General features: G+C 43.2%; 1 protein-coding gene across 3 annotated transcripts; it reads left to right on the top strand.

Moving 5' to 3' along the window:
• The first annotated feature begins 22158 nt into the window (after positions 1-22158).
• lrch1 (leucine-rich repeats and calponin homology (CH) domain containing 1) lies at positions 22159-234002 on the top strand. 3 transcript variants are annotated; one of them, XM_078559479.1, is made up of 23 exons: positions 22184-22533; positions 133018-133162; positions 141973-142099; positions 149267-149372; positions 149459-149595; positions 157338-157468; positions 161091-161178; positions 172765-172870; positions 177143-177252; positions 179029-179096; positions 182310-182396; positions 183997-184092; positions 185624-185672; positions 186872-186913; positions 195995-196111; positions 197634-197675; positions 203051-203135; positions 205779-205895; positions 212831-212940; positions 213829-213966; positions 215472-215549; positions 228619-228669; positions 233673-233864. In XM_078559479.1, the coding sequence occupies exons 1-23, from the start codon at positions 22293-22295 to the stop codon at positions 233727-233729; spliced, it is 2328 nt and encodes a 775-aa protein (XP_078415605.1). In that variant the 5' UTR covers positions 22184-22292; the 3' UTR covers positions 233730-233864. The 3 variants fall into 3 exon arrangements, with proteins under 3 accessions (XP_078415606.1, XP_078415605.1, XP_078415604.1); XM_078559480.1 differs by lacking the exon at positions 186872-186913 and having other exon boundaries at positions 22159-22533; positions 233673-234002; XM_078559478.1 differs by lacking the exon at positions 233673-233864 and having other exon boundaries at positions 228619-229592.
• Positions 234003-243324: the final 9322 nt, after the last annotated feature.

Genomic DNA, 243324 nt, shown 5'->3' with positions numbered 1-243324 from the left:
TGACAGCACAAGAAGACCAACCAGTCACCCTTGCAGTTACAGGTGAAGTCTCTCTCTCTCTCTTTCTCTCTCTATTGCTGGAGGCAAGACTCAGCAGAGCCACAATCAAAAAGTAAATAGGACAGCTTCTTCAGCTATCCTACACAACCAAGTATCTCCAAACCAACTGTGAAACTGCCAAAGTCAGCTCCACCGGAATCACCCAACCTAATGGCTGCAATGTACTGCCATCTACTCAGCACAGACAAGCCAAAGACTGATTTGTTGCGTGCGTGCATTGCATTTAAATTATTTTTCCTCAGGTTTTAGTAACTAATAAATTTACTGTTTCTTTGACTCAAGAAAGCCTGGTTAAATTGGCTCCTTCTAAAACAATGAGTACATCTGGACTGGGAAATCCTATCCATGCGGGAAGGGATCCCTTTTAAGTTAATCTTGTTGCAACCAATTGAGAGAGGTTGAATAAAGAAGTGGAGCCAGCTCATTCCTCCTCACCTGGAGCATAACAAAATCGGGGTCCTGTTTGGGAAGTTAAATTGAGGGACCTTGCCCAGGGACTGGTTATAACAATATTAAACCTGAGTGCCCCCTCGCTGTTGCTTGTACCATGCTGTAACGTTGTTTGGTGTCTCACAGAGAGGTCTGGAGCCTTCCATTGTTAAACATAAACTGGTTATTAATAACTCACAGCTATATACATATCCAAGTTACAGCATTGCATGGGTGCTGTCTCCATTGTGGCTCCTTCCAGATTCTCCTACACACAGTTTGCTATCATATGACTCTCTACATCTTGGGTGGTACTGTTCTCCAGTCTCACATTAACCCTTTCTCTGCTCTAATACCCTTGTACTACACATCCCCCCAATCATGTGCCTCTACACATCAAACCATGGGCGGTACTGTTCTCCAGCCCCACATTAACCCTTGCTCTGCCCACACATGACACACCCCCCATCATGTGACTCTCCACATCATACCACGGGCGGTACTGTTCTCCAGTCCCACATTAACATTTGCTCTGCCTGAATACCCTTATATGACACCTCCTCCCATCATGTTTCTCCACATCATACCATGGGTGGTACTGTACTCCACTCCCACATTAACATTTGCTCTGCTGGATACCCTTATACTATACCTCTCCAATCATATGACTATCTACATCATGCCGTGGGAAGTACTGTTCTCTAGTCTCACCTTAACCCCTTCTCTGCCCGAATACCCTTATACTACAACTCCCCATCATGTGACTGTCTATATGATACCATGGGCAGTATTGTTCTCCAGTGTCACATTAAACCTTGCTCAGCCCGAATATCATTATACTACACCTCTTCCCATCATGTGACTCTCTGCATCATACCATGCGTGGTGCTGTTCTCAAGTCCCACATTAACCCTTTCTCTGCTGAATATCCTTGTGCTGCACCTCCCCCATAATGTGACTCTCCACATCATACCACGGTGGAACTGTTCTCCAGTCCCACATTAATCCTTCCTCTGCTGAATACCCTTATACTACACCTCCCCATCATGTGCCTCTCCACACCATACCACGGTGGAACTGTTCTCCAGTCCCACATTAACCCTTGCTCTGCCCAATGAACCTTATAGTACAGTAGCCCTTCATGAACATCTGAGACATGTAGGGCCAGAACTTTTGAGGAGTGGCAGTCATAGTTGGATTGCCACTCTGCTCCTTTTTACTTACCTTAGCCAGGAGCTGCACATTTCTTGTGCAACCTTCCAACTCAGGCCTGCTAAGAAATGTACAGCAAACTGGCTCCTAGGACCATTTTGTGCAAGGCAGCAGTGTCAGGGTAAGTGAAGCCACACCCCACCTTTTGACGGCACTAGCTGCCATAAAGCAGGGGTAGTCGGGTGTCCAGTGGGGGTTTGGAGGTTTATTGTACTATAGTTAATCAGGAGTTAGAAGTGGTTTTAATCCTTCTAACTTTTCCTGGGTAATTATTCTGGTCAGAGAGTGGGAACCATCTGAAGTCTCCAATTTAACTCAGATTTAAATTCCAGGTGCAGGGTCATTGCCCAATAGAAGTTTGAACTTCCCAGGCAATGTCCATGCGGTCCTTGGGGAACTTCCGGTGGTGGGGGAGGGGGTGGATTGTGGGGGCAGGGAATCTCCAGTGCATCTTTTGGGGTACCTCGGGGGTATGACTTCCCTGATCCCTAGAAATTGGAAGCTCTAATCCCCTTCCGAGGTAGAACCCTCCCACAGCCCCCCCATTTCCCCTCCCCGTCATGATCAGAAGTTCTGGGCTGCAGCTCGACTACAGGAGGTGGCATTGTGATGCATGTCATCTGCTACTTCACACCTCTCTGCCTCTGAAATACAGGATGGATGTAAAAGATCCCATGGCACTATCTTGAAGAAGAGCAGGCAAGTTATTCCCACTGTCCTGGCCAATACTTATCCCTCAGCCAAAATCAGAAAAACAGACTATCTGTTCATTATCACATTACTGTTTCTGGGAGCTTGCTGAGTATAAATTGGTTCCTGTGTTTCCCACATTACAGCATTGGCTGTAAAGTGTTTTTGGACATTTGGTGTTTCTGAAAGGCACCAGTTACATCAATGCATCTCTCTCTCTCGCTCGCTCTCTCTCTCTCTCTCTCCCATTACCTCTTCAAAGTTAAACTGTTGAAGTGGTAACTTGCAGAAATTACTGCGATTAACATAGTTCTATGGATTTCTGCACATGGGCATAGGCAGCAGCCATTTCATTCCTGCAATACACTACAAGCTCAGCAACTGCTGACACATTATCCAGCAAACCTCAATGTAATTTAACTGAACAATGATTGTCAAATGTCTAATCCCACGGTAACAAACCCACAACCACTACCATCTAGAAGGACAAGGGCAGCAGGTAGATGGGAACACCACCTCCTGGAAGTTCCCCTCTAAACTACTCACCATCCTGACTTGGAAATATATCACCGTTCCTTCACTGTCGCTGGGTCAAAATCCTGGAACTCCCTTCCTAACAGCACTGTGGATGTACCTACACCACATGGACTGCAGTGGTTCAAGAAGGCAATTCACCACCACCTTCTCAAGGGCAACTAGGGATGGGCAATAAATGCTGGCCCAGCCAGCGAAGCCCACATCCCATGAATGAATAACAAAAAAAAATGTTAATGATCTTGGTTCTTTGGGTAGTCAATCAAAACTATTGTGTAAGATAGGATTTTCATTTGAGTTTCATGAAAGCGTGTCACTGTTTTACATCATAAAAGAATCTGTGCTGCAGTGTTTTACTGACCTTGCATAGTTCAAATTTGGGATTCTCCCCACAGCAGTCACATTCCAAGTTGCATCATTTTTGAGCCATTTGATTCTGAATCTTCCCAATTAATGCTGGCTAATCCAGGTGGTTGAACTTTTGCATGATTAGTTTAATTTTTAGACCAAATCTTTTTTGTGTGTGTCTCTCTCTCTTTTGAAGCCATCAACTTCTTACTGAGTACAGTTATACAGGTGCTTGTCACCCTCTTCCAGCAGTCTAATGCATTCTCCATTCCCACCTTCCTTTCTCTTCTCCTTTTTGTTTTGCTTGTCAGTCTGTCCATCTCTCTTTCTCTCCTTTCTCCCTTACCTCCTTTAAAAGGCTGTTAAGGCTAGGTCAATTCAAAGTTTGAAGCGATCGGTTGGTAGATTTTTGGGTAAGGGTTTCCGAACCAGGTTGGGTAGATGGAATTGTGCTATAGATCAGCCATGATTGCACAGAATAGATTTGAGGGTCTGAATGGCCTAATCCTGTTCCTTTCTTTCAATTCTTCCTTCCACATTATGACACTAAAAGCTAAAGTCAGAGCAGAGCTGTTCAAGAAGTAATGGTTTTTAAAGTGCAGTAAATCTAGAATGCTAGTAATGCAAAGTCGAGCAGAATATTTGCAAAAAGCTTTGCTGGAAATCCATTGATATTCAAGAGTCTCCAAATTTGTATTGTGCAGTGGCCTTGTGAAGCTGGTAGCACCCTTACCTGAGTCAAACGGTTGTAACTTCAAGTTCTACTGCACAGTCTGTCCATCTCTACCGATTGTTTCAAATTTTGAATTGACCTAGCCTTAACAGACTTTTAAAGGGGAAAGGGAGAAAGGAGAGAAAAAGAGATGGACATGCTGCTTGAGCATAAAATTCAAGGCTGACACTCCAGCGCCATACTGAGGGAGTGCTGCGCTTTCGGAGACGAGGCCTGGCTGTCCCTCAAGTGGATGCAAAAGATCCCATGGCACCATTTTGAAGAAGAGCAGGGGAGTTATCCCTGGTGTCCTGGCCAATATTTATCCCTTAATCAAGTGCACAATAACAAATTATCTGGTGATTATCACATTGCTGTTCGTGGGAGTTTGCTGTGTGCAAATTGGCTGCTGTGTTTCTTCCATTACAACAGCGATTGCATTTCAGAAATACTTCATTGGTTGTAAAGTGCTATGGGATATCCTGAGGTTGTGGAAAGCATTAGACAAATGCAAGTCTTTTCCTTTCTTGGTGGTAAGTCTCCTTTTTCACCAAACATTTCTACAATACTAGGTATACGCATTGAACTGAAGTCTTTGGCTTCTTACACAGGATAAACCTTTAATAGAGAACATTGCTTCAGACATTTCAAAAACAGAAAATTGTTTTGCTTATGGCCTGTTTACCCACATTCTTGTGATGTCTGATGTGGCTATTATGCTATAAACCTGATAGGTAACAGAAAAAAAAAATGAATAAATAAAAGAAAGGAAATGAATAGAGGAATGGATGTCATGCCACCATGGGAGAATTAGGACAGGTAATTGAAAGCTTGGTTAAGAGGATGGGTTTTGGGAAAGTTTTAAAGTGGGGGACAGAAGTGGAGAAGCAGTGGCAGCCTGCAAAATGCCACACATCTCCCCCTTGGAGCCCTGGAAGCAGCCGATGGCAAGAAAGTTGGGCACTGCAGTCACTTTGAGGGCCACTGGCATGGGGTTGCCACCAAATCCATGTGGTTGCAGGATTCAGCAGATTCCGGTGAACGGTCTCTGGCATCACCTCTCAGATATCTGGAGGTAGTTTGTCCACATCTTGAAGATGCGCCACCATGTCTCAGTGACCTTTTTATCCTATGTCTCCCCTGGATAGATGCCCCCGGACCATGCTCCCCTTCTGGTGCTGCCAGCTGCTAGCCTTGCGGCTTCAGTTGTTGACTGGTGAGAGCCCTCCTTTGTCACATCCTCTCCTCCTGCTCCCGAGGTTGTAGGAAGATTGGGTGTATGCGACCCATAGGTATTCTACCAAGTGAACTGTGTGAGAAAGGCAGACAGCGATATGAGAACCTGTGTGTCCATGAGTCTTCTCCATATGTCGGCTGAGCAGGGGGATTTTCCACTCCTCCCATTGTCCACACCCAAAATTCCACCCACTCCACACTGGCCTCCTCCCACTTGGATCTGCACTCCTGGCATCTACAAGTGAGATTTTGAAAGTTGCCAGTGTGCGAGTGACCCTCGCTTTGCACCCCATGAACCTTCATGGGTTGCCTGTCACCTTTGACTTTGTCGTTATCACCCTTGGCCCTCCCAATATCACTGTGAGCTTTTCCTCTGTAACTCTTGAACCTCCATCATGCTGGACCCTGTCATTATGGAAGTGGGCATGGTATCTCTCCCCCGCTGAGCCTACCCCCATCCTTGTCGTGATTCCTGGACTGATGCTCCCTACATCATCCTTTGAGTCTCCATTAGACCCTGTGACCAGCCCTACGAGACCTTTGAATACCCCTACCTCAGGCTGGACTTGCCCCCCTACCAATTTGAACTCCTCCCTGTGACTCTGAACATTCCCTCTGCCAGCCAGCAGCCTGAGTTTGACCCACGGGACCCAATGTGGACAGTATTGACCCTGCCCAATAGACCTCTCATTTTGTTTGCCTAAACTGACTGCACCCACATCCCCACCATACCCAAGGTGCCAGGCCCTTCTGCTACATCCTCCCACACCCCGGCCCCAACCTCTGTCCACCCTCAGAGCCCTCTTCCACTCTTCCATGCCCTGCCTGAACCTCCCAAACCTCCCCACTTACCCCTGACCCACCCTTGCCAGTCCCGAGCCTCCATGCTAGCTGCCATTCCCTGCTCCCCTCCCCTTGTGCTGCAGAATTCAACAAGGAAAATCGCTGACCTCTGACACAAATGCACAAAGCCGACTGGCGTTTGTGAACCGGGTGCCACGAGGTCTCTGTGCACCGCTGACTCAATCTTGAAGGCAGGGCTTAAATTCAGAAAATGTTAATATTTATTAAAAGTTTTAGTATTTATAATAGCATTCATGGCAATGCAAACATGGTCAAAGGTGGGAGGCCTGACTGTCACTACAAAGCGGCCAACTTAATTTTTCATTCTGAACTTGCCGTCATGATTCTGACATTTCGGTGCTCACCTGATTTCCTCACCCCACTCGTCACATTTCCTGCTGCCAGTCCTCATTAGATTCCACTCAGTCAGTGTGATGTGGCTGTTATGATTGAGTAGCTGTGGGTAGTGTGTGCAGGCTGTGGGATGTCGGGGTGAGCCTTGCAGCAGTGCTGAGTGTGTGAGAGTGAGGTGATCAACATGGATGTCAGGTATGGGTCCTGATTATTAGCGGTTATTGACAGATGAGTGATGAAGGCTTAGTGATATAAGCAGTGTCAGAGGTAAGTGGTGCAATTAATAGGAATTGGCATTTGAAGATAAGTTCACTGACCTTGATCACTTATGTAAGGTCCTTGAACTCCTTGCGGCACTGAATCCAGGTCCTTGGCCTTGACTGCTGTCATTGGTCGGTAATGCTTTCTGCTCCCACTGCACATGAAGGCCCCCAGATCCAATGGATGTAGAGCATTTCTCCTAGTTAGAGAAAAGAGACTGGGGTTATCTTTGCTCTTCACCATGATCCTGAAGTAGTGGATGGTTTAGTGGAGGAGAGTGAGGGGATGTATCCACATTCCCTTTTGATTCAGTATCTGGCTAGTTTGCAGAAATCACATTCTAGTTTTATGGCCATATTTCCAATAGGTTTGGCTCCTGCCCCTCCCCTTCACCACTGCTTAGCCAGGAACATGTAAAGGAAAACGTGGGCCATGCATCCTCTAATCAGTTCAGCCCACCCATAAACATGTTTTCTTTCTTTCTCTCTCCTCTCTCTGCCCCTATCTCTCTCAATCTCTCTGTCACGATGATGTAACATGTAGTGCGTGATATTAATCTTTAATTACATCAGCTGATCAAATATATATTGAACTGCTTTAAAAGGACTTTTAAAAAGCAAACACAGACACTGAGCTAAGATGGATGCTACAGATCACCTGGTATTGCAATTGGCCAGTGTCAGGAAGTTTCAAATGTGATTTACAATTAAGACATGCCAAGGCTACCTCCTATGGAAGTTCATACCTGCTGATGTCAAGAACTATTTCAAAAGATGAACTGACACTGTACTGAGCCTCACTATTTGCATTTCTACAAAGCTACCTTTCAAGTGGAGATAGAAAGTCCACCAGAACAATGGCTATATCGTGTTCTTCCTATCTCATCAAGATGGAGGGTGAATCATTCAGGAGTTAATGGCTGGGACATAACATAATCTAATTACCTAGGCCATAAAACAATAGCCATGAGCTAATCAATTACCTTCTGAAATTTCTATTTGAAAGGTCATATGACTAGAATAACCATTTTTAAATGCCTTTTATTCCAACACCCAAGCTGCTAAACAGGAGTCTGGAAGAAATCTGCCAATGGGCCAGTAACACCATTACTCTCTGTCCTCTCTCTGCTAAGTTCAAGATCCAATCTCTATTATAATTTGAAATACATCACAGAGATAGTGAATTTTCAAATGAAAGAAACATCAGGTGCAAAAATCATCGACTTTTGGATTATCTTTAAAAAAGAGACTGTCTCCAGAAACTGCAGTTCACATCAGCTTCAACTCCACTGAAATTTCAAGACCACCATGGGAAAATTTTTCCACAGTCACGGGTAACAGTGAAGGACTCATAAACAGTGAACTCTCTATTTTTTTGCCTTTTTGCATTTGAATTTTAATTTGGCCAAAAAGTGACCTCTTACAGTATAACTTGTTATTTTTGCATGCTTGTGTGTTTTTAGAATCATACATCTCAGGACTGATTTTTTAGTTTGCAAAATGGAAGGACATGCCATTATCTGTACATCTGGATGCTAACTTGGGATTTTTTAAAAAAGGTCATAAGTTCACCTTGGAACTGTAAACAAGCAGGCTCTTCCAAGAAATCACCTGACCTTTATGGAGGAAGATCTGGTTGTTTGTTTTGAACAGTAATCACTTTAACTGATGGGGAAAAAGCTGAAAAGGCAAAAGTTGGTAACTTGCTGGAAATCACATCGGAGAGAGAACAAAACTTATGTTGTGAATCTGCTGGTTTTGAAGGCAGTTGTGTTGGGGAACAAGCTGAGAAAGGAAGGTTACCCTAACTGGCTGTCTCTCTCTACCTTGTCTAAAATTGTGTGGCTGTCAACCTGTAGCCAGAGAACCCTCATTTGAGTGTAACTTGTCTGCATTTGGACCTGCAAAGCTGAGGCCAGTTGGTGAGAGCTCCCAAATGTCCACTGGGACCAGTGGCCCATCTTCATATGAAGGAAGTTCAGGTCAACAGCATCGAGACCTTGTGAACTTTATCCTTTATATCATAATGCCCATCCTCTATAGCCCATTTCTGCAGAGAGAATATATCTGTTTGTCCTTTGTTTGTTGTGTGTATGTGTGCTGGGGGAATTCTTTCGGAAGAGATAGATAGATATACTTACTGATTACAATTGTGTGTTAACCAGTACCTGCAACTTGTTAAAAGAAGTTTCCTTTTATAATAAACAATCATTCTGAGTTTATTGAAAGAAGCCTGGTTGAAAACTCTTTATTCTGGGCACCAGTAGGGGGAATAGATGATTGGCTATTTTGGTGAGAAAATTAAACTTTTAAATTAATGATAGGGCCTGCGGAGTAATGGGGCTGGATCATATGCGCATTCCTCCCATCCCGGTCGTAACAGAGTGTGTTTGTGTGTGTTGTGAAGGTCTGGCGTGTGTTTACTTTTTAAAATGTCTTTATATCTTTACCTGGGTGGGTTTTTAACTCAATAAAAAAGTGGTTTCTTTGCAATCAGCACAAAAATGGTTAAGCACATGCATTGAATTAATACCTTCATCCTTACAAATTCTCAAAAAAACCTTGTTAAGGTAAGATGTGGCAGGTAGAATAGGGGAGACATTTCATCCCCCCTCGTGATCCTGACATTTCTCTCCCAAGCCCTTTCTTAGACACAAGCGCACACACTGCTATCTTCTACTTAGTTTCTTAGAATTTTGGATTAAGTTATCAAAATGATACTGTTGGAAATTTCTTACTCTCTGTCTTGCTACTGCATTCTATTCTTTCTCCCGTCACATTCCTTCTGTTGATACCCAGTGTATCAGCAAGGGGTGGGGAGGAATCATCTGGTGTTTGAGAGTAAGAACTAACACGGGCGATCAGAATACGTTGTACGTCAATTTTATTCTGACAGGAAAAAAGACACAAAGGAAGTTCTCTGGCCCTGCGTGCTTTCAATTTGCCAGATTAAAATACTTTAGTTCCTCTTTGTACAACCAAGGTCATTAAGGTTTAGAATAAAGTAGGAACTGTACTTTTTGATAGAGTTTATTAAGTAGGATTTAAAAGTTTATTAAGTAGGATTTAAAAGTTTAAGTGATTTAATAGTTTAAGGTTAAAGCATGGCAGGACAGCTCAGCCAAGCGGAATGCCCATCCTGTGGCATGTGGGAGTTATGGACATTTCCCGTGACCCAGACGAACCTATGTGCAGGAAGTGACACTGGCTGCACAAGTTTGAGCTCTGCATTTCAGAGCTTGAGCAATGGCTGGAGTCACTGAGGTGCATCCGTGAGGCAGAGAACTACATGAATAGCATGTTCAGAGAGGTGGTCACACTGCAAGTTAGGGGCAAGCAGGCAGGTAGGGAATGGGTGACTGCCAGGCAGTCCAAGAGAAATATGCAGGAAGTGCAGGAGTCTCCAGAGATCCCGCTCACTAACTGGTTTTCCATTCTGGATATTGGTGAGGGCGATGGATCCTTGGAGGAGTGTAGCAAGAGCCAAGCCCATGGCAACACGGGTGGCCCAGCTGTACAGGAGGGGAGGAAGAAGAGTGGAAAAGCAGTATTGATAGGGAATTCTTTAGTTAGGGGAGCAGATAGACATTTCTGCGGCCATCAACATGACTCCAGGATTGTTTGTTGTCTCCCTGATGCTAGTCTCAAGGATGTCACAGAACAGCGACAGGACATTCTTTTGGGGGAGGGCGAACAGCCAGAGGTCATGGTTCACATTGATACTAATGACATAGGTAGGGAGGGGGATGTGGTCCTGCAATTGGAATTTAGGGAGCTAGGTAGAAAATTAGCAAGCAGGACCTCTAAAGTAGTAATCTCCAGATTACTCTCAGTGCCACGTGCAAGTGAGTACAGAAATAGGAGGGTAAGACAGATGAATTCATGGCTGGAAAGATGGTGCAGGAGGGAGGGCTTTAGATTCCTGGGACACTGGGACTGGCTCTGGGGGAGAAGGCACCTGTATAAGCCGGATGGGTTGCATCAGAACTGAGCAGGGACTGAGTTCCTTGCAGGTAGTTTTGCCAGTGCTGTTGGGGAGTATTTAAACTAACTCAGCAGGGGTGTGGGAACCAGGAGAGAATATTAGAAAGTAATAGCAGGGTGCATGGAATGTTGGGAGAGACAGATAGCACTAAAATAGAGAATAGTAAGTTAACAAATGGAGTCGGAGTAAGGGAGCAAGTAATTAAATCTAAATCAGGGTTACACTGCATGTCTGTGAATGCACGGAGTATAGTAAATAAAATTGGGGAGTTACAGGCACAGATTACCTTGTGGGATTATGATGTTATGGCGATAATGGAGACCTGGCTTGAGGGCAGATCTGGGTGTTAAATATTCCTGGTTACAAGGTGTTCAGAAAAGATAGGAAAGGGAAAAAAGGAGGAGGGGTGGCGTTTTTGGTTAAGGAGAGTATTGCAGTACTGGAGAAAAAGAATGTGTCAGAGGATTCAAGGACAGAATCAATTTAGCTAGAGCTAAGGAATAAGAAGGGTGCAATTACATTGTCCAGTGTAATATATAAACCACCAGCTAGTGGGAAGGATATAGAGGCATAAATCTGCCAGGAAATTATAGAGAGGTGTAAACATCATAGAGTAGTTATAATGGAGGACTTTAATATAGACTGGGATAGTGGTAGTGTAAGGGGTAGTGATGGACAAACATTCCTAGATTGTGTTCAAGAGAATTTCCTATAGCAGTATGTGTCCAGTCCAACAAGAAAGGAGAAATAAACACTGCTAGGTCTGGTCCTTGGGAATGAGGTGGGCCAAGTAGATCAAGTGACAACAGGGGAACATTTAGTGATCATTGTATCATAAGGTTTAGGATTATGGTGGAAAAGGATATTGGTCAATCAGAGTAAGAATAATCAGCTGGCACAGAATGGACTTCAATGGAGCAAGAGCGGAGCTGGGCTGGATAGACTGGAAGCAAAGGTTGGTGGGAGAAACAGTAGCTGAACAGTGGGCTACCTTCAAAGAGGAGATGGTTTGGGCACAGTTAAGGTATGTTCCCTCAAAAGGGAAGGGTAGGACAAAGAAATCCAGAGCTCCCTGGATGACAAAGGAGATAGAAATGAAGTTAAAGAAGAAAAAGTGCGCTTATGACAGGTATCAGGTAGCAAATACAATTGAGAAACAAGCTGAATACAGAAGGTTCGGAAGGGATGTGAAAAAGCAAATACGAGAAGCAAAGAGGGGTTATGAAAAAAGACTGGCAGCCAACATAAAAGGAAATCCCAAAGTATTCTATAAGCACATCAATAGTAAAATGGTGGTAAAAGGAGTAGGGCCGATTAGGGACCAAAAAGGGGATTTACACAGAGGCAAGAGGCATGGCTGAGGTTTTAAATGAATGCTTTGCATCTGTCTTTACCTACAAGGTAGATGCTGCCCAGGCCATGGTAACAGAGGAGGAAACTCAGTCACTAGAAGGGTTTAAAATTGATAAGGAGGAGATATTGGATAAACTGTCGGTACTTAAAGTTGATAAGGCACCAGGATTGGATGAGATGCATCCAAGAATATTGAAGGAAGTGAGGGTGAAAATTGCAGAGGCACTGGCAATAATATTTCAATGTTCCCTGGATTCGGAGGAGGTGCCAGAGGACTGGAGAATTGCAAACATTGCGCCCTTGTTCAAAAAAGGTTGTAAAGATCTGCCCTGCAATTACAGACCAGTCAGTTTAACTTCGGTGGTGGGGAAACTTCTAGAAACAATTATTCGGGATAGAATTAATAGTCACATGGAAAAATTTGGATTGATTCAGAAGAGTCAGCATGGATTTGTTAAAGGAAAATTGTGTCTAACTAATTTGCTGGAGTTTTACAGTCAATACAGTGCCACACAGCAGACTTGTGAGGAAAGTTATAGGTCATGGAATAAAAGAGACAGTAGTAACGTGGATATACATTTGGCTGAGGGATGGGAAACAGAAAGTAATAGTTAATGGATATTTTCGGGCTGGAAGAAGGTTTGTAATGGAGTTCCCTAAGGGTCAATATTGGGACCCTTGCCCTTCCTGACATATATAAGTGACCTAGATCTTGGTGCGCAGGGGACAATTTCAAAGTTTGCAGATGACACAAAACTTGGGAGAATTGTAAGCTGTGAGGAGGACAGTGTAGAACTTCAAAAGGACATTGACACATTGGTGGAGTGGGCAGTTAGGTGGCAGATGAAGTTCAATGCAGAGAAGTGTGAGGTGATACACTTTGGTACAAAGAACATGGAGAGACAGTATAAAATAAAGGATACTATTCTAGAGGGTGTGCAAGAGCAGAGACCCTACATATACATAATTCATTAAAGGTGGCAGGACAGGTGGAGAGAGCTGTTTCTAAAGCATATAGTATTCTAGGCTTCATTAGTAGGGGCACAGAGTACAAGAGCAGGGAGGTTATGATGACCTCATATAACACTCGTTAGACCTCAGCTGGAGTATTGTGTACAGTTCTGGGTACCACACTATAGGAAGGATGTAAATGCATTGGAGAGAGTGCAGAAGAGGTTTACGAGAATGGTTCCATGGATGAGACACTTCAGTTATGAGGCATGATTGGAGAAGTTGGGACTGTTTTCCTTGGAGAGGAGAAGGCTGAGAGGAGACTTGATAGAAGTTTTCAAAAAATGAGGGACCTGGATAGAGTAGATAGGGGAAACTGTTCCCACTTGTAAACGGATCGAGAACTAGAGGGCACAGTTTTAAAGTGCTTTGCAAAAGGAGTAAATGCGAGGTGAGAAAAAACATTTTCACAGAGTGAGTAGTTAGGGTTTGGAATGCACTGCCTGGAAGTGTGGTGGAGATAAGTTCAATTGAGGCATTCAAGAGGGTATTGGATGATTATCTAAATAGAAACAATGTTCAAGGTTACTGGGGGAAAGCAGGAGATTGGCACCAAGTTAAAATGCTCAGAGAGGTTGTGCAGACACGATGGGCCGAATGGCATCCTTCTACACCGTAACAATTCTGTGATTCTGTGAACACTTTGACCACACAGCAATGTGTCTTTACAGCTAACAATTCTATTCTGTGACAAATAAATGCATCCCCTTTTGACAGTCAGTCTGACGCCATGGAGACCAATGAACCTCAAAATGACCTATAGGTCCGATGCACAATCTACAGGCCCTGTCGCATGAGGGACAGGGGTGCTTCAAGAATTGGGTAAAAGGGTTGCTTGGAGTTTTGTGTGCTTCCTCCAATGCCTTGACTTTGCCCCATATATTCCAACGAAGTCTCTCGATGCATTAAATCCTTCCCAGAGGAGCCATCTACACCCTCCCCCAGTGGATGTCACTCTGTACCTCTGTCCTTGCAGCTACATTCTCCCCCATAGGTGTCAGTCTCCCCCACTCTCTGCCGCAGTTACATTCTTCCCCTGTGTGTGTCAGTCTCCCTCCATTCTCCCGATGCAGTTACACTTACCCCTCCCCCTAGTGGGGGTCAGTATCTGCCCTCATTCTCCCTGCAGTTACACTTTGCCATCAGTGGATGTCAGTCTCTTCCCACTCACCACTGCAGTTACACACATCCCCCAATGGGTGTCAGTCTCTTCACTCTTCCACCTGCAGTTACACTCTCCCCCCAGTTGGTGTCAGTCTCTCCCACTCTGCTTGCAGTTACACTCTGCCCCCAGTAGTTGTCAGTCTCTCTCCACTCTCCCATCTGCAGTTACACTCTCCCCCCAATGGGTGTCAGTCCCTCTCCACCATCCCACCTGCAGTTATACTCTTCCCCCAGTGGGTGTCAGTCCCTCTCCACGCTCCCACCTGCAGTTACACTCTCCCCCCAGAGGGTGTCAGTCTCTCCCACTCTGCCTGCAGTTACACTCTGCCCCCAGTGGTTGTCAGTCTCTCTCCATGCTCCCACCTGCATTTACATTCTGCCCCCAGTGGGTGTCAGTCTCTCTCCATGCTCCCACCTGCAGTTACACTCTTCCCCCAGTCGGTGTCAGTCTCTCTCCTCAATCTCCCGGCAGTTACACTTTTCATCAGTGGGTGTCAGTCTCACCCCACTCACCGCTGCAGTTACACTCTCCCCCCAGTCGGTGTCAGTCTCTTTCCTCTCTTCCCATGCAGTTGCACTTACCCTCCCAGTGGGTATCAGTCTCTCTCTTCATTCTCCCATGCAGTTACACTTTGCCACCAGTGGATGTCAGTCTCACTCCACTCACCACTGCAGGTACACATTCCCCCCAGTGAGTGTCAGCCTCTTTCCGCTCTTCCACCTACAGTTATACTCTACCCCCAGTAGGTATCAGTCTCTCGCCATTCCCCCTGCAGTTACAAGTCTGCCCCCAGTGGGTGTCAGTCTCTCCTCCATGCTCCCACCTGCAGCGACACTCTCTCCTCAATGGGTGTCAGTCTCTCTCCACTCTGAAGAAGTCATACAGATTCAAAACGTTAACTGTTTCTCTCCTCACAGTTGCTGCCAGACCTGCTGAGTTTTTCCAGCATTTTCTGTTTTTGTTTCAGATTTCCAGCATCCGCAATATTTTGCTTTTATCTAAGATCCTGTGGGGTCTTGACAGGGTGGATGTGGAGAGGGTGTTTCCTCTTGTAAGAGAACCTAGAACAAGGGGGTCACTGTTTAAAACTAAGGGGTCGCCCATTTAAAATGAAGATGAGGCGAATTTCTTTCTTTTAGAGGGTGGTGAGTCTTTGAAACTCTCTTCCTGAAAAGGCAGTGGAAGCAGAGTCTTTAAATATTTTTAAGGCAGTGTTGGATAGATTCTTGGTAATCAAGGGGGTGATAGGTTATCGGGGGTAGATGGGATGCAGATTTGAGGTTACTATTGGATCAGCCATGATCTTATTACATCATGGAGTAGGCTTGAGGGGCCAAATGGCCTACTCCTGCTCCTAGTTCATATGTTCTTATCTGCAGTATTTTGCTTTCATCTCCCCTCAGTGGGTGTCAGTCTCTCTCCATTCTCTCCCTTCAGTTACACTCTCCCTCAGTATGTCAGTTTCTGTAGTAATTGTAAGAAACCTATTATACTGTTATGGGGATCATGTGACTGTACAGATGAATTAGCCCTAAGCATGGGTAATCACTCTCCCCCCAATGGGTGTCAATTTCTCTCCCCCTGCAGTTATACTCCTCTTTGTGGGTGTCTGTCTCTCTCCACTTTCTCCCTTCAGTTACACTCTCCCCCCAGTGGGTGTCAGTGTCTCCCACTCTGCCTGCAGTTACACTCTGTCCCCAGTGGTTCTCAGTCTCTCTCCACGCACCCACCTGCAGTTATACTCTCCCCCCAGTGGGTGTCTGTCTCTCTGCACACTCCCCCTTCAGTTACACTCTCCCCTCAATGGGTGTCAGTCTTCCACTCTCCCCCCAGTGGGTGTCAGTCTCTCCCCATTCACCATTGCAGTTACACTATCTCCCCAGTGGTTGTCAGTCTCTCTCCACGCTCCCACCTGCAGTTACACACATCCCCCAGTGGGTGTCAGTCTCTTTCCACTTTTCCACCTGCAGTTACACTCTGCCCCCAGTAGTTGTCAGTCTCTCTCCATGCTCCCACCTGCAGTTACATTCTTCCCCCAGTGGGTGTCATTCTCTCTCCTCATTCTCCCGGCAGTTACGCTTTGCCATCAATGGATGTCAGTCTCACCCCACTCACCGCTGCAGTTACACTCTCCCCCCAGTGAGTGTCAATCTCTTTCCGTTCTTCCACCTGCAGTTACACCCTCCCCCCAATAGGGATCAGTCTCTCGCCATTCCCCCTGCAGTTACAAGTCTGCCCCCAGTGGGTGTCAGTCTCTCTCCACTCTCCCACCTGCAGTTACACTTCCCCTGTCCCCACAGTGGGTATCAGTCTTTCTCCTCAATCTCCCTGCAGTTACACTTTGCCATCAGTGGGTGTCAGTCTCACCCCACTCACCACTGCAGTTACAAACTCCCCCCAGTGAGTGTCAGCCTCTTTCCACTCTTCCACCTACAGTTACACTCTCCCCCCAGTAGGTATCAGTCTCTCTCCACTCTCCCACCTGCAGTTACACTTCCCCTTCCCCCCACAGTGGGTGTCAGTCTCTCTCCACTCTCCCACCTGCAGTTACATTCCCCCCCAGTACGTGTCAGTTTCTGTAGTAATTGTAAGTTAAACCTATTATACTGTTATGGGGATCATGTTACTGTACAGATGAACCAGCCCTAAGCATGGGTAATCCTAGGGTGGAGCTTCCTAGCCTTGGTCTTGGTACAAGTATGTAGCTTCATCAGGAGCTCTGTAAATAAAGTTCACTGTTTCTTACAAGAAACCTGCCTGGTACTCCAAGTTTATTATAATTGGTGACGAGGATAAATAGCTCCAACACTGATCTCATCTCTTGAATGTGATTATTTCAATTGTAAGGGAAGAAAGAAAAGTATACTCACCAGCAATGCCACTCTTCGGCAGAATTGACCCATACGACTCATCCATCGAGGGCTGGAGTCAGTACACAGAGCGCCTAGGTTTCGACTTTGTGGCGAATGAAATAATGGTGGAGGAGAAACAGAAGGCAATTCTCCGAAGTGTCTGCGGGAGCAAATCACATAACCTAATCCGTAGTGTGATGGCTCTGAACACGCCAAATTCCAGATCCTTCAACGAGCTAGTCGACCTCGTGAAGGTACTTTTTCAGCCTAAACCATTGGTGATCATGCAAAGATTCAAGTTCAACTCTGGAGTAAGGATCCCTGGTGAGTCGATCGTAATGTACATTGCGAAGTTAAAACAGTTAACGGAGCACTGTGACTTCGATGATGCTCTAAATGACATGTTGCAAGATCGTTTGGTTTGTGGCGTACACAATGACGTCATTATGCCATTTAGCGCCGTTTACTTGCAGAAGTTAATACAGACCTGAAGTGCGCCTTGTGGATAATGCTAGCAATGGAAAGTGCTGAGGGGGTCTCACAGGCTTTGCAAAATGTGCAACATGGCGCCGTTCTGCAGATAGGGCAGGGATCTACCGCCGGTTGAGGCGTGAAGACCCGGGAGGCTACCACGAAGCGGGACACAGTCCTTACCGCTCAATAAACAAAGAGAAATACTGGAAGCAGCTCACCAGTAATTCAGAAATTAAAGTGTTACCGATGTGGGGGTAATAATGTACTGGAAACCTGCAGATTTAAAGAGGCAGAATGCCATTACTGTCACAAAAAAGGCCATGTTGTAAAACACTGCAGGACAAGATGAAGCAGACAGCAGACCAAGTTAATGGAAGTGCACAATATACATGATCCAGAAACTGCTGATCCTGATATCTATTCCCTATGCAATCTTAAGGCCAGGAAAACTGAACCAATCACTGTTGCCGTTCAAGTAAATGGAAAGCCTCTAGTCATGGAGGTTGACACAGGAGCATCGACCACAGTGGTGGGAGAACACATCTTTAAATAGCTCAGAGAAGGTACCCAGCCATTGAGTTTGGAGCAAACCATGGCTCAGCTAAATACATATACTGGAGAGACAATACATGTGAAAGGCATCGCCTCTGTACCTGTATCCTACAGGCAACAGACAGCCCAGCTGTCAATAATTGTTATAACAGGTGAAGGTCCTAGCCTTCTGGGACATGATTGGATGAAAAAAAATTAAACTCAACTGGTCAGAAATTTTAAAAATCATAACAGGAGGAATTCCTGAGTTGTTAAAAACATATGACAGAGTATTCAGAGGTGAATTGGGAAAAATAAAAGGTCTACAAATTAAAATATACGTTGATTCTGGAGCAACACCCTGTTTTTTTAAGGCAAGGCCCGTGCCTTAAGCCCTGAAGGGAAAGATGGGTGTGGAATTGTGCCACTTGGAGAAGTTAGGAATAATCCGGCCAGTCCAATTTTCAGAATGGGCAGCACCCATAGTCCCTGTGATGAAACCAGATCAAACCATTCGCATCTGTGGAGATTGTGAATTAACTATGAACAAGACTGCTAAATTATACAAATACCCAATCCCAAGGTCTGAAGATCTGTACACTAAACTTGCAGGAGGAAGATCCTGACACTAAACTGGACATGAGCCAGCCAATAGCAACAGCTACAACTGGACAACACATCAAGCAGGTATGTCACCATAAGCACACACAAGAGCCTGTACCAATATACACGCCTACCCTTTGGTGTGTCATCTGCCTGTGCGCTTTTCCAAAGAACCATGGAAAGCCTATTGCAAGGACTTTCCCAAGTTATGGTGTACCTGGATTTCATCCTGATCACAGGATTCATGGAAGCAGAACATGTGGCCAACCTAGAAGAGGTTCTGAAGAGATTTTTAGAGGCTGGTGTTCGTTTAAAAAAGGAAAAGTGTACTTTCCAAGCAACTGAAGTCACATACTTGGGTCATCGAGTGGATACCCGAGAGTTGCAACCACTAGAGGAGAAGGTCAGGTCAATCAAGGAAGCGTCCTCTCCTACCAACGTCACACAGCTCAAGTCTTTTTTCGACATGATAAATTATCACAGTCACTTCTTCCCTAATTTATCTGCAGTATTAGCCCCTTTACACTTATTATTGAAGAAGAGCCACAGATGGTCCTGGAAGGCACAGCAAGAGGAAGCCTTCATAAAAGTCAAGAAGCTTTTACACTCATCATGTCTGCTCGTACACTATGACCCGCCTAAGGAATTGATACTCACTTGTGATGCATATCCCTATGGAGTGGGAGCGGTATTGTCACACAAGATGGAGGATGGATCTGAAAGACCAATAGGATATGTATCTGGAACCCTCTCTGCAGCTGAGAAGGGTTATTCACAAATTGAAAAAGGTTTATCCATCATATTTAGAGTAAAGAAGTTGCATCGATATTTGCATGGTCAACATTCACCATAGTGTCAGATCACAAGCCACTGTTGGGTTTGTTTAGTGAAGATAAAGCAAAGCTGCTGATAGCCTTTGCTAGAATTCAAAGATGGGCTTTAATTTTATCAGCATATGAGTACATTTTTATGCACCGTCTGGGAGTGCATATAGCAAATGCAGACACCCTCAGTTGTCTTCCTTTCCCAAATAGCATTACACATGCTCAAGTACCTCAAGAAGTTGTACTTGTGTTAATTTCCTGGACTCCTCACCGGTCTGTGCGAAGCAGATAAAGAATTGGACAAACTGGGATCCAATTTTAGCAAGAGTCCGAGAACAGATATTGCAAAGATGGTCAATACACAAGTCTCTGAAGAATTAAAACCATTCTATGTCCGTAAATCTGAACTGAGTGGTCAAGATGGTATCTTGTTATGGGGAGCAAGAGTCGTCATCCCTTTGTAAGAAAGGGAACCACTGTTGATGGAGCTTCTTAGCGCGCACCTTGGTATTTCGAAAATGAAGATGCTCACACAAAGTTATATCTGGTGACCAGGTATAGACAGTGATATAGAAAAAATGGTTAAACATTATCTCCAGTGTCAGCAACAACAGAAGTTGCTCGCTTCAGCTGCACTGCATCCGTGGGAGTGACCTGGTTGACCCTGAGTTAGACTACGTATAGGCTATGTAGGTCCATTTTTAGGTACTATGTTTTTAGTGATCATCTACACACATTCAAAGTGGATGGATGTGTATGAAGTGAGATCACCTACATCATGTGCAACTACTGAAAAGCTACACCAATATTTTTGTGTACATGGCCTACTAGAAGTTATTGTGACAGATAAATGGTACTGCTTTCACTAGCACAGAATTCCAGAGATTCATGAACCTAAATGGGGTTAAACATGTCAAAACAGCACCATATCATCCCTCATCCAATGTGTTAGCAGAAAGAGCAGTAAAAACCTTTGAAACAGGCATGAAGAAACTAATGGAACAAACACAAATTTCAAGATTTCTTTTCAACTGTCGCACAACTCCTCATGCAACCACAGGTTCAACACCTTCTGAACTGCTAATGGAGTGCTGCCTTCATACAAGATTGAGTCTAGTATTCCCGATCTTAGAGGGAAAAGTGGACAAAAACCAGAGTAGTCAGAAAGTGAAACATGACGTTCACAGTAAAGACTGAAAATTTACTGTGGGAGAGACAGTTTTTGTGTGAAATTTTGCAACTGAACTGAGATGGGTCCCTGGTACAATCGTCTCTGAAACAGAACCTCTGTCATATTGAGTGGAAGTGGAAAACAGGATTGTTAGGAAACACTGGGATCATCTCAGAAGTCAAGAGACACCAACAACCAGTTACTCCACCTGAAATCACAGTCGAACTTTGATCCCTGAGGTGCCAGATTGACATAGAATAGACATACTCTGTGTAATGAAGTGCTGTCTTCGTACAAGATTGAGTCTAGTATTCCCGATCTTAGAGGGAATGTCTCTGTTGAAGTAAATAATTCTGAACTGCCATTATCTAGGGATGTCCCTGGTGCTGCAGTTCCTGGTCAAGTCGATCCAAGGGAAGAATCTCCAGTTCTAGAGCCATGTCACCCTACCTGATCAGAAAACCCACTCAAAGACTAAGTTTATAATGCATGGACTGTATATATTTGTGTATGATATGGGTTAAGATATTTTTGTAAATAAGAGGGTAAAACAAAATTACAAGGGGAGGAATGCAGTAATTGTCAGTTAAACCTTTCATACTGTTTTGGGGATCATGTGACTGTACAGACAAATCAGCCCCAAGCACAGGTAATCTTAGGGGCGGAGCTTTCTAGCCTTGGTCTCTGTACAAGCATGTAGCTTCATCAGGAGCTCTGTAAATAAAATTTACTGTTTCTTGCAAGAAACCTGCCAGTACTCCAAGTTTATTACAAGTTTATAGTCTCCCTCCACTCTCTCCTTCAGTTACACTCTTCCTCCAGTGGGTGTCAGTCCCTCTCCACTCTCCCACCTGCAGTTACACTCTACTCCCAGTGGGTGTCAGTGTCTCTCCACTCTCCCACCCGCAGTTACACTCTTCCTCCAGTGGGTGGCAGTCCCTCTCCACTCTCCCACCTGCAGTTACACTCTACTCCCAGTGGGTGTCAGTCCCTCTTCACTCTCCTACCTGCAGTTACACTCTTCCTCCAGTGGGTGTCAGTCCCTCTCCACTCTTCCACCTGCAGTTACACTCTACCCCCAGTGGGTGTCAGTCCCTCTTCACTCTCCTACCTGCAGTTACACTCATCCTCCAGTGGGTGTCAGTCCCTCTCCACTCTCCCACTTGCAGTTACACGCTACCCCCAGTGGGTGTCAGTCCCTTTCCACTCTCCCGCCTGCAGTTACACTCTTCCTCCAGCGAGTGTCAGTCTCTCTCCTCTCTCCCACCTGCAGTTACACTCTTCCTCCAGTGGGTGTCAGTCCCTCTCCACTCTCCCACCTGCAGTTACACTCTTCCTCCAGTGGGTGTCAGTCCCTCTCCACTCTCCCACCTGCAGTTACACTCTTCCCCCAGTGGGTGTCAGTCCCTCTCCACCCGCCCGCCTGCAGTTACACTCTTCCTCCAGTGGGTGTCAGTCCCTCTCCACTCTACCAGCTGCAGTACCTTTCGCCGCCTCCAGGCTCCGCCGCCGCTTCGCCGGCTCCTGGTTTCCGCCTCAGTTGCCTTGTGTTTCCCGGGCGGTTCGCAGCGGGGAATGAGAAGCGGCGGCTCGGCGGGGCCCAAGTGACGGAGGCGGTAGTGAAGCGGGCGGGCTCTGGGTGTGAATGGCGGAGGCCGAGGGGCCGGGTCCGGGCCCGGGAGCGGCCGGAGGCCCCGTGGTTGGAGTTGGAGCCGGGCCGGGCTCTGGGCCGGGCTCTGGGCCGGGAGCAGCGCCGCTTCCCCGCTCCCTGGAACGGGCCCTGGTGGAGGCCGCGGGCTCCGGGCTCCTCAGTCTGAGCGGCCGCAAATTGAAGGAGTTCCCGAGGAGCGCGGCCGGACTGGACCTGAGCGACACGGTGGAGGCAGGTGGGTAACAACGCTTAACTAGCCGCTAACTACCATAACTGACATAACTAGTATAGCTTGTCCAGGCCAGCGATCTCAGCAACTGTCCAAACAAGTGAAATATCCGGTGAGGAGGGTAAGTTAATATAACTAGTTAATAATGACAAGCTGTAAGCTGCAGGTGTCACTGTTAACTATTAATGTAATTGGTGTTCATTCGTGTAACTAGTATAACCATTGATGATTTAGCCTCCATCAGAAACGAGCATGGTGACAGGTGCCTCAGACTAACCAGTGTAACTCCCACCTTAACTAAAATGACTAGTATAACACAATCTATTGGAAAGGGATGAAAGATCACAGACTCGCTGATTCTGCTAACTTTAACTAGTATTGTGCATTTGCTGGCAATTGTTTACAGAGAACAAACAAAGTTGTCTTTGGGGCTACAAAACCAGTGTAACTAAAATAACTAATGGAGGTAATGAGTTTTCACATGTAACTAAACAGGAGCTGAGAGTGTTAGTGGAGTGGCTCTGTATTATTTTCTTGTGGTTCAGTATGAGAAGAATGATAATGTTTTGTGTCTCATATCATCCCAGTAACTGCAAGAGCCGCAGAATAGCAACAGTGATAAACTAGGAACCATCCATTCAAACTGTGGGTATAGATCAGTGGCGCACTAGCTGGCTGTTTTTGACCAAGACACTTGTCTGATCACTGCTGCTAATGTACAGGATCCTGAATAAACTGCTGTTCTGTACAACGTCTCCCCATGCTCATATTCCATCATTCAGCAAGTTCACAAAGTTACTCATCATGGAAAGCAATTTGAGAGTTTGACCTAATGAGATGCTGTATGTGTTAGACTGAGAAGAGTAACTCATATTAGCTGCATAGACAGTGTGGGTGAGATTCCTGTCTGTCCTGTGTACAGTGAGGGTGATGTTCCTGTCTGTCCTGTGTACAGTGTGGGTGAGATTCCTGTCTGTCCTGTGTACAGTGTGTGTGATGTTCCTGTCTGTCCTGTGTACAGTATGTGTGATGTTCCTGTCTGTCCTGTGTACAGTGTGGGTGAGATTCCTGTCCTGTGTACAGTGTGGGTGAGATTCCTGTCTGTCCTGTGTACAGTGTGTGTGATGTTCCTGTCTGTCCTGTGTACAGTGTGGGTGAGATTCCTGTCTGTCCTGTGTACAGTGTGTGTGATGTTCCTGTCTGTCCTGTGTACAGTGTGGGTGAGATTCCTGTCTGTCCTGTGTACAGTGTGTGTGATGTTCCTGTCTGTCCTGTGTACAGTGTGGGTGATGTTCCTGTCTGTCCTGTGTACAGTGTGGGTGAGATTCTTGTCTGTCCTGTGTACAGTGTGGGTGAGATTCCTGTCTGTCCTGTGTACAGTCTGGGTGAGATTCCTGTCTGTCCTGTGTACAGTGTGTGTGATGTTCCTGTCCGTCCTGTGTACAGTGAGGGTGATGTTCCTGTCTGTCCTGTGTACAGTGTGGGTGATGTTCCTGTCTGTCCTGTGTACAGTGTGTGTGATGTTCCTGTCTGTCCTGTGTACAGTGTGTGTGATGTTCCTGTCTGTCCTGTGTACAGTGTGGGTGAGATTCCTGTCCTGTGTACAGTGTGGGTGAGATTCCTGTCTGTCCTGTGTACAGTGTGTGTGATGTTCCTGTCTGTCCTGTGTACAGTGTGGGTGAGATTCCTGTCTGTCCTGTGTACAGTGTGTGTGATGTTCCTGTCTGTCCTGTGTACAGTGTGGGTGAGATTCCTGTCTGTCCTGTGTACAGTGTGTGTGATGTTCCTGTCTGTCCTGTGTACAGTGTGGGTGATGTTCCTGTCTGTCCTGTGTACAGTGTGGGTGAGATTCTTGTCTGTCCTGTGTACAGTGTAGGTGAGATTCCTGTCTGTCCTGTGTACAGTCTGGGTGAGATTCCTGTCTGTCCTGTGTACAGTGTGTGTGATGTTCCTGTCCGTCCTGTGTACAGTGAGGGTGATGTTCCTGTCTGTCCTGTGTACAGTGTGGGTGATGTTCCTGTCTGTCCTGTGTACAGTGTGGGTGATGTTCCTGTCTGTCCTGTGTACAGTGTGTGTGATGTTCCTGTCTGTCCTGTGTACAGTGTGAGTGAGATTCCTTTCCTGTGTACAGTGTGGGTGAGATTCCTGTCTGTCCTGTGTACAGTGTGTGTGATGTTCCTGTCTGTCCTGTGTACAGTGTGGGTGAGATTCCTGTCTGTCCTGTGTACAGTGTGTGTGATGTTCCTGTCTGTCCTGTGTACAGTGTGGGTGAGATTCCTGTCTGTCCTGTGTACAGTGTGTGTGATGTTCCTGTCTGTCCTGTGTACAGTGTGGGTGATGTTCCTGTCTGTCCTGTGTACAGTGTGGGTGAGATTCTTGTCTGTCCTGTGTACAGTGTGGGTGAGATTCCTGTCTGTCCTGTGTACAGTCTGGGTGAGATTCCTGTCTGTCCTGTGTACAGTGTGTGTGATGTTCCTGTCCGTCCTGTGTACAGTGAGGGTGATGTTCCTGTCTGTCCTGTGTACAGTGTGCGTGATGTTCCTGTCTGTCCTGTGTACAGTGTGGGTGATGTTCCTGTCTGTCCTGTGTACAGTGTGGGTGAGATTCCTGTCCTGTGTACAGTGTGGGTGAGATTCCTGTCTGTCCTGTGTACAGTGTGTGTGATGTTCCTGTCTGTCCTGTGTACAGTGTGGGTGAGATTCCTGTCTGTCCTGTGTACAGTGTGTGTGATGTTCCTGTCTGTCCTGTGTACAGTGTGTGTGATGTTCCTGTCTGTCCTGTGTACAGTGTGGGTGAGATTCCTGTCTGTCCTGTGTACAGTGTGTGTGATGTTCCTGTCTGTCCTGTGTACAGTGTGGGTGATGTTCCTGTCTGTCCTGTGTACAGTGTGGGTGAGATTCTTGTCTGTCCTGTGTACAGTGTGGGTGAGATTCCTGTCTGTCCTGTGTACAGTGTAGGTGAGATTCCTGTCTGTCCTGTGTACAGTGTGTGTGATGTTCCTGTCCGTCCTGTGTACAGTGAGGGTGATGTTCCTGTCTGTCCTGTGTACAGTGTGTGTGATGTTCCTGTCTGTCCTGTGTACAGTGTGGGTGATGTTCCTGTCTGTCCTGTGTACAGTGTGTGTGATGTTCCTGTCTGTCCTGTGTACAGTGTGGGTGAGATTCCTGTCCTGTGTACAGTGTGGGTGAGATTCCTGTCTGTCCTGTGTACAGTGTGTGTGATGTTCCTGTCTGTCCTGTGTACAGTGTGGGTGAGATTCCTGTCTGTCCTGTGTACAGTGTGTGTGATGTTCCTGTCTGTCCTGTGTACAGTGTGGGTGAGATTCCTGTCTGTCCTGTGTACAGTGTGTGTGATGTTCCTGTCTGTCCTGTGTACAGTGTGGGTGATGTTCCTGTCTGTCCTGTGTACAGTGTGGGTGAGATTCTTGTCTGTCCTGTGTACAGTGTGGGTGAGATTCCTGTCTGTCCTGTGTACAGTCTGGGTGAGATTCCTGTCTGTCCTGTGTACAGTGTGTGTGATGTTCCTGTCCGTCCTGTGTACAGTGAGGGTGATGTTCCTGTCTGTCCTGTGTACAGTGTGGGTGATGTTCCTGTCTGTCCTGTGTACAGTGTGGGTGATGTTCCTGTCTGTCCTGTGTACAGTGTGGGTGAGATTCCTGTCTGTCCTGTGTACAGTGTGGGTGAGATTCCTGTCTGCACTGTGTACAGTGTGGGTGAGATTCCTGTCTGTCCTGTGTACAGTGTGGGTGATGTTCCTGTCTGTCCTGTGTACAGTGTGGGTGAGATTCCTGTCCTGTGTACAGTGTGGGTGAGATTCCTGTCTGCACTGTGTACAGTGTGGGTGAGATTCCTGTCTGTCCTGTGTACAGTGTGGGTGATGTTCCTGTCTGTCCTGTGTACAGTGTGGGTGAGATTCCTGTCCTGTGTACAGTGTGGGTGAGATTCCTGTCTGCACTGTGTACAGTGTGGGTGAGATTCCTGTCTGTCCTGTGTACAGTTTGTATGATGTTCCTATCTGTCCTGTGTACAGTGTGGGTGATGTTCCTGTCTGTCCTGTGTACAGTGTGGGTGATGTTCCTGTCTGTCCTGTGTACAGTGTGTGTGATGTTCCTGTCTGTCCTGTGTACAGTGTGGGTGATGTTCCTGTCTGTCCTGTGTACAGTGTGGGTGAGATTCCTGTCTGTCCTGTGTACAGTCTGGATGAGGTTTCTTTCTGTCCAGTGTACAGTGTAGGTGCGTTTAAGAACATAAGTCTGTACGGTGTCCAGAGTGGATGAGGTTTTTGTCCTGTGTACAGTGTGGATGAGATTCCTGTCTATCCTGTGTACAGTCTGGGTGAGGTTCCTGTCTGTACTGTGTACAGTCTGGGTGCGGTTTCTTTCTGTCCAGTGTATAGTGTAGGTGCGTTTAAGAACATAAGAACATTAGTCTGTCCTGTGTCCAGAGTGGATGAGGTTTTTGTCTGTCCTGTGTACAGTGTGGGTGAGATTCCTGTCTGTCCTGTGTACAGTGTAGGTGAGATTCCTGTCTGTCCTGTGTAGTGTAGGTGAGATTCCTGTCTGTCCTGTGTAGTGTAGGTGAGATTCCTGTCTGTCCTGTGTACAGTGGGTGAGATTCCTGTCTGTCCTGTGTACAGTGTAGGTGAGATTCCTGTCTGTCGTGAGTACAGTGTAGGTGAGATTCCTGTCTGTCCTGTGTACAGTATGGGTGATGTTCCTGCTCTCCTGTGTACAGTCACTGTCGAGGGTGAGGGCCTGTTGCAGGTTCATGTCTGTATGCACTGGGCTGTGATTTGGCATTGCTCTGTCCCTGTGTATACCATTTTGAATAGCCCTCTCACTGGCCAGACTGCTAAGAGATCAGGGCAAGATCGGAATATTAACAGCAAAAGAAATGCATTGGGATTGAGAAAGTGATTGGGTGAGCTATGTTAGGTGAGCGTGTAATGTACCTGCTGGCCTGAGCAATCATTTGCCCTGCCCCTGAGCCCCTACTGGCATGGAGTGCATCTTTAGTGCAGTTCCCACTGCTTTTTCAGTGCTGCTGTTGGGGATGAGGGCATTGTCGTGTTGGTTTTACACAGCACTAATTGGCTCTCCATTCTCTTTATTTCAAATGCCCGAATTTGCTGCTAGCTCCAAATGCTGCTGTCTTCATCGCCACCACTTTAGTCTGCTTTGAGACATTTGAGCATTATGCACAGCATTGGGAATCAGTTCATGGCTGTATAAAGCGCCTGGAGTGAGGAGACGGCTGTTGTACACAGCGTCTGGAGTAGGCAGACAGCTGCTGTATACAGTATCTGGAGTGGGCAGACAGCTGCTGTATACAGTATCTGGAGTGGGCAGACGGCTGTTGTACGCAGCGTCTGGAGTAGGCAGACAGCTGCTATATACAGTGTCTGGAGTGATGGAGTGAGGAGACGGCTGCTGTATACAGTGTCTGGAGTGAGGAGATGGCTGTTGTACACAGCGTCTGGAGTAGGCAGACAGCTGCTATATACAGTGTCTGGAGTGATGGAGTGAGGAGACGGCTGCTGTATACAGCGTCTGTAGTGAGGAGACAGCTGTTGTACACAACATCTGGAGTAGGCAGACAGCTACTGTGTACAGTGTCTGGAGTGAGGAGACGGCTGTTACACACAGCGTCTGTAGTAAGGAGACAGCTGTTGTACACAGTGTCTGGAGTAGGCAGACAGCTGCTGTATACAGCGTCTGTAGTGAGGAGACAGCTGTTGTACACAACATCTGGAGTAGGCAGACAGCTGCTGCATACAGTGGAGTGAGGAGACGGCTGTTATACACAGCGTCTGTAGTAAGGAGACAGCTGTTGTACACAGCGTCTTGGGTGGGCAGACGGCTCTTGTACAAAGCGTCCGGAGTGGGGAGACGGCTGTGGCTTTGTCTGCTGGTAGCACACAGGAAAACGTGGCCTTTTGCCCACAGGAGTCCAACCAATTAAAACAATTCTAGATTTGGACTGAGAGTGAGTGAAAATCTCTGTCTGTGTCACATAGTTTCTCAGGATCTTTACAGGATTAGGGAAAAGTATTTTCTTCCCATCAGCCTATGATGAAACCAGACCCCTGGCTTGGATTATGTGGATTCCCACCGGATGTTTATGGCCAGTCCGGAACTTAATGTGTGTGGATTTATAACAGAGAAGCTGTGCTGTGGAACAAGGCAACAATACCATGGAGTGATGTACTGTCAGGCTGTCATGGAAACAGGATTGTTGTAATACAGAGAGCTGCACATTCCAACCCAACCCCGGCCTACCCAACCCAACCCCGGCCTACCCATTCCAACCCAACCCCGGCCTACCCATTCCAACCCAACCCCGGCCTACCCAACCCAACCCCGGCCTACCTAACCCATTCCAACCCAACCCCGGCCTACCCAACCTAATCCAACCCATCCCCGGCCTACGCAACCTAACCCAACCCCGGCCTACCCTACCCAACCCAACCCAACCCCGGCCTACCCAACCCAATCCAACCCATCCCCGGCCTACGCAACCCAACCCAACCCCAGCCTACCCTACCCAACTCAACCCAACCCCGGCCTACTCAACCCATTCCAACCTAACCCCGGCCTACCCAACCCATTCCAACCCAACCCCAGTCTACCCAACCCATTCCAACTCAACCCTGGCCTACCCAACCCAACCCAACCCCGGCCTACCCAACCCAGCCCCGGCCTACCCAACCCAACCCAGCCCCGGCCTACCCAACCCAACCTACCCAACCCCGGTCTACCCAACTCAACCCAACCCAACCTACCCAACCCAACCCAGCCCCGGCCTACCCAACGCAACTCAGCCCCGCCTACCCAACCCAACCCAGCCCCGACCTACCCAACCCAACCCAGCCCCGGCCTACCCAACCCAACCCAACCCCGGCCTACCCAACCCAACCCATTCCAACCTAATCCAATCCAACCCAACCCACCCTCATTACTGTACTTTGGGCCAGTTTTAACCCTGGTTGCTGTATCCTGGGCTGGTCTTAACCCTCATTGCTGTATCCTGGCACACCCTGACCCAGTTTGTACTACAGGTAATACAATGTGTGAGTGATTCTTTGAGAAGCCACTGACACATGTTAAACAGAGAGCCACTGCCCTCAATGGACACACACAGTTAGCTCCATTTACATTCGTCTGTTACCATTGTATCTCTACATGAGGTGGAGTGATAGAAACAATCACAGAATGGAACACGGGTGATGCACAGGTTCATCAGAGTAAAGTCATTTTGAGGGTGAAAATGAATTGTACCCTTTACCCTCCAGCACTGTGCAGTGTCATATAACCACACCTACAGGCAGTTTACACTTACAAACAGCAAAACCATAAGGTTTTTGTTTATAATTTGGGTCAGATTGGTGCTTAAAACATGCTTGATAAAGCTGAAACTGCAAGAGAAACTTCTTCACCCTGTGGTTGCTGACACCGATCATCAGGGTGTGAACTCTCCTGTAATGAGGATAGGCCAGGATAGGTTGGATTCAAATGGGTTGGATTGAGTAGGCCAGGGTTGTATTGGGTTGGAATGGTTAGGCTGGGGTTGAGTTGGAATGGGTAGGCCGGGGTTGAGTTGGAATGGTTAGGCCGGGGTTGAGTTGGATTGGGTAGGCCGGGGTTGAGTTGGATTGGGTAGGCCTGGGTGGAGTTGGAATGGGTAGGCCGGGGTTGAGTTGGAATGGGTAGGCCGGGGCTGGGTTGGGTTGGGTAGGCCGGGGCTGGGTTGGGTTGGGTAGGCCGGGGCTGGGTTGGGTAGCTTGGATTGGGTTGGGTAGGTTGGGTTGGGTTGGGTAGGCCGGGGCTGGGTTGGGTTGGGTAGGTTGGGTTGGGTTGGGTAGGCCGGGGTTGGGTTAGTTAGATGGTGCATTGGGTCAGTGTAGAGTTTCCCCTGTAGGTAAATGAGTGTTCTCTCTCTTCCTTACTCTGGATCTATCCTGGTGTCTGCAATATTCCGTGCTGATGTGCCTTAAATCATGTGACCTCAAATTATAAATGCACCATTAATTTTAAATGTGCTTTTGGGTTTATTTTTAAATGAAGTCCTTCTGGTTACAAACTCTTTGTAGTAAGTATGGTTCTGGTACTGCCCTGTCAATGACATTGTTTGACGTAAAAAGTCGGGTATACATACAGTTTGCAGTGTTTGTGCCACCCAGTGGGTGAGTAGTTTACACCCCTAGTTGTTACATGATGAGCTTTCCTGCTGATGGAGGTTTTGGCCTCATCTCATTCACATCTGGAACTGCCACAGTGAGCTGAAGGGATATTTAGAGTAAATAACTGGAGCAGGACTGTACAGGAGGAGACGATATAGTGCTAGTGTAGAAAGCTCAGTACTACCAGGAACACTCAATCTTTCTGACTCAACCCACCCCTGCCCAATTCACCAAATACAATTTTGCTCTGTCCCTGCTTCCAAAACTCTTTCTTGAGGTTATACAGCCTTAGCTCATCAGCTGCTGAAACTCTCATCCATACCTTCATCACTCTAGATTTGACTATTCTAAAGCACTCCTGGCTGGCCTCTTACATTCTACCCTCCACAAGCTTGGTCATTCAAAACTTTGCTGCCTGTGTCCTAACTCACACCAAGCCCTGCTCACACGTCACCCCTGCTCACACGTCACCCCTGCTCACACGTCACCCCTACTCACACGTCACCCCTGCTCACACGTCACCCCTGCTCACACGTCACCCCTGCTCACACGTCACCCCTGCTCACACGTCACCCCTGCTCACAGACCTCAGATCCCTTCACGGCCTTGCCGCTCCCAAGCTCTATAAGTGCCTTTAGCCCTACAACCCTGCCAAATCCGGCCTCTTGTACATCCGCGATTCTAATTGCCCCACCGTTGGTTTGTTTTATTCATTCATGAGATGTGCGTACCGCTGGCTAGGCCAGCATTTATTGCCCATCTCTAATTGCTGTGGGTCTGGAGTCACATGCAGGCCAGGCCAGGTAAGGGCAGTAGATTTCCTTCCCTAAAGGACATTAATGAACCAGGTGGGTTTTTACAACAATCGACGATGGTTTCATGGTCACCATTAGATTTTAATTCCAGATACTTATTGAATTCAAATTCCACCATCTGCCCTGGGTCTCTTAATTACCAGTCCAGTGACAATACCACTACGTCCCCACCTCCTCAGTGGCTGTGCTTTCAGTTGCCTAGGCCCCAAACTCTGGAATTTCCTCCCTACACCTTGGTGCCTGGCTTTTCTCCTTTAAGACGTTTCTTAAAGCCTATCTTTGACCAAGCTTTTGGTCATCTGGTCTAATATCTCCTTTTATGGCTTGGTGTCATACTTCATTCTGTAGTGCTCCTGAGGTTTGTTGTTTTACATCGGACACAGTTCTGTTTTTGTAAGTACTTCTTTCTCGTGAACAAGTTCTGATTGTTGTGACCTCCTGCAGTATGTCTGTGCTGGGACTGCTGTTTATCTCTGAGTTCAGAATGAGGTTTGCCATTTTCACATTGACACTGCACCACAACTCCGATCAGGAGAAGTTGATTCAAAACCAGTCTTGTTCACTGCTGGGTAACCTGGTCAAACCAGGATCCCCTGTATAACTAATAATACAGACACCTGAGGAGGCTTCACAGACAGGCTATGGTCCTGAGCAAATCACATGTGGAAGTTAGCGAATGATATTAAACAGCAGCTGTACTGTTCAGAAGGTGCTCTGAGCTGCTCAGACAGCTGCTATGACTGGAGCTTGTTCATCTCTGCAGGTAAACAATCATTCGATTGCATCTGTGTTGAACAGCAGCCCATAGGCCTGCAATTAAACTGTGAATCACACTTACTTTGAGGGAACATCTGTCAAAAGTGATTTCAGCCCACAAATGAAGATGGAAAACACCAGGGCCCTTGATTAGAATTTCCTGGTCCTGTTTGGACAACCCCACGAGTTCAGATCCTTCCTCTTCGCAGCTGGCAAAAAAAAGCAGCTAACTATTTTTAAAAAAAAGCGCAGCAACACTTTGAAATGTTTTTACAAAGAGACTCCCATTTCATTTAGCTCCTGTTCAGGTCTCAAGGATGTGCAAAGTGTTTTAGTAAAGAATTAAAGAATTTAGTGCAGTCACCATGGAGACAAATGCAACATCCATTTTTGCATAAAGCAAGATTCCACAAACAGCAAGAAGAGAAGTGACTGGTTATCTTGTCTTTTTGACATTTTCCTTGATTGTGCAGGGCATGTGAGCCAGGATACTGGGGAACTCCCTGCAGTTACAGTACCCTGAGATTTTTCAGTTTAACATGATCAAAACGACAGTGAAGCACTCCTCCATTACTGTACTGAGCTGCTGCCCTCGATTATGGGTTCACGTTCTGGAGTGGGACTTGAACTCACGACCCTCTGTCTTGGGAAAGGCTGTTACCATATGAGCCCCAGCTGACAGGGTGCCTGAGTGTGGGGCTTGAACCTACAATCTTCTGACTCAGAAACGAGAAGGATACAGATCGAGCCCAGGCTGACAGTGTTCTTAAAAATCAAACTCCTGACAAATGGTCTATGAAATATCCAATTAAAAAGAGATTGAATTATGACCAATTAATTAGATTTGATTTGAATGTTGAATAAAATCTCCCATTTTGCCTGTGCCACCTGATCAAGAAGCTGTTACTATCTGACAGAGCAGCTAGATCCACCTGGAATGAGAGGCCCATTACCTCTGTGTTGAGTATTGCTCTTCACATTGGGATATGGGACTTGCGCTGATGAGGCCCCCCCGGATGAAATTGGTAACCGTCCGTGTGATTAAGAAAGATTAAAGGAAGCAAGCAAACTGATTAATTCCAGCATGAATCTGTACCAGCTCGATCTCAATCTGCAACCAAATACTTTCTGTGGGCAGCGGACATTAAGCCAGTGGTTATGTTGCTTATCCCAACCCCCTGGGTTCTCTCCCCCCCCCCCGCCCCCATCCTCGGGGTGCTACAACCCCTCCCCTCACCCCACCTTCAGTGTTTTGTCATGTGTTGTGTTGCTGCTTGTCAGTATTGAATTAGCTGTGATAAGGCAGCTAGAACGACATTATAATCTGACTGGTATCCTGTTCCTGCTATTCTAAAGGAGATGTTATCTTCAAGGGAAGAAATTAATCAGCTGGTGACCTACCTCACATGTTCAGTCATTGATCTATATTGAATGTTTGGTTGTATTTTGCGCTTTTACGTGGTATTTAAAATGTTGCATATAGTCTGCTTGCCCACCCACCCAACCCCAAACACCTCCCAAATTATAGCCATGAGCCCAGGCACTGGATGAAGGGAGTGTGGGAACAAAGGAACAGTTTTAACATTGCAGCTAGTGACTATGAAATTAAGATGCTGTACTCCAGGGATGTTCTGGCCCCATTGACACCGATCAACAGAGCGCTCTCACACACACAACTGAGTTAGAACATTTTGAAACCGACAAAGAGGTGCCATAGCCATTGTTCAAAGATACATTGGCTTCTGAGTCACCCCATTTTACCAGGCCCAACACATCCCAAGAATGCATACAGTGACATCGTTGAGCTGTTTGATTGAAGGTGTATACAGCACTGTGCTGTACAATGGTGTACACAGCACTGTGCTGTACAATGGTGTACACAGCACTGTGCTGTACAATGGTGTACACAGCACTGTGCTGTACAATGGTGTACACAGCACTGTGCTGTACAATGGTGTACACAGCACTGTGCTTTACGATGGTGTACACAGCACTGTGCTTTACGATGGTGTACACAGCACTGTGCTTTACGATGGTGTACACAGCACTGTGCTTTACGATGGTGTACACAGCACTGTGCTTTACGATGGTGTACACAGCACTGTGCTTTACGATGGTGTACACAGCACTGTGCTTTACGATGGTGTACACAGCACTGTGCTTTACGATGGTGTACACGGCACTGTGCTTTACGATGGTGTACACAGCACTGTGCTTTACGATGATGCACACGGCACTGTGCTTTACGATGGTGTACACGGCACTGTGCTTTACGATGGTGTACACGGCACTGTGCTTTACGATGGTGTACACGGCACTGTGCTTTACGATGGTGTACACAGCACTGTGCTTTACGATGATGCACACGGCACTGTGCTTTACGATGGTGTACACGGCACTGTGCTTTACGATGGTGTACACGGCACTGTGCTTTACGATGGTGTACACAGCACTGTGCTTTACGATGATGTACACAGCACTGTGCTTTACGATGGTGTACACGGCACTGTGCTTTACGATGGTGTACACGGCACTGTGCTTTACGATGATGCACACGGCACTGTGCTTTACGATGATGCACACGGCACTGTGCTTTACGATGATGCACACGGCACTGTGCTTTACGATGGTGCACACGGCACTGTGCTTTACGATGATGCACACGGCACTGTGCTTTACGATGATGCACACGGCACTGTGCTTTACGATGGTGTACACGGCACTGTGCTTTACGATGATGCACACGGCACTGTGCTTTACGATGGTGTACACGGCACTGTGCTTTACGATGATGCACACGGCACTGTGCTTTACGATGGTGTACACGGCACTGTGCTTTACGATGATGCACACGGCACTGTGCTTTACGATGGTGTACACGGCACTGTGCTTTATGATGGTGTACACAGCACTGTGCTTTACGATGGTGTACACAGCACTGTGCTTTACGATGGTGTACACAGCACTGTGCTTTACGATGGTGTACACAGCACTGTGCTTTACGATGGTGTACACAGCACTGTGCTTTACGATGGTGTACACAGCAATGTGCTTTACAATGTGCACACAGCACTGTGCTTTACGATGGTGTACACAGCACTGTGCTTTACGATGATGTACGCAGCACTGTGCTTTACGATGGTGTACGCAGCACTGTGCTTTACGATGGTGTACGCAGCACTGTGCTTTACGATGGTGTACGCAGCACTGTGCTTTACGATGGTGTACGCAGCACTGTGCTTTACGATGGTGTACGCAGCACTGTGCTTTACGATGGTGTACGCAGCACTGTGCTTTACGATGGTGTACACAGCACTGTGCTTTACGATGGTGTACACAGCACTGTGCTTTACGATGGTGTACACAGCACTGTGCTTTACGATGGTGTACACAGCAATGTGCTTTACAATGTGCACACAGCACTGTGCTTTACGATGGTGTACACAGCACTGTGCTTTACGATGATGTACGCAGCACTGTGCTTTACGATGGTGTACGCAGCACTGTGCTTTACGATGGTGTACGCAGCACTGTGCTTTACGATGGTGTACGCAGCACTGTGCTTTACGATGGTGTACGCAGCACTGTGCTTTACGATGGTGTACGCAGCACTGTGCTTTACGATGGTGTACGCAGCACTGTGCTTTACGATGGTGTACGCAGCACTGTGCTTTACGATGGTGTACGCAGCACTGTGCTTTACGATGGTGTACGCAGCACTGTGCTTTACGATGGTGTACGCAGCACTGTGCTTTACGATGGTGTACGCAGCACTGTGCTTTACGATGTTGTACGCAGCACTGTGCTTTACGATGGTGTACGCAGCACTGTGCTTTACGATGGTGTACACAGCACTGTGCTTTACGATGGTGTACACAGCACTGTGCTTTACGATGGTGTACACAGCACTGTGCTTTACGATGGTGTACACAGCACTGTGCTTTACGATGGTGTACACAGCACTGTGCTTTACGATGGTGTACAGTAATTAAAAGCAGTTTGAAGATTCAATGATGTGTGGTTCAGGATATACTGCCCTGATGTCAACCCTGATGAGAGCTCATTTAAATGTTTACAAAAGAAGATTTTGGTTCAAGACATGAAAGGATCAACTGATCAGGAATTGCAGTTTTAGAATCGTTTTCTGTCCTCAGCTCAGAGAATTGCTTTGAAATCATATACATTTTAAACCTGCTGCAGCTATGTGGGAGTGTCACAGTGTTGTGGATGTCTTTCGCTGTTTGTTGACAGCTCTGCACGTATATCAACAGTTAAACAGAGTGCTAAGTTCAGGTCTTTATTGCACTACTGTTATTTTAAAACGTGGTAATTGTGCAGTGTCCAGTTGAAACACAGCTCTAAGTGTACAATGTCCAGTTGTCGCTCTCACAGCTGTAAATGTGCATTGTTCAATTGTTGCTTTCACAGCTATAAATGTACAATGTCCAGTTGTTGCTCTCACAGCTGTAAGTGTACAATGTCCAGTACACACACACACAGCTGTAAGTGTACAATGTCCAGTACACACACACACAGCTGTAAGTGTACAATGTCCATTACACACACACACACAGCTGTAAGTGTACAATGTCCAGTACACACTCACACAGCTGTAAGTGTGCATTGTCCAGTTCTCTCTCTCTCAGCTGTAAGTGTGCAATGTCCAGTTCTCTCACAGCTGTAAGTGTACAATGTCCAGTTCTCTCTCACAGCTGTAAGTGTACAATGTCCGGTTCTCTCACGCACAGCTGTAAGTGTACAATGTCCAGTTCTCTCTCACACAGCTGTAAATGTACAATGTCCAGTTCTCTCTCTCACAGCTGTAAGTGTACAATGTCCGGTTCTCTCTCTCTCAGCTGTAAGTGTACAATGTCCAGTTCTCTCTCACACAGTTGTAAGTGTACAATGTCCGGTTCTCTCTCTCTCAGCTGTAAGTGTGCAATGTCCAGTTCTCTCTCACACAGTTGTAAGTGTACAATGTCCGGTTCTCTCTCTCTCAGCTGTAAGTGTGCGATGTCCAGTTCTGTCTCTCATACCTGTAAGTGTGCGATGTCCAGTTCTGTCTCTCATACCTGTAAGTGTACAATGTCCGGTTCTCTCTCTCTCAGCTGTAAGTGTGCAATGTCCAGTTCTGTCTCTCATACCTGTAAATGTGCGATGTCCAGTTCTGTGTCTCATACCTGTAAGTGTACAATGTCCAGTTCAGGGTTTATATTTGAGGACTGCACAAATAACAAGTGCAAAGTGTTGGATCGCCTGCCTAATGCTATTCAATGAAACTTTATGAAAAGCTGTTTCCATTATACACTACAAAAACAGAATTACCTGGAAAAACTCAGCAGGTCTGGCACTGGTGTCCCAATGTTACAAATTTAAAAATTTCATCCTGGCATTTCGGCCCCTTCATGGTTGTGCCTCTCGCTATCTCTGTAATCTTGTTGAGCTCTGCAGTTCTCTCTCTGCCACCCCCAGCCCCAGAACACTGTGTCTGTCTAACCTGTGCATCGCTCCTCCAGAGCTGCAGCACTGGCAGCCATGCCCTCAGTTGTCTGGGCCCCATGCTCTGGAATTCTGTCTTTAAGCCCCTTTCCCTCTGTCTCCTTCTTTAAGATATTCCTTAAAACTAACTTCTGACCAAGCTTTTGGTCACCTGTCCTAATATCCCTTTTGCCTCAGAGTCCATTTTTGTCTGTTTTTGTCTCCATGAAGTACTTAAGCGCACTTTTCTACACTAAAGTGGTGATATTAGTAGAAGTTGCTGTGTCAGTGCAGAGTGATGTCTTTCTCCGGGGTCTCCAAACAGAAGGAAAGTTCAAAACAAGAACTTACCCTGAGGGAAATCACAGATGTAAATCCAACCGTTGGGGAGAGAACTTTGAACATTAAACATTTTCCTGTTTAGTTAAGAAACAAAAGTATCTTTTCACCACTCCCACACAAGAGCTTTAGTTTACTTACTGCAACCCTGCAGTTACCTGACCTTGATATTACTATGGATGCTGTCTATACCAACCAGCAAGTTTGGTTGCAGTCTTTTGTAGATTAAGGCTGTCTCTCCGTTTCCTTTTCTCCCAGTAGCCACTCTTGTGGAATCTTACATATTATTGATCTGTTTCCTTCGAGGTTACCCATACCCAAAATGGCCCACACCCAATACCTGGACTGATTTAACTTTGTCCCCATTACTAATTTCAATAAACGTCAAGTTTCTTTTTGAGTGGGGCCCTTGCACCCAGTGTTTAGAGAGAAGCATTTTATCACATTTGTTTGAGCTGGATTCGAGCAGTTGATTCAAAAAGCCAAACCTACTGCTTGCTACTCGGGTTTCCTCCTCAATTTAAAAACTCTGAATGTAAGAAAAGTGAATGAGTGTCACATGCAGGGAAAGCAGGCGATTGGATTATGATCTTGGGCCCTGATATGATAGAGTTCTAACCTGTGAGTGTGTGTACCATCTGTAATCACCTTCCATACAGATTTGATTTTTTGCAATGTTCCATTTCTGTACATATTAGTAGTGAGGGTTCTTGATGTTTGAGCTTTGGCTGGTAGATAGTAGTTTGAGCGCTACGCAACAGTTCAGTTTTGTGGAACAGCTCCTGTGCTGTGAAGAATTCCAACAAAAATTTGTTTTGGATAAATTGGGTTGTGGGTGAGGAATGTGACAAGATTAGCTGACAGAGTGTTGCTAAAATCTAACCCTTGGTGTGTAATTACTGTTTGAGCAGACCTGCAATATTGATTGGGCATCCTAGTTATCCATCATGTTGACCCAATCAAATATAAGATTCTTTGAAGTCTGCAGAAGCTGCTTGGCTGTCATTGAAATGCTGCCATATTTGATGCGTCATTGGTGTGTGGATAAATGAAACGCTTTAAAGAAGGAAATTCATTCAGATCCAAGTGCTCCCCAACATAAAATCACCAGAGTTTTATGAAGCATTGAATTGATCCTGTGCCAACATCACTGTTGCATGCCACTGTTGAGTACACTCTAAATAAATGTCACCACTGATATGCCACATATTTATCGGATAAGCAATGTTTGAATGGAAAGTGGCTGTTTGAGAAGCAGTGTGATGCTGTGGCTCCTTCTAAAGTGTTGTGATATAACCTGATCAGTACGTGATGTGGGAACATATTTCGACAGTTTGTTGATGTGTTTAGATTGACTTCAGCCAGTATTGTGAACTCTTCCTACGCAGGAATGTCAGCAATTTCTCTTCTCCCAACTGAATTTAGACACAATAGGGTACAGGTCAGGAGGATGTTAATGGAAAACTGGGTTAGGGGTATGCACTGCCTGAAGACTCAGCTCCTGTAAGAGTACAATAGGAGCACACTGTCAGCTTCTGTAACACTGCACTATAGGAGCATACTGTCAGCTCCTGTAACACTGTACTATAGGAGCATACCGTCAGCTCCTGTAACACTGTACTATAGGAGTATACCGTCAGCTCCTGTAACACTGTACTATAGGAGTATACCGTCAGCTCCTGTAACACTGTACTATAGGAGCATACTGTCAGCTCCTGTAACACTGTACTAAAGGACCATACCATCTGCTCCTGTAACACTGCACTATAGGAGTATACTATCAGCTCCTGTAACACTGTACTATAGGAGCATACTATCAGCTTCTGTAACACTGTACTATAGGAGCACACCGTCAGCTCCTGTAACACTACTATAGGACCATACTGTCAGCTCCTGTAACACTGTACTAAAGGACCATACCATCAGCTCCTGTAACACTGTACTATAGGAGCATACCGTCAGCTCCTGTAACACTGTACTATAGGAGTATACTATCAGCTCCTGTAACACTGTACTATAGGAGCATACCGTCAGCTCCTGTAACACTGTACTATAGGAGTATACCGTCAGCTCCTGTAACACTGTACTGTAGGAGCATACCGTCAGCACCTGTAACACTACTAAAGGACCATACCATCTGCTCCTGTGACACTGCACTATAGGAGTATACTATCAGCTCCTGTAACACTGTACAATAGGAGCATACCGTCAGCTCCTGTAACACTGTACTATAGGAGCATACTGTCAGCTCCTGTAACACTCTACTATAGGAGTACACTATCAGCTCCTGTAACACTGTACTATAGGACCATACCATCAGCTCCTGTAACACTGTACTATAGGAGCATACCGTCAGCTCCTGTAACACTGTACTATAGGAGTATACCGTCAGCTCCTGTAACACTGTACTATAGGAGTATACCGTCAGCTCCTGTAACACTGTACTATAGGAGCATACCGTCAGCTCCTGTAACACTGTACTATAGGAGTATACTATCAGCTCCTGTAACACTCTACTATAGGAGCATACTATCAGCTCCTGTAACACCTATAGGAGCATACCGTCAGCTCCTGTAACACTGTACTATAGGAGTATACCGTCAGCTCCTGTAACACTGTACTATAGGAGCATACCGTCAGCTCCTGTAACACTACTAAAGGACCATACCATCTGCTCCTGTAACACTGCACTATAGGAGTATACTATCAGCTCCTGTAACACTGTACAATAGGAGCATACCGTCAGCTCCTGTAACACTGTACTATAGGAGTATACTATCAGCTCCTGTAACACTGTACTATAGGAGCATACCGTCAGCTCCTGTAACACTAATATAGGAGTACACTATCAGCTCCTGTAACACTGTACTATAGGAGCATACCGTCAGCTCCTGTAACACTGTACTATAGGAGCATACCGTCAGCTCCTGTAACACTGTACTATAGGAGCATACCGTCAGCTCCTGTAACACTGCACTATAGGAGTATACTATCAGCTCCTGTAACACTACTATAGGAGTATACTATCAGCTCCTGTAACACTGTACTATAGGAGCATACCGTCAGCTCCTGTAACACTGTACTATAGGAGCATACCGTCAGCTCCTGTAACACTGCACTATAGGAGTATACTATCAGTTCCTGTAACACTGTACTATAGGAGTATACTATCAGCTCCTGTAACACTGTACTATAGGAGCATACCGTCAGCTCCTGTAACACTACTAAAGGACCATACCATCTGCTCCTGTAACACTGCACTATAGGAGTATACTATCAGCTCCTGTAACACTGTACTATAGGAGCATACTATCAGCTCCTGTAACACTGTGCTATAGGAGCATACTATCAGCTCCTGTAACACTGTGCTATAGGACCATACCGTCAGCTCCTGTAACACTGTACTATAGGACCATACCATCAGCTCCTGTAACACTGTACTATAGGAGTATACTATCAGCTCCTGTAACATTGTACTATAGGAGTATACTATCAGCTCCTGTAACACTGTACTATAGGAGCATACCGTCAGCTCCTGTAACACTGCACTATAGGAGTATACTGTCAGCTCCTGTAACACTGTACTATAGGAGTATACTATCAGCTCCTGTAACACTGTACTATAGGAGCATACCGTCAGCTCCTGTAACACTACTAAAGGACCATACCATCTGCTCCTGTAACACTGCACTATAGGAGTATACTATCAGCTCCTGTAACACTGTACTATAGGAGTATACTTCAGCTCCTGTAACACTGTGCTATAGGAGCATACCGTCAGCTCCTGTAACACTGTACTATAGGAGCATACCGTCAGCTCCTGTAAGATTATGATAGGAGCACACTGTCAGCTTCTGTAACACTGCACTATAGGAGTATACTATCAGCTCCTGTAACACTGTACTATAGGAGCATACTATCAGCTCCTGTAACACTGTGCTATAGGAGCATACTATCAGCTCCTGTAACACTGTACTATAGGACCATACCGTCAGCTCCTGTAACACTGTACTATAGGACCATACCATCAGCTCCTGTAACACTGTACTATAGGAGTATACTATCAGCTCCTGTAACATTGTACTATAGGAGTATACTATCAGCTCCTGTAACACTGTACTATAGGAGCATACCGTCAGCTCCTGTAACACTGTACTATAGGAGTATACTATCAGCTCCTGTAACACTGTACAATAGGACCATACCTTCAGCTCCTGTAACACTGTACTATAGGAGCATACCATCAGCTCCTGTAACACTGTACTATAGGAGTATACTATCAGCTCCTGTAACACTGTACTATAGGAGCATACCGTCAGCTCCTGTAAGATTATGATAGGAGCACACTGTCAGCTTCTGTAACACTGCACTATAGGAGTATACTATCAGCTCCTGTAACACTGTACTCTTGGAGCATACTATCAGCTCCTGTAACACTGTGCTATAGGACCATACCGTCAGCTCCTGTAACACTGTACTATAGGACCATACCATCAGCTCCTGTAACACTGTACTATAGGAGTATACTATCAACTCCTGTAACACTGTACAATAGGAGCACACCGTCAGCTCCTGTAACACTGTACTATAGGAGCATACCGTCAGCTCCTGTAAGATTATGATAGGAGCACACTGTCAGCTTCTGTAACACTGCACTATAGGAGTATACTATCAGCTCCTGTAACACTGTACTATAGGAGCACACCATCAGCTCCTGTAACACTGTACTATAGAAGCATACTATCAGCTCCTGTAACACTGTACTATAGGAGCACACCGTCAGCTCCTGTGACACTGTACTATAGGAGCATACTATCAGCTCCTGTAACACTGTGCTATAGGACCATACCGTCAGCTCCTGTAACACTGTACTATAGGACCATACCATCAGCTCCTGTAACACTGTACTATAGGAGTATACTATCAGCTCCTGTAACACTGTACTATAGGAGCACACCGTCAGCTCCTGTAACACTGTACTATAGGAGTATATTATCAGCTCCTGTAACACTGTACAATAGGAGCACACCGTCAGCCCCTGTAACACTGTACTATAGGAGCATACCATCAGCTCCTGTAACACTGTACTATAGGAGCATACCATCAGCTCCTGTAACACTGTACAATAGGAGCACACCGTCAGCTCCTGTAACACTGTACTATAGGAGTATACTATCAGCTCCTGTAACACTGTACTATAGGAGTATACTATCAGCTCCTGTAACACTGTACTATAGGACCATACTATCAGCTCCTGTAACACTGTACTATAGGAGCATACCGTCAGCTCCTGTAAGATTATGATAGGAGCACACTGTCAGCTTCTGTAACACTGCACTATAGGAGTATACTATCAGCTCCTGTAACACTGTACTATAGGAGCACACCGTCAGCTCCTGTAACACTGTACTATAGAAGCATACTATCAGCTCCTGTAACACTGTACTATAGGACCATACCGTCAGCTCCTGTAACACTGTACTATAGGAGCATACCGTCAGCTCCTGTAACACTACTAAAGGACCATACCATCTGCTCCTGTAACACTGCACTATAGGAGTATACTATCAGCTCCTGTAACACTGTACAATAGGAGCATACCGTCAGCTCCTGTAACACTGTACTATAGGAGTATACTATCAGCTCCTGTAACACTGTACTATAGGAGCATACCGTCAGCTCCTGTAACACTAATATAGGAGTACACTATCAGCTCCTGTAACACTGTACTATAGGAGCATACCGTCAGCTCCTGTAACACTGTACTATAGGAGCATACCGTCAGCTCCTGTAACACTGTACTATAGGAGCATACCGTCAGCTCCTGTAACACTGCACTATAGGAGTATACTATCAGCTCCTGTAACACTACTATAGGAGTATACTATCAGCTCCTGTAACACTGTACTATAGGAGCATACCGTCAGCTCCTGTAACACTGTACTATAGGAGCATACCGTCAGCTCCTGTAACACTGCACTATAGGAGTATACTATCAGTTCCTATAACACTGTACTATAGGAGTATACTATCAGCTCCTGTAACACTGTACTATAGGAGCATACCGTCAGCTCCTGTAACACTACTAAAGGACCATACCATCTGCTCCTGTAACACTGCACTATAGGAGTATACTATCAGCTCCTGTAACACTGTACTATAGGAGCATACTATCAGCTCCTGTAACACTGTGCTATAGGAGCATACTATCAGCTCCTGTAACACTGTGCTATAGGACCATACCGTCAGCTCCTGTAACACTGTACTATAGGAGTATACTATCAGCTCCTGTAACATTGTACTATAGGAGTATATTATCAGCTCCTGTAACACTGTACTATAGGAGCATACCGTCAGCTCCTGTAACACTGCACTATAGGAGTATACTATCAGCTCCTGTAACACTGTACTATAGGAGTATACTATCAGCTCCTGTAACACTACTATAGGAGCATACCGTCAGCTCCTGTAACACTACTAAAGGACCATACCATCTGCTCCTGTAACACTGCACTATAGGAGTATACTATCAGCTCCTGTAACACTGTACTATAGGAGTATACTATCAGCTCCTGTAACACTGTGCTATAGGAGCATACCGTCAGCTCCTGTAACACTGTACTATAGGAGCATACCGTCAGCTCCTGTAAGACTATGATAGGAGCACACTTTCAGCTTCTGTAACACTGCACTATAGGAGTATACTATCAGCTCCTGTAACACTGTACTATAGGAGCATACTATCAGCTCCTGTAACACTGTGCTATAGGAGCATACTATCAGCTCCTGTAACACTGTACTATAGGACCATACCGTCAGCTCCTGTAACACTGTACTATAGGACCATACCATCAGCTCCTGTAACACTGTACTATAGGAGTATACTATCAGCTCCTGTAACATTGTACTATAGGAGTATACTATCAGCGCCTGTAACACTGTACTATAGGAGCATACCATCAGCTCCTGTAACATTGTACTATAGGAATATACTATCAGCTCCTGTAACACTGTACAATAGGACCATACCTTCAGCTCCTGTAACACTGTACTATAGGAGCATACCATCAGCTCCTGTAACACTGTACTATAGGACCATACCATCAGCTCCTGTAACACTGTACTATAGGAGCATACCGTCAGCTCCTGTAAGATTATGATAGGAGCACACTGTCAGCTTCTGTAACACTGCACTATAGGAGTATACTATCAGCTCCTGTAACACTGTACTATAGGAGCACACCATCAGCTCCTGTAACACTGTACTCTTGGAGCATACTATCAGCTCCTGTAACACTGTGCTATAGGACCATACCGTCAGCTCCTGTAACACTGTACTATAGGACCATACCATCAGCTCCTGTAACACTGTACTATAGGAGTATACTATCAACTCCTGTAACACTGTACAATAGGAGCACACCGTCAGCTCCTGTAACACTGTACTATAGGAGCATACCGTCAGCTCCTGTAAGATTATGATAGGAGCACACTGTCAGCTTCTGTAACACTGCACTATAGGAGTATACTATCAGCTCCTGTAACACTTGTACTATAGGAGCATACTATCAGCTCCTGTAACACTGTGCTATAGGAGCATACTATCAGCTCCTGTAACACCGTGCTATAGGACCATACCGTCAGCTCCTGTAACACTGTACTATAGGACCATACCATCAGCTCCTGTAACACTGTACTATAGGAGTATACTATCAGCTCCTGTAACACTGTACTATAGGACCATACTATCAGCTCCTGTAACACTGTACTATAGGAGCATACCGTCAGCTCCTGTAAGATTATGATAGGAGCACACTGTCAGCTTCTGTAACACTGCACTATAGGAGTATACTATCAGCTCCTGTAACACTGTACTATAGGAGCACACCATCAGCTCCTGTAACACTGTACTATAGAAGCATACTATCAGCTCCTGTAACACTGTACTATAGGAGCACACCGTCAGCTCCTGTGACACTGTACTATAGGAGCATACTATCAGCTCCTGTAACACTGTGCTATAGGACCATACCGTCAGCTCCTGTAACACTGTACTATAGGACCATACCATCAGCTCCTGTAACACTGTACTATAGGAGTATACTATCAGCTCCTGTAACACTGTACTATAGGAGCACACCGTCAGCTCCTGTAACACTGTACTATAGGAGTATACTATCAGCTCCTGTAACACTGTACTATAGGAGCACACCGTCAGCTCCTGTAACACTGTGCTATAGAAGCATACTATCAGCTCCTGTAACACTGTACTATAGGAGCACACCGTCAGCTCCTGTGACACTGTACTATAGGAGCATACTATCAGCTCCTGTAACACTGTGCTATAGGACCATACCGTCAGCTCCTGTAACACTGTACTATAGGACCATACCATCAGCTCCTGTAACACTGTACTATAGGAGTATACTATCAGCTCCTGTAACACTGTACAATAGGAGCACACCGTCAGCTCCTGTAACACTGTACTATAGGAGCATACCATCAGCTCCTGTAACACTGTACTATAGGAGCATACCATCAGCTCCTGTAACACTGTACTATAGGAGTATACCGTCAGCTCCTGTAACACTGTACTAAAGGACCATACCATCTGCTGCTGTAACACTGCACTATAGGAGTATACTATCAGCTCCTGTAACACTGTACTATAGGAGCATACCGTCAGCTCCTGTAAGATTATGATAGGAGCATACCGTCAGTTCCTGTAACACTGTACTATAGGAGCATACCATCAGCTCCTGTAAGATTATGATAGGAGCACACTGTCAGCTCCTGTAACACTGCACTATAGGAGTATACTATCAGCTCCTGTAACACTGTACTATAGGACCATACCATCAGCTCCTGTAACACTGTACTATAGGAGTATACTATCAGCTCCTGTAACACTGTACTATAGGAGTACACTATCAGCTCCTGTAACACTGTACTATAGGAGCACACCGTCAGCTCCTGTAACACTGTACTATAGGAGCATACCATCAGCTCCTGTAAGATTATGATAGGAGCACACTCAGCTTCTGTAACACTGCACTATAGGAGTATACTATCAGCTCCTGTAACACTGTACTGTAGGAGCATACTATCAGCTCCTGTAACACTGCACTATAGGAGTATACTATCAGCTCCTGTAACACTGCACTATAGGAGCACACCGTCAGCTCCTGTAACACTGTACTATAGGAGCACACCGTCAGCTCCTGTAACACTGTACTATAGGAGTATACTATCAGCTCCTGTAACACTGTACTATAGGAGTATACTATCAGCTCCTGTAACACTGTACTATAGGAGTATGCTATCAGCTCCTGTAACACTGTACTATAGGAGTATACTATCAGCTCCTGTAACACTGTACTATAGGAGCATGCTATCAGCTCCTGTAACACTGTACTATAGGAGCATACCGTCAACTCCTGCAAGAGTACGATAGGAGCACACTGTCAGCTCATGTAAGAGTACGATAGGAGCACACTGCCAGCTCCTGTAAGACTGTCCTATAGGATCACACTATCAGCTCCTGTAAGACTGTCCTTTGGGAACACACTGTCAGCTCCCTGTAAGATGGTACTATAGGACCACACTGTTGCTCCTGTAAGACTACTGTAGGATCACACTGTCAGCTCTTGTAAGACTGTACTATAGGAGCACATGTCAGTACATGTAAGACTACTATAGGAGCACATATCAGTACCTGTAAGACTGTACCATAGGAGCACACTGTCAGCTCCCTGTAAGACTGTACTATAGGAGCACACTGTCAGCTCCCTGTAAGACGGTACTATAGGAGCACACTGTCAGTACCTTTAAGACTACTATAAGGGCACACTGTCAGTACCTGTAAGACTGTACTATAGGAGCACATGTCAGTCCCTGTAAGACTGTACTATAGGAGTACAGTGTCACTGTGTCTCAAGAGTGGAAGTATTGTGGACCATTCCATTCCACTTCAATCCTTTTTTTTGAGAAAGGTGTTAAATCTGTTTCTGAGCTCAGGAGAATTGGTGCTACAGTACATGCAACAGGCTGAAAAGTTAATGTAGAAATTTTTACTTCATAACTTGCAAATGTTAGGGTGACCTCAGGTTATATGTAGATTCATATACATATCTGAGAGTTTCATCTGAAACATGTATGTTGTAGTGACAGTGTAGGAACAACACCTTCACACTGGAGTGAGGAATGAAGCTGATCCATTCAGACTGCTCACCTTCATTTTCATGCTTCAGGTTTTCAGACCTTCCTTAATAATGTTGTTTCATATTAAATCTTATTCCAAGAGTGTTGAACTGGAATAAAATCTCCAAGTGTGGGGTTGGTGGATGCTCTATATGATGCTGCATTCTTGGGCCAGCCTTTACTTGCAGTGGCCAATGTATCCATTGACTGTGATGTCTAACTCAGCTAGCGTTGTATATGTAGGATCAGCATGGCTTGGGATTTCTGTCAGATTAAAATCCAGTTTAATCTCCATGCTTTCTGTTTTATGTTGAAGGTGATGGTGGTGTTGCAGCCTCCTGATTAGGGAGCTGAATTGTACCATTTGAACTCATTCCTCATTAAGGCCTTTTCATTTGATCCAACTTTTAAAAATGATTTTAAAACTCAACCTTCCTACTTTTTACATTATGAATGTCACTGGGAGGATTTATGAATTAGCCAAATTTCAAATGAACACAACAATTTATGCTACAGGAAGAAAGAGTGCTGATTGGTTAGTAAGTCGACTCAGTTGGATGTGGCATTGCCATGGGGAAAGCAACAGGAAACTATTGCTCCCCAAGCTTCTGGGTAATTCAAAAAAGGCATATAGCCTGAACAAATTTCCCTTGTTTTCAGGGAGCAAGTCCCTGCATATGAATGTATGTTGCTTCTAGAAAGCATAAATGAGCCACATTATGAGCTCGATTGATTATCTTAAATTGATTGTTAATGTAGCTTTTTAGCGCACTCAGGATTGTTCAACAAGTGCTGCTCAATTGCGGAATCACATCTAACAGTAGATGTTTTGGTTTGGGTTTTGCAAGCGTGGGCTAATTGAATATGGTCTGTACTCTGCCTGATATGAACTACCGAAGGAACATGCTGTTAGATTCAATCAGCCAACCTCAGGGATGTACCCAACCTATATACCTAGTATTACACAGGCACTGAAATTCATACACTACATTGCTCACTTGTGTGGTTGGCACAATGTCTTTTTGGACTGATGGCAGCATGCCGTTAGTGGAAAATGCCGATTGTATAGCCACTGCATAGTAACAGTATGAAACAGTTTGTTGAACCTATTGTTCAAATTGTTTGAGATGCTTTACCTTTCCAGGGTAATTTGAGGTAGACCAGGCACCTTTTGGCTCCAGAAATGGCGGTCTTTGGCCCATTTGTTTAATTTAGAATATTGTGGATTTTCTCTGCTACTGTGGTGGAATTTGTCACAGCTGTCAAAATGTCAGCAGAGTTTTCAGAGCAGGTTGTGGATTAACCTGAAGCATCTTCAAGGAGATGGAAGCTCCTAATAAAGAGATTTATTTTTTCAGCTTTATAGTTCTTTTTATTCATTCACGGGATGTGGGCGTCACTGGCAAGGCCAACATTTATTGCCCATCCCTCATTGCTCTTGAGAAGGTGGTGGTGAGTTGCTTTCTTGAACTGCTGCAGTCCCTGTGGTGTAGGTACACCCACAGTGTTGTTAGGGAGGCAGTTCCTGGTTTTTGACCTAGCGACAGTGATGGAACAGCGATATAATACCAAGTCAGGATGGCGAGTGGCTTGGAGGGGAACTTCCAGGTGGTGGTGTTCCCATGTATCTGTTGCCCTTGCCCTTCTAGATAGTAGCGGTCGTGGGTTTGGAAGGTGCTGCCTAAGGAGCCTTGGTGAGTTTCTGCATGCATCTTGTAGATGGTAGACACTGCTGCCACTGTTCATAAGTGGTGGAGGGAGTGAATGTTTGTGGATGTGGTGCCAATCAAGTGGGCTGCTTTGCCCTGGATGTTGTCAAGCTTCTTGAGTGTTGTGGGAGCTGCACTCACCCAGGCAAGTGGAGAGTATTGCACCACACTCCTGACTTGTGCCTTGTAGATGGTGGACAGGTTTTGGGGAGTCAGGAGGTGAGCTACTCGCCACAGGATTCCTAGCCTCTGACCTGCTCCTGTAGCCACAGTGTTTATATGGCTAGTCCAGTTCAGTTTCTGGTCAATGTTAACCCCCAGAATGTTGATAGTGGGGGATTAAGTGATGGTAATGTCATTGAATGTCAAGGGGCAATGGTTAAATTCTCTCTTGTTGGAGAAGGTCGTTGCCTGGCACTTGTGTAGTGCGAATGTTCCTTACCACTTGTCAGCCCAAACCTGGGTATTGTCCAGGTCTTGCTGCATTTGGACATGGACTGCTTCAGTATCTGAAGAGTCAGGAATGGTGCTGAACATTGTGCAATCATCAGCGAACATCCCCACTTCTGACCTTATGATGGAAGGAAGGTCATTGATGAAACAGCTGAAGATGGTTGGCCTAGCACACTACGCTGAAGAACTCCTGCAGTGGTGTCCTGGAACTGAAATGTTTGACCTCCAACAATCACAACCATCTTCCTTTGTGCTAAGTATGACTCCAACCAGTGGAGAGTTTACTTCCTGATTCCCATTGACTCCAGTTTTGCTAGGGCTCCTTGATGTCACACTCGGTCAAATGAGGCCCTGATGTCAAGGGCAGTCGCTGTCACCTCTCCTCTGGAGTTCAGCTCTTTTGTCCATGTTTGAACCAAAGTTACAGAGCATCAGCCAGGCAGGTAAAAGTCTCAAGGAAGAGCTGCCTAATTGTGCTAATGTTGAGTTAACACTGCATGGTGGAGGTACGTACTTGACTGAGTGCCCTTTTCGCTTGTTAGAAATAAAATGCTTTAGGATTTTCTGTGGTTGTGAAAAGCACTATTTCAAAGCTCTTTTTGTCTTCCTCCCCTTTCTTTTGCCTCCCCTTTCTCTCTCTCTCTGAAGTCATTCATGTTTCAAAGCATAAGGTGTTTTTTTCTAGGCTAAAACACCTCAGCTAATTCCAGCAAGTAAACCTAATGCACTGTTGTTGCCTTCAAAGTTGCCAGTTGTCAGTTTGGCGCTTCCCTGGTCAGTATTTGTTTGTTTGTGCACAGTGACTGTATAGAGGTTCTGTGCTGCTTCACAACAGGCTTTGATATCTCTGAATTGCTCTATTAATTAGATGATAAATTGATGACAAACATATTGCCAAATACAGACTTAATGCTCAGTTTCGGCATCTGGTACGTTCCAGTATTGAGCAATCTGTAAAATGGCAGAAGAACATTGACCAGATTTTACTCCAGTTATTTTATAAAAAGAATGTTTTGGGGAGGACTCCTAGCAGCTCCCAATTTCAAATTCAGCCTTCTTAAAAATTATCTCTATTTAAAAGAAGAGTCAAATCTTTAGCTGCTGCGTTGGATCTTCCCACTGCTAGACTACTCTACAGAGCCTCCAACTGGTTAAAGTCTGGAACAATTCCATGAAACTAGCTCAAGAGCCAGTCTGGAGCCTATCAACTGCAGGAAACCATGAATGCAGATTGTGAGTGCTTTGAATAAGTGACTCCTCAAAAACATTCAGTCAAGTAAGAGAAAAGGTCAGTAGACTAGTGAAATTTGTCCATCCTTAACTTTAACCCTCCCACACCAACATCCAAATATGTTTCTGAAAGCTCCCAATTTTCTTTAATCCACTGCATTTGGAGCAATCAAAGATTTTTGATATTTCCCTCTCAGTAAAAACAGATTCTACAATCTGCTTAAATTAACTTTGTGTGCTTAAATTTGCCTCTGGCCCTTCATGCTGACCTACTCTGAAATAATAATCTAAATTTCCTTTATCTTCACTATTTGGAGCTTTGTATTGTAAAGAACCTATTTTTTTTAATTTTCTTGGACTGTGGCTTTAAAATGGGACTGTGGCTTTAAAAACTACCAAGGCACTTGAAAGACATGTACACTGGAGCAGGGTGAGGAATATCTACAATGTTGTTATCCTGGAACAGAGGGTGCCATAAGAGAACAAGATGGTGCCGGAAAGGAGTCCTGGACTAAGGGGAACTGCCTGACGATAGCATTTTAATTGGCTCCTGACCAGGTGACTAAGGTTTTGTATGGTAACAGTGCAGGGAGAACAGTTCCTAGCCTGCAAAGAGGGAAGACCTGAAACCCGTCTCTCCTGTGTTTGTAAGATTCCAGTAATTCTGCCATAGTAGCTAGCTGGCTATTCCTCACATCTCTGTAACCTGCTTTCTCTGAAAACCTTTGTCAAGAGGAAAAGGGGAAAAATCACCAGGAGAGACATTGAAAAGTAAATTTTTCAACCAGTGGACCACAGACTGAAAGTGCTGGGAGACCACCTCATGTCACGTAGGATAAATAAGATTAGAGCGGTAGATGCGTGGCTCAAAGATTGATGTGGGAGAAATGGATTCTGATTCATGGGGAAGGAGAGAGCTGTTCTGTTGGGACGGGCCTTATTTGAACCATGTTGGGACCAGTGTCCTGGCGAATCGTATAACTAGGGTTGGAGATAGGACTTTAAACTAATTAGTGGGGGGGCAGGGTTCACTTGAAGGAAAGTTTAAAAAATCAAAAAGAAACAAGAGAGCAGAGGAGCAGGGTAGTGAAGAGGTGAATGATAGTCAAAGTGTGACAGGAAGGGACAGAAAATATAAGCAGAAGAGTGCAGTAGAAACCAGAATGAGCAATAATGGTAAAAAGCTAAAACTTTTAAGGCTCTTTATCTGAATGCACACAGCATTTGTAACAAGATAGATGAGTTGATGGCATAAATAGAAATAAATGAATATGACTTTATAACTATTACAGAGACGTGGTTGCAGGGTGACCAAGACTGGGAACTCAATATTCAAGGGTATTCGACATTCCAGAAAAATAGGCAAAAAGGAAAAGGAGGTGGGATAGCTTTGTTAATAAAGGAAGGTATCACAGCGGTGGTGAGTAGTGATATAGGTGCAATAGATTATGATGTGGAATCAGTTTAGGTCGAAATAAGGAATTGCAAGGGGAAAAAGTCACAGGTGGGAGTCGTCTATGGGCCCCCGAAGAGTTGCCTCACTGTAGGACAAAGTATAAATCGGGAAATAATGGAGGCATGTAAGAAGGACGCTACAATTATCATGGGTGATTTTAATCTGCATATTGACTGAACAAATCAGTTTGGCAGGGGTAACATGGAAGATGAATTTGTAGAGTGCATCAGGAATTGTTTCTTAGAGCAATACATTGCAGAACCTACCTGAAACCAGGCTATTTTAGATCTAGTAATGTGTAATGAGGTGGGATTAAAAGAGATATCCTAGTTAAGGATCCTCTAGGGGTTGGCGATCACAACATGGTAGAATTTCAAATTCAGTTTGAGGGCGAGCAACTCGGGTCTCAAACCAGTGTCCTCAACTTAAATAAGGGCAATTACAGAGGTATGAAGAAAGAGTTGTCTAAAGTGGGCTGGGAAAATAGACTAAGGGGAAGGTCAGTAGATGAGCAGTGGCAGACATTTAAGCAGATATTTCATAATGCTCAGCAAAAATTTATCCCGGTCAAAAAGAGGGACTCGATGAGAAGGATAAACTACCCATGGTTAACAAAGGTGGTCAAGAAGAGTATCCAATCAAAAACTAAGGCATACAAAGCGGTGAAAACTAGTGGTTGACCAGAGGATTGGGAATTTTTTAGGAACCAGCAGCAGAAGACTAAAAAGCTAATAAAGAAGGAGAAAATTGATTATGAAAGTAAATTGGCGAGAAATATAAAAACAAACAGCAAGAGCTTCTATGGATATATAAAGAGAAAGAGAGTGGCTATAGTGAGCATGGGACCCTTGGAAGATGCGACTGGAGAATTGATATCAGGGAACAGGGAAATGACAGATAATTTAAACCAATATTTTGCATCAGTCTTCAAGTGGAGGACACCATAAACATCCCAAAGATATCCTAAGCGAGGAGCTAATGGGAGGAAAGATCTTGTAACAGCCTCTATCACAAGGGACAAAGTATTTGACAAACTAATGGGTCTAGAGGTGGATAAGTCACCAGGACCTGATGGCCTGCATCCAAGGGTTTTAAAGGAAGAGGCTGCAGAGATAGTGGAAGCATTGGTCGAAATATTCCAGAACTCTCTGGATTCTGGGAGGGTCCCAGCAGATTGGAAAACCGCTATTGTGACGCCCCTGTTCAAGAAGGGAGGGAGACAAAAAGCAGGAAACAATAGGCCTGCCAGCATAACATCTGTCATTGGGAAAATGCTAGAGTCCATTATTAAGGAAGAAATAGGAGATTTAAAAAAGCTTTTGAATCAAAGAGTCAACTTGGTTTTGTGAAAGGGAAATCATGTTTGACAAATTTGCTAGAGTTCTTTGGGGATGTAACAAGCAGAGTTGATAAAGGGGAACTGGTAGATGTGTATTTGGATTTCCAGAAGGCAATTGATAAGGTGCCGCATAAAAGGTTATCACACAAGATTGGGGCTCACGGTATTGGGGGTAATATATTAGCATGGATTGAGGATTGGTTAACACACAGGAGACAGAGAGTCGGGATTAATGGGCCTTTTTCAGGTTGGAAAAACATAACTCCTGGAGTGCCACAAGGATCAGTCCTAGGGCCTCAATTATTTACTATCTATACTAATGACTTGGATGAGGGGGCAGAGTGTAATGTATCCAAATTTGCTGACGATACAAAAATAGGCGGGAGGGCATGTTGTGATGAGGACATAAGTAATCTGCAAAGGGATATAGATAGGTTGAGTGAGTGGGCAAAAAACTTGGCAGATGGAGTTTAATGTAGGAAAGTGTGAGGTCATGCACTTTGGTAGGAAGAATCAAAAGGCAGACTATTATTTAAATGGAAAAAGATTCCAAAAAAGCGCAGGACAGAAGGATCTGGGTGTTCTTGTGCATGAAACACAAAAAGTTAGCATGCTGGTGCAGCAAATAATTAAGAAGACAAATGGAATTTTGGCCTTTATTGCTAGGGGGTTGGAGTTTAAAAATAGGGAAGTCTTGTTACAACTGTACAGGGTGTTGGTGAGGCCGCACCTTGAGTATTGTGTGCAGTTTTGGTCCCTGTATTTAAGAAAGGATATACTGGCGTTGGAGGCAGTTCAAAAGAGATTCACTAGGCTGATTCCTGAGATGAAGGGGTTGACTTATCAAGAATGGCTAGTTTAGAAGAATGAGGGATAATCTTATTGAAACATACAAGATTCTGAGGGGGCTTGACAGAGTAGATGTTGAGAAGATGTTTCCACTAGTGGGGGAATCTCAAACTAGGGGACATAGTTACAGAATAAGGGGACACTCATTTAAAACACATGCGAAGGAATTTCTTCTCTCAGAGGGTAGTGAATGTTTGGAATTCTCTACCATAGAATGTTGTGAAGGCTAGATCGCTGAAAGAATTTAACGAGGAGGCAGATAGATTTTTGAAACATCGGGGCGTTGAAGGCTATGAGGAGCTGGCACGAAAGAAGAGTTGAGGCTTGGGGCAGATCAGCCATGATCTTATTGAATGGCGGGGCAGGCTTGAGGGGCTGAATGGCCTACTCCTATTTCTTATGTTCTTATCAACGACAAACTGCAAGGAATTTGGAAGACATTAATCAAAATCAAACCATCTAATCCTGTACCCCAGATTGGTGCTATTGAACTGTTTCATCTCACCCTTAAAACCCTAAAAATGTTTTTGTGTTTGTGTATAACGGTCTAAGAAGGGGTTAAGTTATAGTTTAAGTTATAGAATTTAGCAGTTTATATTTCTTTCTTTTGCCATTAGCTAAGGATAGTTTGTTTAATAAACAGCTATTTACTTGTTAAGTTTACAAATCTGGCGCTCGTATTCTGTTAACTTAAATTAAACAGTTAGGTAGAATTGTGGCAATTTGGTTGATCAAACTTTTCACATTTATCATGGCTCGGGGAACAGTGGGGCTTGATATCATAGCACACTATCCCCAGTGAGTCGTGACAATTTACCTTGACAAAGTCTCACTTTAATCACCAGAGTTTTGGCGCCTCTGACCTTTCATTGTAGCTCATCCCTATCACATTGGGACCCATTCTTGTTGCTGTCCCCTACTCAATCTTTCACGCATGTGTGACTTTTTAGTAAGTTGGAAACAAAAATTGTAATACAGATGCAGTCGCACAATGCTTTGGCATAACCTCTGTAGCCTTTTGTCCTATTGCTCTGATTGTATATCCCTTTTATGTTTGCTGTCATCATTCCCTCCTTAAATGCATCCTTGACTCCTCTTTGCCTCTGACAGCTACATTTCTAATCCTACCCCTTGCCTTTTTAAGACTCTTCATATCTACCATTACCTTTCACAACATTCCAGGTTCAAAATTTTTCAACCTGAAGAAGAGCAAGAATTTCTAACATTTATATAGCGCTTTTCAGGACCTCCAGACATCCCAAAGTGCTGTACAGCCAATTAGTACTCTTTTTTTTGAAGTGTATTCATTGTTGTAGGAAACGTAGGAAATTTACACACAGCAAAGCCCCATAAGCAACAATGAGATAGCTAGCAAATTGTATGTTTCTAGGTGTTGGTTGTGGGGTAAATGTTGGCCAGGAGACTGGGGAGAATTCCCATGCTTTTCTGGGGCAAGCTTTATGGATTACCTGTTCTTTTCCTGCTTATTATTTTCCGATACTTGTACGAATAGTGCCATGGGATCTTTTTACATCCATCTGAGGGGGTTGATGGGCCTTTGGTTTAACGTCTCATCTGAAAGTGGCACATTCAAAGATGCAGCATGCTTCAGTACTGCACTAGAAGTGTCAGCCTAGGTTATATGCTCAAGTTTTTGAAGTGGGCATTGAACTCACAACCTTCTGACTGAAGAGGTTAGAGTGCTACCACTGAGCCAAGGCTGATAGCTTTCACAATAACAACACTGCCATGTTGAAGATTCTCAGTGATATCCTGTTGATTGGGACTGTAATATATTACTCCTTCACCTCTTTACCACTATGGATTTCAATGTGGTTGACTGCTCAATTTAATAACCCGGAATTTGCAGTGGAAATAACAGTAAGATTATCAGCACTCACCTTAATTAAGGAGTAAAACAACAACAACTGACATCTGCAAATATGAGGTTAAATATTGGAAATCAGGATGTCGGATTTGTGGTATTTGATAGATCCCATTGAACACGCCAGAAAATGCTAGGGCTTGTCTTTTTTAGTAAAATTCTTTGAAAGTAAATTACTAAGACTGTGTTAAACTTTAATTACTGCCAAATAACCTCTCTGGCACTGAAAATTAACTTTTATAAATAATGAGCATCATTCATAGGAACGTAGGACTTAGGAGCAGAAGTAGGTCATTTGACCCTTCGAGCCTGTTCTCCCATTTGATAGGATCATGCCTGATCTGATGTGGTCTCAATTCTACCTTCCTGCCTGACACCCCCTAAACATTGGCTCCCTTGTCTATCTAAAATCTACCTAACTCTGCCTCTTATCTACCCTATCAGGTCCCCTCAGGATTTTATATGTTTCAATAAGATCGCCCTTCATTCTTCTAAACTCTGATGGATATAGGCCCAAACCTGTTCAACCTTTCTTCATAAGATAAGCACTTCATCTCAGGAATGAGTTGAGTGAACCTTCTCTAAACTGCTTCTAATGCAATTATATCCTTTTTCAAACAAGGAGACCAAAACTGTACACAGTTCTCCGGATGCTGCCTCACTAAGGCCCTGTACAACTGCAGTAAAACTACCTTATTCTAATCCATTCCCCTTGCAATAAACACCAACTTTCCATTTGCCTTAGTAATTACTTTCTGTACCTGTGTACTAACATTTTGTGATTCATATACCAGGACACCAAGGTCCCTCTGTACCACCAAGTTCTGCAATTGCTCGCCATTTAAATGTTATACTGCTTTTCCTGCCAAAATGGAAAAGTTCACATTTTTCCACGTAACACTGCATCTGCCAAATTTTTTCCCACACGCTTAACATATCCATATCCTTTTGAACACCCTTTAACATCTTTTGACAACTTGCTGTTCTACTACCTTGGTGTCATTGGCAAATTTAGCTACTATGCATTCAGCCCCTTCATCCAGGTCATTGATGTAGATTATAAATATAGGCCCCAACACTGAACCCTATGGCACTCCACTAGTTACAGCTTGCCGACCTGAAAAAGACCCATTTATCCCTGTTTTCTGCTTGTTAGCCAACCAATCCTTTACCCATACACCATGAGCTCTTATTTTGTGTAGTAACCTTTGATGTTACACTTTATCAAAAGCCTTTTGGAAACCCAAATACACCACATCAACAGGTTCCCCTTTATTCACCTTTTCTGTTACTTTCTCAAAAACTCTAATATATTAGCTAAACACAATTTTCATTTCACAAAATCATGTTGACTTTACTTGATCCCATTATGATTTTCTAAGTATCCTGCTATAACCTCCTTGATAATGAATTCTAGCAATTTTCCTATGACAGATGTTAGACTAACTGGCTTAATTTCCCGCTTTCTGTCTCCCTCCTTGAATAAAAATATTACGTTTCCGTTTTCAAATCTGTTGGGACATTTTCAGAATCTAAGGAATTGTGGAAGATTATAGCCAATGCTTCTACTATCTCTGCAGCCACTTCTTTTAAGATCTGAGGACCCAGGTCATCTGGTCCTGGGGACTTGTCAGTGTTTAGGTCTAATAGTTTTCCCAGTACCTTTTCCGTAGTGATGGTGATTGTGTTGTTTCTCCTTCTCTTTCACTTGATTTTCAAGTATCTGTGGAAAGCTTCTTAAGTTTTCTACAATTAAGATTCTTCAGATTTTAATTATTGTTGGAGATATTTAAAAATATCAAGTAATTTTTTAACTTATTCCTTCTGTCACTTTTCTCTCCCTCAATCACTTCTTTCTTTCCTTCTCTTTATTTCACTTTCTGTATATGATTTTTCATTAAATTAAATATTCTAACTTATATTTCCTGGCTTAGACTCTTGTTGCTTATTAACAATTCTCCAATATGATTGGTGAAGGAGATACCCAGTTACTTGCCCTGTTCACACAAGCCCCAGATCCCATTTAGCAGGTGCTGTGCTGTTTCAGCTCTTTCATCTCAAATTCCAGTGCAAAAGTCAGCATAAGTGGAATAAATGGCTGGTGTGGTTCCTTCACCACTGACCGCACATCTGTCCCATTGGATAGTGCTGCTGTTTTCACATTATAACATGGCGAAGGTTATGTTGCATTTGCTATGTGGCTGCCACTGATGGCTTCTGTGCCCCACTTTCTCTGACTCTCCTTATATGAAATGAGAGTTTGGGACAAGCTGCCGTTTGAGTTCCAAGAGAAATGTCTGTGTGCTGATCATTAACTAAATCATTTTAAAGGAGAAACCAGTTATCCTCATAACATTAAAGTTGCTCCTTCCCTTTTCTACTGCCTGACTCAAAAAACTGATCAGGGTACAATCATGTGGTCCAAGGCAGCAGAATAATAGTACGCTGTTATCTGCAATGTGGGCTGTGTCTCATTACGCAGACATGCACTTTCAGAAGTAAATAATAGGGTACTCTATATGTGACGAAGTAACATAATGCACAGAAAGTATTCACCTCACAGTTACTTGTGAGGTTCAAGTTTCTTTTGTTTTTATACATTGTGGCCAGTTTGACAGAAATACCTAAGAGTACCTAACTGCGCAATCCTTTTGTGGCTGTGGCACTAGATCTGAAGGTTAAACAAGCTTAGGAATCTTATGAAAGAGTAACATGCCAGTCTACAGATATTCTGACTTCTCTGCTCACCTCACCCCTTGGGGGAAAAAAATCATCTGTTCTCTGACCCCCTGACTGCATAATCTGGGGAGGAGGGAGTATAATGTAACTTTCCAGTTTTCAATTAAAATGTATTTTCCAAGTGTGGAGGATGTTTAATGTTCTAAGTAGTACTTAAATATTGCCTAGTTGACTGCTTGCCTAGTACAGGGAGGGAACCATCTGACTAGAGAGATTAAAGCTGTTCCTGACAACAGGCAAGTCAGGATATAGTCCCTTAAGCATTAGACTGAGCTGCCTTGTGTTGATAGACTCCACCATAACAGAATAACGATACAGGTTCTTAGCAGTACGGTGAATTATTAGTGGTTTGATTTTCTCATTTGTTACTGCATTGGAATGATCCAGAATGTTTGTGTAGTTGTGTAGTTTGCTTTTTACCTTTGGGCTGACCTACCCTACTGTAATGGGGGCTGAAATTAGTCATTCAAAAGAACCAAGCTATAAAACTGGCTGTAAAGCCATATGTGTAAACTTTAACATTTGTTTAAATGTAAGAGAAATTATTGAGCACTTGGAGTATCAGAAAGATTCAAGACAGCTGCTCTTTCTTTGTTTCACTTCTCTCTCTCTCTCTCTCTCTCTCTCATTGTTCCCCCGCCCCCCCTCCGCGGTCCTGCTTTAAGACGCTGCATTCCTGGCCTGCCCTTTGCATTTTTCACATAAGTAGCTAGAGATATTTACCAGAATTGAGATCTGGAGGTAATTTGAACATAGCATAGAGAAGATCCTATTCAGAAGGAAGAAAAATGCAGTCTGACAATATTCATGGGCCATCCAAAAGCTTCACTTTGCCCAGCATGAAATCATGCTGTGTGGCAGTAATGCTTGAGCTGATCACTGATGCTGTGTAAGGACAGTGGTCAGTTGAAGGAGGAGTAGCTGAGGGCACAAGGTGTTTTTTCAATGAGTGGCAGAGCGGTACAGATCAGGGAAGTGCCAGGTTCAGACCTCAGACTGCACTGCATGAGCACTCACAGCTGAGTGGTGTTTGGGTCCTGCTGTTGACCTCAGTGAGATCAGAGTGGCTGCAATCCTCTTCTGGTTGCCATTAGGTTACCTTTTGCTAGAAAAGCACATATGTGAACGTCAGGTGAAAATGAGACCCGGTTCGGGTGTGATGCCACCAGTGCTGAATAGCCCAACATTACTTGCGGTTAGGATTGCCACTGTAAATAATGGTGCCATAGCCCAGCAAGAAATCAACAGGGGAGGGGAACGTCATGGTGATGAAAATAAAAATTGAATCTCCACTGTCAGCCTTGAAAGATTAGTTAGCCAAATAATATCCAGTATAGATGAGATGGCACTATCGCTGCTGATGCACCCAGGCTGTGTTTCCACCACTTTCTGTTTTTTATTTTTGCTCTGAAAGTGATCAGTGTAACCTTTGCAAGAACAAGTGGGGAAACGCACCACATCCTTCAAAACACCAAAGCCATTTCCAGGTTTCTGTGGTACAGTGAATAGCTCTCCCTGAACATGGAAGTTTAGGCTGATGCTTGGAATCTGTTCAGTTTAACTGAGTACGTCACATAAGGTGACCATTTTCATTAGCTTCATGCGTTGACAGACGTAGAATTTACTCGTAGCATGCAGGAGGAATGTAGGGAATGCCCAAATTGAGGGTAAGCTGCAGATATTGGTGCATTTACTGTGTACTGTGATTAAAATAAGTGCAAGTTGGCATTTAGTAGATAAAATTCAGTTGCGTGAGATGTGTAATACTGGCCTCTGCACAATGGGTTGTGGTGCTGATTTCCCTGGTTATTTTATTCTAAAACCTGAATAGAAAGGTCAGACGGTGACAAAAACAGTAGAAGATGACTTTATACCTGCAGCATCCATCTTGAATGAATTACTAATACCGCCGAAGATTTTGAGGGTTTTATTTCCTGATGAGGCGGCAATGCTTGAGAATGAAGCAATGCAAGCTTCTCAGCCATGCCTGGCATCTAGTTCTTTGAGATTATAGGAGGCCAAGGAGCAGCAGTTCTCTTAGAGTAAAGTTGGCAGAAAATTGCAGAAGAACAATGTAAAAGCCCGTCTCAGTAAGCAGAATGGAGATTAAGCACCCTGACCAGAAGTACAGCTTACCATTTATCTCTCAGGTGTGAAGTGCAGTTGCTATTTGATTACAGACTGCTCAGGTTTTCACTGATTGATGAAAACTCCAACCATCCCAATGCAGTTCTCCAGGATGAGAACATGGACAGCCAGTTTAATGGAGTTCTACAATGTGCAGCTTCCAGTGAAATATTGGAACCTCCAACACCATGTGGCACAGCTGCTCTGATTCCCCTGTCGGCCATGCTAAGTGTATATCTGTTTTAGAATACCAACAATGGGAATATTTGTGTGTGCATATGTGTCTGAAACCTCTTCTTTGACACTGCCTTGTCGAACACTTCGGATGTAACTGAAAGACTTTGACCAAATCAGCATTCTGGTTCTAATAATTGCACCAAGTTAGTATATTATGGTGTTGGACGAGATCTCCACCCAGGTTAAATTCCGGTTCAATTGGGGGAGGTGGTGGTGCAGTGGTATTGTCACTGGACCAGTAATCCAGGGACCCAGGGTAATGCTCTGGGGACCTGGGTTCAAATCCCTGATGGTGAAATTTGAATTCAATAAAAACCTGGAATTAAAGTCTAATGATGACCATGAAACCATTGTCGATTGTCGTGAAAACCCATCTGGTTCACTAACGTCCTTTAGGGAAGGAAATCTGCTGTCCTCACCTGGTCTGGAATCCATGTGACTCCAGATCCACAGTAATGTGGTTGACTCTTAAATGACTCCCCAGTTGTACCAAGCAACTACAAAGCCTAAAAGGAATGAAACTGGATGGACCACCCAGCATCAACCTAGGCACTAGAAATGACAATGAGTACCTTAGCCCTGTCGACTCTGCAAAGTCCTCCTTACTAATATCTGGGTTAACATTTGGCGAGTGCCAAAATTGGGAGGGCTGTCTCACAGACTAGTGAAGCAACATTCTGACATAGTCATACTCACGGAATCATACCTTACAGACAATATCCAAGACACCACCATCACCATCCTTGGGTATGTCCTGTCTTACCGGAGAGCAGAGGTGGAGGCACAGTGGTATATAGTCAGGAAGGAGTTGCCCTGGGAGTCCTCAACATTAACTGTGGACCCCATGAAGTCTCGTGGCATCAGGTCAGACATAGGCAAGGAGACCTCCTGCTGCTTACCACATACCTCTACAAATCCCTCCCACACCCCACCTCCCACCTGATAAATCAGTGCTCCTCCATGTTGATCACCATTTGGAGGAAGCACTGAGAGTGGCAAGGGCGCAGAATGTACTCTGGGTGGGGGAATTCAATGTCCATCACCAAGAGTAGCTCAGTAGCACCACTACTGACCAAACTGGCCAAGTCCTAAAGGACGTAGCTGCTAGACTGGGTCTGCGGCAGGTAGTGAGGGAACCAAGAAGGGGTGGGGGGGAGGTTCATGGCATAGTGGTAATGTCTTTGGACTAGTAATCCAGGCTAATGCTCTCGGGACATGGATTCGAATCCTACCATGGCAACTGATGGAATTTAAATTCAGTTAATAAAACCTGGAATTGAATACTAGTCTCAGTAATGGTGACCGAGACTATCATTGATTGTTGTAAAAACCCATCTGGTTCACTAATGCCCTTTAGGGAAGGAAATCTGTCATCCTAATCTGGTCTCGCTTGCATGTGACTCCAAACCCACAACAATGTGGTTGATTTTTAACTGCTCTCTGAAAGGGTCCAGCAAGTCACTCAATTCAAGAGCAAGTAGGGATGGGGAACAAATGCTGGCCTTGCCAGTGATGCCCACATCTCATGAATGAATTAAAAAAAACTTGACCTCATCCTCACCAATTTGCCTGCCGCAGATGCATCTATCCATGACAGTATTGGTAGGAGTGACCTTATGGAGACGAAGTCCCGTCTTCACAGTAAGGATATCCTCTATATGACTCAAGACTGGGCAACTATGAGGTGCTGTGCGTCATTAGCAACAGCAGAATTGTACTCAACCAGAATCTGTAACCTCATGGCCCAGCATATCCCCCACTCTACCATTACCACCAAGCCAGGGGATCAACCCTGGTTCAATGAAGAGTGCAGGAGGACATGCCAGGAACAGCACCAGGCATACCTAAAAATGAAGTGTCAACCTAGTGAAACTGCAACACAGGACTACTTGCATGCCAAACAGCATAAGCAGTAAGTGATAGATAGAGCTAAGCGATTCCACAACCAACGGATCAGATCTAAGCTCAGTCCAGTCATGAATGGTGATGGACAATTAAACAACTCACTGGAGGAGACGGCTCCACAAATATCCCCATCCCCAATGATGGGGGAACACAGCACAACAGTGCAAAATATAAGGCTGAAGCATTTGCTCAGCCAGAAGTGCTGAGTGGATGATCCATCACAGCTGCCAGTCTTCAGACAATTCGATTCACTTCACGTCTTATCAAGAAACAGCTGAAGGCACTGGATGTTGCAAAGGCTATGGGCCCTGACAATAGTACTAAAGACTTTTGTTCTAGAACTAGCTGCGCCCCTAGCCAAGCTGTTTCAGTACAGTTACAACACTGGCATCTCCCCAACAATGTGGAAAATTATTCAGATATGTCCTGTACACAAAAAGCAGGACAAATCCAACCTAGCCAATTACCGCCCCATCAGTCTACTCTCGATCATCAGTGAAGGGATGGAAGGGGTCATCAACAGTGCTATCAAGCGGCACTTGCTTAGCAATAACCTGCTCACTGATGCTCAGTTTGGGTTCCACCAGAGCCACTCATTACAGTCTTGGTTCAAACATGGACAAAGAAGCTGAATTCCAGAGATGAGGTGAGAGTGGCTGGCCTTGACATCAAGGCAGCATTTGACCGAGTGTGGCATTAAGGAGCCCTAGCAAAAGTGGAATCAATGGGAATCAGGGGGAAAACGCTCTGCTGGTTGGAGTCATACCTAGCACAAAGGAAGATGGTTGTCATTGTTGAAGGTCAATCATCTCAGCTCCAGGACATCACTGCAGGAGTTCCTCAGGGTAGTGTCCTAGGCCCAAACATCTTCAGCTGCTCCATCAGTGACCTTCCTTCCATCATAAGGTCAGAAGTGGGGATGTTCACTGATGACTGTACAATGTTCAGCACTATTCGCGACTACTCAGATACTGAAGCAGTCTATGTCAAAATGCAGCAAGAACTGGACAATATCCAGGCTTGGGCTGACAAGTGGCAAGTAACACAAGTGCCAGACAATGACCATCTCCAATCATAATAAGATGAAAGCAAAATACTGCGGATGCTGGAAATCTGAAGTAAAAACAAAAACTGCTGGAAAAACTCAGCAGGGCTGGCAGCATCTGTGGAGAGAGAAACAGAGTTAACGTTTCCAGTTCGTATGACTTCTTCAGAGCTGTTCTTCAGACCATCTCCAACAAGAGAGAATCTAACCATCACCCCTTGACATTCAACGGTATTATCATTGCTGAATCCCCCACTACCAACATCCTGGGGGTTACCATTGACTAGAAACTAAACTGGACTAGCCAAATAAATACTATAAATACAAGAGCAGGCTAGAGGCTAAGAATCCTCCAGTGAGTAACTCACCACCTGACTCCCCAAAGCCTGTCCACCATCAACAAAGCACAAGTCAGGAGTGTGATGGAATACTCCCCACTTGCCTGGATGAGTGCAGCTCCGTCAACACTCAAGAAGCTCGACACCATCCAGTACAAAGGAGCCCACTTGGTTGGCACCCCATCCACACCCTCCACCACTGATGCACAGTGGCAGCAGTGTGTACCATCTACAAGATGCACTGCAGGAACTCAACAAGCCTCCTTCGACAGCACCTTCCAAAGCCATGACCACTACCGTCTAGAAGGACAAGAGTAGCAGATAGATGGGAACACCACTAGCTGGAAGTTCCCCTCCAAGTCACTCACCATCCTGACTTGGAAATATTATCACCGTTCCTTCACTGTCACTAGGTCAAAATCCTGGAACTCCCTTCCTAAGAGCACAGTGGGTGTACCTACACCACATGGACTGCAGCGGTTCAAGAAAACATCTCACCACCATCTTCTCAAGGGCAATTAGGAATGGGCAATAAATGCTGGCCTTGCCAGCGACGCCCACATCCCATGAAGAATATTTTAAAAGTACCCTAAAGATAAAGTGTCATATTCTCACTCATGCTTTGACCCACGTGTATTGCAGGACTGACCAAGTGCAGTCCTCAAAAGCACTCCTGTCTGTGCTTATATTTCTTATTGCTCGTTTTCCCCATTTGAATTTTGTGAGTTGCGAGTGTTTGGAAAGAACTTCTCATTGATGGATACACTCTTAATCAGAACATCAAACTTGAGATATCTGCAAATTATTGGGAACATGGAATTAAACTTTATATGTGGTCACCATTGCTCCATAGTGTGCACCAGTACAGCCCATGAAGTTGGTAAGCTTGAGCACCCCTCTCGTTATGCACTAATTTGAATGTTCCCATTTCTTGATGCCATCTCTGAATGAGATCACAGGTTTGTGGGTACGTTAATGATGTGGATTTCTGAACATACTCCCTGCGTTGCTGCTGCTGCTGAAACTTACTATTGGCGGGTAGAGACTTTGACCTCCTCAGTCCTGCTTTGCTGAGATTAGAGGGCAGTGTACTATCCACCCGTTCCCTTAAAAGTGGTATGTTTTGCACTGATTAAATTATGACTTGGATTTCAAATCATAAGGGGAGACAGGGATGTTAGTGGTAATATCATTAGACTAGTAATCCAAAGACTCAGGCAAATGGCCTAGGGACACGGTTTCAAATCCCATTAATGCAACTGGTGGAATTTAAATTAAATAAGTAAATTTGGAACTGAAAGCTAATCTCAGTGATGGTGACTATGAAAACTCATTGATTGCCATAAAAACCCATCTGGTTCACTGGTAAATCTGCTGTCCTTACCTGGTCTGGCCTTCATGTGACTCCAGCCCCACAACAATGTGGTTGTCGCGGAAAAACGGAGTGAACACTCAGACCCTGGAGGCTTGTTTAGGAAGTCTTTATTAAAGTCGTGATATCACGGAGAGCCTAGTCGCATACAACAGAGCGAACCAGTCTCTGACTAACACCTCTTTACACACATAGATATAGCAAAAGGTTCGTGACAGAAACTTGGGCAATTACAATAGTTTCAAATGGCTTCAAAGGATAGCGATCAGTGTTAATGATTTAACGATTAGACAGGACAATGTCGATGGTTTAACAAATAGACAGGACAATGTCGATGGTTCAGCAAATAGATAGTGTTAATGGTTACATATCCTGGGCAATGCACACACAATAGTTTTTTTTCTCTCTTAGATTTTGCCACCGTATCTGACATCCAGAGCCCCTTAGTCTGGGAAGATAGCAGTGGCCCTTTGATTTGCTAATTTATGTGCTGGCTGCGTGACTGTTTGGGGACATTCTACAGTAATTTCATTATACATGTATTTTAATTTCCTTTCCCAATTATACGTGTAGTTTATTTCATTTACAATTATACGTGTATTTTATTTCATTCACAATTATACACGTATTTTATTCCTCCACAGTAGTTGACTATTAGCTGCTATCCAAGATGGCCTAGCAAGCCTGTCAGTTCAAAGGCAACTAGCCATGGCCTTGGCAGTGATGCCCATATCCCATGAAAGAATATATATATTTTTAAAATTTGATTGAAAATCTGAGCAGCACATTCAGTGCAATGGCTGTTCTATTGTACTCATATAGCTCAATAATGCTAGAAGACTTATGGGGATATCCTGGTACTTTTTCCTATTTCAGTGGGTTTGTTTGCTTCAGGAAAGCACCAGGGTTAGTTCCAAGTGTTTTTGGAACTGGCTCAATTTATGTGAGGAATTTGTCCTTGTGCAAGTTAGGTGATTTCCAGCTTTCATTATAAATAAGGAATTGAAATCAGTCTTGCCAGCAAGGCTTCAGATGGTGCAAGACATCCAATTGCGCAGAGTGAAGTGACCACCTCAACAATGTGACTACCCAAAGCTGTGTGTCATTGTTGGAAGTTATGTAGTAATTAACAGTGTTGTGTGTTGTGCATTCATGTCACATATAATAGTGATGCCCAATTTAACCTCTAATTACATGATCCAGTGCGGAGCTTTCAAACTGAGTCCTTTACAGTGTTTTAATTTGTAGGTTTATCCTGGTGCTTTGTACCTGGGTGCTGTGTATCTACACATCCAGTTACTGTTGTGCATCAATAGAATGCAGCTGAGTTTTGCCAGCAGGCTGTTTTTAATGTACTTTGGTTTTGGGTGGGGGGTGAAGAATCTTCCTGAAGGCCTTGTGTCTGTGTGATGTAAACCATTTACATTTCAGTTGTAGAACAATGGGAGGCTGACATCCATTCCTGATGCCATTCTGGGGACATGTTGATGTTGGCCAAGGCTCTGATTATCCTGAACCATTTCTGTGCACGATTCTTCCCAATCTGCTGTGGCTTCCACTCTATTTCCTGTAACAGGTTCACAGGCAGTTAGTTAGGCACTGCTCAGAAATCTGTTTTTCTAACTTCCTCCAAATCCCAGCCATTGTAATGCAGGTGCACTACAATGAAGCTTCTAGCCTTTTGTTTTGTTCCAGGCAATATTTGCATGTATGATATGGATGGTGGGGAGTGAGGGAACAGTCTGATTGAGAAGGTGTTTTACATAGTGAACACAGCAGCAGCGTGTCCTGCATGTTTCAGACCCTTTCCATTCAATTTCTATTTCTTCCCCACCCCCACACTCCCTCTCTTTTTCTGAGGCTGTACACATACTGGTTTCTTGTGCTGCAGGCAGGGTCAATTGGCCATTGTTTTATCCTGAGTATTGGTGGCCTGGTTAACCATGGGGTGGGAGAGGGTGAAGGACCAGGGTGCTGAGCCTGGACTTGTGTTCAAACTCTCACCCACGTTCAGTCTGTCCCAGCTGGAGTGAAGTTGCCAAGTATAAACTAGGGATTCAAAGCTGGGTGTTTTCTGCTCTGAATGACTCTATTCCATTGGCCCACAAACAGTTTTGGGGGAGGACCTTGTTGAACCTTTCCGGACAGTCCTATGATGCTGCTTAGCCCTCAGAACTATTCCTGTGCTGATACAGCAGTGTACAGAACACTGTGCGGAGGGCAGAGGTGATAGTGTTAATCTTCCCAGCCACTTCTCCTCACTGTTCTCTGCTGGCTCTCCTCTCACTTCTCTTTTCTGAATTACTCTTGTTTTCTTATCTGAGATTGTAAAATAATCAGCCCTCATGTCGGTTTTGTTTCTTTTGAAAGGTGACATAATCAAAATGTTTGCCTCAGACCAAATTGGGATTAAAACAATTAACTGATTTCCAGTGTATGGAGCACATACAAGGTTTATCAATTTGTATGATGTAGATATTTCAAAGTAATCTTAACTGTAGTGTCTATCCTGATAGTGTGGCTGCTTGGCTCAGAGATAACGTTCCTCTCTTGAGTCAGAAGGTGAATAGTTCAAGCCCCAATCCAAGATTGGAGCACATAATCTACCTGACTTGTTAGTGCAGCACTGAGACATGGCACATGGCAAGTATGACATGCTTGGGAGGAATAAGTTGGACCAATGGTTCTCAAAGCCCTCCACCACTGGAGTTTTCCTTGTGTTCTTTCTGAGTCTACTGTGGACTAATTCATAGAATTTGATAACTATGATTAGTCAACAACAGTATTATCATTGTATCATGTGACTAGCAGAATGGTAGATGAACTAGATGGATCTTGGTGGTTCTTCTCATTTAGCAATTCCTATGAGGGTAAGCTGCATTTCTGGAGGGACTGTTCTTGGGTTAAGACATTAAACTGAGACTTTGCTTGCCTGTTCTATGATGAAGATTGAAGATCCCATGACACTCTTTGAAGGATATGGTGTGTTGTCCAACATTCCGCCCTCAACCACCACCACCTCCAAGGGTGACTGGCTGGTCACTTGCATTTTCCTGCAGTGTAGTAGTCGCTGCTCCCAAAATCAAATATTGTGTCAAGTGATTGTGAGTTTTTGTGAGAGACATAGTAAAATGTTTTATAAATACTAATTTTCCTTTTAATTATTTGGGTAGGAATTAATTGTCCCCACATCGCTCTCAAACTCTGCCTGGAACTGCTGCATATGACTTGTTCAATTGAATCTTTTATGATTTCTATATTGCATTGTTTACCCTGATTATTTGCAGTGACTTCATTAATTGGAAGATGTCCCACACAGCCTGCACCAATTCTACTCTGGTACCTTGTGCTGTCTCTGAACTCTTCCCATCAGCAAGATGTGCTCTCAGCTCTTGCTGGTCTGTGATACCTTTTATTTTGGCTTGATGTCTCTGTGCACCACGCTGAATTACTTCTTAAATTACACAGAAATGTGCGCAACCAACTCATGTTATGTTATATTGCTTTCCCTTGCAAGAAGCTGGCTTGGACCTGGGCACTCCAAGAACCTCGATTATTATTATGACACAGCCGATGGTAAAGGCTGAGTTGTTCAAATCCCAGAGAGAAACTTGAAACAACTGTCATAACACTTTTTTGCAATTTGTATGCTTTAAGATGCAGGCTTTGAATTCAGTAGTAATAAGACCACTGAGTCTCAAGAAGTTTTTTTGTAAAACTAAATTAAATATTTATTAATACAAGAAAGATTGTAAACACATACATTGGTCTACAAAATTACTACTATAATAACTACAAAAATCCCCTAATTAATCTGACTCTCAGTTACACCCCTGGCAAGGCAACAGTAAATCTCTCAGATTTAAAGAGACACCTGGCAAAGCACACCCTGGACAGTCACATACAAAATGAGTTTCTTTCAGCTTTGGGTCCTTGCAGACAACAGCTTGAGGCTTACAAGCTGGTGGCTTCTCACACTTGTTGGATCTTAAAATGCCTCTATCTTACACACAATCTCCTTTCTCCTTTATACATATCTTTCTCTTTGAATGTACATTTTCCATCATATCACTAGACTTTTAACCTTATTCTGCTATCAATAACATCTTTTCATCCCACCAATTTTATTGGTAAGCTGTGTCTGGTGTCTTTTAGCTAGGTGCAAGATTTCACCCGCAGTCTTGAATGGTTTATTTTAACAAATGCAAATATACTTTACTTTCCACCCTCCTTATGCTTATCTAATTAACACCTCAAAACTACTATACATAAAAGCACCTAGTCTAGCTGGCTTTAATCCAATTAAGACACACACAGACAAGACACAGACCTCACTAGAATTCTATTTTAAAATAATTTCCAAAAACATTATTATATCTTTTTGACAATTTGCGAAGTTTGATTATTTGGTGGGATGAGTTGCAGTGCTGTACTTGAGCGACTGATTGAATCCTGTTTTCGCTGAGGGAGCTCTTCGAACAGGGTAGCTGCTGGTCTTTTACCCCTCTTTCCGCGCCCCCCCCCACAAGCACCGCATAAGCTATAAGCTGATTGCTTCATATGTGTTGTATAGTAAGCAGAAGTCACCACAGTTTTAGTCTAATGCCTTTTCACAGGCAGTCTGAGATGCTGTTGTTACTTCGTCCAACATTTTCAACTCCTTTCATTTTTAAATATAAAACGTTTATTCTCTGCTAATTCCATGCCCTGCCCCTTTGTGAATGATTGCCCTTTACGTACTCATTCCCGTTACCTGTTCTTCCTTCACTTTTCATTTGGGCCTCTTCTTTCATTTGTAATGAGCTTTTCTGCTCAATAATAAATTGCTGATTTTCCTGCCTTATGTACCTAGTCTTGCCGCTTAATTTCCGAACTGGAAGGTGGTCTGCAAATCGGGTTTCTGATGGCTATTCATAGCCTGATTGAAATGATCTTTGCTTATCACTCAGCACTTTCGCCTCTTCCCAGTTTTTGTGACAGTGAAGTGTGACAAGAAATTCTCAAGTGTTTTTCAAGGGCAATTTGAAAGAAGCAACTCAAACATGAACTGAAACCGTTCCAATCATATCACTGAAAACATTTTTTCAATTTTTTTTTAGTCGCCATTTTGGTGTTAAGGCAGAGGATGCCAAAATGTTGAAAATAATGTTTCTTAATAATAGACGTTCATAGTAACATGATTAAACTGGCCTAGAACTTGCCTTCATTAAAGTTTTGGCTCTTTGACTGCACGCAGCCCCTCTAGGAAGTTTGGGTTTTGAGTTGATATTCTTTCACAAACTATTACTCTGACAGTAAAAAGATTTAACAGCTCCATCTATGCTTTTTTCAGCTCGCTCGAACCCGAGCACTGGCGCTACAGGGATTCCCTCGAGGAATATGTACAACACTCAAAATATGTCTTCCTTCAGACAGTAACTGTAATTATTGCTTTGTTTTTCAAATTACTTTAAAACAAGCCAGAATATAATCTCTAGAATTTATTTTGAGGTAAATTTGACAAGAACACTATTTTCAAATGGCTATTTTTACTTGCGAGGGGGTTGGTGACCTTACAGTGAATTTTATATATTTTCTAATATGTTAAATGGTTACTGAAAACACTGTACCTTCTTGTTCTTAATGAGAATTCAGTGGTGTCTGTCAGGCCCTGAACTGATGATTTTTCAGGAGCCAATGAAAAAGAAATTGCTTCACCACCTCTGGATATAACTCCTACAAAATTCTTTCCAAATTCTTTAACTTGAGATGGTCATTTCCCACTTTCGTGGTAACACTGTAACTCTTGACCTACCATGAACAGGAGATGTGAATGGATATAAATAGATATTTTTGATAAAGGACTTCTTTATATTTGAAGTAGCTCGTCAAGTTGAGGAATGTAAGTTTTGCTGAATGGAATTTTTTTTTCAGTTTTAACATCCACTGTGTGCAGCACAATGATAACCAGATGCAGGGTGAAGCTTTCTCTGTTCTGCTCCTAATAATGTCACACTAACACTCCAAAAATAATTCACTGAAGCACTGTGAGGTATATTGACAAAATGTGATGAGGTGTTATATAAATACAAGTACCTCTTGTATTCAACAGACACTGGGCAGTGAGTATATCCCTTTTGAACAGAGTGATGTTAGAACATGTCAGTGAGCAAGAAGCAGAGTCAAAGGGGAAAAGTTCGTAATGACTGAACTGTTAAAAACTCATGAGCTGTTTTTATTAATTCAAACAAAATTAAAGGGAGGAACAAAAACGTTCTAAGTGGACCCTACTCTGCTTGCATTGTGCAAAGCTGAGAAAAATTCAGGTTGCAGCTCACTAGGTTTGAAGAATTAACTTATACTGGATGTTCGAAACTGTATCTTATGACCCCTTTCTGAAGCTGATTTTCAAGCACTTGACATCCTGATTTACTGGAATTATAAGGCGGCTCGGGATAAATGATAAGAATTTGAAATGACAGTGGTTGGGGGGGGGGATTCACTTTCTAGCCCTCTTTCCAAATGTTTGGGCACTAACTTTAGCATCAGCGTGATGCAGACCGTGTAATTGCACCCTTGGGCAAGTAACCTAGAGTTACCGTCTCCTCTCAGCATCTCAACAGACTGCTTTCGTACAGACAGGAGTCTTTGATGAATCTCACTTCACAACTGCACCTGTCACTTGCAGAGCATTATCCACTGACTACCCTAACCTTTCATCATGTTCACTGAGAGAGCCAAAATGAACTGTTGCTTTGAAGAATGCATTCAAACAGGTGCACTTGGCGTTTTATTTGGGTGATGCATTTCTGGTGTACAGTTTCAGAGGCACCAGATGGAGTCTGGTCAGAGGGTTCTGTGGCATTCAGCAGATCCATTCTGCTGTTTTGTTTAAAATTGCACAGTTTAGGCAAATTGGGGATGTTTGACTGTAAGGGCAATGGGTAGTGTTTCCTAACCAGTTAAATAATAGAACCTGATGAGGTTCTGGGAAATCCATGCTTTGTAATCTTGTGATAATTTATTGTGCCTGGAGCTTTGTGTATTATTGCATTGTGTGGAGTTTGTGCAATTAGGAGTCTTTAAATTGCTCAATAGACTGTAAAATAGGAGGTCTTGTAGCGCAGTGGGTAGTGTCCCAATTTCTGAACCAGAAGCTCCAGTTTGAGTCCCATCTCAGGACTTGATGGCCACGGAAGGTACGTTCATTGCGTGGCCAAGTGGGTTGATTGTCAACCTGTAAATCCTTCCAATATGCCTATGGCAGGTGGTAAGAGTGGGAGAGATTCCTCGCCAGCGAGAACCGTGTGGTAGCTGCAGTGCAACTGCCTCGCCATGTTAAAAGACTCCATGTACAAGCTCTTGCCAAGAGCTCTGTGGCAAGAGTCCTCCTCACTTCGACAGACTGCGAGAGAGAAAGTGAGACTGTACGATGCTTTGCAATGCCTTGTGGTATGAAAGATGCTGTATTAATACAAATTGATTAGATTGTTCTCTGAATTTGACCTATAGTGCATCTGTCCACTCCCAGCATTTCTGGCAGAGCCTCCTGCTGTGTAAATCCCACGTTCCGGAATTCTCTCCCTTAACATCTCGCAACCTCCCTCTTTAAAAACTTTCTCTAAACCCATCCCTTGGTCCAAGACTGGCCATCCAAGCTCCACCTCCTTCCTACCCACCTGCCTGTGAAGTCCTTTGTATGTTGTTTATATTGAAGGCATTGTATAAAAGCAAAAGCAAAATACTGAGGATCATGAAATCTGAAATAAAAACAAAGTGCTGGAAAAGCTCAGCAGGTCTGGCAGCATCCATGGAGAGAGAAACAAATGTTTTGGAAACATTAACATCAAATAAAAGCAGTGTGCCAAACTTTCCACCATTGGTAAAATGGGAATGTAGCAATAGCAGCTGACATGGTCTGTTTGCTGAGAGAGACAATGCTCTTATGAATGTGCTAAAAAAGGGAAGAAACGTTTTGTTATTGTGAAGGTGTGACAGATTTTTGTTTTTTTTGCTAATCCTGTTTTACTGGTTTTGATGCTGTGACAACGATCTAGCAGCAGCAAGCAGACCCAGGGACTTTCCAAGTTGAAGGCTGAAACTCTGTTTCTGTTTCTCTGGCTGTGTAAATCCCCTCTCTATAAAAGAGCTGCAGTCATGGCAGATTTACACTGGTTATTCTCCCCCATCTTTCTCCTCATATCCCAGTATGGTGAAAACTGGTAGTACAGTAATGGGGAACTGGTTAATACTGTGGGCTAGAACAGCAGTCTCTTGCCCTGCGATCCAGTTATGAATGCAGCACATACTGATGCAGTCAAATCTTGTACTGATCATAAAGGACCAGTGTAAAATTAATCATTTCCTTGTACTGACACCTCTCACTTGTAGTAGGGATATTAACATTTTATGAGGCTATTAGCGTGCAAAAATCACAGCCTCCGATCCATTTTCAAGGATAAAGTACAGCTGTAGCATTCTCCCTCGAGTGCTGAAAAAGATTCCTTGAGGTTGCTTGAGAAGTGTCCTGCCTCGTGGATGTTTGATAGATTGGGGCTGTGTTCATACTGGTTCATTCATAACTGATTTGAGACTTTACTACATCATCGAAAATTTCTCTCCTGTACTGTGCTCGGTCAGCTCACAGCTAGAACAAGGATTTTTCAGGTTTAGCAAAGAAAATGCTTCTTGTATTTTCTGTGCTTCTCCTGAAATGTAATTCATTCACCACAAAACTCCTCCATCTATGAAAGGCTTTACTGTAAGGGCGAAAGGATCTATTTTTATTCGTTTAGTTCTGTACCGGGTTGGAAATGAGGACCTGCAATCCACAATTCCATTTGTGTTCATGAAAAATGTTCCATTCTCTAGAAGTCAGTGCGAGTGTTTGTGTGAAGTTTCCTTCACAGATTAGTATTGATGGTCCTGTTTTAAAATGATCTATAGAGAGGCAGCGCCTCTCAATTCCTGCAGTCGTTTCCTCGAACATCAGTATTTTTAGCCCTGCTGTAATCAGTATTGTTCCCGGGACCCACTTCCTGCCTATGGCTGTTTGTTCAAGCTCAGGCTAGACTGAAACTTAAATTGCAAAGAAAACTGCTCGGTTAATGGCTTCCATTTTGATCTGTCTGGAAGAAAAAAATGAGTTGTGTTGTACTTTGGCAGCTGCTGATCTTGAAAAGGAGCTGTGTTTGAGGAGTTGCTGTTTCCCTTGAATAACCAAGAGAACTGGTGCTACTGATGATAGGTAGAACACAAAGAGAAGCTGTGGCTAGCATTTTCAGGAGGTTAGAAAGTCGATCATAGCAATCCCCTGCTTGATTTTACAAAAAATTTCTGACCTGAATGAACTTCACCTTCCCCTCTGCTCAAACAGTTCCTCAAACTCTGCTAGTCAGTCTTGAGAAATCCTTTGCTATACCTTATTTTTGAAGGAGGCATACAAAGTAACATGAATGTTCAGAAAAGGCTATCCTTACTCTCAATATTTTATTTTTGAAAGGAAGTAACTGTGACAGGACTGTAAATATGAAATTCTAGTGTAAATTCTGCCTGTTATTTAAATTGGTGAGTTTTTAATGTCAGTGCTTGTCAGATGTTGCAGTAGACCAGCTGTCAAGATGGCTCCCAGCTGGCCATGCTCATGCAGCAGAGGCGACAATGAAGTAAAAAGAAACCGGGCAGCCAATTGGGCTCCCATTACCTGGAGAAAACTTACCTGTCCCCTTTTCCCTGTGAGGTGTTAGCAGCTCCCCATGGGATGTTTGTTATGTGATAGTGTGGTTCTTGTACATTGTAGTTGTAGTGTTTTTGTTAGTATTTAATGAAAATGAGTGATTCTAATTGTGGTCTTGGCCCTTCTCTCCATTCAACAGAAATCAAATGATCTTGGGTACGTGAGTTAAAGTCTATTCACCTATTCTTGACACTTATTCCTGTAATGAGAATTAAACATGCTAGTCATCTTTCTAAATTGTAAATGAGCTCCATAACTGAGTTCTATCACAGCTTGGGCCCCCCGATGTGGATTGTTGCTTGTTGGCAGGCTCCTCCCATTCTTTCAATGTGTGTTAGTAAAGGATTAGTGGAGATAGTGTCATTGATACGGGATCTCATTCCGGGTGAGCTCAGTGGGAGAAATCTGTAAATGTTGACTGCTTTTTCTTCCATCCCCAATGCTGCCATTCAAACTTCTAACCTGAGAAGTTGAGGCCACTCCCTGTGCCATGGACCAGCAGCATTGCAACAGTGCATCAGAGTGAAGGGGCTGAAGCAAGTGTGGTGTAGAGAACCTTGTTAAAGGAGGAAAGAGAGCAGAACACTGGCTTGAGAACCCTTTCCTCGGGGCAGCTCTTGTCCTTTCTGCCCAAAGACCTGTGGCTCCAGGATTGATCTGCTGAGACACCTGAGGACACACAAATCATAAGCCTGGCTGACATTATCTTCATTTCAAGAGACTGATGGTGACTATAGACCATGCTTGGAGTACTGTCTGCAATTCTCATCTCCATATTATTGAAAGGATATAGAGGCACTCGAGAAGGTGCAAAAATGATTTATAAGGATGATACAGAACTGAGAGATTAGACTGGCCAGGAAAGAGTGAACAGGCTATAGCTCTTGTCTCCAGAAAGGAGAAGACAGGGGGTGACCTGACAGAGGTTTTTAAAATTATGAAGGGGGGTTCGCAGGGTAGATGGAGAGAAGATGTTTCTACTTGTGGGAGAGTCCAAAACTATGGGCCATAAATATAAAAAACACTTATAAATCTGACAGGGAATTCAGGGGAAGCTTCTTTACTCAGAGTAAAGGAGCAGTTGAGGCAAATATAGATGCATTTAAGGGGAAGCTATATAAGTACACAAGGGAGAAAGGGGCAGAAGGATATATTTTGTTAGGATGATGTGAAGAGGGGTGGTTGGAGGCTCCTATGGAGTCTGGCTGTAAATTCAATGCAATTCTCTGAGCTGGACATGACTTTGCCTTTCTACTTACCATCTTTCCTATTCCACAATGACATGGAGGCAGACCCATACTGGACTAATTATATGCAAGGGGACAGAAGAGACCGGTAATTCATAAGGTCTGTATAGTTCACATTCAAATGGATTTAGGTCTGAATTGTGAAATAAAGCTATATTTTGTGTTTTATGCTGCAGAGTAAATCACACATACATTACAAATATTAAACTAAATATAAGATAAACACTTATAAATCTGACAGGGAATTCAGGGGAAACTTCTTTACTCAGAGTAAAGGAGTGGGGGGCGGTGGTGGCATAGTGGTATTTTCACTGGACTGGTAATCCAGAGTAATGCTCTGGGAATCCGGGTTTGAATCCCAGATGGTGGAATTTGAATTGGGGATGTGAGGGAAACTTTTTTACCCAGAGGGTGGTGATGGTCTGGAATGCACTGCCTGGCAGGGTGGTGGAGGCGGGTTGCCTCACATCCTTTAAAAAGTACCTGGATGAGCACTTGGCACGTCATAACATTCAAGGCTATGGGCCAAGTGCTGGTAAATGGGATTAGGCAGATAGGTCAGGTGTTTCTGACGTGTCGGTGCAGACTCGATGGGCCGAAGGGCCTCTTCTGCACTGTGATTCTGTGAAAAAGGCAGCCAGCGATGAGATGAATTGCTCTCCCATTGAGAATTTGGTGGTAGTACACCACTGGTCTGGGTTTGTTGACACAGATTATTATCGAACAATTAGAAGTAACAGCGTCACACACAGCACTGTTGTGTCAGCATCACTGACTGGCAGCTGTCATCTTGACTTCATCAGAAAACTAGAATAAAGGTTGGGAAGTTTGAGGGTGGAGATGAGAACTCAATTTGCTGTTAATTCTTCCTGTGGCTTGTTGATCAGCAAGACAACAACAAAACTTGCATTTATTTAGCACCTTTCACAGGAGCATTATCAAACAAAATATGATACCAAGTCCCATACAATTTGGTTGAAGAGGTAGATTTAAGGAGTGTCTTAAAGGAGGTGAAAGTAGTAGAGACAGAGAGGTTCAGGAGGGAATTTCAGAGCTTGGGACCCAGGCAGTTGAAGGCATTACAACCAATGGTAGAGGGATGAAAATCAGCAATGCTCAGGATGCCAGAATTGGAGGACAGGAGTAAATGGAGGCCTGTGTTGACCATTCAATGACAGAGATATTCTGCACTATGATCTTTAACTGGACAGTGCAATATACTTTATATACTGGTACAGATAGATGCTTACTAATAGGTTTATTCTTATTTTGGAACATTCAGAAGAAATTGTCATTGCTAACCTGCTCAATGCAAATAGTAAGTCCACACAATGAATGAAGAAACATTTCTCCATAAGGTTTGCAATTTTCAGTAACTTCAACAGTGTTATAATCTTGGAAATTAGGATCAATTCTAGTTTTCTCTCATCTCTGCATCTTGAGTTTTGGTTACTGCAAGTAACACATTAATTTTGAATAATTTTGATCTTATCATTTGTTCCTAAATTTTAGTTATGTTTTATTCTGGGGAAAGAAAACTTCAGTTAAAAAAATATATAGCTTGTGTTACCCACACCAATCAGGGACTTGCTTCAAAATATGTTACTCTTAACTAATAAACTGGGATTCAACGAATTATTCTGAAAATTGAGCATTCACTGACTAATTTTAGCCCTAAAAATAATTGAATTATTACTTTTCATTTCATCCCTACCTCAAATGTTAGTTCTAATTTAGTTGTCACATTTATTTCAGCTGAATACTTTCCTCAGTTCAGTGGATTAAAATATACTTTATTGGTATTTCTTCAAGAGGGCTTCCAGTCGAGCAGCGATGCTGGAAGTGAGGGAATGAATGCAGCCAATAAACATCTTCAATCTTAGTGCTAACTTTTGCCAGTTTATGACGACATAAAGCTTGGATTGTGGTACTTCACAATATACATGAGCCCAGAGGTTGGTTTAGCAAAGTTCAGAAGCACTCCAAAATGAAATGTAGAGGTCCAGAATATGAGCTAACTGTGAGCAGTCTGTCACCACTCTTGTGCCTGATTGCCAGTGGTTAGCTTGCTGGCTCCGGTGAAGAAACCAGGCGATTGCCCTCCCCAAACCCCCTGTTCACTCTCTTGAGTTTGGGCTGATGTGACCTAAGAAAGGGAAAAATCCTGTTGTGCCTTGCTGTATAAAAAAAAACCCACTCCCGATCACTTGGAAAATTCTGTATTGCATTCCTGTGCACCAGGAATGAACTGAGACCTACGAACAACCACAACACCTGTGTGGACTTGACAGTAATGCGCAAGTTTAGACCAAGCCTGAAATTTGAAATGGAATGCTGTGTACCAGCTTGAGACTGTGTTTGGACTCTGGATTCATTACAGTTCTCTAGCACAAATAAAACACTAATCAATGTAGAACTAGTGAGAAAGATGTAGAGGATTCACAATGTAGAATCATAGAACGGTTACAGCACAGAAGGAGGCCATTCAGTCCATCGTGTCTGCGCTGGCTCTCTGGAGGCAATTCACCTCCAGTGCCACTCTCCTGCCTTCTCTCCCCATAGGCCTGCAAATTCTCCTTTTTCAGATAATAATCTAATTCCCTCTTGAATGCTTTGAATGAACCTGCCTCCACTCTCAGGCAGTGTATCCCAGATCCTAACCACTTGCTGTGTGGAAAATCTTTCCTCATATCTCCAATGCTTCTTTTTCCAATTAACTTAAATCTGTGCCCTCTGGTTCTCGATCCTTCCACCAATGGGAACAGTTTCTTCCTGTACACTCTGTCCAGACCCCTCATGATTTTGAATTCCTCTATGAAATCTCCTCTCAACCTTATCTTCTCCAAGGAGTACAGTTCCAAATTCTCCAATCTGTCTGTGTAACTGAAGTTGCTTATCCCTGGAACCATCCTTGTGGATTTTTTTCTGCACCCTCTCTAATGTCTTCACATCCCTCCTAAAGTACGAAACCCAGAACTGGACACAATATTCCAGTTGAGGCTGCATCAGTGTTTTATACAAGTTTAACATAACATCTTGGTTTATGTACTCTATGCCCCTATTAATAAAGCTTAGGATGCTGTATGCTTTATCAACTTGTCCTGCCACCTTCAATGATTCATGCCCATATATACTCAGATTCTTCTGCTCTTGCACCCACTTAAGAGTTGTACCCTTTATTTTATATTGTGTTTTTGCGTTCCTTCTACCAAAATGAACCACTTCACACTTCTCTGCGTTCAGTCTCATCTGCCACTTGTCCACTTATTCCACCAGCCTGTTAATGTCTTTTTGAAATTCTACGTTATTCTCCTCATAGTTCACAATACTTCTAAGTTTTGTATCATCCACAAATTTTGAAATTGTGCCCATATACTAAGATCGAGGTCATTAATATAAATCAGGAAGAACAGGGGTCCTAACACTATCCCCAATCCCTAAACCTTCCTCCAGTCCGAAAAACAATCGCTGCTCTCTGTTTCGTGTCACTGAGTCAATTTCAAATCCATGTTGCTACTGTCCCTTTTGTTCCATGAGCTCTAACTTTGCTTTGTTGTGCGGCACTTTTATCAAATGCCTTTTGGAAGTCCATGTGCACCACATCAACAGCATTACCCTAATCAATTCTCTTTGTTACCCCATCAAAACCTGAAGCAGGTTCGTTACATATGATCTTCACTTAATAAATCCGTGCTGGCTTTCCCTAATTAACCCACATTTGCCCAAGTGACTATTAATTATGCCCCAAATTAGTTTTTCTAGAAGCCTCCCCACTCCCGAGGTTAAACTGACTGGCCGTAAGTTTGCTGGGCTTATCTTTACACCCTTTTTTGATCAAGGATGCAACATTTGCAATTTTCAAATCCACTGGCACCACCCCTGAGTTGAAGGAAGATTGGAAAATTATGACCAATGCCTCTGCACTTTCCACTCTCACTTCCCTCCGTATCCTTGGATGTATCTCATCCAGTCCTGGTGTCTTATTAACGTTAAGTATAGATAGCCTATCCAATAACTACTCCTCATCAATTTTAAACCCTTCAAGTGTCTACCTCCTCAAGAACTACCTTCTCTTTCACCATGACCTGTGTAGTATCTTCTTCCATGGTAAAAGCAGTTACAAAATATTCATTTAATTGTTCAGCCATGGTCTCTGCTTCTGTTTGTAAATCCTCTTTTTGGTCACTAATCAGCCCCGCTCCTCCTTTTACCATTTATATATCTATAGAAGACTTTGGGATTCCCTTTTATGTCAGCTGCCAGTCTCTTATCGTGCTTTCTCTTTGCTTCTCTTATTTACTTTTTCAATTTCCTTCTGAACCTTCTACATTCAGCCTGGTTCTCGGTTGTATTAACCACCTGACATCTGTCAGAAGCATTTTTTGTTTCTTCATCTTAATCTCTTTTGTCGTCCAGGGAGCTCTGGATTTGTTTGCCGTCCCTTTCCCCTTCATGGGAACATACCTTGACTGTGCCCAAACTATCTCTTCTTTAAAGGCAGCCAGCCGATTACTCATTTACAGCCATGCTAGCCAACGTTTGCTTCCAATTTATCTGGGCCAGGTCTATTCTTACCCCATTGACGAATTATCTGGCTCTCCCCCAGTTAATTACTCTTACTCTGGATTATTCCTTGTCCTTTTCCAGAGCCAACCTAAACCTTATGATACAATGATTACTGTCCCCTAAATGTTCCCCTACTGACAATTCCCCCACTTGGCCCACCTCCTAAGAACCAGATCTAGCAGTGCCTCGTTTCTCGTTGAACTGAAAAAACACTACTGTAGAAAATTCTCCTGAATACACCCTAGAAACTATTGCCCCTCCCTGCCATTTACACTGCTAATATCCCAGGCTACGTTCAGATAATTAAAATCCCCCATTATAACTACTCTATAGTTCTTGCTCTCTGTACTCTCTCTGTAATTTCCTTACAAATTTGTTCCTCTACATCCTTTCCACTTGTTGATGGCCTATTGTCATGAAGCTATTAATGTATATAATATTATTGGAAAACATTTTTCTTTTAAAATAGAGGTTTAGTCTGTGGATGTGTCTTAATTGGATTAAAGCCAGCTAGTCTGGGTGCTTTGATGTGTATTAGTTTTGAGATGTAAGAGAGATAGAGTGCATTTGCATTTGTTTGAATAGAGCATTCAAGAAGTGGGCTGAAATCTGGCACCTAGCTAGCAGAGATCAAGCAATATGTTTATATTACCAATAAAATTGGCACTATGAAAGAGGTTTTATTGTTAGAAGAGGTGGAGTTCAAAGAGGCTGGTGATACAATGAGAATTTACATTCAATGAGATGTGCTGGATATAACCGATAGCAATTTTTGTGTGTGCAGGGCAGAGGCAATGTAAGATCAAAGCAGCTGTAAACCTCCAACTGTCTCCACAGGAACCTCATTTTGAATTCGTAAGGTGAAAATGCTTTGCCTGGTGTCTGCTGAAAGCCTATGGGTTGCTGCTGCCTTAATGGAGATTAGTTTGGGAATTTGTTAAGTTATGATAGTCGTAATTTATAGCCATGTGTATATATTTAACTCGTTTATATTAATAAAATTCAGTTAGTTTAATATAAAACCCCTCGAGAACTGGTGGCCTGATTCCTGAATTTATAGCTGCATCTCAAACATACAAAAATAAAATATAGATTATGACAGCTGTTTAAAGTTTCCCTCTGGGATTTTTAAAAGCTCAGCTTTACCACCTACTGGGTCATAATAATATAGACTACACCAAACAATGTAATTTCACCTTTTTTGTTCCTTAGCTCTAGCCAAATAGATTCTGTCCTTGACCCCTCTGGGATATCTTCTCTCCCCAACACTGCAATATTCTCCTTAATTAATACTAACACCTCTTCCCCTCCTTTCATTTCCTATCTTTCCTGAACACCTTGTATCCAGGAATATTTAATAGTCTTGCCCTTCTTTGAGCCAGGTCTCTGTTATAGCCACAGCATCATATTCCCACATGGCTATCTGTGCCTATAACTCACCAATCTTATTTTCCACACCCTGTGCATTCGCATGCATGCACATTAACCCTCATTTAGACTTTACTATTTGTCCCCTTACTCTGAACTCACCTAATAACTTACTATTTCATACTGTAGTGCTACATTGTCTTTCCCAGTATTCTGTGTACCTTGGTGGTCCTCTCTAGTATGACCTCTTGGTTCCCACACCCCTGCCAAATTAATTTAAACCCTCCCCAGCAGCTCCATCAAATCGCCCTGCAAGAAGATTGTACCAGCTCTGCTTAGGTGCAAGTTGTCTGGCCTGTACAGGTCCCATCTCCCCGCAAACTGATGTCAATGTACCAGGAATCTAAAATCCTTCTCCAGCCCCTTCTCTCCAGCCACACATTCATCTGCTTTATCCTCCTATTTTTATAGTCACTTGCGCATGGCGCTGGGAATAATCCGAAGATTACTACTTTTGAGCTTCTGCTCCCCAATTTCCTCTCTAGCTCCCTAAATTGCTAGACCACATCCCTCTTTCTACCTATTTTGTTGGTATCGATGTGGACCACAACTGCTGGATGTTTACCGTACTCCCCACCCTTCCCACACCCCCCTCCACCCACAGGGTGCTCTGCAGCCATTCGGTGACGTCATTGACACTCACCAGGAGAGCAACATACCATCCTGGACTCACATCTGTGGCTGTAGAAACGTCTGTCTGTTCCCCTAACTATTGAATCTCCAATCGCTATTGCTCTTCCAGTCTTCTTTGTGACTCCCTGTCTTGATTCAGATTTTTTGGTCCCTTCTACCATTGTTTTGAGTTCTTTTTTTTAATTTAAATGCTTTTGCCTCCAATTCCTGGCCATATTGTTGAAAGTTCAGCGCTCAGTTTGCTATGTGAGCTCCTCTTGTTCCATTCCTGTGTGATCTCCCTGAACAGATCAGCTGTGTGTAGTGAAGGTGGAGCTCCCCCTGATGGCCTGACAAGTAGGTGCAGCACAAACCAAGTAGGTGCAGCACAAACCAAGGTCTCCTGAGCAAAGTGAGCTGACATTCACCAAGCTGGCATTGTAAGTGCTACGTTTCTCTCAGCATCTTTGGAATCATGAAGTGAAAGTAAACCCAGCTTCTTACTCCTGTCATCAGTCGGCCATCCTGCTGGAATGTCGACATTGGCAGACAGGTTTAGGTTGGTCTGTGATATTGTTCTGATCAAGTAGTGATCCAAAACACACAGGAACATTGAACGTTACATCACTGAAACAGGCTGTCAGCCTGTGTAGGTGTTTGTCTCCACACAAACCCCCACAAGTCTAAATGCACTTTTCTGTAAGCTCTCAATACACTTCAATCTTCCTCCACATCAAGAGATTATCTAATTCCGTTTGAAGTTAATGGATCCTACATTGACAGCAGTTTGTGCCAGAGAATCCACATTCTAGTCACCTTCGTTTCTTTTTCATAATCTCTTGGGATTATATTTGTGATGTCTGACCAACAATTTATCAGTGTTTATTTATTCACCCTGTGTAACCTGTGCAGTCTGGCAGGTAGCAGATCGAGCAAGGCTATTAGCAGAAAGATTCTCACATCTTTCTCCATTTTCTCTCCTATCTCCTCTTACGCCCACTCTGAGCTCATCTTGTCAATGAGACCCACCTCTACTCCCTTGACCCTATTCCCATTAAACTACTGACCGCTTAATGTCTCTCAGTGTCTTTAGTGTCAGCTGATATTGTTAATGGTGCTTTCTGCTTAGGTTCTGTCCACTTTTCCTTCAGATTTGCCGTCATCAACTCTCTCATCAAAAAAGTAGCCCTTGACCTTCTGTCCTTGCTAACATTTGCCACATCTCCAATCTCCTGATCCCTTTCAAAGTCCTTGAATATGTTTGCGCCCTCCAGATTCATGCCCGTCTTTATGGAATTCCATGTTTGAATCCCTCCAATCAGGTTTCTGCTCCTGCCACAGTACTGAAACAGCTCTTATCAAAGTCACAAATGACATCTTATGTGACTGTGACAAAGGTAAACTTTCCGTCTTCCTCCTCCTCGATCTATCTGCAGCCTTTGACACGGATGACCACCCATCCTCCTCCAATGCCTTCCCACTGTTGTCCAGCTGGGTGGGACTGCACTCTCATGGTTCCATGCTTATCTATCTAATCAGAGCTAGAGAATCACTTGCGATGGCTTCTCTCCCTGCTCCAACACAGTTACCTCTGATGTCCCCCACCCCACCGCCCCTTTCCTATTTCTCATCTACATGCTGCCCTTGGAAATATTATTCAACAGCATGGCTTCAGTTTCCACATGTATGCTGGTAACATCCAGCAATACTTCACCACTATCTCTCTTAACCCCTCCATTGTGTTGAAATTGTCACATAGGTTGTCTGACATTAAATACTAGATGAGCAAGAATTTCCTCCAACTAAACATTGGGAAGACTGAACCCATTGTCGTCTTTCCCCACCACAAAGATTGTTCCCTAGCCACTAAATCCATCACTGTCCTGGCCACAGTATGAAATTGATCCAGACCTTTGCAACCTTGGTGTCATACAATATTTAGCCTTTGGATGAGATTCCGACTACATACCTGTGCCATCGCTAAGACTGCCTACTTCCAATTCCACAACATCGCCTGGCTCAGCCCCAACTCAGCTCTTCTGCTGCTGAGATTTTCATCCATATCTTTGTTACCTCTGGATTGACTGATCCAACACACTGCTTGCCAGCCCCCCCCACGTTCTACCTTTCAGAAACTTGAGATCATCCAGAACACTGCTGTATGTGTCTGAACTGGATCCTAGTTCTGTTCACCCCTCATCTCTATCATATTGGCTCCCAGCTAAGCAATAACTCAGTTTTAAAATTCTCATCTTTATTTTCAAATCCCTCAATGACCTCACCCCTCCCTATTTCCTCTGAGATATCGACACTCCTCCAATGATGGCCTAGAGGTATGGGAAATTAACACTCCTCTCTACCTCTTTGCCTCCTTGAAAACACTTCTTAAAAGCCATCTTTTTGGCTAAACTTTTGGTTACCTACCCGAATAGCTCCTTATCTGGCTTGGTATCAATTTTTTGCTTTATAACGTTGCTGTGAAGCACCTTGGGATGTTTTATTATGTTGGTAGGCACTATATAAATATATTGTTAAAGAGAGGCACAGTGGTGAATCAGGTGTAGATAGAGTTGGTAGGCCCATTGCCACACAGAATCATTGAGCTGGTAAGGATATGTAAGGAAAATTTGCTGCATTGAGAATTCATTTGGTTTGAACATGAAAAATTGCTATGATTTAAAGTGACAGATGTATGACAGAGTGTGCTGGTGCTCATTATACTCAAGACTTCTAATATATTATCTGGCTGGTTTTCCATGGTGTACTCACAGTGAATGAAAGGATGTGCTGTTTTATGTAATCTGACATATATTAGAGCTGCTGCTTTATGATAATGGACTCATTGAAAGTGCATTTCTATTGCAATCTTTTATAGGTGTGTTAAAGTCCTTGAATAAAAGAGAGATGATAAGGGAAAGGCTACATATGTTGCAGGGATATGTAGAAACAGTGAGAGGGAAAAGGGCTTTTTTATGGTTTAATAATGTTGGTAGAGAAGTTAAGAGTGAGGTAGCAGTGGGAGGAGGTTTGAGGGAAGACTGGAGGAGGATTCTTGGGACAGAGTAGCTGGGGTATAGGAGTATTGGGAGGTGTATCCTGGAGTGTGGAGTATTGGGAGATGTATCTTGGGGTGTGGAGTATTGGGAGATGTGTCCTGGAGTGTGGAGTATTGGGAGGTGTATCCTGGGGTGTGGAGTATTGGGAGATGTATCCTGGGGTGTGGAGTATTGGGAGGTGTATCCTGGGGTGTGGAGTATTGGGAGGTGTATCCTGGGGTGTGGAGTATTGGGAGGTGTATCCTGGGGTGTGGAGTATTGGGAGATGTGTCCTGGAGTGTGGAGTATTGGGAGGTGTGTCCTGGGGTGTGGAGTATTGGGAGATGTATCCTGGGGTGTGGAGTATTGGGAGGTGTATCCTGGGGTGTGGAGTATTGGGAGGTGTATCCTGGAGGGTGGAGTATTGGGAGATGTATCCTGGGGTGTGGAGTATTGGGAGATGTATCCTGGAGGGTGGAGTATTGGGAGATGTATCCTGGAGGGTGGAGTATTGGGAGATGTATCCTGGAGGGTGGAGTATTGGGAAATGTATCCTGGAGGGTGGAGTATTGGGAGATGTATCCTGGAGGGTGGATAAGGGGATTGAAGGTGCTGTTGTGAAAAGAAGTTTAATGCAGTTTGCAGCTGTAATCTGAAACCTGGGTGCAGATTATTTCAAGTGCTCACTGCATTTTGCTATTTTAGTAAATGCGCAGCCAGAGTTTTGAATAACTTAAAATCAGTCTTGAAGTTATGATCAGGCTCATTTTAGAGGACCTTCAATGAGTGAAGAAGTTAGAAAGGCTTGAGGCTAGGTCAAATAATTAAATCAGATGAGATGATCCACCCAATGTGGGAAAGTGCGACGTGTTCTTCATTTAAATAATTACATGGATATATATTGTACCATTTGAACAAAGTGACTCTAATCATAACTGTTGGTCCAACTGCAATAGGTGGATCACCTGGTCACCCATTTCCTCCCTCCTCCCCACCCCCTGCCCCCTACAGGACTGTCCAGCCACCCAAAACTCTCCAATCCCAGCCAATAAAATCTAATATACTATCCATACTGCACACAGTATATAGAGAAGATCAAATGCAGATTACAAGATCGCTTTGCCAAGTACCTTGTCAGTGAGACTATGATCTCCCTGTACCTCCACATACTCCTCAGTTCAAATGATCTGATCATTCAGGTATTCTTTAGCATCCTACATTACAAAAGAGACCACTCTTCAAAAGTATTTTGTTGGTTGTTTGGGATGTGCTGTGATTCATGAAAGGCACTATTGAAATTCTATTGAATTCTGATTTTGCTGTACTTTTATATTGCTTAATTCAAATCATTTAGATCATTCTTTTTTTTGTAAAGAAAACTTATCGATCGTCAGCTGTCCCAACGTCCCGTTGATGGGACTGTGATTTGAACTCTGGCTCTGTAAGCTAGTGTACATCTCTTCACCAAATACATCTTTAAATGTTTGTCTTTTTGAAAATACAAACAGTTTCCAAATGCTGTTTTGTTGCTCGTATACTGTGCTGGTTACAAAGTGTTTTAAACTGAGTTGTGTATTTTGTAGGAAGTCTCTTGCATTAAGTTGGCATATCCTGTGTTTGTAACTGCTTTTTGGAGAGTTACTTATTCTCCGGGCTGGCAAACCTTCAACAATACACAGACTATCTTTGTTCTTTCCCACGATGTAAGAAAATCGTTGCAGCAATCAAGCAACACTACAATCACCATGGCTACATGCAAATCATTTTTCTACTTATTAGGGGGTGTTTGTTCACAATTATAAACGTTACATGTTATTTTTCACAGTAGAGTCTAGAGTGATATGTTGTTTTTGTCTCAAGTGTCTTTGCACTTGAGAAATGGAGAACAGAATTTGTGGGCAAATACTGTGGTGCAGATCTTTGGTATTCCTGAACTGTAAACATAGGAGATTGGGAAAATATGAAAACAGATTGAATCTTGCCAAGATATTGCAAAATCAAATAGAGAAGCTGTAAAGGAGCCTGGGAAGTTTTGTTTTGGCGTCGCCAGATTTGATCTTTTAATAGTTAGTACAGCTCATGAGAGATATGGGAAATGTCATTCGAATGTCTTTGCCTCATATGCTGGGAGTCAAAGCACCATCAGTTGTCTGTGTAGACTGAACTAAGAGTGCGATTGTTTCCACATCCTATGGGTTGCTTTGTGCCATTCTGTTCATGGACATGACATTCTGCAAGTGTTGGCTTGGTGCAGTGTTGAAACTTGTTATCAGTTGCCATTACCCACTCGCTTTGGGAAAGTCTGAGCTTCTTCTGGGTGATGTAGCCGAGTAACCTGGTTATCACTTCTGATGGTGGTAAGGTAGCATTATACAGCCATTCATTATTCTTAGTTGCTGGAACAGTGTTATCAATGCAAAAATGTCATATTGGCCAAAGTGAATGGGCTACACTCAATGTGAGTTTAATTTGATGTAAGCTTATGCAAAGATGTCTGAAGGATCAGAGTATTTGTTCAGCATCGGTTGTGGTCAATGATGTTACACTATTGGGATACCTGGAGCATTATTTACGTTCTCTGTATACACATGTAGTGAAGTGTTCAGTCAGCATTTGAGTGATGGGATTGACTTCCTCCATCATTTCTGGTCCGTCACTTTTAGAATCCCCTTGTCCAGTGACAATCTGGGACAAGGAAGAGCATTTAGCTGAGGCACCATTCATCTGTCTATTTTGATCATGAGTGATTTTTAGTCCCATCAATGTAGACATTTTGTGTCTTCACTTCATGCTTTGTGTTTTGTGTCAGGAGGAAATATTCCGGCAATTGTCTGAAGGGGAAGCTTTCATTCCAATAGATCAAGTGTTCCTTTAAAATAAAATAAACCATGTACATAGCCTGTGCTGCTCAGATTTATCTTATTATGGGATGCTATCCCAGTAACTCAAAAATGATTTTGCATTTTACCAGACCGGATGTTGCCTGGGATGAAACATTTAAGTTATGAAGAGAGGTTGGATAGACTTGGGTTGTTTTCGTTGGAGCAGAGAAGACTGAGGGGCGACCTGATCGAGGTGTACAAGATTATGAGGGGCATGGACAGGGTGGATAGGGAGCAGCTGTTCCCCTTAGTTGAAGGGTCAGTCACAAGGGGGCATAAGTTCAAGGTGAGGGGCAGGAGGTTTAGTGGGGATGTGAGGAAAAACTTTTTTGCCCAGAGGGTGGTGACGGTCTGGAATGCACTGCCTGGGAGGGTGGTGGAGGTGGGTTGCCTCACATCCTTTAAAAAGTACCTGGATGAGCACTTGGCACGTCATAACATTCAAGGCTATGGGCCAAGTGCTGGTAAATGGGATTAGGTAGGTAGGTCAGGTGTTTCTCACGTGTCCCTGAAGACTCGTTGGGCCGAAGGGCCTCTTCTGCTCTGTGATTCTGTGATTCTGACAGGCTGAGACTGAGGGGATTCTCAACTGGCCATTAGCACTTCCAGAGATAGCGTTTTCGAAAATAACCAGGCAAGCTTTAATCATTTTGCAAGCAAGGGATTTGACCTGATAGTAAATTTACCCCCCAGGTGTCAGGAGGTCCTTGCCAGTTTATTACTTCATGCCAACCTTGATAGTGGCATTGTCCTAACGCTGTTCATATTGTTCTCTGACACTCCAGGCTATTTTTCTAGCTAGTTTGACAATATTTGTAATCTGCAAAGCAAGGCCTAAAGTTTTCAAATTTGATGTTTAATAATTGGCACCTAAATTTCAGCTCCCCTTTCCTGACTTGTTCTATAGTAGAATTGTCGACAGGATTGAATATATTTCGATTGTTAACAGTAAAGTCCACTTGGGTCACAGCTCAAAGTGCCATGTTCTGGTACAATAGAATATATCCCTTGTGCCATTTGATCTATTAAACATCACAATATAAAAAATATATTTTACTGAGTCCAGTTGTGCTCTCTCTGTACTTCTCAGCCTAGCAACTCATTGTTCACATAACCCGGTTCAGCAAAGTCACAAAATTGGAAGGAAACCCAATGATGCATTTAAGGAGAAGCTAGATAAACATGAGGGAGAAAAAAACAGAAGGATATGCTGAAGAGATGGGCCAAATGGCCTGTTTCTGTGCTGTAAATTCTATGAGATCCTATGCAGAGATTTATTAGCAACATGGACTGCCTCTGAAATTCACCAATTCAGAAGTCACTAAATTGTTTGTCTCAATTATCTGTGTGACTTCTGCAACTGCAAAGCCGCACGCAAGTGTTTTGTCCCTCTGCTACTGCCCTTAACTTTATATCAACTTGTGGTCTGCTCTAACAGTCTTCCCATTTTAGAAATTTTTGAAGCTGCAGATTACCATTTATAAGGATGCGCCCACATTAACAGGGGGCCGTAGTTTCAAAACATTAAGGAGACAAATCTCATAAATGTTCATGCAGTTCTGTCTCGAGCCCTCGAGTGGGATGACATCATTTCTTGTTTTTTTAAAAGAAAGGAAATCAAAAAATGCTTCCTTGGAACTCTTAAGCTCTAATTTACGACTTTAACTTCAACGTGTTCCGATGGAGGGACTCTTCAGATTCTTTGTGTTCCTGTGTCATGATGTGAATGATATCTTTAATAAGGTGGCAAACTTTGAAAACTCTCTGGAAAGAATTGGCAAACCAGAAAGAAACCCATTCTGAGGGACAGAGCTTACACCTGCTGTCCTGCTAATGAAAATAGTTTGCTTCATACTGTTGTTCAGAGCAGAGGTTTTCTTGTGCCTTGCTGTATGACGAACGCCTGCAACTATTCAAATATTTATGGGAAAAAAAACAAAGACTTGTGTTTACATAGTGCCTTGCATAATGTTCCAAGGCACTTCACAGCCAATGAAGAACTTTTGAAATATAGTCCCTGTTGTAATGCAGGAAATGCAGCAGCTAATTTGTGTAGTTAGGCCCCATTATCAGGAATTTGATAATGATCAGATCTGTTTTAGTGATGCTGGTTGAGAAAGAAATAATGGCCAGGACACCAGAAGTTGTCATCCTTCAAAATAGTGCCATGGAATCTTTTATGCCCACCTGAGAGGGCACATGGGGCCTTGTTTTAATGTCTCATTCAAAAAAACAGAACCTCTAACAGTGCAGCACTCCTTCAGTATTGCAATGGGTTGTCAGCTTAGATTATATGTTCAAGTCTGGGGAGTGTGACTTGAACCTACAACCTTCTGAGGCGAGAATACTACCACTGAACCCAGTGTCAGGCCATCTATGACTTGATATTGGACAGGTAGCCTAATAGCACATAGATGATTGTTGGTTTGAAAGAAGTGGTGGAGAGGTACAGCTGGAAGCCATCGGCATAAAAGTCTTGATGTACTTTAAAAGTAGCTTTCTTCAGCCAGAATTGTGATTTAATTGTCTCATTTTAAATCATTCAACTTTAAGCTCTTTAATCTAACCGGCTTGTCCAATTGAAGCCAAATGTACAGAATGCATTCAGATAAGTTTCATATGTCCCTCTGCCTGGGAACAAATGAATGACTATATGAATTTGCCTAAGGAGGCTGGCCTTCATGAACTGTTTACGAAACCAAAACACACTCATGACTGGGATGGACTATGAGGAGTGCCATTTTGGTTAGTCTTGGGAAGATAAAACTTTGAACTCATTCAAAGGGAAGCAGTAAGGATAAGATAGTATTGCCCATTGTGAGATGTTTGCAAGCTTGGAGCTGGACCAAACATTGGCTAGGAAGAGAGCACTGTGTTGCTGATCTGAGACTCAAAGCGTAAGCTGTATGAGTTGACTGACAAAATTATCTGGTAGCAATAAGAACCAATAATATAGATTCATTGAGATCTTGCCCTATGCTTTTGGAATAATCTTCAGGAATGTGCTCTTCATGACTCTGCATTGGAGTTTCAGTATGACCTACTTCAGGTCTGGATTTCCACATAGCACCGAGAACTTTTTGGCTTCCTTTTTAACATGATACTCTAAAGACTGAAAAATAATGATGATTTAAGATCACAACTCATGCTGGTAGTCCAGTAAATGAGATTACAGCATGCGATCGAGTGTTGTATGTGTCAGACTTGTCTTTGGACTTATATTCTGTGCAAACTTTTGATCATTATGGATCCTGCGGCAATTTGCATGAAGTTGCTGTTTGCAGTTTGATAAATGAACTTTTAAGCTGGAAATGCTGCTTTGTAAGTTGTGGTGTATTTTTTCAACAATGATTCAGCAACGACTGATAAAAGTAGAGCCTTGGATTTAGCAGCTAACACAGAGCTGTGTATAACCTAGCTTGCCCCATTGACGCTATCACTGATGGGGACACGATGCTAAATAGGCACAGCCTGAGGTCAGTTGTTGAGGGGAGCTTTGTATCAGTTGCAAACAGTTTAAATCTTTGGCTTCTTCCATGAAGGAAGGGGGAGACCAGGTTCTCAAGATGATAAAAAAAAGTTGAAAATAATTCGCTTTCTTTTTTAATACTCTGGGGCATAATGTGCATTGGGACATTTTCCAGAAAGTTTAACTACAAATATGATAGCTCAGTTTGATAAATATGGAATGTTGTCTGGGCATTTCTAGCACCTTAAATGGCCAGGTATTTTTGATGTTAATGGTTGATGTGGGTTCCAGGCACCCAGACTGTTTTAACAGATCCGGAATGCTTAATGCATTCAATTGGTGGCCTCACTATTGAATCTTTTCCTATCCAAATGTGTACACATTTAAAAAGTATATGTATTCTGAGTCTTTTACAATAGCCTGTAATGAATTTCACTTGCATGCCATTGGTTGATGGAAGCCTGTGTGATAAAGCAGCCCTTCTTGCTGTGTTCTGTGTGGGTAATTTCATCACCCCCACTCACTCACTGGCTCACTCACTGTTGTCTTTTTTTGTCTAAGCTAAGGCACTATTTGCTATCTTAATCTTCTCAAATAAATGCAGGATCAACCATCATCGGGAAAAGCTCGATGCTTTTCAGAATGTCAGCTGTGGCTCAGTTGGTGCCACATTTGACCCTGAGTCAAAAAATTGTGGGTTCAAGTTCCACTCCAGAGACTTGAGCACAAAAGCTAGACTGCAGTCAAGGCTGCCACTCCAGTGTGGCACTGAGAGTATGCAACACTGTTGAAGGTGTCGTCCTTCGGATGAGATGTTAAACCAAGACCCTCTCCAGTGGGCATAATAGATCCAAGGACACTGTTTTAAAGAAAAACAGGACAGCTCTCCCAAAACCAAAGCCTAAAACAGATTTCTAGTCATTATCACATTACTGTATGTGGGAGCTTGCTATGTGCAAAATTGACTGTTGCATTCCCTGCATTACAACCGTGATTACACATCAAATGTAAAGCAGTCTTTGTTCATCAGTGTAGACTGACATACTGTTTCAGTCATTTATATTTGTTTGCAGAATATGTTCGGAAACCGATTCTACCTACCTTCAGAACCAATCAGTTTTCTAATTAGTAGTGAGAGTTTGTTTAAAGGGCCAGAATTAATCTAATTATAGGTACTTCATTATTGTCCACATTTCCTGATAGCTGCCATCTGGGAAATGTCTTCTTGCTTCCATTAAGTTGTAATCCTAAATGCACTAAAACATCTCTGGTTTAAAAGAGAGACTGTTAACTTAGTGCAGTTTAACCTGATTGTTTGCATTGCTGAAAGGCTACATATCTTGCATAGACATGTAATCTATAATGCTTCCAGGCACTTCAAGGAACATTTTCCAAATGGTTAAACCTGATGCGTGGGTGGAGATTGCTTCATCCTGATCTCTGCCCATTTAATTTTCCATTTGGATTTTCAAGAAGCATCAGAAAACACCCGTCAGTTTCACAGTTGCAACTTATAAAGAGATGTCAATCATGTCATTTAATTACCCACGCAATTTCCCAGAGATTGCACTGTAGTAGTACTGAGTCACAAATCCTCCCATATAAAATAATTGGCAAGCTTGCTCAGGGCTTTGTGTTGTCCTTGAAAGTTTTTTGAAAGAAGCCAATAACTGCTGCATAAAACTTCCTTACTTTATTTATCCCCGCAGTTTTCCTGTGGATTTTGCGCCAAGTGTTTAGGCACTTCTATTTTGGTACAGTGCATAGTGTTGGCACAGTGGGTCATTCCATGGGAAATCTGCCTTATGTGCTTTGGAGCAGGCATTTGATCCAGTTGCACTAGAGGCATTCTGTTCCCCTCCAGTGATACTGTCACATTAACACTTACAGGCAGAAGCACATTACCTGGATTTGCCAGAGGAGTTGTGTCATCTGCTGCCAGGACAACTGCAGCTAAAGGTCAGCTATGCCCTCAGCTTCTCTGCCTCCAATTCCTTCTACACATACTTCCAGGGTGATGGTGAGGCCTCGTTCCTCACTGTTACCTCAGGTAGCATTACCTTCAGCTTGCCAACTATCAAATGGAGGATTGGAGTGTGTCACCAGTCCATCCCTTAATCAAAGATTTGGTTTTGTCCTTCCCTGTTTATTGTGCCAACCATTCTTTGTTAAGGCTACCAACCATTTTGTCTCCATTTACCCTTCCTTATAAGTTACTAAATCTCTCCAATTATACCCACCTCTCATTTAGCGGGTGTTTTTATGCTCTTTTCTCTCCCTTCTGATTTGTCCCCCAAACCAGGCCAATTATGAGCCAGTTGCTCATAAAGGTTGTGGAAATTACACCGTACCAAATTAAATGGGGTCACCTCATTAAATATTAATAATAAAGCAGCTCACTAATACATTAATCTCCCTGATGCTACAAAGACTCCCTTTTTAAGATTCCAGAACTGTTTCTGGGGAGTCCTACCTAAAGTGGCACATTTGCAAATTGTAAATTGTTCCTACTTGTCACAATCTGTCATTTCATATGGCATAGAATAATGAAAGTTTTAATTAGGTATCTTCATTTTCATTTTTGGACATAACCAGCTGCATAGCTGCTTAGGGAGGTATGTACAACACTCTGTACAAAGTTCAGTATGGTACTGAAGGTTGGAGGTACAGTCGAAGGATAGAAAGTGTAACTGCAATACTTGATTCTGTGGTGCTCCTCGTATCAGGAAGACATTGCAAAGCATTTCACATTAATACAGAGAAATTGTGGATATTAATTAGGAGGGTGAAAGGGGAAAGCTGAGAGAACACAGTCAAAGCGGAGGAGGAGGTTTGTGAAAATTATGGGAGGTGTCAAGGCCAAGAGGCAGGGTGTTCCACAGAACGGGAATTTTGTAGCTCAGTGAGGAGCCATCATTGAAGGGGCAGGAAACAAGGAGAAGACCAGCAGTAACAAAGTGAAGGATATACAGTAGCTGAAAGAATGACCATCAGGAGGGACAGGAGATGAGGAGAAGCCTGGTATTGGCAAAAATGGTGATGTTTGAAAACATAGGATAGGAGATCACCATTGTTGGGGAGGGATACTGTGAGAGCTTTGAAAGTGAGGAAATTAATTTTGAAGTTGGATTTTCTGAGTGGAGTTAGATGGGGTGATGTGGGTATAGACAGAACATCTGCGGCATTTTGAATGAGTCTTGAGATGGGGGAGAGCTTTAGAGAAGTAACTGTAATCTGCAATTAACAGTCAAAGCTTGAATTCCTTTTAGAAGTGGGCTGAATTTTTCAAAATGTACTATGAAAGTGCCGTTGCTTGCTTGTTAATGCATAATATATCGTTTCAATATTTAAATAAACTTCCACTTCTATGATGTGGAGAGACCTTGTCTTTTGTAATACTTGCTTTGCACGTGGCTGGCTTTTCTTTTTGTGTTCTAGTTCAGTTATATGCCCAGTTTGATGTTAAATGTAATGCTTGATTAATCTGCGGATTATATGATGCAAAGCTGAGTATTTAGAATAGTGCATTAATTGCCATGTGAGAGATGGTGCCTGGAAGAGGTGCACATAAGTAATCATAAGATAGATTTGGCTGGGGAAGGCCATTTGATCCATTTTGGCTCAACCATTCAGAGAAGACAGCGATTCCTCCTCACAGGGTACAAGTGCTCTGACTCCAATATCCTGTCTTCTTTCATGCGAAGATCACTATAAGAAAGAGCTTCTGCATTTTATTCCTGGTTATACCTTTTACCAGTTTGAACCCACCTGATAGTCCCCTTGACCTAATTTTGCAATTTAATTTGAAGTAATGATTTGAATTTATTTTGCCCATGCTGTTTACTATCTCCTGTACCTCTGGTGGTCTATGGGTCTTCGTCATCCCCTGTTGAGACTGATTCTCTTAACTCAGTGCTCTGATACTAACAGTCAGTCTTGTGGCTCTCTGAACTGCCTCCAGCACTTGAATACCTCTGCAGCTAGACTGGGCTCCAGTTGCAATCTGATAATACATTTGAACAATTTGACTATCTGACTTGTATTTGACTGTTCCAACTCCATCAGCATTCTGTTTGCTTTGGCGATTGTTGCCCTACAGTGATTGTATGTGTTGAGTCTCAAAAGTTTTCCTAGATTGCTTTCAACATCATCCTTAACTATTTTGACATCATTCATGGAATGAAGGCCTCGATTGTCCATTTTTTCCTTAGCTGTATTAACTTCCATTTCATCTCCTCTTACCCACTTACGTGCTGAAAGCTCATTTGTGCGATCCTTGAACTCCCTTCTCAAACTCATCTGGCCCTCTTAGTTTGCTGTTGCCTGTGAATTTGACTATTTTACATTAACAACTTGGGTTTAGAAGTTTAGTGTAAATTAAAAGCAGCAGGGGTCCCAACACTGAGAACGGAGGCACCCTGCGTAGCTCTCTCTCTCTCTCTCTCTCTCCCTCCCCCCCTCTCTCTCTCTTCCCCCTCCCCCCCTTCCAATAACTACCTCCTACTGCCCACCCTCAACCAATATACCTATTTCAAGGACTTAAATATACAGTGCCATGTGTGACACTACCCTATTTCAGTTGAGTTTAAATATTAGAATAATTAGCAGTTTGTGATTGTTGCAAGACTGCTAACTTGATAACATCAATAGCATTTGTTCCGGATTCTTCAACCATAAACTTGACTATGTTCATGCTGCTACAGTTTGTGTAAAGTTTTCTGAACTTAAATTTCAGGGCCTTTGGAAAGGCAGTACTGTACTAAGGGATAGCAGTTAAAACAGTACACCTTACGTTCCTTAATAGAGTAAATGTAGAGGCTGCTAACATTGACTAGAGGGATTGTTGAAGGTTGGAAAGTGATTAACATGACCCAATTATGTATAAAATATTGAGACATATCTGGAAACTGTAGATGGGTAAGTTTAAGTTTAACTGGGGAAATGTCTTTGAAACAATCTTGAGAGATGCAGTGAGTGGAGTCTAATGAGCACAGATTCAGGAAGGTGGTGTCATGTGTGAAAAAAAACTTGGAGTTTCTGCTGAGTTTTTGGCAGCAAAGATAAAAAAGCATATTATCTAAATGGTGAGGATTGCAGAGCTCTGACATTCAGAGGGGTCTGGTGTCGCAGTGCATGAATCACAAAAGGCTAGAATACAGGTACAGCAATTAATTAGGAAAGCTAATAGAATGTTATCATTTGTTGTGAGGAGACTTAATTACAAAAGTAGGGAGGTTATGCTTTAGCTGTACAGGGCACTGGTGAGACCATATCTGGAGTACTATACAGTATTAGTCTCCTTATTTAAGAAAAGGTGTAAATGAGTTAGAAACGGTTCAGAGAAGGTTTACTAGGCTAATACCAGGAATGGGCGGGTTGTCTTATCAGGACAGGCTAGGCTTGTATTCACTGGAGTTTAGAAGAGTAAGAGGTGACTTGATTGAAACCTTTAAGATTTTGAGGGGCCTTGACAGAGCGGATGTGGAGAGGATGTGTCCTCTTGTGGGAGAATCTAGAACTAGGAGACCATGATTTAAAATAAGAGGTCGCTCATTTAATACAGAGATGAAGAGAATTTTTTTCTCTCAGGGTCGTGAGTCTTTGGAACTCTCTTCCTCAAAAGGCAGTGGAAGCAGGGTCTTTGAATATTTTTAAGGCAGAGCTGGATGGATTCTTAATTAACAAGGGGTGGAAAGATTATTCGGGGTAGGCGGGAGGTTACAATCAGATCAGTCATGATCTTATTGAATGGCGGAGCAGGCTTGAAGGGCTGAGTGGCCTACTCCTGCTCCTAGTTCATATGTATGTTTGTATAATCTCAGTGGATAAAAGAAAAATAATTATTACATAGAATCAAAGAGACATACAGCACAGAGGGGGAGACCACTTGGCTCATTGTCCTCTTGTGGGCTCTTTTTTTAAAAAGAGCTACCTAATTATCCCATTTCCCTGCTATTTCACCAAAGTCCTGCATTTATTTGAATCTTCATGAAAACTTCAATGTGGTTTCATAATCAATGATCAGTGCGTTATTCACTGTAGAAACACTTGCTGTTTTAATTTAAATGACTTGTACATGTGGACAGCATGAAAAGGTTTGTACTTGAAGGGAGGCAGTAAAAATACTGAGAAACAATGTAACTCAGTGCAGACTTTACATGCAAGCATAAAAAATGAAAATATTCAAAGACCCTGCTTCCACTGCCTTTTGAGGAAGAGAGTTCCAAAGACTCACGACCCTGAGAGAAAAAAATCTCTTCATCTCTGTATTAAATGAGCGACTCCTTTTTTTAAATCACGATTATTCTCTTCTCGAACAGTGCAATCTCCTGCACCTCAATTTTCCTCGCAAGTAATGCTAAACTCTGAGGAATTCTTCCCTGGCTTCCTACTGTGATCACACAAGTCCCAGCTGACCATGGTTATCCATGGTCTTGCCTAGTTAATAAAACTAAGGTTTTTCGGACAACTGGTCCAACACATGGCAGATACAGTTCAATATGATTAGTGTAAGATAATTGGTATGGGAATAGGGAACCGAGAGAGTTGTGTGCATTAAACAGATCATTGTGCTGCTCTCTGAAATGTTCGACAATTGGTTCAGTTACAGTAATCAAAACACAGTTGCCGCATTCGTATGGAGAGGTGTCAGCTTTGGTTAGCAGTAACAATCCTGAGACTTCAGCACATCACCTATCCTGACACTCACGTGCAGTGCTGAGGGAGTGCTGCACTGCCACAGTTGATGTTCTTTGGATACAGTGTTATCCTCTCTGGTGGATGCAAAAGATTCTGTGGCACAATTTTGAGGAGGAGTAGGGGAGCTCTTAATGGCCTGGCCAATATTTATCCTTCAACCAATACCTAAACCAGATGGTCTTATCTTTTCTTCCACTGCCGTTTGTAGGAGCTTGCTGTACCCAAATTGGCTGTTGTGTTTCAGACATTACAACTGTGACTACATTTTGAAAATAGTTCAGTGGCTGTAAAGCACTTGGACATACCCTGAGGGTGTGAAAGACCCTTAAAATGTAAAGCTAGAGAGGTTGTGGTATAAATCCCACATTTCTAGCAAGATAAGAACCAAGGCTGTGCAGAAAACAGGAGGTAACCATTTCCTTTGAGTAATACAATTTTTTTTTACACTGGGGAGAATTAGCCCTTTGAATTATGCCCAATTCAGACCGTAGGAGGCAGAGGGTGATGACAGAAGGATGCTTTAGTGACTGGAAGCCAATGTCCAGTGGCGTACCACAGGGATCTGTGCTCGGTCCCCTATTATTTGTCATTAATATAAACAACATAAATGACTATGTAGGGGGGTAGGATTACTAAGTTTGCGGATGACAGAAAGATTGGCCGGGTGGTTAACAGTGAGGTTGAGTGTCTTGGGCTACAGGAAGATATAGACGGGATGGTCAAATGGGCAGATAAGTGGCAGATGGAATTTAACCCTGAAATGTGTGAGGTGATACACTTTGGAAGGATTAATTTGACAAGGAAGTATTTAATGAACGGCATGACACTAGGAAGTTCTGAGGAACAAAGGGACCTTGGCGTGTGTGTCCATAGATCTCTGAAGGCAGAGGGGCATGTTAGTGGGGTAGTGAAAAAGGCATATGGGATACTTGCCTTTATCAATCGAGGCATAGATTACAAAAGTAGGGAGGTCATGTTGGAGTTGTATAGAACCTTGGTGAGGCCACAGCTGGAGTACTGTGTGCAGTTCTGGTCGCTACATTATAGGGAGGATGTGATTGCACTGGAGGGGTTGCAGAGGAGATTCACCAGGATGTTGCCTGGGATGAAACATTTAAGTTATGAAGAGAGGTTGAATAGACTTGGGTTGTTTTCATTGGAGCAGAGGAGACTGAGGGGCGACCTGATCGAGGTGTACAAGATTATGAGGGGCATGGACAGGGTGGATAGGGAGCAGCTGTTCCCCTTAGTTGAAGAGTCAGTCACAAGGGGGCATAAGTTCAAGGTGAGGGGCAGGAGGTTTAGTGGGGATGTGAGGAAAAACTTTTTTACCCAGAGGATGGTGACGGTCTGGAATGCACTGCCTGGGAGGGTGTTGGAGGTGGGTTGCCTCACATCCTTTAAAAAGTACCTGGATGAGCACTTGGCACGTCATAACATTCAAGGCTATGGGCCAAGTGCTGGTAAATGGGATTAGGTAGCTAGGTCAGGTGTTTCTCATGTGTCGGTGCAGACTCGATGGGCCGAAGGGCCTCTTCTGCACTATGATTCTATGATTCTGCTACTTACTGAGCTGCACCATTATATTTTTAAAGAGGCAGGTGAATGAAATGTGAGGCTATCAGCTTAATCACTAGGACAGGGTGAAATAGAGTGTAAAAGCAAAAAACTGCGGATGCTGGAAATCCAAAACAAAAACAAAAATACCTGGAAAAACTCAGCAGGTCTGGCAGCATCTGTGGAGAGGAGCACAACTAACATTTCGAGTCCGCATGACTCTTCAACAGAAATAGAGTGTGCCTGCTGGAGGCTTCACTCCCACCCTGGAGGCGAAAGCAGCCCTTGTGGTCACATGATCCATTTGGAGCAAAGACAAGATCCTGTCAAAAATCCCAACATCCTGAACCCCCGTCTCAACTGAGGCTCAATTTTACTGAGAAATCGTGTCTGCCCCCCTGATCAATTTGCAAGAGCTGGCAGGTATGCTTCAGGTCTATTCATCTGAACTCTAATTGGAAAGCCACTGAGAATAGAAAAATGCTGTGTTTATATACCATCAATTACAACCTAAGGATACCCCAAAACCCTTCATAGCCAGTTTAGTATTTTTACAGTGTAGTCGCTGTTATAAGGTAGGAAACCTGAACTAGTGTGCTGGCATCTACTAGTTTATTGCCTGTACCTATTGTGTGGCTGCAGAACTGCAGTTCAAGTAACAAAGATCTCAGCCAATCATGATCCTGACATTTAAGTTCCTACTATCCTAAGACATAGCAACAGCCAAAATTTCTGAATCAGCTGTCCTTACATTCAGAATGGTTTTTCCTCAGTATTTACCTATAACTGTTCTGTGATTGTAGTCGGCAAATTTTCCATAGCAGATTACCAGCTAAATCAGTCCGTATTGGTAACGTTGAATCTTACAGTGCAGAAGGAGGACATTTGCCCCATTGTGGCTGTGCTGCCTCTTTGAAAGAGCTGTGCAATTTAGCCCCTCACTCCAATCTTTTCCCCATAACCCTACAAGTTAGACCCCGTCAAATTCACATCCAGTTGTCTTTTGAAAGTTCCTATGGAATCTGATTCCACCACACTTTGAGGTAGTGTGTTCCAGATCATAGCAACCCCTGTTAAAAGCTGGATGGCTTCATCAGAACGGTCTGTTCCTAGAAGTCAAAAATGATTGTGTTCTCTTATTGACCTTATATCATGTTGACAAGAGCCATAAGACATTGCTTCGTCACACTCTGTATCACTGAGCCATGATGAAACAAAACCAAATTGTCACAATGTCTCATGAAGATAAGGTGGCACCAACACGTTAACTTCTACACACCCCCCTCCACCCCCCATGTTTTGACCATTTAGTTTCATTTATAATGCTATTGCACAATGGAAATTTTTTTACACTCTGAATGAAGTGATAAAAGATTTAATATCAATCTGATAGGTTTGGCTGAACATGTTTATGCAGTTTTCTGCAGTGTAAGTTAGTTGTTGTTTTAAGCTGTCTACTTGGCTTGTGTAGATGAGGAGCATAAGAAATTTGTTGTGATGTCCTCCTCCTTCCCCACTCCCAGTTTATTGCTGTAATATGGGCTCGTTATAATGTTTTTGTGTTAATGTTGCTGGACTAGCAATCCTGAGAACTTGAGTTCAAATCCCACTATGATGATTAGTGAATTTTAATTCAAGTTTTAAAAAAGAAGTCTGGAAGTGAAAACCTGGTATTGTTAAAAGTGTCGGATTATCTTAAAAACCCATCTGGTTCACTAATGTTGGAGAAGAAAGTCTGTTGCCCTAACTCAGTCTGATCTATATGTGACTTCAGTCCCACATCAATGTGGTTGACCCTTAACTCTTGAAGTGATCAAATAAGACACTCAGTTGTATCACTCTGACCACAGCGGTTCAGGAAGGCCCACCACCACCATCCTCTGAGAGTAATTGGAGATTGCTGGAGATGCTTACATCCCTAGAGTGAATAAAAACAAACTTTGATTTTAAATTTGTCAGATGGAGTAGACTTGTAAGCAGCAACTCAAATTCACGCTAATAAGATAACTTCTAATGGACTTATTTAGGTCGTGCTCTGTGTAGAAACAAAATATTTTGCTTTGATTCGGATATGTCCCTTTTGAAAGTTAAATTTATACTTTTTATTAATTGCTTGAAAGTTCTCATTTTAGTAACAACACAAATCGACATTAATAGCTGTAGCTAGTTTGGTATACGATTGTATCCTAAATTAATACCATTCAGCTATTTGACTAAAGGTATATGAGTTCCGTCGTTGATGTGACACTCAAGGGTACAACACTAAAATAGCTCACCTGCTGATATTAAAAATGCTAAACAATAATGTACCACTTGAGTTTTTGTTTGACCTGGCACATCCTCACAGATGTAGAGTGAACCCCACAGTTAGTTATTTGCAGAGTCAATATAGATGCTCCCATTTTACTGATCCACTAAATGCAAAGAAAAATGAGAAAGGCAGTTACTATTTAAGTCCCCATCAAGCCTTCCTGCATCAAGAAAGATGCCAAAAGCAAAATACTACGAATGTTGGAAATCTGGAAAAAAAACAAAGACGTAGGAAACATTCAGCAGGTTAGGCAACATCTGTGGAGACAGAAGCAGAATTACTGTCGATGGCCTTTCATTCTGATGAAATATCACTGACCTGAAATGTAACTTTGTTTCTCTGTCTTCAAGAAAGATGGCATAGATCTCCTGGCCTCTACAATGGAAGACAGCAATGAACTGGGCAAGAGAAAGAGAGAAGTACAGTTTCTCAGGTTTTCCTTCTTGAGGTTGGAGTACTCTTCTACATGTGCTCTACTCTAATACACTTCAGGTGAATGCCAAAGTACAAAGAGAACTGTGCTTGAGGCTACCTGGGAGAATGGTATTGAACAGCTTGAAGGTTTTCTTTGAATCTGTCCATACTTGGCATCAAGGTCAAATGTTTGACATCCAGACTTAGTGAATTTTCTCTTTTGACTGGTCTAGGTATGTGCTGTATAGATGTTGAGAAGGTGACAGAGGCACATAGGAGACTGGTTTTCATTTCTTTACCTTTCAAATGTGTAGTTCTTATTTACCTAATTCTTTTCAGTTGGTCTCTGATTATTGTTCAGGCGGTGGTCACAATGCCCATATATTTGGTTGGGGTTCATAGAAACATAGAAACCAGGAGCAGGAGTAGGCCATTTGGCCCTTCAAGCCTGCTCCCCTATTCATTATGATCATGGCTGATCATCCAACTCAATAGCCTGCTCCCGCTTTCTCTCCATACCCTTTGATCCCTTTCACTCCAAGAGCTATATCTAACTCCTTCTTGAAAACATACAATGTTTTGGTCTCAACTACTTTCTGTGGTGATGAATTCCACAGGCTCACCACTCTCTGGGTGAAGAAATTTCTCCTCATCTCAGTCCTAAATAGTCTACCCCATATCCTCAGACTGTGACCCCTGGTTCTGGACTCCCCCACCATCGGGAACATCCTTTCTGCATCTACCCTGTCTAGTCCTGTTAGAATTTTATAGGTTTCTATGCAATCACCTCTCATTCTTCTGAACTCCAGCAAATATAATCCTAATCGACTCAATCTCTCCTCATATGTCAGTCCTGCCATCCCAGGAATCAGTCGGGTGAACCTTCGCTGCATTCCCTCTATATGCAATAGACTCTTTAAGGCCACACATACCCATGGCTTTGGACCTTGTAAATAAGTTTTTTTTAATTCATTCATAGGATGTGAGCTTCGCTGGCTGGGCCAGCATTTATTGCCCATCCCTAGTTGCCCTTGAGAATGTGGTGGTGAGCTGCTTTCTTGAGCCGCTACAGTCTATGTGGTGTAGGCACACCTACAGTGCTGTTAGGAAGGGAGTTCCAGGATTTTGACCCAGCGACAGTGAAGGAACGGCAATAAATTTCCAAGTCAGGATGGTGAGTGATTTGTGGGGGGGACCTTCCAAGTGGTGGTGTTTTCATCTATCTGCTATTCTTGTACTTCTAGGTGGTAGTGGTCATGGGTTTGGAAGGTGCTGTCTAATGAGGCTTTGTGAATTCCTGCAGTGCATCTTGTGGATGGTACACACTGCTGCTACTGTGGTTCGGTGGCGGAGGCAGTGAATGCTTGTGGATGGGGTGCCAATCAAGCGGGCTGCTTTGTCCTGGACAGTGTCAAGCTTCTTGAGTGTTGTGGGAGCTGCACTCATCCAGGCAAGTGGGCAGTATTCCATCACACTCCTGACCTGTGCATTGTGGATGGCGGACAGGCTTTGGGGAGTCCGGAGGTTAGTTACTCCTAACAGGATTCCTAGCCTCTGACCTGCTCTTGTAGCCACAGTATTTATATGGCTAGTCCAGTTCAGTTTTTGGTCATTAGTAACACCCAGGATGTTGATAGTGGGAGATTCAGTGATGGTAATGCCATTGAATGTCAAGGGGAGACAGTTAAATTCCCTCTTGTTGGAGATGGTCATTGCCTGGCACTTGTGTGGCGCAAATGTTACTTGCCACTTGTCAGCCCAAGCCTAGATATTGTCCAGGTCTTGCTGCATTTGGACATGGACTGCTTCAGCATCTGAATTGTTGTGAATGGTGCTGAACATTGTGCAATCATCAGCGAACATCCCCACTTCTGACCTTATGATAGAAGGAAGGTCATTGATGAAGCAGCTGAAGATGGCTGGGCCAAGGACGTAGGTAACTTTTGCCACTCTCTATCACATTATGAGGATGCTCTGGTTGTCAGCTGTGTCTCAGTGGTTGTGCTTTCGCCTCTGAGTCAGAAGGTTATGAGTTCATATCAAACTCTAGAGATTTCATCACATAATCTAGGCTGACATGCCAGTTGGTACTGGTGGATCCTCTACTTGCTGTTGTGCCGTCTTTCAGATGAGACATTAAGCCAAGGCTTCTTCTGCCCTGTCTGGTGTACATAAGATATCTCATGGTACTATTTCAAAGAAGAACAGAGGGGCTTCTCCCTCGGGTCTGGCCAATATTTATCCCAACTAACATTATTAAAATAAACAGATTATCTGGTCAATAAGCTGTACGTGAGAGCTTTCAGTGTCCTGATTGGCAGCCTTTGTATGCAGTCAGTTTCAGGTACTGATGGTGATCCTGTGGTATTTGTGCTCTATACTCAATCTCACATCGGAAACTACTTTCCATCCACTATTCCTCTTGTGTCACTGTTGGTTGAAGGACTGAGCAAGAGCTAGGCAGCTCTTCTTCATGAGGAAAGGAAAGGTTCAGATGTCATTGCGTTTGAGAGCTCCCTAGTGGCCAGCTGAAGTGTTTCATTAGGGTGCCTCTAAGCCACTTGAGAGAATTTGACATATGACCTCAGAAAAGCTATGCAAAGGAAAATGAGAGTAAGTTCAAGAATCACATTTCAGATACTTCTGATACTAACACCAATACAATATCTTTGCAGCTGTAAGTCAAGCAGGAACTTTACCTTCCAGTTCACAGGTCAGAGTTAAAGAAAGAACTTCAGCTTATATAGTGCCTTTCATCTTCACAGGATGTTCTGGAGTGCATCTCAACAAATTAATTACTTTTGAAGTGTAATCACTGTTTTAGTGTAGGCTGGCATGGCAGCCAAATAGTGCACAGCAAGGTTTCTCAAACAGCAAGAAGGTAAATTACAAGTTTATTAGTGTTAATGCTGTTGAGCGAGGTGGGGATATTAGACAGGATATTGGGATAACTTTTCTCCTCTTCTTTGAGCGGTGCTCCAAGAACTTGAATATTGGAAAGATGGTGCCTCCAGTAGTGCAGCGCTTCCTTTACTGCCCTGGTGTGTCAGCCGAGATTATGTCCCCAAGTCTTTGGAGTGGGGCTTGAGCCCTGATCTTCTGTCTGTAGTGACGATGCTACCACTGAGCCAAGGCTGACAGTATTCATTCTGTGGAAGCATAAAGATTCTTAATGTTTTCTGCATCTGTGGTGAGAGTTTTTTGCACCTTAAATTAACTTTACTGCCAATTCTGATAGCTCAAGGGGTAGATACATTGCTCATGTGGTTTTTTTTTTAATTCACTCGTGGGATGTGGGCATCACTGGCTAGTCCAGCATTTAATGCCCATCCCTAATTGCCCTTGAGAAGGTGGTGGTGAGCTGCCTTCCTAAACCACTGCAGTCCATGTGGTGTAGGAACACCCACGGTGCTGTTAGGGAGGGAGTTCCAGGATTTTGACCCAGTGACAGTGATATTGTTCCAAGTCAGAATGGTGAGTTACTTGGAGGGAAACTTCCAGATGGTGGTGTTTCCATGCGTCTGCTGCCCTTGTCCTTCTAGGTGGCAGTGGTCATGGGTTTGGAATGTGCTCCCTAAGGAGGGTTGGTGAGTTCCTGCAGTGCATCTTGTAAATGGTCCGCACTGCTGCCACTGTCCGTCGGTGGTAGGGAGTGAATGTTTGTGGACGGGGTGCCAATCAAGCAGGCTGCTTTGTCCTGGATGGTGTCAAACTTCTTGAGTGTTGTTGGATCTGTACTCATCCAGGCAAGTGGAGAGTATTCCATCACATTCCTGACTTGTGCCTTATAGATGGTGGACATGCTTTGGGGAGACAGGAGGTGAGTTAATTACTGCAGAATTCCCAGCCTCTGACCTGTTCTTATAGTCACAGTATTTATGTGGATAGTTCAGTTAAGTTTCTGGTCAATGGTAACACCTAGGATGTTGATGGTGGGAGAATTCAGCAGTGAAAATGCTGTTGAATGTCAAGGGAAGTTGTTAGATTCTCTCTTGTTGTAGGTGGTCATTGCCCAGCACTTGTGTGGCATGGATGTTACCTGCCACTATCAGCCCAAGCACATGCACAGACTGCTTCAATGTCTGAGGAGTTGTGAATGTACTGAACAATGTGCAACTATCAGTGAACATCCCCGCTCTGATCTAATGATGGAAGGGGGGGTCATTGATGAAGCAGCTGAAGATGGTTGGCCCAGGACACTCTCCTGACGAACTCCTGCAGTGATGTCCTAGGGCTGAGATGACTGACCCTCAACAACCACAACCATCTTCCTTTGTGTCAGGTATAAGTCCAACCAGTGGAGAGTTTTCCCCCTGATTCCCCTTACTTCAATTTTGCTGTGGGCTCCTTGATGCCACACTTGGTCAATTGTGGTCTTGATGTCAAGGGCACTCTCACCTCACCTCTTGAGTTCAGCTCTTTTGTCCATGTTTGAACCAAGGCTGTAATGAGGTCAGGTGCCTAGTGACCCTGATGGAACACAAACTGAGCCTCAGTGAGCAGGTTGTTTCTGAGTAAATGCTGCTTGATAGCATGATCGACGGCCCCTTCCATCACTTTGATGATCAAGAATAGACTGATGGTGCAGTAATTGATTGGATTGGATTTGTCCTGTTTTAGTGGACATGGCACACCTGGGCAATTTTCTACATTGCTGGATAGATGCCAGTGTTACAGCTGTACTGTAACAGTTTAGCTTGGGACGTGGCTAATTCTGGACCACAGGTTTGTTCAGTACTGCTGCTGGAATTTGTCAGGATCCATAGCCTTTGCTGTATCCAGTGCCTTCAGCCAATTCTTATTATCACTTGGAGTAGATTGAATCATCTGAACACTGGCGCATGTGATGCTGGGGACTTCAAGAGGAGGCCTAGATGGATCACCCCCTTAGCACTTCTGGCTGAAGGTGACCAATCTTCCTTTTGTACTCACATGCTAGGCTTCCCCATCATTGTGGATGAGGATCTTTTTGGAACTTCCTCTTTTGGTTATTTATTTAATTGTCCATCACCATTCATGACTGAATGTGGCAGGACAGGGGAGCTCTGATCTGATCCACTGGTTGTGGGATCCTTAGCTCTATCACATGCAGCTTCTGCTCTTTAGCATGCAAATAGTCCTGTGTTGTAGCTTCATCAGGTCGGCACCTCATTTTTAGGTATGACTGGTACTGCTCCTGGCATGCTCTCCTGCACTCCTTGTTGAACCAGGGTTGCTCCCCGAGCTTGATGGTAATGATAAAGGTGAGGGATATGCCGGGCCGTGAGGTTACAGATTGTAGTTGAATACAATTCTGTTGCTGATGATGGCCACGCTACCTTATAGGATCTCCATTTTCAGGTGGGAGTGCCACACAACATGATGGAGGGTATCCGCAGTGTGAAGACAGGACTTTTGTCTCCACAAGAACTGTGCGGTGGTTGTCCCTACCAATACTGTCATTGACAATACTGTCTGTGGCAGGTAGATTAGTGAGGGTGAGATAAAGTGGGATTCTTCCTCTTGTTGGCTCTCTAATCGCCTGCCGCAGGCCCCATCTGGCAGATACGTCCTTTAGGACTCAGCCAGCTTGGTCAGTAGTGGTGCTACCAAGCCACAGCTGGTGATGGACATTGAGGTCCCCAACCATAGTGACATTCTGTGCCCTTGCTACCCTCAGTGCTTCTTCCAAGTGGTGTTCAGCATGGAGGAGTACTGATTCATCAGCTGAGCGGGGATGGGGGTGGACTTTAGGTGGTAATCAACAGGAGTTTTCTTTTCATGTTTGACCTGATGCCTTGAGATTTTATGGGGTCCAGAGTTAATGTTGTGTGTGTCCAATGTCAGGGACAGTACATACTTAGATGGTGATGGAGGTGGCTGGGACATTGGCTCTAAGGTATGATTTGGTGATTATGACTATGTGAGATTGTTGTGTGACTTGTCTTGCACAGATTTCTAGAAGTTAGTGATGAAAGCATTGCAAGGTCAACTGGTCAGCGCGTGCCTTTGTTGTTCTGGTGCCTAGGCCTATGCTTGTGGTCCATTTGTTTTTATTCTTTTTTCAACTTTTCTGTGGTGGTTTTATACAACTTAACAACTTGCTAGACTATTTCAGAGGGCACTTGAGAATCAACCTCGTTGTTGGGGCTTTGGAGTCACATGTAGACCAGGCCCGGTAAGCACAGCAGATTTCCATTCCTGAAGGGCGTCAGGGGAACCTCGTGGCTTTTACAACAAGCCCATAGGTCCATGATCATTATTAATGAGACTAGATTTTATTCCAGATTTATTAATTAATTGAATTTAAACTCCCCCTTCTACCATGGTGGGATTTGAATTTATGTTTCTGGACCATTAATCTGGGCCTCCGGATTACTAGTCCAGTAACATTACTACTACGCTACCATCCCTACTTGACCTCATTCAATGTGTTTTGTCCGCATATCTATTTTGTCCTATTCTCTAATTACCGAGTTTCTTCATCTAATTAAACACAGGTGTTACTTATGAACATAGAAATAGGAGCAGAAGTAGGCCATTCAACCCCTCGAGCCTGCTTCGCCATTCAATAGGATCATGGCTGTTCTGTTTGTGTTTCAAATTCTACATACCGATCTACCCCTGATAACCTTTGATTTCCTTGCCTAACAAGAATCTATCTACCTCTGCCTTAAAAATATTCAGTAACCCTGCTTCCACTGCCTTCTGAAGCAGAGTGTTCCAAAGTCGCACAGCCCTCTGAGAGAAAATATTTCTCCTCATCTCAGTCCTGAAAGGGCAACCCCTAATTTTATAACAGTGTCACCTAGTTCTGAACTCACCCTCAAGAAGAAACATCCTTTCCACATCCACCTTGTCAAGACCATTCAACATCTTATATACTTCAATAAAGTCACCCCTCACTCTTCTAAGCTCCAGTGGAAACATGCCCATCCTGTCCAACCTATCCTCATAAGACAACCCGCTCATTCAGCACAGACCCCTGCGGGACTCCACTAGCCACATCCTGCCAGTCAGAAAAAGATCCATTTATGCATACTTTGTTTTCTGCCAGCCAGCCCATCCTCTATCCAGGCTAATTTGTTACCCCCTACACCATGAGCTTTTATTTTCTACATTAATGTTTGATGTGACACCTTATCAAATGCCTCCTGGAAATCCAAGTACAGTACGTTTACAGGCTCCCCTTTATCCACAGCATATATTACTCCTTCAAAGAACTCTAATAAATTGGTTAAACATGATTTCCCTTTCACAAAGCCATGCTGACTCTTCCCGATTACCTTGTGTTTTTCTCAGTGCCCTAGCTATAACCTCTTTAATGATTGAATCTAACACTTTCCCCATGACAGACGGCAAGTTAACTGGCCTATGGTTCCCTGTTTTCTGCCTCCCTCTTCTTGAATAGAGGGGTTATATTTGCTAGTTTCCAGTCTGATGGAACCTTACCAGAATCTAGGGAATTTTGGAAAATTAACATCAACGCATCTACTACCTCATTAGTCACCTCTTTTAAGACTCTGGGATGAAGTGCATCTGGACCCGGAGATTTGTCAGCCCGCAGCTCCATCAGTTTGCTCAGTACTGCTTCCCTAGTGATTGTAATTTCACCAAGTTCCTCTCTCCCCTCCACTTCCTGATTTACAACTATTACTGGAATGTTTTTTGTATCCTCTATAGTGAAGACAGAAACAAAATATTGGTTCATTTCATCTGCCATTTCCTTATTATTTACTATTAACTCTTCGTTCTCACTCTCTAGAGGACCAACACTCACTTTACCTACTCTTATCCTGTTTAAATACCTGTAGAAACTCGTGCTATCCATTTTTACATTTCTAGCTAGCTTCCTCTCATACTCTTAATTTCTTTCATCTGATTAACCTTTTTGTCATTCTTTGCTGTTCTTTAAATTCTGACCAATTATCTGACCTGCCACTCATCTTTGTGCAGTTGTATGCTTTTTCCTTAAGTTTGATGTTTTCCCAAACTACTTTAGTTAACGACGGATAGCGGGTCCTCCCCATAGAATTTTTCTTTAGAATAGGGATATACTTATTCTGAGTATTCTGAAAGATCCCCATAAATACCTGCCACTGCTTCTCTATTGATCTATCCCCTAGCCCAGTATCCCAGTTAACTTCAGCTAGCTCAGCTTTCATATCCACATAGCTGTTCTTATTTAAGTTTAAAATACTAGTCTTAGACCCACTCGTCTCCCTTTCATATGTAAAATTCAATCTTGTTGTGGTCACTGCTACCTAAGGGTGCTTTTACCCTGAGGTCATTAACTAATCCTGTCACATTACACAATATCAAATCTAATATAACCTGCTGTCTGTTGGTTGCTCTAAGAAACTATGTCAAAAGCATTCTATGGACTCCTTATCGAGGCTACTACTGCCAATCTGATTTTTCCAGTTTACATGTAGATTAAAATCACCCATGATTATTGCCGTTCCTTTATCACAAGCACCCAATATTTCTTCTTCTATACTTTGTCCTACATCGTGTTTACTGTCAGGGGGCCTGTAGACCACTCCCACTAGTGACTTCTTTCCCCTGCTATTCCTCGTCTCCACCCAAGCCAATTCTACATCCTGATCTCCTGAACCAAGGTCATCTCTGACTATTGCACTAATGCCATCCTTGGTTAACAGTGTTACCCCTCCGCCTTCACCTAGCTTCCTATTCTTATTGAAGGTCATATACCCCTCAATATTCAGGACCCAATCCTGTCATCCTGCAGCCACATCTCCGTAATCAGTATTGGATCATATTTATTTACTGCAATGTACGCTATCAGTTCGTTTACTTTGTTATGAATGCTATGTGCATTCAGATACAGAGCCTGTAGTTTTGTGTTTTTGTTATCTTTGTGACATCTAGTCTTGATTCTTGGTGCATTCTTAGGTTTGTTCTCTCTGTCCCTTCCTGCCATTCTCCGACCCTCGTTTCCAATATTACTATTCTCCTCTCTTACCTTGTCTCTACTCTTTGATGCACCACATCTTTCCACATTTGATCTCTTGCCCCCACTATTTAATTTGAAACCCTCTCTACACCCCTAGACATGCTGTTTGCAAGAACACTGGTCCCAGCACGGTTCAGGTGTAGACCCTCCCAATGGTACAGCCCCCACTTTCTCCAGTGCTGCTGCCAGTACCCAAAAACCAGAACCCACTTCTCCCACACCATCTTTGAGCCACGTGTTCACCTCTCCAAGTTTATGTAGCCTATGCCAATTTGTACTCGGCTCAGGTAATAATCCAGAGGTTCTCACCTTTGAGGTTCTACTTTTCAATTAAGTACCCTAGCTCCTCATATTCTCTATGCAGAACCTTTTTCCTAATTCTGCCTATATCATTGGTACCTACATGGACCATGACAACCGGATTCTCCCCTTCCCACTGCAAGATTCTCTGAGCAGATGTCCTGAACCCTGGCACCAGGCAGGCAACACAACCATAATCAAAAATAAAAATACCTGGAAAAACTCAGCAGGTCTGACAGCATCTGCGGAGAGGAACACAGTTAACGTTTCGAGTCCGTATGACTCTTCAACAGAACTAAGGAAAAATCGAAAAAAGGTGAAATATAAGCTGGTTTAAGGCGGGGTGGGACAGGTAGAGCTGGATAGAGGGCCAGTGATAGGTGGAGATTGCCAAAAGATGTCATAGACAAAAGGACAGAGAGGTATTGAAGGTGATGATATTATCTAAGGAATGTGCTAATAGGTGACATTAAGGGTGGAAAGCAGGATGAGCAAGGTACAGATAGCCCTAGTGGGGGTGGGGTGGGGGGGAAGGGATCGAAATAGGCTAAAAGGTAGAGATAAAACAATGGATGGAAATACATTTAAAAATAATGGAAATAGGTGGGAAAAGAAAAATCTATATAAATTATTGAAAAAAGGGGGATCGGAAAGGGAGTGGGGATGGAGGAGAGAGTTCATGATCTAAAATTGTTGAACTCAATATTCAGCCCGGAAGGCTGTAAAGTGCCTAGTCGGAAGATGAGGTGCTGTTCCTCCAGTTTGCGTTGAGCTTCACAGGCAACACAGCCATCTGGACTCTCGCTCTTTGCTGCAGAGTACTATGTCAATCCCCCTCACCATACTGTCCCCCCTACCACTTCATTCCTTTTTGCTCCCCCTGCTTGAATGGCTTCCTGTACCACAGTAACGTGGTCAGTTTGCTCATCCACCTGCATTCCCCGCTCTCATCCAAACAAGTTGAGAGAACCTCAAGCCTATTGGACAATGCTGAAGCTCACACTCCTGCCCTTTGGGGTCCCCTTAACCTGCCTCACTCGTAGTCGCGCCTTCCTGTCCCTGACCACTGACTAACTCGGAAGACCCTATCCTAAGTGGAGTTAATGCCTCTTGATACAAAGCATCTAGGTAACTTCCCTCTCCCTGATGTGCCGCAGAGTCTGCAGCTCAGTGACTCTGAGCTGAAGTTCCTCGAGCTGCAAACGTGTTTCCTTGGATCACGATGTTATCCAGGAGCTCCCACATGCTGTCGTCTTGATACATCACCTGTGCTGCCATCCTTAATGTGTTTTAAATAATTACTTAGTTATATTGTTCACTTATTTATGTTGCTTTTTTATATATTTTATTAATTTTACCACCAATTTCTATACTATTTTAAGCCTTAGGAACAGAATAGAACTTAGCCGCTCACCAAAGAGCTAGTTGCTTTCCCTGTAGTAGACCAAGAACCAATTCCTACAGGGTGAGAAAGATAGACAAAGGAAACAAGCACCTCCTTTCCCCTCTTCACCAAACTCCCCCTCTCATCAAACTCCACAAGTCTGCACTCCTTTTCTGCACTTTTCCTAAATACAGCAAGAAGTGACTGGAGTTAAGGAATAAGATCCCATAATTTAGACTTTCTTTGGCCCTTTTAGAAAACTGAGAACATTTTAAAATGTGTGTTATCCCTTTGTGGACTTTGTGATTAGGGTGAGCTGGGAAAACCCAAGTGACTTTGAGTGCAGGATCCATGTTGTTCTATAATATGCTGCTCAGCACTTCCTCCCACTGTAAACGAGTGGCCTAACTGCTACTTACCCTCTGTGTTAGCCAGTAGTCACCTGTATTGTATTTGTATAATTAGAAACATGGGTTCTCAGCTTTACAAGGTAAGTACCCGTCTTGCTCTGCTGCACCTCAATTTAAACATTTCTACTCCTGAAGGGTGGGTTTTGCAAGAGGCCATTCAAGTATTTCAGCGCATGAAGCTTGGAGAGTATTTCAGTCTTCTCAGCAGGGCAGTCATTCTTGATGACTCAAGAAAATACCTTCTGGAATTGCAACAGAATACCATATTTTAAATTGTCCTATGTGAAGAGGGCACTTTAACCTTTGGTGTCTTTGACAAACTTCAAGTTCCTGACACAAAGGAATAATGATTTTTTTGTATTATTGCCAATATCTGAGGGTCTGAACCCAACAATGCACTCCTTGGCTTTCCTTCATCCAGTTTTTTGGTACAATGTTACTTACAATGACTCCTTATACAAAGGAATCAAAAGAAAGGCAGTAAGGACGTGATGTAATCTTGACTGCCCATATCCTTCAAAGAGGGGTACAGGCTACTGCTTGCTACCTCCGCACAATGTACACTCTAGTATTACATTATCAGATACTGTGAGCAGGAAAACAATGCTGTGTTTCCTCCTCCACCCTTTTCCTGAATCCTAAGATATATTGGTCATTAGGCCACGATCACTTTCATCTAAACACTACCTAAGAGCCACAAGCTGATAAATCATCCAATCCACTAACTATATGTCACACAATTTAAAGTTTACTCTGAAACCTATGCAGCATAGGTTTTAAAATTTGCCCACTTTACAATAGTGACTGCACTTCAAAAATAATTCACCAGCCTTTTCTTGTACATATCAGTGATTTAGACTCAAATGTCATGGGCATGATTAAGAAAACTGCAGCTGATGTACAATTTGATACTGAGGAGGAAAGCTGTAGACTATAGAAAGCTAGCAATAGTCTGGTCAGATGAGCAGTAAAGTGGCAAATGAAGTTCAGTCTGGAGAAATGTGAAATAATGTACTTGTGGAGGACAAACAAGGCAAGGGAATACACAATAAGTGGTAGGATACCGGTTACTGTAGAGCAGCAAAGAGACCTTGGAGTACATGTCCACACATCACCAAAGGTAGCAGGACAGGTAGATAAAGTGGCTAAGAAGGCATTCCGGATACTTTATGATCTAAGACATAGAATCTAACGGCAAGGAGGTTATGGTAGAACGTATAAAACAAGAGTTAGGCCACAGGTATTGCGTACAGTTCTGGTCACCGTATTACAGGGAGGATGTGATCACACTAAGAGAGGGTATGGAGGAGATTTATAAGAATGTTGTCAGGAATGGAAAATTTTCGCCAAGTGGCAAGATTGAATAGGCTAGGGCTTATTTTGGAACACAGGCTGAAAGGGAGATTTAATTGAGGTGTTATAAAATTACCAGGGTTCTAAATAGAGTGGATAGGAAAGAATTGTTTCCTTTAGCAGAGAGGTCAACAACAGAAGGCATAGAGTCAAAGTATTTGGATTTGGTATTTGGTATTTAGAAGGATTAGAAAGGATTTGAGGATAAACTTTTTTCATCCAGAGGGTTTGGGGGTTGGGGGTAGTCTCTGTAACTCACTGCCTGTAAAGGTGGTAGAGATAGAAATACTCATCGTATTTTAAAAAAAACTTGGATATGCTCTTGAAGTGCCATAACCCACAGGGCTAAGGGCCAAGAGTTGAAAAGTGGGATTCGGCTAGATGGCTCTTTTTCAGCTATCGCTGACAGGTTGGGCCAAATGGCCTCCTTCTGTGCCGCAAATTTCTATTATTCTAAATGTTTTGCCATGTCTCAGGACATAAAAGACGTTGTATAAATACGAGTTTGTTTTTCTTAAACATTCATTGCATACAGTGTGAACTCCAGTTTCATTCTTACCCATATGTACTGGTTACACAGTTAAATATTAGTGTTCACTGGAATATTGTTCCGACTTCAGTTGTGTTTAGTTGAGTAATAGCACTGGGCATTGTGTTCCTAATGCTGGGTTACGATTGGTCCTCAGTGAAGTGCTACTCACTTACTGTCCCAGCAACTTGTTTTTATATTGCCATTGCAATTTTTCCTTGTCTGCACCTCATCAGATATTTCCATTTACACAGAGATTGATTTTCGTAAGTCCATTTTGAATGTCCTGAAGCGCTCCTTCATTAAATCCCATAACTCCTAGAATGGAATATAAAGTTGTGATTAGAAACTGGTGTGTTGGCAGGCTTCTATTTCCCAGTGTCTCACTGTGAAACAAGACAGTATTATTTCACATTGAGATGCACGTGTTTATTAACCCTTGCTCAAATTTTTTTGTAAATTGTACTTCATTGGAAAGCCTAATTGGTCAGGTAATTGGACTTCACGGTTTTAAAAAAGTGTTTTTTTTTTACCTAGATATCGCAAAACCGGTACTGGCACAAATAGACTAGATATAGTGAGTGCTGTAATGGTTCAGAATAGATTTGATATAGTGAACGCTGTAATAGTACAGAATAAACTATATGTAGCAAACTCTGTAATGATTCAGAATAGACAAGGTATGGTGAACCTTGTTATTCTGTCAAATAGCTAAGTTTTCAGGTTTCCACGTGCTATTTAGAGAAATTGTGTGCCATTGATAATTAAAATTTTGAAAAGTCACAATCACTTCCAGATTTGGGAATATAATTGCTCACTGGCTCCCTAATTTGCATCATTATATTGTGGAATTCAACAGAAATGCTGTACAAAGCAACACTAATACAGCTGAACAGGCAGACATAGAATAACGTACAGAAAGAAAATGGAAAGAAAAGACCAACCTGTTCATCCAGGCATGGCACAACCTTCACAACAACAACTTATATTTATATAGCAAATTTTAAATCTCTTTCAATTCTGGCCTCTTGAGCATCTCCGATTTTAATTGTTCCACAACTAGTGGCTGTGCGTTCAGCTACCTTGGCCCTAAGTTCTGGAATTCTATCCCTAAACCTCTCTGTCTCTCTACCTCTCTTTTTCCCTTAAGGCATTTAAAACCTACCTCTTTGACCCTAATTTTGACCATTTGCCTTAATATCTGCTTAAGTGCCTCAGTGTCATATTTTGCTTTATGATGTTCCTGTGAAGTGCCTTGGAATGTTTTATTATGATAAAGGTGCTATATAAATAAAAGGTGTTGTTGTAGCAAAACGTTCCAAGATGCGTCACAGGAGCATAATAAACCAAAAATTGACACAGAGCCAAAGGAGATGTTCGGACAGGTGACTAAACACATCCTAAAGGGGGAGAGGGACGGGCAAAGAGATTTGGGGAAGAAATCCCAGAACTTAGGGCTTAGACAACTGAAAGCAAGTTGCCAATGGTTAGGCGAAGGAAGTGAGGTACGCACCAAGGAGCAGAGTTTCATGCACTACCATCCTTCCCCAGTCACACAATCCCCTGGGAAATGCAAAAGAACGGTGACTGATATCACTCATCATAGTTAGCCCCTGGTCCCTCTAAAACTCGAAGACTTTGACTAAAGTGATTAATCCAGCTCATTTTTGAAGACTCCTGGCACATGTGTACTAGCCACACAGTCTGGAAAGTGCTTCCATGGCTGATCTAATTTTAGTGCTTCAGTATTTTATGCTGATGTCCTATTGCCCTTTCCTCCCTAAACAGCTCAAATAACCTTTGCACTAGAATAGAACCTATTCCCTTTATTAATTTAAAGACATAGTCATATCTCTTCAAAGTCTTCACTTCTCCAATTAAAAAATCCCCAGTTCATTGGCAACTAACAGTCCTAAGAATTTAATGTAATTCTGGTGACCCTGCTCTCCAACTTCTCCAAGTCCTCGCTTTCCCCCACCATGTGAGACAACCTAAACTTGGCACAGTAGTCTAGGTATAGCTGTACAAAGGCCTTTTATAAGGCAATTATTGTTTTGTAGTTTTATGTTGAACTTACACTAACTACACTCCCTGATCACTTACCCGAAAACCAACATCCCTTATGGATCTTGAGTATTTTGTAAACTATGAATCCTTCGTCCTTGTCTTCTCCGTTGCCACAGCTTTAACCCTGAGTGCTGTCAACATACCTGAAATACATCAGGCTGCATTTCTTCAGACTGAAGTACATCTGCTACAGCTGGGCCCATTTTCCCCCCGCCACCCGTGCCCCGACCACTGTGTCCAGATCAGCCTTGAAATCTACTTTTTTTAACCTAGAGCCTTAACTCCTACATACATAAATGAACTGAAGAATTGTTCATCCAGTGCCTTCCTGCAATTCATTGATTATAGTGGTGAAGAGCAGTGGACCCAAATGGACCTTTGCAGGGCTCCTCTAGTGACCAGACCATATCCAGAGCTGCTTTCATTCACAACTACCCTCCACATTTGCCAATGCAAGCAATTTGCTTAAGCTAACCTCACAGGACTTGTTATCAAAAGGCTTTTTGCAAATTGTGGTGCACAATATCTCGCCCACCAACTTTGTGGTTGCTTCAAGAATTCCAAACAAGTTGGTGAGACAGTGTGCCATCACGAACAAATGTAAATACCCATTGTGAGCTGCCTGGCTGCCATTTCTGTTTCAAACTGGAAGACGGCCCAATGCTCAGCTTGGTCACAAAGGCAAAGTCTGTAGATTTTGCATAGCTTGCTTATTGGACCTTTCCCAAGTATGGAGAAAGATGCCTGGCCAGAAAATGAAAGTTGGTATGGATCTGTCAACTAACAATGCAACCACTTCTTTCTCAGTTGTCAGCAATGCTTTGGAATTGTCCGCTACACATGTGAGTTCTTTCCCATGCCACAACATTCATGCTGAACTATCCTAAGAAGTTTGCAATTTGAAGAGGGCCTGAGATTTTACAGAATGTGCAATCAAAGTTTTGTATGATAACAAATCTATAGATTTGTGGATTGAGACTTTTTTTTAGGTTCACTTGATGCTTGTAAATCAATTATTGTTGTCAAGGACACTCCTATCTATTCCCCTATAACCTGCTAAAGGAACTAACCTCAACATCTGGCTATGTAGATTTGAGCTGCAGTGATTTTACGGAAACATTGCCTTTGCTTTCTCTAACACAGTCGAGTACAGTACTCAATGCAAAAAGAATCCTGAACTTCCAAGTTATGTAAACATGTTTGTATGCTCAGTTTGGAGTTTGTGGATGTAACAAGAGCATAGGAATAATACATTGTGAGCAGTCTATTCAAGGCACAATCAGTCCTTTGAACTCTGGAAGTGTGAATTGGAAAACCATATTGTAATTCATTGAGTCAACAGAGCCTGAAACATCTAGACAGTTTTCTTTGGAAAATTGTGGAATTTCCTGCAATATATAGGAGTGATAAATCAGGTTTCTGCTCTACCATAAGCACTGAAATGTCACAAATGACATCCTTTGTAATTGTGTTACATGATCTCCCCTCTTCCTCCTTGATATTTCTGCAACCTTTGACACAGTTTACTCCACCACCCTCCTTCCACAGCACTCTGTCATTGTCCAGTTCAGTAGGACTGTCCTCGCCTGGTTCCACCTTACCTAACTTATTTAACCAAAGCAGCTCCAGCTTATCATCCCTGCCCTTCCTCCCAACCCATTATGTCCAAAATCATTCGGGGATCTGCCCTTGACCCACTCCTCTTTCTCATCTACATGGTTCCCCTTGGAGACATTATCCAAAGCCATGGAATTAACTTCCACAGAAACCCGACGACACCCAGCTCTACCTCTCCACCACCTTTTGACCGCTGCTGCCATGTTCTCAGACCACTGGTCCAATATCTGGTTTTGGATGAGCTGTAGTTTCCTCCTGTTAAGCATTGGGAAGACCAAAGCCATGGTCTTCAGCCCCTGTCACAAACTCCATATTATTGCAACCAATTCAAATCCCCTCCCTGGCCACTATCTCATTTTGAACCAGACTTTGCAAGTCCAGCTCCCTAAGTGAACCTGAGCTGAACCTCCAATCCCATATCCACTCTATCAGAAAGATGGTCAACTTCTAGCTCCAAAACATTCCCTACCATTACTCCTCCTTTAGCCTGCCTTCTGCTAAGACCTTCATCCCTGCCTTAAGTACCTCCAGCTATTCCAAAGCATTCTTGGCTGGCTTCTCATCAACAGTAACTCATCCGAAACCTTGTTGCTTGTAGACCATCCAGCGCAAACTCCCTCCGACTGTCACATTGGTCCTTGCTGACCTACATAGGTTCCCAGCCTCCCTCAGCCTCCAATTTAAAATTCTCATTCCTCTCATCCAGATGGTCCACAAGTTGATGAAAAAGAAATACCTCACTCTTTTCCAGGAGAACACTGCATTGGCTATGGGATGTGTAGGATTCTGAAGGCGTTCAGCACTATTGGGATTAAGCAATTAAATTATCTCATTAGATTGGTTTTTGCTTGAAGCAAAGTTTTTAACTGAAATTAAATTTAAAAATAATGATCTTTAGCAGCTTGCAAATTGAGTTAGTTATTGGAGTAAAGCGTGTGAAGCTGATCAGAATGTAGGTCATACAGAGTTGATCACGTTGAGTCAAAAGCTGAACTTTGTGTATGTGGTGCAGATGGTGAATACTGCAAAGGAATCTCTGAAGAATCTCACATTGCTTGTTTTACTGGAGATGGAGTTACCAAAAATACATCTACCCCATCTTTCCAGCCCGTGATTTCAACCTGACTGCCAATGACACTCAATGGCTTTATAACAAGATATGTAAATAACACATTTCACTTTCATAAGTAGAAAACTATCCTGAAGTTCCCTATCGTGGAAGTTGATTGACTAAGTCAATCTGATCTGTTGACCAGAGCCGTCCCCTGATGGATGGGGTGGGGGAGGGGTGGACGGAGGTTGATTCCATCTGTCTTGATCGCATGGCTAGTTCAGAGATAGGCAGAGGCCAAGGAAAGACACCTTCTGGGCTCTCAGTCTATGTGGAGAGCGAGAGCAATGTTTTATTGTCAAACATTTACAACCATTTCAGCCAAAAGTGCCGAGTGGATAATCCATCTCTGCCTCCTTCTGAAATCCCCTGCTTCATAAATGCCAGTTTTCAGTCAACTTGATTCACTCCACATGATATCAAGAAACGGCTAAAGGCACTGAATTCGGCAAAAGGCCATGAACCCTAACCACATCCAGACTGTAGTACTGAAGATTTGTGTGCCAAAACTAGCCACACCCAAGCCGATCTGTTCCAGTACAGCGACAATCTTGGCATTTATCCGACAATATGGAAAATTGCCCAGGTACGTCCAGCCCACAAAGAGCAGGACAAATCCAACCCGACCAATTACCTCCCATCAGTCTACTCGCAATCATCAGCAAAGGGCAAAGTGATAGAAGGTGTCACTGACAGTGCTGTCAGGCAGCACTTACTCAGCAATAAGCTGCTCATCAGTACTTAGTTTTGGTTCTGCCAGGACCAGTCAGCTCCAGACATGGACAAAAGAACTGAACTCAAGAGGTGAGGAGAGAGCAACTGCCCTTGGCATCAAGGTAGCATATGACTGAGTGTGGTAGCAAGGAGCCATAGCAAAACTGAAGTCAATGGGAATTGGGGAAAACTTTCCACTGGTTGGAGTCATACCTAGCACAAAGGAATATAGATGGTTGTGCTTGCCGGAAGTCAATCTTCTTAGTCCGGGGACATTGTTGCAGGGTAGTGTCCTAGGCCCAACCACCTTCAGCTGCTTCATCAACGACTGTCCTGCCATTATAAGGTCAGAAGTGGGGATGTTTGCCAATGATTGTGCAATTTTCATTACAATTTGCAGCTCCACAGATACTGAAGCTGTCCATACCTGCATACAGCAAGGATTTTGGCTGATAAGTGGCAAGCAACGTTCGCGCCACACAAGTACCAGGCAATGACCATCTTCAACGAGAGAATCTAATCATGTCACCTTGATGTTCAACAACATTACCATCAATAGGTCCCCCGCCATCTACATCCTTGGCATGCGACTGACCAGAAACTGAACTGGACCAGCCATATAAATGCTGTGACTACAGGAGCAGATTAAAAGGTTGGGAATTCTGCAGAGAGTAACTCACCTTCTGACTCCCCAAAGCCTGTTCACCATTTATAAGGTGCAAGTTAGGGGTGTGATGGAATACTCTCCATTTGCCTGGATGAGTGCAGCTCCAACAACACTCGAAGTTCAACAACATTCAGCACAAAGGAGCCTGTTTGATTGGCACCTCATCCACCATCTTAGGTCCTGGGTCAAAATCCTGGAACTCCCTCCCTCATAGCACTGTGGGTGTACCTACACCACATGGACTGCAGTGGTTCAAGAAGGCATTCACCACCACCTTCTCAAGGGCAGTTAGGATGGGCAATAGATGCAGGCCTATCCAGTGACACCCACATCCCACGAATGAATAAAAGAATCTTAGACATTGACCCCCTCAGCCACCAGTACACAGTGGCAGCAGTATGTACTATCTACAAGATGCACTGCAGCAACTTGTCAAGCCTCTTTCGACAGCAACTTTCAAACCCACAACCTCTATCACCTAGAAGGATAAGGACAGGAGATGTGTGGGAACGCCACCACCTGCAATTTCTCCTCCAAGCCATACACCATCCAGACCTGGAACTTCATCGCTGGGTCAAAATCCTGCAACTCCCTCCCTAATAGCACTGTGGGTGTACCTATACCACATGGACTGCAGCAGTTCAAGAAGGCAGCTCACCACTACCTTTTCAAGAGCAATTAGAGATGGGCAGTAAATGCTGGTCGTGCCAGCGATGCTCACAATCCATGAAAGAATTTAAAAAAGAATACGTGTAATGTTGTGAAGCACAATGCTGCTAGCTGCTTCTGTTTCTGGATTATTCTGATGTATTTTTGAGGTTACCAGTTTGAATTCAAGCTTTCGCGCATTCAGCTTTACATCCTCAATGGGTAAGAAAAAGAGGTCGACGTCCATTTATATCGCGCCTAACATGACCACCAGACATCTTAAAGCACATTGCAGCCAATGAAGTGCTTTTAAAATGTGGTCATTGTTGTTGTGTAGAAAATGAGGTAGCCAATTTGCACATAGCAAGCTCCCACAACGGTAATGCGTAATGATCAGTCAATCATCTTTTGTGATGTTTATTGAGGGATAAATATTGGCCAGGACATTGGGATAACACCCCTGCTCTTCTTTGAAAAGTGCCATGGGATTTTTACATCCACCTGAGAGCGCAAACTTGGCCTCAGTTTAACATCTCATCCAAAGGACAGCACCTCCAACACTGCAGCACTTCCTTGATTGTGTCAGCCTTGATTTTGTGCTGAAGTCTTGGAGTTGGACTTGAGCCCACAACCTTCTGACTGAGAGGCAAGAGTGCTAGCAACTGAGCCATGGCTGACACCTAAATCTGATATCTTAATCTATTCAGGACAGTTGTATTGAATGCTTTGCAGAAAAGAACTGACATATCCGAGGAGGAAGAATGACCGTGAGAGTGGGATATTGCTGATACTGCTTTGGACTTATGCAGACATCTCCCAGTGATTCTGTCTGAGTGAACTGTCGTTGATTTGCTTGACTTGTCACACAAGGATATTCTGAATTGTGCTTTAGGATGCAATTAGGTGTAAAAAAATATTATGTGGTATAGGACACTGCAGCCAGGTTTCGTGTGTTAATGCATGGGATATGGCTTTCAGTCACCCAACTTTATCTCTTTGCTTTGTGAGCTCTGGTTCTTGCACACAATGGTTTGGGTCATTTTCTTCTGCTGTAAACATATAATTTTTATTAACCAGAATAAGGGTGCTGTTAAGTAACGTGACAAGCTTTCAAGCAATTGTGCTCAGACAGCAAAGACCCTTAAGCATCAACCATCCATGACTGTGCAGTATGTCGCCTTTCCAAATATCAGAGATTTCTACTGGTGTTTTATTCATCATATGTAGCCAGGCTAATCATCCATTGGCCTTTGCTGAAATCCGATTGTTCAGGGCGGTGGTCTTTCGTTTGGAGTGACTGAATCCCAGGTAGCTCCACAATGACATTGAATACTAATGGATCCTTCTGGGTTAGAGCAAAGCTACTTGCATATAAAGCTATTCAATTACTTCAGTTCAGAGTTGGAAACTGTACAGGGTTCATGTCTATAAGAAGGATTGATGGCAACACATGTTCAGCTGGAGGAAACCCTGCCAAGATGAAAAGGACATTGAATGTGGACTCTACCACCCTGAAGTTATACCATGAGCAGATCCAAACTCATTAGCAGCAAATGCAATATATGATCCTGAGAATTGTACAATATACCCAGAATGGAAGAGGTCCCACAGGCTATAAAGAAGTTACAAAATAGTCATGTTTCTGGACCCAACTGTACTGAATCTCTTGAATGTGGCATTGAGCCCACAAGCACAACACAACATCAACTTGTCCTTTGGACTTGGACTTCTGAAAAGGTGGCAGGAAGTAGAAGGAAAGGATCATTATCTCCCTTTGAAAAGGTTCCGAATGTGCTAGTTTCACAAGTAATGTGGCTCACAAGAAGGCTTTTGGTAATCGGCTCCAATCTTTTTCAGTTGCTGATTAATCTCTTGTGCATGTTTTCCTGTTTCTGATAGGATTTTATTGTGTCTTGATTAGTTTTGACCTGTAAATAAGTTTTTTTTTGTGTATCACAAGTTGTGGAGGCTGATTGTGAATGAACCTAAAGCTGAGATAAAGCCATAGAGGGATCTATTGAAGCTCCTTATATTGACTCTTGGGTCATGGCCATCTAACTGTGCTTTGTATAATGAATTGTTGTGCATCATTGCCTTCCTTGGTAGCATAGCACAAACGTTCGCACTCTTCGAACAGACATTTTTCTTGATCACTCTATTTTCAATCAATACTGTTTTTGACCTCTGGTCCTGTTTCATGCTGTACTTTTAGGTTATCTGTGGTTGCTTTATCTGTGCCATTTCTTTATATTTTATATACTTAGGAGGTTCTTTTTAATTACTTTCCCAGACTGTAGAGCTTGCTCTTCTCTTTCCTGAATGGTGATACTATTCACATTTGAGCACTCAGTACTCTTGTCTGAAGAAAGGAGAGACAGTGAAAATTAGTTGAAATCATCGATTTCAATATGGGTCACATATTTATTGCACAGTACTCCAGGAGGAGAGGTTTCATACCTACTGAAATTTGCAGGCGGGGTGTAGAGGGCCACAGCGGCAGGGTGTGACATGGCTTGGGCATAGAGCATTGCTTGGCTGCTGCTTTGCTAATAAATAATTGTGCACAGAAAAATGCAGATTTAACAATAATTAGTTTGACTTAGAACTTGATCCTAATTTGCATCTTTGTGAAATAAACCTTGGAGTGAATTTTCACACCAGTATTAAGGATTCTGAGATTTTCTTTTGGGGCGGGGGTTTAAAAAAAAGAAATCGTCAGAATAGCAATCAGTATTCTAGGAAGACGTGACAAACATTTTTATAAACACTCTTTCCTTTATGTTACTTGATGCTATGACACTCGATACCTCTGATACAAATTGAATGCTGTTTTTCCAATATTACAATAGCTACATTCAGTAAGTAATTCCATAAACAGGCCAAGTGCTGCAACCTGTGTGGCGAGGCAAGTCACCTCTACAGGACCTGCCCCAAACGCTGCCGTACTTACGCACAGGCAGCCAAAGCCGACCAGGGGGAAGCAGAAGAAATGTTTCGTGTCACTCCAACCACCAAGGCCCCCAGGGAGCTCAACGGGACAAAGGAGGACACAGAGAGAGACAAGGTGGAGAAAGAGATTGAGGCAACAGAGAGCCAATCAACAGCACTACCCCCTGAACCTCCCAGTCCTCAGGACAGCGAATCAATGGAGGAGGAGGCAGCAGTGGAAAAGCAGCAGGGGGAGTGGCGGACGGTGAAGAAGAAGAAAAGTAAGAGGGAGCGAAGAAGAAGCAAAGGCGTTTCCCAGAGAAGCGGCAAGAGGCGTCTCCCATCCGACACGGATGACAAGGGCAGCAGCTCTTCGGATGATGAAGTGCCAGAGCGGCACCGACAGAAGAGGCGGCAAAGCTCCAGGGCGTTGGAGGACGAGACACCCGAGCTCCAGAAAATTGGAGACAACAAGGAGACCAGCGCACCCCAACTTTGCCTGCAACCTGAGGAGGCCAGTGCACCACAGCCCCTGGAATCTGGGAGCAGTGAGGCAATCATCGCACCCCAGCTCCAGGAAGCCGGGAACAGCAACACCCCAGAGGGGGTGAGTTTTGGAGAAGCTTCTCCAGCAAAGGTCATCTCAAAACCCGCTCTCTACGTGAACCTCCAGATGCCACCGGAGCAGAACACGGCCAAGGAGATCTACCTCAGCCCATCCAAAGTGAAGGAATTTGAGCTCACTACGGGTATGAAGGAGCAGACTAAAGGTCTGGGACTCTCAGAGACAGTGGGTTTGGTAGGAGAATAAATGCTTTAAAATGGGTTTAAAGATTGTATCCATAAATGTGCGTAGCATTAAATCTACTACGCGATGTGTTGCGACCTTGGACTACCTAGCCAAGGTCAAAGCTGACCTGTTGTTTCTGCAGGAGTGTGCGATACCGCACCTCAGCTCCTACAGGCAATGGTCACGATGGTGGTCCCACGGGCCATCGATCTGGTCGGGCGGAAACGACTCTCGTTCCTCCGGCCTGGGTATTCTGCTGCGGGGAGGCAACTTCACCGTCTCCGAGGTCAAGGAGGTGGTGGGCGGGCGACTCCTCGTAGCAGACGTAATGTACAAGAACGCTCCACTCCGGTTAATTAACGTGTATGGCCCGGCACAAGGGGCTGAGCGGCTGGAGGTTTTTCAGCAGCTCCCACTGCTGCTGGCGACCCCCAGGCCGGTCATTCTGGGCGGTGACTTCAACTGCATCATCGATGCGGCTGGACGATCCGGCAGGGCCGGCAGCAGATTGGACGCTACGTCCAGATCCCTGATGGAAACAGTTAAGGATGCCAAGCTGCACGACGTCTTCAGCAACCCTGCAGACGGAGCGCAGCGTAGATACACCTGGTCGCGGCCAGACGGGTCCATTCGTTCCAGGATAGACTTCCTGTTTGTGTCCCGTGCATTCACAGTCAGATCCACCGAGGTCAAGCCGGTGTTCTTCTCTGACCACTGCCTCCTACTGGCGGACTGCCACTTGGAGAAGGACCTGAGGGTGGGCAGGGGGGCATGGAAGCTAAATGTGCAACTGCTGACCCCAGAGAACATTGAGGAGCTCAAGAGGGATTACAAAGGTTGGAGAACCGTGAAACCCCTCTTTGAGTCCCTGACACACTGGTGGGAAGTGATCAAGGGAAGCATCAAGAGGTTTTTCATCCTCAAAGGCACCCAGAAAGCTAGAAAGGAACAGAGGGAAATGTCCCGACTCCAGAAAAAGATGCAGAATCTGCTCCGGCTGCAGTCGATGGGGGTCGATGTCAAGGAGGAGCTCCAAGAGGTGAAGGGCCAGCAAGCCTCGCACTTTGCCTCGGAGGCCTCCAAGATCATCTTCCGTTCCAGAGTCCGCTCCGTGGAGCAGGATGAGACGTGCTCACGTTTCTTCTTCCAAAAGGTACACAGAGAGCGCTCTGTGATCAGCAGCCTGAAGGAAGAAGACGGCTCAGTAAAGTCATCACGGTCCGACATTCTGAGGATCAGCAAATCCATTTATGCCGGATTGTATGACGTGAAGCCCACGGACAGCACGGCCTCCCAGTCCTTCCTGTCCTCTATCACGGAGGTCTTAGACCACAGTACGCGGGAGAGCCTGGACAAACCGCTGACTCCTGATGAACTGACTAAGGCCCTCGAGTCCTTCGAGAAGAGTAAAACCCCCGGAAGCGACGGCTTGCCGGCGGAGTTGTATTCGGCTCTGTGGGACTTGATCGGCCCAGACCTGCTAGGAGTGTACGAGAGTATGCTCCTGGCCGGTAGTATGTCAGAATCCATGAGGAAGGGCATCATCACCCTCATCTACAAGCACAAGGGGGAAAGGGAGGAAATTAGAAATTGGCGACCCATTTCACTGTTGAATGTGGACTATAAGATTCTGTCCAAGGTCATCGCCAACCGGGTCAAATCCGCTCTGGAATTGGTGATTCACCCTGACCAGACCTGCTCTGTGCCAGGCAGGAAGATCTCTGACAGCCTGGCGCTGCTCAGGGATACGATTGCCTATGTACAGGACAGGGGTGTGGATACCTGCCTCATCAGCTTGGATCAGGAGAAGGCCTTTGACAGAATATCGCACACCTACATGGGGGATGTGCTCTCCAAAATGGGGTTTGGGGAGGGAATTCGAAATTGGATCCAACTGCTCTACACTAACATCAGTAGCGCAGTCTCAATCAACGGGTGGGAAACAGATAGCTTTCCGATTAAATCTGGAGTCAGGCAGGGCTGTCCTCTCTCGCCTGTCCTTTTCGTGTGTTGCATAGAACCCTTTGCCGAGTCCATCAGGAAGGATCCGGGCATAAGAGGAGTGACGATCCCAGGCAGTGGAGGCACTCAGGTAAAAGCCTCCCTGTACATGGACGACGTCGCCGTCTTCTGCTCGGATCCGCTGTCGGTGCGCAGACTGATGCACATCTGCGACCAGTTCGAACTGGCCTCGGGAGCCAAGGTAAATCGTGGGAAGAGCGAGGCCATGTTCTTTGGGAACTGGGCTGACCGATCCTTTGTCCCCTTCACTGTCAGGGCTGACGGCCTGAAGGTGCTGGGGATATGGTTCGGAGGGACCGGGGCATGCGTTAGAAACTGGAAGGAGCGAGTGGCTATGGTGAAGAGGAAACTGGGCATGTGGGAGCGACGCTCCCTCTCCATTGCGGGTAAGAACCTGGTCATCAGGTGTGAGGTACTCTCGCTGTTGTTGTACGTGGCGCAGGTCTGGCCCATTCCAGACTCCTGCGCGATGGCGATCACTCGAGCCATCTTCCGCTTTATCTGGAGGTCGAAAATGGATCGTGTCCGCAGGGACGCGATGTACAAGCCTCTAGATAAAGGGGGAAAAAACGTGCCCAACATCGCCCTCATACTGATGGCCACCTTTGTGTGTGGCTGCATCAAGCGGTGCGTAGACCCTCAGTACGCAAACACCAAGTGTCACTACGTGCTGAGGTTCTACCTGTCCCCGGTGTTGCGAAGGATGGGTCTGGCCACGCTGCCGCGGAACGCTCCAAGTAGTTGGACCGTGCCGTACCACCTGTCCCTGGTGGAAAAATTTATGCAGAAAAACACCTTTGACCACAAGTCCATCAGGCAGTGGTCAGCACGTAACGTCCTAGAGGCCCTGAGGGAAAAGGAGAGGGTGGACCCTGTGGGATGGTTCCCCGAGCAGACTGTCAAAGTCATTTGGCAGAATGCCTCATCGCCAGAACTTTCCAACAAGCACCAAGACGTAGCTTGGCTGGTGGTGAGAAAGGCCCTCCCCGTCAGATCCTTCCTACACGCCAGGAGGCTCACCCCCTCTGCACGTTGCCCTCGAGGTGGCTGTGGTGGGGAAGAGACCGTTGTTCACCTCCTTGTGGATTGTGCCTTTGCAAAGAAAGTCTGGAGAGAGATGCAGTGGTTGCTGTCGAGGTTCATCCCGAGCAGTTCTGTGACACAGGACTCTGTGCTCTACGGGCTGTTCCCAGGGACACACACCGAGACAAACATCAACTGCAGCTGGAGGATCATCAACTCGGTGAAAGACGCGCTTTGGTCTGCCCGAAACTTGTTGGTCTTCCAGCACAAAGAGTTGTCCCCGACCGATTGTTGCGGACTGGCACAATCCAAAGTCCAGGACTACGTGCTGAGGGACGCACTAAAGCTTGGGGCAGCTGCCGCAAAGGCGCAATGGGGAAGGGTCGCTGTCTAAGACCTTTCTACCACAGCGCACCGAGAGACTGGGAACTGTTTAGAGCCCCTCGGGCTGTACAGATCAAAATGAAAGGCTGTAAATGATTGTAATATTGTTTGTACTGATGCACCTGGTGATACATTTTGTAAAAGTTTAACCTGGATTGTACCCTTGTAATGTTGTTTTTGAAATGGTTTGGAATGTGATTGAAGATATTTTATGAATAAAGTATATTTATACAAAAAAAAAAAAAATTCCAGTACTTTGGGATAACCTGAAAATGAATAAGATGCTATATAAATGTGAGTTCTTTTTTGCTCCTTCCCTTCTTATAGCCACTTTCCTCCTTATCATGAATGTGAAATCTTCATATCAAGCTTAGTTGTTTAAAGGAGTTGACTGCTTCATGAATAATGCATAAAACTCTTCTCAATTTTCCAACACAATACATTCACATGGGGAGGCGGTGGCGTATTGGTATTGGACTGGTAATCCAGAGACCCAGGGCCTGGGGACCCGGGTTCAAATTTCACAATTTGAATCCAACATATAAAAATCTGGAATTAAAAGTCTAATGATGACCATAAAACCCATCTGGTTGACTAATGCCCTTTAGGGAAGGAAATCTGCTGTCCTTACTTGGTCTGGCCTACATGTGACTCCTGACCCACAGCAATGTGGTTGACTCTTACAATGCCCTCTGAACAAGGGGCAATTAGGGATGGGCAATAAATGCTGGCCTAGCCAGCAATGCCCACATCCCATGAATAAACAAAATAAGTAAAAAATGTCCATCTACAGTGGATGTTTTCCAGTTACTAGACTCCTGAAAGCATAGCTTTCTCAAAGTACACATCAGATCACTAAAGTGTTTCTGTTAATCCAGAATGTCTTGTGCTCAATGTACAGTGCTGCAAACAAACCATTCTGTCATAGATTAATTTTGAAGTTCCCAGGAATTCAAGAATGTTTGGTATATTGATTTTGGGGTACCAGACTTGGTATTTTAAATTTCCTTAGAAGTATTATTCAGTTGCTGAGAGCGTTTCATGCAAATGCTGGAAAAATGATGTCCAACCTTGTAACACATCACATGGAGCAATGTATATCCATTTGTTCTGCTGTCTGGGTGTTGCTGTATGCGTCATGTCCATTTATTTTGCCGTGTCGCTTAAAACTTGCTTCTAAAATATGCATTATTTTTTGGCAGATCTGTCAAAGAACAGACTGAGTGAAATTCCGCTGGAACTGTGCCACTTTGTCTCCTTGGAGATGTTAAACCTGTATCACAATTGCATCAAAGTCATTCCAGACTCAATCATCAATCTGCAGACGCTGACCAATTTAAACTTGAGGTGAGTTCAGTCAGTGATCAGATTGAAAGGGTCGGTATGTCTTGTTCGTACTGGAGAAATATGGTGGAATTAATATCCACAATATCAACAATTCATATTGCAGTTTTCACAGCTCATGTAGTGTGGGAGCAAGCAGCAGTTTATTCCTTTCTTGGAATAGTTTTATTGTTTCAAACCTTTTCAAAACAATCTGGACTTCTGGTGACAATGTTATTCTAGGGTTTCTACGCTTTGATTTGAGTGTTTGTCCTCCAGCCATCTTTGCCATTGATACTTTTGTATTCTTTTTTTGGACCTCTGCAGTTGGGTTTATTGTTATCCAACTTGTGTTTGGCCATATTTTTTTTCATTGAGCCACTGCAGGTCTGCTCCTCAAGCTTCCAGCCGACACTCTGCTTCTCGACACTCCTACTCCAACAAGCACCACCCCCTCCCCATGTCTGTCTCCACCACTGGAGGTATATTCAAGCAAAGTGTAATTAAATCTCCAGGGCTGTTGGAGCCAGTTTTGTGTTACGTTTCTACCTGCCTTACTTCCCACTGTGTAGGCTCCTCGCATGTTTCCTGTGTCTCATTAATGCTTGCAATTAGTTGATTTTTATTCTCATTATGCCTTTACTGTTTCATACTAATATCACTTCACCCAATTAACCATCTCCTGTTTTCCACATGTACACCCTGAAAGCTGTTACTTCTCTTGTTTGTGTTTTCCTCCCTCCTCCTTTAGCTCTTCCATTTTAAATTCTATTCCTGAGCAATACCTTCCATTTCTGATGAAAGTTCCACATCTGAAATATTAACTCACCTGTTCACTCCATCAATGCTGACTTGACCTGCTGAGTGTTTCCTGGCATTTTGTGTCTCTATTTCAGATTCCCAATGTCTGTAGTTTCCTTTTTAATGAAAATAGTTCCCATCTCTCTTCATTTAAGACATTCCTTAAAATCGAACTCTTTGGCCAAGTTTTTGGTTACCTGCTCTAATATCTCCTTATGTGACTTGGCGTCAAATTTCCTCTGATAATGTTCCTGTGCGGTGCCTTTAGACATTTTACTATGTTGAAGGTCTTCTATAAATGCAAGTCATTGCTGACAGTAAGAGCTACCCAACTTCAGTGTTTCACTACATCTGCATGTCTTCCGACATAATGTCACCAAGGAGGGAGAAGTAATGAACAAAAGGGGAAGCCAGTAAAGTGGGTCAAGGTAAAAGCAAAAGCATAATAAAAAAGGAAAAGGGGGACAAAGTAAGCCAGCAGCCTGTTTCTGCACCTGCGATCCCTGAGGGATCGATGATATCGCCAGAAGAGACTAAAACCACCTCCCCCAAGGCAGCAGAGACTATTGTTGGTTAAAAAAACATCAGCTTCTCTCAGCTCTTCCAGCTGCGGGTACGGTATCAAGGTGCTGCACAATTTCTGTTACAAGGAGAAAAACCAAAGGTGAAAAACAGAGCAGAGAAGAATGGGAAGAAAGTCAGAGAGAGCAAAGAAAGGGAAAAGAAAGGAAGGAAGAGTTAAAAGTATAAGCTGTTCAGAGATGAAGGCCCAAACTTCTGTTTCCCGGGGGGTTGTACACCAGAAGATGTGCTGGGGGATCTCCCGGAATTCCCAGGAGGACCGCAGTGGAATTGCCCGGGAAGTTTAAAATTCTGATGGGCAATTATCCTGCACCTGGAACCATCTGATATTCTGAGTTAGTTACCCAGGAAATGTTAGAAGGATTAAAACCACTTCTAACTCCTGGGCAACTATAGTACCAAACACCCCCGAACCCCCCACTGGACCTTCCACCTACCTTCTTGTCTGCCCACCCCGGACCACACCACCACCTGGACCACACACCCACCCACCCCGGACCACTCCCGACCACGTGACAACCCCCGACTACACCCACCCCCCGACCACCCGGCCTCCCTCTGACTACCCTGCCATGCCCAACCCCCGCCCAACTACCCTGCCACTCCATGGATGTTTGGGTCGAAGAAAATAAGGCATGATGGACCTAGGTAATGGCTGTATCTGAGTTTGTCCCCACTCCCGCCACCAAAACTGCCTGTCCTCACACTGTTTTTGTTCTACATTTCCTCAAGTTTCACTATAACGATGCTGGATTTATGGAAGAAGGGAAAAGGAATGTTTTGAATCAGTTGAACACTAACAACTCCATGTATTTCTACATGCTTCACATTCAGGGAAGCTTATCAATCTTCTTAAACATCACATGAACAAAATGGTGGACCGAAAAGAAATAGGGAAAATTGGAGCGGGTTTGGATTGGGATCAAAGGCATGTATGAAGTTTTGAAAGCAAGGAGGGAGTAAGTTAGAGGAAGTTAAGTTGAGAGTCTCGATGGGGAAGAACAACATGGCTGATTGAGCAGCAAACAATGTGGGGAATGAATGCTCGAGGGCTGGGAAGCGTGTACAAGAATGCAAGACAAGAGGTCACTAAGTTAGAATCAGATGAGGTCATGGAGGACTTGAAAATAAGGACACAAATTTTCAAGACATTTCACAGAGGCATGAAAACCAGCAAAGTCCACAGTAGAGGAGGATTAATAGACCTGAGTATTTAATCCAGTTAATGACACTGGTATCATCGCTTTGGTTGCATTGAAGCTTGTGTAAGGCTGAGACAATAACTTTGGCTTGGACAGTGTGCAGCAGATTCATCAACAAAGGCATGCAGGTGCTTGCAGGAAGTGAGGGCTTCATTCTAACCAACATTAATCTGGAGGAAATACTGATTCATCCAGATCTTATTAACCAAACCGTTAGTCCAGCAAGAGTCTTTGGATCGATGGCAAAGGCAGAGAGGTAGGCATAGGCATCATCAGTATCAGTATAGAAGTTGATCCCATTATGATCTTACAAAGGGTTAACACGCAGATTTTGAAGAGGAAGGGAACACAAATAGACCCTGGGGACACTGAAGTGATTGAGAGCAGAGGAGAAGATGTCATCGGATACAACATAGCTGTGTCACATCAAGTGTGACTGGGACTAAGATAGAGAAAGGCACTGGAAAAGAACTTTAAAGGCGATATATTGGAGGAGAATGCAGAAATGAGCAGCCCTGAATGTGTCACTGTCACATTTGCACTGAGATAAAAACAGAACTGTGATTGGCCTCTAAACAGAGCTATTGCATTGCCCTCCTGGCAGGTCTCCCATCTTCCCCATTTATAAGCTTGAGCTCGTACAAAACTCCGCTGCCCTGACTTCAGGCGCTGTTCACCCATCACTTTTGTGTTTGCTGATCTAAGTTGACACCCAGTCCAGCAACACCCTGCTTTTTAAATTCCTATCCTTGTTTTCAAATCTCTTTGTGGCCTCACCCTTCCCTATCCCTCTAACTTCCTCCAGACCTACAATACTGAGATCTCAGCACTTTTTAAGTCCAGCTTCCTTGTGACACATGCTACATAAGAGGATTAGGGAATTCATCCCCTCAAGCCTTTTGCTTCACTATTCACTTAGATCATGGCTGATCTTTACCTTAATTCCATTTACCCGCCATCATATAACTTCATGCCCTTACTCACAAAAATCTTAGCAGAGTCTTGAACATTTTAATTAACCAGTATCCAAGTGTAGCATGTCTACCATTGCCCAACTGAGATCAGCTAACTCAGCACAGAGCAGGAACTCAATCAATGACGTTACTGTCTCAGTGCCAAACATCATCTGAGTCACTGGGGAACGACATTTATATTTAAATGATTTTACTGTTGCTTCCTTACTTCTTGAAGCTTTGGGATTCTCTATCCCAGAAAGCTGTGGATGCTCAATTGCTGAGATTATTCAAGACAGTGATTGATAGATTTTTGGATCATAACGGATATAGGGATAGTGCGGGAGTTGAGGTAGGAGGTCAGTCATGCATGTATTCAATGGAGGAACAGGCTTGAAGTGCCAAATGGTCTGCGCCTGCTCCCATTTCTTATGCTCTAATGCTCCCTGCTGTGCTGTCTCTCCTGGTCTCTGATGCTGCATTTCTGGCCTTAGTCTAACCTTTTAATGATTCAAATATTTATGTCAAGACTTTTTGTTAAATCTGCAATCAAGGTTAAATAGGCAATGGAGGACCAGTAAGTATACTCATTACCTTGCTTCATTGGTTATGCACTCCTAACCAAGTAGCTCTGCTTGCGCATTGTGTATGTCTGATTTCCACCGATGCACTGCACTTTTGGCATTGATGCACCAAGTTGGCAGTAACTGTGCAGTCTAATGATGATACCTGTGAATGATGTTTTCTCAACCTCTAGCAAGCTCTATTGCCAGCAGACAACACCCAAATAGATAAAATGGGGGGCATTTGCTGTAAATGAGAAATCCTGATTTCAAAATACACTGTTGTCTTGGTGAATCACTACGGTGTTTCAGTAATTAAAGGGAGCACTTCAGGCAAGGTTTTAACAAAAAGCATATTGCTAAATGTAGCCTGTAACTGCAAAGCCCTTTGTGTAAAAGCTGAAATTAAAAAATGATTTTGTTTGTTGCAGAAAGATTCAAAATTCCAATGGTTCCATTTATGATCTTGTCCTTGGTTATCTTCCCTCTTTAGATAGGAGTGGGTGAAAGAGAAGCCACTTAATCTCTGCATCCCTGATATCACCTCGGAGTGAGTTAATTAAAAGTAAACTTGATGTAAAAGTTTTTCTGCAAATTAACTTTTACTATTTGATGAACTATGCATTTAGAAAATTATATAACACTTGGTTTTGGTGTTTCCACTTGCCAGTTGGTGCATTTTTGAAGCTTGAATTATTTCAGCTAGCTGGCCAAGTGTTGAAGTGGTGTCCAAGGATTCAGACGTATCTTCAAGCTGGAATGGTACTAAAATGGCTACAGGAAGATTTTAATAACTAAATTTGTCCTACTGCAACAGGCAGTGTAGGGGAAAATACAGAGAAATTTATTTTTATGTTTTTACTTCAGGCGAAATTTCTCCCTGCAGCAAGCTATCTGAGTATGGAATGCTGTGCCACGGAAAGTAGAGAGTGGTTGCGATAAAGGCCATTGCATCGTATAAAGGCATCAATATTTAAACATTTGAAGCAGAGTAAGAAACAGTGCTAAGGGAGGTTAGCAAGGGGAATAATTTTGGATTGCATTAGTAAAGAGGGGACAGATACATTGATGGATGGTACTATTCAAACGGGTAATGTCTATGGTAGTGGCAGCCTTCTATCTCTTAAAATGATGTTTTGCACCATGATGGTCAGCTCTGTGTTAAGCATCTCCTGGTGTGGTTCAGGAACCCCACTCTGGCATGGCAGTTTCTGCTGCATTTGATGCAGAGGAAGACGGTGAGCTGAGAGGATGCACGATTCACTGGCCTCTGTTTTCTCTGGGCCGCCTTCTTGGCCAGCTGAACTTTCCATTTCTGCTCGCCTCTTCCAATGCCCTTTCAAACAATCAGCCTCCAGAGGTCACGGCTGTCAGCAACTGTCTCCCAATTGTCAGCATCCGCCATCTTGGAAATGGAAATGAAAGTGGGGAAGGAAGTCAGAAAAATTACAGTCACCAGAGAAGTGGTACTGAGTAAATTGTTGGAACTGCGGGCTAACAAGAGCCCAGGTCCTGATGGACTTCATCCTAGGGTCTTAAAAGAAGTGTCTTGTGAGATAGTTGATGCATTGGTTTTAATTTTCCAAAACTCCCCAGATTTGGGGAAGGTTCCATTAGATTGGAAGATAGCAAATGTAACTCCATTATTCAAAAAGGGAGGGAGACAGAAAGCAGGAAATACAGACCAGTTAGCTTAACATCTGTCGTAGGGAAATTGTTAGAAGCTATTATTAAAGAAGTTATAGTAGGGCACATGGATAAGCTCAAGGTCATCAGGCAGAGTCAACACGGTTTTGTGAAAAGGAAATAATGTTTAACCAATGTATTGGAGTTCTTTGAGGAAGTAACGTGCTGTGGATAAAGGGGAACCGGCAGATGTACTGTACTTAGATTCCCAGAAGGCATAAAAGGTCATGGTGTATAGGGGTAACATATTGGCATGGATAGAAGATTGGCTGGCTAACAGGAAGCAGGGAGAAGGCATAAATGGGTCTTTTTCAGGTTGGCAAGATGTAACAAGTGGTGTGCCACAGGGATCACTGTTTAAAATTTATATAAATGACTTGGGTGAAGGGATGGTTGCCAAATTTTATGATGACACAAAGATAGGTAGGAAAGTAAGTTGTGAAGAGGACGTAAGGAGGCTACAAAAAGACATAGATTAAGTGAGTGGGCAAAGGTCTGGCAAATGGAGTATAATATGGGAAAATGTGAAAATGTCCATTTTGGCAGGAAGAATAAAAGAGAAGCATATTATCTAAATGGTGAGAGATTGCAGAGCTCTGAGGTGCAGAGGGATATGGGTGTCCTACTGCATGAATCACAAAAGCATGCAATTAGGAAAGCTAATCAAATGTTATCATTTATTGCGAGGGGAATTGAATACAAAAGTAGGGAGGTTATGCTTCACTTGCACTAGTGAGACCACATTTGGAGTACTGTGTACAGTATTGGTCACCTTATTTAAAGAAGGATGTAAATGCATTGGAAGCAGTTCAGAGAAGGTTTACCAGACGAATACCTGGAATGGGTGGGTTGCCTTATGAGGAAAGGTTGGACAGACTAGGCTTGTATCCGCTGGAGTTTAGAAGAGTAAGAGGCGACTTGATTGAAACATGAGAGATCCTGAGGGGTCTTGACAGAATGGATGTGTAGAGGATGTTTCCTCTTGTGGGAGACTCTAGAGCAAGGGGTTGCCCATTTAAAACAGAGATGAGAAGAAATCTTTTCACTCAGAGGGTAATGAGTCTTTGGAACTCTCTTCATGAAAAGGCGGTGGAAGCAGAGTCTTTGAATATTTTTAAGCAGAGGTGGATAGAAGGTGGATAGATTCTTGGTAATCAAGGGAGTGATAGGTTATTGGGGATAGGAGGGATGCAGATTTCAGGTTACTATCAGATCAGCCATGATCTTATTAAACAGTGGAGCAGGCTCGAGGGGCTCAATGGCCTACTCCTGCTCCTTGTTCGTATCTGCATAACTTGCTTGCAGGTATCCTTGTAATGGAGGTGTGGGCTCCCAGAAGGCCGTGACCCAGTGGCCAGGTCACTGTACAGAAGTCTTTGGCTACATGGTTGTCATCTATTTGATGCACATGGCCCAGCCTGCGCAGACGATGTTGGCTTAGCAGTGAACGTATGCTGATGTAATTAATATGCTCCAGGACATTTGGGTTTGTGACCTTGTCCTGCATCTCTTCAGCAATATCTAGTGATCAGATTAGTGAGGGGTAAAATGAAATTAAATTGCAGGACAATTTAGGTCTTAATGCGTTTGTTTTCTTTAAGAAAAGAACAATTTATGGTGGGTGGGAGGATTTTTTTTATTTTAACTCTACTTGTGGCAATGATGTACAACCTATTCAACGGTTTCACCTTTGTCTTTTGTCATTTACACCCTTCTTCCTTTCACTCTACCTCATCAGACAATGTGAGATGGTCCAGCCTGTGCATTTTTCCACTGATGCTGCGCCGACCTTAAAGCACTTCTGACAGAAGCATGGAAGCGAAATTGACGCACAAGTGCTTTTTTACAAAAGGTTCTTCCTCTAACCACAGCATACTGTTTCATGATATATCCCTTTTCCTGTTTTAACTTTGTTACTTTTTGAACAGTTTCAAATTAATAACACCTTGTGCTCTGCAGCTAAATGCTTTTCTGATCCTGACTTGCATTACTATATTCTTTTTATGATGGCTTGGTGGCAGGGTTGAGTGAAATTATAGGATCAAATGTTGCTGCTTAACCAGAAAAGGCCCATTATGAATGGCAGTAGATCACTGGTGCATTTGATAATGGCACAACAAGTGGGAGCCTGTATTGAGTGAGAATCTCCTGCTGTAATCTATCATCTCAGCAAAGTAATAAAAACAGTACTTTTGCAAACAAAGGTTCCCATATACAGCATTTGTGATTCCAAACTGATTTGATTTCATGGATATGTGGTTTAGTTACATAGAATGGCTGTTATGTGTTCCTCCTTCCCTCTGCACTCTGCTTACTCACAACTAATTCTCAAGGAAAAAGGTTAGGGCTGAATGAGGGTGAACTTCAGCTTTTGGAGTAAATAAAGTGAGGAAGGGAGGGAGGAATAGATTGCTATGGTTTCAAATTGCAGTGGACCCTGTTCATTGCCATCCATGGCAATGAAATTAATACATCATATACAACTGTTAAGTAATTTAAAGTGGAAATAATTCTATATTTTGCAACATGTGTGTTAATGGCTGTATCTTAGAACATTGTCTAAACAGACACAAGAAAATGGCTCACTAACCAATCCAAGAAACTGTCAAGACATTTTACACAAATTTGGGTTTATTTTTGGAACTAGTTTTTCAGTTTTATTGTCCCTGACAGTTCCATCCGAAAATATACCTCAAACTGCAGAGAGATGATCGGAGTTTTAATAAAATATAAAGCAAGTAATGTAGAAAACACCGAGTGCAGTGGAAGTGAAAGTTATTCTGGAATGTAGTCATTATATTTCTCCAAAAATGTTATACACTTTATTCATAAAATATCTGAAACAACATTGCAAAACATTTCAACATGGCCATCACAAAAAGTGCAATCAGATTCAAGTTTTCCACATTGATTGTATTGAAGCACCTCATGATCTATGAACATTATAGACATTTCAACATGGTCATTACAGTCAGACAGTGCAATGGTATTCAAATGTAGTCATTATATAACAGTCTTAAGTTTGTGGCTTTGTTCTTTTGTTCCAGTCGAAATCAACTCTCCACATTACCATTGTGCCTCTGTGCTCTTCCTCTTAAAGTCTTGATAGCCAGTAACAATAAGTTAGTGTCGCTTCCAGAAGACATTGGACAGCTGAAGTGTTTAATGGAACTGGTATGTATTTTATTATGAACTATGTTTAATAAGTCTGATCTTTATGACTGTAAAGTCACCTAGAGTTCAGCAGCATTGCTCTTTAACACTATATGTACATTTTAACAGTGTTGACCAGTGGACAGCACTGTCACACTTCAGCTTAACTTTCTGTAAAGAGCCATGTCTACATTGTGAAGTAATATACTTGCACAAAATACAAATGTAAGGCAGCCTGGTCCAAAATATTACCAGTATTTTGAATGCTTGGTGCACCATGGTTATTTTGAATTAGGAGAGTACTTTTAAGCATTTTTCTTGAAAGTTTGATGTTTCTAGATTTCATTAATTGAGAATCCAAAGCAAAGGACCTTAGCTCATACTGTGTGACATTTATTTTAAACCATGGTGATGAGGCAGGCAACAAATCAGGAACTAGGTGACTCCAATATTGTACTTATAAGTGCAAAGATAATAGTGAGAAGGAAGGAAGGAGGAAGGCAAGAGATTAGATAGTTTTGATGTCCTAGAAAAGATGGAGTTAGTGTGGAAACGAACAGGTCTTGATTTCAACACTCAAGACATAAGAAGAACTGGAGAGGAAACCTCAAGGATGCATGATCAATAAGATAAAGGCAGAGAGAGAGAGCGCAAGAGATTGGACATGAGAAACAAGTTTTTCTTGTCCAGGATTACATCCTTCCACAATCTCAAAATATCCCAAATATTCTTGCAGCTAATTATGTACATTTAAATGTAATCACTGCTGCAATGTAGGGAATCAAGGCCAACAGTGTATGTACAGTAAAGTCCCACTGAGAAAAATGAAATAAATGGCCAGACAATCTGTTTTAGTGATGATGGTTGAGGGATAAATGCTGGCCCAGTTACCAGTTTGGTAACTGGCTAAACCTTTTTTGTTCTACTTTAAAGCAGTGCTATGGGATCTTCCATGTCCATGAAGCCCCAGATGGGACCTCAGTTTAATGTCCCATCTAAAGGGCAGAACTTCCAACAGCGCAGCACTCCCTTAGTACCACACTGAAATGTTGACCTTGGTGCTGTGCTGAAGTCTCTGGATCTACTGACTTAGAGGTGAGAGTGCTACCCACTGAAACAAGACTGATTTGAATTTAGAGGAAAATGTGAAGCCAGAAATATAGGTGAGTGAAGGAGGACTAAGGCAGTATCTGTGGGGAGGTAGCATGACAGAAATCACACTCTACATTAGTGTTATAATTAGTTACTGTCTGCATTGCTCTTCTAGTATGATGGCCATTGTATATTATGGATTGAATTTATGTAGTCCAAGAAAATTTACATTTCATGCCATTTACATTCCATCCCACAAATTAATTGCAATGATCTTAATTTCAAGATTGCATTAAGCAGTACTATGGAATAGAATACTATAAGCTTCATTGTTCAAGGAAAAAATATAACATATGATTCAGTATAACAGCATTCTCATAATAGATCCATATGATAATAGATTGACCTTAGTGTACTTATGGGAGGCTGTGCTGAGCTGTGGGGGATAGAGATTAGGAAAGGAGGGAAAATGGAAAGTGTCTCAGCACTGCATCTAGGACTATTTTCTAGTTTTAGTCCAACAAGAGAGGTAGCTGGATTTAGTTCTGTAACATGAAGTGGAGCAAGTAGGTAATATAAGGATAGGCCTGGATGCAGCCAGGTAACTTGGATATGAAACTTGGAAAGCTGAGGTAACAGTCAGTTAAAGATACTTGGCTGATAAAAAGGAAAATAAATCATCCCTGATAAACTGGAAAGAAAAATTGGCAGTTGAGACAGTGGAGAAGTGCAAAAAGAATTTGCATTATATAGAAAAAAACACAGCAAAGCTTTCAAACACAATCACTGTACAATGCTATAGGAAGTTGTGAGGAACTAGAAGAGGCTTTGAACACAAATTTCCAAACAAACCTGGTTATAGAACTTGAGAGAATTGGAGGGTTGACAAAAGTGACATCTCAGCTCAAGAAGAAAGGGATAAATTGGGCTTGGAAAGCACAGTATGAACATTTCTTAAACCCATACAGATCATTGGCTTGGCTGCAGTTAGACTATTGCATCCTGTCTTGGGTGCCCTACTTTGGAAGGATATCAAGACCATTGAGATGAAGCACATGGCATTTCACAGAATCAGAATTTTAATGGCACAGAAGGTGGCCATTCGGCCCATCTTCTCTGCCCTGGCTGTCCAAATGAGCATTATGACTTAGTGTCATTACCCTGCCTTTTCCCTGTACCCTTGCACAATCACCTAATGCCCTCTTGACTGCCTCCACCACACTTCCAGGCAGTGCATTCCAGACCCAGACCACAGAGAAAAGTTTTCTCATGTCACATTTGCTTCTTTTGCAAATCACTAAATCTGTGCCTTCTCATTCTTGATCCTTTTATGGACAGGAACAGCTTCCCCCCCCCCCATCTACTCTGTCCAGCCCCCTTATTATTTTGAATATCTCTATCAAATCTCCTCTTAGCCTTCTTCTCTCCAAGGAGAACAGTCCCAATCTCTCCAATCTATCCTCATAGCTGAAGTTTCTCATCCCTGGAACCATTCTTGTAAACCTCTTCTGCACTCTCTCCAATGTGTTCGCATCCTTCCTATAATATGGTACCCAGAACTGTACACAATATTCCAGGTCTAACAAGTGTCATATAAATTCAGCATAACCTCCCTGCTCTTGTATTCAATGCCCCTATTAATAAAGCCCAGGAGACTATATATGCTTTATTAACTGCTCTCTTCACCTGCCCTGCCACCTTCAATGATCTATGCACATATACACCCAAGTCTTTCTGCTCCTGCACCCCCTTCAAAATTTCACCCCTTATTTTATATTGCCTCCCCATGTTCTTCCTAACAAAATGCATCACCTCACTTCTTCGCATTAAGCTTCATCTGCCACTTATCTGCCCACTCCACCAACTCGTCCATGTCCTCTTGAAGTTCCACACCATCCTTCTCCAGCTCACAACACCCCCAAGCTTCATATCATCTGCAAACTTTGAAATTGTCCCCTCCACATGAAGATCTATATCATAAATGTATATCATGTAAAGCAAGGGTCCCAATACTGACCCCTGGGGAACTCCACTACAAACTTTCCTCCAGCCCGAAAAATATCCATTGACCATTACTCCCTGCTTCCTATTTTTCACCCAGTTTTGTATCCGCGTTGCTACTGTCCCTTCTATTCCGTGAAGGATAACTTTGCTCAAGTCTGTTGTGTGTCACTGTGTCAGGTGCCTTTTGAAAGTCCATGTACACTACATCAACAGCATTATCCTCAACCTTTTCTGTTATCTCATCAAAAAACTCCAGCTAGTTAAACACGATTTCCCCTTTAGAAACCCAAGCTTGCTCTTCCTTATCAACCCATATTTCTCCATGTGACCACTAATTCTATCCCAAATTATTTCTAGAATCTTGTCCACCACTGAAGTTAAACTGACTGGTCTGTAATTGCTGGGCTCATCCTTACAACCTTTTTTGAACAAGGGCATAATGTTTGCAATCTCCAGTCCTCTGGCATCACCCAAGTCTAGGGAAGACTTGAAAGATTATGGCCAGTGCCCCTGCAATTTCTACTCTCCCTTCAATACCCCTGGATGCATCTCATCTGGTCTCAGTGCCTTGTCAATTTTAAGTACCGACAGTTTATTCAACACTTGCTCTTGTCAATTTTGAACCCTTCTAGTGACAGAGTTTCCACTATGGCCTGGGTGGCATCTACCTCCTTGGTAAAGATGGATGCAAAGTATTTATTTAATACCTTAGCCATGGCCCTTTCATCCATGTGTAAATTCCCTTTTACGGTCCCTAATTGGCCCTAGTCCTCCTCTTACCACCCTTTTACTATTTATATTTCTATAGAAGACTTTGGGATTCCCCTTTATGTTGGCTTCCAGTCTTCTATAATCCCCTCTTTGCTTCTCTAATATGCTTTTTCACCTCCCCTCTGAACCTTCTGTATTCCTCTTGGTTTTCAATTGTATTTTCTACCGGACACCTGTCATAAGCACACTTTTTCTTCTCTATCTCAATTTCAATCTCCTTTTTCTTCTCTATCTCAATTTCAATCTCCTTTTCCATCCAGGGAGCTCTGGATTTGTTTGCCCTACCTTTCCTTTTCAATGGGATATACCTTGGCGGTGCAGAATTAATTATTTTTTTAAAAAAGGTAGCAGTTTTTCCCCCCAATCTTTTGTTCCCGTCTCTGGGCCCAGCTTGCCCCATTGAAGTTGGCTCTTGTCCAATTAAATATTCTTACTCTGGATTGCCTATCGTCTTTTTCTATCATCCTAAAACATACAATACAATGATTACGGACTCCTAAATGTTCCCCCATTGACAGTTGATCTACTTGGCTCAACTCATTTCCAAGAACCAGGTCCAACAGTGTGTTTTTTCTTGTTGGATTGGACACATACTGCTGTAGAAAATTCTCCTGAACACTTTTTCCCTTCTCTGCCCTTTACACTACCACTGTCCCAGTCTACATTCGGGCAATTAAAGTCCCCCATTATAATTACTCTATAATGCTTGCATTTCTAATTTCCCTGCACATTTGTTGTTCTAGGTCTTTCCCACTAGTTGGCAGTCTATAGACTACACTGAGCAATTTCATTGCACCCTTTTTGTTCCATAGTTCCAGCCAAATTGATACTGTCCTTGAACCCTCTAGGACATCCTCTTTCTCCAACACTACAATGCTCTCCTTAACCAATACCGCCACCCCTCCTCCTTTCCTATCTCTTTTGAACACGTTGTATCCGGGAATACTTAACACCCAGTTCTGCCCTTCCTTGAGCCAGGTCTGTTATCGCCACAACATCATATTTCCACATGGCAATCTGCACCTGTAACCCCCCCAGTCTTATTTACTATACTCCGTGCATTCACATACATGCGTAGTAACCCTGATTTAGATTGTTACTTTCTCCCTTGCCCCAACTTTACCTATTAAGTTACTATTCTCTATACTAGTGCTATCTGTCCCTCCCAGTATTTTGTGCACCCTAGTTTCCCTTGGTTCCCACACCCCTGCTGAGTTAGTTTAAAGCCCTCCCAACAGCACTAACAAAACTTCCTGCAAGGAACTGAGTCCCAGCTCTGTTCAGGTGCAATTCGTCCGGCTTGTACAGGTGCCATCTCCCCCAGAGCCAGTCCCAGTGTCCCAGGAATCTAAAGCCCTCCCTCCTGCACCATCTTTCCAGCTGTGCATTCATTTGCCTTATTCCCCTGTTTCTGTACTCACTGACACGTGGCACTGAGTAATCCGGAGATTTCTACTTTTGAGGACCTGCTTGTTAATTTTCTACCTAGCTCCCTAAATTCTGATTTCAGGACCTCATCCCCCTTCCTACCCAAGGCGTTGGTACCAATGTGGACCACGACCTCTGGCTGATCACCCTCCCCCAGAAGAACGTCCTGCAGCTGCTGTGTGACATCCTTGACCCTGGCACCAGGGAGGCAACATACCACCCTGGAGTCATGTCTACAGCCACAGAAACGCCTGTCTGTTCCCCTAACCAATGAATTCCCCTATCACTGTTGCTCTTCCTTTCTTCTTCCTCCCCTCTTGTACAGCCAAGCCATTCATGGTGCCAGAAACTTGGCTCTGACTACACTCCGAGAAACTGGTACCCTCATCAGCTTCCAAAACGGAAAACCGATTTGTGAGCAGGACCCCAGGGGACTCCTGCTATACCTGCCTGCTTCCCTTGGACTGCCTGGTGTCTCCAGGCCCTTAAGCTGCAGTGTGACCACCTCTCTGAACGTGCTATCCACGTAGCTCTCAGCCTCGCGGATGCATCACAGTGACTCCAGCCGCCATTCAAGCTCTGAAACCTGGAGCTCAAGTTTCTGCAGCTGACAGCATTTCCTGCACATGTGGTCATCTAGGACACTGGTAGCATCCATGACTTCGCACATATTACAGGACATGCATTCCACTCAACTGCCATGTCTTAACTCTATTTCCCTTACATTAACTTTGTTCTACTTTGGATTATTTATATTACTTTATTATATTGGCCCTACAGTTTCCTTATTCCTGTGCTTCTCAGTTAAATCCAAGTATAGCAACTTGTTTAAAAATATTACGCTTTTCTAATTTACTCACCAGATCTTACTTACCAAGGCTGCCACTCTTCTTTCTGAGGAAAGGTAGAATAAGAAAAGAGCGCCTCCTCACTCAACTCCAGTTGAAGCTCTCTACTGCAGCCAAGACAAAGTCAGCACTATAAGATAGCCTACTTTTATATTCTCTGAACTTAGCCTCTGAAAACCTGATTAAGCCAGTTATCTAATTAACTAGCTGCAGCTGCATGCAGAGCCTGTATGAGCCCCGTTTTAAGGCTGGGCTAAAACTCACCTCTTCCAACCCTAACAGCAACTTTTAGTTAATTGCTAAATTAAAGAAAGACAAGACTTTAGATAGAATTTAACTCTTAAACAGTCTCAGTCAACAAACTCCAACTGAAGCACTCACGCCTCTGAAGATTGTGATTCAAGCCACTCTTAGGAATCTAGGCTGACACTTCAGTGCGGTACTGAAGGAGTGCTGCATTGTATGAGGTGCCAAATTTCGAATGAGATATTAAACCTGCTCTCTCAGGTCCATGGCATCAAGAATCTTGAGGATCCTGTGGCACTATTTCAAAGAAGAGCAGAAGTGTCCTGGCCAATATTTATCCCTCAATCCACATCATTAATAGTACATTGACTCTACATTTCATTACTACATTGCTGTTTGTGGGATTTTGCTGTGCGCAAATTGGCTGCTGCATTTCCTACATTATGACAGTGACCGCACTTGAAAAATAAACATTTACTGTAAAGTGCTTTGATCTGTAAAGTCCTGAGATTGTAGACCATGAAAGGCATTATTTACCTATATGCATTCTAGTGCATATTTTCATGCATTCTTTCTCTTGTGTGCTCTCTCTTCTGCTGTCCCTCATGCTCTCTCAGCAATCTCCATCTCTTGTACTCTCTTTTGCATTCACTCTTACTGTAATAGAAATATTAGAGCTGTAATCTCTTTAAGTTTATTGTAGTTTCTGTACAATTCATATAGCTCTTTATGGAACCAGATTGTAATTTCAGAAATAAATCTAATGATTACTTTGTTTTTGCTCCCTTTTAATATTCAGGATGTGAGCTGCAATGAAATTACAGTTTTGCCACAGCAGATGGGACAACTTCAGTCACTCAGAGAGTTGAACATAAGGCGAAATTATCTGCAGATTTTGCCAGAGGGTGAATTTCTCAATATCTTTCTTAGTCTACAACAAGCAGTGAAATAATTTTTAAAATACTAAATTCATTTGATTCTTTTCCTGCAGAGCTAGCAGACCTCCCGCTTGTGAAATTAAACTTTTCCTGTAATAAGGTTGTGTCAATACCAATCTGCTACAGGAATATGAGGCATCTACAGATAATAGAAATGGATAATAATCCACTGCAGTCTCCGCCAGCACAGGTCAGTCGTTTTTAACAGAAAAAATCAAGAATACAGAATAAGTTCTAAATTTCCTTTGAAATGATATTAGATACGGACAGTGTAACATGTTGCTGAGGCCATTCAGTGCTTGAGTGGACCTGATGGTTGGGACTGACAGGTCATTTTATCTGAGAAGAATTTGGTTTCAACTCCTGTAGTCCTATTAGTAGTAGAAATTGTATGCCAGCACCCTGAGCCTTAATGGCACCTGTTTCAGTGCTACAGTAACCTGTGTATGTGCGCATATTAGTGCATATGAGTATCTAAAAATCTGTGACCTGCATGCACTAAATCTGTTGAAGGGTCACAAACCCTATGTATTGAACTCAAGGTTGTTGTGCAGTAGTTTATGTTCTATCAAATATTCAGTGTTACCCCACAATATGAGCCAACATACATATGTGACCATGTCCCTATGTTAGTCAAGTTTAATAAACTATATTTTGAAAAGCGAAGGGAAATCTTGCACCTTGACTCCAAATGAATCATTCTTTGCCTTGGTTTGTGCCAGTGCTCAGTTTGAATATGTGTGCTATTTGTCTGAATGCTTTCCAGTGCTAGGCACCCGCCAACACAGCTCGCATTATCTGGTAACTATCATCGTTTCCTGATGGTGTTCAGCTCAGCCCTGGGGTCTATCAGGAAGAAAGAAATGCTGCAATTTTATGTAGACTGCAACAGTTTTGCGCACAGATATGCCTGGTGTTCTAGCTCTTCAAAGAAGTAGAACACCAACTGCAGGTAAACTTGGGAATTGTTTTCTGGTTTCAGCTTCTGTGAGACTATAGAACCAACTGAGTCACATTCCACTCAAATAAAGCATCTCATGCAACTTGAATTATGTAACTACCCAGTCCAGAAAGTTAATGATCACTTGGAGGCATGTTGAAAACCTGAAGAACAATCGAGCAGCCCGAGACATCAAGATTATTATGCTTAATTTGTGAAGCACAAACCGACCTTTGCTGATACCGTAGTGTAGAAATCAACTCTTGTATTGGTAGCTGAGCCAAAATTCAGAAGGGAAAAGTGTGAAAGAACTGGATGATAAGGAGGGAGAGGACGATTCCCATCTGAAGCCTGCATCTAACCAGAATGTCGTCTTGGATTTGGTGGACACTTACAGTCCAACTAATTTGGTAGGTTTTCCTATTCCTGGTTGATCCAGACGTGGGTGAAAGAGTTAATTGTTAGAGGAGAGTTGAAGAACCTGCTCTTGATATCAAGGCAGAACGGAGATAGACAAGGATCAAAAAAAGTGCCTCCTGTGGCTGGAGTCAAACCTGACACAAAGGAGATGGCTGTCACTATTGGAAGTGACTCACTCCTTAGGGAAACATCCTTGATTCAACCACTTCTAGCTGCTTTGTCGGTGATGAATCTTAAGTGCTCAGCTCCAGATACGACTCCAATAATAATGCTTCCTGAACCAGCCTACTGCAGAACCTCGAATAATGTCCAGGCTTGGGCTATATAAGCAATGACCATCTCAAACAAGGCAAGCAAAGGTGGCAGATCAGCCATGATCTCAATGAATGATGGAACAGGCTTGAGGGGCTAAACTTTTCTTGTAACATTACTAAGAGAAAACCCAACCAACCCTCCATAACCTTCAAGGGCACCACCATCGGCAACACCCCGCCATCAATGTCTTGGGGTTACCAGATGCATAACTGGGCTTATCTTAGTAACACAGATGCAGGGAAGAGGCTAGGTACTCTCCAATGAATGGCTCACCTCCTGATTCTCTCATAGTCTCTCATCCATCTGCACGGTTCAAAGACAAGTGTGGTGGACTATTTGCTGCTTACCTGGTCAGATGCAACTGAACACTTTAGAAGTTTGGTATAATCTGGGACAGAGCAGCTCACTTGTTTAGTACCCCTGCCACTAGACTCAGTATCCATCCCTCCACTACTGACTGCAGTCTATGTATCTTCAGAATGCATTACAGCAGTTTACCAAAATCACTTCAACACCATTTCCCTCCTTGTGATCTCTCCCACTGAGAAGTGAAAGAGGGGTAATATTGTGGCAGCATTATCACAACCTGTGTGGACAAAAATGAGGTCTGCAAGGTGGATGAGCAGGTTGGCCATGGCACCATGGTACAGGAAGCAGTTCAAGCGGGGAGAGAAAACAGGAGTGTAGTGGTAGCAGAGGACAGTATAATGAGTGGGATTGACTGTTTTCTGCAGCAAAGTACGAGAGTCCAGAAGGCTGTGTTGCCTGCCCGGGGCAAGGGTTCAGGACATCTGCTCAGGGCTGGAGAGGAATTTGCATTGGGGGGGGTGGGGGATCCAGTTGTCATGGTCCATGTAGGTACCAAGGACGTAGGCAGGACAAGGAAGGAGGTTCTGCATAGTCAGTAAGAGGGGCTAGGTACCAAATTAAGAAGCAGAGCTTCAAGGGTAATAATCTTTGGATTATTACCTGAGCCACATGCAAATTGGTATAAAGCAAATAAGATTAGAGCGATGAATGAATGGCTCAAAGACTGGTGTAGGAGAAGTGGGTTCAGGTTCATGGGCCACTGGCATCAGTACTTGGAAAAGTAGGGGCTGTCTGTTGGGATGCTCTACACCTTACATCAAGCCATTGTTTCCAGGACTGTCACTGACTTCATCTCCTCTGGAGATCTTCCCTCCACAGCTTCCAGCCTCATAGACTCCCAACCCCAGACAGCCCACTTCTATCTCCTTCCCAAAATCCACAACGAGGACTGTCCTGGTAGACACATCGTGTCAGCCTGTTCTTGCCCCACAGAACTCATTTCTTCCAATCATGACTCCGTTCTCTCCCCTTGTCCAGCCTCTTTCACCTACGTCTGCAATTCCTCTGATGCTCTATGTCATATCAACAATTTCTAGTTCCCTGGCCCTAACCGCTTCCTCTTCACCATGGACGTCCAATCCCTCTACACCTCCAACCCCCACCAGGGTGGTCTGAGGGCTCTCCGCTTCTTCCTTGAACAGAGGCCCGAACAATCCCCATCCACCACCACTCTCTGTCTGGCTGAACTAGTTCTTTCACTGAACAATTTCTCCTCCAACTTGTCTCACTTCCTCCAAATAAAAGGTGTGGCTATGGGTACCCACATGGGCCCCAGTTATGCCTGTCTCTTTATGGGCTATGTGGAACATTCCTTGTTCCAGTCCTCCGCAGGCCCCCTCCCACAACTCTTTTGGCACATCGATGACTGTTTTGGTGCCGCTTCATGCTCTCGCCTGGAACTGGAAAAGATTTTTATTTTGCGCCCAATTCCCACCCCTCTATCACCTTCACATGGTGCAACTTCGACACTTCCCTCCCCTTGACCTCTCTGTCTCAATTTCTGGTGATAGACTGTCCACCAATATTCATTACCAGCCCACCGACTCCCACAGCTACCTCGAATGCAGCTCCTCACACCCTGCTTCCTGTAAGGACTCCATCCCATTTTCTCAGTTCCTTCGCCTCCGTTGCATCTGTTCCAATTATGCCACTTTCCAAAACAGTGCTTTTGATATATCTTCCTTAACTGAGGTTTTCCACCCACTGTGGTTGACAGGGCCCTCAGCTATGTCCGACCTATCTCCAGTGCCTCTACCCTCACACCTTCCTCTCCCTCCCAGAAACATGATAGGGTCCCCCTTGTCCTCACTTTTCACCCCACCAGGCTCCGCATTCAAAGAATCATCCTCCGCCATTTCCGCCAACCCCAGCATGATGCCACCACCAAACACATCTTCCCCTCACCCCACCCGTCAGCATTCTGTAGGGACTATTCCCTCCAGGACACTCTGGTCCACTCCTCCATCACCCCTAACACCTCATTCCCTTCCCATGGCACCTTCCCATGCAATCACAGAAGGTGCAACACCTGCCCCTTTACCTCCTCCCTCCTCACTGTCCAAGGGCCCAAACACTCTTTTCAGGTGAAGCAGCGCTTCACTTGCACCTCCTTCAATTTGGTCTACTGCATCCACTACTCCCAATGCGGTCTGCTGTACATTGGAGAGACCAAACGCAGACTGGGTGACCGCTTTGCAGAACACCTTCGGTCTGCCCGCAAGCATGACCCAGACTTTCCTGTCGCTTGCCATTTCAACACTCCACCCTGCTCTCATGCCCACATGTCCGTCCTTGGCCTGCTGCAATGTTCCAGTGAAGCCCAACACAAACTGGAGGAACAGCACCTCATCTTCCAATTAGGCACGTTGCAACCTTCCAGACTTAACATTGAGTTCAACAACTTCAGACCATGAACTCTCTCCTCTATCTTCACCCCTTTTTTCAAAATTCATTTTTTTTTTATCTGCTTATTTTTATTTATTTTTTTTATTTTTATATATTTATTCATTGTTTTATCCCCTTCTTCCCCCTCCCCCCCACCCCCGTCCCCACCCCCAGAAGGGCCATCTGTTGTTTGTGTTGTTTTCAGAATGCTAACCCTTGTTCTGCTATTCACACATTTTGCTTTCTTACCTTTATGCCACTGTCAGCACCTTTTTTAGCCCTAACCATTGCTACTAACATTCCCTTTCTCCTTTTGTTCATGACATCTTTGTCAATCTCTCCTTTGCCCCCACCTATTGCTAGCCTTCCATCCAGCTTCACCTGCTCCACCCCACCCCCCCCCACCTTAAACAGTATAAGTTTCATCACATTTCTACTTCTCTGTAGCTCTGAAGAAGGGTCATATGGACTAGAAACGTCAACTCTGTTTTCCTCTCCACAGATGCTGTCAGAGTTTTTCCAGCATTTTCTGTTTTTCTTTCAGATTTCCATAATGCAGCATTTTGCTTTAAACAAACAAAGTATCACTGGCAAGGCCAGCATTTGTTGCTCATCCCTATTTGCCCCTGAACTGAGTGGTTTGCAGCCATTTCAGAGGCAACAACATTGCTGTGGATCTGGAGCCACATGTAGGCTAGGTCAGACCAGGTAAGGATGGCAGATTTCCTTCCCTAAAGGGACAACAATTGACAATGGTTTTGTGGTTATCAGTAGACTTTTAACTCCAGATTTTTATTGAAATCAAATTCTACCATTTGCCATGGTGGGATTCGAACACAGTTCACCAGAGCATTGCTCTGGATCTCTGGATTACTAGTCTAGTGACAATATCACTACGCCACCACCTCCTCCACATATGTCTTGATAAGCGGTTTCCTTTAAGCTGTAATTAGATTATGGGAAATTCCCTTCTCAGAGAAGTATCATTTTGGAGCATAGGGAGAGTGCTTGCTAGAGATTTAAAGCTCTGAAGAAGTCCTGTCCTGCACAGACTCATAGGATCTCTTTTTATTTCATGGAGGTGGTCCCAAAATTCAGAGGGCTTGTTTTATCAGAAACTTTGCATCTCCCAAGGAACTTTTGGCCCAAGGAGTGCAGAAGTCTGCATACTGAGAATGCTCCTTCACCTAAGACAACTTTATTTTCTACCCATGTAACTTTGCTATATCCCAAACAAAGAGAGCTATTGACCTATCCGGCACTCAGCTGGCAACTAGTGATTCTGCTTAATCAGTATTAGGCTAAATGCTGATGCCATAAAAGTCCAGAACCCTCATCCTCACCACTCGATTCGAACCAGACCGATTCCCGCTTGCGTGGTGTGAGTTGTCATAAGTGCAAGCAATAGCATCGTAGTTTTATAAGCAATTTTATATTACTGTTTGAACATATAACTGCGAGATCAGATTTTCGACACTGTGGGGCTGAAAACAAAGAAGAGGAACCAGGTGAACATGGAGCCCAACATGAGACTGAAGCTCTCCAGCTTGGAAACAGATATCACCTCTTTGGTGTCTCATCAAAAGCAGCTCCCACTCTTCCATTAATTCTAATGAGTTTTTTTGCGGTGGCAAGCGAAAGCTGCTGGGGTAGGAGCAGTGAGTGGTCCAGAATCTCTTGCCCTGGTCCATGGACAAAAAAGTTTGAGAACCACTGCGATGGAAGCAGGATTATCTGCAAGTTGAAGTTTTTTTGTCTGTGAAGGAAACGTCGGATAAACCAATTACTAAATGGCATCTGACTAAATGATTTTCAGAATTCATTTAATTATATGTTGCTTGTTAGCTAGACACAGATCATGGTAAAGGGATGAGAGCTGTTTCTGCTTGAGCTTACTCATGAACCAGTTCAGAAAGAATTATCCTGGCATTACTTAAAAGGTAATTAGTGTAATTTCTAAAGCATCGCTATTATAATTTGACAGCTGAATGGAAGGCATTTTGACCTATCGCTCTCCACAGCATCAGTGATTATTTGTGTGTAGAGATTAAACATATGAGAAAGACTGTTAGATTGCTTTGTAGATAGTTCTCCTGTGCAGCGTGATTCCCTCTCCAGATGTAAAGCTCTGTCTTTACTTGTGCTTTAGTTTTCCATATGATTTTTTAAAAAAAATGTAACTTTATTATGTCAACTCAGTCTTTCTGATGTTAACCTTTTTTCATCGAGCTGAGGCACAAGGCCAGATGGCAGGATGGAGGAAATCAGATGGCTTCCTAAGACACCAAGTGTGACACCAAGTTATTACAAGGACAAAGTTATAATTGGTTCCCCTTCCCTCTTCCCACTGCCTCATGAAAAATTGTTTCACAAAGTGGAGCATAGATTCTGTTACGTGAATAGACACAGGGCTGCCTCCTCTGTTACCAAACCAAACTTCTGAAAAATCAAGTTCTGTGTCAACAAATAGAGGATCTTCTGCCCAGCAAAAATTGGGTAACATTGATAATATACTGGACACATCTGTTATAAATAAAGAATGCAACATAGTTAGTGGAATTGTATTGACTACTCCTAGCAGCTAATAGGGAGAGATTTCTCCTGATAAGTTAGATTCCTGTTGAACTATACTTGGCTTCTTTATATTTTGTTTTCCCAATGTTTCCTTTTCTTCATTGACAACCGATACTGATACCTGTGACATTTTACCTGGCAGTGTTGCTGCATTGAGTTTTAATATTAAGTTTTTGTAAATTAAACTGAAGACTAAAATTAATCCTGTATATTTCACATTGGTGTTTTGACTATACTGCCTATATGCTGGATGATATTGCAGTGCAGGAATACTTGGATAGCATACGCAGTTGACTCCATGAGCTTGTTGAATTTAGCTCTTTATGATGCTCTATTTTGCTGGATTTTTAAACTCCTTCAGCTTGCTTTTCTGGAGTAATTAGTGAGCACTGATGTGAAAGGGTCAAGTATTAGTAGTTGCAAAAATCTGAAGTATTACTTTTATTTTGATGTGGTCCAGGATTGCTGCTACAGTATTCTGAAGGGCAAGTGTTCTATTCAGTTTTGAAGTCTCTGACTTTTATGTTTTTTTGGTTTTACTGTAGAGTAGCTGAATAGCCTGTCCGACGTTATGTGCAAAATACAGAAGTGTGTGTGTAAGGGTGACAGGGTGGTAAAATACAACTGTTTTTGCTTTCTTGATGATGATTGGCTGATGTAATGCTGGGCAGCGCAGTGTGCTGCTAAAATCACATTCAGTGTATTGCAGCACCATGTCATTCGATAAAATAGCAGCGCCTTCATTGTTTTGAGTTCTAGGTCACCATCAAGTTGTCTCTTCCACACTATTGTATTTGAAATAGAGAGGAGTAATTTATCTACCACTTTGTGGATTATACCACTCTTTAAAGCATTTAGGAGCATCTGATATGATTTTTTTTGGAACAACATTCTACAGATGATAAATAATCTCTCCTTTTTATGTTTAGATCTGCATGAAGGGCAGAGTGCACATATTCAAATACCTGAACATAGAGGCTTGTAGAATTGACAAGAATGCAGAATCCCTTTACCAGCAACCTATAGAGAAGGTCCGTGTGTCACAGCCTGTTGGAGGGAGGTAAGTTTCAAAAGCATTCTTTGTCATCTTGAGATCTGTGTTTTTATATGTAATCAATAACGAGTCACTGCTTTGCTGAGTCCCAACCTGCCAACTAATGATTATATCGCAAGAGATGCAAGTTGTTGGTAAAATTAAGCCTCTCACGATTTTATGAGAAGGTTCAGAAGTCCCACAATTTCCTTGGGGAAACACGTTTTCTCCTTCTGAAAATATGAATAATTGCTTTCAGGCAGGAGGCTTCTTAGAAAATATTTACTTAATTTCTGGAGGCACCACTTTAAATTGAAAATTTGGGGAACACATTAAAACTGTTATCAATTGTTAAATCCATGATCTGTTTGGCTGACTCCAGCTCAGTCTCTGTACCTTTACATTGAGTTAGACTCGAAATGAAAACAAGCCTGTAACTGCTATATTGCATATTCCTGCCTTTTCCTTTTGATTGCTGCTTGGCAATCCAGGCCGGGATCAGATGGCTGACTCTCTGCTGCTCAGCAGAGAGTAGTTCTGCAAGACCCTGAAGCTGCCACTGCGCTTTTTATATTGTGCTCATCGCCCAACTGCTTCCTACAAGACAGCACTCATCACTTTTAAGGAAGTAAGTAGCCCACTATTGTTAAATGCACAGCACACACTTACCGTATAAACAATCGAAACAGTGCAATTACCGAATCGTTTATGCATTTTCCTACACCAACTTTCACACAAAATATGCATAACATGACAGCATATGTTACATTCACATTAAATAAGAGCATATATAATGGAAGATGTCATGGTAATTTGACTGCACCCCTATAATTCAAAATGCTAAAATATCAAATATGATTTTCTACCAAAATATTCATCTAATTGGGTGGGCTTTCTATGATATGTAGTTTTTACATCTGAATGGCTTGCCAAATCAATTCAGAAGGCATTAAGAGTACTCTAAGGGTCTAGAGTCAGTTCCCCCAGACTGGATTGGGGAGCAGGCTCCCTTCCTCAAAGGGCATGACTAAACCAATTGGGTTTTTACAACAAACTATTAACTTTTATGGTCAAAACTTCAGATTTCAGGAGTGCAAATTTGCCACACTGTGGGACCCCTAGTTTGTGGCCCAGTGCCTGACTATGAGGCTACTGCTACCCATGCAACAGTTCATTAAATCCGAGTTCTTTGTCCGTGCAGTAGATTTAAATGCTTGCAGTGTGGAACTTTGGTGCCTCCTTGTGGAAAATGTTGCTGATAATTTTCTTGTATTGAGCTATATTCTGTAAAATAACCTGACACATGGGATTTTCTTGTACAATAAGCAGACTTGAAAATGGGTTGCTTTTATATTCTCTCATTGCCCCAGCGTTCACATCCTGACTTGTGGATTGCTCTTAGTTTTTATATGAGAAAAGGCCATTAGGCCCTTCACTCGCTCTATTTTCTTCTGGGCTTGTCCCCATTTATGCACACTTCCTTTCCCCTTTCACCTCCTGGAAGAAGCAAAACAGAGATACAGAACCAATTCAGCAATCCTTTGTTAAAAATCCTCTCTGACCCTTCAGCGGAGATCAGAGAGTCCAAAGAGTCATATTTATTACCAAAATCTTAGCTTCCTTCTGCCCTGATTGTGTAGTTTTCAAAAGTGCATCTAATGTTCTTGACAATATGGTAATATTGCCTCATTTTGAGATGTCAAAGATTGGGGCTGCAAGGGAGCTTAAAAATAGGTTTAAAATGCCACATATATATTATTGATTGTTATACTAGTGTCTCCCCTGTCCATATGCTTCTAAGAGTTTCTAGGTGGACCTATTCGGGGTTCCGTGTTCTTGGTTATGTCTGTTAAGTACATGGGAATGATATTGAAATTTTCTTGGCTAGGTGGTACTGCTGAGTGGATTTGGGCAACGCCCTCTGATGAGATCGGATTAGAGATTCTGAAGGGGATGTTTATGAATTAAAGGGGAGTTATATGGGGAGTAAATAGAAAACACTGGGCTGAATCTTCGGCCTGCTCGCCGAGGCGTAAAATGACGCTGGGTGATGCCAGGCATGCGTCCCGACGTCACCATGTGTCATTTAGATTTTCAGTTCGGTTGTGTGCCTGCCGAAATGTCAAAGGCCTGTTAAGGCCATTAATGAACTAATTAAAGAAAGCTACCCGTCCAACCTTAAGGTTGGCGGGCAGGCAAAGAGCTCAGGCGGCCTTCGCATTTTTTATGGAACCTCATCCGCGGGCGGGATGAGGTTTCATGAAGGATTTATAATTTAAATAATTTTTTTCATTATAGTTCATTGACATGTCCCATGTGACACTGTCACATGAGGGGACAGGTCTTAACAATCTTTGGAACTTAAACTACTAATCTCCCTGAGATTGGTCTCAGAGATTTTGAAGAGCGCAGGCCTCCCCACCGCCCCCCACTCACCCACACAGGGAGTGCTCAGCCCTTCTGGGCGTGCATCACACTGGATGGGCCTTAATTGGCCTGCCCACGTAAAATGGCGGCACAGACCTGATCGGGGGCGCCGATTGAGTCTGCGCCTGCCCCCGCACAACCCCCTGAAGGGGGGAGAATTTTACCCACTGCTTCTAGTTTTTTTTGAAACAAAATAGTTTTACTGAAATAGTGAGAGCTATGCAGTGTAGTGTAGTGTAGACTTCATGAAGTCTACTTTCTGTCATTTTGGTGACCGATGGGTTTCTCTAGGTTTTCCCAGAAGTTTGCAAAAGGGCACACAGGAAATTCTACCTCCTAATGTAATGCTGTTCAGAGATGCTGGATATTACAAGACAAATACTTTGTGGCCTAATGCATTAGTGTACAGCTTAGATTAGGTAACGTATTAGGTAGCAGCTCTGGAACAGGTTCCCTGTTGCTAGCATCTCGTTTTATTTTTAGTCAAACTTTTGGCTGCCTCAGTTCCAGCCCCGTTACAAGAACTTTTATGAGATCCTCGATTCTTTGAAGGCTCCAAGAGTAATGAGTTTGTCTTTACTGGGAATTGGGGACTGACGCACAAATCTGTAACCCAGATCTCTCCTGCACTGATCTGGCAGATTTGCTCAATTACAGTGCAAGTAATGTGAGGATGGGAATGTTACTGATGCTGCAGCTGGTGGTCTACTCAGGGTAAATTTGAATCATATTGTTACGACATAAAAGTATAAGGTTGCTGACCAACAGCCAACTAGAAGCTTGCGGTGTGAGGAATGCAAAATAGAATCATCTGCTCTCCAGCGCCATCATCCTTCACCTTGACCCAGATTCTACACAATTAAAGAAAAATAATTGGGTGAAAGAGGCAGAATTGTTCGTAATTGCTAGGAAATCAAAAAGAAAATGAATCGTTCTTCTATAAATGTCAAAAGGGTAACCAGCTATTCCCAGAGTTATAAATGCTGTACATTAGTGAAATTAATGTTGGATTCTTACTGAATCTGTGCCAAATAGGATAGTTATGGATAATGCAGTGTCTTCACTGGGAATTGTTAACTCCGTGCACTCATTATACTAATGGTCTTCAGAGATTCAAGACTTTGCTCCTTTTTTTGCAGGAGCACTGGCTTAGACAGTATGATGTGGTGATAGCGATGAGTTCAGTTATTTCATTTTCAGTTTTGTTCCTCTTTTTTTAAAGCATTGAAGACATTTATCCTGACAAAAAGCAAGATTTTGACTCTGGAATTGGAAGTGACAATGGTGATAAGCGCCTGTCTGCAACTGAAGTGAGTATTTCTGACATCTTGATATATCCATTTGACAGGCAAAACTGCTAAAATAACAGGATCTCTAACAGTCTCATTGATGGATTAACTGAGTGTCCAAAGCATGAAGGCAATTCAGAGAAGGCACAGGCTATCTAGTGTAGTTCACATCTTCATTCCTGTGTTATCAATTTTGCAGATCCGTTTCACTATAAAAAAAAACGCACTTTTGACACGAGCGTACGGTTTATTTTTATAGCAGAATCTCGTCACTGTACCATCTAAACAATAATAGAATGATTATTTTGATTCTGAAGGCACCTATATTTTTCAGTAGCCACTACATAAGATTGTGTCATTTTTTCCCACAAAGGGCAAAAACTCTGGTCTGATATGATACTGCTCTCTCTTGTGCTATTCAGCATTATTGTACTTTTCTGGCTTATCATTGAGATTTAGCCACTCTTCAAGGTATAAATGGAAAGCCGTATAATTTGCTGGACTGTCATGCTTTGCCTTGTCATAGAAGACTCATGTTAATTGATTCAGAGTTTAACTTCCACAAATTGATGCAAGTAACTTTAAACTTATTGTTGTAAAGTATATTGTAAATTTATATCAGGATTCAGGAGCTAACACAGGAACAGAAATCTGATAATTGGCACTTTTCAGATGACTGAAAGCTGTCAGTGATTGGACAAGGTTAATTAGACTACAGTGCATTATCTTAGGAGCAGTGCAAAAAATTCTTTATAAAAAGAAAAATAGTTGTTTGTTGAGAATACTACCAATTTAAAAACATGTATGATCTGAATCCCAGGATTTTTTCTTTTTTTGCAGCCAAGTAGTGCAATGTCCAAGCCAGTAATTATTAAAATTACATGGATCTACTGTGGTGCTATTTGATTTTATACTTTCCACTACTGCCTACTTGAATTTAGACCATAAATACAGCAGCTAAGATACACAGGAAGTAGAAATACAAATCTAATTGAGCATAAAACTGCTACTGGCTTTTATCTGTTTATTTATTTGGAACATCCTTTATTTATTCACCAATTAAATAAGCCTCTGTGGTCAGGAAGCAGAAAGAGCTTGTCTAAAATATTCCATTTCAAATTTCTGTTTTTTAGATTGCAAAGGGATGTAAAGCCTCTTATTATTTGAGGGTTAGGGAAGAGAAATTTTAATGTGCAAGCAGAGAACTTTTCCTGTCAAATCCGAAGAATTAATTGCAAAAGCTTAAAACAAAACCTGGGAGAATATGGAGCCTGAGGGCATTAAAACTCAAACACAATGTAAGACTGGAGCCTCATACAGGCCAGACCAAGAAGAGGTGGAAGGTTCCCTTCGCTGAAGGACATCACAGAACCAGTTGAAAAGAAAAAAAAGACTTGCATTTATTGCTAGCTATGGTAATCTTCTTTGTCAGACATGTTTAACCCATCACCAACACCTCAGTGCAAGAAGGAGAGGAGTACTAAGCCTTTTTCTCCTTCAGGAGCCCAGTGAGAAATGTGTGGACCCTCCGCTTGGCGTTCCGGTCCAGCCTGGGAGCCTTGAGGGCCTCGTGGCCAGGCCAGAACGTCAGTGGAAATGAATGCCACCGGTCGAAGTCTGACTGCACCCTGTCTTGGCAACTGCAATTACTCGCTAAAAAGTCCTGGAGCTCCCATACAGGGCTGAGGGGAGAATCGATGGGGGGCATCAGGGGATCCACCGCCTCACCCGACAATGACAAGTCGCCCCCGGTGCTCACTACTGGAAACCCCCCTCCTCCTGCAGGTCGTCGCTTCCAGCCCCTCCCTCATATTGAGTATGGGGGTTCCACCTTGATGCTACCCCCAGGATCAAGGGCAGAGGGGTCATCTCTGGTCTCCAATTCCAGTTCTGGGCCGCAGTGCAAAGGCAGCACGGAACCCTGCTCCGTCCTAGGTTCCGGGGCACTTGGCAAGTCCGGGAAAAACTCCGGACCCTGGGCGGAGGTGACCAGCACCAAAGGTTGAGAGGGAGTGGGGTGGCCTTCCTCACCACCGCCTGATGACCCAACGCTTGGGGCCATAAAAGGACCGCTGCAGTCCCCTGGCGGGCAAGATAGCATCTCGGGGGTGCAAGGTGAATCATGGTGGGGTACCACCGCAACCCTCACCGACCCCCGAAGGCCCCTGCTCAGGGGACTGCAGCAAGGGGTCGGGGATTTGGGCCCCACCCAGAAGGCAGAGCGAGGACTTAAGGTGGAGATGCCCCCACCTTTTCATCAGGGGAGGAGTCACATTTGACCTCAAAAGTCATGAGGTCCTCCATCTCCGAGGGGTGGCACCTCTTCCGGGGCTGGGGAGACCTCTGTCTGCGAGGCCTCTGCTGCCTCGTCAGGACGCTCCGCTCTCTGGGGTTTTGCTGGTCAATTCTTTTGAGGTTGACCACCAGCTTGGGGTCATGTGTTCCATCGCTGATTTATATTGCCCGTCATGACCACCAGATGCCTAAAAGTGTTTTACAGCTTAAGTACATTGAAGTGTAGTTACTATTGTAATGTAGGAAACATAACAGCCAATTTATGCCCAGCAACAACCCACAATCAGCAGTGAGAGAATGATAAAATAGATAGTGATATTGATTAAAGGATAAATAGTGGCCAGGACACCAGGGATAACTCTCCTCTTCTTCGAAATAGTACCATGGGATCTTTTACATCCACCCGAGCAGTCAGATTGGGCTTCGGATTAATATCTCATCCAAAAGTGCAGTAGCCCCTCAGTACTGCACTGGATTATCAACTTTGATTTTTGTGCTCAAGCCTGGAGTGGGGTTTGAACGTGGAGCCTTGTAACTCAGAGGTTACAGGACAGTGCTATCAACTGAGCCACACCTGACATAAGTTGAGTTTTTAAAGACAAGTTCTCAATTTCCTGGCACCAGCCCACAAATTAGTCAGCTTTGTTGCCATGGTGGGATTTGATCGCCAGCCTATTACTATAACCATTAGGCTACTACATATGTTAAAAGAAAAAGGAAGAACTTGCACCTAATCATATCCTTAGACTGTTGCAGAGTGATTCACAACCAGTGTTGGGAGTATGTCAAACTTCCATTCTTTGTAATTTAGAGAGTGAATTTTTGTGACTTTTTTTATCCTCTCTGGATTCTGTGAAGTGCAAGAGGATCTGGATGGAATTTTTGCCTTTTATACATCTATGCAAAATAATATCAACCATAAAACAGGAACAAAAAAGCTTCTCTTATTGTTACATACATGTGGAACAAAAGTTAGTGACAAAGCAAGAACTAATCATTCAAAGTAGTAATTTTTTATTTTTTGGTAAAATGTGATTTCCTCTTTCAGTTAGCCTGTATATGTTCACATAGCAGTTTGTGTTGGATACAAATTTCCTCTAATATTGAGCAATACAGTTAACAAGACCATGCAGATGGGCAGTATTTCCTATTTGTGTATGTCAATAATACTTATGTTTAATCAGCCCCTTTCAGGTAGAACTAAATTGTCACAACCTTGGACTTATGCACATATCCATTATTCTGTATGGAAGGAGAATTCTTCTAATGTGGCATCTTATTGGAAGACTGTTAATTTAGTATTTATGACCCCAAGTACTGCGCCTATTCAAGTACAATAGTTTTTTTAATATTATTTATGTCTCTTAGCATTTAGAGGATCCTTACCACCTCTCCCTGTCATCTTTGTAAGGTAGATAAATTCAGCTGAATCATGGATATCTAACCCCCAGAAATGCTATTGTCGCTATTCTCTACACCTTCAGTGCATAAAATAGCTATTGAAGTTAAACTGCTCAAGGTTGGACATAACAGGTGCAATAAGAAATAGTGATTATGTTGCAGGACTGAAAATGCAGAGACATGAGTTCAAATCCAAACAACAGTTGGGAGATTTAAATGCAGTTAATAAATTTAAATATAAAGGTGACCATATTGGTGACCATGAAACTACTGGAATATTGTAAAAGCCCATTTGGTTCACTAATGTCTTTTAAGGAAGGAAATCTGTCCTCCTTACTCATTCTGGCCAAACGTGACTCAACGCCCACAGCAGTGTTACTCACAATAAGAGGCGGTGGAAGAATTAATCCAAGCTGGTCTCTTGGTTAAAGCCAGTTTGTTTCCAAGACAATTCCTCAGTGCTCATAGCTTCCACACAAAGTATTCCAGCTGTACCTTTTTTATTCTATTCAGTTGGGATAATTAATGCCCATCACCTATTTAACTAGCAATTGGTTTTAACAAGATGATTACCATATTAACAAGCAGTGTGGTTAACTCTTAATTGTCCTCTGAAATGGCTTAGCAAGCCACTTGGTTGTATCAAATCCCACAAAGAAATATAATGGGAATAAAACCAGATGAACGAGTCCACAACAACCTAGACACCATCAGGATGAAAGTACTCCCAGCCCTGTCAACCCTGCAAAGTCCTTCTCACTAACATCTGGGGACTTAGTGCCAAATAGGGAGAGTTGCCCGATGTGGTTATTTTGACGTGACGTTCAAGCGGGTGGCAGACTGCGTCCGGCTCCTGAGGGTGTTCGAGGAGAAGAGAGACCTGCCGGAGATGAAGATCCTGACGGCGGAGCCGCACTTTTCTCTGCCGTTGCAACGGGAACGTGTGGTGATGGTGCATGTGTACAACCCCTTCGTCCCTGTCGCCGACGTGGTCACCTTCCTCACCAGGTACTTCGATAAGGTGGGGAGCGGCACCGAGATTCGAGACGACTTGGGGATCTGGACAGGCAAACGCCTGTTTAAGGTCACGCTAAAGACCGATGGTAAGGGAGCCATTTTCCACCCTCCTTCCAGTTTCACTATCGGGGGAAACCGTGGCTACCTGGTCTACGCTAGGCAACCCAAGCATTGTCGCTCATGCGGCAAGGCTGGTCATGTGGCGGCCAACTGCAGCGCCTCCCTCTGCAAGATCTGCAAACAGGAAGGGCACCAGACAAAAGACTGCAAACAGGCCAAGTGCTGCAACCTGTGTGGCGAGGCAGGTCACCTCTACAGGACCTGCACCAAATGCTGCCGTACTTACGCACAGGCAGCCAAAGCCGACCAGGGGGAAGCAGAAGAAATGTTTCGTGTCACTCCAACCACCAAGGCCCCCAGGGAGCTCAACGGGACAAAGGAGGACACAGAGAGAGACAAGGTGGAGAAAGAGATCGAGGCAACAGAGAGCCAATCAGCAGCACTACCCCCTGTACCTCCCAGTCCTCAGGACAGCGAATCAATGGAGGAGGAGGCAGCAGTGGAAAAGCAGCAGGGGGAGTGGCGGACGGTGAAGAAGAAGAAAAGTAAGAGGGAGCGAAGAAGAAGCAAAGGCGTTTCCCAGAGAAGCGGCAAGAGGCGTCTCCCATCCGACACGGATGACAAGGGCAGCAGCTCTTCGGATGATGAAGTGCCAGAGCGGCACCGACAGAAGAGGCGGCAAAGCTCCAGGGCGTTGGAGGACGAGACACCCGAGCTCCAGAAAATTGGAGACAACAAGGAGACCAGCGCACCCCAACTTTGCCTGCAACCTGAGGAGGCCAGTGCACCACAGCCCCTGGAATCTGGGAGCAGTGAGGCAATCATCGCACCCCAGCTCCAGGAAGCCGGGAACAGCAACACCCCAGAGGGGGTGAGTTTTGGAGAAGCTTCTCCAGCAAAGGTCATCTCAAAACCCGCTCTCTACGTGAACCTCCAGATGCCACCGGAGCAGAACACGGCCAAGGAGATCTACCTCAGCCCATCCAAAGTGAAGGAATTTGAGCTCACTACGGGTATGAAGGAGCAGACTAAAGGTCTGGGACTCTCAGAGACAGTGGGTTTGGTAGGAGAATAAATGCTTTAAAATGGGTTTAAAGATTGTATCCATAAATGTGCGTAGCATTAAATCTACTACGCGATGTGTTGCGACCTTGGACTACCTAGCCAAGGTCAAAGCTGACCTGTTGTTTCTGCAGGAGTGTGCGATACCGCACCTCAGCTCCTACAGGCAATGGTCACGATGGTGGTCCCACGGGCCATCGATCTGGTCGGGCGGAAACGACTCTCGTTCCTCCGGCCTGGGTATTCTGCTGCGGGGAGGCAACTTCACCGTCTCCGAGGTCAAGGAGGTGGTGGGCGGGCGACTCCTCGTAGCAGACGTAATGTACAAGAACGCTCCACTCCGGTTAATTAACGTGTATGGCCCGGCACAAGGGGCTGAGCGGCTGGAGGTTTTTCAGCAGCTCCCACTGCTGCTGGCGACCTCCAGGCCGGTCATTCTGGGCGGTGACTTCAACTGCATCATCGATGCGGCTGGACGATCCGGCAGGGCCGGCAGCAGATTGGACGCTACGTCCAGATCCCTGATGGAAACAGTTAAGGATGCCAAGCTGCACGACGTCTTCAGCAACCCTGCAGACGGAGCGCAGCGTAGATACACCTGGTCGCGGCCAGACGGGTCCATTCGTTCCAGGATAGACTTCCTGTTTGTGTCCCGTGCATTCACAGTCAGATCCACCGAGGTCAAGCCGGTGTTCTTCTCTGACCACTGCCTCCTACTGGCGGACTGCCACTTGGAGAAGGACCTGAGGGTGGGCAGGGGGGCATGGAAGCTAAATGTGCAACTGCTGACCCCAGAGAACATTGAGGAGCTCAAGAGGGATTACAAAGGTTGGAGAACCGTGAAACCCCTCTTTGAGTCCCTGACACACTGGTGGGAAGCGATCAAGGGAAGCATCAAGAGGTTTTTCATCCGCAAAGGCACCCAGAAAGCTAGAAAGGAACAGAGGGAAATGTCCCGACTCCAGAAAAAGATGCAGAATCTGCTCCGGCTGCAGTCGATGGGGGTCGATGTCAAGGAGGAGCTCCAAGAGGTGAAGGGCCAGCAAGCCTCGCACTTTGCCTCGGAGGCCTCCAAGATCATCTTCCGTTCCAGAGTCCGCTCCGTGGAGCAGGATGAGACGTGCTCACGTTTCTTCTTCCAAAAGGTACACAGAGAGCGCTCTGTGATCAGCAGCCTGAAGGAAGAAGACGGCTCAGTAAAGTCATCACGGTCCGACATTCTGAGGATCAGCAAATCCTTTTATGCCGGATTGTATGACGTGAAGCCCACGGACAGCACGGCCTCCCAGTCCTTCCTGTCCTCTATCACGGAGGTCTTAGACCACAGTACGCGGGAGAGCCTGGACAAACCGCTGACTCCTGATGAACTGACTAAGGCCCTCGAGTCCTTCGAGAAGAGTAAAACCCCCGGAAGCGACGGCTTGCCGGCGGAGTTGTATTCGGCTCTGTGGGACTTGATCGGCCCAGACCTGCTAGGAGTGTACGAGAGTATGCTCCTGGCCGGTAGTATGTCAGAATCCATGAGGAAGGGCATCATCACCCTCATCTACAAGCACAAGGGGGAAAGGGAGGAAATTAGAAATTGGCGACCCATTTCACTGTTGAATGTGGACTATAAGATTCTGTCCAAGGTCATCGCCAACCGGGTCAAATCCGCTCTGGAATTGGTGATTCACCCTGACCAGACCTGCTCTGTGCCAGGCAGGAAGATCTCTGACAGCCTGGCGCTGCTCAGGGATACGATTGCCTATGTACAGGACAGGGGTGTGGATACCTGCCTCATCAGCTTGGATCAGGAGAAGGCCTTTGACAGAATATCGCACACCTACATGGGGGATGTGCTCTCCAAAATGGGGTTTGGGGAGGGAATTCGAAATTGGATCCAACTGCTCTACACTAACATCAGTAGCGCAGTCTCAATCAACGGGTGGGAAACAGATAGCTTTCCGATTAAATCTGGAGTCAGGCAGGGCTGTCCTCTCTCGCCTGTCCTTTTCGTGTGTTGCATAGAACCCTTTGCCGAGTCCATCAGGAAGGATCCGGGCATAAGAGGAGTGACGATCCCAGGCAGTGGAGGCACTCAGGTAAAAGCCTCCCTGTACATGGACGACGTCGCCGTCTTCTGCTCGGATCCGCTGTCGGTGCGCAGACTGATGCACATCTGCGACCAGTTCGAACTGGCCTCGGGAGCCAAGGTAAATCGTGGGAAGAGCGAGGCCATGTTCTTTGGGAACTGGGCTGACCGATCCTTTGTCCCCTTCACTGTCAGGGCTGACGGCCTGAAGGTGCTGGGGATATGGTTCGGAGGGACCGGGGCATGCGTTAGAAACTGGAAGGAGCGAGTGGCTATGGTGAAGAGGAAACTGGGCATGTGGGAGCGACGCTCCCTCTCCATTGCGGGTAAGAACCTGGTCATCAGGTGTGAGGTACTCTCGCTGTTGTTGTACGTGGCGCAGGTCTGGCCCATTCCAGACTCCTGCGCGATGGCGATCACTCGAGCCATCTTCCGCTTTATCTGGAGGTCGAAAATGGATCGTGTCCGCAGGGACGCGATGTACAAGCCTCTAGATAAAGGGGGAAAAAACGTGCCCAACATCGCCCTCATACTGATGGCCACCTTTGTGTGTGGCTGCATCAAGCGGTGCGTAGACCCTCAGTACGCAAACACCAAGTGTCACTACGTGCTGAGGTTCTACCTGTCCCCGGTGTTGCGAAGGATGGGTCTGGCCACGCTGCCGCGGAACGCTCCAAGTAGTTGGACCGTGCCGTACCACCTGTCCCTGGTGGAAAAATTTATGCAGAAAAACACCTTTGACCACAAGTCCATCAGGCAGTGGTCAGCACGTAACGTCCTAGAGGCCCTGAGGGAAAAGGAGAGGGTGGACCCTGTGGGATGGTTCCCCGAGCAGACTGTCAAAGTCATTTGGCAGAATGCCTCATCGCCAGAACTTTCCAACAAGCACCAAGACGTAGCTTGGCTGGTGGTGAGAAAGGCCCTCCCCGTCAGATCCTTCCTACACGCCAGGAGGCTCACCCCCTCTGCACGTTGCCCTCGAGGTGGCTGTGGTGGGGAAGAGACCGTTGTTCACCTCCTTGTGGATTGTGCCTTTGCAAAGAAAGTCTGGAGAGAGATGCAGTGGTTGCTGTCGAGGTTCATCCCGGGCAGTTCTGTGACACAGGACTCTGTGCTCTACGGGCTGTTCCCAGGGACACACACCGAGACAAACATCAACTGCAGCTGGAGGATCATCAACTCGGTGAAAGACGCGCTTTGGTCTGCCCGAAACTTGTTGGTCTTCCAGCACAAAGAGTTGTCCCCGACCGATTGTTGCGGACTGGCACAATCCAAAGTCCAGGACTACGTGCTGAGGGACGCACTAAAGCTTGGGGCAGCTGCCGCAAAGGCGCAATGGGGAAGGGTCGCTGTCTAAGACCTTTCTACCACAGCGCACCGAGAGACTGGGAACTGTTTAGAGCCCCTCGGGCTGTACAGATCAAAATGAAAGGCTGTAAATGATTGTAATATTGTTTGTACTGATGCACCTGGTGATACATTTTGTAAAAGTTTAACCTGGATTGTACCCTTGTAATGTTGTTTTTGAAATGGTTTGGAATGTGATTGAAGATATTTTATGAATAAAGTATATTTTTACAAAAAAAAAGTAATAGTCAAGTAACAACCTAACATAGTCATACTCAGAATCATACCTTTCAACCAACCTCCCGGACTCTTTGATCACCACCCCTAACTATGTCCTGTCCCGCTGACTGGACAGACTCACCAAATGCAGTGGCACAATGGTGTACAGTTGGGAGGGAGTGACCATGGGAGTTCTCAAAATTGACTCCAGACCCTGCTAACTCTCATAGCTTCAAGTCAAGGAAACCTGCTGCTGATTACCACCTACTTCCCTCCTCACCTCATGAGTCAGTACTCCTCTATGTTGAACACCACTTAGAAGAAGCACTGAGGGTAGCAAGGCACAATATACTCTCTGAATGGGGGACTAAATGTCCATCACTTGGTAGCACTACTATTGACCAAGCACTTAAGAGCTGGACCTGTGGCAGGTGATGAAAGAACAAGTAGAAAAATCTACCTGACTTTGTCCTCACCAACCTACCTGTTGCAGTTTCCTCTGTCCCTGCTTGTATTGGTAGATGTGATCACCGCGCAGTCCTTTTGGAGACACGGTCCCATCTTCACACTGAGGACACTTTCCATTGTGTTGTGTGACACTATCACCATGTTAATTGGGACAGATTTAAAACAGATTCATTGCGCTTCCATGAGGCACCGAGGGCCATCAGCAGCAGCGAAATTATATACCCCCAATTACCATCAAGCGAAGGGACCAACCCAAGTTCAATGAGAAGTGCAGAACAGCATGCTGGGGGCATGACCAGGAATACCTAAATTTGAGTTGCCAACAAGATGAAGGTACAACACAAGACTACATGCTTGCCAAACAGCAGAAGCAGCGTGCTATAGATAGAGCTAAGCAATCTCACAACCAAGTCATCGGATCAAAACTCTGCAGTCCTGCCAAATCCAGTTGTGAATGGTGGTGAACAATTATACAACTGACTGGAGGAGGAGGCTCCACTAATATCCTCATCCTCAGTGATGGTGGAGCCCAGCATGTGAGTGCAAAAGACAAGGCTGAAGCATTTACAATCATCCTCAGCCAACATGCTGAGTGGATGATCCATCTCGGCCTTCTCCATAGGTCTGCACCATCAAAAAAGCCTGTCTTCAGCCAATTCAGTTCACTCTGAAGAGAGAACCTTCATCACAGGGGCTGCAGCAGTTCAAGAAGGCAGCTCACCACCACCCTCTTGAGGGCAACGTGGAATGGGTAATAAATGCTGGCCTTGCCTGTGACACTCGCATCCTATGAACTAATAAATAAAAAAGCATTCCAAGTCTGTCCTCAACAATGATCTTTACAATGTTACAATAATTTGTTTCGATCTACAATCAAATCCATAAGATTAAGGGGAAGCTGGATTATCACATGGGAGAAAAGAATAGAAGGATGTGCTGACAGGCTGAGATGAAATAAGGTGGGAAAAGTCTCATGTCAACCAAAAACACTGGTGGAGACCTGTTAGGTTAAATGGCTTGTTTCTGTGCTTTATATTCTGTATAATTCTATGCATCACATTATTTGTTCAGCCCGGTGAACAGTCAGATTATTTAATTAAGATTATTTAATCCATTTATTTTTTTCACCTTTTTGTAATTAACCTGCATTCAGTTTATGTACTTTTCTCCTCCCCTTTTCTGTTGTTTTTTTGTTTTACTTTTATCCATTAAAATCGATGTGCCGTTCTTTAGTCCCTTTGCTTAATCAGTCCAGATTGTTTTGAATCTGCCTTATGTTTGTCACCCTGCCAGTAACTATTGCATCAGCAAAATGTGTTAAATCATAACAGGCAGTCTGTTCCTTCCCTTGTATGAATAGAACCGACGTTACTTGCTTAGCATTTCTTGGGCATTTTATTTTCATTGATTTTATACGTAGATTCAATCACATCTCCATATACTCTTGAAGATTAAAACTTGGATGATACAGAAACAACTAGAATAATTAACAAATTGAGGAAAAGAATTTCAATTTTTATTTTAAAGTTAATGTTCTTTTTCAGAAATCATTGTATATCTCTTGGAGTAGGGGAAAAGTGTGCTTTGTGTTGGTAAAGCTTACTGCTGTGCGATGATGCATTTATATTTGTTTGTTGCATTTAATGTGAGATTTCCACCTTTAGCCCTCAGATGAAGATACAGGCAGTCTGACCCTTCAGATGGCGCATATTTCAGAAGAAAATCAGTTGAATAAACAAGAGGAATATTTGAATGTTAGATCAATGAAAGGTAAGTGATTTATGATTAACAACATGCCTGTTAGATTACCTAAGATGAAAGTCAGGCAATCTGACTAGTTCTGAGTCATTCACTCAACAAAGTAAATGTGAAATGGAAAAAGGAAGAAACAACTTAAATGTACTCAAAAAGGTGATATTCTGAACAAAGTGGAGGAATAGAGAGATCTTGGAGTGCAGATGCATGGATCTGAAATAACGCATTGGTTGTTCTGTTTTTTATTACAAAGGAGGTGACAGTGAATCTCTATATAAAACATTATGGAGAGGATTTTCCCCCCATTGGGGGTGTTGTGCGGGGGCGGGCGCGGACCCGATCGGCACCCCTGATCGGGTCGTCGACGCCATTTTACATTGGTCCGCCCAGCGTGACATGCGCCCGGAAGCGCTGTGCAGAGCTCCCTGTGCGGACGGGTGGGTGGGGGGGGTTCCCTGAGTCAGGGGTGCGCAGAAATCTCCCTGAGGCACAGAGGTACCTCAGGGAGATAAGTTTTAAAAATTTTAATGAAGAAAAAGAAATTTAAGACATGTCCCCTCATGTGACAGTGTCAGGCCGAAAATTCTCCCCTATAGAAAGGTAATTGAAACATGGGAAAGGTTCAATGTCAGGTTCACTGGGATAATGCTAGAGTGAGCAACATAGCTATGAAGAGAGTGTTGAAAATTTGGACAATATTCACTGGAATACAAGGTTAAGGGAAGATTAAAAGTCTTCAAAGTTACGAAAAGGTTTGAGAGAGTAAAGACTGTAAAACCGTCTCCATGGTTAGTTGCTCTAGACCAAGGAGACATAAATTTAGGATCTTTGCTGCAGAGGGCTAAGATAATATAGAATATGTTACCATACAAGGCTGTTGAAGCAGCTAAACACTTGACGAAAAACATTGAAGAGTTATAGAAGGAAAATGGAGCCATGCTAGATAACTTTACTGTGGAGCTAGTTTTAGCACAGGCTCCATGGGCTCATCACGCTTAAATATCAAAAAATCTGTGATTATTTTGGTTTTACCTGAACTATTCAGATCAGATCAGATGCATAAGCTAATTATATTATCTAAGTTTATATGGTGTCCTGGAGGTACTTATGTTTGAGAGTGTTGGGTGACTGCTGTAGCAATCTTGCTGTCTGTATATAGTCCAGTCCAGCGTAGGTTATAACCCGATCGGTAATTGTGCTCTAGAGGTAGGTGTGCCTTCATGTGTTGATTCAGTCATGGAGAGAGTGGAGAGTAACTGCAGATCTCTAATAGCTACTGGTAGTAATCACAACAGAGTATTGGGAAATAGGTAAGCTTCACTATAAGTTTGGTATTCATTCTAAAAATTGCAATTAATAAGTCTAAGTAACCACCCCAGGAGTTGCTTCAATCTTGATAGAGACTGATAACTTTTTAAAAGAAAAGAATCCCCACAACTCCAATGGAAAGAAACTGATTGACAAGATTTCACTTTTTAAGACTTTTACTGTAACAAACAAACAAAAATCAAATAGATCAGACATTAATGAACAGGCAACTGATACATCAAACTAAAGATAAAGCTACATTTCGCATTAACTAACAAATGCAACCAAAATATGTTTATGAAACACTTTTACTCTGTGCCATATTTTTGGCAGATATGCAGCAATAAAGGAACGGTCTGAAAGTCATTCCCAGCTCTCAAGCAAAGGTTCACCTCTACCCCCCATGCCAGGTTGAAACTTCCAGTGTCCTTTAACAATCATTCCACTCCGCCTGAGTTGTCCAGATACAATTATCACCAGCAAGGCACACCTCAACAAATTCCCTTTTCTAAATCTTCAAGGGCAGAATCTTCGGGTTAGCGAGCGGGGCCGACGCATAAAATGATGTGTGGTGATGTCGGGTGTGCGTCCCAACGTCATCACTCATCATTCAGATATTCAGTTCAGCAGGCGCACACCGGAGTCAGCTGCGTGCCCGCCGAACTGTCAAAGGCTGGTTAAGGCTATGCGCTCCCTGTGTGGACGGGGGGATTCCCTCAGCCGGGAGTGCGCTCTTTCGCGCATGTGCGCGGAAGAGCGCAATGATCTCCCTGAGGCTAAGTGCTGCCTCAGGGAGATCGGCTCGAAATTAAAATTTGTAATACAGATGATAAAATAATTTCTCTGACATGTCCCCTCATGACACTGTCATATGAGTTGGGACATGTCCATAACTTTTATTGAAACCTTTAATAAAATTTTAAATACCCTCATGAAACCTCATCCCGCCTGTGGAAGAGGTTTCATGCTTTTTCTGAAGCCCGCCAGGGCTCCCGGCCTGCTCGCCAACCTTAAGGTTGGACGGGCAGGTCCATTAATGACTTCAATTAGTTTTTCAATGGCCTCAATAGGCTGTTGACAGGTCGGCAGGCACACAGCTGACTCAGCTGCGCCCCCGCTGACCTGAAAATGGAAATGACACGGTGACGTCGGGAGTTCCACCTGACGTCATCCTGTGTCATTTTACGCGTCGGTGAGCGGTCCCCGCCCCCTCTCGCCGACCAGAAGATCCTGCACAAACAGTTTTCCCTGCTTCTCCACGGCAGCAGCTTTTGTCTGTGCATCTCTGCAACTTTTCTTCTGTTCTGTGAGTTGTGAAAGATGTTAAAAACTGCCACTCAATAGGTTTATACTTAAGTTTCTCGCCCCTTGCCAGACCAAGATCACATGAATACTTCTTAGAACTGAGGTGTTTACCATGAATTCACCTCCCCCTTTTTCAGAAATATCTTTTTTTTACTTTAAGTTAATGGAACATTTTAAAACATAATTGCCTCGCAAAGTTCAGTATTCATGATAGAATATTTTAGTACCAAAGTTAGTTTCCAAAAAATGCAAAGGCTGCTTGGCCTTTTCATCTGCCCACCACCGTAAGGTTGGATGGGCAGCAAAAAATTATTTAATTGATCCTTTAATGGCCTTAACAGGCTTTTTAATTGTCGGCGGGTGCTGCCGACTGAACTATCGTTGCGACTGCGCGTTGATGTCGGGACGCTCGCCCGATGTCAGTGCACATCATTTCATGCTCGAGTGGGTTGGGCACGCGCCTGCCCACCGAGCTAAAAATTTTGCCCAATAAAGATATTTACAACAATCCCCACTCCAACATGGTGGTATCAGAGCACAGTGGTATGTAACAGAGCTGCCAACTAGCCACTGGGCCGTTGAGATTGGGGGTGCATTATGTTCCAACTCTAGATTCTACCAATATAAAAGTTAGGTGTTGAACTACAACTTACAGTGGACTATAGATAGAAACCAGGCATTTATGGACAGGATTATCCAAATTTAACGGAAACTAATAGGAGCCCCTCATTTCTGATTGGAGAATGAATTCCATTACAGTAGTTTTACCTGGATTCTGTTTGAGATCCTAGTATTTTAGACATTTTGGCCATGAGCCACAGTATAAACTTGACTGTTCAGTCCACACAGTGGTCTCTTTTAGATGGTACAGTTTTTTTTCATTCTTTCATGGGATGAGAGTGTCACTGGCAAGGTCAACATTTGTTGCCCATCCCCAGTTGCCCTTGAGAAGGTGGTGATGAGCCACCTTCTTAAAATGCTGCAGTCCGTTTAGTTTAGATACACCCACAATGCTGCTGAGAAGGAAGTTTCAGGACTTTGACCCAGCGACAGTGAAGGAAGCCTGACTCTTTATAGCAGGGTTATAGATTACTACTTCTCTGAAGGCAAGGTGTCATGTGCTTGCTCCATGTGGGCCACAATTATAGAACCACCTGTAGCCAGTATATTTTCACACTGTGGCAATAGTACATTTGGAATAAGAACATTTTTAGCACCATCATGCGAATGAGGATTTAGGTGGGTCTAACAGTGAGATAAAAACTTAATAAGCTAATGACAACCCTCTGCTCTTCCCCACCCCAGCCAAGAACTTGAGTTCAGTAAATCCGTGATAAGTTAAAAGGGTTGTGTATGGCGTGCACTTCCAGCAAATATCTCACTTTCTTCTTGTCACACTTCAAATGTCAAAATTCTCTGACTTATGATTAGCAGCACCACAGGAAGTCTACTGGTTGCACAAGTTATGACCACTCTATCAGTGATTACATAATGAAAGGATCACTGCTTCAGCATCAAATACTATATTAGGGTGCAAGGGATACTTAGTTTATCGAACCACCTCGTAGGTGACTGGTCTGTGATGGTAGATTTTCTTTCAACATGCTATAATTTCTTCATGAAGTGGAATAACTTTATTTTTATATTTTTATTCCTTTAATTCTTTTTCTTCAGTGGAATCTGATCAGGAGTCGAAGGAACTGCTGCAAAATAATGTAGAAGTAGAAGAGCGGTTGTCCGGCAGGGATGATGTCTTGAGTTCTGAGTTTAGGACATACATGAAGGCAAGTGACGAATGCAGAATGCTCCCTGGATCTAACTGTACACGAGCATAATCATGTAATATATGGCATTTGCCAATGCCACTACATTCATCGATTGGGAGCTCTATCTGTTCACAATCCATTGTTCTCCTCCTCGGTCAAGGAGGTACATGCTGCATCAATCCACTCCTTTGGGGAGAATATGAGATTTCCACCTTTGGCCAATTGTGATCGCATCCTATCAACCACCTGAGAACTTACCATCTTTGAAATTTAAACTATCGAACTAAAAATTCTTTCTGCATTCATGTCCTATTGAATGTTGCAGTTGGATCCCTTTTAGGCATTGTCCAGACATACAAATGCTAAAGATTCAGGCTTGAATTGTTCAATCACCAGTTATAAAGGGCACCTATTTTGCAGGTAGAGAATAGGGTTCAAAAATTTGAATGGATATCAGATCTGCTCTGCTTTTTGTAAAATTTGTCTATTTCTGCATTTGTATCTAGTGTTATCAGCTGCAGTACAAGTTAAAATGAGGGAAAGAAACTAATTGAAATCAGCGCCATATTCACCTCAATTTTTAATGTAATTTCTGCAGTATTTTTCATGCAAACTAATGTTATTAAACAGAATAGTTAGGAAATATGCGGTTCCACAGCTTGATGAGCAGGGAGCAAAAATCACCAAAACTAGCCTTGAAATAATTACAGGTGGAAATTTCAGAACCTCTGTCACAAATTATACTTTGGTTCCTATTGTACTTCCACTAACCTCTTAAGTGGCAGCTGTTGAATCTAGTCCTAAATTGATCACCCTCTTGGGAAGCAATAATTTGCATGTCACGTTGCTTTTCAGCTGCCAACGTAATATTGCTTCCATCAATCAGTCCACGCACAGCTACCTATCTGAGATGTGAAAATAAAGAACATCCTTTACATTATAATCTCTGTTTTATGAAAAGTTTTGGACTTCACAGGAAACTTCAGGAAAGCTGTCGCAAATGCAGCTTAATGGGAATCCACTGTCTGGTTACAGAAGTAAAGCTCAGTAATGGTTTAAACACAAGATTGACCATTTCTCCATCCTCAGAGTCCTGCTTTCTACTGGAAGGTGTTATTTTCATATGATTGGCCTTTAAATACCAGTCAAAGTATTAAGTGGTGTGCTGTAAAACCCTCAGTTGTAGATGAGCCTTTAATGTGTTGGTGCTGTCCTTATCTTGTACATCTCCTCTGTACTGGATGGACCAGAAGTTCCACCCACAATTTGCAACGCTGTCACATCGACGCATTCTTTTATGTCTCTTGATTTCTCCTCTCCTATACACATCAAAATATCGGTATCGAAGAAAACAGCCAAAATATCATCTCCCAGATAATCATGTCCCACACAACATAAGTAGCAGCCTAGGTCAATATATGAGTATCCCAGTTAATTAAAGCAATTTCCCTGTGATATATGCTAAAAGTGGTTCCATAGATGTAAAGAGCACTGCTGTAAAGTAATGAGAGGGACAGTGGCTCATTTATATTTTACATGTAAATTATTTTGATAATACTAATTTAATCTACCTAGACCTGTTCCAAAAATTTCTGTTTGTCATTAATGTGGAGGGAGTCTTACTCCCACTAATCAGATGTTTTAATTTGTCAGCATTCATAGCCAAGATTAAAGGGTTTTTATGTGCAATTCAAGTTGGTGTTTATAACTGTATAAAATTATCAATCATTGTAGCTGTGCCTCTTAGGCATGCAACTGATTCTTTTTTTAGTAATGCTTATTACTTTTCCACAGGGCCGGGTGACGGAGCCTGAGGAGATGCTACGAATTGAGGAAGATTCAAGCTGGACAGTAGAACAAATGTCAGTAATTTTTATATATTGATCATGTTTATTTAGTGTTTCTGTCCTTCCCCTTATGACATGAGCTCGTGCTACAGTTCAGTGCCATGTGCACCTATATCCAGTACCTCACCCTCATCCTCTATTCAAACAGCTGGTGGTTCTTTTCACCATAGGGGTCAAAGCACTCCAGCCAAGGTCAGCTCACTCAGTATAGAGAAGGGATTTAACCAGGGAATATCCTGGTTGCATGGGTGAGTTGTTCGCTAGGCAGTATTTATTTTGCTTTTTTCCGTCTTATGGGCACAGTTCCCTAGAGTGACAAACAGGACCAGCCTTCATGCTACTGCATCTTTCCGGAACACTTCCATTTCGCCAGCCATTGAAAAGGGCAATATCGCGTTATACCTTGCCAAGATTAGACCACAGACTTGGGGAGGAATTTATTTCCTGACATGTGGGTCCTCCTCCCCTCCTCAAACCACCCCCCCCAAGCCACCACCAGTTCTCCAGCTGGCGGGAGTCCCATGTTGCTTCTGTGAGGGAGGCCGACGTGATTTAAGTGCTCTCAGGCACTTAACTAGTCACCATCAGGCCTCCCACAGGATCAAGGACTCCAGTGGGCAGAAATACCACCCCTGAGAGGTGCTAGCCAATCAGAGGCCAGCAACCCTCCATTACTGGCAGCACCATCTGGACTGATGGCCACTGCTGGTAATGTTCTGAGGCCTATCTAGAAGATCGCTGCTGGATCCCTGGAGACAGGTGAGTGGGGTGGGATGGGGGTGGGGTGGCATGGGGATCAGAGGCAAGAGCAGGGGCCATAGATTGTGGGGCACGGGGGTCAGAGGCAAGGATAATGGGGAGGCTTTTGGCAGCCGCCCCCTCCCCAGTGCCAGGTCCCTAAATCGAGCACGAGGGACACCCCTACGAGACCACAGACAAACCCAATAGGGATTGCTGGGTGGCCTTCGGGAGAGCATGAGAGCCTCATCAAATCCATGAGGCACATAAGTTCCAGTGGGCTCAGGGATAATTGTGCCAAGGTGGCTCATTAATGAACCTAATCGGCATCCTGCTGTCAAGGGTCAGGATCTCTGTTTTGGGACGTTTCCACCTTCGACTTATTTGGAGACAGTTTTCCTGACGCCGGGAATCAGACAGGGGTACTCCCACCTGATTCTCCCAGCACCCCACTGTCCTGCTGCTCCACTTAATTCTGCCCTTAGTTTCTTGTCTCCAATTTTATTATGTCAGTCGCTGGGTTGTGCCAAACATTTCGGTTGCCGAGGTAATCATTTAAAGGCTGAAATGTAACAGCCATTGTAATTGCTATGAAAATTTTTTGACGTCATACCCAACCACTTACCTTTTAAAACAAAAATAAAATTACCTGGAAATACTCAGCAGGTCTGGCAGCATCTGCGGAGAGGAACACAGTTAACGTTTCGAGTCCGTATGACTCTTACCTTTTAAATTTGCCCAACTTCACCCTTGTAAACAATCCTTTAAGAGCTGTTTCGAGGAGTTTTAATGCCTCCTTTCCCAGCATTGCTGGACCAATGCCAAATGCTAGTATGCACAAGATCATGCTCACTCCACAAAACCAGGCAAGGGCAGCTACTGAGAGTCAGGCTGATGCTAATAAATCACCCCCTGACCAGCACCCAATCAGAAGACCAAATTCCACCCACTGCTAAACTCCCTGCTTTTCATTGGAAACAGAGAAATAATTAAATTTTTAGACATTGCTTGGTGCAAGCACTGATATGTGACTGTGTCACATGAGATGGGACATGTTTTTATTTTTCAGGAAAACATTTTATTTAATTCATAAAAGCTTTGGGAACCCTGTGGATGAGGTTTCCTAAAAAACGTAAAGGCCGCTTGGCTTTTTTGCCCACCAACCGTGAGGTTGGATGGGCAGCGTAAACTTGACATTAATTACTTTGCTAATGGCCTCAATAGGCCCACCGAACGAAACATCACGAGACAGCGTGATGACATCAGGACGCACGCCCAACTTCACCGCGCGTCATTTTACTCGCTGACGTGTCGGGCCCGCCCCCGCACAACGAAAAATCCTGGCCTTGGAGCATTCCATGTTCAAATAATCTTTATGAAGAAGGAAAATTAATCTAACTTTACATTTTACTCCTCGCATGATAATCCTGAGTCTATGCCTTCTTGCTTCTGTATTTATTCGCTAAGCAATTTTCACCATCTCTCTTCTCTAAACCTCTATTAAATTTGTTATTAAAAACTTATATAAAACAGGTAGGAAAAAAATGGCAGAAGACCTTGACAATTTTATTGGGGAGGGTCTAGAGGTGGCAGATGCAGTTTAATGCTGTGAAATGTGAAGCTGTGTATCCTGAGGAAAGAAACACAGCATCACCAAAATGTTAATATTTTTAACTGCTTGGGAAAAATAAATCTTGAGGTGCAGATACACAGATCTTTAAACAACTGGAGACATAAAAAAGAAAATGACGTTCTGGGTTTTATGTACATGGAACTGAATATAAAAAGGAATGATTTGAACTTGTACAAGACCTCTGTTGAGCCACAGTTGGGACTGATGCACTTCTGAGCATCCGATTTTAGCGAGGGTATTAGGGTCATGAAAAGGTTACAGCAAAAATTCACTGAAATGATACCAGATTTCTTGGAACATGACTGAGACACTCCACCACTCACATCCCACTAATCCAAAAAGATCCATTTACACCCTACTTTTCACTCTCTATCCTGGCCCATTAATATTGTGTGCCTTAATTTTCATAATAAGTCTCTTGGCCATCTGTATAACGCTCACATTCTCTTTATCCAAAAATTCAATTTACTTAATATTTCTGGTCTTATATGCGTGCTGTTACTCCTGTAATTTTTATATGTTGACTCCTTTTTCTTCCATATGCTGTATATTCATGCATTTCATATAGTACAAGAAAAGCATTTGAAGCTAGTCACCAAAGATACTGATGGAAATGAGCTAGGCTTGCACATTCTGCAACTGTTGTACAGTACAGGCTGCTTATTGCTAATGGGAGAACCAAAACTATATCCTTACGTTAATCCCTGGAGTAGCTCAAAGAGACCCTTTAGGAGGAACTGTGCATTCTTTCCAATAGAATTAAAACATAATACCTTTGTGAAGAGCTACAGGCTTCTATATAATGTCACTAATCAAAAAATGGCTTTTTTGTTTTTAATATCACAATTCTGTTGCAGACAAAACACAGATCAGCATCTGGATACAGGACCAGAAGTGACAGAAAACATGAGTTTGCCAGGAAGCACAGTCCAGGAACAGGAGAGGTACTGCTTTGTATACCTCACTGAGTTTTACTTTGTGCTTTACGATATTCCTTGCCCACCTTCCAATTTCTCCTTATCCCTTCCTCTTCCATTCATTTTGTTCAAAGAACCTCATCTTTTCCTATAACCTAGTAGTTGATCTTTTCTAATCCTGGCCTTTTAAATATAGCCATTTTCTCTCCTACTGACTGAGCCGACTGAATCTTCTCACATTTATTTAGTACTATACCTTCCTCTGAAGTTGTGATTTGTAATTGTTTCAGAAATTATGAACTTCCAACCAATAAGGTGAATGTATGATGTGTATAGAAAGGTGTAATGAATAAAATGCTTATCCACATGCTACATATGTATTTTTCTGTGTGTGGGTGTTATGGTTTGGGTTTTTATGCTATATTTACAACCCAGGTTAATTGGCCTCTCCTGTAAATGGATCTCCAGCCTCTATGACCTGAGTTGCACTTTTACTGCCCAGTATCAAGATGAATGATAGCAAGACCCAGGGATCAAACAGAGACCCTTTGTCACCATATGATGATTACTGGAATGTGTCAGGTGCTACCACATAATTCTGCTCATATTCAATAGCTAGAATGAATATACACTCAATCCAACTGAGATTCAGGCTACAAAGCACTAGACCAATTTATTGACACAGACCAGGCAAATGAACAGTATTCAGTATAAGCTGTGTATTGTTTTGATGTATCGTAAACATAAACAAAGACATTTTCCCAGTTATCTTACAACATAACCAGATGCCTGAAAATGGTTGGTTACTTATTACATGGAAGAACACTACAACAATCAGACTACCTCCAGCATTCTGACTATAGGCTGACGAGCTGAAAGAGAAGTACCCCATCAGAAGCTTCTGGCTATAGGACCATCCACCTAAAAGGTGACAGGCAATCATTGCCCCGTCTGTTCTCACAGCTGTGAGACATGAGTGTCAATCAAAATCCTCCCTCGCACTGAAATACATGTTCTTGTTTGTATATTGTGGCCAACAATTAATAAGAAGTAACTGATGGACTAACAGACAAAATGCGTAATTTTTCTGGAAAGTGAATGTGCATATTTAAATATGTATGCTGTAACTATCAAGTTGCTACTATCCTAAGCAAGTTGTTCCGTTCCTTCAAAGCTACCATTTCAACTTGAGTAATGTGAAATTGACCTGCATTTCCAGTGAGCTGTTTGAGTGTGACCTACATTTTTATTATGCGCAGTGTGCAATTAAGTTGACTCATTTTGTGTGTGAGAATGTCCTTCACTTTGGTTGTGAGCCGTATGAGAATATCCTCCATTTGGAGTGTGAATATGTGAAAATATCCTCCATTTGGAATGTGAGCATGTTCCTCAGAGGTGAAGCTGGTTTCTTAAATGAACAGCTTCCGTACACTGAGGAGCACCTGACATTGTGATATGTTGAAGAGGCTTGATGAGAGATTTTCAGTCACTTTGTTGAATATTCAAAAATAATCCAATTGATTTAAAAAATGATTTCTAAGTTGCATGAAGCAACTCGCAATTGTTGTGATGAACTAACACGACTATTAATTTATTTAAAATGTTTTTGCTTTTTTTTGCCACTCAGGTTGAACCTGAATTGTATGGACGGTAGTGAAGTGCATCTATATCCTTTGGAATTGGAAACAGCAGCCCCTTTAGAACTTAAAGCATCCGCAGTGAAGTAAGTTCTATTTTCTTTTCATTAATACCAACTTATGATTTGACAGAAGAAACAAAGATTTTTTAATTTGTTGTATTTTCTTCTTTGCCTGCCTGTCCTGTAGGTGTTTGTTTTTTCCTTTGCAGTGAAAATTCTACAAGTGCGATTCAGTATTTCACTCTGTTTCCCATTCTTCATATCTGAATAACCTTACCGAGTCTATTCTGCCATGACACTGCCACAGGGTCACTGCAACTGAACCTGATCCTGTCCTCAGCTGATGACCATACGCATACTTCTAGCAGGGGGCTCACTCGTAATTGGAAACGGCAATGTCGATTTTCTATTACCAAACCCAGGGACAGTGAGGCCGTCTGTGACTACAGTGGCTGAAATCAGCATGGCACGGGAATGGAAGCTGGAGCCTTCCCTGTCTGTATGTCTCAGGCACTCGTTAAATAACCCAAAACAATTGGGGAACCCCAAACAAAACGTTCCATTGCAAAGTGAAAGAAATCATATTGAATGCTTTAAATATGGAAAGGGAAAAAAATAAACTCCTCAAATGAAAAGAACAGTCCAAATCTTTTATGTCTCTCATAAAAATGATACGCAGAAAGAGACCTGGTCCATCCAGCCTGTGTCTCACATTTGTGATGCCTTATTCAGCGCAATACAGACATTTCTCAGCCTGCCTGGGCCCGTGGAATCTCCTGAGAGAGGCCAATAGATAAACAGATTAAAAACAAAGGCCAATTAGAAAACAAAACTGGAAAATCCCATTAGCTGTTTAAAACTAGCCCAGAGTTCTTGTTGGTCGTGATTTATGTTACACAACTCTTCCAGGATTCTTATGTAAGGTGACCCAACTGGAAACTATTTGTTTTTGGGCATGACCAGTCAGCCACATTAGTGTCTTCTTACCATACTCTCTCGTTTTTAATTGGGGACGTGCATGGCTTTAATATTTTAGTTTGTTATTTGGCATCTTTAAAGTTTGAGCACTAAATTTAATAATGACCATTTCTATTCAGATCTTGCTTTGTTTGCTGGTGTTTGTACAAGTGTCCAAAGTTGATCATTTGGAATATTTGTTTTAAACTGTTGAACTATTCCCTTTAGTTTCTGCTTTTTTGCTCTGGATGTGACCATCTGCTGAGGCTTAGCTGAATGTGACTGTAGTACAGAAACTGCTGTATGCACCAGTGATGTCTCAGTATAACTCTTCAGTTATGTTCAAGAGATTGGCTCTAATATGATACCATCAAATTATTTAAGACCTCGGGCTTGTTTTAAATTTTATCGGCCGAAATTCATTTTAAATTTAAATTAGATTAATATGGTGAGAACTGGGTTATGTTTCTTGAGGTATAAATGATTATGTAATAAATGATTATTCACTCTTGAATTTGATTGCTTTTCACTCTTCTTAAGTTCTTAAAAGGTAATATCTATTTATCATTTTGCTTCTGCGTATTATCCGTTTGGAGAGTAATGCACAAGCCATGGCTGACACTATAGCTAAATATGCTTCTTCTTCCATTCATTCCAGTGGGCAGACACCAAAAATTAACTCTACAGTGAAGTTCTCCAGTTACCAGGTGAGGAAGAAGAATGTAGGATATCTATTGATGGATAAAAGGAGTTCATAAGTTTGTAACATTCAGAATTAATAGGGAGAAATAACAGCAAAATTATACAAGCAGGACTGGAATAATTTAACAGTACATGTGGCAATCAAAACCTTTGTTCTGCTCTGCTGGCTCAGCTGGTGTCCCAGTGAGAAGCTTAGCCGTAATTACTGGGATGTTCCAGGTCTGGGCTGGGTTAGTGAATCTCGGTACGAGTGGCTGTAGGGCTTGTTACTGAAGGCATTAGTTTATCTGGGTTAGGAAAGGAAAATCATCCAGTGTACCAGCTTGAAAGTGTCGTCCACCCTTGTGTACTGGATGTGAGGACAGACCTGATGTAGCTGTGATGCCTAGTGCAGTAGAATAGTCTGTTAACAAGTTGCTGTCAAAATCATTAATGATCACTTGGGCGATTGTTGTTCAAGGAGCTATAAAGAGACAGCTTGCATAGAATAGGCTTATATTCCCTTGAGTACAGAAGATTAGGGGTTGATCTCAATGAGGTGTTTAAAGTGAGTAAAGGATTTGTTGATGTAGAGAGAAGCTATTTCCTCTGGTGCGGTTGTCAAGAACAAGGGAGCCATAAACTTAAAATAGGAGCCAGGCTGTTCAGGGGTGATGCCAATAAGCACTTCTGCATATGCAGGGTAGGGGAAATCTGCAACACTCTCTCCCAAAATGCTGTTGAGGCTGGGTGGAGTCAGTTGAAAGTTTCAAAACTGATAGATTTTTGTCAGTTAAGTGTACTGAGGGTCATGAAATCAAGGTGGATCAAGGGGTTAAGATCAGCCATGAATGGCAGAACAGGCTGGAGGGGTTGAATGGTCTACCCTTTTTAATATGTTCATGCAGAGCAAAATTGAGAAAGGGCTAATACCTCCAGAAAAAAGGGAAAAATTAATAAGGGGCAGTGTGGAGGAGTATTTTGTAGTTTATAATTGAGATGTCATCAACTTCAGTACAGGGACTGGGTACAATGCCGAAAGTGAGAATAGGCATTCAAACAGTGCATTGTATGTTTGTTCAAACTATATATTGCAATGATTATAAATCTAATTATTGTCAGTGATGTGTTGTAAGTATGGATTTACCTCCACTGTGAATGAGAGCAGTGTAATGCAGATTTTAATTTTCATGCTAAAGCAGCTTTCTTCTGTTCTCACTTTCAGGCTCTTGCTCCATTTTGTGTAGATGAAGATTCTTCACCTGAGGTCATTCATTCTATTCCATAATAATTTCTTACCATGTTAACTTTGATTCATCTGTTTCTCTATATTACTAACCTTTTCCAAAAGGAAATACTACCACTGTATGAAAGTAGGTGCAAAATAGTATAGTGAAGACCTTTCTCTCCAATTGCATCACTTGTGAGCTTCAGAAGGATAAAAAATTATTGTGAATAATAATATATGATCGCTTAACACCCCTCTGCTATCTAATGGCATTATAAATTCAATGCACTGATTAACAGGGAGAGGGGAACTTGATACAAGCAAGTTAGGCAGTGGCACAATTATGCCGTTAAAATGATTATCTTTTTATAGTTGAAGGCTATTCTCTTTATGATACCAAGTGGACTCAAATTTATGACAAAGAATTAAGAGGGAGGTTACTTTGATCAAACAGTGGTTAGTTTGTGGAGTTTTCTGCCACGACCTGCTTTCTAAAGCAAAGTCTATAAATGGTTTTAAAAGAAAATTCATTGCTTGATAAAGAGGAGTATTAAACACAATGGGGAGTGAACAGCAGAGTAGGATGAGATCTCACTTTGATAAAGGTACTAGCATAGACATGGGGCTGAATTTTTTGCCTATCGGGTGGGCGGGCCCGACCCAATCTCCGGTGGGCGGGGAGCCGATCCCTGCCGGAGAAGCGGGCCCCACTGCCATTTTAATTGGGCAGGCCAATTAAGGTCCGCCCAGCGTGACGTCCGCCGGGAAGCGCTATGCGCTTCCTGTGCGGGCAGGGGGATTCCCCAAAAGCAAGAGTGTGCTCTTTCGCACATGCGCATGAAAGAACGCACATCTCCCTGAGGCAAAGTGCTGCCTCAGAGAGATCGCTGAAAGGTTTTCAAACTTTAAAAATAGAAAAATAAATCATTAACATGTCCCCCTCATGTGACAATGTCACACGAGATGGGACATGTTAATAAATTGCAAAAAAACTTTAATAAACTTTTTTAAAACCAACATGAAACCTCATCCCGCCGGTGGATGAGGTTTCATGTTTTTTCAGAAGCCCGCTGGGGCTCCTGGCCTGCCCGCCAGCCTTAAGGTTGGATGGGCAGGTCCTTTAATTGTTTTAATTATTCTGTCAATGGCCTCAATTGGCCATTGACAGGTCGGCAGGCGGACAGCTGATCGTGCTGTGCCCCCGCCTTCCTGAATATTTAAATGGGGTGGGATGATGTCGGGGATTCCCCCCAACATCATCCCGCGTCACTTTCGCGTCAGCGAGCGGGCCCCGCCCCCCTCTCGCCGATGGAAAAATTCAGCCCATGATGTCTGTGGGGGAATGTGACTCAGTAGCTTGTGTGGTAGGTGATCTGCACACCATTGCCCTGGATAATGTGTGTGACTTTGAAATGGTCAGCTATTGAGTCACAAGGTGCTGCAGGATAAAGGAATATTAGTGCTATCTACCCATAATATTGTTAAAATCATATGTCTATGTTTTCTTTATTCTCCATGGGATCTGGATATCATTGGTAAAGCCAGCATTTGTTGCCCATCCCTAATTGCCCTTGAACTGAGTGACTTGCTAGGCCATTTCAAAGGGCAGTTAAGAGTCAACCTCATTGCTGTAGGTCTGAAGTCACATGTAGGCCGGACCAGGTAAGGATGGCAGATTTCCTTCCCTAAAGGACATTAGTGAATCAGTTGTTATGACAATTGATGATAGTTTCATGGTCACTATTAATGAAACTAGCTTTCAATTCCAGATTTATTAATTGAATTTAAATTCCACCAGCTTCCATAGTGGGATTTGAACCCATGCCCCAAAAGTATTAGGCTGTTCCTCTGGATTACTAGTCCAGCAACATTACCACAATGCTACTGTCTGCCTGAACATTTCACATCCTGTCAATTTCCTACTTAAGGTGGGGCAGGTTTTGACTATAGTGTGACAAGTTTACCTGTGCGATTTCCATATAATGCTGGTTTAAAAATAAGGACGGAATGTAAAGCATTAAAATTGGAATGAGATTGCAACCTCACACCCTGGCCCAGTTATTCCTCTGATCTCTAACTCCCCCTTACCTTACGCTTGACCTTGACTGTCCAACAGGTTGTATTGTAAAATGTTACATATTGAATTTTTCCAGATTTATACAACAGGCAGTAGATTATGTTGGTGATTAAGTTCTTCAATTGATTAGATTTTCAGTGTGCAGATTTCTTTGTGCAGTCTCTCTTTATCTGGTTATATGCCAGGAAAAGATTTTCTCAGCACAGCTGTTCATGTAGGTATTAACGTGTAAATTATTTAAATTGAGTTTAAGGGTTTAAACTAGAGTGGCAGGGGGATGGGATCCTGAGCGGGGAGACACATGAGGGAAACAAAAATAGAAATGAAAGATAGAAAAGTAGAAAGCAAAAGTGGAAGGCTGAGGGAACAAGGGCTAGCAGCAAATAGGGCCATAGTACAAAAAAATGTGTAAAAATGTTAAAAACACAAGTCTAATGCACTGTATCTGAATGCACAGAGCATTCTCAATAAAGTAGACACATTAACAGCTCAAATAGATGTAAATGGGTATGAAAAGACTGAGATTACGGAAACATGGTTGCGGGGTGATCAAGACTGGAAACTGAACATCCAAGGGTATTTGCTATTTAGGAAGGACAGGCAAAAAGGAAAAGAAGGTGGGGCAGCATTGTTGGTTAAGGATGAAATCAGTGCAACAATGAGAAAGGATATTGGCTCAGAAAATCTAGATGTAGAATCAGTCTGGGTGGAGTTAAGAAGCAACAAGGGCCGGAAAACATTAGTGGGAGTTGTCTGTAGGCCTCCAACAGTAGTGGGAAGGTATGGGATGGCATTAAACAGGAAATTAGAGATGCATGTAACAAGGGTGTTACAGTAATCATGGGTGACTTTAATCTGCATGTTGACTACGAAAACCAAATTAGCAATAATATTGTGGCGGATGAATTCCTGGATTGTGTACGAGATGGTTTTTTTTAGACCAGTAGGTCAAAGAACCAAGTAGGGAACCGGCTACCCTAGATTTGGCATTGTGCAATGAGAAGGGTTTAATTAATAATCTTATCGTGCAGGGTATTTTAGGAAAGGGTGACCATAACAAGCTAGAATTCGCCATTAGGATGGAAAGTGAAGTAGTCCAATCTGAAACTAGGGCCGTAAATCTAAACAAAGGAAACTGCGAAGGTCTGAGGGGTGAGTTGGCTACGATAGATTGGGGAACTTCATTAAAAGGAATGACGGTGGATAGACAATGGCTAATATTTAAGGAACCAATGCGTGCATTGCAATAGTTATACATTACTTTCTGCACAAAAACACAGCAGGTAAAGTGGCCCAGCCATGGCTAATAAAAGAAATTAAGGATAGTATTAGATCCAAAGAGGAGTCATACAAAGTTGCTAGAAAAAGTAGCAAGCCTGAGGATTGGGAGCAGTTTAGAATTCAGCAAAGGAGGACCAGGAGATTGATTGAGAGGGGAAAAATAGAGTCTGAGAGTAAACGTGCAAGGAACATAAAAGCAGAAATGGGAGAATTTATAATAGAAAACAAGAAAATGGAAGAACAATTAAACAACTACTTTAGTTCTGTTTTCACGGAAGAAGACACAAATGACTTCCCAGAAATGCGAGGGAACCAAAGGTCTAGTGAGAAAGAGGAATTGAAGAAAATTAGCATAACCAAAAAAATAGTGCTGGTGAAATTAATGGAACTGAAAGCCAATAAATCCCCAGGGCCCGATAATCTACATCCCAGGGTACTAAAGAAAGTGGCCATAGAAATAGTAGATGGGTTGGATGTCATATTCCAAAATTCTGGAATAGTGCCGGCAGATTGAAGAGTGGCAAATGTAACCCCAGTATTTAAAAAAGGAGGGAGAAAACAGGGAATTAGCGTAACATCAGTAGTAGGGAAAATGCTAGAGTCTATTATAAAGGATGTGATTACAGGCCACTTAGAAAATATCAACGGGATTAGACATGGATTTATGAAAGGGAAATCATGGGCAGAATTTTGCCCTGGGTGTGCGGGGGCGGGTGGGAAGCCGACTGCCACCCGCAATTGGCAGCGGACCGTGATTTCATGCTGGCGGGCCAATTAAGGCCCACCAAGCGTGATACGCGAGTGGCAGCTCTGAGCACTGCTTGTGCGGGCAAAGGGAGGAGGGCAGGCAGGCCTAGCACGAACTTCGCGCATGTGTGCGAGAGAGTGCTGAATAATCTCCCTGAGGCAGCTCCGTGCCTCAGGGAGATGAAGAGAGATTTTAAAAAACCATAAACAACAGAAAAATGTAATAAAACATGTACCCTAATGTGACTGTCACATGAGCAGGGACATGTTTTTAAGTAAAAAATAAGGCTTTTATTTGTATTTGCTTTTGGAAACCTCATCAACCGTTAGGTTGAACGGGCAGTGAAAAATTAACGTCAATTGATAACTTAATGGCCTCAACAGGCCTTTTAATTGTCAGAGGGAGTGCTGCCGTCTCCAGTGTGTGCCTGCCGACCGAACTATTGCGCGACCACGTGTTGATGTTGGCATGCTCGGCCAACGTCATCACATGTCATTTCATGCTCAGTCGGGTCGGGTGCGCGTCCACCCGCCAAGCTAAATATTCTGGCCCATGTTTGACAAACCTACCGGAGTTTTTTGAGGATGTAAATAGGATACAGAAGGGAGAACCAGTGGACGTGGTGCATTTCAAATTTCAGAAAGCTTTTAATAAAGTCCCACATAAGAGGTTAGTGTGAAAATGGGATTGGGGGTGATATATTGGCATGGATTGAGAATTGTTAAGAGACAGGAAGCAGAGAGTAGGAAGAAATGGCTCTTTTTCAGAGTGGCAGGTGGTAACTGGTGGGGTACGGCAGGGATCAGTGCTTGGGCCCCAGTTATTCAGATTATATATATCAATGATTTGGATGAGGGAACCAAATGCAATATTTCCAAGTTTGCTGATGACACAAGACTAGGTGGGAGTGTGAATAGTCAGGCAGGCGTAAAGAGGCTTCAAGACAATTTAGACAAGTTGAATGAGTGGGAAAATACATGGCAGATGCAGTATAATGTGGATAAGTGTGAAGTTATCCACTTCGGTAGGAAAAACAGAATGGCAGTATTATTTAAATGGTGTTAGATTGGGAAACACAGAAACAGAAAATAGAAGCAGGAGTAGGTCATTCGGCCCTTCGAGCCTGCTCTGCCATTCAATATGATCATGGCTGATCCTCTATCTCAACGCCATACTCCTGCTCTCTCCCCATACCCCTTTATGCCTTTAGAGTCCAGAAAACTATCTATTTCCTTCTTAAATATATTCAGTGACTTGGCCTCCACAGCCCTCTGTGGTAGAAAATGCTACAGATTCACCACCATCTGAGTGAAGACGTTTCTCCTCACCTCAGCCCTAAATGGCCTACCCCATATCCTGAGGATTTGACCCCTTGTTCTAGACCCCCACCAGCCAGAGGAAACATCATCCCAGCATCCAGTCTGCCCAAATCTGTCAAAATTTTATACGTTTTAATGAGATCCCCTCTCATTCTTCTAAACTTAAGTAAATACAGGCCTAGTCAGCCCAATCTCTCCTCATAAGGTAATCCTACCATCCCAGGAATCAGTTTGGTGAACCTTCGCTGCGCTCCCTCTATAGCAAGTATACGCTTTCTTAGGTAAGGAGACCAAAGCTGCACACAATACTCCAGAGGCTGCGTCTTCTGGGTGGGAGGCGGGGCCCGCTTGCTGACGTGTAAAATGACATGGGGTGATTTCAGGCGTGCGTCCCGACATCACCCTGCGTCATTTAGATTTTCAGCCAAATCGGCTGCGCGTCTGCCAAACTGTCAAAGGCCTATTAAGGCCATTAAAAAAGTAATTAAACTGATTAATGGACCTGCCCGTCTAACCTTAAGGTTGGTGGGCAGGTGAAGAGCACGGCGGCCTTCAGAAAAACATGAAACCTTATCAACGGGCGGGATGAGGTTTCATGAGGGTATTAAAATTTGTATGAAATGTCTAAATAAAAGAAATTGACATGTCCCATCTCATGTGACTGTGTCATGAGGGGACATGTCAGGAATATTTTTTTCTGCCTTTGATGAAATTTTGAATCTTGAACCGATCTCCCTAAGGCAGTACTTTGCCTCAGGGAGATCTGTGCCCTCTTTAGCGCGCATGCGCCGCCTGCTTGCACCTGTTCTCGCACAACCCCCCCGACAGGGGGGAAAATGCTGCCCCAGGTGTGGTCTCAGCGAGGCCCTGTACAGCTGAAGTAAGACATCCTTGCTCTTGTACTGAAGTCTTCTTGCAACGAAGGCCAACATACCATTTGCCTTCTTAACTGTTTGCTGCACCTACATGCTTGCTTTCAGTGATTGGTGTACAAGGACACCCAGGCCCTTTTGTACATCAACATTTCCCAGTCTACCACCATTTAAATATACTCTACCATTCTGTTTTTCCTACCAAAGTGGATAACTTCACACTTATCCACATTATACTGCATCAGCCATGTATTTGCCTGCTCACTAAAATTGTCTAAATCACCTTGAAGCTTCTTAACATCCTCCTCACCACTCATATTCCCACCTAGTTTCGTATCGTCAACAAACTTGGAAATATTACATTTGGTTCCCTCATCCAAATCATTGATATATATTGTGAACAGCTGGGGCCCAAGCACTGATCCCTGCGGCGCCCCACTCGTCACCATGTGCCATTCCGAAAAAAATCCATTTATTCCTACTCTCTGTTTCCTGTCTGCTAACCAATTCTCAATCCATGCCAATATATTACCTGTAATCCCATGTGCTTTAATTTTGCACACTAACCTCTTATGTGGATCTTTACCAAAAGTTTTCTGAAAATCCAAATACGCCACATCCACTGGTTCTCCCTTATCTATCCTGCTAGTTACGTCCTCAAAAAAACACCAGCAGGTTTGTCAAACATGATTTCCCTTTCATAAATCCATGTTGACTCTGCCTAATTCCATTGATATTTTCTAAGTGCCTGTTATCACATCCTTTATAATAGACTCTAACATTTCCCCTACTACTGATGTTAGGCTAACTGGTCTGTGATTCACTGTTTTCTCCCTCCTATTTTAAATGTGGGGTTACATTTCCCACCCTCCAATCTGCCAGAACTGTTCCAGAATCTACAGAATTTTGGAAGATGACAGCCAACACATCCACTACTCCCATGGCCACCTCCCTTAGTACCCTGTGATGTAGGTTATTAGGCCCTGGGGATTTATCAGCTTTCAATCCCATTAATTTCTCTAGCCCTGTTTTTTTAGTAATACTAATTTCCTTCAGTTCCTCCTCCTCATTAGTTCCTCAATTACCTAGCGTTTCTGGGAAATTATTTGTGTCTTCCTCTGTGAAGACAGAACTAAAGTAGTTGTTTAATTGCTCTTCCATTTCCTTGTTCTCTATTATAAATTCTCCTGTTTTGGACTGTTTTGCTTTCAGACAGGGCTGATCTTAATTTAACTATTAACACATTCTGCTATTTTGCTTTCAGACAGCAATGATCTTTATTCTGCTATTAAGCTTTCAGATGGCACTGATCTTTATTCTGCTATCGACACCTACTCTGGACCAATGCTCCATTCCTTTATGACTACCATTCCCACTCTCCTTGCCCCTTGTTCCATGACACCCTCAAAATTCAATCTCACTTGTCTTCACCTGTCGTTTTCTTCTTACAAACTTCTAGAAGCTTTTACAGTCCTCTTTTGTGTTCCTGGCAAGTTTACTATCATAATTGATTTTTCCCCTCTTAATCAATTCTTGGTCCTCCTTTGCTGAATTCTTAACTGCTCCCAATTCTCAGGCTTACTACACTTTCTAGCAACTTTACATGACTCCTCTTTGGATCTAATACTATCCCTAATTTCTTTTGTTAGCCATGATTGGGCCCCCTTTCCTGTTGTGTTTTTGCGCCATGTTGGTGTGCAGAGCGACATGGGTGTCCATGTAGACCAGTCACTGAGAGCAAGCATGCAGGTGCAGAGATCAATTAAGGAGGCAACTTGTATGTTCATTGCAAGAGGATTTGAGAACAGGAGCAAGGATGTCTTACTGCAGTTGTACAGGGCCCAGGTGAGACCACACCTGGAGTATTATGTGCAGTTTTGGTCTCCTTACCTAAGAAAGGATATACTTGCCATAGAGGGAGTGCAGTGAAGGTTCAACGGACTGATTTGTTTAATGGCAGGATTGTTGCATAAGGAGAGATTGGGTCAACTAGGCCTGTATTCACTGGAGTTCAGAAGAATGAGAGGGGATCACATTGAAATGTATAAAATTCTGACAGGTTTGGACAGACTGGATGCAGGGATGATTTTTCCCCTGGCTGTGGGGGGGCAGGGGGTGGTGGGTCTATAACAAGAAGTCACAGTCTCAGGATACGGGGTAGGCCATTCAGAACTGAGATGAGGAGAAACTTCTTCACTCGGATGGTGGTGAACCTGTGGAATTCTCTACCACAGAAGCCTGTGGAGGCCAAGTCACTGAATATATTTAAGAAGGAAATAGATTTCTGGACACTAAAGGCTTCGGGTATGAGGAGAAGCGGGAATATGGTGTTGAGATAGAGGATCAGCCATGATCATATTGAATGGCAGAGCAGGCTCGAAGGGCCGAGTGACCTATTCTTGCTCCTACTTTCTATATTTCTATGTAATTTATTTGTGATTTTTTGTGTCCTTTGTGGATAGAGCTGGCATTTCTAAAGAAGAGTTTTCCACTTAATGGATCACATATAAGAGGATTCCTCTTCATCTAAGTCTCAAACCAGCACCCTTTATTGTACCAGTATGAATTATGTTTTCCTCATGCAATCCAATTTTCAAGTGAGATTGCCAAGTTACTACAGTTTGGTGTTCTAGCCAAGCCCCTTCCAAGGAATGAACTGAAAATGCCGAAGGATAAAGCAGTCAGCCAGGAGAGGAAGCTGGTGTCTTATTGTTCTGGGTTGAGGACCAGAAGATCCTCCTTAGTTTTTGACTCTTTCAAATTGAACAATATATCCATAAGAATGAAACCCGTTTTAAGGGTGAGTGTTCCCTTTTATTACAGACGGAAAGCTCTGCCTTGGAGCTAGAGTTTCAGAGGAAACGTGAAATCATGCTAGAGAGAGCAAGGCATGAAGCTGAGGTGGCATCTCAACGGTTGGAATGGCAGAAGTCCAAGCAGGTGCTACAGTCATTTGATACCTATATGTTATTGAAAGCTCCAGAAAAGGCTATTTAACCCATCAGCCCATTCATCTAGTGCCCATGTATGATTTATCCCTCTCCAGTACATCAAACCCATGTGTTGAAGCCCTACTCCCAGTACCTCCATTCCAAAATAATTAAGCTGTGCTATTGGTGCCCATATATGTTAATCATTTCCTCAACAGAAATAAAATACAGCTTGTTACTTGACACTAAACCTTTGCCAGGAGGCTGACCCAGATAGAGATTATTCTCTCTAGCTTTGCTTGAGACTTGTTACAGTAGAGCTTCTGTTCTCCATGGCTATATTTATTATCCAGATCAGGTAACTTGCTTACTACAGTTATATCTGAAACTTTCATTGTTTTAGTGCTTCAATGGATGTCTGGGCTCTTAGCCAAGAATAAAGGCCTGGCTGAGAGCACAGAAATTCATTAACTTGTTGAAATAGCTGCACCCCAGGGATAACACTGCTTGATTGACATCTCAGGCTCTCTGAGCTATGCTGTCAATATCACAATGTTTATTTACATAAGATAAGGAGGTTTCAGATGCTTGCAATTTCTGCCATTGATACTTTAAAGGGTCTGGATGATTGATACTTCTATTGATCTGTAGTAAAAAGGAGATTTTTTTAAGAAAGTGGAAAGTTATCAATGAAAGACATTTTTAAAAACTTTTTTAAACACATACTACTGTCATTATAGGGTTCATTGGTTCTATACAGTGTATAGTGGATGAATGGGCATGGAAGTGCCACAGTTTGGCATGGGGGGAATGAGGGTCCAAAGGGTTTATTTGGGGGGCATAACTTGGCATGAGGAGGATCTCTTAAACTTACCTTTCAAAAGGTTCCCTTGTGCAGACTGTGGTTCATGACACCTCTGAAGTGCCATGAACCACAACTCTTTGAAAAGCTGGCCTGACTCTGTGAAAATTGTGGAGTACTAGGACATACCTATCCCTGCACCAGAGCTGGCCAGGTCTGGACTGCAGGTGTGAGCTTGTGACCCAAACCACTCCACGCTCTTAAAAGGCACTCCTGAAAATCAGAAACCCCGGGAATCCCGGATTCAGGACCCACCCACCGTTTTTAGATGTCTCCTAAATCATCCCAATCCTGTAAAAATCCAACGCCAAAAATCTGTCCATCTCAGCCTTGGATATTGATGATGGAGCATCCACAACGCTCTGGGATGGAGAATTCCAAAGATTCACAACCCTTTGAGTGAAGAAATTTCTCATCTCAGCCCAAAATGATCAGTCCCTTATTCTGAGACTATGCCTGCATTGCTGAGGCATCCTGTTTCCCTTGAGAGAGAAAAATACTAAAGTCAAATGTTTCTCTTTCCATTGTTTATTTTTTAGCTGACTGGATTTCCTTAGAATTGATTTTGTCTTTTATTTTCCCCCAGTGCAGGATAATTTGGCAGTGTGTTATTTTTACAATTGAATGTTTTAAATGCTGTGCTTTTTTAACATGCATCAAACTCTTCCAGAATACGAATCAGAGCCTGGAGAAGAATGATTCTCAAAATGAGGTAATTGTCACAAGGGAAAGCCTGTGTTGAAGGTTATTTCCCTCCTGTTTGAACTATGCATCCCATACGTCCTGGGGAAGCTCAGAACCAAATCTGGAGCAGTAGAGCAACAGTATAAAATGAGTTGGTGCAATCAAAAAAAAACTGTGTTTAAGCATCCCATCTGAGAATAGAGCCATTATGGATATCAGTATCCCCTGCTGATGCGTTGTGTTCCCAGACTGCATTTGTTTGGTTGAGATAGCTGTTATAGTTTGATCATTTCCCAGCAATATTTCTTTACTTCATGACTGAGCAGCAGTGGTTTTATAAGCAGATCAAACCTCCTATGAACCAAGACCTGTACCAGATTCATACCTTGTGCTGTTTAGTATGTCTAGGCTTTATTGTGGCTTCTTGCACATTGTGGGGTTCCCACTACCTTTGTTTTTTTACACTAATGGAGAAACACGTCCAGTCACCAGCTCAATGCATGCAGCCCAAGATTATATGGTCAGTATTGTTTAAAAGAAGCAAACGGATACGAGATACGAAAGTGTGGTAACTAGACTTGCGCAATATGTAAACTATTTTAAGATAGAAAAGCCATAAATCTTTATATTACTTTTTAATTATCTGCTGAACAAGCGACCCTGAAGGAAAGTGTGGGTTTGGGGGCAAGGGGTAGGTGGGGAAATGCGCTGTGAGCCTCACGAACCATTCTTAAACTGCTTCATGCATAGAAGGAGAGCGAAGCAGGGAACAATAAAACACTCTGACTTTAAAAACCATGGGCAGAATTTTACATTCGGTGTGTGGGCGTGGACTCGATACGTAAAATGAGGTCCCGACGTCACTGCGTACCATCGCAATATTTCAGTAGGCGGGCACGCTATGAGGACAGAGGTGCGCCCGCCATTAATTAACGGGCCAGTTAAGGCCCTTGAGGTACCAATTGTGGAGTCTCATAATCAGTTGTCCACTGTTGTGTCCAGCTGGAGACAGGAGCTCTGTTCAGGCGTGCATTGACTTTCATTCACTACCGCACTGACGAGGCCAGCCAGGCAGAGCGAGCCAGAGGCTTCGCAGTGATGGCTAGGTTTCCCCGCATCCAGGGTGCAATCGACTGCACACATGTGGCCGTCAAGGCACCAGCAGGTGAGCCCGGTGCCTTCGTCAACAGGAAGGGATTCCACTCCATAGTATGTGACCTTAGGATGCAGATTCTGTAAGTCTGTGCAAGGTACCCAGGCAACTCCCATGAGGCAGAGACACTCCCAGGTGCCGAGGCTCTTCAGTGCTCCAGCCCGGCTGGATGGATGGCTGCTGGGTGACAAGGGCTAACCCCTCAAAAGGTGGCTCATGAAGCCTCTCCACCATCCAAGAACAGAGGCTGAGCAATGGTACAATAGGAGTCATGCCTCCACAAGGGCTGTGGTAGAGAGAACCGTTGGTCTTCTCAAGATGCGCTTCCAATGCCTGGACCGTTCAGTGGGCGCACTGCAATACCTTCCAGATCGTGTGTCATTGATAGTGGTTGCATGCTGCGCTCTCCACAATCTGGCGCTGGAAAGGGGAGATGCAATGGAGGAAGGAAGATGCTGATGCAGTCCAGTAGTCCATGAGTCCAGTAGTGAGTCAGGAGAACGCTGAGGGGTTAGACGCTGACCTGGGCAACCTCCAGGGAGGCAGGGACACTCAGGAGGCTTTGGTCCAACATTCCTTCAGCTAGCCTGCCAAAGATGAACCACCACCACATGCCAGGGCTGCAGGCTCCATACTCAATACCTGACAGGAACATTTGCTTGGTGAACAACATGCACTATGTGCCATTTCAATAAAGCTCAATGACAAACAAGTCACTCATAACATTTGGGTTACCCTTCAGCTGCAGAACTAATGAAGCACCCAGAGGCTTGTTGAATACAAACATATTTAATGCTGTGGTGCCTGGCATACATAAAACAAATTAAAGTGAAAGGTGTTCTCCATCACACCAAATAGTATTTAACATAAAAGTGGGGGATAAAATTATCACCAGTGATAAGCCCGTGTTGTGCTTAAGGTGCTTTACGTTTGCATTTGCGGGTGCTACGTCTAGGTGCTCCCCCCCTCGCTGGCACCAGCATTGGAAACAGCCTGCTCACCCTGCTGTCCTGTTGGCTTTGATGACCTTGGCGTCCTCTGGCCCATGGAGCCTGTGCTGGCCCCACCTGGGAGGGAGCGGCCAGTGGCACGGCTGGCATCGACAAGCAGCTCATGCGCCAATGTCAGGTCGCTTTGGACCTCCCTGTTCACCATTGATGGATGGGCACCTAGCTGGGATACTGGGTGGCCAACCCATCTCCCACACTGACAGTGACCTCCTGAAGTTATTGCCAGTGTGTGGGCTTGCAGGTCCAAGCGCATCCCCAGGAAGCCCTGATTGTTCTCCTTGAGCAGCCTCTCCATGAGAGTCGCCACTCTCTCTATGGAGGAGGCAGTGCGCTCGGCAATGAGGGTCATTGCATTGCTCGTGCTCCGCATGGACTCCTCCACAACAGAGACCATGGCACGCATTGCCTCATGTATCTCCGCCAGATCCTCCCGCACACCCTGCTGGACTTCCAGCATCTGCTGCCTCAGGGACAACTCCAGAGGCACATCATCAGCCATCGACTGAGCAATGCCCTGGTCCCCAGCAGTCCTCTGACTGCCGGTGCCCTGGGCACTCTTTGCCTCCGCCTGCACCTCAATCGAATGCGAAGTACCCTCACCACTGTGCACCATCCGCCGATCTAATGCCCACCGAGGTACTGGTAACTGTGGTGGTGCCTGCCTGGCTGAGAGAGTGTGACGCTGATGCATTTCTATCATCTGTGTCCTCTGGGGTTAGCAGTGGGCCTTCAGGCTCCTGAGCCTGAAAGGAAGAACAAGGACATGTCATTACTTGAAGTCATTACACTGTTACTGTGCAGGCCTGGCACCCGGATCAGGGGGCCCTCATCTTTCCATTATCAATGGAGATTCCATGTCCGAGGCTCACATCAATATAGAAACAACTGTGGAATGGTTGCTATGACAGATGTTCTCACCTCAGTGCACTGAACTCTTGCCTCCCTGTGGCACCCCAACCTCACTGCGGCCGCTTGACCGAGGCGCCTGGTGCCTCTCCAGCTCCAGTGCCTCCTGCTCGTATCTGGCCAAGATTAGAAGGTGGAGCAGTCCTCTGCCAGTCCGCAACCTTTCAGCGTTGTTGTGGGATGTCTTCTCCTGAAAGGAGAGAGGAGCATTGATTAGTCCACCCTGTACCTCCATTTCCATGCAGCCTGGCCAACGCCACCTGAGGAAAACCTTGCAGGGTTCAGCCGATTCTTGACCCTGGAGCCGCAAGACACTCATTCCAAACAGCCAGGGCTCACCCCTTTGCCCAGATGCTGCCTCATTGACATTTGTCATTCACTCACTCTAAGAACTCTGAGGTCCAGGGAGGGGGGAACGGGGGTTGGGGTGGTGGGGGTTGGGGGGGGGGGGGGGGCTCCTAACTGCTGTGCTAAGTGACCCATGCCAACATGGTACTCACCCTTCCCGATCGCAGGAGGTCTTTGAAGCACTTACGGCACTGCACCCACGTACGCCTCCCCACTTCATGGGAGCTGACGCTGGATGCCACCTCCTCCCAAGCATTTTTGGTGAGGTGAGGGGGCCTCCTCCTCCCGTCCCTAGGGACAAGTATATCCCGGTGTGCTGTCACCTCCTCCAGGAGGGCAGCAAGACACTCGTCGGAAAACTGCAGGGCCGACCGCCCCGCCAACCTGCCCTCCCGCCTGCTGTGTTCGGCGCTGACGTTCTCCATGACTATGGTCCTCCGACTCAATGGCAACCTTCGCATGGCCGCTGCGGCCGCTTTTGAATCGGCCACCAGGTCGCCATTGGACCTGGCAGACATTGAGCCCTCGCTCCCGCCCGCCCCTTCTTGCTGATGCCAGAGTCGCATATTACGCTGGTCAGGCCTTAATTGGCACGCCTGTGTAAAACAGCAGTGCAGAGCCAATCACGGGCGGTGGTTGAATTCCCGACCGTCTGCTCCCGTCGAGCCTGCCTGACCAATATAACATCCTGGCCTATATTTTCCTTAGGAAAGCGCAGATCATTTTGACCTGCAGCAAGCACGCACATCAGGCCATAGATTAATAGTCCATTACATGAGTATCAGCCTGCAGCATTCACAGCTTTCTAGTGTTGGTTTTCAACGTCCAGTGGAGAGGTTATATTATGTGACAGCCATCACTAAGAGCCGTTCACATATGGCAGTAATGCAGTGAAGCCCAAAGGACACAAATTATGAACTTTATTCCATGTAAAGCTAAAATGCATTAAAAATGATTTGGGACATTTCAATTCAGGTTATATACAATGACTAGCTCTGACTGTTTGCAGCCAGCTACATGTATTGGTCACCTACATCCCAACTTTGCCACAGAACAATGGGTCCTCACAGATCTCCAAGAACACGGCTGACTGAACTTGTGTTTGTAAATTATTAAAAATCTTAACATCCAATTGCACCTCCTGTCAACCTTTTCCCTTATAAATTCCTGTGTCACATTTACAAAAAAAAAGCTTACATAAATTTGTGTAATTCCAAACTGCTGCCAGCGGAGGCTGTGATTTTAGTGTGATGTGACATCGATAAATCAGAAATGAGGATGTAGGAATTTGCAATGAAAATATAAAAACAACCATGTGTGACTATAAAATTGGATCTAACATACCCCTCTATGCCCTGGTTCAATTAACCTCTAGTCTCTAACCCTGTTTATCTGCAGATTGCACATGGATCCCCATGTGCAGCACGATAGGAAATGGACTAGTTTCTTTTTTTAAGATGTATATAAAATCACATCAAAGAGTCAAAAATCTCTGCTCCCATCGGGATGTCCTGCTGAGAACTGGTGCAAATGACCGGCCCTAATGAGATCAGAATTAGGAGTGTGATCTCTCGAGGCTAGATTGCTGAAATTAACTTTACTGTATTTCTGTTAAAATAAATGATTTAAAGACATGAATTACCTTTGATAATATAACATTGTTGATTTTTTTAATTGAACAGCTGGATACATTATTTAAAGGAAGATCAAAGTTCAAAATTAATCTTAGCACATATAAAAATCAGTACTACTGTATCCTAAACCAAGGAAAAATTGATTTTCAAAGAAAGCATTCTTGACAGGGATGTGTTGCTTCGCAAATTGTTGTAAAGTGCAGTAATCTGTTCATTAGCACAGTAATATCAATGAATCAGTGAACAAGCCACACATCAAGCATATGCTATAGAGAGAATTTAAGGTATCAGCTGTCATGGTGGTGACTGAGCTGAGTATTTTTTAAAACTAATTTTAATTAAAATTCTATAGGACGAAGACAAGACTCCCACAGTGACTCCCACAATGTCTCCTGTAGCATCCCCCACAACTCCATTTGGACTGAAGCCACGATCTGGTAAGTGAATCTTTTGAGCTGGCTCACAATAAGAGGCAGCCATCATCCTACTCCATGCATTGTACAGTGAAATTCAAAGGGTTCCTCAAAGAATAGCCATCTTTAGATATGACTCTTAAAAAGAAACATTTGAGGTGTTGTTGAGAATTGTGGAGGATCTCTTTTCAATGTGAAAGTTGAAAGCCTTGAGGAATTCTTTCAGTGGAACTGAGGTAAAAAGATCGCAGCTCTTTGGAATGCATACAATGACATATTAGTATGGAATCCATTTGTATAACATATTAACATGGTTATTAGCTTGGTATCTGTTTGCAGTGCTACAGCATTAAGTTTAAACTGCTTTGGGACTATTTGTAAAAGTTTTCTACCAGTTTGCTAAGGGTTATGCAGAGGTGTTTCAGAGTTGTACATTCACATTTTGATCAGGTTGCCAATGTGGGCGCCAGTGTCTAAAATCTTGGTTATCTTCTGAGCAAATGGCACCCAATACATCATCATAAACCTGCATGGACAGTTCAGCTCCATCTGGGATTTCTGTCAATAGATTGCGTGACCTCAGAAACAAGTCACTGTAGGCACCAAAATGGTGACAATCTTGAGTATGCTTATTTGTATCTTAGTTTGCAATAATTTTCACATTAACATAGTTTGTTAGATTGTGTGTAGTGGGTAACATTTGCTGTTCCTGAAGATGTTTGAATTCAAGTAAATGAAGAATAGATGTGTGATATATGTTAAAGTTGTTATGTTGGCTATCTAAGTTCTTCAGTAGCCTGTGTGTCACAGTTACATAACTATCACAATAGAGCCTAGACTGGGGTTGCATTCTGATATGGCATTGATCAATATTATTTTCTTTTAGATTTTCTCCATGTTCTAAGAGTGGTGATGATGTGCACATCTCACATTTACATAGATTTTGCTTAGCTTGTCCATAGAAGATTGAGGCTGTGCAATATGTTTCAGTTTGTGGTGGTTATGCCTGTTGTTTTATAAATACCAATCCAGTAAATAGTGACTTAATTGGAGACATCTGAGACAGAAGTTTCTTTGTATAGGAATATGACATCATTTATTTTGGTTGCACACTAGTCTCACAATTTAATTTAAAAATGTGTTTTTCACTGTTATCCTTTTTAAGGCAATGAGGAAAAGGAAGGATGCTCACTTGGCCTTGTCCCCTATACCAAAGAGCCTATTGTCCAATGAGTGGGAGGTTTCATTTTGAAGTGTAAATTATCCATAGTTATTTCTACTTGTGGATCTTTTTTAATTGTGGATTTACATTTTTAGCAGTGACTCATTGATGGTTCATTAAGCAATAAAATCCACATGGACACAAGGATGTATATTGTTATAAATCTGATAATGTGTCTTTGAATGCAGAGGAAACTAGAAATGAGCTAATATCCTGGGTATCAGCCTGCCTTTGCCATCCAAGTGGCTTTAATTTGTTTTTGTTGCCTACATGATGGGAGTTCAGGAGTTGTGGCATGGAATACTTATCACTATAAGCTGTGTCTATCAACAGTAAGACCCCCTCTAATCTACTCCCAAGACCAGTCTCAGAAAAATACCTTCTCCTGCATCAGTGTGACAAATCTGTTTCCCACACCAGTCATTCTTATAGCCACTCTGAATTCAGTGAGGCAAATGTCAAACTCTCATCCTACCAGTCTAAATGGATCAGATAATTTCCCAAAAGTAAAAGGATGGTTTAGAAATATGGCTTTCTTAAGACTTGACTCAAATGATGCGTTTTGAAAGCAGGTTGCTGGAGGTACCTGTGCCTTATAAACTAGTAATGCGCACAATTAGTGCCTTATGAAACCATAACCAATTTCATGAAAATAATTACAATTAAGTTAACTGCTGTCGTGAGGCTTTTGGAGTGATTGAGGCAGAGACCATTGCATCTTTTAAAGAAAAAAATTGGATAATTGGATAGATATTGGAAGTAGAGGAGAAAGCTATGGAGAGAGGGTGGGGTCAATGGTAAAGAGTCAACAGACATGATAGGGCAAATGGCTCTAAGTGTCTATGGTTTAAAGATCAGTACAGCCCCTCATTAAAACCTTCCAATATTCATTGGTGGTTAATGACCATCATACACACAGTTGTGGCAGATTTCACTTGCTGGGTTTCAGCATATTCTGACCTTCAACCAAGGAGGAATTAAGTTTGTGTACTGACAGTCCGTACTTGTCCAGTATAAATAACCCACACTTTAGAGCTTTTAGTCTCTAATTATTTGATCAGCAGTTAATGTCTAATATTTAATCTATAAGAAATGTAAGAATTGATCAGTTTTTACAGCAGTTTCTGTGTAACTGTTCTCATGTTTGCATTGTATGACATTGTGGAGATTAGTAGTGGCAGAAAGTTAACTGCATGATTTGATTTGTATTCAATAGCTAACAGTTTTTTTTCTTCATTTGTTTTGTGTTGTGTGTTTCTTCACACTTTTTTTTGTCCTTTTTAATCTTGAATTTCCCGGTTCAATCTTGCATCGATTCACATTAAACTTGCAATGGCTGCTACTGGTTCATAAATCCTGATCTTTGACTTTCCTGGTCCACTTGGCATTTGCCTATTGCCTCTTGGACCTGCTTTGTACCTACTTTATGTCCTTGACACTTTCAGTCCAAGCCAACTCTCCTCCTTTGGACTCCCCTCCTCCCTCCTTCAGAGAGTTGACACAGACACACATAGAGGAACTCAACACCGTCACTACCCCACAGGAAGAAGACAGAAGTCATGGTATGTGTGTTGGTAGTCCATGCCTAAGTTTATGTATTGGTGCACTTAATGAATTAACTCCATTTTAATATATTTGATTACATTTGAGCACAGACATAATCTTAGACAATTCTAGAATAGTTCCAAAGTAGTTTAGGCTTAAATTCATTCCTATTTATTGGACTTTGTGTGTAAGGAGTGTCACCATAGTTTATGGGTTTAAATGATGTGATCTGTCCTTTGATTAACAGATTGAAGTTGGAGAGTAAAGCTATTGATCCACCTTCACTTCAAAACTTATCCAACAGTTTAAAGTTATCAGTGTTTCAGGGAAGCTGTTTAGAATAATTTTTTTAAACTACTGGCATGTTTACAGATTGGGGATTAATTGGAATATGTGTTAGAGGTTAGCTGTGAAACTGAGCACAGTGAACCTCTTCCTAACGTTAGGTGGGTGCCAGATAGTTCTAACTTTCAGGCCACATTTAGCTCAATTATTGTGGGATTATATTAGGAAACAACTTTTTATTTGACTGTTGTTGTGCCAGAGAAAAATATAGGTATACATTGGGGTAGGATTATTATTGGGTAGATTGTTTTAGGACCGAGGAACTCTGCCTTGGGCAGGGAAAGGGGAATCTGTCCTTCCAATCCAGAGAAGCTTTTGGTCTGCTTGATCATGGAGCATAGAAAAACCTGAGTTAGGATGACTTTAAGGCATCTTGAAATATCGGATAGAGTATTTTCCTTTGGAAAAGCAAAATATTGCAGAAGATGGAAATCTGAAATTAAAGCAGAAAATGCTGGAAACATTCAGTAAGTCAGACAGCATCCGTAGAGAAAGAAGAACAATTATTAACATTTCATGTTGGGATGACCTTTCATCAGAACTGGAAAACTTTAGGTTTTAAGTAAGTGAAAGGAGACATTGTTATTGCATTTCTAACTTTTCCCAGTTCTGATGAGAGGTCATTAACTCTGGTTGTCTCACCACAGATGCTGAGTGCCTTTTGAGCTTTTCCAACATCTTCTGGGTTTTTTTTTTGGAGTTAGTGATGGTGATCTGAGTACATGGTTTAATATATTGCAGTAAAGATTTTGGCTTGCCCTTCTTATGGGATGGGAATGTGTGGTTAAAAGCTTGTCTGTTTCTGAAGTTTATGAATGTACTTGGAGCTCAGCCAGTTTGTTGTTCCTTTCTGCTGTGATCCACAGTTTGAATGCATAATGTTCCATTGACCTTTCCTTGTACTCTGTTTGCTGACACGACTCAAAATCACTGATTACTAGTATGTCAAAAATGAATGGATAACATTTATACGTAGAAGATGTGAGATTTATACGTGTGATAAAGGCCTTTGTGCGCAGTGAATAATTTGGTAGAAAAGTTCTGTTTTTCTGTTCATCTTTGAAAGGAGAAGCAGATTAATATTTAAAGCAAAGGAGGTTACAGGAAGAGAACCGGCCAACGGGATTCGTTTGGGAATTTTCTAGCACATCATTCTGAATGGCCCACTCCAGTTCCTACTTTCCAACCGCTCAGCAGTTCCTATCTAGCCTCACATGAAGTACGGCATTCTTTGGCGAAGTGCTAGAGAACTGCTGGTTCTCTCTTAATGGCAATCATTGTTAGTCACTCTGTCCAGAAAAGTGTCAGAAATTAGAAAAAAAGGACTATAAATAAAACCATTTGTTGTAAAAAAGGAAATGTAAATGGAGTGGGAAGCTGTTGAGTAGTTAAGGATGTGGCAGTGGAATTCAACCTTTACACCCTGTCACTGCTGACCTTTCTTCTCTCTGTCCAATTGCCTGCCATTACGTTCTTTCCAACCAGAAACAAAAACATTTTGCTTTGTTTAGTTCTAGATGGAGCTTCTCCTTCAGGTTTTCTTGTTGATCTGACCTCCCGTATAGTACTCTCATGTTGCTGGTATTCCTGTCTTTTTCCCCTCGGTTTGTTGAGATTGCAAAAATTGAATTTACCACAGCCTTTGAACACTTCTAGCTGTACAGCGTGAATCAAAGCATCTTTCCGCTCTTCGTCACAGGTCTTTGCTCTTTCACTCAGTTCTCAGCATTACATAACCAGTCTCATAAGAACATAAGACATAGGAACAGGAGTAGACCATTCGGCCTGCTCGAGCCTGCTCTGCCATCCAATAAGATCATGGCTGATCTTGTGTTTCGATTTCCACATTCCCATCTAACCCCGATAAACTTTGATTCCCTTGTCTAACAAGAATCTATCTGCCTTTGCCTTAAAAATATTCAATGACCCCACCTCCACCATCTTCTGAGGTAGAGAGCTCCAACGTCGCACAACCCTCTGAGAGAAAAAAATTCTCCTCATCTCTGTCCTAAAAGGGGACCCCTAATTTTAAAACAGTGCCCCCTAGTTCTGAACTCACCCACAAGAGGAAACATCCTTTCAACGTCCATCTTGTCAAGGCCGTTCGGGATCTTGTATACTTCAATCAAATCACCCCTCACTCTTCTAAACTCCAGTGGAAACAAGCACAGTCTATACAACCTTTCCTCATAAGACAATCCACTCATTCCAGATATCAATCTAGTAAACCTTTGAACCGCCTCCAATGCATTTACATCCTTCCTTAAATAAGGAGGCCAAATCTGCACACAGTATTGGAGGTGCGGTCTCACCAATGCCCTGCATAACTGAAGCATAACATCCTTACTTTTATGTTCAATCTCTCTTGTAATAAAGGATAGCATTCCATTAGCCTTCTTAATTACTTGCTGTACCTGTATACTAACTTTTTGTGACTCATGTACTAGAACACCTAGATCCCTCTGCACCTCAGAATTATACAGCCATTCTCCATTTAATTAATACTCTGCTTTTTTGTTCTTCCTGCCAAAGTGAACAGCTTCACATTTTCCCACATTAGACTCCATTTGCCAGATCTTTATCCACTCACTCAACCTATCTATATCCATCTGCAACCTTCTCATGTCCTCTTCATAATATACTTTCCTACCTATCTTTGTGTTATCTGCAAATTTAGCTGCTATGTCTTCACTCCCCTCATGTAAGTCATTGATATAAATCGTAAAAAAAGTTGAGGCCCCAGTACAGACCCCTGTGGGACTCCACTCGTCACATCCTGCCAATCCGAAAAAGACCAATTTATGAATACTCTCTACTTTCTGCCAGCCAGCCAATCTTCTATCTATGCTAATATGTTACCACCTACACCATGCGCTTTTATTTTCTGTAATAATCTTTGATGTGGTACCTTATCAAATGCCTTCTGGAATCCAAGCACAGTACATCTACAGGCTCCCCTTTATCCACTGCGCATGTTACTCCTTCAAAAAATTCCAATAAATTGGTTAAACATGATTTTCCTTTCACAAAACCATGCTGACTCTTTCCGATTGCCTTGAGCTCTTCTAAGTGCCCAGCTATAACCTCCTTAATGATCGCTTCTAATAACTTCCCCACGACAGATGTCAAGCTAACTGGCCTATAATTTCCTGTTTTCTGCCCCCTCCTTTCTTGAATAGAGGGGTCATATTTGCTACTTTCCAATCTGATGGAACCTTTCCAGAATCTAGCGAATTTTGGAAAAATAACACCAGTGCATCGACACCCTCATTAGCCACCTCTTTTAAGGCCCTAGGGTGTAGTCCATCAGGACCCGGAGACTTGCCAGCCTGCAGCTCCATCAATTTGCTCAGTACCTAGTGATTCCAATTTCACCAAGTTCCTTTCTCCCTGCCTGATTTGCAGCTATCACTGGAATGTTTTTTGTATCCATTCAATAGATATTACCTTTCCACTTTGTAGTTTCAAGTATAAGCTTGTGTCCTCTTGCCTTGAGTATTCAATAGGATGCTGTGAAGGGCAGCTATTAAAGTCAGGTTTTGACACTCAAGACTTATGAGATTTCAGAATTGCCGGTAATTATCTCCAGTTCAAAATCCAATACCTTTGTCTTCATTGATTTGCCCACCCTAAGCATTATGTTTGCATATTCTTAACTGGCTATCGAAGTTAATATTTCAACATATTGCACCATCTTGACTAGCCTTTGAAGTTTTACTGGTTATAAGCCATTTTTAGAGAAAACCAGTTGTTCCTTTTGTGTGTTCTCATTCATCATGAGTAATACATTCCCCTCTTTGTCATAGAGTAGATTAGAGGCAGATAACAGTAGGGATTTTATATTTGAGGATGGCAAAGTTACCTTCATATTTCTCGGCTTGAAATTTTCCTGCCAGATGTATTTCTTACTATGACTTGGGTATCCTATTTTAAATGTATTTGCATACAAACATGTGAAATTGACAGGTAGGAAAAGATCAGCTGGTCTATCAAGCATGCGTCACACTGTGATGGCAAAAAAAATCATGACTAAACACTTCTTCCTCTCTGACTCACTTTCTCGTGCAACCTCTTGAGAAAGAAAGAAAATAGGGCCAATAAGGGCCAAGTGCTCTGGAAAATTCCTCACTGATATTGGTGATGGACCTTCAGTGATAGCTGTTTTTCTCTCTCAACCTCTTTCAGTATTGTTGGAAATGCTATGTGTATCCTGTGTTGGCCCTGCAAACAGGCATGACACGATACTTAACTAAATTAACAGTCATTTGCAAATGTTTGAACCACTGCTCCAGTGCACCTAAATCTTTTTTCAATTTGATTGCACTCCTCTACTGTTTTAAGCTTTGCACAAATTATAGATTCACCTGCAAACTAACTTACCGCACTCCCAACATCACTGCCTGGGTCATTAATTAAGACCGTGAAGAGTAGCAAGCCTGGGTCTGATCCCTGGGCGACACCAACAGTGTTAAACCATATCCACTAATTACAACTTTCTGGTTCCGGAATTGAAGTCAGTTCCTAATCAGGCTTTTCAAATTCCTGCTGATACCACCAGATTCCATCTTGCAAAGTAACCGAGAATGAGATACTTTCGCAAAGGCTTTCTGAAAGTCCAGGTAGATGATATCTACTGGATTTCCATCATCCCACTAACCTAGTGACTTCCTCAAAGAACTCTATCCAATTTGTAGGGCATGGCCTATTTTCTCAGAAGCAAGCCAGAGAAACATGTTAAATAAAGAGAGGTGTAAAAGAATTCTTCACAATTGACCTTTAAACCAATGTTTAGGTAGATTGTAGCATTGGAAATATTTTCCTCTGGTGCATCACACAGCCTATTTTAAATATATATCATTTATTTCTTCCTTTTTTATTCTTTCCTTTTCCCTTCCACTTGACTCAATTGTTCTATGTCCCATTCTTCCTGAGCTCCAGATGAGCTAGGTTGCCAGAAGGCCCTTCTGGCAGCTCTCTCACAAGAGAGGTACAACTAAGGTGCAGGATTATCCAAATTGCCCAGTCTGGTCACTTTGTAGGGAACAGTTTTTTTTTTAGCTGGGAGAGCCTGAGATAGCCCATCTTGTGTTTCACTCTTTTGTGTGCATTCTGGTGTGTCAGGATCCATTACTGTCATTCCTGCAGTTTGAAATGATTAAAAGCTTTGAACAGAGAAGCACGATTGTGGAGAGTGACTAATCAGGAGCAGATGCAGAGATGTGGGATCAGAAAGTGCAGCATCAGGAACTGAGGAAGGACAGCGTGAACTGGGCCAAGGATATGCATGCAACCTAGAAAAGTACAAATGACTGCCGCAGCTTCAAGGAAGCTAACAGCTTTATATTTATACCCATTCCTGGGTTGTCTTTTAAAGAATAAGTAGATGAATATTTGAAAAAGGAAAATTTAACAGGGAATGAGAATAAATGGATTGCTCTCTCAAAAATGGCACAGAATGGACCGAATAGCCTCCTTTGCGATCTGATTCTGCGATTTGTTGGACTCCAGCTGATGCTGTTCTATTGGAACAACACACAGGCGGATGTTAATTTGTGACTCACTCACTTATTATGCTTCCCTACTGTTAAAATCAAACTTGTGGCTCAGAAGGGAAAAATTATATCACTCATCTTAACTTGTTTTAAAACTAATCAAGGCCTTTAGTTGGAGCTTCTCTTTTGTCCATCTCCACATTGAGCCATGACTGATCCTGATCCACATGACATTAACATGTGGCTATGTTCAAAGCTGAGCCATAGGATGTCCTGTAGGCTGCAGAAAGCTGTTAGTTTGACAGGACTGCTGAGATCTGGCTCTCTGCTGAATTTGAAATGAAGGACATTAGGTCCAAATGTTAACCATGCAAAATGTGGAACAGTTGTTATGTAGAAATAACATTTTATTAATTGCTCCTTCATTTGAGGTATAAAAGGAAAGAGCTGTATAACATCTGTAGTGACCTCAGGGCATCCCAAATGAAATACATTTAAAGTGTAGTCACGGTTAAAATGTAGAAAATGCAACCAATTTGCACACAGCAAAGACCCATGAACAGGAATATGACAGTGACCAGAAGATTTGTTTTAATGATGTTGGTTGAGGGATAAATATTGTCCAGAAATCCTTTGCCCACCCTCACCTTTAAAATAGTGCCGTGGGATCTTTAACATACAGCTGAAAGGTCAGTCAGAGCCTTGATTTAACATCTCATCTGAAACACAGCGCTCCCTCAGTCTTGCGCCGGAGTGTCAGCCTGGGTTTTGTCCTCGAGTTTCTGGAGAAAGACGTAAACCCCAAATCTTCTTTCAAACAAGGGTCTGCTGCCACAGAGCCACGATTTCCTTCCACCCCCTGAGTGATAAGACAGAAATATATTCAGACTTTTAATGTAGAAAGGGTCTAACTAAAAAAACTCATTGTGTACTGGCTGTCCTACTGTACAGGATGTTTCTGCTGGTTCAATAAGAAACGCACTTTTGTGGGATGCTTAATGGTAAATTGTACTGGACTCAGAGCATCTAAAGTGAAGTAGAGGAATTAGTAGGAAAAGAAGATTGTGGCAGATCCTTTATAACTTGAAAAGTTTTACCTCCTCTGTTTTCAACAGTTTTCTTTCGGTCAGTGCGGCATTTTGATTCCATGGATCCTCAATTTACAATCCGTAGAAAAATGGAACAAATGAGAGAGGAGAAAGAACATATAGAACAACTGCGGGAGGTGAGGCATTGACATGGCTGCACATAATAGGTGTTTGAATCAAGATAGATACTGATATCTTAACCTTGATTTATTTTCATATCTATATTTGGTGCCAGTTTTGAAATGTAAAATATGGCTTTGTAGGCTATTATCATCATATTATAGTTTGGAAAAGAAAATGCTTAAAATGTTTCCACATAAACTTATTAGTCACTTTATTTGCATTGGATGATACATCCATGGCATCATTTTGATAGGAAATAAATCATAAATGTGTTGTGTGCCAAGATGTCTACTTAGATGACCCACAATCATACCTTGGGTCAGACCTGATACATTCCTATGTATACATTAAGCTCAGCACACTAAAAATATTAGCTAAGTATCTGTTAAGATTATTCTAAGCATCAGAAAAGCGTCCTCCTTTCCCCAGTTTTTTCCCTCCTCCCTGCAATCAAAAAGCTTAAGAGTAAGTGTTGTCAGTTATCCGATAGTGCGGGCATTGTAGTTAAGTCAGATCCTGCCTTAACCCAATGTTCACGTTTGAACGGACAACAAGAATCATTGGACAGCATTCAGGAAAAGGGACCCTTACGGACTCCATAATACAGTCAGGCTGAGACTGTTTGTAGTTGCCTTTACTTGGGATTTAGCCCTGAGCAGAAAAGCAGTTGGGCCCTGTAGTTATTATGGCTCAGCTACTCTAGCTAAGCTGGATTATCCATGAGGTAGCTGCTAGCAATATAGTTCCTTACAGATGAAATGTTATACAGTCATGGTGAAGTGTGGTGTCTTCAGAATGGGCTCTTTGGATATCTGAATAGAAATCTATGGGGCACACATCTGTACTTGCATTAAGCTAAAGCCAGGGGTTACCCACAAATCTAACTGAATTTTGTTCAACAGAATATTGAAACGAGACTGAAAGTTACTTTCCCAGAAGAAATTGGAGCAGCTTTGATGGATGGAGTGGTTCTGTGTCATTTAGTCAATCATATCCGTCCACGATCAGTACTCAGTATACACGTACCATCACCGGCAGTGGTAAGTCTTTCACTTTGAGTAAGAGAACAGCCACCGTTTTTTTGGTTGAGGTCTTTGTTGCATGCAACACTATTAGATCATAGTCTGCAATAGCTGGCCTGCAGGTAAACTGGTTCTCATTAATAGTTTCTACTTGATCTTTCATGAAACAGGTAATGTGGAATAATGGGAATCTAGAGACTGATGTCCATTTTGTTTTAGTGTTTCCTGTGCCATGTAGCAGTCTTGGTCAAAATAAGGAGCTGATAGGCCTGTCAGAAACATCAAAGTCCATCTCGTTTGCCTTCTCCCATCACAGTAGTTGCATGATACAATGATAATGGAGTTGTTGACAAATCATAGCAATCAATCTCTATCAGTTAGTCCTTGACATATCCTGACATGGTATAAAGAAGACTCTGGTTGGAGAGAGATTTGGGAAACATAGGCCCAAAGTTGCCTGTTCCTCTCAAGCATACTACAGTCGTCATATGTCACATCTCAAATTACTCCTATACTGTAACCCCCAAATGCTTTTTTTCTGGAACTCTCTCAGAATCAGTGATTGAATAGCCCTGTTTGGATCATCATCTCCCATGGGTCTGTGGAGGACGGCAGAACCATCATTCAGCACCAATTTAGATATTGTAGCTAAGATTGGGAGCTCACCTTATGTAAAAGCTCATCTGCAGTTCATTGCTGCGAGTCCTTATGCAGCGTATTCCTGATCTCAGCTGTGAAGAAAGAACCCTTCATTTTATATAGCGCTTGTACTGTCCTCAGGACATCCTCCAGTGCCCCACAGCCAGTATATTACTTTAGAAGGATAGTCTCTTGAGTAATTTGCACACCACAGGAAACAATAATGGAATGAATGACCAGTTAATCTACTTTCTTATTGGTTGAGGGTGGGGTTTTAGCCAGAAATCTGCGTTGACTCTCTGTGCTGTTCTGTGAGTAGTGCCATGGGCTATTTAATGTCAATTTGACCAAGTAGATGGGGCTTCTGTGTAATATCTTATCCAATACTGCTCCCTCAGCACTACACTGAAGTGTCAGCCTGGATTGTGTGTTCAATTCCTGCAGTGGGGCTTGAACCTGCAAACTTCTGGCTAATAAGTACTTACTACTGAGCTAAGTTGACACACACACACACGAGTAGGGTGGTGGAGTTGGAGGGCGGGGGTTGTGAACACACATGAGTAGTGGCAGGAGAAACAACCGAAATCAGGTACGCTCCTACTAGAAGGAATATCAGAGAGAACGTGTCTCCCTGGACACTCTCACTTAACTCTTTGTGCCCAGAGAGAGAGAGAACTTGCCAGAATCCTGGGAGATGCTTGGCTGCCAACAGCATGGGGACATAATGCAAGGTCAAAAGATCCATCTTATTAAAACATGGCCCTCATCTTGTATGTATAAATAGTTCTAGGCCTTATTTTTCTGAAGTAATCAATATATTGTGCAATTTGAGTAAATACTTTTAAAAATGTGAACTTTAAAAAGGTTGTGTATTTGTCTTACAGCCTAAACTGAGCATGGCAAAATGCAGGAGAAATGTGGAAAACTTTCTAGACGCCTGCAGGAAAATGGGAGTCCCTGAGGTAATTTCATAAATAATTTTTAATTCAAAATCTTTATTTGGATTCAGGGTTGGAATGAAAACAGGCAAATATCGAACAGTTTTGAAAAATAAATTTGAACGATGCCAATTTTTAAAAAAAGCAATGGAAGCAGGGGACCTCTGAAACTCTTCACATTGTCACTAAGTAAATAGGAAAATTAAACTTTGCAATTATCTGTATTATCAAATAGAAAAGTCTTGAATCAATTAGAGCAAGTGCCCGCTTGTTTCATTCCAACCCAAGCTGATTTATTCTTGTACATGTTCTGAAGAGAGAGCTGTAATTCTTCAGTGGTTTCATTTCACAAATCATGACATTGCTGTCGCTGGCACATGTTAACTACTAATCTGTGAGACTTGGAGCTCACAGATTTGTTAAAGAGAAGCGCTGTGCAAACATGTTCCACAATACAAACAGTATTGGATTAAACTGTTAATATGTTGAGCTGCGGTATAGGATTTGCAATCGTGTCTTCTCTAAATTTTCATTTTGTTCTTATGTTTTTTTGTGAAGAGGTTCAGGGAGTGGAGATGATTGAGTTGAGATAGAAGATCAGTGTTGCTCATATTGAATAGCAGAGGAGGTTTGAGAGGCCGCATGTCCTACTCCTGCTCATGTTTCTTATTGTCTTATGGCCTCTCAACTGGAAATGAATAAAATAAAATTGAATGTGGTGTTGCTAGGAGAAATTATATCCCTGAGCCTAGTTGCCATGTTAACTTTTTCCTGTATTTGTTACGCTTATTGTTTGAGTTCTTTAGACAAGGATTTGTTCATTTAAAACAGATGGTTGTGGCTGAGATGGTCTACATGGCTAAGAAACCATCAGGTTGGAGTTCTGAACCTGAGAGTGAGGGAATTATGGGACACTGTTAATATACTTAGCTGCTGCTTTGTTAGCAGAAAAGTGGATCGTGGGTGTTGTGGAATCCATTCATTAGTTTCAACATTTTAACGATGATCAAAATAAAGTCATAAGAAATAGGAACACGATTGGGCCATTTAGTCCATCGAGCCTACTCCACCATTCAATAAGATCATCATTGATCTGATTGTGGCCTCAACTCCATTTCCTGCCTGTTCCCCATAACCTTTGGCTACTACTAAACTACTTCAAATCAAAATGGGAGTACTGGGTCATATCACAAAGATTTTGACGAATTAATAACTCCTTGTTTCTCTACCTTCCTTACCAGTTTTCTCCTCTGCTCTTTCCTGAAGGCCCTGTGAGTGTTGGCCATCCTTACTCCTTTTGTCAACGTGACCATTATTAAGATATGAGCTTACATGGCAGATGTCAGCAGCTTATTAGGCAATAGAGCTAAGCTCAGTTTGGTCCTCACTTGGGTCCACAAATACTTCTAACAAGAATTGCAGGATAATGGACAAAAGCTGCAACTTCACCTCTGCTATGTCTCCTCTAGTGTAACTTTTTTTTAATTCTTGGAATGTAAGTATCTTTGGCCAGGCCAGCATTTATTGTCCATCCTGAGTTGCCCTTGACAAGGTATTGGTGAGCTACCTCCTTGAACCGCTGCTAAAGATATTCCCACAGTGCTGTTCAGCAGGGAGCTCCAGGATTGTGTTTTGGTGATAATGAAGGAATAGTGATAGATGGCCAATTATACTTTGAGGGGAGCTTGGATGTAATGATGTTCCCATGTATCATGTCCTTCTAGATGGTAGCAGTCACAAGCTTGGAAGGTAATGCCAAAGAAGTCTTAGGGGAAAATTTTCCCCCTGTTGGGGGGGAAGTGCGGGCGCGGGCGGGCGTGTCGCTATTTTACGTGGGCGGGCCAATTAAGGCATGCCCAGCGTGACATCTGCTGGGAAGCGCTATGCGCTCCCTGTGTGGGCTGGGGAGAGATTCCCTCAGCCAGGAGTGCACTCTTTCGCACATGTGCGTGAAAGAGCGCATAGATCTCCCTGAAGCTAAGTGCTGCCTCAGGGAGATCGGCTCGGAATTAACATTTTTAATACAAATTATAAAAAAATTTCCCTGACATGTCCCCTGAGGTGACACTGTCACATGAGTTGGGACAAGTTCATAACTTTTAGCGAAAGATTGGATAAAAATTTAGATACTCTCATGAAACCTCATCCCGCCTGTGGATCAGGTTTCATGCTTTTTCCTAAGCCCGCCAGGGCTCCCGGCCTGCTCGCCAACCTTAAGGTTGGACGGTCAGGTCCATTAATGACTTTAATTAGTTTTTCAAGGCCCTCAATAGGCCATTGATAGATTGGCGGGTGCGCAACTGACTTGGCTGCGCCCCCGCTGACCTGAAAATGGAAATGCCGCGGGATGACGTCGGGAGTTCCACCCAACATCACCCCGCGTCATTTTACGGGACGGCGAGCGGGCCCCACCCCCGCTCGCCGACCGGAAGATCCTGCCCTTAGTGAGTTGCTGCAGTGCCCTGCAGATAGTGCACACTGCAATCATCGTGCACCCGTGAATAAAGTGGATGTTTGCCCACATTTGGATAAATTGGAGAAATAGACATGCAACAGCGATCACAAGAGGATGATATTGTTCAATCCTTGGGTTTTGCTATTATTATGACACAACCAGTAAAGGCTGAATTGTTCAAATCCCAGAGGGAAACTTGAAACGACTGTCATAGCCCATTTTTGCAATTTGTATGTTTCGAGATGCAGGCTTTGAATTCAGTAGTAATGAGACCACCGAGTCTCAAGAGGTTTTTTTATAAAACTAAATTAAACATTTATTAATACAAGAAAGATTGTAAACACATATGAAATTATTACTATAATAACTACAAAAATCCCCTAATTAATCTGACTCTCAGTTACATACCTGGCAAGGCAACAGTAAATCTCATAGATTTAAACAGACATCTGGCAAAGCACACCCCGGACAGTCGCTTTCAAAATGAATTTCTTTCAGCTCTGGGTCCTTGCAGACAGCAGCTTGAGGCTTTCAGGCTGGAGGCTTCTCACACTTGTTGGATTTTAAAATGCTTCTACCTGACACACAATCTCCTTTCTGCCTTATACATATCTTTCTCTTTAAATGTAAATTTTCCATTGTATCACTAGGCTTTTAACTTCACCTCTTCACAATTACATCCTTTCATCCCACAAATTTTATTAGTAAGCTGAAAAAAATAAACACATTGCTTGGCATCTTCTAGCTAGGTGCAAGACTTCATCCGCAGTCTTGAATGGTTTCTTTTTAAATGCAAAGTTACACTTTACCTTCTACTCTCCTTACATTTGTTAATTAACATCTCAAAACTACTATACATCAAAGCACCCAGACTAGCTGGCTTTAATCCAATTAAGACATATATAGACACAGACCCCACTAGAGCTCTATTTTTAAAAATAATTTCCAATAACATATAGACATTAATATCTCTTCATGACATATTCGACAAGTACATATAAGCCAGCAAATTCTTGTTAAAATAGATGCTGAAACCACTTAAGGGAATGTCTGCTGCCACTGAACCTAAAGAACTACCTACAGCAGATCCAAATAGATAAAACCCTTCTTAATCTAGGAAAGCAAAAGCCAACAGGAGACATTGCTCACCTCTTCTCCGTGCCACTGAAATGTTTACATGTGCTTTTATCACTTAAGTTCTCTTTGATCTTCACTCAGACTTTCATTCTTTACCCTCTGGAAATTCCAAAGGGCCTAAATTGCAGGCACTCATATTCTGTCCAGCATTCTGCACCATCCCTCATCCTCACTGATTTACATTGGCTTCAAGTCCCCAATAAAATAAATGTAAAATCCTCTATTGCCAATAACCACCCTATCACTCCAATCTCTTTACAGCCCCTCAGCTCTGGCCTTCCTGTGCTTCCTGCTTCCCTCCCTTCTCCCCATTTTTGGTGACAGAGCCTCCAGCTGACTCATCCTTACTCCCTGGAACTCCCTTTGCCTCAAGTTGTCTCTCACTACTTTTAAAACCCATTCTCTTATCTATTTAGTTTTATCCCTCCGTAAAGTGCCTTGAATTTTTTTTTTGTGTTAAAGGCGTTGTATAAGTGGAAGTTATTGTACTTTTAACTGTGAGCAGCTTAGTCGGTTGGAAGGAATATTTTACATTTTCTGCAGTCCGTGGTACATTTATAGGCATGTGATAGTTTGTTAATTGATATTGTTTCACAAAGAGAGCTGGAATACCCAAAAGTAAATGCCCAGTGGGCTTTGCCTCAATCTTGTCTTTGGGCAGCCAGGGGAGTTGCTTCCATTTCCTATTCACTCGGGTGATAGAAATAATTGATATTAGATGCCTGCCTTTTGAGAAAGTGCTTTGTGTTTCTTCAAAGAAGAATGAGGAAATATTTGCTTAATGAGGAAATATTTGATCTGAGATGTGAGAAGCTGTCTCAATCTGTTTGCTTCAGTTCATGTTTCCAATCCATTTAGTTAAACATCACAGCAATGGGAGGGAAATTTATGTTATAGGTTTGTAAGAAAGTAAGACTTTTGAAAACATTTGCAATTTTTGTCTTAGAAAATGGTTTGAAGTATCAGGACAAGTTAAATGCCATATTACTATTTTAATGCTGACTCATTTGGCTTTCTGTCTAATTTTATGTCTTACTATGAGACAAATTTGTAGTTAAGCCAGAAATACATGGTCTGTCAGCATGTGTTTCTGCCTGTTAGCGAGATCAGAAATATATAGTAGACAAACCTGCTGTTTGCGGTATAATTCATTAACGAAAGGATAAATTGTAAACCTTGAGGTTTACAGGACATTTACGATGTGTAAGGTTAAGATTTAAGGAGTATTAGTAAGTCCGGACACATTATAGAAAGTTACTTCTGCAGGGAGTGAGGTTCCATGGCCATCTCATCCCAAATACATCCTCAGGAAAGTAGAGTATCTTCACTTTGCTTCAAAGGTGTTAGCTGATTGAGGTGTTTAAAATATTAAAAGGATTCAATAAAACACAGACATTATTTCCTCTGCTGGGTGTTACAAACAAGAGGAGATAATCTTAAAATTAGAGCTAGGTAATTTAGGAGGGAAATCAGGGGGCAGAATTTTCCTGTTGGCGAGCAGGGGCAGGGCCCGCTCCCCGATGCGTAAAATGACGCGCGGTGACATCGGGCGGAACCCCCGACGTCATCCCGCCCCATTTAAATTTTCAGGAAGGCGGGGGCACAGCCAAATCAGCTGTGGGCCCGCCGACCTGTCAATGGCCAATTGAGGCCATTGACAGGATCAATTATACAATTAAAGGACCTGCCCGTCCAACCTTAAGGTTGGCGAGTCAGCCAGGAGCCCCGGCAGCAAATAGAGAAAACATGAAACCTCATCCAGCGGTGGGATGAAGTTTCATGCAGGGTTTTAAAAATTTTAATAAAGTTATTCTGTAAATTATGAACATGTCCCATCTCATGTGACATTGTCACACGAGGGGGACGTGTTAGGGAATTTTTTTTTTCTATTTTTAATATTTTTAGAAGTGTAAGCGATCTCCCTGAGGCAGCACTTAGCCTCAGGGAGATGTGCGCTCTTTCGTACGCATGCGTAAAAGAGTGCACTCTCACTTTTAGGGAATCCCGCCCCCCCCCCGCCCGCACAGGAAGCACATAGCGCGTCCCGCCCACCCACGTAAAATGGCAGCAGGGCCCGCTTTGCTGGCAGGGATCGGCTCCCCGCCCGCCCGACAGGCAGAAAATTCTGCCCAGGGAGTTTATTTTCACACGAGTAAGGGAAATCTCGAATTCTCTTGCCCCCTGTTAAACTGTTTCGGGTAAATGGTTCTGAGGTACAGACCAGGCCCGATATAACTGAATGGTGGAACAGGCTTGAGGGCTGAATGGCCCTTTTTCTGTGTTCCTCCCTGTGTTGCAGATTTAATATAATTGGCCAATGAAGAAACAGTATTAATTAGTTCGTCCAAAATATGTTTAAGATCTTGTCGCTCTCAAGAATTTCTTGCTGGGGTTTTCCATTTATAACTTTCCTTGCATTATTTATAACAGCAACTGTTAAAGTGTGTAAACTGTCATGTTACAATTGCCTGTGAGGTGATTCAACCACATGGTGTGATAGGTTTATATAGACAGTTTCCTTTAGAAATGTGAGTGAAGAAATTTATATTGGAAATATAAAAATAAAGACAGGATATAGGACTTTAAAATGAAGACTGAATTCCGGATTCAGTCCTGGTCCAATAATCCCCACCTAACCCTCCTTCACCAGGAGTGTACACTTGATCTTGTACACTTGTGTGCAACACCACAGGAGATAGACTAATATATTTAATTACTCAAACGTTTCATTTACTAAATTTAAAATCATGAAATTGTAGATAGCTCAGACATTTTTGTTTGCCCAGATGGATCCCATGTAGGGCCCTTTTCTCTCGCTGTATCTGAGTGCAAAGAGGGAGTCCTTTGGCTCTGGGTTCTGTTTCACTGAGCAGCGTGTCAGCTTTCTGTTAGTGTTTATCAAAACTCTATTTGTGTAATGCTCTACACACAATGTAAATACTTGACACATAAGAATATACTTTTAAACATGTGAGGTTTGACCAAATCTAATTCTGATCCCTGTAACATGCTTGGTTTATTTCTGGTTTTGAGTTCACATAAAGCTTTTAATCTCCATCTATTTGTTGAAAGGAAATGTACCATTTCATCTTAAAGAAGGCTGCTTTCAACCAGTCAGACAGCTACTGATTCAAGTCTTTGTGGTCTTGTATATTACAGGAATAAGATGCAAATGAATTAACATCTATGTCTTTCATTTTCTTGTTGAATTAATTGTTACAATTTATAATGATTTAAGTTATATGGCTGCCCTGTAACTCTCTATAAAGCCATGTGTTATTGTATTTTAAGACATGAAGTGAATTGATTGTGATCGTAGGGCTTGCTTCAGTGGGGCTTTCAAATAGAACTTAAGGGCAGAATTTTTCATATGGCGGGAGGGGGGTGCGTGCAGAGCTGATCGCCACCCATGATCGGCTCTGTGTTGCCATTCTATGCGGGCAGGCCAATTAAGGCCCGCCCAGCGTAAGGCACGACTGGTAGCGCTCAGCGCTACCTCCGCGGGAGGAGGGAGAGTCAGGGCCAGCACTCGCATGCTTCAACCTCCCTGAGGCACAGGGCTGCCTCAGGGAGATTGAATCGATATTAAAATTAAATAAAAGGTTTAAAAATTTATTTAAACATGTCCCCTCGTGTGACTGTGTCACATGAGTTGGGACAGGTTTTTGTATTTATGAAAATTTTAAAATTTATTCAATAAAAGGTTTAGGAAATCTCATCCCGCTCGTGGATGAGGTTTCCTAAAAAACGCGAAGGCCGCTTGGACTTTTTGCCTGCCCACCAACTGTAAGGTTAGACAGGCAGCATTAACGAGTACTTCAATTGATTTCTTAATGGCCTTAATAGGCCGTTTACATATCAGTGGGAGCACAGCCGACTCCGACGCACGCCCATGGAACGAAATATCACGGGACTGCGCGATGACGTCGGGACAGACATGTGTCGGCATGTCGGGCCCGTCCCCACATGCTGACTGAAAAATTCTGCCCTAAGTCTTATTTTCTCTTCCAAAACAAAAATTGAAGTAATGGCAACAAGAATTCTATTCTATTCTCTGCTGTATATTTTGATGTGATGTAATAAGATGAAATAGCTAGAAATCAAATTGTTTCTAAATCTGTCAGCAGTCTCACCTCTGGGTAGTGCAGGTCTCAGATAATGACAGCTCTCTGGTACCCTTATAGCAGACTCTTCCATCTAGATCCATTGTATCTGATGGTTATTTTAATTAGACAGCTCTAGACTAGCTGATTTGAAAGTCTGACTACAAAAGGTAGTTTAGGTGCAGTTTTTCCCAACAAATTAATAATTCTAATCCTCCATATGTTTAGTTCAGTGAGAGTAGTCTGTCCAGTTTAACTGATTGATTGTTCAGCGCACTGTACCTCACTCAAATGGCCACTCTTCATCCATAGACCTAAGCAGTGAGCACAGAGAACAAGAGCCAAAGTGGGTTTTTCTAGTTGTTGGAAAGGCTAAAAAGAGTAGGGCTGAAGGGTACAAGGATTAAGATGTATTGGACAAATATGATGGGAAGGGAAACTCAGGGAGCAGGTGCAGATATGCAGGTGAAGGACAGAGCAGCCCCTGGGCCTAAGCCCCCTGTTTGATTGTTGCTGATGTTGAATGGTTTTGAGGACATGGTTGTGTTTGCCACTCCACATGTGTTCATCATTATCAGGCCAGGAAGGGGATAGAGAGAGACAGGGTTGAGGGTTCTGGCATTGGCTATGCCAGCCCTATGTTGCCTGCTAGCAGGCTGTGTATAACAGATGACACAGCCTGGCACCTAGCTGTGTGGTGACTTAGATCCGATCCGAGGCAGTTTCCCACAGTTGTTGCCAGGTTGGGGCACCAGTGTCTGCAGATAATGGTTGGTATATTGTGGGCATGGCCAGTCAGGTTCTGCTGGCTGGTGGTCACCCTGGCACACTTTCTTTCATGCAGCAACACTAAAAGCATTGTATAGTGTCTGTTGGGCTGCTTCTGAATAACAGAGTTGGTCAGACCTTCACATCTATGCCAATGGGCCTACGTTTACAGCCTGCCTCCATAAAGACCAAGAAAAGACACAGGAGGAGTTACAGGTTCACATCTGTATCTATCTCATAGGCATTGGAATACTTCAGTGAAGAAGTTGGATAGAATCATAGTCGGAACCGATCTAGTGTACTGCTTTCAGTTTTCGCCACTGAACCTCAGGAAGGATACATTGCCCTTGGAGGGGGTACAGCACTTGTTTACAAAAATGATACCAGGGTTTAATGAGTTATATTAAGAGCATAGATTGCATAAACCTGGCTTATATTCCCGTAAAGATTGAGGGTGAATTGATTTGAGGTATTTAAAATTGATAAAGGGATTCAATTGGGTAGAGACCGAGAAACCACTTCCTTTGCTAGGGAGGCTCAGCACAAGGGAACATAATCTTAAAACTGAGCTAGGCCATTTATGAATGAATTCAGGAAGCACTTGTTTACACACAGACTACTGGGAACCTGGAATTGTGGATGTTGAGTGAATTGAAATTTTCAGGCCTGAGATCTACAGGTTTTGTTCGGTATGGATATTAAGCACATAATTTACTAAGGTGAGTAATTGGAGTTCAGGTACAGGCCAGTCATGATCTGATTGAATGGTTTAACAGGCTCTAGGGGAATAAATGACCTACTCCTATTTCTATGTCGTTTGAACATTATTATAAAGCTCTTGCCTGTTCCAGGCAGTAGTTTCTGGAGCCCATGCAGAATCTGGCAGAATAATTTTCATTTCATGTAAAGTAGCTTAGATCAATTTTCTTTTAAAAAGAAAAAGTGAATCCATTAGGCAATCTTTTGTTGTTAAATGGGAGCACATTATCACTGGACAAGTTGTCTCATCCATAGCACCAACAGTGCATTGCCAGCACAGGTAAGGTTAGGGCAGTCAATACTTCATATCCCTAGACGTGAGTAAATTATAGTCTTAAAATTCACTGCCAACCATCCATAATCCTATGAATGCCAATTTAAAACACAAAGTTTCAGTTTGGGTCCATGTTTGCACAGCCAACAGGTTGAATGAAACTTAATATGCATGAAATAAGGAGTGTCTCAAAGTAGTCTTTGGCCGAGACTCCATTAGATGAATAGTTTTCTACATTAGCCACTTTCATTCATAGTTGCTTCTACTGGGGCACCTATCTCAGCATAACTTGGACGTGCCTTTCAGCATCATAATTCTGAAGCAGCAGATGATTTAAGATGTTGGCAGCCAGATGTACAATAAATATCTCAATGTCTCTGGCTTCACATCTTCCTAAGAACTATGCAGCAGCTTCATGTCTGGTTGGAACAAAAGCTTATTTTCCCTGCAGACCTCTTGGTTTTCCTTCTATGTATCATGTTCAAACAATGTCCAGTTTTCAATTACAATTCTTGTGCAGAATGATTATCTTTGGATTTGAGTGTAAAGCACCACAGATCAAATAAACCAGGATTCTGCAGTTTCAGTATCTGTGCTGTCTGTGAAGTGGAACACATTGACCAAACAGAATCTTAAGTTATATTAGACCTTACTGCTGCAAAATGTAATTTTTTTTGACTTGATTGCTATTTTATTCCAGACCTCAGCCAGTGCCACTCTGTCTAGTTAGTTGATGGACAAGAGCTGCCTGGGATGTTTCTGTGAGATGGCACCTGATGTCCTCTCAATGGTGTCCCATCCCCCACTGCCTCGCTCATAGACACAGTGATGATTGGGACCTCAGAACCTGGGGAGCCACAGGCCTGAATGTATGTCTCTATGTCTTCATGGAGCTACTGTGGGTACAGCTGCTGTGTAAACCAGATCTGCCACAGCCTGGTTTATTTATTGGATAGTCCAATAGTAATTGACTGATTAGCACGTCTTGGCCCACAATGAGCTGTAAGCGTCACTGGAACTAACTGTACTTAGCATGTCCTTTCTATTTAAAATCTAAACAATACACTCCTCCAAGGAAGTGAGAGAATGTAGATGTTTTGATCTCGAAATCAATTACAAGCTATGTTCATCTTTTATTTTTGAACAAAATTTTCCTTGCCATTTTCTAGCTTCAGGCTGTTAAATCAAATCTTAGGATGGTGGGTGAGGGTGCAGGCAACTACTTTTCTTTGCACTGTTTCTGTGAGAATCAAGAGGTTTGACTGATCGGCACCAAGGCTGGCATAATTCTGCAGTTTCAGTTCTTTGAATGGCTGTAATCCTGTAGTAAGTAGATAGATGAGTTTGTGGATGATCGCTTCTTCCCTGCCTCCCTCTCTCAGCTGCCATATGTGAACTGGCTTTAACCTAGCAGAGCAGCTTTTGAAATGCTCCCAAGTCTGTCCACAACATGCTTCAACACATTGAGAAAAGCATCTATCTTACTGTTTTTGTCCCCAGAAACCCGCTTAGCAACTGCATCTGTCTTCCCATAGCACTAAAAACACCTATTTCCACTGGCTGCTTTCGTAGATAGAAGGCAATGCAAGGCAACACGGTCCTCCCATGCATGCTACTAATCCAGCCTGTTTAGTTCTTGTTTATACAGACTCTTGCTAAGTTTTGTATTTGTAATATCATGCACTGTTCTTCTGTCCTGGCCGCTGCCCCTTGGATAGGCTGACATCTGCTCTCCGTATGACATCCTGCAGTCGGACGTCCAGAACATTCAAAAGACAGTTGGCACACTGCTGGCACGCACGGAGAAAGTCCAACAGCCAACACCAGCCTTTCTTACTTGGGATCTATTTGGCTTTTGCCTTTTCCACGCTTGCTTTTTAGTGTTCCTATATATTACATACAACTGGAGTTCACTGATATAGAACATTGCATGTGCAGATATCCTTGCACTGTGTGTATAATACAATTACAGGTATTTGTATTCTTATTAATACCCACTCTTCTCTTTGCTACTGTTACACTAACTCTTTTACCAAGGAGCACAGAGTGTCCCTGAAAAGCTACTTTTGTAGTTCTCTGGATCCCTGATAGATAAATACAATTTGCTGCTGGGTTCTCCTAAGATCAGTTAAATGGCGTCACAAGGTTTACAAATCTACTTCGCTCATGTGGCCTGTTACTAACACACACTATGAGGGATGCTGTGAAGTAAGTCTGAAGAAACATAACATGTAACACCTTTAACATATTGAAGAGATATATGTACTTCTTGCTGTGAATTACTCTGCACATTATGGCAGCTTAAAGATTAAGTGGTCAGTTATACCCTTACAATCCTGTCACTACCCACAGCATTTGGGTAAGTCTACATCGGAAATAGCATTTAAGAAAGAGTGTGCCAATTCTGTTTGATTTTTGGGCTTGCCCTTCAAAAGAGAACATTTCCTCCTGATGAAACTGAATTATTGACTTGCAGTGCCACCCAGTGGTAAGACACAGTCTAATCCCATGACTTCAGGTTCAGTGATACTGCTCATTTACGCTCCCTACTGGCTGGTAGGTTTGTACCTACCTTCTGGTTGGAAGTGGACTTACATCAGGAAGAAAATGTTTTGGTTAAAATACACTGCGGGGACTTATCCTGTAAAAGAGTAAGTAAAATCTTACCTATTTTCCACAAGTAAACTGAAGCCCTGTTTTCACTAAAGCACAAAGTGTGCAGATAATGTGAAGTACAGGTTATCCCAAGTAAAATCCACAGAGCAACAGCAAACTGCCACTTGTGCTAAGTTGGTCAGGATGTTCCCTGCAGATTTCCCACCATCTGTCCTTTATGCATCAAATAGTTGGACGTTTGTTTTAAGCTGTTAGATTAATGTCACGCAGCACATGATCTGAACCTGACCATAGGTAAGTGATGAGTGTTAGTTTGGGTCGCCTTGATACAAAATGAATTTGATCTTGTGCAAATGTAGCTCAGGATCTTTGTTGTTCTTCTCAGCAACACAAGTGTTTGTGAAGTGAGGAGGGTGTGGTATTCATTGCTTTGCCGTTCACCACTGTCTTCTTGAACTGTTTAGCGATGGGCAATAAATGCTGGCCTTGCCAGCGATGCCAACATCCCATGTACAGATAAAAAATCTATGGGGCCCTCCCTGGTTAGGGAGCTGTCAGTCGCTGTTATTGATTGGACTCTGCAAGCTTCAAGATCCAGGCTACCTCTCATTTTTATCCACCTGCCAATGTGGGTCTGATTTTACTTATTCTTGAGTTGGTTGCACAGGTTGACCCACCCACAGTAGTAATGCATTCCACCTCAAGGTGTTTGTGGGCTTGTTGGTTGAGGGAACAAATGACCTGCTGAGCTGTTTAGTCTCAGTTGCTCCTCTTGATAATCACAGGGAACCAGCCCAACCCAGCTTTTTGTTTCCTCCAACCCACCACAGGTCAGGTGTCTGACGGTGTAATAGCAGCATCTGAGGGTTTAACAGCAGCGTGTGTATTCGCAACTCTATTTATATAAACATTTGTGGCTTGTACCATTTCTATAGGAATCATTAGTGACACTCTTTACTTTTTTATGCTACCTTTCCTTAGGAAAAGTTATGTCTGCCCCATCACATACTAGAAGGAAAAGGGTTGATGAAAGTAAGTATGACCGTTCAAGCACTGCTAGACTGGGCCATAACCAAATCCCCGTTGTTTTCGTGAATCCAGAATTACATTGCTGCCAGCCCCAGAACTCACAACATGTGCGAAAAGCTGAGGGCCCAGAGTGGGGACAAGACATACGAGAAAAAGGACACTTTTCATCAGTTGACAGGTGGAATATTTTCTGTCCATTAAAACACTAGCATTATTTGTTTTGAAAATATAATGGAAAGCTACATATGTTAGAGTATTTAATCAGTATGTTAACTTCGCAGATATTTACAGCTTTGCGGCAGTGAGGCAAAGCCAGGGTTTTAAGTATGTTTTAATATATTTAAAAAAAACTCCCTTTTGGTGTGCTATTTGTTTAGTTGCTATGATATTCCAATGGCTTTTAAGATGCAATGTGAGAAAGTTTAGAACATTTTCTTAAGTTATTTATATTATTTATTCAGGAGATGTCCATTTGGATGAAGTTGTAAATTTGACAGACTTACAGCTAAATCTGCTTTTTAAAAATGATAGGAACAATTTTCTTGTACTGCAACAATTTGTGCATTTTAGTTAATGCTTAGTTTCACCTGTTAAGTGATCCTTAGGCTTCCTGAAATGTGATGGTGATCTTTATTTATGTGAAATGATTTGCTGACAGTGATGATCAAGTCACTAATCTGAATCAGTGTATCAAAAGCAGCTTATCTGGATTGTGTCTCAGGGTGGTCACTGCAACACAGTAAAATTACCAGTGAATAATTCAGTACAGTTTACAAAAAAAAATGACAAAAAGTCTCTCTCAATTGATGATTGGCATCTTCCACGCGCTTCATTCCATTAATACATTCCAGATTATGTATACCTGGTTCATTCAGAGTTGATTTGAGGTGAAACCAATTTGATTTGGATTCTCCAAAAGGTTATGGAAAATGAAGGAGATTACTCTCATGACACACGGATCAGATGAGTGGTTTTGGTTAAACAGGAGTTGTCCCTCAAACAGCAAAAGTTGGAATAGTGACAGTGCTTCTATGCGCAGGGAATGAATGGAGGGTTTTATAATCAATGTACTTTGTTGTACTCATATGTGTGATTGACCTGGCTTGATTTAGTAATTAACTCGCTTAAAATGTTTACACAAAGAAGCCATTTTACACCATTGTAAGATAAATATTAGTGTACTTAAAATTGCAATGATACCAAAAACTCAGCTAAAACTAGAAGTACTGTCAAAAAACCTATGGTTTGTTCTGGGTATGAAGCGAGGCTCTAGACTTTACTACATTTAGTTCCTTACATTGAGCTGCAATGCACAATTCAATGTAATTTATTCAACTGACCAATCTCGCATTCCCAGTGTACCTGATGGTGGGTGAAACATGTAACTGCACAACGTACTGCTTGAATTTCACTTTGTGCTGACAAGCTAGCAAATGCCAACTATTGACTTATTAGCCAAACCTAAATTTTAGTAACCAAATCACATTGAAATCCTGTTGCCTAGAATGGAGACCACTACAAACTGTAATAGTGCCCAGGGAATCATACCCTAGCCATATTGCCACCAAAAGATGTCAAGTCACAGGTACTTTGCCTGCCAGTGTTTTGGAAGTGCTTTAACATTGTTTTATACACTGCAAAGTGCAGCAAAGCTGAATACACCACAAATAACATTTGTCAAACTCGCAGACTGCTTAAAGGTAACGTGAATGAAGCTTGCTGTCCATGGCTGCAAGGTCAATTAGGTTTACTAGCCAGAAGTGGATAAGATTTCAACACAAAAGGGAATGGCTAGAACTTATGGTATAAAGAATGGGTTAAATAAGCACCATTTCAAAATTAAACTAGTTTTAACCAAGAAGCTTATTTTTCTGTAAAGTACTGGCTGCCAGAAACAGTGACTGATTTGATTGTTAATTAAATACGAAGGAATGGTAGGTGTTAGAGAACTGTGCAGGTACATGTTAAGCTACAGGAGAAGGGAGCTTGCCCTTGCACAATCTCCATGAAGAGAAAAAAAATTGCAGAGCTCTAGAGAAAAGACAAGGGTGTGGGACTAGCTGAGTAGCTCTTACAGAGAGCTGGCATGGAGACAATGGGCAGAATGGCCTCCTGTGTAGTAAACATTCAATGATTCTATGTACAAAGGGTGAACACGTGGGGCAGAAATTTTTGCTTAGTGGATGGGTGCGTGCCCGACCCTATCAAGCGTGAAATGACGCGCGTTGACGTCGGCCGAGCGTGTCGACATCAACGCGATAGTTTGTTGGCACCCGCCGACAACTAAAAGGCCTGTTAAGGCCATTGAGTAATCAATTAACATCGGTTGGACGGCAGCGAAAAATTTAACAATTGTTGGGCAGGCAAAAAGGCCAAGCGGCCTTTGCATTTTTTTGGAAACCTCATCCATGAGTTTTCCAAAAGCAAATAAAAATAAAATAGAAACTTTAATTTTTAATGATTAACATGCCTCTGCTCATGTGACAGAGTCACGAGGGAGACATGTTTTATTACATTTTTATTTTCTTAATTTTTTTATATCTCTTCATCTCTCTGAGGCAGCTTCATGCCTCAGGGAGATTATGAAGCGCTCACTCGCAAGCATGCGCGAAGTTCGCACTCAGCCCGCTCACACTCACCCCCTCCCCCCGCCCCCTGCGCAGGCAGCGCTCAGCACTGCCGCTCGCGTTTCACGCTGGGCGGGCCTTAATTGGCCTGGCAGGGTGAAAACGTGGTGCAGTAGGCAGCTTCCCGACCTCCCCCGCCGAGCCCACCTTCCAAGGGCAAAATCCTGCCCATGGTGTCAGAACCAAATCTCTGCTTCTTTTGAAATACTTTTGGGTTTTTTCCACCTGGACATTTCTGAAAAATATTTAGAAAGAAGATATAAGTCGAACACCTCTGTTCCAATAAAGACTCACCAGAAAAACACTCACAGTCAGTAACATATCAGGACATTTTTATATTTTGGGAGATAAATTATATTGTCAGATACACGTAGTTTATATAATTATTTTACTGTCAATTTTTGTTATTTCTATAATCTCTTGAGACATGCAGATAGGCTGTGGGATGATGCTGTCGGAGCAATATGTCACAGGGAAGAACAGGGTGGGGGTGGGTGTGGGGGAGGGTTCAGTGTACTGAGCACTATTACATAGGAAGAACATTATTGATTTTCAACCATCATGTCTAGTCAGAAAAAGAAAATTATTGAACTTAAGTTTTATGACACATTAAACCTGTTGTCAGACAGACAACGGAACGAGGCAACTTGAAAGAAAGAGTAACATGATAATTCTTTTGTCTTAAAGATTGATCCTGATAATAGTGATGGACTGTGGAAGATTCAACTTTTTGTTGGAGGGGTGCAGTGAAAAGCTTTGATGGAGGTCAGGACCGTAAGGAGAAGGATGGGGCAGTGAAGAGCAGGGCAGAGCTACAAAGAATAAAGTGGGGCTGTAGAGAGCTGTGGCAAGTGTGGCAGGGCTGTAAGGTGTTTGGGAGTGTGGGGCGGGTTGTAGAGGCGGGCAGGGCTGTCAGGGACTGTGGGAGCAGGATGGGATTGGAGGGAGAAGGACAGGGCTACAGGGAGATTTGAAGAGTCAGCAGCTGCAGGGTGTTGTAGGGAGCTCTGGAGAGTGGGGCAGGGGCACAGGGTGCTGTACGATATGAATCTGGCAATGGAAATGAACTTGATTAAATCAATTTATGTCTGCCACTTTGAACAAAAGTAGCCACGTGGACTGCAGCGGTTCAAGGAGGCAGCTCACCACCACCTTTTCTGGGGCAATTAGGGATGGGCAACAAATGCTGGCCTAGCCAGTGACACCCACATCCCATGAATGAATAAAAAAAACCATTGTGGATTGTGGATTATATTCATTCTTCTCAGAGATTTAGAGTAATTTTTTTTTTAAATCTATATTTTTCTTGAGATCACTTCTGTTGAGTGAAATAGTGCAAGAGGACCAAAACCCTGTTGGATGTGTAGGTATCAAATAAAATGAATCAGAGTGACATTATGACCATGTAATTCACAAGGGATTAGACAGTAATTATTTTTTAGTAAACTCACCCACTGATTGTGCCACCTGTTTGTATAGCATTGAAACAATAACTACACTTTTACTTTATGTGATGCCCTTGAGCTCAGTTGGATTGTGGGTTTTGTGACATGATGAAAATCTCTTCCCAATGGGATATGAATCCCTGCTTTGCACAGGGGAGGTGTGGTGCAGATCAGGCATTTTATTTGCAGATGGTGATTGGCTAACTATTGTAATGGGTTGTCGAGGGGAATGGTTAACTGGAAATAAATGGGAACGGGAATGCTGCAAAAACAAGGATATCCAGCAGCATTCTATGAATTATCCTAAAGCATGAAATCAGAAAACAGCCTTCTGATCCCAGATAAAACAAGACAAAGACAAACTCTTAAAAAACAGCTTAACAGTGAAAGCTTGAGGTACATTTGTGACATGGTCACATCATTGAAATTTGAGGAAAAGGTGTTATCAAGCTTAAAGATTTATGTGTTCATTATTATCATGATGAGTATTTTAAAATATGCAGAAAGTAATGTATTTATAAAAGGAACAGAGTGGGAGTTGGGTTCCAGCAATTATTTCAATTACTTTCTAATGAGCCGATTTTTGTATTCATGAAATATAATTCCCGATTCCAAGGCCAGCCACGAGCAAGAATTGTTTACTATTGATTTTGGCGTGTTTAAGTAAGACTAAAAAGCAGAGCACTGCAGTGGGACTATGCACTTAATTGGATATTTATTATCTAATAGAATAGAGGATGGAAAGAGAAACTTGTTTAAAATGTATGGCTATTTTATACTACAGAAATACAAAGCCTAATCAAAGCACAATTGGTAGATGAGGAGAAATCCTGACTCTCACATCTTAGAGGTGACAAGTGCTGTGAAAATGCAATTTACAGAAAGTGATGTATTTAAATGTATATAGATGACCACAGTGCTTTTTTATTTACAGATTTTGAGTATTTGCTGTTGGAATGGCACATTGTGTAATCAATCAGGTTTTCATTGATCACAGCTGGCTTTCAGCATGTATTATATTAAAAAAGAGTATTGTTCTATCTTTTAATATTTTGTAAAATTGCTGTTTCTATCAAGTCATTGAATTCTGGAGCACCCAGTTCTACTACTATGGCCAAAAGATCTTCCGGTGTTTGTATATAATTTGCGCAATATATTTTGCATGTGTGGCCTGATAGATATCTAAGCCATTGTATATAATGTATATTATGTAGAAATCACTTTTATTGTAACATCAATAATAAAGCCATGTTATTTACAAATGTTCTGTCTTCTAGTACAATATATTTCTTGCTTTTCCCATTCTTAAGGTGGAAAGATAGCCGCTGAAGGCTGAGGGGTAAGAATATGGGCATAGTTTGCACTGATACAGTCATTGGTCACACCGTGCTGTGGTACCCCACACAAATGGCATCAAAGGGAAACCAAATTACTTGAAGTAACTAATACTTTCACTATCTCTTGAGGGCACTGGTTGGTGACAATGTTATTTCAAAAAAAGAATGAACCAGTCTAATGGTACTCGCTTGTCTGGAATTTGCCATGACCCAAAATGTTGCCCTTTATATTTTTACACATAAAATGTTCCATGACGCAAGTGTCACTGTCAGTAATTGCACAAAACTATTAACCAACTTAAACTTGAAAAAATCATAGCTCTCAATTCTGTTTCTCCACAAATTCTGCCTGATCTGCTGACGGTTTTCCAGCATTTTCTATTTTTAATCAACTTAACGTACTGCTGTTTTTGAACTGATTATGTGATCACTGCTTGTGTGATAAAATATTGATTAGGCCAAATGGGCTGTTACTGTGCTGTATATCCTATGTAAGAAGCCCATCTCTAAAGAACACAGCAGGGGAGCTTGTCTGATTTTTGGCCAGGATTTTCCCTCCGTCCAGGGGGGGTGGGGGGGGTGGGGTGGAGAGTTGAAGAGCGGGCGCGCAGAGGCGCGCCTCCAATCGGCGCGCCTCCAATCGGCGCCCCAATTGGGGACGCGCCGCCATTTTACGTGGGTGGGCCAATCACGCCCAGCTATGCACTCCCTGTGCGGGCAGGGGGGATTCCCTAAACCCGAGAGTGCGCTCTTTCATGCATGTGCACGAAAGAGCGCATTCATCTCCCTGAAGCTAAGTGCTGCCTCAGGGAGATCGGCTCTACTGTAAAAAATATTTAAAAAAGAAGAAAAAAAATTTCCCTGACTTGTCCCCTCATGTTACACTGTCACATGAGTTGGGAAATGTCCATAACTTTTGAAAACACTTTAATTAAATTTTTAAAAACCTACATGAAACCTCATCCCGCCCGTGGATGAGGTTTCATGCTTTTTCTAATGCCCGCCAGGGCTCCTGGCCTGCCCACCAACCTTAAGGTTGGACGGGCAGGTCCATTAATTACTTAAATGACTCTGTCAATGGCCTCAATTGGCCATTGACAGGTCGGCGGGTGCACAGTTGATTTTGCTGAGCCCCCGCCTACCTGAAAATTTAAATGGGGCGTGGTGACATCGGGAGTTCTGCCCAACGTCACCGCACATCATTTTACGTGTCGGCGAACAGGCCCTGCCCCCCATTCACCGATGGGAAAATCCTGGCCTTTGTGTTGCAACAAGGAGCCAATGGAATGCATATTCATCAGTGATACTGATAAGGATGGTCAAGAGACCTGAATTAGAGGAAAGCCAATATCTGAGTGATTTTGATCACTCTACAATGACTACCATATGCCTTCATCTGCCTAGGCCCTAAGTTCTGGAATTCCTCCGTAAATCCCTCAGCCTCTCATTCCCCCTTTAAAATACATCTTAAAACCTACCTCTTTGACCAAGCTTTTACCCGTTTGTCCTAATATCTCCTTATGTGCTTCAGTGTCAAATTTTATTTGATAACGTTCCTGAAAGTACCATGGGATGTTGTACTACATTAAAGACGCTATATAAATATAAGTTGCTCTTCCTTCCACATCAATTAGAGCTGACTCTGACCAACCAGCTTTTAACCATCTCCTGTAGGTGACTCCCTTCCCCTCGCCACATCTGAAGAAGCCTGCTGCTGTCTTCTTGTCATTTATTTTTCAATATGTGACAATGGATAAAAACATTTCTGGCCAAATGCTTCATAGGTCATTTCTGATCGTTCTCTAGATCCATTTTGTTGAATGAAAACGATTTCTCTTTTTAAAAAAATTCTAGGCTTTCTAAATAGTGGAACTAAGTTGTACAGCTGCAAAAATACAAGGACCAAGGGTAAGTTTTGAAGAGATATACTGAGTATCCACAACAAGCAATGATTATCTCTGGACGAAGGCCAATAAGACTAATCTCGCAAAAGAAACAAGCAACAGGATCCTGTGGTCAGAATAAGTTGTTTAGATAATCCGTAGATTAAAAACAGCAAACACAAAGGATAATAAACAAGGGGAATAAGACTGGGAAAGGAAGGCTGGAAAGCAAGCCTGAGGGACATTTAGTACCACTGAAGCCATATATGGCCCTTATGTAGCGATGGTGAATTCCACAGTGTGTGACAAGCTTTAAATAATTCAATACAAGGTTGGAAAGTATCTTTTTCAACTAATTTGAAGACTGAACAACTTAACTCTGTCTATTTTGTACTTTTCAATAATGTAGAATCTCTTAAGATATGTTAGAATTGTCTATATGAATGTCTATTGATTTATATTATAAATTAAATTTAGACATATATAATTAATCCATTGTAGTTTCCTTACATCCCCCAACCCCACCTTCCCCACTACCATTTTGTATTATAGTCACAAGTAAGATCTGCACTGAGAGTGCAGTAATGTGTCTGCCTTTCAGTTGAATAGTGCAAATTGGTGTTGAGGTACAGTATGCCCTAGCATGAGCAGAACTTATTAAATATATTTTGTTGCTATTTTCTACCTCTCCTCTCTGCAGTTTCCTTTTTTGGGCTTACTCTAATTTCTGCAGTGAGATCTTACTGCTTCATTAATGAGGGGATAAGGAACGGCTGCTGGAGATTCTATCACAACAGTTTGGTTCCTGTGGCCTGTTTTTTAAAAGGTCATAAGTTCACCTTGGAACTGTCAACAAGCAGGCCTCTTCCAAGAAATCACCTGACCTTTATGGTACTTGAGAAGGAGTTGTTTGTTTGTGTTGAACTACACAGCACTATTGAATGAAAAGCTGGGAGACAAAAGGAATACATGGGAGAGAGGAAAAAACTTAAGTTGTGGACCTGCTTGTTTTGAAGGCAGTCTTATTTGAAAACAAGCTGAGGAAGGAAGGCTACCTTGACTGATAATAGCGCAGCATTTGAAACTGGAAGGGCTACCAGAGAGACCACTTTCTCCAGAGGGTGAGTCATTTGAGTTAGCTAATATCCAGTTGCGAATGAAGCAACTTGAACATGAAATGGAACTGAAGAAACTTGAATTAGAGGCAAAAGAAAAAGAAAGAGAAAGGGCAGAAAAAGAAAGAGAATTGGAGTTGAAAAGGCTAGAGGCAAAATAAAAAAAGGAAAGAGAAAGGGCAGAAAATGAAAGAGAGCATTAGGAAGCTAGAGCTGGAATTTCAGGCAAGGGAGAAGAATAAAAAAGAAAGGCAAAGGAAAGCGAGAAGTAATGAGAAAGGGAAAACCGCTTAAAAGGCTGGACATTAAAAAAGAGGCCTCAGATGCTGAGGAAGGTTCTGATGATGAAAAAAATCTCCAACCCAAAGCCTAGTTTGGGTTTAAGCAAGATCTTATTAAGTTTGAGAAAAGGGATACAAAGGCATTCTTTTTCATTTGAGAAGGTAGCTAGGTGAATGAAGTGGCCAAACGAAATATGGACATTGCTCTTACAGAGTTGGTAGGTGGCTAGAGATCATGAGGTTTATGCTTCACTTTTAGAAGAGGTATCGGTGGATTATGATGCAGTAAAAAAGGCTATTCTTAGTGCATATTAGTTGGTTCCTGAGGCATACAGGCAGAAATGTCAGAAAATAAGGAAACAGCCTGGGCAGACCTATATTGAGTTTGAGAGGGTAAAGCAAAGTAATTTTCACCATTGGATATGGGCATTAAAAGTAGAGACCACATATGAACGAGAATAAAGAACAAAGAAAAGAACAGGCCCTTCGGCCCTCCAAGCCTGCGCCGATCATATTGCCTGTCAACTAAAACATTTTGCACTTCTGTGGTCCGTATCCCTCTATTCCCATCCTATTCATGTATTTGTCAAGCTGCCTCTTAAACACCACTATCGTACCTGCTTCCACCACCTCCTCTGGCAGCGAATTCCAGACACTCACTACCCTCTGTGTAAAAACTTGCCCCACACATCTCCTCTAAAGTTTTCTCCTCTCACCTTAAATCTATGTCCCCTAGTAATTGACTCTTCCACCCTGGGAAAAAGCTTCTGACTATCTACTCTGTCTGTCCATGCCACTCATAATTTTGTAAACTTCTATCAAGTCGCCCCTCAATCTCCATCGCTCTAGTGAGAACAATCCGAGTTTCTCCAACCTCTCCTCATAGCTAATAACCTCCAGACCAGGCAGCATCCTGGTAAACCTCCTCTGCACCCTCTCCAACGCCTCCATATCCTTCTGGTAATGTGACGACCAGAATTGCATGCAATATTCCAAGTGTGGCCTAACCAAGGTTCTATACAGCTGCAGCATTTATACTCAATACCCCTGCCGATGAAGGCAAGCATGCCATATGCCTTCCTGACTACCTTATCCACCTGCGTTGCCACTTTCAGTGACCTGTGGACCTGTACACCCAGATCTCTCTGCCCGTCAATGCACTTAAGGGTTCTGCCATTTACTGTATAATTCCTAACTGTATTAGACCTTCCAAAGTGCATTACCTCGCATTTGTCCGGATTAAACTCCAACTGCCATTTCTCCGCCCAAGTCTCCAACCGATCTATATCCCGTTGTATCCTTTGACAATCCTCTTCACTATCTGCAACTCCTCCAATCTTAGTGTCGTCTGCAAACTTACTAATTAGCCCAGTTACATTTTCCTCCAAATCATTTATGTATACTACAAACAGCAAAGGTCCCAGCACTGATCCCTGCGGAACACCACTAGTCACAGCTCTCCATTCAGAAAAGCACCCTTCCACTGCTACCCTCTGTCTTCTATGACCAATTCTGTATCCATCTTGCCAGCTCACCTCTGATCCTATGCGACTTTGAACGAAACTCTTAGAGAAATAATTCTCTTGGGAAGAATTTAAAAATTCACTTCCGCCACTCGTTAGAACCCATGTTGAAGACCAGAGAGTTAAAGCAGCTAGACAGGCAGCGGAGATGTCTGACGATTATGAGCTGGTCAATAAATCTAAACCCTTTTTCCGTCATCCCAACAAACCTGAGAAGGACAGAAGGTGGGAAGGTGAAAGGAAGGCAAGTAGCCAGGGAAGAGAAGAGACAGCTGGGAATACCCTGGAAACTCCTCCTCAGGCTAGAGAGAAAAGTGCTGATGGTGGAAGTGATATTCAAAGGCCTAAGTGTTTCCATTGTAACAAGCTGGGACATATTGGTGCAAATTGCTGGGAAATCCATGGAACTTATTGGGGTATGTAAGGGTGATTCAGGAAAAGGTGCCCTGACTGAAAGTACAACAAATCGAGTTGTAGCTTTAACTGCAGCTGTGAAGTGGAGTGTGAACACTGCTGTGAGTTCAGGAGAGGTGAATGAGATACATGAGAGTTATAAAGAATTTTTGTCAAAGGGAAAAGTAACGCTTTATCCCTCAAATGAGATAGCTAAACCTATAATCATACTTACAGATACAGGAGCCACTCAAACACTTTTGCTGGGGAAAGGCATAACTTTTCCATCAGAAAGCATATTAAAAGCCCAAGTTTTAATCAATGGTATTGGTGGGGAATATATGCCCGTACCTTTGTACTGGGTGCACTTGGAATGTGACCTGTTGTTGATGGTAGGGGTAGTTCAGCAGTACCTATAGATGGAGTTGATTTATTCCTAGAAAATGACAATGAGAGGATCTTGTGAAATTACTTACATAATTTAAAGGGATCTGTAGGGATAAACCAGGATCTACAACTTTAGCCATTCATGATGTGGATGTAGGGGAATTTTCTCCTAAAAAGCAACATCTGTATTGGTTAAGTTCAGAGAAACAAGCAGAAGTGGCAACAGAAATTCAGTATATGTTAGAAAATCACCTAATTGAGCCTAGTCAAAGCAGTTGGAGGTCTCCAGTAGTGTTAGTGCCTAAACCTGACGGGTCAACCAGATTCTGCATAGACTATAGAAAGGTTAATGCAGTAACAAAATGGATTCTTACCCAATCCCTTGTATAAAAGATTATATTGAGACAGTTGGCAGTGCCACGTTCCTTACTAAAATAGATTTGTTGAAAGGATGCTGGTATGTACCTTTAGCATCATGAGCTAAGGAGATATCAGCTTTTGTCACGCCAAATGGGCTATACCAATGTCGGGAAATGCCATTTGGACTAAAAAATACTCCAGCCACTTTCCAAAGACTAATGAATCAGGTAATCACTAATATTCCTAACTGTGTGGTTTACATGGATGATGTATATTGATGTATTGGTTTATAGCAACACATGGAAAGACCATTTAAAACAACTGGAAGTCTTATTTAAACAATTATATTCTCCAGACTTAGTAATACACCTTGCAAAATGTGAGTTTGCGAAATCGTAGAGCAGGGACAAGTCTTGCCAAGAACAATGGAGGTACTGGATTTGATGGAATTCCCTGTCCCTAAAGTTAGATGGGAAATCATGAGATTTTTAGGAATGTGCAGTTTCTATTGTAAATAGAATATTTTGCTAAAATAGTGACTCCACTAATGGATTTATTGCAAAACAAAGCAAAGGTGGTTTGGTCAAGAGTGCCAGACAACTTTTGAGAAACTGAAGGCTATTCTAACTAATGAACCAGTATTAGCCAATCCTAGTTTCACTAAACTCTTCAAGCTGGCAATCGATGCTAGTGACTTGGGGGTGGGTGCAGTCTTATTGCAAGGAGATGAATTGGGCATACAGAAGCCAGTGGGTTACTTTTCTAAAAAAAATAAATCGACATCAAAAGAGATATTCTATGGTAGAAAAGAAAACCATGAGATTGTTACTGGATCTAAAGCATTTTGAGGAATATCTCCATCATGGCTGTAATTAAACATTAGTATATACTGACCATAACCTTTTGGCCTTTATGGCAAAATTTAAGACTCAGAATGACAGACTGTTCCAATGGAGGTTGCTAATACAACCTTATAACTTAAAAATTGTTCATATTGCTGGGAAGGTTAATATAATTGCTGATGCCTTATCAAGAATGTAAAGTTTTTATAATTGTCTGGAAAGCAAGAAAGTCAGAAAACTGAATAGATTCTCTATAAGGTTGAGTGAGTACATGTTTGAATTCTGTTTATATGTTATACATATCGTTTTCTGTATACTTTGCAATGAAGCACATTTGGAAATAGTGCTTCATCTCTTAAGGGCGGAGGCATGTTAGAATCACATCTCTCAAGACTGAAGTTTTCTTTTACAAAATGGAAGGACCTGGCATGACTTGAACATCTGGATGCTAACCTGGAATTTTTTTTAAAAGGTCATAAGTTCACCTTGGAACTGTCAACAAGCAGACCTCTTCCAAGAAATCACGGGACCTATATGGTACTTGAGAAGGAGTTGTTTGTTTGTGTTGAACTGCACAGCACTTTAATTATTTAAAAGCTGGGAGACAAAAAGGCAATCATGGGGAGAGAAGGAAAAAAAACTTAAGTTGTGAACCTGCTTGTTTTGAAGTCAGTCTTGTTGGAGAACAAGCTGAGACAGGAATGCTACCTTGACTGGCTCCCTCTCTCTACCTTGCCTAAAATTGTGTGTAGCCATCAACCTGTAGCCAGAGAACCCTCTTCTAAGTTTAACTAGTCTGCATTTGGACCTGCAAAGCTGGACCAGTTGGTGGGAACTTCCAGGCATCCACTGGGACCAGCGGCCTGTCTTCACACGAGAGAACTATAGGTCGGCAGCGTCAAGACCCTGTGAGCGTTATTCTTTATTTCATAATGCCCATCCTGCAAAGCCTATCTCTGCAGAGAGACTCTATCTGTTTGTCCTTTGTTTGGAGGTGTGTGTGTGCTGGGGGTATTCTTTAGGAAGAGATAGATAGTTATCATTCCTGATTAAAATGGTGTGTTAACCAGTACTTGCAACTTGTTAAAAGAAGTTTTGTTTTGAAATAATCACTCTGAGCTTTTGAAAGAAACCTGGTCAAAGTCTCTTTTCTTCTGGGTACTAGAGATATAGGCACACATTTGGCCATTTGGTGAGAAGATTAAACATTTAAATTAATGGTATGGCCTGTGGAGTAATGGGGCCTGATAATTCGTGCATCCTGGTTGCAACAAGTTGGAAAGTGCCTAAATGAAAGTTTCCATAGAAACGTGGAGGCTGAAGGACTCCATCGGGGCACGTGGAGGTCCATTGCCTGACTTGATCGAACAGAGTCAAGGGACCTAGCTAGATCAAAAAAGGCTGAAAGGCAGCAAAATAATCCACTGTGCAGATGAAAAACCAGACCTGATCGGATGTAGAGACAGAGTCAATGGACCTGGCCAGATCACATGAATGGTGAGCAATATTCAAAAAGAAAAAAAGGCTTGAAAAAAAATCCACTGTGCGGATAAAAAGCCATATTTGAGTGAAAGCAGAGTCGACAGACCTAGCCAATCAGAGGGAGCAAAAAAATACAGTAAAAAAGCTGAACTTACCTTTTAAAATAGGCAGCCATCTGGATTTGCACACCCAGAGTACAGCTGGAAGAAAGCTGCAGCAAGGGTCCACAGCTGACATCATAACACAAAGTGGCTGAGCTGAACTGAAAAAAAAGTTTTTAAAAATGGCAGCCAGAGTTTAAAGATTCTCAGGCTCAAAAATCAAGTAGCTAGCCTAAACTACTACTTTTGAAGGTTCCCTGCAGAGAGAGTAGTTTAAAACAAAAGGCATGCAGTCACAGCGGGAGCCTGCTAAAAATGACAAAGTGCGGGAAGCACATGGAGAATGGTAGCTGCAGAGCCATCTTGAAGGGAATGTTACAAAAAGGGGCCATGGATTGAAAATTAAAACTACCACATCCAGGCTCAGACAACAGCCAAACCAGACCCAAGATTGGGTCTTGGAGAAGGACAATTTTAGATTATAGGAGTACATTGGGATTAAGTAGGAAATCTGAAGAAGTACAAGTTAATACGTTTTTATACTTGTTTGGTGTATTTGCGGATCAAGTAATCCTAAAACAAGGCACTGATGAATCCTCAGCTGCATTTGGTGAGATATTAAAAGTCTTTGACAAATATTTTAATCTCCAAGTTGTGGAGAGCTCAGGCCTTCAAAGAAGGCCTAGAACATCCCCAATAAATCATTGAAGGGGCGAGGAGACCCCAGAGTGAGGGAAGCCGAAGACCCCAGGCCAAGGGAGACAGGAGACTCCAGGCTGAGGGAGACATTACTCAAGCAAATCACAAGATGGTCACAGACCATGTCGGCGCAATGAAGTGCATGAGCGTCCCAGCATCACTGCACGCCATCGCAATATTTGG

The sequence above is a fragment of the Cetorhinus maximus genome, chromosome 16 (assembly GCF_964194155.1).
Source record: "Cetorhinus maximus chromosome 16, sCetMax3.hap1.1, whole genome shotgun sequence".
NCBI classification, from domain to species: Eukaryota; Metazoa; Chordata; class Chondrichthyes; order Lamniformes; family Cetorhinidae; genus Cetorhinus; species Cetorhinus maximus.
This window is presented reverse-complemented; position numbering and strand designations above follow the sequence as displayed.

What these genes read in the sequence shown, in the direction of transcription:
- lrch1 (XM_078559478.1), top strand. Translation starts at nt 22,293, where the DNA reads ATGGCGGAGGCCGAGGGGCCGGGTCCGGGCCCGGGAGCGGCCGGAGGC. An exon ending in GGAAGAAGACAGAAGTCATG is followed by an intron (nt 205,896 to 212,830) that starts GTATGTGTGTTG and finishes TGTTTTCAACAG; the next exon opens with TTTTCTTTCGGTCAGTGCGG. An exon ending in ATATAGAACAACTGCGGGAG is followed by an intron (nt 212,941 to 213,828) that starts GTGAGGCATTGA and finishes TTTGTTCAACAG; the next exon opens with AATATTGAAACGAGACTGAA.